This window comes from Budorcas taxicolor, chromosome 10 (assembly GCF_023091745.1).
Source record: "Budorcas taxicolor isolate Tak-1 chromosome 10, Takin1.1, whole genome shotgun sequence".
In the NCBI taxonomy this organism is placed as follows: Eukaryota; Metazoa; Chordata; class Mammalia; order Artiodactyla; family Bovidae; genus Budorcas; species Budorcas taxicolor.
In genome coordinates this window covers 87,116,659-87,373,044 of record NC_068919.1, presented here as the reverse complement: position 1 = coordinate 87,373,044, position 256,386 = coordinate 87,116,659, and the positions used below count along the sequence as shown (strand labels likewise).

The following is a 256,386-nucleotide window of genomic DNA, read 5'->3' as shown; positions in this document are numbered from 1 at the left end:
CACTGAATATCTCTGGAAGGATTCATAAATTCTGGTGAAAGGAGCACTTCTTCTGGCCATGGTGCGGTAATAGGAACCAGATTTACTCTCTTTCCTTATTCACGTTTTTTTTTTTTTTTAATGACAAAAGGAAACAACAGTTTAAGACATCGTGCAGCAGGCAGTGCTGGAAGAGTTGCTGATGGGTAAGAGAAGGGAAGCCTGGCATGCTGCAGTCCATGGGGTTGCAAAGAGTCAGACACGACTGAGCGACTGAACACCACCAAGAGAAGGGAGAGGAAGGAAAGGGCCATACAACTGCCCCAGCTTACTGCTAGGCGGGCCTTCCAGGTGCAATCTGGTGGCCTCCCTGAGCTAAGGAGGCAGAGATTGTATCAGGGTGTCCACATCAGCTAGATTGACAAGGCAGGTGTCAGAGAAGAGAGAGCTCCTGCGACTTGCAGAGGAACTCCCTCTACTTGCTGCCTGAGAACTGGTCAGTACACATGTGAGCAGCTACTAGAGGCTGACAAAGAACCACTGCAAAGCAGTAAGTCCAACAGCTTCTCAACTTCACACCCGGCTGGAACTAGTTTGTGTTCCTGCCAGCCCAAATGGAAAGACCTCATGATAAACTGGGCATGGGGTAAAATCCCTGGAAGTGGGGACATGGTAGATCTAGACAACAGACTATTCTGGATCAGCATAATAAAGCAGAGAAGTGATGAAACCTCCTGGATGAATAATTGTGGGGAAGAAAAGGAGAGTTGAGGACCAGGGTCAGGGCTTGAAGTACAGCTTCCTGTCCTGTTCACTGTACACCTTTTTACACTGTTTGGAATTTTTACTGTGTATATAAATTCCTTTTAAAAAACTTGTTTTATAAGAGGGCAGGCTCTAATGTCAGACTGTTTGAGAATTTGGCTCCCTCTCTTGTAAGCTGGTTAAACTCAGGCAAATCATTGAAACACTCCGAGCCTCGGGTTTCTCATGGATGAACTGAATTTTGTCCTTTTGTTTCAGGTGAACGTGACCATCCCTCAGTTCCAGAGATGGGCATATTACCATGATCTTAGGTGGTGGGGTCTCTGGGGTGATTAGATCATGAGGGTGGAGCCCTCAGGATTGCAGTTAGTGCCCTCATATAAGAGCCCCTGGATTTGAAAAAAAAAAAAAAAAACAGAAAAAGAAGAGATACATGTACATGAATAACCGAATCACTTTGCTGTACACCTGAAACTAACACAACATTGTTAATAAACTGTTTCAATATAAAATGAAAAGTTAAAAAAGTAAAGCTAGTTTGTTAAACAAATTTGATTTGGTAATGAAATCTATGTAGTTTAAATCTACCTTTAGCTGAATAGGGCTTCCCTGGTGGCTTAGAGGCTTCCCTGGTGGCTTAGAGGGTAAAGCGTCTGCCTGCGATGTGGGAGACCTAGGTTCAATCCCTGAGTCGGGAAGATCCCCTGGAGAAGGAAATGGCAACCCACTCCAGTACTCCTGCCTGGAAAATCCCATGGACAGAGGAGCTTGGGAGTCTGCAGTCCATGGGGTGGCAAACAGTCGGACATGACTGAGCAACTTCACTTCACTTCACTTAGCTGAATTATTACTAATTGTAGTTTTTTTATTTCTGTAAAGCAACAGGTCATATATACTATTAAGACTGGATTTACTTAAACTAAATACAAATTATCTGATGATTAAAAAAGAAAAAGAGACGCTGGAGAGTTGCATCATCCCTTCTGCCATGTATGACTACAGCAAAAGATAAGCATCTATGAAGTACAGATACAGAATCTACCAGGAGATTGATCTTGAACTTCCAGCCTCCAGAACTATAAGAAATAAATGTCTGTTATTTCTGACCAATCACCACATTTCATGGGATAGCAACTAAATCAAATTGGTCTAATGACAGTAGTGTCCAGACTTTCCCTGAAAATGTTGGGAAAGACATGCCATTAATTTCAGGATTTCTCAGAGTTGCAAAGCTCCTGATGGTTATTTTCAGGGCACTAGCTTGAGAATGAAACCAAGACAGAAGAAAACAAAGCCAAGAGCTGGAGAGAGATATTGTCCTGGTGGTGTCATTTGAGTACAGGGATCCAGTGATGCCTATCGCCAATTTCTGTCACTTGCAATCAGAAGGCGCCTGACAAATTCAGTAGGGATCATTATTCAATTAATTCAACAAGCACTGAGCCCAGATGAGATGCCAGAAACTGTGCCAAGAGCTAGGCATTTGAACGTGAGATCCTTGTCTGTAATAAGTTTATGGTCTAGTGGAGGAGATAGACATGTAAATTGACAAATTGCTAGGATAGAGATATTCCCAGGGTGCTGTAGGTGAGGCATCTAGACGATCCTGGGAGGAGGGGTTAGACATCCAGAAAGACTTTGTGAGGAGTGATCCCTCAACGAAGCCTCAGTGGATGCCAAACGAGTGGTCAGAAGGAAAAGGAGAGTAAGAGCATTCTAGACCAAGAGGGAAGTGAAAGCGGATGGGTCCAGACATGAGGGACCAGTGGAGACAGATGAGACTAAAGAAATAAGCAAGAAAAACATCATGAAGCACATCGTACATCATACTCTATGAGTTTGGATTTTGTATCCTCATCATTGTGGTATGCCATTCGAAATCTTAATACAGGGGAGATATATGATCAGATTTTTGTGTGGAAAATAGATTAGAGGGCAAGACAGATAAGGAAAATCAATTAAAAGAATGAAGGAGTAATCCATGCTGGATATGCTGAGGGCCTGAGTTAAGAAAACAACAAAATTCTGTAAAGCTATTATCCTTCAATTTAAGACATTAATTAATTAAAAAAAGAAATTAGGAGAAGGGATGGAGAGCAGCAAAAGAATGAATTTGAGAAGTTTTACAGAGAAAGAATTGACTGGACTTGATGCTGAAGGATAATGTATTTCAGTTTGGAACATTAAAATAGAAATAATAGTTAACAATTTTATAACACTCCCCACCAAGTCCTGTTCTAGGTGCTTCACACAAATTAACTCACTCAATACTACTGAGATTTCTCATTTGAACATTTTAGGCATTTTAACATGAGAACCTTGTCTTTTAATGTTTATGGCCTAGTGGAGGAGACAGACAAGAAAAAGGACAAATTGCTAGGATGAAATATTCCCAGGGTGCTGTAGGTGAGGCTCCAGACCATCCTGGGAGGAGGGGTTAGACATCCAGAAAGACTCCGTGAGGAGTGATCCCTTAGCGAAGGAACTGGGTCCCTGAGAAGTAAAATAACACCTAAGGTTACATTCTCGCAAGTGGTGTAACTGCAACCCCAATATGGACAATGTAGGACCCACACCTGTGCTATGGACCATGCAAACACACATTGTTTACTATTTAGGGAAAAAGTAAGAGGAGCTGGCCAAGAAAATAAAAATAACTAGGGAGGCAGAGGGAAGCCTGGAGAGCTCATTGTCACAGAAAGGAGGAGATGAATGCTTGTTTCTTACTTCTGTGGTAATAAAAATACCCATCACACAACTGGAGGATGACAGTCTGGGCTTAGCCAAGAAGAGATTTTCACAGTTCTGTAAAACAGGTGTTTTCATATCACCAATTTCTAGGTGTGGAAACTGAGGCTTGGAGCGGTTGGGGGACTCCACAAAGTCACTCAGCTGGTAAGGAACTCAGCCATTTCTCAGAGCTGGCCATCATCTGCATGCTGGGCTGGGTCCACCAGAGTGCTGTCCAGGTGCCCAGGGCTGTATCAGGGTGGGAGGGGAGCACACAAGCATGGTCACATCCTTGCTCCCAGTGGGTCTGTAATCTTGTTGCTCAGATGAGGTTATAACAAATGAAAACGTAAATATCATGAGAAGGCAGCATAAAGGTGTGTACCTGGCTAAATGACAGACTCTGGGCACCTAAGGCTTCCCTGGCGCCTCGGCTGGTAGAGAATCCGCCTGCAATGCGGGAGACCTGGCTTCGATCCCTGAGTTGGGAAGATCCTCTGGAGAAGGGAAAGGCTACACACTCCAGTACTCTGGCCTAGAGAATTCCATTGACCGTATAGTCCATGGGATTGCAAAGAGTGGGACACGACTGAGAGATTTTCACTGGGCACCTAGAGCAGGTGGGGAGGGATTAGAGAGCTGATGGACATGGGTTGAGTATTGAAGGACAGGCTGAGTATAATCATGGGAAGATATGGGGCATTTCCAGGGACGGGGCCCTCACCTGGGCATTCTCAGGGAGCAACAGGTATCTGTTGTTTCCACCTGGGCAACATCCCTGCTCTGTTCTTCCATTGTCCTTTGAAGTTTCCTCCCTTCTGGGTATCTATGTGGTTTGAATAGGCCTGACCACACCACCCCCTCAGACTCCAGGGGCGAGGGTTTAATGCCAGTCTGGTCAATCACTGGGCTTCATTTCTCCCAACTCAGCAGTCTGAACACCATCCAGCCTGACGATCTCAGGTGTGTGCTGAAACTTTGGGAGGAAGAAACTCTTTCCCTAAGATAGCTGGCTCTAGGAATGACATTAGCTTGGGGATGCTGGGGGGCCACATTCTATAGAGGTCTGCCTAGACACACACTGAGAAAGGGGGACAGGAGAGAGAAAGATCTGACGATAAGATCTGGGCTCCTGGGTCCAGCCATGCCTGACTGCAAACTAGTAAATTCCCTTTGTTGTTTATGCCAGTTTGCCTTGGGGTTTCTGTCCCTGGAAGGTGAAAGAAGTCTGACTGACACAGACCTCCAGAGGTGACAAACTCCAGGAATCCAAAGTCGGGGTCTGTCTACCTTCTCTGAAGAACAGGAGTTGGACAGGAAGTATAGTAAGTTAAGTCCATAAAAGAGACAAGGCCCATGGGCCTCGGTAGAAGGGTGAGATCGCTATAGACTTCACAGAAATGGCTTTGGTTTCAAATGTGTCTCAAAAGGTGGATAACGTTTCACCATCTGGCATTTGGGGGAGTGCAGCACAGGTGGAAAGGGACGATCTCACAGGAGAAGGCAGAGAAAGAGAAGAATGCAGCGCATGTTTAGGATGTATCGAGAGGTCAGATCTGGCTACAGGATGAAGACATGAGGAGCACTCCAAGAGGTCAGGTTGCAAAAGTGCGGTTGAAAAGCCCAAGTGCCCAGAGGTGTGTTTTGTGGGGTGCCTAAGGACATAGACAGCATATTAAAAAGCAGAGACATTACTTTGCCAACAATGGTCCATCTAGTCAAGGCTATGGTTTTTCCAGTAGTCATGTATGGATGTGAGAGCTGGACCATAAAGAAAGCTGAGCACCGAAGAATTGATGCTTTTTAACTCTGGTGTTGGAGAAGACTCTTGAGAGTCCCTTGGACTGCAAGGAGAGCCAATCAGTCCATCCTAAAGGAACTCAGTCCTGAGTGTTCATTGGAAGGACTGATGCTGAAGCTGAAAGTCCAATACTTTGGCCACCTAATGTGAAGAACTGACTCATTGGAAAAGACCCTGATGCTGGGAAAGATTGAAGGCGGGAGGAGAAGGGGACGACAGAGGGTGAGATGGTTGGATGGCATCACCGACTCAGTGGACATAGGTTTGAGTAAACTCCAGGAGTCAGTGATTGACAGGGAGGCCTGGCGTGCTGCAGTCCATGGGGTCGCAAAGAGTCAGACGCAACTAAGCGACTGAACTGAACTGGGGACATAGATATGACAGTTTCATGGGATGGGAGACAAGTTTCTTCCTCCAAGGTCTCTAGAAATGTGTGGACCCCAGGGAAACCAGAGAGACTCTCAGATGTCATAGAGCAGGTAAAGAGCTGGGTGTCCAGGTAAGAGAGGAAAGCGGTGATTTCATTCCCTGGCCCCACTCTGTCCGGGCCCAGATCCCCGATCCCTGCTCTGGATGAGCCCAGGAAAGGAGATGAAGTGGATCCTCGCATGGGCACTGTTCCAGGACGGGCTTCCCAGCCGGGCCCCTCCAAGCACCCCGGCCCTGGGGAGGGGGAGCAGTCTGAGTGTCATTATGGGGGGGCTCCCCTCGGCCTCCCCTGTGGTGCCTCGCAGCACCACTCAGCAGCCGCTTCAGGGAGAGGGGATGTGTCCCCGCTGCTTGAGTTAATTACAGTAATTATACCTGCTCTCTCTTCGGCTCTGGTTCCCTTTGTTCCCCTGTTTCCTGCCCGCTCATTTGCAAATCTAATCGCTCTGCAGATTGATTTTTTTTTTAAAGAGAGAACAGGATAAAGAGACAAAGATAGGGTGCAGAGAATGTGGGAGAGAAAAAGTGGGGGTGGGAGTGCACTGAGAAGGGGGGCAGGGAGGAGGCGAGGGAGAGAGGTGGGCAAAGCGGATAGGAGCATCAGAGGGGGGAAAGGATTAAGAGCACCTCGCTCAGGCGAGGAGGTTCAGGGTGCTGTGCGCAAGGTTGGGTACTGAGGACACATGTGTTCTTGCTTAGTCCTGTCTGACTCTGCAACCGCATGGACTGTAGCCCACCAGCTCCTGCATCCATGGGATTTTCCAGAAAAAGAATACTGGAGTGGGCTGTCATTTCCTTCTCCAGGGGATCTTCCCCACCTGGGGATGGAACCCACATCTCCTATCGCCTCCTGCATTGGCAAGAGGATTCTTTACCATTGAGCCACCTGGGAGGCCTAGCAAAAGGGTACTCTAGCAACAGTCCCAGGGGAGGTATCAGCCAAACAGCTGGCATCAACTGTCAGATATCAGGGTGAGGAAACCTTCAGATAGTTCTAAACCCAAATGTTGAGTCACTCCCAGCCTCTGAGTCTTCTGGTTGAGACCCCAACGTTGTGGAACAGAAAGAAACCCTCTCCACTTGTGCCCCGTTCAAATTCCTAAGCCATTATTTTATGCCACTAAGTTTTGGGGCAGTTTGTCGCATGTTGATGGACAGTCAGAACAGAGGGTGTCCAGAAGCTGGAGCAGAGAGTCCCCAGATGAAGTGAGTTTCAGTTAAGGAAGCAATCAGGAAGCCCAAGAATAGAGTTGATGCCATGAATCCAGGTCCTCAGCTATCATTTGGACTCACCCTCAGCGCTGCTAACGAATTCTCATAAGAGAAGGTCAGAGTTCAGGTAAGCAAGAAGGCAGAAGGGGGAATGGGAACGTGTGTCAGTTCCCCACAACGGATCAGAGGATGTTTACTAAGTACCTACCGTGCGTCAGACATGGAACAGCGTCCCCGCCCCATAGGAGCACACTATAATTGGGGAGACAGACACATCCACACTCAGAAGTAATTATAATGCAAAGTTAAGTTGCTATTAAAAATAAAAGTACTCTGGGAGACTTTGGAAACAGGGATGTCAGCCTTAAATGTTTCATATTCTAGAGTGGTTCCTGTTTTCTCATTGGTATAAATGATACACACCTCCTGTTTCTCAGCATTTGGAATCCAAATCTCTTAGTCCAAGCCTTAGTCCAAGTCCACGTAATTGAAGGCCTGTTGCACACTCGTGCTTAGAAAAGTCAAGGGCTTCATAAATGCCTTTTCGTGTTTTATATAACCCTGTGGAAGTAGATGTTATTTGTTCCCCAAAATCCACTCTCCTGTTTTCCAGAATAATATGATCGGTGATATTTCCTGGTTAATAGTCACTTGGAATGAGGATTATGTTTCTATGCCCCCACTCCTTGAAGCTGATTTAGGTCATACCTGAATGGTCTAGTGGTTTTCCCTACTTTCTTCAATGTAAGTCTGAATTTGGCAATAAGGAGTTCATGATGTGAGCCACAGTCAGCTCCCGGTCTTGTTTTTGCTGACTGTATAGAGCTTCTCCATCTTTGGCTGCAAAGAATATAGTCAGTCTGATTTTGGTGTTGACCATCTGGTGATATCCACGTGTAGAGTCTTCTCCTGTGTTGTTGGAAGAGGGTGTTTGCTATGACCAGTGCGTTCTCTTGGCAAAACTCTATTAGTCTTTGCCCTGCTTCATTCTGCATTCCAAGGCCAAATTTGCCTGTTACTCCAGGTGTTTCTGGACTTCCTACTTTTGCATTCCAGTCCCCCATAATGAAAAGGACGTCTTTTTTGGGTGTCAGTTCTAAAGGGTCTAGTACGTCTTCATAGAACCGTTCAACTTCAGCTTCTTCAGCGTTACTGGTTGGGGCATAGACTTGGGTTACCATGATACTGAATGGTTTGCCTTGGAAACAAACAGAGATCATTCTGTCGTTTTTGAGATTGCATCCAAGTACTGCATTTCGCACTCTTTTATTGACCATGATGGCTACTCCATTTCTTCTGAGCGATTCCTGTCCACAGTAGTAGATATAATGGTCATCTGAGTTAAATTCACCCATTCCAGTCCATTTTAGTTCGCTGATACCTAGAATGTCGATGTTCACTCTTGCCATCTCCTGTTTGACCACTTCCAGTTTGCCTTGACTCCTTATTGCCAAATTCAGACTTAAATTGAAGAAAGCAGGGAAAACCACTAGACCATTCAGGTATGACCTAAATCAAATCCCTTATGATTATACAGTGGAAGTGACAAATAGATTTAAGGGACTAGATCTGATAGAGAGAGTGCCTGATGAACTATGGTATGAGGTTCGTGACACTGTACAGGAGACAGGGATCAGGACCATCCCCATGGAAAAGAAATACAAAAAAAGCAAAATGGCTGTCTGAGGAGGCCTTACAAATAGCTGTGAAAAGAAGAGAAGTGAAAAGCAAAGGAGAAAAGGAAAGATATAAGCATCTGAATGCAGAGTTCCAAAGAATAGCAAGAAGAGATAAGAAAATCTTCCTCAGCGATCATTGCAAAGAAATAGAGGAAAACAACAGAATGGGAAAGACTAGCGATCTCTTCAAGAAAATTAGAGATACCAAGGGAACATTTCATGCAAAGATGGGCTCGATAAAGCACAGAAATGGTATGAAACTAACAGAAGCAGAAGATATTAAGAATAGGTGGCAAGAATACACAGAAGAACTGTACAAAAAAGATCTTCATAACCCAGATAATCATGATGCTGTGATCACTCACCTAGAGCCAGACATCCTGGAATGTGAAGTCAAGTGGAAAGCATCACTACGAACAAAGCCAGTGGAGGTGATGGCATTCCAGTTGAGCTGTTTCAAATCCTGAAAGATGATGCTGTGAAAGTGCTGCACTCAATATGCCAGCAAATTTGGAAAACTCAGCAGTGGCCACAGGACTGGAAAAGGTCAGTTTTCATTCCAATCCCAAAAAAAGGCAATGCCAAAGAATGCTCAAACTACTGCACAATTGCACTCATCTCACACACTAGTAAAGTAATGCTCAAAATTCTCCAAGCCAGGCTTCAGCAATACATAAACCGTGAACTTCCAGATGTTCAAGCTGGTTTTAGAAAAGGCAGAGGAACCAGAGATCAAATTGCCAACATCCGCTGGATCATGGAGAAAGGAAGAGAGTTCCAGAAAAACATCTCTTTCTGCTTGATTGACTATGCCAAAGCCTTTGACTGTGTGGATCACAATAAACTGTGGAAAATTCTGAAAGAGATGGGAATACCAGACCACCTGACTGGCCTCCTGAGAAACCTATATGCAGGTCAGGAAGCAATAGTTAGAACTGGATATGGAACAACAGACTGGTTCCAAATAGGAAAAGGAGTACTTCATGGCTGTATACTATCACCCTGCTTATTTAGCTTATATGCAGAGTACATCATGAGAAATGCTGGGCTGGAAGAAGCACAAGCCGGAATCAAGATTGCCAGGAGAAATATCAATAACCTCAGATATGCAGATAATACCACCCTTATGGCAGAAAGTGAAGAGGAACTAAAAAGCCTCTTGATGAAAGTGAAAGAGGAGAGTGAAAAAGTTGGCTTAAAGCTCAACATTCAGAAAACGAAGATCATGGCATCTGGTCCCATCACTTCATGGGAAATAGATGGGGAAACAGTGGAAACAGTGTCAGACTTTATTTTTGGGGGCTCCAAAATCACTGCAGATGGTGACTGCAGCCATGAAATTAAAAGACGCTTACTCCTTGGAAGAAAAGTTATGACCAACCTAGATAGTATATTGAAAAGCAGAGACATTACTTTGCCAACAAAGCTCAAGGCTATGGTTTTTCCAGCGGTCATGTATGGATGTGAGAGTTGGACTGTGAAGAAGGCTGAGCGCCGAAGAATTGATGCTTTTGAACTGTGGTGTTGGAGAAGACTCTTGAGAGTCCCTTGGACTGCAAGAAGATCCAACCAGTCCATTCTGAAGGAGATCAGCCCTGGGTGTTCATTGGAAGGAATGATGCTAAAGCTGAAACTCCAGTACTTTGTCCACCTCATGCGAAGAGCTGACTCATTGGAAAAGACTCTGATGCTGGGAGGGATTGGGGGAAGGAGGAAAAGGGGATGATGGAGGATGAGATGGCTGGATGGTGTCACCTACTTGATGGACGTGAGTTTGAGTGAACTCCGGGAGTTGGTGATGGACAGGGAGGCCTGGCGTGCTGCAATTCATGGGGTCGCAAAGAGTCGGACACGACTGAGCGACTGAACTGAACTGATCCTTGAAGGTATATGTGGCTAAATGACAATGGGATATACAATAGGTGGTGTATGAAACTTCTGAGTTATATCCTTAAAAGGAGAAGACATGCCCTTCTTAGCACCATTTCTGCCTCCTTCTTAGCTGGAATGAGGATGTGGCATTGAGCCATTTTAGATGATGAGTGAAATGCCTCAGAAATGCCAGAACCCAGGTCCCTTATACCTTGGAACCCTGTTTTAGCTGTGGTCTGCCTAGTAGACCCTGGCAAATAAACCTTAGCCTTGTTTAAGCAAGTACTATTTAAAGGGTCTCTGTTACTAAATCAAACCCTACCCAAAAGCCCATTAACTTAAACTATTAGTTCTTGACTTCTGTACACACACACACACACACACACACACATACACACACTGTGGTCCAGTCCCCAGTATATACTTAAGAATTAGTTGAGGAATTTGTTGTTCGATAAGATCAACTGTGGGCTTCCCTGGTAGCTTGGTGGTAAAGAATCTGCCTCCCAATGCAGCAAACGTGGATTTGATCCCTGGGTAGGGAAGATCCCCTGAAGAAGGAAATAGCAACCCACTCCAGTACTCTTGTCTGGGAAATCCCCTGGACAGAGGAGCCTGGCGGGCTACAGTCCACTGGGTGACAAAGAGTCGGACATGACTTAGCCACTGAACAACAACTGTTCATTACTGGCCCCCTGCTGCCAGGGGGTACTATCTCAAAAGAGTGCAACTGGCCCCCTGCTGCCAGGGGGTACTATCTCAAAAGAGTGCAACTGGCCCCCTGCTGTCAGGGGGTATTATCTCAAAAGAGTGTAAGAGCGCGCTTTCCCCTGCGCTCTGATGCCCCGAGGGTACCTTGTGGTCTGCTGAGTGATATACAAGCAGCACTTTCCTAGAGACCATTTTGCTCAAAGATTTGCTGAAAGGGGTTTTGAATTGTTTATCACTTAAAAGGTTTTGTCCTGTGCACAAGACAGAAGCAGCAAAACTCCACTTTCCTGTGTCAGCCAATCTTGTACTTTTCACAAATACTAGGAAAGCAGGTAATGTCTGCGTGCAGCGAGTGATTGAAAAAGCTGTTCTTTGCATCATCAAGGAAACCTCAGTGGTATCCAAGTAGAATGGGGTATTACTTTAGGGAGGGAAGCTTAAGCCAGCCTTTCCCTAAGCACGTTGCTGGATATTATATGGGGAAAAGAAAGAAAAGGTTTCATGGTCAAATGAGTTTGGGAAAAGCCAGATTAAAACAAAAAGATGATTGCTACAGGATTTCTCATGGTTTTCAACCTGGTGACTCACGTAATGAATCCCAGCAGGGGGATATAGCACGCAGAGACACACACAGTGCACCTTCACATGGACAGTTCATTGCGGGGTGTGTCTCCAAGAACTCACTGGCTGAGTTATGTGATGTGACTCTCATTGTTGGTTATGTCTGCCAAAGCCAAGGAGTGGGAAGGCGATTTTAGCCTATTAAATTCTGGAGAGAGTAACATGCCAAACCAACCCCTCTCCTATTTTGTCATTTCCCTTTCCACCCCCACTTCCTATTTGTGATGGTAGTTTTGGATGTCAGCATGGCTTGGTCATAGCGCCCAGTTATCCAATCAAACCCCAATCTAGGTGTGATGTCTGAGATGTACATCTAGTTAATATCTACAGTCAGATGACTTTAAGGAAAGATTATCCTTTATAATATTACTTGGACCTCATCCAACCAGTTGAGAGGCCTTGAGAGCAAATCTGAAGTTTTCTGGAGGAAAAAGAAACTCAGCCTGTAGACTGCAGCAGCAACTGCTGTCCAAGAGTTTTCCAGACACCCGGCCTGCTCAGCATTAGTTTGTAAATGTTGGACTTGCCTACCATCAAATAAGCCAATTGAGCCATGCCAACTATTTTCATTTGCCAGAGCAAGCCAAAGCTAACCCCCACATACTGTTGGAGTAAATTCCTCAATAACACAAAGTTCCAAAAATTCTGGAATTTTGCATGTATCTTTTCCAAGCATAACATTATGAAATTTGAGTTGAAACTTGGAAGTGGGATAGATAGAAAAAAAACAAAAGTTTAAAACATTAACTTGATAATGAGATATTCAGAACATTCCAAAAATCATCCAAGGTGGTAACTGACTTGGTATTATCCTTTAGGTTGCCACTGACAACCTTGTCAGTGACAGTGAGTCACAACCAACAGTCTTAAGAGTGTAAAATTTACTTAGGTTCATTATATGGATTCTGTATATAGGCTCATTGTATGGTTTTTTTGTTGTTGTCTAAACATAATTATGACATAAATAAATCTAAACTTCAGTGTTCCTTGTGTGAGAAACCGCTGTGCAATGATTGCACGTAACGTTCTCTCTTGTGGCAACATTCAAAAACAAGAAGCAAGCTCTGAAAGAAAATCTAAGTTTCTACACCAAAAGAAGAGGAATGCTAACTAGGATCAATATAATGAAAAGCAAAAGCAAATTAACAAGTCTAAGCATTGACGTCTTCTCTGAGGTCACGTTCAGAATTGTCTGTGAAAGCAAAGCTCGTGTAATGACAGAAAGTGTGGTTCAAACTTGCTGTCTATATTTTTGTCCGAAGCTGTGTACAAATAAGCAGTCAAGCTAAAGAGGTGCTTTCATTAAACTTATTCATACAGGCAGATATTAATAAACTCAAAAGCATACATGAACCGTTGGTCAAGACAGTGGAAATAACTGAGATCTCTTTGCCTTAGAAGTCAAAGTATTTTTTCTGATTGTAAAAACAGTCCAGACTTCTGGGTGGAATCACCTGCATGAGAACACAGAATCTCTCTCTTCAAATACTCAATGAAATAAGCAAAAAAGTGAAACAACCCAGCAAAAAGTCAGGAGCAGCCACCACTGAAGAGGAGTCGAACCTTATACCACAGAATTCCAAAATGACAGCCAAGAAAAGAAACACGGTATTCTGGTGTGCTCCGAATGACTGCTTACATCACTTTCTACAAGAGTAGAATGTAGGAACGTATTGAGTCCAAAGATTCCTGAGAATTCTCACATATACTCTATAATTGGAGGAGATGTGACCGGAGAGATTAAGTAGTCAGATCCAGCGAGCAGAAGCCCTTCCATCCATGAGACCTCTGCAGAGGCAGGAATGGCCACTGCGACAGAGACAGCAGGAAAGAGAAAGATTATAAACCCAATCTAACAGTCAAGGGAAAAAAGTAACCTAAGGAATAGAACTGAGTTCCCCATGAGAGTTTTAGTCTATAAAACTCAATAAAAATATAAAATCAACAAATAGTGCAGGATAGAATAATAAAATGAAATTAAAAGGAATTTCACAAAGCTGAGGAGACAAATTGTGAACCAAAACAAACTTTCTACAAATCTAATAGATAAATTAGAAAGAGCTGCATGAAATGAAACAGACTCAGCTGACAAACAGAACTATATATTTGGGGGAACACCTGATGTAATCATAGTGAATGTTCAGCTCAGTTCAGTCCCTCAGTCGTGTCTGACTCTTTGCGACCCCATGAATTGCAGCACGCCAGGCCTCCCTGTCCATCATCAACTCCCAGAGTTCACTCAAACTCACGTCCATCAAGTCGGTGATGCCATCCAGCCATCTCATCCTCGGTCATCCCCTTCTCCTCCTGCCCCCAATCCTTCCCAGCATCAGAGTCTTTTCCAATGAGTCAACTCTTCGCATGAGGTGGACAAAGTACTGGAGTTTCAGCTTTAGCATCATTCCTTCCAAAGAACACCCAGGGCTGATTTCCTTTAGAATGGACTGGTTGGATCTCCTTGCAGTTCAAGGGACTCTCAAGAGTCTTCTCCAACACCACAGTTCAAAAGCATCAATTTTTCAGCGCTCAGCTTTCTTCACGGTCCAACTCTCACATCCATACATGACTACTGGAAAAACCATAGTCTTGACTAGACGGACCTTTGTTGGCAAAGTAATGTCTCTGCTTTTCAATATGCTATCTAGGTTGGTCATAACGAGGAGAAAACAAAACAGAGATTAAAGAAATTAGGAAATTACAGGTGTAGAGGACAAAGACTGACAAGTGTAAGAATAACTGGTACCCCTAAGTTTTAAAAAATAGGAATCAAGAAATATCCTGAAATTTAAACAGGAAAATTTCATTGAAATGAAGGAAGAATCAGCCATTCTTCCTTTTATGATATGATTTATCATAAAATATCAAGAATAATTATTTCAGAATAATAGATATCAAGATATAGCCTATTTATACTATTGAACATCCAAGAAAATAATAATCAAAATAAATAAATCACGATAGGCATCAAGACACATCCTAGTTGAATTATTGAACCTCAGAGATAAAAATAAACAGAATAAGCAAGAAGGAAAACATCATATGCATACAATTGTTATTCAAACAAACTTGATATGGCATTAAAAAATTTTTTTAAATCTCTCTATTTTCAATTAAAAAAAAGGAGGCGAAAACATCAGACTGGTTTCAGACTTCTCACAGCCACACTCAAAGCCAGAAGACAGTAAGATGTCCATAAATGTCTACTCATGCATGTGAGCTCAGTCATGTCCGACTCTTTGGACCACATAGACTGCAGCCCATCAGACTCCTCCGTCCATGGAATTTTCTAGGCAAGAATACTAGAGTGGGTTGCCATTTCCTCCTCCAGGGGATTTTCCCAACCCAGGGATCAAACCCGCGTCTCCTGCATCTTCTGCATTGGTAGGCAGACTCTTCACCACTGGGCCCTGGGAAGCCCACAGAATTCTAAAGGAAAGCAAACTTGACGTAACTACAAATTACACAGATTGTTGTACAAAGCTTGTTGTGTAGCCAGCTGTTCCCAAGCATGATAAAACAAAGAGTCAAGCATCCCAACACCTTCTTTTAAAAACTGCTCAATGAAGTAAGAAAGCCAGGGCAGTGAGTGTGTCAGAAGAAACCCTCAGGAAAATACCCTAAAAGGAGCCTTCGATCTCTGGCCCAGGGGCCCATGTGTAGGTTTTCCCTTCCCTGGAGGGAAACTGAGACTGATAAACCTGAGCCTTGTTTGCAGGCCCTGGGTTTCAGGTGTATCCGCATGGCAGCAAAACCAGAGTATCTGCAAAGCCTGTAATTGAGGTCTCTTTGTTTGGAATCTGGCTCATCTGGTCACTGTCATATCACTTTCCAACACAAAACAAGGCAAAATGAAGCTGTCGCTGGGTTTCACTCCGGGCCCACAATTTCTGCCCTAAAGAAAGCGACTAAAATCGTGGATGACCCTTCCTTTGGTGGGGACAGCTTCACTGCAAAGCCTGCTGTCTGCTCCCAGCCACTGCGTGACCAAGCCCAGCTCTGGAGTCCGGGACCTTTCAGACAGCTCGAGAAACAAGGCTGGAAGCAGGGTGGCTGGCAGTGTCTAGACACTGTCTGGGTGCTGCATTTGATCAGAACAAAGGGCATGTGAAGTTCTTTTCTCCATCTGTCTCTTAAAGAGCTAAAATTGCCACCTCACTGCAAGATAAAAAAGAATTACAGCACGTCTGGCCCAAAAGACAGGCACTGCAAGCTAAGACACCCCTTAGTACCCTGAGTGTGGGGACAGGCCCCCAGAGTGTGCTCCTAGGATGACACGGCATGCACGCGGCAGCTCAGATCTCCTCCTGCTCCCCGCCAGATGAGACAGTGGGGGACAGGGACCCGCAAAGGCAGTGTAGCAGGGTGGTCTGGATGAGGACTTGGCACCAGAGGGCCTGGATTCTAATCCCCTCTGCAACTTCCTGCATAACTTCCGGCAATGTCACCTGTGCCTCAGTTTCCCCATCTGTAAAATGAGACTTACTGTAGTCCCTATTTTATAAAGCAGTTATGAGGATTAAATGTTAATCCATGGAGTGTACTTAGAAAAGCACCCAGCATATTGTAAACTCAGGATTAGCAATGAATACCTCCAATACTTTCGGAGAAGGCAATGGCACCCCACTCTAGTACTCTTGCCTGGAAAATCCCATGGACAGAGTAGCCTGGTGGGCTACAGTCCATGTCTCGAAGAGTCAGACACGACTGAGTGACTTCACTTTCACTTTTCACTTTTATGCATTGGAGAAGGAAATGGCAACCCACTCCAGTGTTCTTGCCTGGAGAATCCCAGGGACAGGGGAGCCTGGTGGGCTGCCGTCTATGGGGTCGCACAGAGCTGGACACGACCAAAGCGACTTAGCAGCAGCAGCAGCTCCAATACTTTGGCCACCTGATGCTAATAGCCGACTCATTGCCCTGAGGCAGAGCAAGATTGAAGGCAGGAGAAGGGGAAAAGAGAAGACAAGATGGTTGGATGGCATCACTGACTCAATGGACATGAGTTTGAGCAAACTATGGGAGATGGTGAAGGACAGGGAAGCCTGGTGTGCTGCAGTCCGTGGGACTGCAAAGAGTTGGACACAACTGAGCAACTGAACAACAAGTAAGTCTGGGCAAGAGTAATCTTGAAGTGTTTACACACACACACACATACACACACACAGACCAATGCCATCCAGGGCAAGGAGGCATCTCTGCCCAGGAGCTGGAAGCAAGCAAACTTCCCCTCTTAAGAAGTCCTCTGAGAAAATAAAATTCAGGTGCAGGGAGCTAGGGTTACCTCCCTGAGCATCTGAGACCACCTATGCCCCCTACCTGGTTCAGTATGAGTCAGGACCACATCCTCTCTCTTAAGGTCTGGTTGATATCAGGTATCATCCATTTTAACTAGAGCTTTCAGTTCAGGTCAGTCGCTCAGTCATGTCCAACTCTTTGGAACCCCGTGAACTGCAGCACACCAGGCTTCCCTGTCCATACTCAAACTCATATCCATCGAGTCAGTGATGCCATCCAACCATCTCATCCTCTCCCTTCTCCCACCTTCAATCTTTCCCAGCATCAGGGTCTTTCCAAATGAGTCAGTTCTTCACATCAGGTGGCCAAAGTATTGGAGCTCAGCTTCAGCATCGGTCCTTCCAATGAATATTCAGGACTGATTTCATTTAGGATGGACTGGTTTGATCTCCTTGCAGTCCAAGGGACTCTCAAGAATCTTCTCCAACACTACAGTTCAAAAGCATCAATTCTTCTGCACTCAGCTTTCTTTATGGTCCAACTCTCACATCCATACATGGCTACTGGAAAAACCATAGCTTAGACTAGACAGACCTTTGTTGGCAAAGTCACAGTTTTTCTTTCAAGGAGCAAGCATTTTAATTTCATCGCTGCAGTCACCATCTGCAGTGATTTAGGACCCCCCAAAAATAAAGTTTTATCACTTACAAATGGACTTCCTCCATCCATTCCAGATGGTCCTCATCCCAGGGGTGTAGATAAAGTGCAATTATTCCCATTTTCAGATGTGAAAAAATGAGGTTCAGAGCAGTCAAGTGACTTTCCCAACTTCACAGAGCTTGAAATAGATAAGTGAAAGTAAAAATGTTAGGTGTCTGACTCTTTGTAACCCTATGGACTGTAGCCTACCAGGCTCTTCTGTTCATGGAATTCTCCAGGCAAGAATACTGGTGCAGGTAGCCATTCCCTTCTCCAGGGGATCTTCCTGACCCAGGGATCAAACCTGGGTCTCCTGCATTGCAAGTGGATAATTTTACCATCTGAGCCACCAGGGAAGCCCAAAGCTTGGATGCAAATCCATTCTTTTGCCTGCAGATCAATGGCCCTGCCCATGTGTATATGTCACTATCCTTCTTTGTCTTAATCTTCGTCTTTTCTCTCTGATGTCTGTTTGACTGTCTCTTTTCCCTTTTTTCTCCTCTGATTTTCGTTTTTCCAATCCCTTTCTTCTTCCTTCCCAGTTCAGATCATAGTTTCTCCACAATCCATCTAACACAAAAGAAAGGACTTGGGACAAACAGCAGCCCAAGGGACAAGCCTAACTGGGGATTGGGTTCTGCGTGCAGAAATGCAGGACAAGTTTGCTACTCCTGGAATAAGAGCAGAGGGCTGCCTGTAACACACAGAGAGAGAAGAAACCACTGCGAAAAGCAGCCCCTCACCACCCTGGCCCTCTTTTCCATTTCTGTTCTACCCAAAACACAGTCCTCTATTCTGATCATTCTCTCAGAACCGACTGCTCATTCTAAGGGGAGAGAACCCCGAAGAAAAGAGGTACTAGAGGCACCTCTAAAGGGAAAGAGCTGCAGGCCATACTCTGGACAGAGAAGTAGCTCTGACCCTGCAGAAAAGAAGCCCCAACCAGAATCCCGCATCCAGGGAACCGTTGTCTGTTCAGAGGAGGGAAACAAGGGCCACTGTGTCTCGGCGCCTCTGAAACAACAGCCCAAGCAAAGCTCTTCTTTTTCCCTCCCCACAGTAAGGACCAGCTACTACCAACTGGGCAGAGAAAGGGCGCCACCTCCTGGCCAGACACAAGTTTAGGACCAATACAGGTAGTTGACAAGGAAGTCACACCTCCTAAAGGACATTAACACAGTCTTCAGGGCCTTATGTGTTGGTCATCCACGGCCCCTTCGAGGCTTTGGAAATTAGCAGCCTCTGTTGAACCGCAGCATAAGGTTGCTGCCTCTTCCACAATTAGGGTCAGCAAGATCACCACCCTTTGTATGGTCAGGTTTAGCTGGAAACTAAATAATGTCTTGAACTTGCTGTTATATTTTTTTTAATAACTGGGAAAGGATTTAAAGAAAGAGCAGATACTAGTAAGAAGGTAAAATTATCATAAACTTAGGGCAATAGAGAAAAGTGACTGGCCACCCAAGTCTGTGTTCAATCATGAAGGGAAAAATTTAAATGAAAGGCATTCCGAGGGACTTAAAACAGAGCAGCAAAGATTACATCTAAAAAACAAGATGAAATTAGGGATGATATAGTTTGATCAGAATATCTTTGATAACGTTTAAGTCTATTCTAGCTTTCAGACATTCTGCTTCTATATGTGTCCAAGGGTTTATTATAACAAAAGGAAAGCGGTGGTGTCCTCCTGGCTCATGGGACAGAGCATGCGGGAACTGTTTAGACCCTGTTTTCCCCAGTGTCAGCACCGCGTGACATCAATACCCCATGATCGGAAAGGAGCTACTGGTACATGATGTGTGGAGACAGTTATGGCGACCAAAGACCCGAATTCAAATCCTAGCTCTCTTACCTGAAAACTCTGTGGCTTTTGGGAAGTCGGAATACACCTCCCTGTCTCAGTTTTCCATTTGTGAAGTGGGATAACAATTTCTGGCAAACCTACCTCTCAGAGATGACGTAAAGCTCAAATGAGATAAAGGTTAAAAAAAAAAATAGAGACAGAAACTAACGTTTAATGTGTATATGCTGCAGTGGGATAAGTACCTTACATACCTTGCTTCATTTAACCATGTTATTATTACCTGCAGTTTACAAATCAGAACATTTGTAGAAGTTACCTAAATTCTCCAAAGATCTCACAGGTAGACAGAATTCAAATTTAGGAGGACCTGACTTTTCAATGCAGTATTTTATAAACTATGAAAGTGCTAGACAAATATTAGAGCAGATTATATTTGTCGAGCACTAGAGTACATTTCTTTAAGAAATTTGTAGACAGTGACTTTAAACTGAGAAATGAGGACTATTCCGTATATATTAGTCTTCATGCTCCCTCTTGCTCTTTGCCCCAGACCTCATGTTGTCTTATTTCCAAAACCTGGCTTCTGGAAGGTTTCAGTGTAAGTCTTCTACCCATCTCTGAGAACAGACTTGAAGTGGAGGGGCCTCCTCATAGGAGTGCTTGCCTTTTTAGCTTCTGCCCATGACAAACCTAGACATCTTATCAAAAAGCAGACACATCATTTTGCTGACGAAGGTCCAATATAGTCAAAGCTACGGTTTTTCCAGTGGGCTTCACTGGTGACTGAGTGGTAAAGAAGCTGCCTGGAATGCCCAGGTTCGATCCCTGGGTCAGGAAAATCCCCTGGAGGAGGGCATGGGAACCCACTCCAGTATCTTGCCTGGAGAATCCCATGGACAGGGGAGCCTGGTGGGCTGCAGTCCACAGGGTCACAAAGAGCTGGACATGACTGAAGCGACTTAGCACAAGCATGTTTTTTCCAGTGGTCACATACGGATGTGAAAGTTGAACCGTAAAGAAGGCTGAGCGCCGAAGAACTGGTGCTTTCACACTGCAGTGCTAGAGAAGACTCTTGAGGGTCCCTTGGACTGCAAGGAGATCCAACCAGTTAATCCTAAAGGAACTCAACCCTGAATATTCATTGGAAGGACTGATGCTGAAGCTGAAGCCCTAATGCTTTGGCCACCTGATGTGAAGAGACAACTCACTGGAAAAGACCCCAATGCCGGGAAAGGCGAAAGGCAAAAGGAGAAGGGGTGGCAGAGAATGAGATGGTTAGAGAGCATCACTGAATCCGTGGACATGAATCTGAGCAAGCTCTGGGAGATAGTGGAGAACAGAGGAGCTTGGTGTACCGCAGTCCGTGGGATCGCAAAGAGCCGGACACAACTTAGCAGCTGAACAATAACTAGTGGCCAAGCGAGCAGCTTCCCTCTAAGGGAACTTCCAACAGGGAACTGGAGAAGCCTATGGTTCTGGAAGCAGAAACATATTCATAGCTTCTGAATATACATCATTTAAGGCTCTGGAACTTACTGTTAATATTATGGACTGCCACAGCTATTCTTCCCTCAGTGTCCCCTTTTTCACCATCAGAGATGGAATGCCAGATTGGATGGACTGGTATTGAGTCCTGGGATAGAATTCTGTATGTTCTATTATGCATTCCTGCCAATCTCTCTGAAACCTTGAATTCCTTCCCAGGACTACAATTGCCTTTCTCTACCTCTACCTGCTACTCCCAAGTTTTAACCTAACTGTCCCCCATTCTCTCCATCTCAACCCTTGTGTCACTAAATAGTATTAATAAAATCTTCCTTGTATTAAAAAAAAAACATCTTCCCTGTAGACACCAAAATCAAATCCAGTATTTGACACACAGTAGGGACTCAGTGAGTCCCACACAGTCTGGCATACAGTGGGTTCTCTTGACAGTCCCTTAGACTGCAAGATCAAACCAGTCAATCCTAAAGGAAATCAGTTCCTGAATATTCATGGAAGGACTGATGCTGTAGCTGAAACTCCAACACTTTGGCCACCTGATGCAAAGAGCTGACTCATTGGAAAGACCCTGATGCTGGGATAGATTGAATGCAGGAGGAGAAGGGTACGACAGAGGATGAAATGGTTGGATGGCATCACTGACTCGATGGACATGAGTTTGCGCAAGCTCCGGAAGTTGGTGATGGATAGAGAAGCCTGGCGTGCTGCAGTCCATGGACTTGTAAATGTCGGACACGACTGAGCAACTGAACTGAACTGAACTGAGGGACTCAGTGAACATTTGTAGAGTTCATGCACTGAACAGCATCGATGAGCATCATCAATGAGTCAGGATCTGGGGATAGTGCAGTGAACAAAGAGATGAAAGGCGGAGATAGATGGAGGATGCGTATGTGATGAAACCTTACATAGTGATGAGCACTAATAAGAAAGTTAAGCAGGACAGGAGGTAGTTCATGATGAGTGATGAGGTGGACAGGTCTGTTTCAGATAGAATGATCAGGACAGGACTCTGAGGAACTGATGTTAGAGGCCAGATCAGATTGAAGCAAGAGCTTAAGACATGTCTACATCTGGAGAGAAAGCATTCCAGGCAGAGGCAATGCCAAATACAAAGGCCCTGGGGCACATCCAAACTTGGGAATTTGAGTCCAGACAAGGCCAAGGACACCACAGCAAAATGAGTAAAGAGAAAGAGCAAAAGAAGAGGTTGGAGAGACAGACCAAGAAGGCTTCTTACAGCACCTGAAGGCCCTGGGAAGGACTATATTTTGGCTTGGGCCAAAGTTGCTGTGAATTGTTCAGACTCAGATATGTTTTGAAGATAAGCTCACAGAACTTGATGAGAGTGTGTAAAGACAGGAAAAAGGCAAGGAGACTCCCAGAGGTTTTGTCTGAATGAGTAGGAGTGCCATTATAAGGGCGGGGGAAACATGGGCAGAAGCAGGTTGCTGGGGACAAGACCACAGTACAGTTTTGGATGTGGAAGCATAAGATCCCAGTGGAAATGTTCAGCAGCCAATTGGATATAAGAATGTGAAGTTCAGGACAAAAGTTTAAGGCCAGAGATGCAACTGATACAGGGATATTAAAGCCATGGAAATGGCTGATTCCCCAGGATATGGCGTATAGATAGGAAGACAACAGTGGAACTGATTGACGGTATTCCCCTCCTTGACCTTCACATTCAGTAGACTCCCACTTCATATTTCATTACCTCTCAAAGGTGGACCCTCCCGTCCACTCTCTTAGTCAAAAATCTGCATGTTTGCCTAGACCTCTGCAACTGCTTTCAACTGGCCTCGCCACCTCTAAGATCACTTCATTAGGTCATTCTTCACATAGTCACCAGGGGGATCTTTGTCAAACAAATCTGGTTTTGCCACTCCTGCTTTAAAACCCTGATACAAACTCTGTAACAAATGGATTAGTGTGGCATACCTGAATCCAGTAACCGAAGTTAACCTGACTAACTAATGATTCACTGGGAAACACACAACACCATCCATGAAGCCTTCTTGCCAAAAGAACGCGAATGTGAATCTGATCAAGCCTCTAGCTCCAGCTACCAGTTTGCAGGCAAAGCTGGGGCTTCTAGGAGCTTGCTAAAGGGCACTACAAAGGATTGAAACAATCAGCCAAATCCAAGCGTTAGGGGCACCGCAGGAAAAAAACTCAGCTCCCTAACAATGTTTTTAATTACAAAAAGATTTTTTTAAGTCAAGGGGTGGATGGGTGGAGAACAAATACAGAGTAAGAGAGGCTTAAGAGACAAGCCATCTATGTGCTGCCTGCGGACTCTGTTTGGATTCTAACTCAAACCAACTGCAAAACACATTTTTTGAGAAAAATAAGGGAAAACTGAAAAGGGGCCAGATTTTAAATTATATTAACAATTTTTTATTTTGTTGAGTGTGCAAATTATATTTTAGTGTTTTTTTTTTTTAAAGAAGCTGTCTGTTGTGCTCTTGTGGTTATATATTCTTGTAAAGAAATTATTTTGAAGGCAAAAGGAGAAGGGGCCAGCAGAGCATGAGAGAGTTAGATAACATCACTGACTCAGTGGACATGAATTTGAGCCAAATATAGGAGACAGTGGAGGACAGAGGAGCCTGACGTGCTGCAGTCCATGGAGTCGAAAAGACATTTGCAACGTGACCGAACAGCAGCAACAAGGAAATAATACTGAAGTATGATGTATGGGTACTGGATCTGCTTCAGATATTCCAGCAATTAAAACAGAAACTGGAAGTAATCAATAGAAAAAGTCATTGGTTATTAAAGCTGGGTTATAGGTATGAAAGACTTCCTTTATACTCATCCCTACTTTTACGTGTGAGACGTTTCCATTATAAAAAGTAAAAAGAGAAAAAACCTTAAAATGTGTAGCAAGTTAAGCATTAAGCTGGCCTTGCTGCTGCTACTGCTGCTAAGTCGCTTCAGTCGTGTCCAACTCTATGCAACCCCATAGACAGCAGCCCACTAGGCTCCTCTCTCTCTGGGATTCCCCAGGCAAGAATACTGGAGTGGGTTGCCATTTCCTTCTCCAATGCGTGAAAGTGAAAAGTGAAAGTGAAGTCGTTCAGTCGTGTCCGACTGTATCTTCATTTCTTTCTTCTTTCTCTCACCCTCAAGACATATTCTGTTCCAGATACACTAAAACCCTTGGTTATCTAATAAAATACACTCACAGCTTATTAACATATTTTATCAAGATCTTAAAGAATACTGATCTTGGTTTCCTTTGGGTCACAAATAGCCAAAATGTCCACAACCAACCTGAATGTATCACTAGTAATGGTCTACAAGAGAGTGGCATTTATTTTGATCTGCAAAGGTTATTGGAACACTACAGACTCCCATTTTCCTGAACACCTTTCCAATTCTCTTTAATCCCCCCAAACCTTTTCTTATATTGTTTGGTCTTTCTGGGGGGGCCCTTCCCCACTTCACTACCTGGCAAACCCCTCCAGTGTTCCTCTCCAATGCTAGGCTCCCTCTGAACCCTTGCTGGCCCTCAGTGGAGCCCCTGCCCTTTGCCCCCACCTCCCTTTCTAAGCAGCTTGTTGCTCTCGCCTCTGCTCCCCTGCTTCCTTGCACAGACTTCATCATCACTCTAGGTTGTAATTGTTGGCTGCCTCCACCGCTAAACGGAGAACTCCTTGCTGTGTTTTCTCCACGAGTGTATTACTCAACTTAGCACACAGTAGGTACTCAATAAATTCTTGAAGGAAAAATGAGAAAGGAAGGGAAGAAGCAAAGAGGGGAGGCAGGGATGGTGGGTAGGGGAGGGGAACGATGATTTATTCTCTCGCTTCTAATTGCAGAGAGATTCCCAAGACGACGTGTGTCCCCAGAGAGCCCAGGAGCATTTTATCCCTCACTGCCCACATCAAGCATCTCAAAGAACCTACTGCCTACCCAGCTTATGTCCCATCAAAGCAGACAAGTCTCTAGGCAGATGTAAACCTCCTTCATAGACCCCCTACTTATCTGCCTCCTCTAATTCTAAAATCAACAACGACAAAATGGACGGAATTCAATCTCCAGACTTCTGAAGACCTTTGCCTTCTCAGCCCATACCCTGTAGACCACAAGCAGGATGGGCATAGCCATGTTTTTTTCCGGGCCCCTCCTGATAGTTCCCACTGGGGAAGGCCTCCAGCAGGATGCTTTGGTGTCTTGCAGGACCTAAGGTCCTGACAGAAGCAGCAAACACAGTTACGGCCACTCTCTCCAGCCCATTACTGGCTCAGGCACTCTAACAGCTCTCAGCAAAAATTATCTCTCCATCATGATGAAGACAGAAGCAGCAGCCACAAATGAATGCCAACTTCTGCAGAACAAGGCTGCAGAGTTAACCCTTGGGAGCCTACAGACCCTGACCCAGAACTCTAACAGCTAGAAAAGCCCTGGGTCCCAAAAGGTGCTGGTATCCCTATCCCAGAGGATGCTCCCACAGCCCTCTGAGCTGTGCCCCTTCAGTTGGCTCACCACTTCTGGCATCCCTTCTAAAGCCACTCCTCCTCAGGTCAACTCCATGACCACAGGTTGAGAATCAGTTTTGCACTTACAGTATAATTAGGACCTAAAGCTGTGACAAACCTCGACAGCATATTTAAAAGCAGAGACATTACTTTGCTGACAAAAGTCTGTATAGTCAAAGCTATGGTTTTTTCAGCAGTCATGTATGGATGTGAGAGTTGGACCATAAAGAAGGCTGAGCACTGAAGAATTGACGTTTTTTTCTTTGAACTGTGGTGTTGGAGAAGACTCTTGAGAATCCCTTGGACAGCAAGATCAAACCAGTCAAACCTAAAGGAAATCAGTCCTGAATATTCATTAGAAGGACCGATGCTGAAGCTGAAGCTCCAATACTTTGGCCACCTGATGGGAAGAACTAACTCACAGGAAAAGACCCTGATGCTGGGAAAGATTGAAGGTGGGAGGTGAAGGGAACAACAGAGGATGGGATGGTTGGATGGCATCACTGACTCGATGGACATGAGTTTGAGTAGGCTTTGGGAGCTGGCGATGGACAGGGAAGCCTGGCGTGCTGCAGTCCATGGGGTCACAAAGAGTCAGACTTGACTGAGCAACTGAACAACAACAGAGTGGGGTCTGAATCTACTTGGCATGCCCCATCTCCCTCCCCAGAATCAAAGCATGGCCCCTGTGCCCAGCTAGATTTTGTCCCAGGAAAGACATTCCCCTTCCTTTGGGTTTATGGGACAAACATGAAATTAATCTGATACATAGGGAGCAGGGACCATGTGAGTGGGGCTCTTCAAACTGGAAAATTTTTGCTCGAGTTGTAAAAGAAAAGGAAAGATGCCCAAAGTTCCCAAAATTTGTGTTGAAATACCTAATGACCTCCATCACACAATCCCCAGTCCCATGCATGTTCTAGAATCCCCAGCTAAGAGAAGCAATATAGATGAGTGGTTAACAGGTCTTTGGAATCAGCAAAGTGAAAGTGAAAGTCGCTCAGTTGTGTCCAGCTCTTTGCAACCCCATGGGCTATACAGTCCATGGAATCCTCCAGGCCAGAATACTGGAGTGGGTAGCCTTTCCCTTCTCCAGGGGATCTTCCCAACCCAGGCACCAAACTCAGGCCTTCTACATTGCAGGTGGATTCTTTACCACTGAGCCACCAGGGAAGCTCTGAAATCAGGCAAACCCAGGTCCAAATGCTGACTCCATCCCTTGTTAGCTATGTGGTTTGGGAGAAGGGCTTTACACATGGCACAGTGGTAAAGAATCTGTCTGCCAATGCAGAAGACACAGGAGACATGAGTTTGATCCCTGGGTCTGGAAGATCCCCTGGAGAAGGAGATGGCAACCCACTCCAGTGTGCTTGCCTGGAAATCCCATGGACAGAGGAGCCTGGCAGGCTGCAGTCCATAGGTCACAGAGAATCGGACACAACTGAGCAACCGAGCATGCATGCGCGCTTGGGAAAAACTTCTCCAAGCCTGATTACTCATCTGTCAAGTCTCTCTTTTTAGCCTCCCTCACCAGGAGTGGTAAATGATACGACATGTAAATCACCCAGGGCCTTGTGTAGTAGCCGTTATGACTCTTGACCCTAATGAGTGGTTTTTGTGACCAGTCCAGAGGAACAATAAAAGCTGAGCCTTACTGAGAGCTTGCATTAACAATAGCACTGATCTGTGCCAGGCACTGTTCAGATGCTATACATACACTGTATTAACTCATGTAATCCTCATAACAATCTTTAAACTATGATGCCTCCTACTTTATAGATGACAAACCAAAGCACCATGATGCTAAATATTCTGCCCTAATTCAAACAGCTATTAAGCAATGGAATTGGGATTCAAATTCAGGTCACCTGACTTCAAATTCCAGCTCTTCATGGCCACACCACTCCGTCTGTTTGAATACACCAGCAACCTGCGTTTTCACAGTCATGTAGCTACGCACACCATACTCCTATCCCACTGTCACGAGAAGCCCGCACACCACAACTGGAGAGAGGCCCCTACCCACCCCAACCACAGAAAGCCTGATCACAGCAGCAAAGACCCAGCACAGCCAAAAATGAAAGTTAATTAATTACTTTTTAAAATAAAAATGCTTAATTATATGATATATGAGGGCTTCCCAGGTGGTACAGTGGTAAAGAATCCACCTGCCAATGCAGGAGATGCCAGAGACACGGGTTTGATCCCTGGGTCAGGAAGATCCCCAGGAGTAGGAAACGGCAAGCCACTCCAGTATTCTTTCCTGGGAAATCCCACAGATAGAGGAGCCTGGTGTGCTACAGCCCATGAGGTCGCATAGAATCGGACATGACTGAGCACGCATGCACACATTACATGAATTTCACCACAACTTTTTAAAAACAGAAGACATAAAGGCTCCCTACACCCACCCTGGGAGGCAATGGCACCCCACTCCAGTACGCTTGGCTGGAAAATCCCACGGACGGAGGAGCCTGGTAGGCTGCAGTCCATGGGGTTGCTAAGACTCGGACATGACTGAGCGACTTCACTTTCACTTTTCACTTTCCTGCATTGCAGAAGGCAACCCACTCCAGTATTCTTGCCTGGATTATCCCAGGGACCAGGGAGCCTGGTAGGCTGCCTTCTGTGGGGTCGCACAGAGTTGAACACAACCGAAGCGACTTAGCAGCAGCAGCAGCAGCAGCAGACCCACCCTGAGGAGTTGCCCATACTACTATGAGCTGTTGAGGACAGAGAGCCCATCCTGTGTCTCATCCCAGCTGCAGGGTCTGGGGCAAGAGACAAAGAGCACAGCCCTGGGGCCAGAGAGACAGGGCAAAGTCTGCTGTTTGCTGGCCCACAATCCAACAATGTCCAAGAGACAGGTCCAGGGACCCTTGAGAGGGCATTTTCAAGGGCTCCCTTCTGGATATGATCACCATCAACTGGAAACTGTGTGTGCCTGGTCATGTCTGACTCTTTGTGACCCCGTGGACTGTAGCCCACCAGGTTCCTCTGTCCATGGGATTTTCTAGGCAAGAATACTGGAGGGGGTTGCTATTTCCTCCTCCAGGGGATCTTCCCCACCCAGGGATTGAACCTGGGTCTCTTGCATCTCCTGCACTAGCAGGCAGATTCTTTACCACCGAGCCACTGGGAAGCCTGAGGATCACCATAGCCAATTGGAAACAGTAGGTGAGGGGAAGAACAGGGCCAGGGACAAAGCATTCTAAGTGCCCCAGCTTAATGCAGACATTGCTCAAGTCCTAAAATCAAGCAGGTGTCACCTACCCTGTGAAGGATCATGCCCCCACCACAAGTCACATTCCTAAGGGCCCAACACACCAGAAAGGAGAAGGGATTCCACCCAAGATATTTCAAAAGGATGCACTTCTCTGAATCTGTCTTGCCTTCCTTTCTTCACTCCTCTGGCCCAAGAGACCCCAGCCCAGTGGGGACATGCCAACTTCTCCAAAGCCAGGAGTTTATCTTGCAACGTAAAGACAATGGTCTCCATTTCTCTTTCTGAGGACCTTCCAGAATGTTCTGTTGTCACTGGCAAAGCCCATTGGCAATTTCCCGGAAATAAAAATTTAATCTGGTAATTATAAAGTCTAACCTTTTTTCCCCTTGGTGCTTAGTCTAGTTCCATTTGCTCATAGGGTGCCGTGTGCAAGGACCTCCAACCCCACTTTTCAAACCAGAGTTTCCAGGGCCAAACAGACACCTCAGCTCAGCGGGCCGTGTGCAGAAGCGCTGCTCACAACTCTGTGATTCAAGATGGCAGTCCAGGCTGTGTGACGACACTCTGCACCTGGCACCGCCAGGAGCTGCGAGCGGGCATAGCTGCTCGGGAGAACTCCACCTCCCTCTCTGCTGCCAAGATCCCTATAAAGCAGCACCACTCCTGGCCTGGCCCCTAGGGAAAGGGGAGAGCAAGTGCTCTATTTTTATTTTATTTTATTTTTTGGCCATGCCGCATCATATCCCTTGCAATGGAAGCCGAGTCTTAACTACTAGACCACCAAGGAAGAAGCAAGTTCGCCTTTGCTTCTAAACCAAACTCAGTCTCACTCTATTGGCCTGAGTGACGCCAGGCAGAAGCACCCTTGTCTGGGACCTACTTGCGGCATCTGTAACACTGCATTCCCGAGTCCAGTGTACACCAATATCCTCTCCTGTTTAGATGCTGTTCAAGCTAGGGAGTTGGGGAAAGCAAGAATGATGATTATAGAGCCTAGGGACCTAGACGTCTCAGGGGATACTTGCTGGTAGTCCACAGTTGAACCACCGAGCCCCTCTTTCCTCTCCCACACTCAGTCCACATGACCTAGTGGACTCCCAGAGGCCAACTTTATTAAACCTAACTCAGCTACCCTGGCCACAGTAGACTGAACCAAGAGTGAGCACATGACTTAAGCTAGCCAATCAGAGAGCTCTCCTTAAGAAATCTAGAGCTAGGACCATGAGAAAGAACTGGGTCTCTCCATGATGCTGTGGGTATATGTAAAAATGTGAGAATGGAGGGACAGCCATGTTTCACAGCCTGTGATCTGCTCTGTGGTCAGCTACTGATGAAAGAGTCCCTGGTGGTCTACACATCCTGGCATTCATGTCCATATATAATCCCCTCCCCTTGACTGTGGGCTGGACCTAATGACTTGCTTCTTACAGAGAGGCTAAGGGAAAAGTGATGTCACTTCCTGAGATTAAGTTATAAAAAGCTACAATTTCCATATTGCTCCCTTTCTCTCCAGCTCTTCACATTTGCTTGCTCTGATAATAAGCGCCATATATTATGAGCTGCCTTAAGCAGCACACATGGCCAGGAATCAAGGAATGCTTTCTACCACCAGCTAGCAAGGAGCTGAGGTCCAACAACTGTCTAGGAACTGAATCTTACCAACAGCCATGTGCTGAGCTTAGATCCTTCCCTAGTTGAGCCTTGAAGTGACCACAACTCTGGCTAGCATCTTTGATTACAGCCTACGAGAAGAAGATGACCCAGCTAAGCTCCACCAGGATGCCTAACCTGAAAACTGTTGATATAATAAATGATGTTTTAAGGCATTAAATTTTGGGGTAACTGGTTACACAGCAACAGATAACTAATACATGGTCTGACAAGGAGGAGAAAGGAAAGCCACGCTGAAGAAAGAAGAGAAAGAAGCAGATAAACATAGAGGAGAAATGACAGAGGGAAACTTGATAGTCAGAGATCCCCACAGATTGGAGTGGATGTGGGGAAACTCACCAGAGGCGATTGCTATTGTTCGGGCAAGAGATGAAGGTGGTTTACAGTGCATGCTAGGTCGCTTCAGTCATGTCTAACTTTTTGCAACCTTATAGACTATAGCCTGCCAGGTACCTCTGTCCATGGCATTCTCTAGGCAAGAATACTGAAGTGGGTTGTCATGCCCTCCTCCAGGGGATCTTCCTGACCCAGGGATTGAACCCACGGCTCTTACATCTCCTGCACTGGCAGGCAGATTCTTTACCTTCCTAATAAAGGAAGCCCTAGTTTACGGTAAGGGGGAGTCAATATCCCTTTCTGTGATCGAGAAGAGACGAAGGGAGGAAAATGATCAGGGAGAAAATCCATAGATGAGTTTTATTTGAACATATGGCCAGTTAATAGCTCATGATGTAATTGAACTCTGCAAACATGTATTGAACTATGTTGGGGCTCTTTCAGTGCTACAAAGATGAGGAAGATGAGTTCCTTGTCCCCAAAGTGCTCACAGTTTAGGGGAAGAAAATCAAGATGATCTAATGTATAAAGTACTACATTTGGCCTGTGAGCAGAGAGTTATATGTTGAAGAGAACAGGGAATGATTAACCATGTCTCAGAAGACAGAGAGGCTTCTCAGAAGGGTCATCAACATGGGCCTGATGACACCTATAGGAAAATGCATTTCTGTTCAGTAACAGGACATAAAAAGAATTCAAAGGAATAAAATGAATACGTTTCTAGGTTCCTTGTACTCTTCCTTGTCTTGAGGGCATAATAAAACAAGTCTTTCTTCCAGTTAGGGGAACATAGGGACTTAGATCAAAGGAGTGAAGGGAGATTGTGAGGCAATCTGGATGGTTCCTCTGCCTCACAGATGGTAGCCTCTGCCCACTTTGAAAAAAAACAGATCAAGGCATGAGCTTTTATGGAAAAACAGTAGGCTTGACTGAGTCACAGCTATGAGTGGAGGCTCTGGAGACAGACAGACTTAACTGCTCCCAGCATATCCAGAACCTGCCCTTTATCAGCTAAGAGACCTTGGCCAAGTTACTTAACCTCTCTCACCAAGCCTCATTTTCCTCAATGTGAAGTAATGCATGCAAGTTAAGTTGGTGCAGTTGTGTCTGACTCTTTGCAACCCTGTGGACTGTAGCCCACCATGCTTCTCTGTCCATGGGGATTCTCCAGGCAAGAATACTAGGGTGGGGTTGCCATGCCCTCCTCCAGGGGATCTTCCTGACCCAGGGGTCACACCCGCATCTCTTACGTCTTCTGCATCGGCAGGCAGGTTTTTTACCACTATAATGATTCGACTAAATAATATTGCAGTGATCCACAAATACATCTTCTGAGTCTAAAGAATTTTCTAAAACTACATTTTGTAATGTACAAGTTCTCAGTTGGGTAGTAAGAGTAAAATTATAATATTAACCTATTCTAGATCATCTGGATGATCACCTCATAACTAAATCCTGCCGGGAAAGTTCAGTATCAAACTTTTTGATGCCATTTGCACAAATGTTGGCACCAGTGACCTCTTAGGCCGGTAAGAAAAAAGAGGTACAGACCAACAGAGACAGAGATGCTTAATATGTAAATGTTGCTCTGAGTTGAAGATGGGCCAAATAATGTCACATCACACTGTACAAAAGGAAGCTTCAGAGTGGTGCAGTGGTTAAACAGAGAAATTAGTGAGAGAACTGAGTCATGACTCAGCACGAGGGAGCAGTGATGTGACCAAAGAACCTGCACCACAGTCATCCACCACAGTTCACAGTATGAAGGGCCATTTAGTTTCAGCAAACAGCATCATCTGTCACATTAAATAAATGATCCTTGTTTACATTGTTTTGAGTTGTACTTTCGTTTGCATTTAATTTATAAATTTCAGATGGCACCCCACCTCAGCACTCTTGCCTGGAAAATCCCATGGATGGAGGAGTCTGGTGGGCTGCAGTCCATGGGGTCACGAAGAGTCAGACATGACTGAGCGACTTCCCTTTCATGCTTCACTTTCATGCATTGAAAAAGGAAATGCTAACCCACTCCAGTGTTCTTGCCTGGAGAATCCCAGGGAAGGTGGAACCTGGTGGGCTGCTGTCTATGGGGTCGCACAGAGTCAGACACGACTGAAGTGACTTAGCAGCAGTAGTAGCAGCAGCAAACACTGTAAGCACAAGAATCTGAGACCTAGTTGTCTTCAATGCATATTTATAGAACAAAATGATAAAAGTAACTTAAATCTAAATTTATTAATTTTAATTGGAGGATAATTACAATATTGCATTGGTTTTGCCATACATCAACATGAATCCACCACGGGTGTCCACGTGTTCCCCATCCTGAACCCCCCTCCCACCTCCCTCCCCATGCCATCCCTCTGGGTCATCCCAGTGCACCAGCCCCAAGCACCCTGTATCATGCATCAAACCCGGACTGATGGTTCATTTTTTACATGATATTATACATGTTTCAATGCCATTCTCCCAAATCATCCCACCCTCTCCCTCTCCCACAGAGTCCAAAAGACTGTTCTATACATCTGTGTCTCTTTTGCTGTCTCGCATACAGGGTTATCATTACTATCTTTCTAAACTCCATTTATATGTGTTAGTATACTGTATTGGTGTTTTTCTTTCTGGCTTGCTTCACTCTGTATAGTAGGCTCCAGTTTCATCTACCTCATTAGAACTGATTCAAATGCATTCTTTTTAATGGCTGAGTAATACTCCATTGTGTATATGTACCACAGCTTTCTTATCCACTCATCTGCTGATGGACCTCTAGGTTGCTTCCATGTCCTAGCTATTATAAACAGTGCTGCTATGAACACTGGGGTACACATGTCTCTTTCAATTCTGGTTTCCTCAGTGTGTATGCCCAGCAGTGGGATTGCTGTGTCATAAGGCAGTTCTATTTCCAATTTTTTAAGGAATCTCCACACTGTTCTCCATAGTGGCTGTACTAGTTTGCATTCCCACCAACAGTGTAAGAGGGTTCCCTTAAATTTAAATTAAAAAAAAAAAAGAAAATATATTTCAAAAAGAAAGTGAAAGAAAGTGAAGTCGCTTAGTCATGTCTGACTCTTTGCGACCCTGTGGACTGTAGCCCACCCGGCTCCTCCGCCCATGGGATTCTCCAGGCAAGAATACTGGAGTGGGTTGCCATTTCCTTCTCCAATTTCAAAAAGAACAGTAAAAAAAAAAAAAAGTAACTTAAATCAACTCGAGGAGCCCAAGAAACAGTACTTTTCCTCTAAAGGGAGGCCGTCGATTAGATCAACGGCAGAACAGATAATACATAGGAAAGCATCAACCAACTGGCAGATGAGTAAATTTATTCAAAACGAAGAACAAAGATAAATAAAATGAAAAAAAAAAAAAGGAACAGAGCCTTTTGTGTTAATAGAATCCCAGAGAGAAAAAATAGTATGCTGCTGAAAATTTTTTAAAGAAATAATGGCTGAAAACCCCTCAACTTGGAAAAAAGAAATAAACATACAAACTCAAGAGGCTCAGAAAATTCAAAAAGGGGTAAACCCAAAGAAATCTCTGCCCAAGTGCATCAGAATCAAATTGCTGTAATACAAAATAAAAGTCTTGAAGGCAATCAGAGAAAAACAACACAGTAACTATAGGAAAAGAGTGATTCAAGACTGTGGATTTGTCTTGAGAAACCATGGAAACCCGAAGGAAATGGCATACCATTTTTAAGGTGCTGAAAACAAAGCACTCTCAACTGGGATTTCATATTCATCAAAAATTATCCTTCAGAATTTAAGATAAAGACCTCCTCAGATGAAGAGAAACTGAGATGCCAGCTGATACACTCTAGAAGAATTGTTAAAGGATATTTCTCAGACAGAGGAAAGTAATACCAAAAGAAAAATTTGGAACATCAGAATGAAGGAAGAGCCTCAGAAAGGATAAATATCTGGTTAGGTATAATAAGCTATTCTTCATCTCTTAAGTTCTTTAAAATATATTTGATGACTAAAAGCAGAATTATAACACCATCTGGTGAAGCTTTTAGTGTATGCAGATACATTACGTAAGAGAATCACAGCCTAAAGTCAGGAGAATAGAGGGACTGATGTGGCAAGATTCCTCCATTCTAGTCTATATTGATAATTTGTATTCTCTTTTTGTTTCTAGAAAATTTTCAATTTTTTTTATCTTTTCATATAACCAGCTTTTCTTTGTATTAATTTCCTTTATTTTTTCTGCTTTCAATTTCACTAATTTCTTTGATCTTTAAATAGTCAAATATTGACTCTCAGTAGTTTGTGAAAAGTTAAGACTGTATATTGTAATCCCTAAAGCAACCACTAAAAATAAAGTACATAGACTAAAAAAATAAAGAAATGTAAGTGAAACACTAAAAATTATTTAAATTGTCTAAATAGAAAAAAAAAATAAACATACAAATTCAAGAAGCTCACTAAATCAAAAAAAAAGGATAAACCCAGAGAAATCCATGTCCAAATGCATCATAATCAAGTTTCTGTAAACTAAATACAAAATAAAAGTCCAAAATAAAATAAAATAGAAAAAGGAATCAGAGGAACAAAAAGGCAATACAATCTAGAAAACAAATAATAAAATGGTAGACCTAAATCAAAACTTACCAATAATTACAGTAAGTAAAAATGACCTAAACACATCACTTAAAAGACAAATATTATCAGAATACATTTTTAAACCCATAATGCAACTATGTGCTATCTACAAGAAACCTATTAAAAATAAAAAGGAAAGACATACAATGCAAACCCTGTAAAAAGGTCATAGTATTATATCAACATCAGACAAAAATATTTCAGAGATGTGAAAATTACTGAGAGCCATCCACCAGAAGAAATAGCAATTCTAAGTGTGTATCTAACAAGAGAGCTTCGAAACACACAAATCCAAAACTAATAAGAACTGAAAGGAGAAGTAGGCAACTCTATAATTATAGCTGGAGACTTCAACACTCTTAATAATTAAAACCAGTAAACAGAAAACCAACAAGAATATAGAAGAACTAAACATCATCAGACTAGATCTACAATAATTGACATTTACACAGCACTTCATCCCACAATAGAAGAATATTCATCCTTCTCAATACAGCACTCCACTCAAGAACAGCAGAATATACATTCTTGGAACATTCACAAAGATAGACCAAATCATGGGTGATGAAATAAACCAGCAAATCTAAAAGCACTGAAACTATTTAAATGATGTTCTCTGACCATAAAGAATTAAATTGATTAGGAACAGAAAAATAACAGGAAAATCTCCAAATACTTGGAAATTAAACAATAAACTTCTAAATAATCCATATGCCAAAGAAGAGTCTCAAGGGAAATTAGAAAATATTTTTAACTAAACAAAAATGAAAACACAACACATCAAAATTTGTGAAATATAGCTTAAGGCCATAGTTCTAGAGAAATGTATAGCATTAAGTGATTATATTAGAAAACAATCAAGATTTCAAGTTAATTATCTAAGTTTCTACTCTAAGAAATTAGAAGAACAAAATAAACAGAGAGCAAGCAAAAGAAAAGAAACAATAAAAATTGAAGAAATCAGTAATAAGGATCAAAGAAATTAGTGAAATTGAAAGCAGAAAAAACTAAAGGAAATTAATACAAAGAAAAGCTGGTTATATAAAAAGATGAATAAAATTGAAATTTTTCTAGAAACAAAAAGAGAACACAAATGATCAATATAGAAATTTTAAAAGGGGCTATCACTATAAACCCCACAGATATTAAAATGATAGTAAGGGAACACTATAAACAATTATCCACATATAAATTTGACAACTTATATAAAATAACCATTTTTTTAAAAACCACAAACTACTCAAACTCCCCCAAGATGAAATAAATAACCCAAATAGAACTATAACTATTAAAGAATTTATAATATTTAAAATCGTTCCCCCCAAATAACCCACAGGACTAGATTATTTCACTGGCAAATTCTACCTTTTAAAGAAGAAATAATCCAGACAATCTCTTCCAGAAAATAGGAGGGAACACTATGTCTCAATTTATGAAGTTAGCATTACCCTGACACCAAAAATCAAACACAGTACTCCCTGCCTCAAAAAAGAGAAAAGAAAGAAAGAAGAGAAGAAAAAAGAAAATTGGAAACAATATCTCTCATGAACACAGACACCAAGTTTTCAAAATATATTAGCAAATTAAGTTCAGGAGAATATAGAAAGAATAATACACTATAAACAAGTGAAGTTTATCCTGGAAATTCAAAGATGGATTGATATTTGAAAGTCAATCCATGCAATCCCCTAAATCAACATTCTAAGAAGAAAAACCTCATGATCATATCAGTTGATGCAGAAAAGCACTGGACAAAATTCAATATAATCATTTTTTTTAATCCCAGCAAACTAGGAATATAAGGGAACCTTCTCAACTCAACAAACGACATCTACAAAAAACCTACAGCCTACAGCTAACATCACACTTAGTGGAGAAAGACTCAATTCTTCTCCTCTAAAGAAGAAGATATACTCTCACCAGTCCAATCAACATCATACTGGAAATTGTAGTTAGTGTAACTAAGCAATAAAAAGAAATAAAATACGGATTGAAAAGGAAAAACTAAAAATGTCTTTCTTCACAAACAACATAATTTTCTGAGTATACAATCCTGAGACATCAATAACAATAACAGCAAAATTCCTAGAAACAGTAAGTAAGTTTAACAAAGTCACAGGTCACCAGGTCAACACACAAAAATCAATCATAGTTTTAGACACTGAAGGCAGGAGGAGAAGGGGATGACAGAGGACGAGATGGCTGGATGGCATCACCGACGTGATGGACATGAGTTTGAGCAGGCTCCAGGAGTTGGTGATGGACAGGGAGGCCTGGTGTCTGCAGTCCATGGGGTCGCAAACAGTCGGACACAACTGAGCGACTGAACTGAACTGAAAAATACATACCATTTTCATATTTCAAGAAACATTAAATACTTAAGCACAAATCTAAAAAATAAACAATATGTGTGCTGAAAAGACTACAAAATGCTGATGAAAGAATTCAAATTTGGCCTAAATAAATGGCAAGCATGGGGTCGCAAAGAGTCAGACATGACTGAACGACTGAACTGACTGAACTGGCAAGATATACCATGCTCATGGTGGAAAATTCAGTGTAGTATAGATATTCATTTTTTCCAGCTAGATCTATGGATTCACATAATTTCAAAGTTCCACCAGGATTTTTTCTATAGATTTGGGCAAGCTAACTTTAAAATTTATATGGAAAAGCAAAGAAACTAGAATAGTGCTATGGACTGACTTTGTGTACTCCTAAAATTCATATGCTGAAACCCTAATTGTCAATGCGATGGTATATGGAGATGGAGATTTAGGGAGGTAATTAGGTCATGAGAGTGGAGTCCCGATAATGGAATTACTGCCCTTACATGAAGAGACAAGAGAGAGCTTGCTTCCTCTCTTTCTTTATTCCATGTGAAGAATATAGCAAGAAGGCAATCAACTATGAACCAAGAGGGGGGCTCTCATCAGGACCCAGCCATGTTGATTCCCTAATCTCAAACTTCCAACCTCCAGAACTGAAAACTAAATGTTTGTTGTTTAAGCCATTTACTCTATGGTATTCTGTTATAGCAGCCCAGACTAAGGAAGACAAATAAATCAATCAATTTTGGAAAATGAAGAGTAAGACTGGAGAAGTCACACTACCCGAATTTTGATTAAGTGATAGCAGACAAGACATGGAATTAGCAAAGAAATAGACATATACATATCAGATGAATAGAATGGAGTCCAGAAACAGACCCACAGAAACATGGCAAACTCATTTTTTTAAACAAATGTGCAAAAGCCATTCAGTGGGGAAAAGACAGTGTTTTCAGCAAATGGTACTGCAACAATCATGTAAAACACAACCACGCTAAAAAAAAACTTCACACCATATAAAAAAATTAATTGGATCATATATCTAAATATAAAACTACAGGGCTCACTTTGGCAGGACATATACTAAAATTGGAATAATACAGAGAAGATTAGCATGTTTGACTTAGTATGAATAGAATGCTAGATTTCTAATTAAAAAATAGACATGCAACAAGCAACAAAGGTTTGCTGTATAGCACAGGGAACTATAGTCAATATTTTGTAATGACATATGATGGAAAACAATTTCAAAAATAATATTTTTGTATCTGTATAACTGAATCACCTTGCTGTGCTCCTGAAACATTGTAAGTTAAGTACAATAAAATATATCTATGTTTTAAAAGACAAAAAAAAAATAAAACTACAAAACTTCACCAAGTTCAGTTCAGTTCAGTCACTCAGTCGTGTCCAACTCTTTGCGACCCCATGAATTGCAGCACACCAGGCCTCCCTGTCCATCACCAACTCCCGGAGTTCACTCAGATTCATGTTCATTGAGTCAGTGATGCCATCCAGCCATCTCATCCTCTGTCGTCCCCTTCTCCTCCTGCCCCCAATCCCTCCCAGCATCAGAGTCTTTTCCAATGAGTCAACTCTTCTCATGAGGTGGCCAAAGTACTGGAGCTTCAGCTTTAGCATCATTCCTTCCAAAGAAATCCCAGGGCTGATCTCCTTCAGAATGGACTGGTTGGATCTCCTTGCAGTCCAAGGGACTCTCAAGAGTCTTCTCCAACACCACAGTTCAAAAGCATCAATTCTTCGGCGCTCAGCTCTCTTCACAGTCCAACTCTCACATCCATACATGACCACAGGAAAAACCATAGCCTTGACTAGACGGACCTTAGTTGGCAAAGTAATGTCTCTGCTTTTGAATATGCTATCTAGGTTGGTCTTCTACAGAGTAAGCGTCTTTTAATTCACCAAAGTTATAGGTAAAATCGTTGAGATATGAAGTTAGGCAAAACATTCTTAGGTATGACACCAAAAGTATAAATGCATAAAAGAAAAACATTGAAAATCAGATTTCTTCAAAACTAAAAACTCTGGTCTGCAAAAGACACTATCAAGAGAATGAAAAGAAAAACTACAGACTAGAAGGAAGTATTTTCCAATCATATATCCAACAAAGGACTTGTATCCAGAATAAGCAAAGAATTCTCAAAACTCAACAATAGGAAAACAAATAACACAATCTAAAAATGGGCAAAGGACTGAAATAAACACTTCATTAAAGAGGATATGTGGATGTCAAACAAATATTTAGCATTATTAGCCATTGCATGCCTGCATGCGTGCACGCTAAGTCACTTCAGTCACGTCCAACCCTTTGCAGCTCTATGGACTGTAGCCTGCCAGGCCCCTCTATCCATGGGATTCTCCAGGAGCAAATACTAGCGTGGGTTGCCATGTCCTTCTCCAGGGGATCTTCCCCACCCAGGGATCAAACCCATTTCAATTGCATCTCCTGCATTCACGGGCAGATTCCTTACCACTAGCGCCAGGTGGGAAGCCTGCTCTTTGGTGGCAGGACCCCAGATAGGTGTCTCCACATTTTCTTGGCCTCTTGGTAGTAAAATGTCTGCCAAAGCCACATCATTAGTCAATGAATTTCCACTGTAGGAAGCAGGAGGGCAGTATGAACAGAGAGATCCTGCCCACCCACCAGCTTCACATCAAGAAGAAAGCAGGTGTCAGACAGAATAGAGAGATACTCTTTGTCTGCCTTCTCATATCAGGGAGTAAAAATGCCAGAACTATCCCCAACATGTTCCCTTTTCATCTCATTGAGCAGAACTGATCACTTGTTCACTCTAAGATCAGGACCTGGGCCCACCTCCCCAGAGATCACAGGAACTGATACCTGAACAAACTTAATATCCCACTGGCAAAGGAGAAAAGGATAAACACTGTCTGTCATGGTTCTGCCCAAGGTCACCCAGCTGATAAGTGCAGAAGCCAGATTTCAAACCCAAAACTGTCTGGCAGCCAAGCCAGTGCTCTCAGTCCCTGTCTGTTGCTCTTTGGGATGCAGGTGATGTTGTGATCAGTTCCCTCTCTAAGGCAGCATGCCAGGAGGGCTAGTGGAGATTGCCCTGCTAATGGCAACACAAGCCTTAGAAGAGAGAGCAAAGCAGGACGCTCACAGTGAACCCGCGTCCGGGTCATCCTGAACCTGCTCACCTGACACCGGGGAAAGCACGTCTGTGAAATCTCCGTCTTCCTGTGACTGTCTCCCTTGGCCTCTCCCCACTGGCCTCCATCTTCGTCTTTGAACAGGCCCTGAGAGACTATAAAGGGAAACAGAGCTGGGTAAGGGAGCTGAGGTGTAAAGGTCTGCCTCTCTACCTTGCCCCCTGGCCCAGCCACTCTGGGTTGTTCTCTTGACCCTGTTCATTCTGCTCCCTGCTGGTTTCCCCAGCGTCCCTGATATCCAAAATAACTCCAAAGTCACCACATGTGACACTATTGCAAGCATACCCTCCCTTAAAGTGAGGGCTGCAAACTATATTTCAATGAGAAAATAAATTAGCAAGTAATAAACTGTCTCTCCTTTCTCTGTTTCCTAGTGGGCCTTGAAATTTGCAAGAACCACATGTCACGTTAATTTCACTGTCAGGAGCCAGCACTAAGGGTGACATCATAGTGTCCCCTGGGACTGGAATCCACTAGCCTGGGTGGGAGGAAGGCAGCCTGAGGCCCTGAAGTGGACCAGTGGGAAAAGGGAAGTGGGCACTCTTCATGAACAGGTCCCATGCCAATTCTTGTTGGGTTTTGTCCTGGGCTGTCTTCCAAGAGGAGAGAGCTGGGTCTCTAAAAAGTTCAAGTTATTATGGTTTTGGGTGCCAGCATAAATAGATCTGCCCATGCCAGCTATGTTCCCAACATGCCGCTCGTACCTCCAGCCCGGTTTCAGGAGGCCTTGTAGGCAAACAGCATCTTGTTGTATCTAAGTGATGGTCTCTCCATTCCCAAAGAATTTCTGCTACAGTATTGAGTGGGACAAGGAAGAAGTAGCAAATCCAAGGATTATCTGAGCAATAAAGATATACTGCCATAGGCCTTTTCATTTGGAACTCAGTCCTGGTCAATATCAACATCTTACGGCAAGTCGATAAATCCTGGTATCAACCACAGTAGAAGACATGTCAATGCCTGCTGCCGGCAACTTAGTTTATGGTGAATCAAGACCTCGAACAAGGCTTTAAATTTGCTGATGCCTTTTTCTGTGGGGTTTGTTGCGGCTCACCCAGCCAGATCGATTCGATGCATTGTGCCGGGGAAGAGGAAAAGGTCTGTGGCTCTCAGAGTATTAGCAAGTTCATTTCATGCTGATGCTGTGACAGAGGCCAGGGGAGGGTTTGCAGAGTCTGGCATTCATCAAGCCGGCTGGTCTCACCCCAACATCCCTCAGGCTTGCAGCAGAGAGACAGGGAAGGGAGGGGCTGACAGCTGGCAGTTCATGGGAAAACTGTGGCTTTCCTTGAGAGGGGGGCATGGAGTGAACAGTGGACAGGATCCAGAGGCTCCCCTGACTCCTCCAGCCAGGAGAGGACTGGAGCTAGTTGGGACGAAGGGCACATTTTCCTTCCCAGAGAGTCTGGGACAGACTGACTGCAAAGATGGCCCTAATTCTCCATCTTTCCCACATCCCTTGCAACATGACTTGGTACTTCCCCTCATTAAGAAGTTAAATCTCTAACAAGGACCTACCGTGTAGCACATGGAACTCTGTTTAGGGTTATGTGGCAGCCTGGATGGGAGGGGAGTTAGAAGGGAAATGGATAACGTGTATATGCACAGCTGAGTCCCTTCACTGTCCACCTGAAACTGTTACAACATTGTGCATCGGCTATTTATCGGCTGTTGTTGCTGTTGCTGTTCAGTCAATAAGTCGTGTCCAACTCTTTGCAACTTCATGGAATATAGCACGCCAGCCTCTTCTGTCCTCCGCCGTCTCCCAGAGTTTGCTCAGATTCGTGTGCATTGAGTCAGTGATGCTAACTGTCTCAGCCTCTGCTGCCCCCTTCCCCTTTCTCCTTCAATCTTTCCCAGCTTCAGGGTCTCTTCCAATGATGCGAAGTCAGCTCTTCGCAAAATCAGGTGGCCAAAGTATTGGAGCTTCAGCAACAGTCCTTCCAATGAATATTCAGAGTTGACTTCCTGTAGGATTGACTTGTTTGATTTCCTCTTTTTTGTTCAGTTGCTAATCGGCTATATCCCAATACAAAATGAAAAGTTTCTTTAAAAAGAGAAAAAGTTAAATCCATTTCCCTGTTCTTTGAATCTAGGCTGCCTTGTAACTTACTCTCATCAATAGAATGTGGGCCGCAACATCTCAGCTCGAGGCTAGGCCTCAAGAGGCCTCTCTCCTCCCCCTTCCATTTCCCCCACCCCTCAGGAGAAGATCAGCCAGTCTTCTGGAGGTGGGGGGAGAGAGCCAAGTCTCCCCAGCTGAGGTCATTCTGGACCAGTCAGCCTCCAGTCAACCTGACCACAGAGGCTGAGCCCAGTTGAGCCCAGCCCAGATCAGCGGAGCTGTGCAGCCAATCCATAAAACTAAACAGTTTATAAGCGATGATAAACGGTTACTGTTTTAACTCAGCAAGGTTTGGGGGGGTGGGATGGTTTTTTATGTAGCATTATTATGTCAATAGGGAACTGATAACAGAGTTCATCCAATGGTTTTAGTAACCAACCAAAGTAATGCTCAGGGGAATCACCCCAGGCCCTGAACTTTGGTGCTCCCGACCCTTTGTGGACCACAGTTCTACCAATTGGTGCTAAAAGCCTGAAGCATGTACACTCTACCCCTGCAACAAAAACTCCACACAGCCAGTCCATGCCTTTCTCAAAGAGACTGCCAGCAGAAGGCCATTCACATTTCCCAATTTAACTTAAGTCCTAGGGTTAAAGGTAACAATTTCCAAGACAACCAGGCCAGTTTTAGCTCCAGGATTCTAGACAACACTGCTGTTTTTTCTAGAATGGATAGACAAATACCATCTTGCCTCAACCTCCCCAGTCTGCCTGAGTCACTGAACTATTTTGTGTAAATGGCAAGGGTCATGATTGGCTAAAAAAAAATGGTGGTACTTGTATTTCTACTGCTCCTATAAATAAATGATCAGAAATGTAGTGTCTTCAACAATACAAACATGTTATCTGACTAGTCTAAAGGTCAGAAGTCTGACGTGGGCCTCGGGAAGCTACAGTGTGGTGTGGTGTCGGGGCCGCCTTCCTTTCCGGAAGTTCTAGGGGAAAATCTGTTCCTTATTTTCCCAGATTCTAGCAGTTGCCCTTCGGAGAAGGCGATGGCACCCCACTCCAGTACTCTTGCCTGGAAAATCCCATGTACGGAGGAGCCTGGTGGGCTGCAGTCCAGGGGGTCGTGAAGAGTCGGGCAGGACTGAGAGACTTCACTTTCCTTTTCACTTTCATGCATTGGAGAAGGAAATGGCAACCCACTCCAGTGTTCTTGCCTGGAGAATCCCAGGGACGGCAAAGCCTGGTGGGCTGCCGTCTATGGGGTCGCACAGCGTCGGACAGGACTGAAGCGACTTGGCAACAGCAGCAGCAGCAGTTGCCCTCACTCCTTGGCTCATGGCCTCTTCCTTCATCTTCAAAGTCAGCAACGATGGATGGAGTCCTTCTCGTGTCACTGCTCTCTGACCCACTCTCCTCCCTGCCTGTTCTACTTTCAAGGACTTGGTTTATTAAATTGGACCCAATCAGAATGGAATCATATATTGTATGATTCCATTTATACAAAATTCATAGACCAGGCACATAATCCAAGATAATAACTATCCCAAAATGCAAGAGTCAGACAAAACTTAGGGACTAAAGCACCAACCACCAATCGTATCTTCCAACTCCCATTATAAAGTGACATAGCTACAGTCCAGAGATTAGGACACCGACATTTTATTCTGCCTATCACGATTTCACTGCAAGTTTGTATAACAAAGATTGAAAGATAGGAACTTTTTGTTTTGCTCCATAGAACTGCCTGTTAGAAAAGAAAGGAGGGCTTGAAACGAACCAGGATCAACAACCCTCTGTAAGTCGTCCCCAGAGTTGCAGGGCATCCCTCCCTCCATGAAACTGTGGTCTTACTACTGAGGAAGCAGGATCTGGCTCCTAGTTCAAAGGCAGGATTAGATAGCCTTCACCCACAAGGAACACAGATCTTCGTGATGCTGTAAGCCCACACAGAACTGTCTGAAACTGTTGACACCCCTTGTGACAATTTCAAGGCCATTCAGGAGCTACAGCAGACTATGCAACCAGCTGGGTTTTTTCCCCACTCACTGAACTCTGTGATAAGAGCTGAGGGGCTGCAGGGGAGACGGAGAGGGTGGAACGGATGGAGAGAGAGCAGGGAAACACACACACTGAAGTGAAGTGAAGCGAAGTCGCTCAGTCGTGTCCGACTCTTTGCGACCCCATGGACTGTAGCCCACCAGGCTCCTCCCTCCATGGGATTCTCCAGGCAAGAGTACTGGAGTGGGGTGCCATTGCATTCTCCAGGGGATCTTCCCGACCCAGGGATCGAACCCGGGTCTCCAGCATTCCAGGCAGACGCTTTAACCTCTGAGCCACCAGGGAAGCCATGCAAAATAGATAGCCAGTGGGAATTTGCTCTACGACTCAGGGAACTCAGACCAGGCTCAGCGACAACCTAGAGGGGTGGGATGGGGCAGGAGGTGGGAGTGAGGTTCAAGAGGGAGGGGACATCTGTATACTTGTGGCTGAGGCATGTTGATGTATGGCAGAAACCAACATAGTATTGTAAAGCAATAATCCTTCAATTAAAAATAAATAAATGTTTAAAAGAGTTGAGGGGTTGCAGAGATGGATCTGAAGAGATTCTGCCTGCAAAGGAACTACAGACTCTAGAGATTATACAGAACAGGTATTTATTTATGTATTAGCTACAGCACGTGACATGCCGGATCTTAGTTCCCCAACCAGGGATCAAATCCATGCCCTCTGCAGTGGAAGCATACACTTAACCACTGGACACCAGAGAAATACCAGAACAAACATTTAAACACATGACTGTTTCAGTTTTAAAAAAAGAGAAACACATCGTAAGAAACAAAGACATAAAATGTGATGGAAGTTCAGAGCAAGAGAAGATGGGAAAAGTATAGATAAAGAGGAAGAAAAAAAGAATCATCTGGAAAGGCTTTTTGAAAGAATTTAAGGAAATATAAATTCAAGTTATAAACTTTATTGTTCAAGTTTTTTTGAAAAGGGAAAAATAGTAAATCTTTTAGGCTTTGTGGGTCATATGGTCCCTGTTAGAACTATTCAGCTCTTTTGATATAGTGTAAAACAGCTAAGTAAGTGCATGAGCATGGCTGGGTTCCAATGAAACTTTATAAAAAGAGTTGGGCCAAATCTGTCAGATCCCCATTTTAAGCCATGTTGTAGCCATCCACCTGCATAATCATGAAAGGATTTATAGACCATACAATAATTCTTTGGTTAAGCTGTGGTGAATGGATAGAACTTGAATAGGAAGGAAGGATAACCCAGAAGAAAGTAAAATTAACAATTTTTATGGGATGTTGAAGAGAGCAAGTCTTTAAGAGTTTGAAACAGAGGATTTGGTATGGGAGAAATACTTGAAATACAGCTAGTTGGAGTAGGGGTATTTTATGGAAAGGGCTTTGGCTGGTGGCTCAGTAGTAAAGAATCCGCCACCAGTGCAGCAGATGGGGGTTTGATCCCTGTGTCGGGAAGATCCCCTGGAGAAGGAAATGGCAACTCACTCCAGTATTCTGGCCTGGGAAATCCCATGGACAGAGGAGCCTCATGGGCTATAGTCCATGGGGTTGCAAAAGAGTCAGACATGACTTAGTGACTAAACAACAAGGCCAGATGTTATGGAGAACCTTGATAGGCAAGTAGTAAAGTTTTGATGTAAGACGATGAGAATTAGGGAACCATTGACAGGTTCTGAGCTGGAAATTATGGCATGCAAACATTTTTCAAATCACTGAGTCAGTTCAAGGATTGGCATCTAGGGCCATACAAGCAGGCAAAGCAGAGGTCCTGAAGACTGTCTCCACAGGGTTAAAAACTAACCCTTTATTCCCCAGCCGACAATGGTCATGACGCTACCTGCTTCCACACACCACTGGAGCCGGTCTGCACCTCACACAGTGCTGGGCCCAGATTCCCAGTGTCTGTCTCGGGTTCCCCAAAGCCTTGGGCGTTTTTGCCTTCCTGTCCTCTGCCAAGGGGACTGTTCCTCCATTTTTCCCCCTGCTGTCTGCTCTGCCTCCTGCATCCCAGGGCCCTCTCGCTGCTGGAAATCACATGTTATCACAAACGAGTTACCAAAGGCTCCAATAAGCTGCTCGTCGCGATCCCCAGCAGGAGAAAAGCAGCCATGACCCGGAGCAGGGACCTTGTTAGAGTCTGTAACGAGTGGACAGGAAAATATTTCTCCCTGATTAGAATCCCGAATGAGCTGCTGATGACAGTGAGCAGAGAAAGGCCAGATTCCAGCTCTTTTCCCCCATACCTCTCCTTGCTCCCAAGCAGAGCTCCAGGCAGGAAAGGGTTCTTTGCCAGCAGTTAAAACCATAAAGAACAAACACAAAGCGGCCCCAGACCTCCCTGTCCATCCCTCTTCTCCCTCACCCAGGAGTCTACCTCGCTCTTATCCATTTTTTCCATGCACCCTGATCTCTGCCACCTACTAACATCCTTACGATGCCACCTGGACCATACATTATCGGTCACAGGTGCCCCCTGGGGCCTGGCCAGGGCCTCACTCAGAAAGAAATAGAAATGCAGGAGAATACAGCATCTGACCAGCCACTGGAAACATGAGGCCACAGGCCAAATTCCCACCGCGACCAGTCAAGAGTCAAGTCTCCAGTGAAAAGAATTTTGCTCATGTTCAATTCAGAGAATCTTCTGATATCCCCATCTTCTAGTTGACTGATTTTAGAAAGCATCCGGATTAGTTCCAGAGTGAATTGATTCACCACAATGATGGTTTTTTTGGAGGAAAATAAAAACTCAGAACATATTTGGGGGGTAGTTCATGGTTCAGTAAAAACATAATAGTTGGGTTCAGCTTGGGATTCAGGTTATACTTATGGTCAAGTCCCTGTCCCTCTGCCAGGCACCTGGCACTGAAGTGGGGCACCTCCCACTTCATTTTAAAGGGACCTCACCACTATCAAGGTCCCTTTGTTGTGTCCACAAGAGAAGCAGGCTTTGACTGTAGGCTAAACCTACAAAACATGAGAACTTTCAGCTCCTATTAAGCAAATCAACCCTGAATATTCATTGGAAGGACTGATGCTGAAGCTGAGGCTCCAATACTTTGGCCATCTGATGCGAGGAGCTGACTCATTGGGAAAGAGCCTGATGCTGGGAAAGATTGAACGCAAAAGAAGAGGGTGACAGAGGATGACGTGGTTGGATGGTGTCACTGACACAATGGACACAAGTCTGAGCAAACTCCAGGAGACAGTGAAGGACAGGGAAGCCTGACGTGCTGCTGCTCATGGGATCACAAAGAGTCAGACACAACTTAGCAACTGAACAACAAGCAAATCAGAACAAAGCGGTGATGGTCAACCTTGGCTGTACATTGTTCTCGCCCAGGGAACTTTTAAAAATGAGGATATCAGGATCCACCCTCAGAAATGTTGATTTAATTGGTCTGGGGTGTGGTTTGGGTGTTGGGACTCTAAGTGTACATTCAGAGCTGAGGGCTACTGGTATAGAGTAATGCTATGTATATATGGATAGCCTGGGCTCCTGTTAAAATGCATGTTTTTATTCAATAGGTCTTGGATAGACCCCAGATTCTGCCTTTCCAGCAAGCTCCCAGAGGATGCCCATGCTGGTCTTTGGACCACTTTGACTAGAAACGATCTAGCTTATCACCCTGAAGTGATGTTCTATTTATTGGATAATATATTTGCCAGGACTCTGTCAACCACAATCAGTAGAAATCCAGCTCAAATTGGAATAATCAGAAGGAGGAATTTATTGGTACAAATAAATGGGAAAATTTGAGAGTGGCGCTGGCTTTAGGCTTGGATATTTAGGCAGGAGTTCAGATTATGTCACTAGGACCTTCTGTTTCTATTTTTGCTTTCCCTGGAGTGTGCTCCTTTTTCAGGCAGGTTCACTCCATGTGGCATCAAAGATGTTCCCAACAGTTCCAGACTTACCTCATCCACACAGCTAGTGAAGCCAGAGAAAGGAGCCTGCCACTGTCTCCCTCACCATCAAAACAGGCCCCTGAAAATGACTCATAAGTCCCAGCTTAGGTCAGACTTCCACTGCTGGGCAGGAACAGGCAGTGAACAGCCTCACCTGAAACACAGCTATTGAGGAATGACAGTTTGCCAAGGGAGGCAGGCAGAGCAAACCACGCAGGAGCTCAGGAAGAGGACCACGGAACAGATCCTGCTTTAGAGACAGAAATAACTTTCCGAGCACACGTTGAATCCCTCCGTTTTACAGATGAGAACACTGAGGCTCCGCGTGACTCAGTAACTTGTGCGAGAGTGCTCAGGCAAAGGCTAGCAGAGCCACAACCTAAATTCAGGTTTTCCTTTCTGGCAATAACCAGGAAGCCAACCCGAGCTGTCAGAAACAGAGGGACTGGTCCCCGACTAACTCAATGCTGGGTTTGTTTCCAGGCTGGATGCTACATGCCCCACTGGCCGGAGCCAGGGCAGAGAGATCTCCACTCTCCAGGGGCCTCGGGGCGTCCTAGGACAGCGGGGTGATCTGGGCTGGCTCCTCGAGCCCTCGCCCGCCCGCCTGCCCGCCAGTCCACCAGGCGCCGCGCCCCTGGCAGAGGAGGCTGTGCCCGCTCTCCTGGCCCTAATGATCCGTGACTGCAGCCAGACTCCCGGGGACACTTGACCTTCCTTTGAAAACACAAGGGCCTGGGGAGAGAGGGGGAAGGCAGCAGTTTGAGCGGGCCTGCCTGGGGGCCTCCCCTATCCGTGGCCCCCAGCAGCAGCTGGCATGATGCCCCCCACAGGCCCATTCCTGGGTGAGGTAACTGAGGAGGGGGCAGCAGGGTCACGTGCAGGAGGGGTCCCGCACATCCAGAGTCTCAGCCGTGCCTTGGGCCCAGCCACCGTTCTGCCAATCCACCCTGCTCCCCACATGAACCATCGGGCCCCAGGCTGCGCCAGCTGTTCTGGGTGGAAGGACATGGAGGCAGCCAAGACTCGCCAACCTCCAGCCATCAGTGCCCGTCTCACCGATCCCCAGCTCAGAAAACCCCAGGCTGCCAGCCAACAGGAAAACAGTGGGTCCCACGGCAAACTTCTCATGGTTGTGGGGCTGCCCCTACCTCCTACAGAAAGCCTGGGAGGTGCAGCCCAGAGATGGGGCGGCTGGCAGCTCTGGTGGAGGTCTGGGGCTTTGCGGTGCAGGGAGAGTGTGCCCAGACCGTCAGGATCAGGCTACCTTTACCCTCCAGGCTCCATCACCTCCATGCCGACCTTCACCTCCCTGTCCAGCCATCGTTCAGCTCACCCTGTGTGGTTTTCTGCTCTGCACTTCTCACTGCCCAGTGTTATATGTTTGCTGTCTCTCACCTGGGCCGCATGCACTGCTTGCTATATATGCAATACCTACAACCGTCCCTGACCTGCAAAAGACTCAATAAAGGCAATGGATGCTGTATTAGCAATGGCCTCTGCTGAAGACAGCTGCCTGGGCCGAAGTCTCTCAGGCCCTTCCCAGGTTGGCCCACATCCCTGGACTGAGGGAGGCCCAGCATCAAGGCCTGAGCCCAGACCCCTCTGAAGCTCCAGCGCACCCCTGTGAAGGATCTTTGGTCCTGCTCCGGAGCCCCCTGTGGGGTTGGCTGAGGCTTTGCTGTGTTCCTCTACCCTCTCCTGCAGCTGTTCCCTCCTTTCCCCAGGTGTTCGTGCAAGAATGCTCCTTAATATTCACACTCAATAAACTCGGCCTCAGAGACCACTTCCCAGGAAGCCAGAGCGGTCCAGCACATGCATGTGGAATGAAAGAGAGAGTTCGACTCTTTACTATCATCACCGTCACTTCCCCAAAGCACCTCAGACCTGCCTGCTTCTCTCCCCACCCAACGCCACTGCTGTAACTAAAGCCACCACTCTCTCCTGTTTACAGATGCTGCAAAGCCCACCCCAGATCCCCTAGCCTCCTCTGAGCTCAGCTGCCCAGAGCAGGGCAGCCCGCACTGTTACAGACTTGATGGCCCTCGGGGACACTCCGTAAGAGGCACAGTTGACCACCCATTCCCCTCCCCAGGGAGGACCATGCTGAGGCCTATTCCACGAGATTCTCAGAGGTCCCGCACTGAAATCCAGCACCCCCCTTTCACTCTCTCACCCTCTATTATTTTTCTCTCTTCTCGTCTCAGTTCCCCCATCCCCTCACTTGTGCTTCCCAGGTAGAAACTAGCAGCACCTCGATCTCATTCTCAGCACCTGCTCTGGGGAGGAATCCAAACTAACGAGCCTACTACCTGGCTCCTGGACCTCTGCTTCAGAAGTTGCTTTGAGCTTCTAAAGACGTCACTGCAGAGAACCAGCCTTGCAGTCTCCTCCAGGCCACAGGGACTTTGCTGTGTGACTGGTCTACTCTTTCACTCAACAGCTCTTGGTTGAGTGCCTACCGCTTCACACATTGGGATACACAGCAAACCAAAGCCAGAAATCCTTCCCCCCTGCAGCTGGCACCCGGCCCCCACCTTCCCCAGTCTCTTCTCCTCCCCAATACAGGTGGTGCTTCTCCTGCCTCCCTCCTACTTACTGCTGAGGTCTCAGCTCAAAGATCCCTGAGATCTGATCTGCCTGTGCCCTTCCCCGTCTAATTCCCTCCTGAGAACTGCCCTCCCGGATCTGTTCGATCCCCCTTACCCCTGTCGTCAGACCCGTCTCCTCCACCATCATACGCACGAGCACCAGACGATGCCTGCTTCACTCTCAGGGTGGCCGAGGCCCTTCGCACTGGGCCTGGCACCTAGGGGATGAATGGATGAGCAAATGAGTGAGCTAGTGGCTCCATTCTTGCGAGTGCCGGGCAGGAAGGGACGTGAGACACTCATCCTCACGGATGGACAAGGAGAAGCAGATAAGGAGAAAAATGTCACCAATACTGGTGACTGAGATGAACACAAATGTTGGTGTCCTAGACCACTGAGTGACAAGCAAGAAAGTCCCTGGGACCCAGAGACAGTGACAAGGGGGAGAAACAGTGAGATGCAGAAAGGCAAGGCCAACACAAGAAACCATCTCTTCCTCTTTCATGATCTCCTAGCCACAGAATGTTAACAATGGATGGTGTCTCAGAAACCACTGATGCTCTCATTTTATAGCTAAGAAAACCAAGACTCAGAGAGGTGCCTTGGCCTAGGGAAAGACCCACAGTTAGTGACAACCCTCCAAAGGAAGAGCTCATTGCTCTTGCTTGTTAAAATCTGAGGCTCAGCAGGGCCCATCCCAGGCTGTAGGCCCAGCTTCCCGCATCACTGCCATCAACAGTGAGCAGCTCGTTGTCCTGTGAAAGACAGCTTCCGGGTATCAGCGAGCAGGGACTTGTAGGGTGGCCAGACCCCTCTCCTCTGGCCTGGCACTCCCCCCTTCTTGTCTCTCACCAAAGGACTGCTCTGGGGAGACCACCCCTGCCCCCCGCCCCGACTCCCACCTTCTAGAACACGGGCTTTGGATTTCAATTGCCTCTCGCAGGGTTGACCTCTCACCTTATTCCTGCATGTTCAGAACTCCAAGAAGCTCATCGTCCACAGGATACTCTGGGCATCTTGATGGCACTCAGATGGGAAAGGCAAGTAAAGGCAAGCTCCCCCGATTGATAGCACACTAGACCCTGCTAGCTCAATTCTGGTTTTTGTCCTAGTGACAAGCTGAATTGTAGACTATGAATGATGACTAGGAAGTATCCCAATCAAACTGTTTTTATACCCTCTTTAGTCTGTCAAGAGAATGAGCACATATATAGAAAAAATAATAGCTCACATTTACTGGAGGCTTATTATGTGCCAAGAGCTATGTTAAGAATGATATTGGTTTTGATTCAGCACATCTATCCCTGTGGCTCAGCTGGTAAAGGATCTGCCTGCAATGTGGGAGACCTGGGTTCAATCCCTGGGCTGGGAATGTCCCCTGGAGAAGGGAAAGGCTACCCATTCCAGATTATGGCCTGGAGAATTCCATGGACTCTGTAGTCCGTGAGGTTGCAAAAGAGTCAACCACGATTGAGCAACTTTCACTTCCACTCTCACTTTATAAGGTAGAAGCTTTTATTACCAATGCAATTACTTATGAAGAAACTGAGGCTCAGTAAGGTCAAGTGACTTTGGTCAAGTGACCAAGGCCACACAGCTAATAAGTGATAGCACTAGAGTTCAAGCCCAGTGCATTGGATCCCGAACCCTCCACATCCCTCCTCCAAAGCACTCACTCTTTCCCGGAGATCCAAGTGGTCCTGAACACCAACAGGGAGGACAGCGTGAGCCAGGCGCCACTCCTTCAGAAAACAGCATCCCAGAGCCAAGGTATAGGGCCTGGTGACACACAGGCCAGGAGAGACGGGGACTACTGCCATAAGGACCCAGGATCAGCACCCTCAGAGGGCCCTGTGCTTGCCTCTGAGCCTTGTTCTAGGGCCCGAAGCAAAACTGTGAGGCTTTGGAGCACTCAGCCCCCTTCTCTACCCCACACCCCTTCTAACAGCCCTACCCCATGTCACCCTAACACACCATACACACAGACACACACACAGACACAACTCCATATCACACCTGGTCAGACTCCATCATTACATAGAGAAGTAGATAGCAAGTCAGTGATATGTTATCCTTTGGAGAATATTTGCAGTTTTAAAGCAGATTTAGGAAGAGGCAGTAGTAAGGACTTTCCTGGTGGTCCAGTGGCTAAGATTCCATGCTCCCAGTGCAGTGGGCTCAGGTTCGATCCTGGGTCAGGGAACTAGATCCAACATGCTGCAACTAAGACCCAGCACAACAAACACATTTTTTAAAAAAGAAAAGAAAGAAAAAGGCAGTACTGAAACAAAGGAATAGTCCATTCTCTAGCTTACAGTGTCTCAATCAGTTGTAAGGTAATGTCTTACTAATAACAGTGAGTCTACTAAAATTTGTGACTGAGCTCCTTCTTGGAAAATTACCTTCCCTAAAACAACATCACAGTCCCTTGAATTCGATATGCATTCTTGAGGAGAAAAAAGAAGATGGCATGGCAAATAGTTCACTAGTAACTGCGTAACTCACAATCCATTTTGAACCAGGCACAATCCAAGTGAATAATTAGGACCTGTGCATTCTTTATAGCTGCAGCATTTAGAAATTATAGCACTTTACTTCCTCCCATCCAATCTTTTTAAGACTTTATCAAAACCTGAGTAGCCAGGAGAGTATATTCCCCATGTGGGAAGAGATGCTGTAAAGAAACTACAGGCAGAGGAGGGGGAGCCCCGAGATCCAGAGGAGGCCCTGGCAGCTTGGAAAGCACACTCTGTCTTCATTCAGGAAGCCCCAAAACCCGGTGCAGTCTTCCTCCACCAGTGTGAGGGAGCTCTCCTGTCCTATACCAGGGCCAGGTAAACCACCTGTCTTAATCTTCATGGCCGCCATATGAAACGCCATAGACTGTGTGGCTTACACAACAGGAGTTTATCTCTCACCATCATAGAGGCTGAGAAGTCCAAGGTCAAGGGGCTGGCAGGTTGGCTTCCTGGGGAGAGCTCACTTCCTGGTTCAAAACCAGCCACCTTCTTGCTAGGTCCTCATATGGTCTTTCCTCAATGTGCGCAAGCTTCTTCATACAGGCCACCAATCCCCTCATGGGATCTTCCCTGTAGCTCAGATGGTAAAGAATCTACCTGCAGTGCAGGAGACCTGGGTTCAATCCCTGGGTTGGGAAGATCCTCTAGAGAAGGAAATGGCAATACCCTCCAGTATTCTTGCCTGGAGAATCCCATGGACAGAGGACCCTGGCAGGCTATAGTTTGGGGGTTCACCAAGAGTCGGACATGACTGAGCTACTAACACTGCTACTACTAATCCCATCATGAGGGCCCTACCCTCACGATCTAAACTAACCCTAACTATCCCCCAATGCTCTGTCTTCAAATACCATCCCATTGTGGGCTAGGGGCTTCAACATGTGAATTTGAGGGGGATACCATTGAGTGATGAGAATGATCAGTAAAAGAGATTGGTCCTCAGATGACTGATGTAAAAACTGAATCACTGAGGCTTAAAGACTTAAATATAAAACACGACACTATAAAATTTCTAGAAGAGAACATAAGCAAAACATTTTCTGACATAAATTGTGCCCATGTTTTCTTAGGTCAGTCTCCTAAGGCAATAGAAATAAAAATGAAAACAAACAAATGGGACCTAATCAAACTTATAAGCTTTTGCACAGCAAAGAAAACCATAAACAAAACTAAAAGACAGCCTGCAGACTGGGAGAAAAATATTTGCAAATGATACAACCAACAAGAGCTTAATTTGCAAAAAATATACGAACAGTTCACAGAAATCAATAACAAAAACACAAACAATCCAATTGGAAAATGGGCAGAAGACTTAAATAGACATTTCTCTAAAGATATACAGATGGCTAAGAGGCACACAAAAAGAAACTCAACATTATTATTTATTGGAGAAATGCAAATCCAAACTACAGTGAAATATTGCCTTACACCAATCAGAATTGCCATCATCAAAAAGTCTGCAAACCATAAATGCTGGAGAGGTTATGCAGAAAAGGGAACCCTCTTATGCTGTTGGTGGGAATGTAAATTGGTACAAGCGCTTGGAGAATAGCATGAAGGTCACTTGAGAAACTAAAAACAAAATTACTACTATGATCCAGTAACCCCACCCCTGGGCATGTATCCATGGGAAAACATGGTTTGAAAGGATACATGCACTCCAATGTTCATGGCAACACTGTTTACAACAGCCCAGGCATGGAAGCAACCTAAATGTCCATCTGCAGATGAACAGATAGAGAAGACATGGTGCATATATACAAACAGAATATTACCCAGCCTTCAAAAAGAATCCAATAATGCTATTTGCTGCAACATGAGTGGACCTGGAGGTTATCAGACTAAGTGATGTAAGTCAGACAGAGAAAGACAAATATCATGATATTGCTTATATGCAGAATGTAAAAGAAACATGAAATTATTTACAAAACAAACAAGTTCATTTAGTTAGAGGACAAACTTATGGTTATCATGGGGAAGGGTGAGGGCAAGATAGATTGGGAGTTTGGGACTGAAGCTTACACACTGCTCTATTTTAAATAGATAACCAGCAAGGACCTACTGTATAGCACAGAGAACTCTGCTTAATACTCTGCAATAACCTAAATGGGAAAAGAATTTGAAAGAGAATAGATAACATGTGTTTGTATGACTGAATCACTTTGCTCTACACCAGAAACTAATGCAACATTGTGAATCAGCTATACTCCTGGAGGGAGTATGGAGAAAAAGGAGCCTTCCTACATAGGGAACTATATTCAATATCCTGTGATAAATCATAACAGAAAAGAGTATGAAAAAGAATATATATATATCTCCTCACAGTCCAGAAAGACTAAGCAGGTTGCAAATAAAATATAGTAAGTATAATATAGTAAGTTCTACAGAGTTGAACCATAACATGTGCATATAACATTTGCACATGCAATAATACAGCAAGAGAGAAAATCATCAGAGAAATAACACAGTGGTTCACCCACCCACCATTCTTCCCACCAAGCAATGCCCCAGCACCAGCACAAGAGGATAAAGAAAAGCGATCAGACCTTCAGTTTGTTCCATTCTCTCTTGGCTTTCTCGGTGTGATCATCGCCCACCTCACTGACATACATTTCTCACTAAAAACGTTTTTCATCATTCAGATTCCCTAAACTGAAGCCAACTACTTCATCTGGGTCATCAGCCAGAGAGATGGGATCAGTTTCATCACTGGCCAGGTTGAGGCACGTAAGGACTCTGATGTATTTCATGGATGGGTTGACCAGACAATTTAGCACCCAAACCAAGACAGAGGGAAATGAGATGATATTTGTAATTACTCCAGAACTAGAGACATAAACTGGGGCTGTCCTGGGCAAGCCAGGCATATCGCATTTGTATTTTTTGGTGACTTATAGAATTTTTATTTATTTTTTTAACCTAAGTGTTTTAAACAAACATTTTGTTATACAGGTATCAATTACAAGAATGTTTTCCAGTTCTTATTTTAATTTTATTTTTTAATAAAAGTTCACAATTATTCCAAAGAAACAGGAAAAATTCTCTCTCTCCTCAGCCACTCAGTCGCCCCCAGAGACAACCTATGGTATACTTGTTTAACACAAATAATAGCATGGTACTCACATTTTCCTGCACTTACCTTTTCTCTTAACAATATACATCAGACCCATGGCTGATTCATGTCAATGTATGGCAAAATCCACTACAATATTGTAAAGTAATTAGCCTCCAATTAAAATCAATTAATTTTAAAATATATGTACGTCAGAGAGAATTCATGTCAGTATGAATTCCTCCTAAGGAATTCCTCCTAATATACAATGCTTATTATTTCACTGTATGGATGTACATAATTTATTCAGCCAGTCTCCATTGAGGAGCATATAGATTGTTTCTCATCTATTGCTGTAATTAATGACCTTGACCATACATCCTTTTGCAAATGAGCCAGTATATCTGTAGGACAAATTCCTGGAAGTGAAACTGCTGAGTCAAAGGGCATATCGGTTAAGATTCTGTTTGGTTGCTCATAACAGAAAAGCCAAAACAACAGTCACTTAAACAAGACAGATATTTATTTCTCCCTTAAATAAAGAGAGTCTGGAGATGGGCCATCCAGGGCTGTCATGGGCTTCTAAGTGTCATAGAGACCAGGATTTCTATCATTTTGCTCTGCCATCTTCCTGCCTAAAGCTTATATGATTGTGGAGGCCTTCTTTAAATGACAGAACACAAAATTGCAAACAGTTATTTAGAATGAGGGGGGGAATCATAATGCATTGTAGCTTTTTAAAAGCTAAAATAACACAAACATCACTATATCCAGGAAAAATATAATTATTCAACTTCCCAAGATACCTTTGTAAGTTTTTTCCAACTTTTTTGTGCTATACAATCTTTGATCACTTTTCCATAAGATTTTGTAATATCTTATGGAAAATAAATAAAAAGATAACTGAATTTTTCTTTCAGCATGATTCATTAAAATTTTATTTCTATTGCTGATAGTTGATATGCATAAACATATGAGATACGCTGTTTGTAGGACTATGAGGGTTTTGCCCTCTAAGTGGAATGCTGATAAACTCTATGATTTGTAATGCCCATCAGAAAATATCTGGTATGTTCATAAATGTGTCAGCTCAGTTATTGAGCATGTTCTTGATAGGAGAAAGCCTCCATTTTACTAGGCATCAGTGAGTACCAAATTCTCCACTTACAATTTTATACATCTGGTAAGTGGAAGAAAATTACGCAGGCTAGCTTCTGGCTTTGTACATTTCAGCCTTTTTTTCTCCTCCACCATGGGATGCTTCTGAATTCACATTGTGACGTCGCCTCTGGCCCTGCACCTTGGAATCATAAAGCCAGGGAGTTGTCACGGTGAGCAGTAGGGGTCTTCGTGGAAGCCATTCCTACAACAGAACAACCTGCAAATGAACGCAAACTACCAAAGCGGATCTCATTCAACACCAACTAAATGTTTTCCTTGTTGACTCGGTGGTAAAGAATTGCCTACAATGCTATTCAATCCCAAGTTCAGTCTCTGGGTCGGGAAGATCCCCTGGAGAAGGAAATGGCAACCCACTCCAGTCTTCTTCCCTAGGAAATCCCATGGACAGAGGAGCCTGGTGAGTGACAGTCTATAGTGTGGCAAAAGACACGAGTTAGTGACTAAACACCTGCACAAACGTATCCCCAGTTTAACTTCCTCTTAGCTGGATCCCCAGACTTCCCATGGCCATTCCAACACCATCCAACACAAGGGAAAGTGTGACACACAGAAAGTCAGAGTTGATTTAGACGGCAGTCTCAACTGTTTCCAGTTGAAATAACTGATTTCTGCAAAGACGGTTACAAAAGCACCTTGGAAGATGCCTGTGCAAATGAAGGGCTCTGAGGCTTAAGTTCCATTACCTGCAATGGTAAGAGGTCCCTGGCCAATAGGGTTAATCACACACCTGTGATTTGGAAGGTGGAAGAGAGGCCGAGGCCCTTCTTCCTTTGCCAGTGGCAGTTGCTGAAGGACCAGTTTCAGTGACAGGAATTTTTGTGATGGCCGTTAGGCTCTGTATTCTACGACTTGTCACTGTGTAGACAAGGCTGTGCAGAGAAGCTGTGTGGATCCAGCAGCAGCTTTCTCCAATTTCTTCCTTGCTTGTTTCAATGTAATTTCAATTCTCATTTCAAACATGCAGAAAGGAAAAGAATATAACAAATATCTATGCACCATCCACCCAGTTTTGATCATTATTCTTATTTTCCCTTTTTTTTTGGCCTAACTGTGTCATTTGTTAGTAAATTGAAAACATCATGATACTTTACCCCTAAATATTTCAACATGTATCTCCAAGGAGCAGGGATAATTCTCCAATTAACAATACCACTATCATATGTAACAAAAATAGCAATAATCCCCTAACATCACCTAAAACTCACTTCATATTCAAATATCTATAATTATCCTAAAAAAATTTTGTACCTGTTTCTTTGAAACCAGGATCTAATAATGTTTCATGCAAAAAAATTGTTTATTATGGCTCTTAAGTTGTATCTTATCTAGGACAATTGTCCCTCATGACATTGACTGTATAAAGAGGTCAGGCCAGCTGTCCTGTAGACTGTCCCAATTCTAAATATGTCTGTTTTCTTATGCTTTCATTTAATTATCCCTAGAATTTCCCATGAAATGAGATGGATCTAAAGGCTTGGGTTTTTTAAAGCCATATTATTGAGGTATAATTTATATACGGTAAGCATTGTATTTTTTGACTTACAGTTCTATGTGTTTTGACAAATGCCAGCAGTAATGTAATCTAAAAGCTTGGTTTGCTTCAGATTTAACACGATTGGTCAAAATAAATGGATGTTTTGAACTCGCTATTGAACTTTATATCACATCTGCAGGCAAATGATATCTAGTTGTCCCACAGTTAATGATACTAATTTTGAACATTGGGTTCCTATAACTTTTTGTACTTCTACGTCCATTAGTAAAAGTTAACAGAAAACTACAATAATACAAGAAGAACCATCAAGAGAGCACATTCTTCAGGAAGGAAGGCTTGGGTCATTCTACCAGAGAGAGAATTCTGAACAGCTAAATGCTGGCTGACAACAAAAGGAAGATGGGACAGATAGCAGAAGAAGGAAGCTGCAATCATCAACAGAGGGCTGGTTGCAAAAAATGTAGCAAATATGCATTTATTCTTCCTTGTTCTGTTAGGTATTTTCTTCTTCTTTCTTTCCCCCATTATTTTATACAAGGAATGATATCGGTAGCTAATCTTATAGTCTTTAGAATAGCAAATCTTATCATCTTTAGAATATCCCATTTGATATTCTAAAGACTATAAACAAGATTATTCACTATTCTGGTGACAGGCCTGGAAGGTAGCAAAACGTCAGCCAGACAGGGACACGATGACTGATGAGTCTGGGTCTTTCCTCTTGAGGGAGAGTGTGGCTATCTTCTCATTTGCATTATTTTATGTAACTCTGCTTTATTTTAGATGGAAGCATGTTGTCCTTATTAATGCTGTTGGGAATTTAAATATGGACAAAGGGTGTATATGGATGCTGAGAAGCCAGAGAGCTGGACCATATTAGATACTGTCAACTGGGACTCAGCACCTCTTTCTATCCCCACCACCACCACCATCCTCTCCCATGGGAAATACGATGTAGCTCACAGGGACTACAAACTCAGGAACTACATTTCCCAGACTTCTTTCCCAACTGGGCTATGAATACAGTTAGTTTTGTAGTGTGAGGTGCAAAAGATTAAGGAGGGTAGAAGCTATTCACACGAGCTTTGGCCACTGTGAGTTTTTGTAGTGGCCAGTACATCCGTGACTTCAGACTGCAAGGCAGCTTTGACTTTACATTCTCCAAGTGGCAGCAACAGCTTTTCAGACCTCTTGATCACAGCTTTGGGCAATGTGATCAAAAGGAAAAAGAAAAAATGAAAATAGTGGCACAATCCTATAATCCTAACTTTTGCTATTTAAATCCAGTGGTTATTACCATCATCTAAGTCCCTGTATTAAATCCCTTTCTGCTTGAAATACCTAAGATGGTTTCTGACTTCTGATACACTCTTCCAGAGTTTGAACCAATTTGCATTCTTATCAGCAAAGTTGAAGAATGTCTGTTTACCCTGAACCCTAAGCAACACAGTGAATTATTAAACTTTTTATTATTATAAGTCTTTGGGCTAATCTGACAGCTCATAAAAAAGGTATCTTAATATAGTTTTAGCTTGCATTTCACTTACTATCAGTGAGGGTGAACATTTTTCCACATGTTTAGAAGCGGTGTGAATCGTGCACTAGCTTGCTATGTCACCTAGCTGCAACCAGAAGGCTTGGATCCCAGGTGATTTCAGGTCACCAAAGCCAGTGAATAATCTTGGATCATTTTATTTGTATTACAGCAGCATTTAACAAAGATGGCCAGGGCTCTTCTTTGAGATGCTTGTTGTGCTTGACTCCCAGGGCCCGCAGTCTCCTAGTTTTCCTTTCGTATGTTCCTTCTTATCTCCCCACCTCTATAGCACTGGATCGCCTCAGTCCTTGGGCCACCTCCACCAATGCCTATTCATGTGTGATCTCCCCTAATCTCAGGGCTTTCACTCATTTTTACACTGACGGTCCCAAATTTGTGTCTCCAGCTCCACCCCCTCCCTGATTCAAAATCTCCACCTGGATGTTTAAACATCATCTCAAACTAACCATGTCCACATCAAACTCAATCCCTTCCTCCCTCAAAAAATAAATAAATAAAATCTCCTGCTATGGTCTTCTCTATCTCAGTTAATAGCACCACACCTTTGTGCCAGTGTCCCGGGGCCAAAAACCTAGCAACTGTTCTTGACTCCTCTGTCTCAGCACCCCCTCATCTAATCCTTGGCAAACTGTCAGCCCTATTGTATTTGTTGTTGTTATTTTGCTTGTTTGCTTTAATTTTTGTTGGAATATAGTTGCTCTACAATGTTGTGTTAGTTTCTGCTACACTGCAACATGAACCAGCTGTATGTATACATATATTCCTCCCTTTTTAGACTTCCTTCCCATTGAGGTCACCACAGTGCATTCAGTAGAGTTCCCTGTGTCTACAGTATGTTTTCATTAGTTATCTATGCTATACATAGCATCAGTAGTGTATATGTGTCGATTCCAGTTATCAGCACTACTTTAAAAATTCATCTAGAACACCATGTCCACAGTCCCTGGCTTATTGGAGTGTCCTCCAAATGACTTCCCTGCTCCCTACCAGCTGCTGGCAGCACGCCTGCCAGAATGATTCCACGAAAACATACCTCATATCAAGTCACTCCAACCAAAACTCTCCCTTGGATTCCCATATTACTCTAAGTAACAACCAGCTCCGACAGGAGTCTACAAAGCCCTCTGACCTGCCCTCTCTGCCAGTCCTTCTCCAGCCTTTTGTCTCTACTTCCCTTTCATGCGTCCTGCTCAGCCACACAGGTCTCTTCGTGCTTTACGTACACCAAGCACACTCCAGCCCTTGGGATTTTGCACTTGCTGGTCCCTCAGCCTGGAGTAATCTCCTAGGTAGCCAAGCTGCTGGTCCCGTGTCTTCTTGGTGTTTGAAGGCCATCTCATCAAGAAGGCCTTTCCTACTTAAACAGTAGCTTCTACCCTCTCTCCAGAATTCCCTATCTCCTTTTCAAGCTTTCTTGTCATAGCATGCATCATGATTTGAGATCCTGTTCACCAACACCACCACTAGGATTCCAAGCTCTGTGAGGATAAAGGAGTTGGAGTTATTTTGAAAAAAGTGTGAAAGTGTTAGTCACTCAGTCATGTCTGACTCGTTGTGATGCCACGGACTATAGTCCACCAGGCTCCTCTGTCCATGGAATTCTCCAGGTAAGAGTACTAGAGTGGGTAGCCTTTCTGTTCTCCAGGGGATCTTCCCAACTCGGGGACTGAACCAGGGTCTTCTGCATTGCAGGCAGATTCTTTACCGTCTGAGCCACCAGGGAAGCCCAACTGTTTTATTTATTGCTAAATCCCTAGCACATAGAACAGTTCTTGGCACATAATGGGCACTAAGTAAATATCTATATGAATAAATGAATGAATGAAGCTAATATAAGACCTATGAGATTTTTGTGCAAACGGGACTGAGAGATATACATTTGGGGAGCAATGAAAGTGGATGAAGTTACTTAAAGGAGGTGGAGCTATAGATGGGAAACTGGGTCACAAGTCTTGTTAAGAGTTAAGTATCTAATGCACATATATATGGAATCTAGAAAAATGGTCCTGACGAACGTATTTGCAGGGCAGGAATAGAGATGCAGACACAGAGGAAAGACTTGGGGACACACTGAGGGAAGGAGAGCGTGGGATGGTTGAGCGTGGCTCGGACATATGCACACCACCCTGTGTAAAACAGCCAGTGGGAAGCCGTGCACAGTGCAGGGAGCTCACCTCGGCTCTCCGCGGTGGCCTGGGGGCGGGGAGGGAGACCGGGCAGGGAGGGGTATATGTACACATAGAGCTGCATCACGCTGTTTCACAGCAGAAACTGACACAAGAGTGTAAGGCAATGACCAGTTCAGTTCAGTTCAGTCGCTCAGTCGTGTCTGACTCTTTGCAACCCCATGGACCACAGCACGCCAGGCCTCCCTGTCCATCACCCATTCCTGGAGTTTACTCAAACTCATGTCCATTGAGTCAGTGATGCCATCCAGCCATCTCATCCTCTGTCGTCCCCTTCTCCTCCTGCCTTCCATCTTTCCCAGCATCAGGGTCTTTTCAAATGAGTCAGCTCTTTGCATCAGGTGGCCAAAATATTGGAGTTTCAGCTTCAACATCACTCCTTCCAATGAACACCCAGGACTGATCTCCTTTAGGATGGACTGGTTGGATCTCCTTGCAGTCCAAGGGACTCTCAAGAATTTTCTCCAACACTAGAGTTCAAAGCATCAATTTTTTGGTGCTTAGCTTTCTTTATAGTCCAAATCTCATATCCATACATGACTTCTGGAAAAAACATAGCCTTGACTAGACAGACCTTTGTTGGCAAAGTAATGTCTCTGCTTTTTAATATGCTGTCTAGGTGGGTCATAACTTTTCTTCCAAGGAGCAAGTGCCTTAATTTCATGGCTGCAGTCACCATCTGCAGTGATTTTCAGCCCCACCCCACCCCCCAAAATAAAGTCTGCCACTGTTTCCACTGTTTCTCCATCTATTTGCCATGAAGTGATGGGACCAGATGCCATGATTTAAGTTTTCTGAATGTTGAACTTTAAGCCAACTTTTTCACTCTCCTGTTTCACTTTCATCAAGGGGCTCTTTAGTTCTTCTTCACTTTCTGCCATAAGGGTGGTATCATCTGCATATCTGAGGTTATTGATTATAATATAGAGTATAAAGCAATTATACTCTAATTAAAACATACATAATTTTTAAAGCACACATTTAAACAAACAAAAGAGTTAAGTGTCTAGTTAACCATATTTCAGCTGAAAAGAGTTAAGTGTCTAAATTGGAGGTGAAGAGTTTAGTGAAAACAAGATGAAAATGCTATAGGGCAGGTGAGGGTTAAGAGTAAAAGCCAACAGATAAAATGTGTCAGGCCCTTTATATGTGTTAATTTACACCAACCCTAAGAGTTCAATGCTATTACCATTCCCAATTTTCAGGTAACTAAATGAGCACAGAGGGTTTGAGACTTGGCCAGGGCCATCTGACAATGCCACAGTGAGAAGCTGGGCTTCAGCCTTCATGTTTTTCCCACTGCACCATGACTACCTTGACAAGGGCTGACGAGGACTGCATCAGGGTTGCGGACGATCCATCTCCAGTCTCCAACTCTGTGCTCACCAAGAAATACAGGAAGAGCACACTTAGAGGACGGCAAAGTGGTCTGTGAGGGCTGAAACCCATTAGCAGAGAGCGCTCTGGGTAGAGAAAGGGCCAGGAAGCATGGGTTCTTATCCAAGCTTTGCCACTAACCCTCAGGAACCATGGTCTTGTTGCTGCCCTCTCTGACCACTCCCTGCCTCATTATGTGAAGAGGAGCCAACTCGTACAATCTCAAAAATCCCTTCCAGTTGGGAAATTTCAGTCTATAAACAAGCAGCAGCTTCTTTAGCAAAGGTGATTACCACATACTGTAGACACACCTTTTTTGTAACACCAGGTAAAAGACATTAGGGGAAATCAACAAATATTTGGTGCCTCATAGACAGACTTTAACTTATATGCAGAGTAAAACATGAGATACGCTGGGCTGGATGAAGCACAAGCTGGAATCAATACTGCCGGGAGAAATATCAATAACCTCAGATATGCAGATGACACCACCCTTATGGCAGAAAGTGAAGAAGAACTAAAGAGCCTCTTGATGAAAGTGAAACAGGAGAGTGAAAAAGTTGGCTTACAGTTCAACATTCAGAGAATGAAGATCATGGCATCCGGTCTCATCACTTCATGGCAAATAGATGGGGAAACAGTGGAAACAGTGGCAGACTTTATTTTGGGGGACTCCAAAATCACTGCAGATGGTGACTGCAGCCATGAAATTAAAGACGCTTGCTCCTTGAAAGAAAAGTTATGACCAACCTAGAGAGCATATTAAAAAGCAGAGATATTACCTTGCCAAAAAATGTCTGTCTAGTCAAGGCTATGGTTTTTCCAGAAGTCATGTATGGATGTGAGATTTAGACTATAAAGAAAGCTGAGCACCAAAAAGTTGATGCTTTGAACTCTGATGTTAGAGAAGACTCTTGAGAGTCCCTTGGATTGCAAGGAGATCCAACCAGTCCATCCTAAAGGAAATCAGTCCTGAATATTCATTGAAAGGACTGATTTTGAAGCTGAAACTCCAATACTTTGGCCACGTGATGTGAAGAACTGACTCATTTGAAAAGACCCTGATGCTGGGAAAGATGGAAGGCAGGAGGAGAAGGGGATGACAGAGGATGAGATAGTTGGATGGCATCACTGACTCAAAGGACATGGGTTTGAGTAAACTCCAGGAATGGGTGATGGACAGGGAGGCCTGGCATGCTGCCATCCATGGGGTTGCAAAGAGTCAGACACAACTGAGTGACTGAACTGAACTGAGACAGACTTCTTCTGATGGAATCAAAAGCTCTCAGAAGGTAACTAGGACCTGCAGCTTGGAAAGGGGCATGAAGAAAAGGACTGGACGACTGAGACGCAGTCCCTCTGCATTGGCACTGCACACCTGGAGGCGTGTGTTTACAGAGTTCTTCTTCCTTTCGTTATTATAACGAGGAGCAAAAACAGAAAGTCCACAACATGTCAAGGGAGAGGCTAGGAATAAAACTTAATTCCTGAAAACCTGGACAATAGAAGCCGTGATCCTAAAAAGGAGGTGTTCTTAGGCACCTATATAGATCTATAAGTAACTAGAAGTTTGTGTTGACTTCGCCACATACCTGCCCACTTCCTGTGCTTATGTGTACCTGTCCATATACACAGTCACATGTGAACATCTAAGGGTACATGTGTATCTATATATACCCCAGGAGTGGCCAGATCTATATTTATATATTAGAGCCTGGCTCTTTAAAATGGGGGATAATGATGCTGAAAATTTCCTAAGCTTTCCAAAGACATAAATGACCAAACTGCCTTCTGACTCCTGAATTACATTACCCAGAAAGAACTTAATAACATGTTATTATCGCTTCTCCTCACTGACAGGATTTCAGGGCTGAAAAGACAAACAAGAAGTACGCTCATAATCACCAGCACATTCACCTCGGCCAAGCCACAGCCGCTGCTAATTCCAGGTAGGTGCTGTGGGGTGGAAGAAAGCCTGGGGCTGATAATGTGACTCGGTGCTCGGTAATTGTCACAGTTCAGCAGGACTGTCGCTATCTGAGAGGGGGCTACGGGGGGAGCTCACGGAACCAACAGAGAACCCCATGGGTGAAGGGCAGAGGAGAGAGGATGCTTCATGGAAACCAAAACAGAATTTCTCAGCTCAACTGACACCATGGAGGTGAAGTTTCTTGCAAACTATAAAGTGTTCCACAAATGTGATTGTGAATGCGAAGGGCTATCATTAATGGGTCCGCTTTGAGCATCAAGGCTGCCGTGTACAGTGGTACAGGCCATGCATTGCTCCGTTTCCGAGAATGCCATGTGTCTGCGTGAATGGTGTCCCCTGGAGTTGTACACTGTGGCAGCCCTGTTGGTGGAAGTAGGGCCATGGTAGTTGACGAAGAGCAGGATGGGGGTGCTAGGCAAGGCTTGAGCCCCAGTGATGCACAAAGAGGAGCGGAGCTCAACAATTCAAACAGCAAATTGCCAATGATTGGGGAAATTTGCTGCTGGGTAATTAAAAGGCGATTATAAATAAGATCCTTGAGGGCAGGAGTCATGTCTTGTTCACTTAGTATCCTGAGTCTTACAACATGTTTGGTATAAAATAAGTGTTCAGAAAATGTGGGTCGAATATAAGAATGGATGGATAATGAATGAATGAAAGATGGAGACTCATCAGGGTCAGCTCCTGGGGAGAACTGGTGGCAGTGTTTGCAAAAAGCACGCTTAGTTCATCAGATACGCCTGTTCTCTCTGCCCATGGCTCCTCGCCCATGAATCGGGTTATGACAAGCCTTTTGCAAAGTGCCATGGGCATGCCATGAGTTCGGCAAGGGTTTGTTTAGGATTTATGAACTGCCTCACCCGATGCTGAGTGCCGTGGGCCTGTGTAGCGGTGACGACAGCGGAGCCACAGTCCCTGCCATCAGGTATCTTACGACTTAGATGGTTTGGCCAGATGTAAGGCCGTGGAGTAGAGAGATAACGCAATCAGGTGACACGAGCCCAAGGAACAGCAAAGATGGTAAGCATTAGAGAACTTCTGCGAAGAAAGCACAGATTTCTGCTCTATCCCTTGCTTGTGAGCAATGTACTTAACCTATTCTGAGCCTCCCTCTTCCGGTTGCATGACTGGGGTAATCAGGCCTGCTATGCCAGGTCCTTAAACAGAAGATTAACACAGATAATGTAAATACTTACAATGCATTGCACAGTGCCTGGCACATGGTAGAAATTTCCAGGATGTTGGTTCTTATATAAGGACTCTCCAGTCACAAGGGACAGGATCCCAGATGATCCCAACTTAAGAAGAAAAGAAGTGTGTGGGGAGATGTTTTGATGTGTTTATTTAACCCCAAGTGCAGCAGTTGGGGGGCTTCAGGCATAGTGGGATCCAGGAGCTCAATCAATGTCACCAGCACTCTCCCTGCATTTCCGTTTCCCATGCAAGCCTTCTCTAGTGCTTCTCTAGGGTAAGAACAGCTGCCAGCAGCTGGAGTCCAGCTTAGCCTCAGAAAGAAGAGCTCTCACCCCAGAAATTAGGAATAGAAAAGTCTCAGGGAACACTCTGACTGGTCCAGCACAGCCCATCCAACCATTTCTCATCCAATGGCTGTAGCCAGAGTAATGAGATGATCTGATTAGGGAGGCCTGAGTTGTGTTCCCACTCCTAAGTTTATGGGGACAGGAGGCGGGGAGGATGTTCAGTTCTATCCAAACCTTGCGGAATGACTTTCTGAGTGGAAAAGTGCTGCCTATTTCTTCTATATACTCAGGAAGAAATAAAAGATACAGCTGCATGTTTCTAGAAAAAAAAATAGGAGAGCTAGTATTTCTTGATGGAAGCAAAAAAATAGATTTCTATTGGATTAATATGCAAACACCACGTGGAAGAGTGTAAATTCCTTGGTCCCTGGACTCAGAACTGGTACTCACGAGGCTAGGCTTAGGGAGCTGGGACTCTATGACCCTTGGGGAGCAGACACAGTGCTATGGTTACCCTTCCCCAAAAGCAGAAAGCAGGAAAGCCCTCTCGAGTGGGATCAGCAGAGGCTGGGGGAGGTCAAAAGCTGAGCTTTGGTTTGCAGGGAGACAGTGGCATGGAAGGGGGAGGGAGGCAGTTACTGAGCCCACCTGGCTGACTTCCTGGTCCTCACAGACCGTTCTGCAGGAGCCAGGGACCAGCTCCAGAGTCAGTGTGGACTGTGGATGCGAGTAAATATTCTAGACATGCGTGCACTGAGCGGGGGCCTCCTGGAGCCCTTGGAGCTGCCTGTGGTTAGAGCAGCACAGAGGGTCAGTCCCCCAGCAACGATTGGCAGGAGGGGGCCCAGCCAGGCGGCCCCACAGCCTCTGCCCAGAGCAGTCAGCCGCTCTGAAATGCCGCAAAGCCTCCTTCCCTAATGTTCTGTTCTATTTTCTTGTCTTGAAAAATAAACAAAGCATGAGGAGGGGGGGTTGTTTACTTAACATCCTGTAACCGTGGCCTTGAGTAACCAAGCATTTAATGTCAGAGAGTGGGAGGGAGGGAAGGGGGGAGAAAGCGGGAAACAGACAGAGAGAAAGAACAAAAGCACCGGCCTAAAATCTGCCATCACGCTCGCCATTGCAAATCATTTATCATGTGCTTGTTTGCCAGGGCCTATTTTTCTAAATTCAATTTAGGACGGGAGTCAGGGCAGGCCCCAGAGTCGGAATGCTCCAGTTCATATCCCAGCCTCCTCTGTAAACGCTGCAGTCGTGACAATGAGAGTAAGGGAGGTCAAAGTCACGGGGAGCACCCGGCGTATGGAGACTATCACCATCGTTGACTTCATGGCGCCCTAGGCAGGATCGGCCCTCAGCAAGGCCCCCACCTTCTTTGAGTTTATATCAACTGAAATGTAGAAACACATTTTGGAGTTTCTACTTATCATGATATCCTCCAGGCTGAAAGAGACATCCTGTGAGACTGAATTCTAAGAGGGCCCCCAATATTCCTACCCCTCCAATGCCCACACACCACCCCATACACTGTGTATAATCCCCTCCCTTTAAATGTGGGTGAGACTGATTACAATGAGATGCCACTATGAGGTTTGGGGGCATATTACTTGGAAAAGGTGGAAGGATTTCACAGCATCCTTGAGTTGGAGGTAACCAAAATGGAGCTTATCCTGGGTGGGCCTGGCTTACTCACGTGAGCCCTTAAAAGCAGGACTAGGTCCTTCCTGAGGTTAGAGAGACACTCCCTTGCTGGCCCTGAAGAAGTAAAGCCTTCTTGTGAACTGCCTGTGGAGAGGGTCGTCTGTAAGAAGTGAGGGCCTCGATCCTACAAGCACAAACCTCAAGGAACATGGAAGAGAGACTCGAGCCTTAGGAAAGAACACAGCCAGGCTGACTCGGTGTACAGCCTTGATCACAACCTTGCAGAGGACCCAGCTAAGCTGTGGGGCTTCTGACCTACAGAAATGAGAGAAAGCCGTGTGCTGTCGGCAGTGAGTAAGTCTGTGATGTTGTTACACAGCAACAGAAAACGAACGTACAGTCTATGTCTGCTTAAAGCCTTGTTGAATTCTGTTTTAAGACTGGGTGTGCCTGACTGCATGTGAGAGAGACAGAGAAAGAAAAAGACGGAATGATTCAAAACATGGTCCCATTATTTTTGTGTTATAATTGGCAGTATGGAGTATCATTCAATCTACAAGTATTTACTGAGTATCTACTTACTTATGCAAGGCAATGGACCAAGAACTTAATCAGGATCAGAAACCAAAACAGGAAATTCGTTACTGCTGCTTCCTAAGAGAATTAAAGGGGAAATGCTTCATGTTGAAATGTAAGTCTCCTTAAACCACTCTCATCAGAGCTTATGCTTGACAAGGATGTTTCTTTGAGACAGTGAATGAACAATAAAATTAGTAGCAGTAGTAGTAATAATAATGAGCGCTTAGTCGTTCAGTTGTGTCAGACTCTTTGCGACCCCCATGGACTGTAGCCCGCCAGGCTCCTCTATCCATGGGGATTTGCCAGGCAAGAATAGTGGAGTGTGTTGCCATGCCCTCCTCCGGGGGATCTTCCCAACCCAGGGATCGAACCCAGGTCTCCTACATTGCAGGTGGATTCTTTACCGTCTGAGCCACCAGGGAAGCCCAGTAATAATAATAGGTAATGTTATTAACTGCCTAGTATGCCCCAAGCCACCCCAATATTCTGGCCTGGGAAACCCCATGGACTATCTATGGGGTTGGAAAGAGTCGGACATGGCTGAGTGACTTTCACTTTCACTTTAACATGATGCCCCAAGCTTCTTCCGTTCCAATCCTCATAACACTAAGAGGTAAGAAGTTGGTATCTTTATTATGTTTATGTTATAGAGGAATATACAGAGGAATAGAAAGGTAAATCACTGGCCCAAGGACTCACACAGCTGGTAGAAAACAGTGCCAGAATTAACCCAGCTCTGTCTGGTAAATCCACACGAACAAACTCTTGCTGATCCACTACTATCCTGTGGGATCATCAGTGGTCCTCTTTGCTTCTTACCTCCTTCGCCACCCACCTTCCAAAGGACTCCTCTCCCTTCCGTTTTACGGAGACACTGGTAGACCCTCATGTCTGTCTCCCTAGGTTGCCCCTAGAGACAGTAGAGAACAAGAAGAAAACTTAGTGACCCAATAAACACACCCTCAGCATAGCTGGAAGACAGAAAATGCCTAAACTTCAAAATCACTGAAAGTTGAAAGAAAATAAAAGAAAACAAAGTTCCCAGTGAGTGATCTTTCATATTTCTGCTTTACCATCACCAGGCTCTGCTGTGAGTTCCGCTGAGCTCAGAAAAGGCTGCAGGCAGAACTCAGGGAGAAAAAAGGCCAAAGGGAGGGAGAGGCATCCTTGGGCAGTGAGGCAGGCTTGCAAGCCAGAAGAGGACTCAGAGATCAGAAGGATCTCCTGACACATTCTTCAGAGGCAGATTAAGACTCTGACTCTTCAGTGATGGGGTTCCCCCGACCCTGTTCGTTCCTGTTCACCTCCCTTTTCCCCACCCCCAGTCAGACAGCGATCAGGATTCTCTGTTTTCCGCCAGGGAAGATTCGAGGCTGCAAAATGGCAAGGGGACGGGTGTCTTTAGGGGGCTCTTGAGTCAAAAAGCCAGCTATTTGGATTTTCCCTTAGGGAATGGAGTAGACCATAGCAAAGGATTTGGGAGAAAACAGTAAGAGAAAGAGGAAAGATTCTCTCCTCCCCCTGCACCCTCCATCACTTCCCCCAACCCAACCCCAACAACAAAAACGTGTTTTCCCTGAGGTGGTGAGAAGGGAGACAGGGGAAACTGATGAGAGCTGAAACCATAATGGGTCCCAGAGAAGGACCCTACATCCTGTTCCTTGCTCCTGATTTAGGCCTCAGGATTCCGGAGGGGATGGGTGGTGGAGATTGGTCAGAGGACACCTGTGAGCATTTTCTAGGTAGAGCTGCCTCTGACCTGGAGGCAAGACCCCAAAAAAGAAGTGGAAAAGAAGCGGTCACGTGGTATCTCTAGTTTTATCGTCTCAGGGCTTCCCTGTCGCCCAGCACAGCGGTCCAGGGATTGCTACATCCAGAAGTCGTGACAAAGTTGCCCTGAGCGGGGTGGAGCAGAGAGGGATGAGGGTCATCATTCTGCCAAACATGGTGTTTGAGGTTCACAAGATAAATGTCTCCAGGAAGGGTAAAGTGAAAGTCGCTCAGTTGTGTCCAGCTCTTTCCAACCCCATGGAATAGTCCATGGACATCTCCAGGCCAGAATACTGGAGTGGGTAGCCATCCCCTTCTCTAGGAGATCTTCCCAACCCAGGGATCAAACCCAGGTCTCCTGCATTGCAGGTGGACTCTTTACCAGCTGAGTCACCAGGGAAGGCCAAAGAAAGGTTAAGCAGTGACTTAAACTGGCTGAGGAGCATTGGTCCAGCCCCTTGGTCCAGTCCAGTGGATGCCTGCATAGCCAGACAGCATCAGGGGGCAAGTAGGCCCCTCTGGATGCTTTGGTGGCCCTGTGGAAACCCTCAGGAAGGAAAGAAATGACTACAATAAAACATTTCCCTCCTGGCTTAACGGGTTCTAGCCTGAAGTGGGGAAATCCAGTGGCCTTCCTGACTGCAGCCTCCTTGTGAAAGACACAGAACCTGGATCTAGAGCACTGTTTGGGGAGCCGAAGTGGAGGGGGGGCGGCTGGCAGAGGCTGAGCCAGGAGGAGAAGGGGGTCCCAGGGCTCAGGGATTCTCAGGCTGATGAGACAACATCAGACCTGCTGCAATGCCAACAGACATCACTACAGCTCTTCCTTTCTGAGAAACAGCCAATAGCCAACACCCCTTTCCCCTTTGATTGCCCAGCAGTCAGACTGGGCACTACTGGAAGCTAAGGAGGCGGGGGGGGAGGACAAGGAGAAACGCAGAGGTGAGTAGAAGGAGATGGACGTGAAGAACTCGGGGAGTGGGGCGCTTTCCATTCACCCTGCTGGTTCCCAGAGGGCCCTCCAACTCAGGTTCCCAAGTGGACCAGGCTGCCCAATTCTGGGGTGAAGCAGGTGTACAATCACCCTGAGGCCAGGGCACAGCTGGTCCCCAGCGTCCCCTGCAACAGAGCCCCATACAAGTTGCCCCACATGGGGTACTGATCACATTGTAAGACCATGTGCTTGTTTGCATGCCTGCCTCTCCCACCCCAAGGAATATCTTTCCTTTTCCTCTATCTCTCCTTTTTCTGGAAAATCCAGCTCCTCCAATGTGGACAGGAAGTATTTAGTGAATAAGTCACTTCACAAATGCCTAAACAATGTCTGGGACACATCACCTCTGTTACCACCTCTGAACTCACCTGGTGAGCTATTTAATACAACCACTACCAGGAACAATAAGAACACATGCCCTGCCCCATAAAGAAAAAAAAAAGAAACCAGCAGAAATGAGCATGTGCTGTGTAAAACAGCGAGCTCAACCCAGGGTTCTGCGACAACCTAGAAGGGTGGGATGGGGTGGGAGATGGGACGGGGGTTCAAAAGGGACGGGCCACGTGTACACCTGTGGCTGATTCGTGTTGATGTGTGGCAGAGACCAACACGATACGGAACAGCAATTGTCCTCCAATAACTGTATTTTGTTCTATACTTCTCGATACTGTACAATTATAATCTTTAATAATATCGAAAAGCACACACACAGTGGAAAAGGAGGAAGCAACCTGGGTGCAGTTTGACAGTAACTGTCCTACTCTGGAGACTCCTGACTGCAGTGAGGGGTTTCAGAACTTCGCTTTGGCTTCTCTTTCAAAAATGACAGCACCTGAAAGGAGGGTAATCTGGCAGTCCTAGCAGCTTGTGACCCCAAGTGTGGCCCCTAGTCTGGAGGTATCAGCATCTCCAGCGCGGCTCGTTGCAACTGCAGGGTCTCAGGGCCCACCAGACCTGCTGAATCAGAGTCTGCATTTAACCAGAATACAGACTCAAGTTTGAGTAGCAAGGCCTTCCATTACAGAGAGAGACAGAGTTAGGACTGGGGAGACGAGTGAGGTGATGCAACTATGATTCAACAGTCAAAAGAAAACCGCAGAGACCGAGAGTACCACGTGTGACATCTGGTGCCAAAACCAGCCTGCCTGATCCCAGAGCGGCCCAAGTGAGATTTTAGCATACAAACATTTAGAAGTGAACTAGAAGGCCAGCGGAACGTACCCACTTGCCACTTTCCCAGCAAAGCCTTAGCCACTACTCAGTGTCCCCATGAGGCTTGTTTTAAGTCCTAACCTCCCTTCTAGACCCCTGCTTCTCAGGAGAAATTGACCATTTCCTACTTTATTCCCAGCACAAAGTAGGCGCTCAATAATTGTGTGCTGAATAATGAAAGTGTTGTGCTAGCAGGCTTGGATCAATTAGTGACTGTAATTGAAGCTGAATGTAATTAATTATATAATTTGAGGCTGCTCAAGTTTAATTCTCCTAAAATTACATCATGGGAATGGGGCATGAGGAAGGGCTATGGATGGAAGGGGAGCAGGTAAGCTTCCACACAGGTACAAGAGGTGCCCATGAACCTGGGTCCCTTATGGAAAATAAAAAGATCCACATGTCTGCCTAACTAGGACATTCTGATCCTGAATTCCATCTGAACACAGAGTCCAAAATCAAGGACTTCACCCCATTGCCGGGGCCATGCAGCAGCGGGCACTCCCGGCAGCAGAGTCCACTCAATTTGAGGGCATTAATCCTTGCCTTGAACCATCTCTCCCACTGCATGTTTCCCATTATTCATTTCAAGTGAGGCTCCTCTCAACCATCGTGCTCAGAGGATGCTACAGCTAAAAAGGCTCTTTGGGGGACCTTTAGACCAGTGCTTATTTTAGCCCAGTCAGACCTAACGCACCCTTTCTCACAACAAATATTTTGTAATGCCACTGACCATTCTGAAACAAAATCCGTAGACACGATCACCTATCTATGTAGATATAAAATTAATCTACGTGCGTACTTTTCAAAAGTCTGATTGATGTGGATACACTCAAGGGCAGGCTCTGCATTGCCATCAGTTATGTGCTTTCCCAAAACAGAGATCTCAAGAAAAACAACCATCCCTCAATTCTCATGGTAATGGAATTCCTGGAAAACTCAACAGGGCTTGAAAAGCCTTCCCAGGTGGCTCAGTGGTAAAGAATCCACCTGCAACGCAAGAGGTTCACTCCCTGGGTCAGAAATATTCCCTGGAGAAAGAAACAGCAACCCACTCCAGTATTCTTGCCTGGAGAATCCCATGGCGAGAAGAGCCTGGGGGACTACAGTCTACGGGATCGCAAGAGTCAGACACGAGTTAGAGACTAAACCACCACCACCAATACCGTGAAAAAAAAGTGTCGGGGGGGTTGCCTTTATATGTAACAGTTAGGCTGTAGGTTCGGTTCAGTCTGCATGAATAGCCTGTGGAACACTGGGACACCACTTTGGTCACAGGACAGTTCTTTGGTAGGTAAAGCTGCCCTACCCACAGGGCGACGTCTAGCATCCTTGACCCCACCTAATCGGTGCCAGTAGCAATCCCCTTCAGTTCAGTTAAGTCGCTCAGTCGTGTCCGACTCTTTGCAACCCCATGAACCGCAGCATGCCAGGCCTCCCTGTCCATCACCAACTCCTGGAGTTTACTCAAACTCATGTCCATTGAATCAGTGATGCCATCCAACCATCTCATCCTCTGTTGTCCCCTTCTCCTCCCACCTTCAACCTTTCTCAGCATCAGGGTCTTTTCAAATGAGTCAGCTCTTTGCATCAGGTGGCCAAAATATTGGAGTTTCAGCTTCAACATCATTCCTTCCAATGAACACCCAGGACTGATCTCCTTTAGGATGGACTGGTTGGATCTCCTTGCAGTCCAAGGGACTCTCAAGAGTCTTTTCCAACACCACAGTTCAAAAGCATCAATTCTTCAGTGCTCAGCTTTCTTTACAGTCCAACTTTCACATCCATACATGACTACTGGAAAAGCCATAGCCTTGACTAGACGGACCTTTGTTGGCAAAGTAATGTCTCTGCTGTTTCCTAGTCATTATGATAACCAAAAATGTCCCTACACATTTCCAGAAAGTGCCTGGGGATAGTAGCATGTCCCTGGAGAGCCACTCAGTCTCCTTAACTTGCAGGTAAGAAAACAAAGAGTTGGGGAGGAGATTTTCCCTAAGTGACTAGCTGGTCAGCACCCACTGGTCATTCAGTCTCCCAGGGAGCTGGGATCCCTGCTGGCTCCACACTGCAGCTTCCAGGCTGAACACTGTGGAAGGAGGTCAGGCTCTTGGCTGGAACACCTTTGGTTCCCATGCACAGATTTAGAATCTCTCCCCACACCCATGGGAGATCTAAGTCCCTACAAAAGAAAACAGCCATTCAGTGTCGAATAAAGTCCTCCAAGCTAGGGAATGACATATAAACTCCTTGAAATTAATCTGCCCAAATGAGCCTAAGATGTCTCCTCCCCACCCCCAGAAAGCTAGGACCATCCTGTCATTCTGAAGTTAACCTGATGGTCCTCCTGTCTTCATTTATGCAGCCCTGAAAGAAAGGATCCTACTTCTAGGCCCAAAATAGCAACTGGGCATTACATACCAACGCTGCCCAGTCAGGAGCCATTGATGGTGTGCTCTGTTAAGAAAGATTCTGGAGCCATATCCCAGTTCAACTCGAGAGGACACAAGGGTCCATTTGTGGAGTTTGCATTGGCCGTGGTAGGGTCCAGGTGTTTCTTATGTCTGTCTTAGAACCCTAGACAAACCCAATCTATTTCTTAGGTCAAAAGCTCATTGGTTTTGCCAGCGACAGTCTAGTTCATACCACTGGTTTCTCTGTCTCAAATCTGAGGCAAATGTCTTCTTCCTGATGGTTGACACAGCTTGATTGTGAGATAAATGGCTTTGCCACAAGTGGTAGTGCTAGACTCGCATCTCAGAACCTCACTCCTTCCCTCAGGACCTGTGAGCTGAGCATGCTCTATGCACTAGCCATTGACAATAGGGAGATGTAGCCAACCTGCCACATTGCATATAAGAATCATCCTTGGACTTCCCTGGTGGCTCAGTGGTAAAGAATCCACCTGCCCATGTGGGAGACAGGGTTCGATCCCTGGTCCGGGAAGATCCCACGTGCTGTGGAGCAACTAAGCCCATGGGCCACAACTGTTGAGCCTGTGCTTTAGAGCCCAGGAATCACGGCAACTGAGCCCACGTGCCACAATTACTGAAGCCTGCAAGGCCAAGAGCCCGAGCTCCACAATAAGAGAAGCCGCTGCAATAAGAAGCCTGTGCACCACAACTAGAGGAAAGCCCGCGCAGCAACAGAGACTCAGCACAGCCAATGAACAAATAAATAAAATTATTTTTTAAAAAAGAAGCATCCTTTTCCAAAGTCTCTAATTCATAAAACAGTATACACCACACAAAACTCAACATTAATATTCAACACTTCCCTCTGAGATTTATGGACCCTTATTGGGCTTCCCTAGGAGCTCAGTTGGCAAAGAATCTGCCTGCAATACAGGAGGCCCCGGTTCAATTCCTGGGTCAGGAAGATCCGCTGGAGAAGGGATAGGCTACCCACTCCAGTATTCTTAGGCTTACCTGGTGGCTCAGCTGGTAAAGAATCCGCCTGCAATGCAGGAGACCTGGGTTTGATCCCTGTGTTGGGAAGATCCCCTGGAGAAGGGAAAGGCTACCCACTCCAGTACTCTGGGCTGGAGAATTCACAAAGAGTTCAGACACGACTGAGCAACTTTCACTTTCACTTAGGCTATGAGATCAAGGTAACACAGTGCATAGCGATTGATTATAATTAATGTCTTGAATATTTTGTTTTGCTAGGACAGCTGTATTTGAAGGAAAATGTCTTTAGGGAAAAAATGGCTAAATATTGGTTATTTTTAAAGTTAATGAAAGTAGGTATGCTAGGAAAAGATATCTTTAGGAATATAAGACAATTATTCAAAACTGCCTGTTAAAAAAATACTCATGAGAAATATAAAATTAAGTCAAATACCTGTGCATGAATTGTTTTTTTAAATATTTAAAGTGAGGAGGGAAAAAGCAATCAGTAATAGGAAGGTTAAGTGGATCTGAAAACATTCAAGAATACTTAATTTGAGGTAAACTTGTCTTTGGGAGAACTGATGTTTGGGCAAACAGGATTTTGGTCATGTGACTGTAGGCCAGTTGGTTTTAGGTATATGGAACAGTAGCCAGTTTAGTGGGACATGAAGGGAGGAAAGGAGACTAATGAGGAGATAAGATCTGAACCAGGATACTGGTGGTAGCAAGCGAGAGAAGAGTTGGTGGATAAAAGACATACAAGAAGGTATAGTTTATAGGGCATTTCTAAGAAGGTCAAGAGCGTGACTTCAAAGACTGACTCCTGGCTTTCGGACCTGGGTGACTGCCAGTGGCACTATCCACTAAGACAGTGAGTGCAGACCCTTCGGTAAACACGAAATCTGGGGACATACTGGCCCCAAAGAGAAATGCAGAGACGGTTTCATCACATTTTGCTTCCAGATGGAGCTGCCAGCTGGCATCACGGGTCCCCAGGAATTGTTGAAATCTTCTCTCCTCCCAGACCACAGACTTCGGCTCACCGCTGCTCCCACCAGCAGGTGCATCCTCCTTAAACAAAGTTAGGTGCTCTAGCAAAAGACACCCTAGTTCCTTAAAGGCAGGCAGCATGTCTGATTCGTTTTCTTTCTCCACTCCCCTCCCCAATAAAAGGGTGTCAAAGGAATACATGTGACATACACGAATTGAGGCATGAGTAAGCGGCCACGTGGTGACCAGTGAAAGGCCAACCATGGCCTCCACTGTCCTGATGTCAAAGAGCCTGCAAGGGACAAAGAAGCGCTCCTTGCCCTCCAAGGACTGCACAGGGCAGGTGGACAGTAGAACGCGGATGGCGGGAGCAGCATCACGAGAACTGGGAGGAGAAGGCAACTCAACTAGGGCAGCCGTCTCAGGAAGCTCCCTGCAGAAGGCAGGACTGGAGAGACGTCACGAAGATAGAAAGCAGAGGACTTTGCTTTGAATATAAGGAAGAGCTGAGAGAGGCAGAGAACACCCAGAGCAAGACCATAGAGATGGGGTGAACTTGATTATTCTATAAAATGTCAAGCTCAGCCTGTTTAGGAATCTCACCACCCAGACAGGCAGAGAGGTGACAACCCTCACGTGAGTTCTCACCTCACTCAACCAGGCCCTGATACAGGAATAGCAGAAGAGAGAAAAGCAGAAAAGCCTCTACACACACAGTCCCAGTTCCCAGATGTGTCCCTGGTTAGACACGGGCTCTGAGAACTGGCCAGCTCAGCTCTCAGGCCAACAGGGAACACCTCCACGAGACTGTCCTTATCTTAAATGCTCCCAGGATGTCTCTTTCAAGCTAATACTGTGATTAAAGAGAGAGCTCCTGCCAGCTCTCTGAGGGGGTAACCTGTGTGGGCAGCAACTAGCAGAATCGATAAGAGAAATTAAGCCTATTTCAGCCAAATAGCCAGTTTCTAAATACCCTATGGATCATCAGAAAATAGCCATGACAATTACAGAAAGTGTACCCAGCCAGCCAGAATGGCACGGCCTTTGTGTTGGTTTTGACCAGAAAATGACATATAAAGCAACCAATCAGAAGCCCTTACTCTCATTCTCTCAACAACAGCAGGAACAAGAAGACCTTACTGTAGTTTAACTGTTTTCTCTTACTCAGCCCTGTGGAGAGTGTCCAGTCTATAATCATGTCTTTATTTTCTATCCCTATAGATATCTCTATTGTTCTCCTCCAGACCTCCTCTGGGCTCTCTACACCTTCCAATCATGGGTCCAGGGCCCTTAAAGATAATAGCTGCAATGATGAGGGCGCTTTTGGCTACTCAATTTCAAGATACTCAACTTCAAGTAACATCCAAAAAAGGGAGAGGCAGATGTATTGCCTCATGTCATGAAAAACCAAGGGTGGATCTGGTCTGTAGGAATGGCGAGATCCAGGAGTTCAAAAGTGAAAGTCACTCAGTCGTGTCTGAGTCCTTGTGACCCCATGGACAGTCCATGGAATTCTCCAGGCCAGAATACTGGAGTATGTAGCCTTTCTCTTCTCCAGGGGATCTTCCCAACCCCAGGGATTGAACCCAGGTCTATGACATTGCAGGCAGATCCTTTACCAGCTGAGCCACCAGGGAAGCCCAAGAATACTGGAGTGGGTAGCCTATTCCTTCTCCAGTGGTTTTTTTTCTGACCCAGGAATCGAACTGGGGTCTCCTGCATTGCAGGCGGATTCTTTACCAACTGAGCTATCAGGGAAGCTATCAGTTCAAAAGAGAGACACACAAGATAGTCACTGGAGCTTAGCAACCTGTAGAGAGATAGTCATACTTCATAGTATTAGCTGAAAGTCACAGGAATGCTCTTGGAGTAATGAACCCGAACTAATGTCTGTGGCCAGAGAGATGGCCATCTGTCTACCCCCAAGGCTAATGGGGGATTCTAGATTGCACGCTGGCAGAAATGGGTGTCACTGCAGGAGAAGGGAGTTCTGCTAAAGCTGCAAGGGATGCTGGATAAACTGTTCACTTACACCCTGTGTTATTTGTTAGTTTCTTAGTGTTGCTTTTTCCCGTCACTTTCACTGGCACTCTCTATTCACATCCATCACAGCCCTCCGAGAAGGGTAACATGTGGACAACCACCCCATTTCACAGCAGGGGAAGCAGAGGCTCAGAGACCACAGCAACCTGCCCAGTGATAACAGAATTAGGATGACGGGCCTGACCTCCAGCTGCCTGGCTCAGTGGAGGCAACACTTGCCCCTGTCCGGAGAATATGGTGCAGGACAAAGGTAGGAAAGAGATCAGATCCTATTCTGGACACATCGTGCCATCTGATTATTATGAACATAAACTGTTATAAGTCAGAATTCTCTTATAACAAACTCATTCTAACATCCAGAATGTTTATGGTTTCTTTCCTAAATTCTCTGGTAGTCTTATCACTCTCACCTGAACACCTGGGGGTGAGGGAAGGGGAGAGAAGACATGAAAAAGGCAGAACTTCCTCTATGTTCCTACTTGTTTGTCTGAGTGCTTAGTTGCTAAGTTGTATCGTACTCTTTGCAACTCCGTGGACTGAAGCCCACCAGGCTCCTCTGTCCATGGGATTCTCTGGGCAAGAATACTGGAGTGAGTTGCCGTGCCTTCCTCCAGGGGACCTTCCCAACCCAGGGATTGAACCCACGTCTCCTGCATGGGCATGCAGATTCTTTACCACTGAGCGACCTGGGAAGCCCATATTTCTACTTACTACAGGGCAAAACTGAACTCCATCAATGTCAACTGCCCTTAGAGGGATTTCCCTAGAAGGGGGTTCATCCCAGCACCCAGAGTTGCCTAAGAGGCCTGCTGTGACAACTCACTGGCTGAGTGAGCCCTGGGCCATACAGGCCACCCTCTACAGAGAAATGACTCCTCCTGGGGTGCCACTGCCCAGCTGCACCCGTTGGAGGAAGCACAGAAGCCCACCGATGCAGAAGCTCACCAACTCCAGACTGAGGAGGCTGCAGGAAGGCAGGATAGGTCCAACCTCTAGCAGGCTTGATGGATGCGGCCACTTCAGCAGAGGAAAATGGAAAGGCAGGAGCTGAGAATCCAGGCTCTGGCTACAGATTACCTCAGCTCAAAGCCTGGTTATGTCAGTCACTGCTTGTGTGCCTCCAGCAAGCAACCTAAACCTTCTGGGCCTCAGTTTACTGACCTGTATAAAGGGGATAAGAATGGCCCCTAGCCTTCATAAGATTGCCATGTGCCTGAACGGGGCACTGCCCAGCATCCTGCAGAGCAGACTACATGCCCAAGTAAAACATCATGTTCTGCTTACCACCTCAAGATCACCAAATGGCTGCTAAAGTTCCAGACAGCAAAACCACACACCACTCTCCCCTGCTGGAATGAAAAGAAAGGGGCAATACTAACAAACTATACCCTTATCAATATCTAAAGAAAAAAACTTGCCAAAATCCCCCCAAAAGATTCCTCTTCACTGGCCATGTCATGTGCTGCAGAAGCTGGGAAACCAAGACCTCACTTTTTCAGCCTCTCAAGTAGAGGGCAAGGTTGAGAACAGGGGTAGAGAACAGGGTCTGCCATTGGGGCTGATCATAAAAACAAATGACATTTATTGAGCACATAATATGGTTTCTCTTCCCTAAGCACTTGTGCCAGTACACTGAATATATCACCTAACTTCATCCTCTCAATGACCCCTAGGAGGTGTGTATTATTATCCCCACTATTCAAATCTAGGAACTGAAGCCCGGAAGAGTTGTGTTACTTGTCCAAGATCCCACAGAACAGAATCTGAACTCAGGCCAGCTGCAGAGTCCAGGCTCTTGAGCTGGAGGGCATAACCTCTGTGACGGCAGCAGCCACTGTCAAATGATGTTTGTGGATACTCTGATGTGAATACACTTATATTTGGCATGAAAGGGAGCAAGCACCCAGGGACCAGGGCAGAAGACCCACCACCTACACACAGACCTGGAAACCCTGAGAGGGCAGGGCATAGCCAGAGCCCCTGAGCCAATCCATCAGCCCGGAAGGACTTCATGTCCCACCCAGTGTCACCTTGGAGGGAGGCAAGCCACGCTGCTGGCGCGCCATTCTGCAGCCTTCCCTGTCTATCATTACTCACCTAGAGAAGGTCACCATCGCTTCCATCATGCATGGCTCGGGCGGTCAGTTGTGGACTCGACACAGTCGGCCACTACCCTAGGAGAGACTCTGTCTTCCCCACGGGGCACTAGGAGGTGGCTGCCAGGCCAGGCTGATGCAGAGGACACCACTCAGTGGTGACTGACTGGAGGGCTTCTTGCCAACCTACCATAGTGACTTCCATTTCTAGAGCTGCAAATGCACTTGGGAACACGATCACTAGCACCAGGCCTGTCTTTTCCAGGGAGGGGCTTGGTGTTCATTTCACTACGTCCATCTGTCACTACGTTGTGTGTCTGCTTACAGAGTTACCGTGTGGTAAACATTCAAAGTATCCAGCCATTTCTCTTACCTTGTGTTGGTATATCTGCATATTTGTGAGGGGGGGTGGGGTTCCTGGGAGTCTTTTAATTTGGAAACAGTCAGGACCGCCCCCCCCCCCTTTAATCTTAAAGAGGCTCTGGCTAACACCCACCTGTGGAGACATTTATAAGTTGCAATACTTTTCTTTCTCCAAAAGACACCTGGAAGGTACAGCCTAATGCAGGCTCCCTACCCTGGCTGCAGAGGTTTAAAAAACAAAATCAGCACATCTCCCCTGGTGATGTGATGTTTTCCAGATGTGGCATGATGAGGGGGTGCTCCTTCTTTGTGATTTTCTTCCTCAAACCCATAACCCCATTCTCATCACAAGAAAACGTCCAGCTAAACTTGAGAGATGATCTACAATTCAGAAAGAAGAACACCAACACAGTATATTAATTCATATATATGGAATTTAGAAAGATGGTATCGATGACCCTATATGTGAGATAGCAAAAGAGACACATATATAAAGAACAGACTTTTGGACTCTGCAGGAGAAGGCAAGGGCAGGATGATTTGAGAGAATAGCATTGAAACATGCATATTCAGTTCAGTTCAGTTCAGTCGCTCAGTCGTGTCCGACTCTTTGCAACCACATGAATCACAGCACACCAGGCCTCCCTGTCCATCACCAACTCCAGGAGTTCACTCAGACTCATGTCCATCAAGTCCATGATGCCATCCAGCCATCTCATCCTCTGTTGTCCCCTCTTCCTCCTGCCCCCAATCCCTCCCAGCATCAGAGTCCCTTCCAATGAGTCAACTCTTCGCATGAGGTGGCCAAAGTACTGGAGTTTCAACTTTAGCATCATTCCTTCCAAAGAAATCCCAGGGTTGATGTCCTTTAGAATGGACTGGTTGGATCTCCTTGCAGTCCAAGGGACTCTCAAGAGTCTTCTCCAACACCACAGTTCAAAAGTATCAATTCTTCAGTGCTCAGCTTTCTTCACAGTCCAATTCTCACATCCATACATGACTACTGGAAAAACCATAGCCTTGACTAGACGAACTTTTGTTGGCAAAGTAATGTCTCTGCTTTTCAATATGCGGTCTAGGTTGGTCATAACTTTTCTTCCAAGGAGTAAGCATCTTTTAATTTCATGGCTGCAGTCACCATCTGCAGTGATTTTGGAGCCCCCAAAAATAAAGTCTGACACTGTTTCCACTGTTTCCCCATCTATTTCCCATAAAGTGATGGGACCAGAGGCCATGATCTCAATTTTATGAATGTTGAGCTTTAAGCCAACTTTTTCACTCTCCTCTTTCACTTTCATCAAGAGGCTTTTTAGTTCCTCTTCACTTTCTGCCATAAGGGTGGTATCATCTGTATATCTGAGGTTATTGATATTTCTCCTGGCAATCTTGATTCCAGCTTGTGCTTCTTCCAGCCAAGCGTTTCTCATGATGTACTCTGCATACAAGTTAAATAAGCAGAGTGACAATATACAGCCTTGACGTATTCCTTTTCCTATTTGGAACCAGTCTGTTGTTCCATGTCCAGTTCTAACTGTTGCTTCCTGACCTGCATATAGGTTTCTCAAGAGGCAGGTCAGATGGTCTGGTATTCCTATCTCTTTCAGAATTTTCCATAGTTTATTGTGATCACACAGTCAAAGGCTTTGGCATAGTCAATAAAGCAGAAATACATGTTTTTCTGGAACTCTCTTGCCTTTTCCATGATCCAGTGGTTGTTGGCTAATTTGATCTCTGGTTCCTCTGCCTTTTCTAAAACCAGCTTGAACATCTGGAAGTTCATGGTTCACGTATTACTGAAGCCTGGCTTGGAGAATTTTGAGCATTACTTTACTAGCATGTGAGATGAGTGTAATTGTGCGGTAGTTTGAGCATTCTTTGGCATTGCCTTTCTTTGGGATTGGAATGAAAATGGACCTGTTCCAGTCCTATGGCCACTGCTGAGTTTTCCAAATTTGCTGTCATATTGAGTGCAGTACTTTCACAGCATCATCTTTCAGGATTTGAAACAGTTCAACTGGAACTCTATCACCTCCACAAGCTTTGTTCATAGTGATGCTTTCTAAGGCCCACTTGACTTCACATTCCAGGATGTCTGGCTCTAGGTGAGTGATCATACCATTGTGATTATATTGGTCGTGAAGATCTTTTTTGTATAGTTCTTCTGTGTATTCTTGCCACCTCCTAATATCTTCAGGGAGATCAGAATAGTTCAATTGATGGTATTGTACTAAAGTTAATGTGGAGTGTTAATAAAGGTACTGTGGTTATGTAAGGTATTAACATTAGCAAGAGCTAGGTGAAGGCTACATGGAGGACCTTCTGGGTACTATCTTTACAACTCTACTGTAAACCTAAAGTTATTTCAAAATAAAAAGGCTTTTAGAGAACTGTTTCAAATGCCTGACCCTCATTCAAAACAATTTAATCAGGGTCTTGGGCATTCAGCGCTCTGCCCATGATCCGGATGTGCAGGTTGAGGTAGAACCACAGACCAGAGACTTCAGCCGTGAGCGTGTGCGTCAGAACGCCCTGGAGGGTTTAGCAGAACAGACCGCTGGGTCCCGTCCCAGAGTCTCTGCTTTGGCGCATCTAGAGTGGGGTCTGAGATTTGCCTGTCTAAACGGCTCCCTGGTTACACTGATGCTGCCGGTCCTAGGACCACACCTTCAGAACCACTGATCAGAACCTGGCAGCTCAAAGCATGGTCCTCAGATGCACAGCATCAGCACCGCCTGGGAGCTGGTTAGAAATGCAGAATCTCAGGCCCCACGCAGACCCACAGGAGCAGAATCTGTGTTTCAACATGAGCCCAGGTTATTTATTTAAACAGAGAAGTTCAAAAAGCACTACTCAGGGAGAAGAGAAATGGGAGCTGAAATATTGGGGATCACGGGGTTATTGGTACCCATCACCTCACCACTTCACCAGCGTGGCCTTCCCTTTATACGTGGGAATGAAAAAAATCAGGAAGAAACATTGGAGGCTCTTTGCTAAAGAGTCAATTAAGCCAAAAGCATAACTGGGTAGAAAAGACTGTTTTCTGTCCCCAGCAGGGCTGGCCAGGGGCACGGTGACCTGGCCGAGAGGGGAGCTGGCTGAGGCCACCCTCAGAGAAGTCAAGTAAACCGGGCCGGGAGGCCCTGGCTGCAGAACAGACATCACAGCCCAAGGGTTAATATTTCCTCTGCTGAGAGCTGACCTCGCCCTCCCTTTGGAAAAGCAGAGAGCAGCTTTGTAATAGGCTCCACCTCACAGGAAGGAAGGAGTCAGGCAGGGAGGGAAGGAGGTGATTGCAGAGCCTTTCTGAACAAATGAGTTTTTATAAAAGTTTGCAGACTTAAGGCTTAGGAGGGGCTTCCCTGGTGGCTCAGATGTAAACAATCTGCCTGCAATGCAGGAGACCTGGGTTGGATCCCGGATTGGGAAAATCCCCTGGAAAAGGGAATGGCAACCCACTCCAGTATTCCTGGCTGGAGAATCCCATGAACACAGGGGCCTGGTGGACTACAGTCCATGGAGTTGAAAAGAGTCAGACACGACTAAGCGATGAACATTTTCACCTCCAAGGCTTAGGAGATGGGGCCTCCCCAGTCCCCCTTGGCCAGTTGCAAACCACAGTGGCACCAGATCGCTTGGCATTCAAGGTCTCTCATTAAATATAGCCCCTGCCTTCCACCCCTGCCCAATCCAGCCTGACAAACCAGCAGGCCAGGCTGCCAGGAACTCTCTGCGACTTTCCTCACCCTGTCTATTCAGATCTCAGCAGATGCCAGTTCCTGACTCAGACCTGAGCTCTGCCAGGCCACATCCTAAGATCACTGAAGCCCCAAGTGTCCCTGGGCAAAGCCCCATCCCCTCCTCACCTCTGCTTACACGGAGTGTGTTAGTCACTCAGTCGTGTCTGACTCTTTGCGACCCCATGGACTGTAGCCCGCCAGGCACCTCTGCCCGTGGGATTCCCCAGGCAAGAATACTGGAGTGGGTTGCCATTCCCATCTCCAGGGGATCTTCCCAACCCAGGGATAGAACCTAGGTCTCCTGCACTGCAGGCGGATTCTGTACCAGCTGAGACACCAGGGAAGCCAGCTAGTATAAAACAAAAGGGTTCAATACTAAAGTAACTGAATGCTAAAATATTAGAAATCATACAGATGATAGCTCACTATCACAAACGTCTAGTGGGGAGATGGAGGTAATATTGCCAGTTAAGTGACTGAAGCAGTTTGTGCTTTTTCTTAAGTCTTTATCTGTCCTCTGGAGTTTAAGAGGTGGATCTTCATGATTGTCTCGATTTATTACGGTCTGCTTACACGGAGGGTAGTCCCAAACCTCCCAAGCGCTGTCCCTGAGGATCTGTGTCTCCTGAAGCCACCTTCATTTTCTGAGATGTCACTGGAAGCCAGCATTCTCACAGACTTACGGCTGTGGGGGGTGGGGGTGGGGGCGGTGGTCTCTAAGCCAATTATCCTGAGAGTGACCATCCCTGGTCCCGGGAGTGGGCTCAGAACACTGCAGAAATTAATCTGACAATCAAACAAGGCAGCCTTCCCAGGGGAAGGAGAGTAGCATGTGAGACTTTTTTATAAATACACAGGTTTCAACATCCCTGAAAATAGCGAAGTAACCTCAGAGTCTAACTTTTGCATGCTTATTGAGCACCTACTGCAAATAGAGATATTACTTTGCCAACAAAGGTCCGTCTAGTCAAATCTGTGGTTTTTCCAGTAGTCATGTATGGATGTGAGAGCTGGACTATAAAGAAAGCTGAGCGCCGAAGAACTGATGCTTTTGAACTGTGGTGTTGGAGAAGACTCTTGAGAGTCTCTTGGACTGCAAGGAGATCCAACCAGTCCATCCTAAAGGAAATCAGTCCTGAATATTCATTGGAGGGATTGATGCTGAAGCTGAAACTCCAATACTTTGGCCACCTGATGTGAAGAACTGACTCACTAGAAAAGACCCTGATGCTGGGAAAGATTGAAGGCAGGAGGAGAAGGGGACAGCAGAGGAGGAGATGGTTGGATGGTATCACTGACTCGATGGACATGAGTTTGAGTAAGCTCTGGGAGCTGGTGATGGACAGAGAGGCCTGGCATGCTGCAGTCCATGGGGTCACAAAGAGTCAGACACGACTAAACAACTGAACTGAACTACAGACCAGGACATCTGCACTTCCTATGAGCTGGGCAGATATTTGAGAGGCCAAATGGGCCACTGAGTTGGAATTCTCCTCATGTGGACAAGAAGAGGGGAGGGGAACTATAGCCATGTTGCCCAAATCAGAGAAGCCAACACCTATATAGGACTAGGATCCAAGGGTTAAAAGAAAAAGCACCCTCCAGAGTAAGCTGGTGCTGACTTCCTGACACATCACCACCGCTGGGGGAAGAAACTCACAGGATTTTACTCAAAGCGCCAAAACCCAATCAATGTATGCCAAGTTCCGCAGGACAGAGAAGGGACCGGGGCAGGGATCTGGCATAAGAGCTCACACGGGTGCTCTCTGAACTGCAGAACAGAGATGATGGGAGCTCCTAGAGCTCTCCTTCCAGACACGGCTCCACCTGGAGGAGGAGAAGGTACAGGCCAGCCGTCAGCTGATAAAGATGCACCTCAGGCCAAGTACACAGGACGAGATGACACCAGAGGTCTACTTACATGATGAAGAACCTGTCTGGTCTTTGTCCCTTGGTTGCTCCTGGAAGATGACCTCTCAATCCCTGGACCTTCTTTCTTTCTTCATTTGGCTCCACTGGGTCTTAGTTGCAACATGTGGACCTTCAGTTGTGGAACTAGTTCCCTGACCAGGAAACGAACCCAGGCCCCTGGGAGCCTGGAATCTTAGCCACTGGACCACCAGGGAAGTCCCAATCCTTGGACTTTCTTAGTGATGGGGGATGGGGGTGTGGAGGGAAGAGGGTCTGGAGATTTTATTCAACCACCTAGTTAATGATTCAATCAATTGTGCTAATACAATGAAACCCTGATAAAAACTGTGGACACTGAAGCTCAGTGATGCGTCTCTGTGCCTAGAGAGTCCTTCCATGGCAAGAACACAGAAGCTCCGCACACAGGACCCCCTAGACCTCACCCTGAGTGTCTCTTCATTTGCCTGGTCTCAAGTGAAGTGCCTTCCTGAGCTCTGTGAGTCATTCTAGCAAATTATCAAATCTGGGGGGTAGGGGGTGGTGGGAACCCCCAAATTTGTAGTCAGTTGGTCAAAAGTACACATGGCCTGGGGAGCCCAAGCCTGCAGCAAGTACCTGAAGTGAGGGCAGGCTCACGGGAAAACTGCATCCTTAAGGGAAGAGAGGCTGCACTCTCTCCGGGTTGTCCACATCAGAATCGCACTGCAGCATCACAGGGGTGCAGGACGACCCTGTCTTAGGCCTGAGGAACACGTAGGACTCAGTCTGAATTTTCCAGGGCTTTTGGTCTCTTTTACCCAACCACACCCTCAAATCCATTGAAAATCCAACTTCCTCTGAAGTCAGTGTTAGAGTCATGATTCAGGCGCATATGACAGCCCAAGGAGCAGGTGTAAGTCACACGGCCAGCACTGTGGAATAAACAGCAAAGCAGGGACCCTCATTCAGCAACTGTGCAACTTCAAGCAAATGACTAAATCTCTCTGAGCCTGGAGAGTTCCCATCTCCGTGAGATGAGGCTAATGACCCTTCGCCCTCATAGAACTGATGAGACAAATGAATGACGCAACTTATTTACCAAGAGCCCAGCATATTCTCTCACACGTGGAAGGCACTCACACATCAAGCCCTCTGTTTTCAAACTGCCCTGTACCCCAAACTGTCTCGGCCTCTCTGCTCTCTCTGGATAACTGTTCTGGCAACATGCTGATGTTTTAGATCCCAAGGCAGCAGGAAGCCAACCATTAAACCAAAAGTGAAAAGCAAGTAACCATTACCTTGAACAAAAAGGACATTTATATTTACTTCAGTGGCTATAAAAGATACCATAAAATATAATATGCAGCATGCATCCTCATGATTCATAGCAGATCTTGCAAATTATTCTCTCAGGTCCCTGGGTGCATCCAACTGGTCACTAAGAACAATTAATTCAAAGGGATGGCGAACCATCTCTGGTCAGTGAAAACTCTGCTTGTTGTATTATGAATAAAGAGAACAGAAAATGAGATTCAAATTTAGGATTTTTTTTCCTACCCTCATGAATGAGGTGAAGTAAGATCAGAGAGATTCAGACACAATTACTGTGAGCCTGGGTGCTCAGTGAGAGCTGGGACCTGCAGCATCTGGGGTCACAGGGATCTGGAGACTACAGACACAGGAGTTAGAGCAGGCGTTTGCAGGTATCCCCAAAACTGGAGCGGATGATCGGGGCAGCGGGGGAAGGGGGCAGGCTGGCAGCACGCAACAAGGTAGAAGCAGCATCTAGCAGGTAACCAGCAGGTTTCAGAGCAGAAGCCCAGCCGCCACATGACTGAGGTTTAGACAAGTCTCAGGAATGAGGGTATCAAATGATGAATCTGAGGGCTAAGCCAGGAGCCAATCAACAGAACAAGGGAGGTGCCGGGTCACAGGGAATGAGGGGAGAACCCAGGGGAAGCAAGGTCAGAGGCTTCTGCTGAGCCTCTGAGTTCTTGGCCTTCAGCTTCCTAACAGCGGCAACCAAGATCTGTCTTAGAAAGGAAGAGAAACATACAAGAATCAGAAAGCAGACGTACAGTGGAAGGCTGGAAGGATTTCAGGGACAAGAAGTCAAGCAGATCACAATGGCAGGTGGCATCCGCAGCCACTGCTACCTCGTGGCCTGAGTAGACTCATTCCCAACCTGGAATAAATGGCCTGCTGACCACACTCTTGCCCTGAAGCCCCGAAGTGGTTTTTATTGAATCACAGTACATAAAGTCACCAAAAGGGCTCACCACAACAGCCGTGAACTCACAGCTGCAACAGAACCTGGCTTGGGGGCCAAGCCACCCCAGGAAGGTTGGCACCTCCGGGGAGGGATGGCGCAAAGAAAGAAAACTCTTCTCCAGCAGTTCAGGGACCACGCCCCTCTGCAGCAAAACCAAACGTCTGGCGAGTTAAATGTGCCCTCGGTGGGCTCCGTAGTCCATCTTGACCACAAGAAAGGTGAACAGAAGCAGGTGGGGCAGGTATCCAACCCAAAGGCAAAGACGGGGAGCGGGAAAGCAGACCGCGAGCCTTCCCTGGGAACGGCCAGAAACCTTCCCGGGATGCGGCCTGGGGCCCCAAGACGCGGGCTTCACTGGAGAGGACTTCCAGAGGCGGAGCATGACAGTGCCATAGACAGGGATCGCGGGGCTCCACGGGGCAGAAACGGGGCAAGCGGGTGGAGGCACGACGGAAGAGTGAGGGGTGAAGAGACCCCTTGGCCGCGGCAGGGGCCACCACTGGGCAGCGGGCACCGCGTCCACTCAGTGGGAAGCAGGCAGCAGCCAGCAGAGCAGAGCCCGGAGCCAGCCGGTGAGCCGCAGCCCCTTCACGTGCAGAACGAGCTCGTGAAGGTTGATCTTCCATAAGCTGAAGGACTCCCTGAGAGAGATCCGGGCCCTTCTGAAGAGTGAACGGGTCTTCTGCTTCTTGTGCCTGCAGGAGGGGCGCGAAGAGAGAGAAGAGATGCAGCATTGAGATGCGCGGCATCACTTAGAAAACCGGAAGGTGGTGGCTCTGCCAACTCACCACTCCGCCTCCCCCAGGACACACGGCTCCAGGTCACGTGATCAGACCACTGTCCAATCCGGGACCAGAGGAACTCAGCTAGTCTACAGGCGTTTCCCAGGCAAGTGGGGTAAGTAAAAGCAGGTGTTGCACACCTCATCAAAGGCCTGGAGGACCCATTGGGTATCACGTTCCACAGTTTCTCTTTTTCCAAAAGTAGAGTTAACATTCATCAAGTCAGAATCCCCCAATCTCAAATGAAAGAGCTCTCCCAAACTTTCTAAGGCTAAGAATCACCAGGAAACCTAGTCAAGGTGGTCCTGGGAGGCTGAGGCCATGATGGATTCCACCCAGCTCGAGGCCTTCTGCACCAACAAAAGGACGTGATGGAAACTGGTGTTTATGAGGACCACCTATTCAAGACTTTGGTTTGCTTTTTTTTAGCCATACCACACAGCTTGCAGGACCTTAGTTCCCCAACCAGGGACTGAATCTAGGCCCCAGCAGTGAAAGCACCGAGTCCTAACCACTGAGCCGCCAGAGAACTCCCAAGACTTCGTTTCCGGAGCCTCAGAGGAAGAATGAATCGTGTTCAGCCCTTCCCTAGGCAGTGTATTTTGCTGTAACTCAGTATTTGATAGCGGGTGCATGATGCATGGGTCAACACTGCCGTCACCCGTTTACCAGAGTGACCCACTCGCAGCCTAGGATGGATGGATGGCTCGGAGCTGACCAGTCCAGGCCCCCCCTCTTGGGTGAGCACACTCAGCCAGAGCATGGGCCTTCCCATGTATGTGCTACCATCCAGTAGAAGAGCCTGGGATCCTCATTCCTCTACTACTGCCTCCCTGGGGAAGCACCACTCCCTTCCTCATCAACACCTCCCGGATGCTGAGGCATCTGAAAAGACCTGAGATCCCGAGAGAGCTGGCTAGTGACACGTTTCCTGAGTCACAGCCACACTCGCAGGGAAAAGAACACTGGCCTCGCTGCCTGGCGGGTGCTGGGGACACGGTCCCAGGACCAGGCATGGATGAGATATGAGCCAGGGCATCCTGATCCCAAGTCTGGGGACTCTCGGGTGGGACTGAGACTGTCAGAAAATGCTGCAGACTTTACTGAGCGTAAGGGTCACGAGGAAAGCTTGCCCAGGAAGGTGAGTTCCCAGGACCCACAGTTTTAACCAGCAGAGGTGGCTCTCTTGGACCACCTTAAACATAACCCCAAGGTGTCAGCCAGTTCCCTGGAGCTGGTTTCTGCCCCTAACTTCCTGCAGGGAGAGCCGGAGACTGGGGAGCTCAGGCCAGGCCCTAGGGGCTGGGGGAGAAAGCGGGGGCGTGCTGACCCTTGGGGTGGATCAGGGAGCAGGGGTCGGGTGGTGGGGGGAGGCCGGAGCCCACACTCACGCGGCCAGTGCTTTGATACAGCATCGCGACATGTTGAGGAAAGAGCTGGCGCTGGCGCGGGTGCCCAGGGCGGCCTCGATGCCCCGCAGCAGGTCGTTGGTCTTGAAGATGAGCAGCATCTGGCGCGGCACGCGGTTGAGGAGCTGGCTGATCTGGGGGAGGTAGTTGGCCGCGTGGTTGCGGATCTCTGAGTCCTGAACAGAAAGAGGCGGCCTGAGTGGGGTGGGGGGGCCTGGGGCGGCAGCAGGCGTCCGGGCTGCCAGCGATCGGAAAGGGCGGTGGGGAGGCTCCAGGAGGGAGGGTCTAGCACAGTGGCCTCAGCAGCGCTAGGAACCTTCCCGGGTGAGAAGCTCAGCCCAAGCGGTGTTGTAGCCAGACGAACCTGGACAGGACGTCTTCCCCAACTTCCAGCCCAGCACTGGACACAGCACCGGAGCCCGTCAATGAGGGGAGGAGGGGGAAACAGGCCTCATTTCTACTGCCTCTGCCGTCCTGGCTCCTCGCAGCCGAGGTCACCGATACCCATCCCCCAAACCCCCAGGCCAGTACCGACGGGGCAGGGAGTCTACCTCCCCACCAACCATCTCATGGGTCCTGCCTCTCAGCCCAGGGGTCCACCTTTGTGTTATTCTCCAAGGCTCTGTGCTGGCCACCAATTTTCAGGCCAGGTCGGGAAGGACTCTTGCAAGCTGGTACTGGCTGAGTCACCAGTACTGGCTGAGGCCCCTGTTGCTCCAGCCAAACCCAGGCTGGTGCAGTCGAGACCTCTGAGCTCCTGACCCCAAACCCAAATCCAAAGTCCTACCCCACACTCTGCCTGACCCTGAGCCCCGCCAGACCTGTTCGCACAGCCATAGCCCATTACGGTCCTCCAGGCTGGAGCCAGCGTCAGCCCGCCCACGCCCAAGGTCCTCAGGACCTCGGAGGAGGATTCAGGGATAGCCCTTGCCCCATCCTGGTGGGTAATTTTCAGGGCCGGTTTCCCAGCCTTCCCCGTCCCTGAGCTCACGTGGTTCTGGGCGGATAACTGCCTCCAGCCGGAGTCCTGAGTATAGAGCGAGGCTCTGATCCCGACTCAGTCTCCAGGGAAGCAGTGATGGCGACGGTGATGACAAGAATCCACGTGTACTGAGCATCACTAAGGAGCCCGCGCACTCTGACATGCTTGCATTAACTCATCTCATCCTCACAACAACCCTATTAGGCGAGCGTATATCCCCATTTGACAGGAGGAAGCTGAGGCATTGAGAAGTAAAATAACCTCCCCAAGGTCCACAGCTAGTGAGACAGGAGTCAGACCCTGGTCATTCAGCTCCCAAGCCTGCACCCTCACCAGCAGGCTACACTGCCTGTCATCTCACAGAGTGCTGTGCGGCCCAGGGTCCTCCCCTAAAACCCGGGCATGCTGTGCCGGCCTCCCAGCAGAACCTCGAGGGTCCCCAGAGGCAAGGTGTTGGGGGGCATACGGGGCTGGGCGAAGTCACACCAGGGCCCAGAGGTGCTGCCCAGCACTTTGCCCCGAAGCTGCCCTCTGCAGCAGGAGCAGGACTCTAGGCCCTTTCAGGCACACGGGTGCACCGCCGACAATTGCCTCACTGTGAAACCTGAAATGTCCCCCAGGCAGGAGCTATCAGACTAGAACATCTCAACATGAAGCCAGACGCCAAGAGCTTGTCTGCCTCCCCACCTCCCGTCCCCGGCTGCTTGCAGGGGCTAAGGCCAGATCAAGGCCCCACTCACCACAGAGGCCCCTCTAAGCAAGGTGGGACTGGCCTGGCCACAGCCCCTCTGGACCCAAAAGGAAGCCCCTGAGTCCACCCAGGCAACCCTAAGGGGCTACTTCTCAGAGCAGCACAGTCTTCAAGCTTGGCCCCTGCTGGATGCCTACCTGACTGCAAAGATAAAACTCTAACTTAGTTAATATCAACAGGTATCATTCACCAAGCACCTACTGAGTGCCATGCGATCTTTTCCATATCTGTGTTTTTAATCCCATCTATAGGCTGTGTGCACACTAAGTTGCTTCAGTCATGTCCATTTCTGTGAGAATCCATGAACTGTAGCTCTCCAGGCTCCTCTGTCCATGGGATTTTCCAGATAAGAATACTGGAGTGGGTTGCCATTTCCTACTCAAGGGGATATTCCCAACCCAGGGACCGAACCTGGGTCTCCTGCGTCTCCTGCATTGCAGGCAGATTCTTTATGGCTGAGCCATCGGGGAATCCCGTAAGACCTGGCACAGCCAAAAGAAAAGAAATAAAAGCAAACAAACAAAATGCATCTTGGCTCCATCCACTTCTCTCCACCTCCACTGCTGTTAGCAGTCTCAGCCCCAAGGTCTTTCCACCTGCCTCAGCCCCACGGCTCATCTTGCCCCACTCCAGACAGACTTAACAGAGGGAGTCTGAGCATATCTTTCTCCTGCTCACAAGCTGTCAACGGCTTTGCTTTGTCCTGAGAAAGAATCTGAACTGCTCCTTGCGTGATGTTCTCCGAGTCCAGCCGCCATACGCATCTCAGCCCAGCATGCCCCTCACTGACTCGAGACTCCCCAGCCTGCCCCCTTAGGCCTCCCTTTACCTGGCTGCTTTCTCCAAGTCCCTCCTCTGGCTGACGCCTTTCTTTCTTTTATCCATCTGGCTGCACCAGGTCTCAGTGGCCGCACACGGGCTCTTGGTTTCAGTATGGGGGATCTCGTTCCTTGACCAGGGATGGAACCTGGGCCCCCTGCATTGGGAGTGTGGAATCTTAACCACTGGACCACCAAGGCAGTCCCTGGTGCCCTTCTCATCCTTCAGGCCTCAGCTTATATGTCGACTCCCCAGCGATGTCTCTATAGCGGCCCCCCACCCCACATCACTGCCGCCCTGCTGGTCTCTCCCTGGCACCTCTAACCTGCAATCACTCCATCTACCTGTTTGCTCACTTGTTTACCATCTGTCTCCCTCTGTCACAGTGACAACTATATGGAAGGCCTGCCTGTTCATCACTGGGGTCCACAGGCACTCAGTCCAGCTTCCAGCAACAAAAAAACTTTTGTTCCATGAACAAATTTCAGAGACTATGAGGAGGCCCTCTGCATGGGTTATCAAGCAGAATCATCCCCTCTGTGCAGCAAAGGAGGGAGAGGGTTTCTCTTCTTCTGAGACGATGCGCTGAAAGCTTCGTGAGCCTGGGGCAACCGGTGGTCATCTTTGCCACCAAGTTTGCTGGGAAATGATGGCAACTTAGTGGAAAGCGGAGCCAAGAGACAGCAAGACGTGGCCTACTGGGGGACGTCGTTGGAGACTCTGGACCCAGCCATTGCTAAAGCCCCCACCCCAAGGCAGCTCATGGGGGAGGACTCTGAGGCTCAGAGAGGTGATGAGAACCCTCCAAGGGCAGGCCACCAGGAGAAGCAGGGGCCGGAATCAGAGCCCAGGGCCCTCCACCGCACAAGCAGAGTCCAGTCCCTTATGGCAAGCGTGAGCCCCTCCCCACATGGACACGAGCCAAGTCTGCACAGGCCTGCCAGCTGACAGCCTAGGAAGATGGGAGGCGATTCCATGAGGAACTGAGACGCCTGGGCGGGAGCTCACCCCGAGCGAGGAAGAGTGAGCCCCACGTCCGGCCCTGCTGTGGGGCAGCGATGAGGACACATACAGAGAAGGGCGCTGCTAGGGTGGGCCTCGCCCTGGCCCCGGGGACTCTCATCTAGAGCCTGTTCCACCACAAACTCCATCGGATAATGGCACAGAAGCAAGCCTTTGAGCATGGCATGAGGAACTGAAGCCCCCTCCCCACAGGCTGCCCTAGATGAACCCCACAGTGGGAGACAGTGCCCAGCAGGAGACAGCGGGCAGTGCCAGACTCACTTAAGAGTCAGGTCTCTGGGGGATGCCCAGAAGTCCTGCGGGGGAATGTGGCGGAAGGCTGAAGTCTTGAGAGGGCAGGTCGGAGTGAATGTCACGGGGCCCGGACTATACAGCCAACATGACCTACTTAATCCTCCAGGTTGGCAAGGCCGGAAGGGGGACACAGAGGCACGCTGCTCCCTGTCCCCTGCTCCCCGCAGAGACACTATTTCTCCCACCCCCCGCTCCTCGGGGAGGACCTCTCTAATTCTACCCAGCTCCAGCCCCACAGCCCACCAGAGTGCTCTCAGACCCTGGGTTGGCACGGCTCCACCCTCGGCCCTGCCCCCTTGCCTCCTTGGGGACAGGGCAGGACCAGGACCGGGGGGCACCCACCTCTGTGGTGGTGACGGGAGTCTGGCCGATGCCCCTGTTGACCGCGTCCCAGGACCGGGCCGTCAGCATGCAGGCAAACAGGGGGTAGAGGTCGCCGGCTCCCAGGCGCCGGCCGTACTTCCTCACGCCCTGCATGTCGGTCCAGATCAGTGACTGCCAGAGGCGGCAGTAGTCCAGGCGGAACTCTTCGGTGAGTGCCTACAGCGGGGGCAGTGTGGCAGGTCAGGGGCCTCCTCCCCTACCATGAAAGACCTCGTCCCCGCCTGGTGTGACCGCCGTGAGCAGGGGCGGGGGAGACCGTGACACCTGCCCAACGTCCGTTCCCACCCGCCATAGTCAGCCATCCTTGAAGATCCAAGCACAAAGCTACTATGGGGTCAGCCTTGGTCCTGGAGAGTGTTAGAGGCTACCACCGGCCCACCAAAATATACACTCCCCTCTTCTTCCCACGTACAGGCTACCACCAGGCCTTCCTCCTTTTTAGATGTAGCCCTCTGCCTGAGTGCTGACCGATGGGATGTGTCAGAAGCTCGACTTCCAGACCTGGTCCGTGAAAACGTTCCCAGGCATGTTCCTCTGAGCCCTCACCCTGCTCCTGGGGGCTGTGGGCGAGACCCTCAAAGAGAAGCCGGGAGGTGCAGCCTCGGTCAGCCCCTGCCTGCGGGCTCCTCCATGCACCTCGGACTGGTGTACGAGCAGGCCATGAGACGTCTGTTGTGTCTGGGCCATCACTTATTTAGGGGCTGCGTCCGCCCGAAACTAACATGCCCAGCGTCACTGAGCCTTTCAAAGGAATCCCAGGTTTGGGGATGTGCGTGCGATCAAAGCTCTGAACGGAGGAGCGAGAGACCAGCAGGGAAACCTCGCCAGGACCATCGGCTTCATGGAGTCAAACCAGGACCTGGGATGGGCAGGGAACTTCTCAACTTCCCGGCAGCAACACACGGCTCACTGGCACCAGCTCTCTGTCCCCAGTTCCAGAGGATGAAGTCAGGGTCATCCAACCCCTGTGAGTTTCCCACCCCTCCATGCTTCCCCACTAAACATGACCTTCTCACTGGAGCTGAGTGACCCTGCCCCCTGCCCCATCTAAGCTCATCTGAGAGCAGCTCACCTCCCAGGGTCTGGCTGGCTGGCCTGGGTTTCCCTGGGGAAAAGGGATTTTCTTTTTTTTTTTTGGCAGTTGACAAAGTCGATTCACACATCCAGGTACAATCTCATCGACCCCTCAAAGCTGCCTCTAAACAAGGTATTATCATTCTCACTCTCTTGTTGGTGTTCAGTCCCTCAGTCGTGTCTGACAGTGACCCCATGGACTGCAGCACACCAGGCTTCCCTGTCCATCACCATCTCCCGGAATTTGCTCAAACTCATGTCCATTGAGTCAGCGATGCCATCCAATCATCTCATCCTCTATCACCCCCTTCTCCAAAGGAAGCTGGGGCTCGGAGAGCTTGGAGAACTCACGTGAGCATGACTTGCACAAAACGATGGCCCTAGGGGTTAGGGCAGCACCCTCTCCAGCTACCTTGCCATCTGATCCCATTTCTGTGGTGGACAGGGGAGTTCAGAGGGCTCTGAACCAGGCAGGAGCAGAGCCTGGGGCTGGCTGGTGGGGAAAGGGTCCTCCTACCTGGTACAGCCCATGGTCCAACAGGACAATCTCCACCTTTCCCGTATCTGGCCGCTTCCGCACCAGCACGTTGCCTGGGTGGGGGTCACAGTGCACGAAGCCGTTGACAAAGATCATCTCGCTGTACAGCCTGCCCAGGTGGCGCGAGATCTGAAAGAGAAGGGAGCTGGCTAGGAGCTGCACCGCGTTCCCACCTGCCTCAGAGACTTCTACGCTGGCTGCTCAGGCTGGCCACCTTCAAGAGGAAGGCCTGAGCGATCATGGTGGAAGTGATGGCTTGAGACCCTGTAGTCCTTGAGTTGACGTGAGAAGCTGATCGCTAATCCGGCTTTTCCTAACTTTAGCTCCACGTTCGATTCAGCGGGAACTCATCCAGGCATCTGTAGTTTTCTAAGCATCCAAGGTGATTTTAATGGATGACAAGACAGGAGAACTGCTGCTTCTAGGTTTCCTAAAGGCTGTAACACCCACCTCTCCACACTTCCCCGTTTTTTTGTGTGTTTTTTTCCTTCTCTCTTATCAGTCCCTCTTCACTTTTTCCCCCCCAAAGCTGAATGCAGGTTGGAAAGCTGGGTTGAGGGTAGCGATCATTCTCTCTGCCCCTCCTCCAAGGCCGGGGCTGCTGAGCACCAGGGACAGGTGGCCCCAGCATCTCCAGGTCAGCACCAGGGGCACCTGGAGTCACATGCCCACCTCCCCTCTCCCTTCAGGCCCCTTTCCCTACTCCCCTCCCCACCAGAGCCCAATGCTAATCTGATTTATGATGTCTGCACAGAAGAAATGACACTGGAGAGGCCATTTAAATCATCCTGTCACTGCCGCTCTCCCTGCCCAGGCAGTCTCCTTATCTCTATTCCCTTTTTATTAAAGCTAAAAGCCTTTTTCCAGCTAGGGAACAGCTGCTGAAGAGAGGCAGACCCGGCCCCACAGATGGTCTATTGATGGGTTTCCAGGGGACAAAGGGATGCTCGTCCCAGGAAGCTGGTGTCCCGAGGGCACATGCTGCCCTCAGTATCCCTCAGCCTCACCTGGACCCCATGGGCACTAACAAATATATCGCAGCCAGAGGGGAGAGAAGGCCCCCAGGGTACAGAACACAGGACTAGGGTCTTAAGATAAAGACTTAAGTCCTTTCCTTGGCCTGCATGTGTGTGTTCAGTTGTTTAGTCGTGTCCGACTCTTTGCAACCCCTGGACTGTTTAGCCTGTCAGGCGCCTCTGTTCATGGGACTTCCTGGCAAGGATACTGGAGTGGGTTGCCATTTCCTCCTCCAGGGGATCTTCCCAACCCAGCGATCGAACCCACACCTCCTGCGTTCTCTGCATTGGTTCCTTGGCCTACGAACTCTGCTTTGGCCAGGCCCAGCCTCCCTCCCTGGTCTCAATCTTGTACCACTGACATTCCAGCCATAATTGATCTCTTTCTCTTCTCGGATAATCCCTGTGCCTTCCTACCTCTGGTCCTTTGCACATGATGCTTGTTCCAGGAGCATCATTCCATTTCCCCTTCACCTGGCGCACTCCTCTCTTCCTTCCCATCCCAGCTGAGCATCATTTCCCTGGGGATGCCTTCCCTGACCTCCTAGATTAAACGAGGTTCTCCTGCCATACACTCATAGGATGCTGCAGACTGTTTCTTTTCCTTTTTTTTTTTTTTTAAACAGTGCTGCTTTTTGTTTCAAGTTTTATTTATTCATTTTTGATGGGGCTGGGTCTTCGTTGCTGTGTGGGGTTTTCTCTAGTTGCAGCAAGCAAGGGCTCCTCTCTAGCGTAGCTCTCACCTGTGGTGTGCAGGCCTCTCATTGTCCTGGGCTCTCTTTCTCGGAGGCACAGGCTCTAGGGCACGCAGGCTTCAGCACTTGGGGCACAGGGGCTCAGCAGTTACGGCTCCTGGGCTCTAGAGCACATGCTCAATGGTTGTGGTGCATGGGCTTAGCTGCTCTGCAGCATGCGGGCTCTTCCTGGACCAGAGATCAAACCTGTGTCTCCTGCACTGGCAGGCAGTTTCCTTACCAGGAAGCCACGAGGGAAGGCCTGTAGTTTTTCTTTTTTTTTAATCACTAGCACACTCTTTGTGTTCTTATTTGATTAACAACCGTCTAGCCCACTGTTGTAAGCCCCTATGATGACTGGAACTGATTATTTTGTTACATAGTTTCATTGAGGTCTAAGTTCCATATCATAGACTGGCTCTGTTATCCATCCCCTTGCCTGTAAACAGGCCAAACATGTGAATACAGGACTCTGCCTTCAACATGAGTGAGACCCTGGTCTCTCCACGTTTTTCTGAGATGCCACAGTTCTCACCTCTGATGCTTATCCTAACCCCATTAGTCTCCTTTGAATCCCAATCCATGATAATTGGCCTCAAATTCAATCATCAGGAATAATTCAACTTTAGAAACCATAGTTGTCATCCTTATTAAAGGGCCCTAAAACTAAGCACAACTGTTATCTCCATTTCGCAGATTAGGAACTGAGATTCGTCAAAGGTTTAATTTACCCAGAGCTACCTGGCTGGAAAGAAGCAAAGCCAGGATTCAAACCAGGTGAGACCTAGGCTTCTAGGAACCAATATTCTATACCAGCTCACAAGGACGTCTGCCCTTCTCAATTGAACTTCGTGACCTTAAACAAGTTAGTCAAACTGTCAGCTTCAGTAACATGGAAATAATAATAGTGCCTCTCTCACAGATGACAGTCGGGTAAACGACAGCATCGTGGTGCTTGGAACCCAGCGTGACGCCTGCTAGTACCCCTGATTCCTCATAATACTCCCGGAGGGGCCAAAGACTAGGTTTCAATGTACCTGTTTGTTTTTTAAGAAGTTAGTTTATTTACTTATTTATCTCTGGCTGCATCAGTTCTGAGCTGTGGCATGCAGGTTCCAGGGTGTGTGGACTCAGGTGCTCTGCAGCACACGGAATCTCAGTTCCCCAACCAGGGACTGAACCTGAGCTCCCTGCGTTGGAGAGCAGAATCTCAATCAATCACCAGGGAAGTCCCTACTTGCGCCTTTTAAAGGAATGATGGAACGAGGGTTAAAGAGGCTCTGACTGTGCCACCAGGGCCCTGCTACCACGCTCTCCGGCTCCTGTCATTTCTCCTGAGGGGAAAGGAACCCAGTACTCGGTGTCTGCTGGCATCAGGAACAGCCTTTGCCCTGTGTCAAGTCTCAGACTCTGGCTGAGATAGGGAGTGTTTCCTGGGAGAGGGAGCCTAGCCAGAGCAGGTCCCTGGATGAGCCAGCAGGTCTCTACCTCGGCACCCCTAAGAGCCCCTTGTAGGGAGGCTCTTGGGAGCTCTATGGAGCCGAGCCCTGAAGGGCCATATCTGCCAAACCAATTGCATTTATTAAGTCATAATTCATTTTTATTTGTCAAGGACGCATATGAGGTCCAATCAGGGCTCCTGATCAGCCCAAGATAAGCAGGGCAGCCAGATGGAGATGACGGAATTTCAGCCCAAAGCAGAGAAATGACATTTCATTTAGTCTGAGCCGACCTGTCATGGGGAGATGTATGATCTCCTCGAAGCTTTCTGAAATATTGCCGATCGCTGTGGGCCCCCTATTATGACATTGAGAGGTGGCCCCGAGGGGTTTGGGGACTCCGGCTGGGGGAGCCTTGGCCCATGAGAACTGAGCTGCTGCTACGGGAGGAAGAGGAGCAAGAGGCTCCCGACCGCGGCTCAAATGCAAAGCATTAGTCGCTCAGTCGTGTCCGACTCTTTGCGATCCCGTGGACCGGAGCCCACCAGGCTCCTCTGCCCATGGGATGCTCCAGGCAAGAATTCTGGAGTGGGTTGCCATGCCCTCCTCCAGGGGATCTTCCTGACCCAGGAACTGAACTGGAGTCTCCTGCACTGCAGGCAGATTCTTTACCAGCTGAGTCACCAGGGAAGCCCTTCCCATCCAGCTGCCCCTACCTCGTATCTTTCCTTTTGGGGGCTGTTTCTAATGTTCATTTTAACCAGATATCACCCAGACAGACAGATGGGGAAGGCAGAGACAGGAGTGGGGTCCAGCCTGTGCCACTGGCTTCACCCTGGGGCTATCCTAGCACTGCCACTGCGGGCACAAGCAACCTGGGGGACAAGTCACCTCCCTTCTCAGTCTGGGTCTAAGTTCCCTTAGCTGTTAAGTGGGACTAGCCCCATCTATTCTGTTTTCTCACAGAGCAACCTTGAGATTCAAGGTCAAAATGTGACTGCATAAAAGTGAAAGCACTTTACACGGTACACTATACGACACAAATATGCTTGCTTTCTATAATGAAGCGTCTTATCATTTTAAACTTGGGGGAAATATACCCATTATCACCATCAAAGAGTATTTTTCAAAAAGTTAAAACTTAACTCTGGTACAAATATAGACTGAACATGTGTCAGAGGTTGTGAAACTCATCAATACAGGAGCCTGCAAGCAGGTGGAGCTGGTTCAAATTGAGAATTTTCAGGGACTGGGACTTTATGGGCATTTAAACAGGAATAAGAGGCTAAGATTCCAGGATTAGATACAAAACTGGTTATTGGCTGACCGGGTAATAAGGAAATCATAACCTTTGGGTTATCTTTTCCAGTGGGGAGAAGTTATTGGCATCTCTACTGGATAAGATCTACAGGTTGACATATGACTTCAGCCTAAGCCCTTAATTTTCAATAGCAGAGTTAAGCAAAAGTACATTCCCTTAGATACTAAAAAATCCTCAGGTAGGCTGCTTAAACAAATGCCCAAGGATGACTGTGAAAGGACAAACTGCACACTCCCATCTCTAAATTTGGGGTAGCTTTTCCTTTTTCTGGCCACACTATGCAGCATGTGGGATCTTAGTTCCCTAGCCGGGGACTGAACCCAGGCCTCCCACACTGGGAGCACAGAGTCTTAACCACTGTACCACCAGGGAAGTACCTCAGTCATCCTTACCCGTCAGAGTCGCAGTGAACTGTGAACTGCCGAGAGAAGGCAGCCAGTCCCCTCCCTCCTACTCACAGAAGCACCAGGAGTCGCAGAGGAAGCCTAAGGCCATTCCTGGGCACAAAACCCTCTCTCCACCCCTTCCATATACTCAGCCCCATCTCCTCCTCAAGAACAAACAATTCTAAATAAGGCTGCGGGGAGCATGGGCGAGCAGCTGTCCTTTTCACGCGGGTTTCATTTCCTTAGGACGTATACCCAGGAGTGAAACTGCTGGACTATATGGTAGATCTATTTTCATTGTTTTGAGGACCCTCCATATGGTTTTCCATAGCGGATGCACCAACTCACATCTCACCAACAGTGCACGAGGGTGCCCTTTTCTCCACCTCCTCACCAACGCCGTTATCTCTTGTCCTCTTGAAGACAGCCATTCCAGCAAGTGTGAGAGGATCTCTCACTGTGTGGTTTTTATTTGTATTTCCCTGACAACTAGTGGTGGTGAACACCTTCTCGTGTGCCCCTTGGCCATCTGTACATCTCCTTGGGAGAAATGTCAGCTCCTCTAAGGCTGTCCCTTCCCCTGTTAAGGGCAGTTATCTGTATAAAGACCAGATAACTGGTTTCCCAATGGTAACAGCTGACACTCTGTGCAACCCACCATTTCAGGCAAGTTATCTGGACTCACAGCCACCTCTGCAGGAGCCAGGTGAGGGGAGCGAAATACAAAAAGAGGAGGCAGCTTGGTCACCTGGCCAGCAGTTAGTGAAACCAGGGTCCAATCCAGGCGGCCTGGCTACAGGGAACACAGTTTCAATCACAAACCCCTTCTGCCTCTCCACTCATGGGAAAGCTCCTTACTGGAGACAGAAACTGCGCCAGAAATCCTCTGTAGGTCCCCACAGCAACCAAGAAAGCATTCCATTTGGAGAAAAGAGTCACAGTGGGAAATCCAAGGCTGTTTGTCTAACCAAAAATACGCTATTAACTAAAGCCATAGTACAGCTCCTTTTAGGAAAAAAAAAAAAAATCAGTGACAAGTTTTTAAAGATTCCATGTAAAAAGAACGTGCCACTCACATAAGTGATTTCAGTAATCACATAACCCCTTTATGTTTCTAACAGTAGGGAGGGGAAAAAAAACAGAAATCTATTTTTTTTTAAAAGTCTGAATAAAGAATTAAATTAGTAAATAATATCTAAATCAGAGTTTTTTTAATTTTTCTCTAAACTTGAGTTGGCTGAAAGTACTTTAATTACTCTATAATTGCATGGATTAATTTATTCCAACCCCCCAAGGGAAAGTCTATGTTCTTGGGGGTGTCATGGAAGCAAGGCCAAGATCTCTGAAAGAAACAGGAGGTCGGTGTTGCAGGATATTAATAATCACACAAGTAGCCCAATATTAAGTATAAGAAGGTTAGTAATTCAAGCTGTCTTTGCCCTTCCCCTGGTGGCCACCCAGGCTTCTAGAGGCAGAACCACAGCCTCCAGGGTCAGATAACTGCCCCGAGCATTCCCTCCCACCCCCCGACCCAGCCCACCTCAATCCCACCCCTGGGATACCTAAGCCTCAGTTCCTCACTGCTTCCCATTCACAGAGCGGTCCATCTCGGGCCAGCAAACACCGCGATGAAATCCTTGAGGGTGAAGACAGTGGGAACTTCTTCAGCCACACGTGCCTGGGAGATGTAGTGAGGAAGAAAGAGGAGCTGGGTTCACTGACAGGAACCTGGGGGAGTTTCTCTCATCTCGGAGCCTCCAGGAGCTCGGTGAGAGCTTCTCTAGACTCGGCTTGAACTGGGACAGTGCTTGAGAACCAGGGCGTGGAGTATCCACAGGCCAATACGGGCTCCTGGCTAGTGAGACTCACAGGGTCACGGCTACCAGCGGGGTAGGGAATGGATCCAGGGGCCACAGCTCCAGGAAGACACAGATATAAACCTCTGACATCCCCGCATGGGCAGCAATTCACTCCGAAGAAATATGTGTCCACATCCATCCATCCTACCGAGGTCAGTATAAAAAAATGAGCAAAGAGTTTTTCCTTAAATTTCCCCCCTTCTTTTGGCAAATATTATATTGTCAGAGTTCCAACAAAATAGGCTGCACTGAGCATGGACTATGGGCCCTGCTCCACCTGCTTCACATTTCAATCATCAAACAATCCAACACTTGTTTTTTTTGGTTGCACCACAGGGCATATGGGATCTTAGTTCCCTGACCAGGGATCAAACCTGTGCCCCCTACAATGGAAGCATGGAGTGTTAACCACTGGAAGCATGAGTCTTAACCACTGGACCAGAAAAGTCCCTGATACTCTCTTGCATCCACTTCACAGCAGGCATCTGAGGCTTCCCAAGGGTGATGTGCACCCCCAAGGCGACAGAGTTCTTAAGCAGCAGAGCCAGCGCGAGAATCCAGGAAGGCCAACTCCGATGCTGTCCCCACTCATGACACCCCTGCTGTTGGGGAAATGAGTCTCCAGGAGCCCACTTGTGCACCTAGACCCCTCCAACATCCCCGAGCTTCTAACGACCTGGTGTGAGAGGTTACAGAGGGTGGGTGATGGGAGGAGGTGTTTTCACTCCTGTGATTTCAGTTATTCTTGTTTAGCCGCTCAGTCATGTCTGACTCTTCTGCGACCCCAAGGACTGTAGCCCATCAGGCTCCTCTGTCCATGGTATTTCCTAGGCACGAATACTGGAGTGGGTTGCCATTTCCTTCTCCAGGGGGTCTTCCTGACCCAGGGATGAAATGCACATCTCCTGAACTGGCAGGTGGATTCTTTACCACGAGCCACCAGGGAAACCCAGTGATTTCAGTAACCAGAGTCTTTGTGCCTTTCCAGTTTCTCCTCCCTGGTCTTCTGAGTGCCTTCCACCACAGAGTCAGAGAGGCCTCCAAATGGGAAATGACGCTGAGCACTAAGGCAGAGTCCTGAAAAGCACGAGCTGGGATCGGGTGACAAGAGGAAACCCCGGGCAGTATGGCTTTTAGAAACAGAATGTTCAACCAGTAACCACTGTTCAACCAATGGTCAAACCAATGTTCAGCCACCACTCCCGAGTCTGTTCAACCACTGTTCAAACCAATGTTCAACCACCACCCCCAAGTCTGCACACTCATGGACAGCAGAGGTAGGTGGACAGAAGAGAAGGAAGAAGATTCTCAAAGATTCTATGGAGGAATATGTGCCGCTGTGACTAATAATGTCATGAATTATAAATGACTTTATATATATATATATATATATATATATATACACACACACATACATACATACAGAACCTCACAGCCTGCAAGGCCTGCACAACCACCCCATGAAGGAAGTACTGTTATCACTACAATTATATAGATGAGAAACCCAGGGGCACCTGGCCAATAAATGGCAGAGCCATGCACACCCCCAGGGGGCCCGACTTTGAACCCTCTGCCCCGCCCACCACACGCCCAGCCTCAGTGACACCTGGCCAGCCCACTTCTCCCACACTCTGTCCACAGCTCTCCTATGGCACTGACATGCCAGGCCTGCACACAGTAGGTACTCAAGAAACATCTGCTGGAAAACACATTTGAGATCTCTTCACTGCTTCTCCAGTGAGACGGGATGGAAAGACTACCAGAAAGAAGGAACATGGCAAGGGCAGTTGGAAACACATGCAGATGGAACCCAGGCCCTGAGTGCCCTTCCTCACCAGCCCAGCTAAAACAACTTGAAAGAAGACAAAAAAGGCTGAGAGACCCCCACACACACACACTCCAGTAGAGAGTAGAAGGGCCAACAATGGCAGGCAAAGCGATTAGCAAGGCTATGTTTGCAGGGGGGAGCGGACAGCCACTGAGAAACGGCTCAGCAGGCGACAGTGGGGAGCTTGATGACAGGTGTCTCAGACCAGAGAGGCCAGCCCAGCAGGGCCCTGGCACCTCTGAGACATAGGCTGGGGGTGCAAAGTAAGAGCTAAACCTCCAGATCCCCTCCCGATCCCGATGGAAGACAAGATTTGCTCTCTGAAGTGGTAAAAAGACAGACTTTGCCACACACACCACAGACCAGAGGGCCACCCTGAGGACAGAGGACCCGGCCCAACTCCACATAATGACCACTGCGGAGCACCTGGCCCTCTTTCCCCAACAGGCTCCTGGGCCTCTGGAGTGGACAGGCTGGTGTCTCTTGCAAACCCCTCATCTCTGCATCCAGCTCATCCTTACCAGACTGTGTAAGTCGGCCACCAGGCCTCCAGTCCCCGTCTCACCCAACCCCAGCTCCTGAGTTTGTCACCTTTCTCTCGGCTAATTTCACACAAATTCAATAGGGCCTCGGCCCAGGTAGGGTCTTAAACACACACTCACTGAAATCCAATTAACCTTCGATAAAGGTCCCGCAATCAATAGTCATCCTGTGGCTTGAGGAGGCTACATCCAGCCCGGGCAAGCGCGCTCCTACACGACCTTTATTCTTAATGAAATCAATGACAGTCACTGTCACCAGCTCTTAAAGTGACTGGCAAATATGATTACTGGGTCAGGCCCTCAGTAATATGTCGCTTCTGGGCTCAGAGCAGAGACGAACGAGGGCCCCTGCAGGCTGCGAGCACCGCAGGCCCCATGCTGGGCAGAGAGCACACCTAGGCAGGGCAGCCACATGTCTGGACGCTCAAAACAGTGGAGGTGATGGCTGAGGGCCCACCTGGGGCAGCCAGGGGCCCCCTGGCCCCGTGGCAGGTGGCTCCTGAAATCCAGTGAGTGTCTGAACCACCTGGAGAGTTTGTTAAAATGCTGATTCTCACAAGCCCTCCCACCCCAGATTCTGATAAGTCGGTTTGGGATGGGGCCCAGGAAACTGCATTCAGGTCTTATCTCTTGGCAAGCCGAGAGTGGCTCTTCTGTAAAGTATCCGAGCAAAACAGACCCTTAAGAGTCCAGCTAACCCAACACCTCCAGTAAGCATACTGAGGCCCAGAGAAGGAAGCAATTTGTCCAAGGTCACACACCGGGCCACCGGCAGAGATGGAGCCTGAACCCAGGTCTCTGGCCTGCTAACATGGTGTTTTCTTAGCTGAGTCTATCAGGAACTGGCCACTTAGACTGGTCTTCAGGTCCTCACATACGAGGCCCAATTGGGCTGGGGTGCTGCAGGGTGAGGAGGCCCTCTTCAAGTGGAGTGGGGATGACTAACAAGTGCTGGAGGGGTATGCAGCCCTGCCCACCTCCCCTCAAGAGCAATTCCCTCCAGGGCCACTTCCTGCTGAGCCAACAGCTTGTAGCAGCCAGGATGCTACTAACTACCCTTCCCCCAGGATTGTGGCAAGATCTGCCTCTGGTCACTCCCCACTGTGCCCTGCACCTCCCTCCCCAGGCGACACTCAGCCAGGCAGTCCTCAGCAGGGACAGTCACACCAGAGACAGGCCCACTCCGGCCCATAGTTCTAGGGAGGCTTCAGAACCTCAGAAGTTTGTTAGAAAGTTCCAGTCACATGGAGTCTTTCATGCTACTCACAAATACACACACACGTACACACACAAATACACATACACACCCCACTAGTCTTCCATGAGGCCTGTGGCTTTGACGTTGGTTGGGAATTAGGAAATTAACCTAATAATAGGTTAATTTCTGCACAGCAAGGCCTGTTCCTCGTCCTCTCCTAATATCACCGATGGTCAGCAGAACACATGGCCCACCACCCATGGCCCAGTCTAAGGTTCCTGTGCAAGGATTGAATGACAGCATCTCAGAACACTACCAAAGAGCCTCCCAGGTCACGTAAATCCCAGAAGCCAGGGGCAGGGGCTTAAGGGGAGAAGGAATTAAGACAGTATGGTATTATCAGAGAGACAGACCTACAGACCAACGGAAGAGAACAGAGCCTTCAGAAAAGACCCGCAGCAGCTTGATGACAAAAATGCCAGGTCTAAACTACTATGCAGTATGGTGCCCTTAACACACAGTTCAGGGAGGGAGAAGGTGCTCCCTGGTGATAGAAGTCAGAACAGTGGTGGCTCTGGGGGAGTAAGAAGGGTGTGGACTCTGAGGGGGCATGAGGGGCCTGCCAGGGGGCTAGAAACGGCTTGTGTCTTTGCCCAGCTGGTGAGTACATGGGACGTCCAAATGACAACACACAAGGTGTTCCACAAAGATCTGAGACCTCATGTAAGTTACTTCCTTCCCTGAGTCTCTTGATTCTTCATCCCTAGAATGGAGACAAGACCTCCCTCCCTCCTAAGACTGTGACACAGAATGAGCATGACACCCAGAGTCAGGCAGTGGGTAAACATCAATGGTCAAAGGAGGTAACAGACAGAAAGGGCAAGCCTCAGGGATGATGATAATAATGAAAACAGCAACAACCATCAACTAGCTACCAATTCGGAGCTTTAGCCATGCACTAGGAAGGTGAACCTAGTCCTCTAGAAAATGGAACAACGCTTCTATGAACTTGACGTGAGCTAGAGAGAGGAGGGCTGCATTTCAATGGTGCCCTGGGAGCTGGCAAAGGTTCCGTCAGTATTCCAATTCCTTCTTTGAGGAGTTACTGGCATGGCTATCGGCCCGCTAGACTCAGGTTCCCCTGCAGCCCGGGGCAGAGATGCCTGGGAGGGGGATGGAGAAGGTGGAGGAGAAAGGACTCGGAACTCATGCCGACCTGGCTTCTGCTCCTGACTGTCCCTGCTAGCTCTGTGATGCTGGGCAACCTGTTTAACCTCTCTGAGCTTCAGCTTCTCATCTAGAAATGGGATTAATGAGATATCCTTGGCAGGGCATCTGTAAGGAGTAGATTATATGCTGTCACATGTTTGGTTCATAGTAGCTGCTAATAAAAAGCAGAGACATTACTTTGTCAACCAAGGTCCATCTAGTCAAGGCTATGGTTTTTCCAGTGGTCATGTATGGATGTGAGAGTTGGACTATAAAGAAAGCTGAGCGCTGAAGAATTGATGCTTTTGAACTCTGGTATTGGAAAAGACTCTTGAGAGTCCCTTGGACTGCAACGAGATCCAACCAGTCCATCCTAAAGGAGATCAGTCCTGGGTATTCATTGGAAGGACTGATGTTTAAGCTGAAACTCCAATACTTTAGCCACCTGATGTGAAGAGCTGGACTCATTTGAAAAGACCCTGTTGCTGGGATTGAGGGAAGGAGGAGAAGGGGACTGCAGAGGATGAGATGGTTGGATGGGATCACTGACTCAATGGACATGAGTTTGGGTAAACTCCGGGAGTTGGTGATGGACAGGCCTGGCGTGCTGCAGTCCATGGGGTTGCAAAGAGTCGGACACGACTGAGCGACTGAACTGAACTGAGCTGCTAATAATTATTGCTATTGTTTTCCCCAGACCACTCTGATATCAGCCTGCCGGACTTTGCACGTTCACAGAAAATAAAAACCAACACTCTACTCCAGCCCTGCCTCATAGAGGTCAACCCAGGGCATGAGGCTGGCTTAATTTGTCTGCTAATTCATAGGATGTCCACCAGAGTCTGCTCTGCACAGAACGCCGGCCTTATCTGCAAAGCTGATTCAAGAGGGTTGGAAGCGGGAGCTGTCGAGCCCAGGCCCCCAGAGGACATCACCCAGCCCCAGCTCCCACCAGCCACCTCCAGCCTTCTCCCAGGTAGCCTCACTCAGCCAAGAGCAAGCAATTACATCAGAGCACATCTCTGTGTGGACTTTGAAAATCAAAGCTGCCTCTGATGAAACACCATCACAGCTCTGGGCTCACTGGACCCCAGGAGATGAATGGATTCAGGGGTGCGGCTGACATGAGAAGCCCACTGCTGCTGGCAGGAAGTGAATTCCAGTAACCTGAAGCCCTTGGGGTCTGCCCTACTCAGCGGGCAGAGAGACCCTGCTCCCCCTTTAGACTGTTCAGGATAAGTAAGAGGTGACCTCCCCTTCCCTCCCCCCTGGCTCCACAGACTCTGTACTCAAGGGTCCTGGTGGACAAAGGACAAACAACCCCTAGCTAGAGGCAGGGATGTACCCCCATCCCAACCAACGGTGTGAGAGAAAGGCGAGCAGGTCTCACTGCACCCTCCTCTTCAGGGAGTGCTGCCCAAACACCTCCCAGCCAACGGTGAGGGCAGCAGGCGTCAGAAGCCCCGAGCTGTGCTCCTGCTGAGTGACCCCAGGAGAGCCCTTTGTCTGTCTCTGGGCTTCCACCTATCTCTAAAGCAGAGGTCTGAACTGGAACGGGACTGTTCTCCAGGAAAGCCCAACAGGCAACTCTCGATGGCCAAGCTGCCCCTGGGTGAAGCAGGGCAGAGAGTAGGGAGGCCCCTCCAGCCTCCTCACCAGCCCAAGAGGCCCCCTGAAGCGTTCCGGGAGCCCTGTTTCCCAAGTCGGGGGCCAAAGCCAGCTGTGGCTCACCTTTCCCAGCCATGCTCTTGGCAGCCTCTCCTTTTATGAACTTCCCTGGTGGCTCAGAGGGTAAAGCATCTGCCTGCAATGCTTGAGACCTGGGTTTGATCCCTGGGTCAGGAAGATCCCCTGGAGAAGGAAATGGCAACCCACTCCAGAATTCCTGCCTGGAGAATCCCATGGACAGAGGAGCCTGGTGGGCTACAGTCCAAGGGATTGCAAAGAGTCAGACACAACTGAGCGGTTTCACTTTCACTTTTTATGAACCAAGAGGAGCCCTGGAGTCAGAGAGACGTGGGTTTCAATCCTACCTCTACGAGCTGTGTGACCTCAGGCAACACACCCTCCTTCTCTGAATCTCTGATGCCTCATCTGCAAGACAGAGGCATGCAGGCCTCCCTTCTGAGATGTTTATGGAGGAAAGGGCCTGGCACAGGGTGTTAGGCATTCAGCAAACAGGAACAGTAAGAGGAGATACCGGATAAGGGAGAAAAGGACAAGCCCAAAGAGTGAGGACAATAATCTCGCTACCATGCTGGAGTGCTCAGCACACACCAGTGTGCTCACACACAGTGAGTGCTCACACACACACTGTTCTAAGCGCGGTGGTGCACAAACCTGTGGTCATCACGACCGTCTCACAAATGGAGCTCTCATTGTCCCTGCTGATGGAGGCCACACCGGCACCGAGGCCTGGGCGCCCAAGCTGCACACTCTCCGGCCACGTCCCCTGGCTCTCCTGCGGAGCCAAGGAGTGGCTTCGTCCTGGGCCGTCCCCCCACAGGGACCCTAGGCTCATCTTTGCGTGTTGCCCTGGAGAAAGTAGGGAAGAGCATTCACTTCCACTAGCTCTGGTTGTCCCTTGTGTTCCTTCCCCTCACCAGCCACGTGGGGCATGTCACTGTACCCCTCACCTTTCAGGGACTCCCCAGGACCTTGGGGTCATGGCTGAGGTCTGCACCATCTGCCTGCAGCCCTGCAGAACCTCGCCACTCCTCTCCCCTTCCTTGCAATACCCCTCTGCTCCCACAACTCCGCCACCCCGAGATGCGCGTGCGTGAGCACACACACACACATGCACACACACGTACATGTCTGGCAAATCCCCACTCAGACGGCTGGAGAAGCCGACCTGGGACAGAGGTGAGCACTTTTTCCATGTGGCTCCCTGGGGACGGGCTCACACCCCTCGCTGCCTGAAGGATGGTGCTAAGTTGTATGACCGACTCCAACGCTGAGTTGGGAACTCCTTAACAAAAGGAACTGTGTCTGGTTCCCCTCTGAACCCACACCCTTCGCATAGAGTAGGGGCTAAACAATGATGAACTCTGGTGAAAAGGTACCCCCCTTGGTACCCCCTGGCAACCAAGAAGAAGGAAATGGGGTTCAGGCCCCCTGGCCCACCAGCCAGCACTCCCTGAAGGCCGGGGGGTGGCAGGCAGGAGACAGAAGCCCCTCTGTGTTCAGCTCTAGGCTACTCGCTGGCTCTGGCTGTGTCCTTTCTGCCTGATACCTGGAGACCCAGGAAGGGCAGGGAGAGGCAGGAAGTGTGTCCAGGCCTCGCAGGACGGGAGATTAAGTCCTGAGGGTCTGCACCACTGTTCTTGGGTTTCTGCAAGCTGTGGGGCTCGGACGACACAAGACAGATGGTGATAATCCCCTATTTGGGCAGGGCCTGTGGGAGGAGCCCAGCGCGTGCCCACACCCCACTGCCCGCTGCCAAGCCCAGCTCAGGAGATGGGCGGAGGGCTGCCCTAGAGCACCTGGAAGACTGCTTCATGCTCCAGAGACTTAATAACTCTTCAGAGAAGACAGGCCCCGACCTCCCCTGGACACACCTGCCCTTGCCGGGCAGCCCCCGCCTGCAGCAGAGCATGCTCGACTCACCTCGTTGACGTCAATCTTGTTCTGCTCCATGTAGTGTCTGTCGTTGACCTGCCCGCCGTCCACAAACTCCATCAGAAGCACCCGCTTGGTGGACAGCTCCCAGTAGATGCGGGGGACCTGGAGTGGGAAAGGGCAGGTCAGGAGGGGCTGGGAGGCTGGGGGCTCTGGGCAAGGGCTACAGATAGGCACGTGCACCAGACATCAGCTCACACGCCTTCCAGGAACAGGAGGGAAGGCCCAGAGGGACCCCAGCAGAGACAGGCAGGGAAGGCAGGAGGCAGGCCAAGAAAGAAGGGCAGGCTGCTCCAGGGACCCTCCTGCTTGGGGACCGGAGAATAAGTCCCCCACCTTGCTCAGCACCTTCCAGACACAAGAAGAGCACACACTAAAAGTGGGGCTTAGGGGGAAATACATGGAACCTCTCAGATCTGAGCCACAGTTGGGGTTAAAAGCTGTTTCTCTCTCGCAGGCTTATTTCAGGCTCCTCATGTGAATATCAACACTCTGCCTCAGTTTCAACACCTGTACAATGAGTGTAATTATTATATATGTGAATGAATAAATTTTAACCAGGTGATAAATTTTTCAGTTAGGAAGTCCTGAGTTTTCTCATGACCATTCCCTGCAAGCCTTCTGTGGCAGACAGTGTGCTGAAGCCTAACCCAACACCTATTCCCAATCCTCCTCTTCCCCAGGAAAAACGAAATACTTTCCCTGCCTGCCCTGCAGTAGTTATGGCCATGTGACACAGTTCTGGCTTGTGAGTCACAAGTGGAGATCTGCTAGAGGATGTGGGAAGGCTTTTACTTTCTTAATAAAAAGGGATGTTTATAAATATTGCAACTCTTCTTACCCTTCTCTTCCTACCTTGAGAGTGAAGTGATATCTGGAGCTGCAGCAGCTGTTTTATAACCATGAGGAAACTTCTAAGAAAATCACAGAGATGCCAGTTCTGACACTGTCAGACCACTGAGACAATATCAACAGGCAAGTCTTCCTGTTATGTGAGGAAAATACATTCTTTTTGTTTAAGACACTCTAGATGGAGCTGTCAGTTATGTACAAACAAATGCATTCCTAACTGATATACTCTCTAATCCCCTCTGATTCTAAGGACACCCAATAATCAAAAAGATACTAGATTTCCCTAGAAGCAGCCAAGACACTGGGCTACACCAAGGACTGCCAAGTTGCCATGTGAGTGAATGACACCTAGGAGTCCCACCAACGTTAGGAGGGAGGAAGGACCAGGCTTTCAGCATGCCACAATTCCCCAACAACTTAATGGGCTTATTCCAGTTACAAATAAAGAAGCAAGGGCAGCTAATTCAAGGGCTTAGGGGGAATAAGGTCTTCCCTCATCCCAGCTCTCAAAGTTCACATAGCAGTAAGACAGCAGGCTTGAGCCAAGAAACTTTTTTTATTCCCTGCTCTACTAACAACTGCTGTGTTCGAATCTAGCCACTTAAATCCTCCATGCCTCCATTTTTCTCATTGAAAAGGAGACTGTGGGAGTTCCCTGGTGGTCCAGTATTTAAAAGTCTGGGCTCCCAATGCAGGAGGCACAGGTTTGATCCTTGGCCAGGGCACTGAGATTCTGCATGCCCCGGGCATGGCCAAAATAAATTTAAAAAAAAAAAAAAAAAAAAGGAAGGAGACTCTTCCTGCTCCATCTCAATAAGGAGTTCTGGGGACAGAGGGGGCCATACATACTGGAGAACCCTCTGGAACAAAGGTTCCTACTGAAACCAAGCCATCATTTTGTTTTCTCCTTTCCTGCGGTTTTTGCCATTTAAAAATGGAGAAATCTGGGACCCTATGTCACTGTGGACTTAAAATTCAGTCTCGCTTGGCATTTTTTAAAAGTCTCTTTAAAAATACGAGTGCAAGTTTGCTGCTGCTGTTTGAAAGAAAGTGAAAGCAGCTCAGTCGTGTCCAGTTCTTTGCAATCCCATGGACTGTAGGCTGCTAGGCTCCTCTGTCTATGGAATTCTCCAGGCAAGAATACTGGAGTGGATAGCCATTCCCTTCTCCAAGGGATCTTCCCGATCCAGGGATCAAACCCAGGTCTCCCACACTGCGGGCGGATTCTTTACCAGCTGAGCCACCAGGGAAGATGCTGTTTGAGGCTTCCAAGTAAAAGGGACATACTTGGGGGTTAAGTCTTTCCCCTGGTATGCCTAGGGCCGAAGCTTGACAGCGGGGTGCCTGGGGCTCTAGAGACTCACTGTCAGACACCCCTCTGTGCCTGCCTGGAGCAACGTGGAAAACAGCCACGCATGAGCCAGAGGTGCAAAGAGGAAACCCCAAGGCTGGAGACTGCCTGGGCTTGCTGGCCAGAGTTCTGAGTGTGCTGGGACCCCATCCCCTACCTTTCCCCCAGGTCTCCCTCCAAATGCAACCAACCCAGCCTCACAACAGAATGTGCGTCTGCGGAGGCACTGCTTAGCTCTGAAACAGCAGAGACAGCACCCACCCCCCCACCAGAAAAAAAGCAAGGCAGAGGGGTTTGTCGTGGGGGTTTGTCGTTACAGCCCCTCGATGGATGTAACACAGAAATGACTGCAAAATGCAGAAGTGCTTCCTGCTCATTTAGGAGACACTTGGCCTGACGGGATACAAGATCAAGCGACCTGCCCCTAAATCAGCATGTGAGCAGGAGGCTTAAGGGGCACCAGGTGAAATTCACTTCACCCTAACACTCATGTTTCACCACCATTCCTTTCTCAGCTTTTTCCATCAAATAAGGGAAAATGAAGGAGAAAAATTTTGAAAGAGGCAATAAGAACCACCCTGTCCCCTGCCCAAACAAAAATCAAGGGAGGCTCGCGATCAAGGTGCCTGCTGACCCCAGAGGCAGGGTCACGCCCAGCCCTCAGGACCTCCAGGTCTGGGGGTCTACCTCCTCATGGCAGGAGGGCCCACTCCCATAGGCCCTGTCTGCCCCCGATATCAGAGCCAATCCTGACCCCAAGGAGAACAGAGAGTAGGGAAAGTTCCAGCCCAAGACCTTGACCTCAGCCTCATTAACAGGCCCTGACCTGTGCTTCCTCTTTGTTCCGGTGCCTGGCAAGCACACCTGGGAAGCAAGTCCTGGCATGTCCGGGCCAGCACCCATCCTCTGGGGCCACGGAGCTCCCCGAACCTAAGGCCAGTGGAGCAGGGCACAGGCCTGCAGTCAGATGGCCAGGCTGGAGCCCCAGCTCTGCCTCTGCCAAGCTGTGTGACTTGGGTAAGTTGCGTAATCTCTCTGAGCACCAGTCCCCTTGCCTGTAAAAGGCTGATGACAATTACAATGAAAGCAACGTTCCCTGCTTCCTACAGGCATAGATGAGGTCCTGGTGCTCAACACAGCATATGACAGCCACAGCGAATTTCACAGGTGGTTCTGATACAGAACCAGGGCTGAGAGTTGATGCTACAGACAGTTCAGCATAACTCATATCGTTGAGACTGTTTTGTGAAAGTCGCATCCAACTCTTTGCAACCCCCATGGACTATATAGTCCATGGAGTTCTCCAGGCCAGAATACTAGAGTGGGTAGCCTTTCCCTTCTCCAGGGCAATCTTCCCAACCCAGGGATTGAACCCAGGTCTCCCGCCTTGCCAGTGGATTCTTTACCAGCTGAGCCACAAACTCAGATCTGCCCATCAATTATTCCAGAGGGACCAGAGCACAGCAGTTTAACAGGCGAGCTTGGGGCCAGGCTACCTCTGCCCCTTCCCAGGAAGCTGTGTGACTTTGGACGAGTGGCTTCATCTCTCCGGGCCTCCTCTTCCCCACAGCTGACGTGGCATTAATAATGGCATTTCCCTTGCGGGGCTGTGTACATATTAGGGAGGAAATATACAGGGACTTCCCTGGTAGTCCAGTGCTTAAGACGCCACACTTCCAATGCAGGGCTCAGGGGTTTGATCCCTGGTTGGGGAGCTAGGATCCCACGTGCTGCATCCCACGGCCGAAAAAGAGGGAACCGACGAGTAAACAGACATAACACACTTTAAAAAATGTCTAACACAGCCTAGGCATGTAAAACAAAATTAACTGATACAGTACTAATAATTAGACATCAGTTCCTCTTAATCGTTGAGATCCTTAGAAAGTTATTTCACCAGAAGCATGCTCATCCCAGCAGGGTTTGCCCCCAGTTTCGAGAGAGTCCCAGGCCCCTTGTGCACTCAGTTGCTCAGTGGTGTTCAACTCTTTGCAACCCCATGCCCTTGGCAATACCCACCAGGCTCTTCTGTCCATGGCATTTCCCAGGGAAGAATACTGGAGCGGACTGCCATCTCCTCCTCCAGGAGATCTTCCTGACCCAGCGCTAGAGAACCCTAGAGGGGCCCCTGCTCCAGAGACAACCCCCCACCAAGCCCCTCCTCCACATATACAGACTTGCTCCCACCCCTTGCAGTCCCAAACCCTGTGGTTTTAAGGCGTCTGCCTCTATCTTGGCCCAGCTGTCCACAAGGTCAGTCGCAGACCTCACTGGCTGTCCTGTAGCCTCCCCACACACGCTGATGCCAGATCCACAAACGCCCTGGTCTTGACCGTTCGGCCTGGCTGCCCCCTCACCTTGGCCCGGTCTCCCTGACGTGCATTTGCATTCGGTGCTCGTCTGAGGTGCGGCGATTTATAGCACAGGGCTGAGGTTATTAAACCCACTGGAAGAGGCCTCACACACCGAGAGGTAAACTCTGCACTGAGGCTTAATTACGCACAGATGTTGTGATGGGGTGCCAGTGTGCAAAAGCAATCTATCTCCTGTTTGAAGAGCTGAACTGGGTGCACGGTGCAAAATTCGCTTCCCACTTGTTATGTGTTTAGGCAAAATTAATTACTCAGGAGCCTTAATTCTAACATTCTCTTAGGAATAGGGTGCAGGCTTGAGAAGCAGCAGGTCAAATTGTTACATTAATTATTCACCCATTTGGCAACCTCGTTTCAAAAATTTGTGTTATTATTATTATTACATGTCTTGGTCTGACAGATGCTAGTTGGCCCCAGCCAGGGGACAATTTTGCTGTTTCCAAGGGAACAGTGGAGGAGATGGTTCTGTTTGTCTGGCTCACAGTACTGGCGCCGAGGACAACCCCTGCTGGGTAAGAGGCAACAGAATGTCCTTAGATGAGCACCAGAGTTGAAGTCAGAAAATGCTGTTTGTACCCCAGCTCTTCTCTTCTAAGACTGCCACCTGTAAAATGGGATGATGGTTTTTGGAAGGATCTCGTGTTCCTGTGTCTGCCTAGTATTCAGAGCCACAGAAGAAACATTCAGTAACTTCTGCCTATCCCCTTGCACAATCAACACTTCTTGGAAGCCCCCACTGAGCTCCTTATCTGGGCAGAATTAGATACCTCCTCTCAGGCATCCACAGAAACAGAGATCAGTCTCTGCCATAGTGCTCACAATCTGAACTACACAACCCACTGTGTGTGTGTCCCCCACCAAATGGGAAGTCTTCTCAGGCAGGAGCCAACCATCTCTGGCTTAATCTACATACCCCCAGATCCTAGCACAACCACAGGCTCAGGAAGTGCTTGATAAATGTGGAATAATGGAATGAAACAAAAGGAATAGGTAAGCGGAAGAGTCATTTAGACCCGACAATACAACGCTTATCAGTTAATATTATCACTTGTGTGAGAAAGCCAAGTTTTCACTGAATTGGTGGTTTGAACCTCAAGGCGGGGCAATGTTACCAGATCATCTGGATTTGTACACACAAGAAGGTCTGCACATACAGTGGCATTTCCCTTGTAGGGCTGTGTGAGGACCAGCCAGTCAAGCAGGCTGGGAGAGTCTTGCCAGACCCAACTCACTCAAAGAGCTGAACTCTGCCAGTGGCTACACCATCCACCAAATCAGTGTCTCAAGACGCCACACCGATCACCAGAGTTGTGGGTCTTCATCCCATGGACCAAGATTTAGGATTCTCAGGCAGCTAGACACACCCTCCCCACCTCTGTTCATCAAACTGGAGAGCCTAAGTACAAACCACTGCTTCTGGCTTCTCAGGATGTCTTCACAAGCCATGTGGACACTTCAGTCCCAAGCAAGAGACCTTCCAGCCCACATGCTGAGACACGCTGCCCAGGAAGAGCCCCACTTGACTGTCTGCTCCGGAACTAGGACCTGGAGCCCTGCGCCCCATCTTCCCACAATCTCCAGGCCTCTCCAGCGGAAAAGCAGAGAATGGATCTCTTCCAAGAGTTGAAAGCCAAGCTCTCCACATAGATACCAGAGGCGCCTGACCCCTGCATTGCTGTGATGAAAGGGGTACCCCTGGTAAATGGGTCCAAGCCCAGCCACAAAATGTGTTGGAAGAGCAAGTGCCATGGGCTTGCATCTATCTCGTTCCAACCTCCATGGGCCCCATGGGGAACATCAGGACAGTCCTCTAAGACCAGCTCCAAGGCCAACTCCTCAGCAGAGCCTTCCCTGCCCTGCTCCCCTGGAAGCCCCTTCTTCTGAATCCTTAGAGCAGGATCTCTCACTGAGCTGGGACTATGTGTCATTGGATGTTGTCTCCCACGGTAAGTGTCACCTGTCACGTCAGCAGTTCCCGTAAAGACTTGAAAACACGAATCTGTTCCAATGTAATAGATACGTGAGGGAACAATTTGATCACAACACAGATTTCACATTTGTTGATGGTGCAACACCATCCATGAGAAATACTCGGAAGTGCAGAAAACTTGTATCTGGCTGATCCAAACAGGAACACCTGAAGCAGGCACAGCTCAAACATCGCCATGTGTGTGATGGGTCACAGCCCCCCACAACTTCTGCTCAATTTCAGATGACCCCCGCTACCACCTCTTCACAGTAACTCCCAAGCAGCAAATCTTCTGATGCCCATTTCCGCAAGCCCGTGTCCAGTAAAGTGCCATGTGTGCTGTGGTCTTCTATATTTCTTAGCCATTTAACGTGTGCCAAAGTACGCTAGCACTTCATTGGGTTCCCATCTGCTTTTATTTTCTGGATCACTGGTGACATTTTTGAGTGTTGTAAGCCTAACCCCCTTTACGCCCATAAACCCTGTGGTTTCTGCTGTGCCATTCTGCAAACGGTGGAGATTTCTAGGACACATGTTACAGACCTGTGTATTCAGTGAGCTGATGTAATAAAGTTTTAGGAAATACGTCGGAGCATAGTAACGTTAGCTATCATCGCCATCGCCATCACCATCAGCGTCATCAACCCATGATTCATGGAGGCTGAGACCGTGGCTTACAGGCCCTCAGGAGGGCTCAGGGTCTTGCAATTGTAGACCATTCCATAGACATCAGTTTGCTTGACAGGACAACAGTCCCCTTTGGTAATTTGTAACTTAGCCTTCTTGAACATGCATCACCAGGGACAAATCAGTCATCCTCAGAGAGAAGACCCAAGAAGGAGACACCCCCTGTGGGTCCTGCAACGGGAGATGCTCAGGGCTGGGACCAGTCCTCCCCTGTACTCTTCTGCCCAATCACCAGGCCCCCAAGGCCCTGCCTTCTTACCTTTAAGAAGTCAAAGTGCTTCAGCATTTGGGCCACTTTCTCAGCGTTCCTTCCCTCATTGAGGAAATCCAACTCCAAAGGCAGGTTCTTCTTGGCTTCATCCACCAACCACATGAACTCGAACTCTGGAAACAGCTGCTTCACAGCCAGGACAAGCACCTGAAACCCACAAGCACCCCATCAGCCAGTCCATGACGCCCAACAAGGGCGGTCTAGTCCCTGTCCTTCTGCCTGGTCTGGGCATTGACAAGTCCCCAGGCCTCCCCTGGAATAAGGATGGCCCCCCCTGGGGCCCATCTCTGTAATCCAAATCCTAGATCATAAAAGCCCAACAACCGCCAGCAGAAACCGCTTCCATCCTTTGCTGGGTGTTCCCCACTTGCCCAGCACTGGGTAAGTGCTATTACTCACCTTATTCCTCCATTTAGTCTTTACAGCAACTCTGGGAGGTATACACTCTTATCAGCCCCATATTACAGATGAAAAAAGTTGAGGCTCTCAGAGGTTATATGATTTTTCCTAAATGTGCCCAGCAAGGAAGCCCAGAGCCAGAATTCCCCCTGGGTCTACTCAGCCCCAAACCCTTCCTCTTAAGCACATCACTGAACACACTGAACATCACATCTTAAGCCTTTGCTGCTCCTAGATCTGTGCTGCGTGGTCCTGTCGATAAAGGGCCATGGGAGGGGGCCGCGGCTGTAACTGCATTCTATCTGTTTCTTCGGCTGAGTGGTTGGCACCTGAGCATGTATAACATCTTTTATGCTTTTTGTACATCTAAAATATTTCATGATAAAAAAATTATATCAGAATATGAAACCAAGGGTGGACATGACAAGAGGAGTAAGAGATAAGGGATTTGTCCACTGGGATGAAAAGCTTGGATTTCTAGCGATCTGGGCCCACTGTGGATTCTTGAGTCAGGATGTGATGGAAGAGGGAGCTTTAGAAGACTTATCTGGTATTTCAGTTGTCAGTTTAATGATGTGAAGGAAACATGACTGGCACAGAACCAGAGCCCAGAGGTATCTGCAGGGCACAGCACAGCCCCTCTGTGGGCACGCACTCAGTTCTGAGGCTACCCCACCACTGGAGCTCTGGACCTGAGATAGTCTCACAAGTTCACAAACAATGGCTCTGTAGTGAGAAAGCAAGGGTAATGCCGGGGCCATGGGAAATGCTCCAGCATCGGGGTGGGGTGGGGCAGAAGGCAACTTTCTTGCTCTCCTATAAACCCTCCTGTTGGTATTCAAAGTCGGGCCTGGGGAGAACCACTGACAGAGTCTCTCATCTGTGATTCTTGGTATAGATTACAGTCCAAGTCCTCTGAGAATCCATCTCTGGCCCTGGTCAGAGCAGAAGGACAAGGAGCAAGAACTCAAGAACCATGGGCCTATCGGTACCAAGAGACCTTCCTCCACTGCTAAGGAAACGTAATGCTTATGTAGCCCCCCAAATTCATATGTCAGGCCCTAACCTCAGGGAGACGGTGTTCGGAGGGGCAGTCTTTGGAGAGTTATTGGGCCTAGAAGAGACCATGAAGGTGAGGTCCCCATGACAGGTTAGTATCCTTATAAGAAGAAAGAGACCAAAGCTCCCCACTTCCCTGCCAGGTAAGGTCACCGAGAGCAGGCAGCCATCTGTCTACAGCCAGGAAGAGACCCTCCCTGGGAACAGAATCAACCAGCACCTCGAGCCTGGACTTCCAGCCTCCAGAACTGGGAGAAATAAGTGTCTGTGGCTTAAGCCTCCCAGTTGATGGTATTTTGTTGCAGCAGCTGAAGCTGACCAAAACACCACGCACTCCACCCAGAAGGCCTTGCTGGGTCCCAGTCACAAGCCTTCTCTCCTGCTTTTGTTTGCCCTAGTCTCTGATATGATTCCAACACTGTATTAGGCACAGACAGCGCAGCGAAATAAATCCAGAGCAGGGCCATTAACTACAAGGCATTTACAGCTTTGTTTTTAAATCCTATGTCCGAGGCAATGTAACAGACGCCATTCTAAAAGAATCATCACACAGGGTTATTATACTCAATTTCTCTCAAACCCTCTTTAATTACATTTGGCTGCAGTCTAATTTCTTTTATGGGCCAGGCCTGTGACCTCATGATAATCGATTTCGTTTACGTTTTGTTCCTGTTGGTGTCACATGAAACGAGAAGGGAGAGGTGGCAACAGCAAGGGCCTGCCTGTGTCAGATCTGGGCAGCACGTCTCGTCGCTGTGCCCTCAGATGGCCCTCGGCTGCCACCCGAGGGGAAGCGGAGCTGGTGCACAGGACGCAGAAGCACCCGCCCGGCCCAGGCCGAGGGCACAGCTGTCATCTGAGGCGCCTGAATTCCAGTCTCGAGGCTCCAAGCCCCAGGCGAGAAGCCTCTTGTGTGCTGTGCATGCTGCATGCTAAGTCGCTGCAGTCGTGTCCGACTCTGCGACCCCAGGGACTGCAGCCCACCAGGCTCCTGTCTGTGGGATTCTCCAGGCAAGGACACTGGAGTGGGTTGCCATGGCCTCCTCCAGGGGATCCCCCACCCAGGGACTGACCCCGCATCTCTCATGTCTCCTGCACGGGCAGGCGGGTTCTTCACCACCAGCACCACCTGGGAAGCCCTTGTGTGTTTTACTCCAGCATAGGTTCCAGACCTTCTCACCCAGGAGGGACGAGGAAGGAGCCACAGTGAGTCTCACTCATCTTTTTCAGCCAAAATGTATTTACTGACTGACTAAGGTCCGTCTAGTCAAGGCTATGGTTTTTCCTGTGGTCATGTATGGATGTGAGAGTTGGACTGTGAAGAAAGCTGAGTGCCGAAGAATTGATGCTTTTGAACTGTGGTGTTGGAGAAGACTCTTGAGAGTCCCTTGGACTGCAAGGAGATCCAACCAGTCCATTCTGAAGGAGATCAGCCCTGGGATTTCTTTGGAAGGAATGATGCTAAAGCTGAAACTCCAGTACTTTGGCCACCTCATGCAAAGAGTTGACTCATTGGAAAAGACTCTGATGCTGGGAGGGATTGGGGGCAGGAGGAGAAGGGGACGACAGAGGATGAGATGGCTGGATGGCATCACTGACTCGATGGATGTGAGTCTGAGTGAACTCCAGGAGTTGGTGATGGACAGGGAGGCCTGGCATGCTGCGATTCATGGAGTCGCAAAGAGTCAGACTCGACTGAGCGACTGAACTGAACTGAGTGACCCTGGACCAGCCGCAGGTACACACAGAGACCCACATGTAGCCAAGTGGGGTCTATATCAGGCGATGAGGCTCCTGTGGCCACACACTACCTCCCCATTGTTGACTGTCTGGTCACTATCTTTTGTGAAATTTAAAATTATTATTAATATCCAAACAGCCCTGAAAGGCACCTTAAAGATTTTTCTGTTACCAATCAATTATGTAATTAGTCCTTACTAATACTATTGGTTATTATTAATACTTTATATCATTAATCATAAAAGCAGTCAAAGATTTTACTGGTTGATATTAATTCCTAATAAGTTAGTAAACTAATTCATAACCCCTGTGACTTTGCAGGACTCATAAAACTGGTTTCCAAACCATTCTGTGGTGGTTGGCAAGTCACTCCCTTGGTTACTTTAAAATGAGAGGGTCTGTCTGGATGGAAGTTAGTGGTTCATAGTTTTAGAGGACATCATCCCCTTTATAGGAAGTCACCAATTTGAAAATGTGATGCCAGCAATGAAGCCCAGAAAACATACATACTCCCATAATTTTGTACATAATTTGGGGGTTTATCACCCCATGAACTTCAAATGGAGGGTTGAGGTCAGGTTAAGAGGCATCCGGTCCAAAAAAAAAGTCATCTGATCCAAATCTAAAACAGTTTGGGCTGCTGACACTTTGGACTTTTCTGAGCTTGGGAAAAGAAAACGGAATTCCATTTCACCCTCTGTTTTAATTCAGTTCCCTTCTGAAGAGCCTTCCCCCAGTAGATTCTTTTAAGTTTTTCTTTCTTGACAACAGATGCAATCAACTAAAATAAAACAGGTGTTGTTATCAATTTGACTTTTTGATTTTTCTCCCAAATTCATCTTCTCCATAAAATTCTTCCAACTGCCAGTGTTTTCACCAGTGCCTAGCACGTATTCAACACTCAGCAGATGTTTACTGAATATTCATGTGAATGAATGAGTGAATAAATGAACATTCCAAAAGGTCTGCCTTCTCCCCAGAAATAGTTATATGCTCACATGTGCATTACACAGATGGATTACATCTGTACGCCTTGGAGATTTGGGTGGAAGAAGGGATTACCTCTGAATGTGGGGGAACCACAGTTTTGAAATGCCTGAGAATATTCTACTAGACTTGAAGCCTTGTTAATTAATCAAGGTATATTCAACAATTAATAGTTTCTTCAAGGGAGAATAATGAAGTCATTTTCCTATAGGACTGTTGGCTCCCAGGAAGAAAACTAAATTATGGACCACACAGAAACATAATGGAAAAATTGAGTCACATAAAAGTTTGGAAATTAGTGATTGCTATATATGATGGCAAAAAAAATGGGAATTATCATTACTCAGACACAAGCACCACACTATGAGGCACTTGATATACATGCTCTCACTTCTTCCTCTTCTTGCCCATTTCACAGAGAAGGAAATTGGATCCAAGAGGTTAAAGCATTTCTCAAGGTCACATAGCTTGCCATTTCAAATGCAGGACTCGGACCCACTTTTTCTTTCTTCCTTTCACTTCTTTCTTTACGCAGTCCTGTCTCAGGCAACACAATATAGGACAATACAATAGAGAGCCTGAGATAAAGCATAAAAGGAGCTTTGTAAACTGTAAAATGCAGCTGAAATTCGAGTTACTGCTATCACCTTATTATGTATTATAAAGGAAATAATGGTCCACGGGAAAACAGGACACTAAATAGAACGCCTGCATGGATCCGAGCTGGTAAAAATGGATGTTCGACAAGGATCGAAAATCAATTCAGAGTGATGTAAATAGCTTACCGTTCATGGGGTTTATCTTTGTTCAGATAAGTTATTAAAGTGCATACTGTTTAGAAAACAGAATTACAGGGTGAAGAGAAGTTTCCAAGGGATGATCTACATCTCTGGGGCTTTCAAAAATGTATTTAAAAAAAATAAAATCAGCTGTTGGATTCTGTGCCAACACAAACATTACCTAGCCACCCACTGTTCAATCAACACACTCAGAAAAGAAACAAGATGACAGACAGCATGCACTGAAAATGTTGTTCAAAAAAAATCAAAAACATAACTGTCACAGGTCTTTATTTTTAGAGACCCTGGGTGTGAGCCGGAGGCCATCCAATGGGGGATGGGATTCTGGTGCTCAAATCTGAGCACCCCGCCCTAATGTTGCAGACCTTGGGGACAGGTGATACACGAAGGACCTGGTCAGAAGTTAGATTCTTTAGGATACAGCATGGGGCGTTCATTACCAAGTTCAGAAGCTTGAGAGGTAACAGGGTGTAATACAGGGTAGTGCTCTTGAAACCTGGGAATGATGGTCTTAACACTGCCTCACAGGTCAACTGAGTCCTGCCCTGGTCTTAGACAGGAGAGTGGCAGTGATTCCCAGCCTGCTAAGTAAGCTCCCTGCTCTCGTGGGCAGGCAAGGACTGCTGCAAAGCCAGCCCGCCAGGAGACAGATAGACTCTGCCTTGTCAGTTCACCCCTTGCTGCTGAATCATTGTTCCAATCTCTGGGCCCAATTAGTCTGGCTCCGGACAGCCACTCAAATCAATAAGAGTCACTGGCCGTGCATCGAGAAGTAGAGTTGCCCCAACTATTAAAGGGACAATATCAGGTGATGATGACAAAGCTGAAAACACCCTTGGCTGTGCCTTTCTCTTTTGTGCAAAGTCACCGACACCATCAGGTTCATCACCGTTTACTGAGAGTCGGTCTCTGATTCTCTGGCACCAGTCAGCAGCTCTCCCCAGGACTGTCTCCTTCCCCAGGAGAAGGCCCAGGTTCACAGGAGACACAAAACGCCAGGGTGGCACATGCTCCTGGGTGCCAACCCACTTCCTGGCCAAAAGAACCTCTATTTTGTGCATGTTTCATGACCTTCAAGGAAGGCAGACCTTAGCCTGAGAAGGTGAATCACAATCGGTCTGAGGTAGTCAAAGTGGTCCCAAGCCTCTTGCCAAGACTGCTTCAGGCTTGGACGAGTAGACCTGCTTCTGGCCAATGAGTACTGAAAGAAATTCTACTGAACAGCTATTCTTTAATACGAGGAAGGACACTGGTAATTGCAGGAACCCTGCAGCTGTTTGAGGGCCACGAGGAGCACTACCTTAGAAGGACAAGCCAGGAAGCTGAGCTGGCAGAGTCGGGGAGACAAAGAACTGAGGTCCTGAAAAGCCACAGTGAAGTGCTGGATTAGTCAACCTGAAACAGCTGGCCCCACTTGTAGATGTCTTGAAATGTGAGATAATATAGGTTACTATTATTTATACCACTATCAGTTGGATTTCTTGATACACACAGCTAAAAGCATCCTAACTGATATAGCTAGCAGTCCCCACCTCCTTATTCTCAAAAGTTTCACTCTTGTAAACCTCTATCCTTACAGCAGATATGTGTTTGGATTTACAAGCCCACTTCGTAAACTGCAAATATCCAGAAGTTAAGCCTATGAGCCACTCTCCCCTTAGTATGAACTCTAAAGACAAGGCCGGGACCAAACACAGGGCTGAAGAGGAGATGGAGACAATAGTGGGCAGTGGGAGAGAAGTCCGAGGGCACACAACACCTGGAATTAGCAAAAAAAGAAGCACCAGAAAGCTCTGCAGAAAAGCGGCTTTGTCTCCCCTCTATCTTCACGTTTCCGGCAGGTATGACGGTCCTAATGCCTCTCAGAAATCATTCTCTCCCACAAAGTACACCCAAAAAAATATCACCCCTAAAATCAAGGCACCATGTAGGTCTGGGCTTAATTTAGGTCTGAAAAAAAAAAGTCATGCTCATTTCACATATAAAACAAAATGAGCTTTCCAGTTGGCGCTTCTTGGTTGTAAACCAGAGAAGGGTAACCAAGTTAAGACTTTTCCCACCAGAGGCCAAGCATGGTGAGAAGGCAGTACCACTCTGTGCTGCTGCTGCTGGCAGTCCACAGAAGACCTCAGGCCTCGTTTCCAGCTTCTCTTCTGCAGGGGGTGAGTGCAGGTCTCTGGTCCACCTTGAGATCCCAGCCCCAGCCACTGCAAGGGAGCCGTACTCTGTATTCAGCACATGGCCACACAGCTGGTGATTTCAAGAAAAGCATCTGATGCTTATCTCAGGGAGGAAGATGCCAAATCTTCACCACTGCTATTGTTGCGGTTGACCTTATGGCCACCGTTACTTTGGGAGGGGCGAGGCTCTGGGCAGAGGAGAGATGTGAGCTGTCCTCCCAGCCCCTGTGGGCCCTGTGGGTACCACCAGGCAGAGACAGGTTCCAGCCCAACTCAGGTGTAGCCACAGGGTCCCAGGAACACCCAGGGACCCTCCGAGACTGGCAGTGCACTTCCATCTGTGGCTGCTCCATACCACGGACTGATGCTTCAGAAAACCCAGGTTTCCAGGTGGATGCCCAGTGCCACTCAGCAGCCTCGCTCCCGGGTCCCGGTCAGCTCCCTTCTCCAGCACACCCGGCAGGATTCCAAACCTTCATCCCCCTCAAGCCTCCATGCCACCTCCTACCCCCTCCTTCTCAGCAGATGGTCTTACCTCCCACTTCAGAGGAAAAAATAGACACTATCAGCCTGGTACAACTCGGCTGCCCACTGTCCCTGCCTTCCCCCACTGCCCCACTCACTCATCTGGACCCAGCCTCAAGAACAAAGCTCTAGCCCCAGAACAGAGGCTGCCAAAGCCTCACGCTTCTGCCTGTGTCCTTGGGGCCCAGTCCCTCCAGGCGTCTCCCGCACCAGCTCTATGAGTTACTGCTGTCCCCTGAATCTCTAAGCCCCCAACTCCGCTGCCCCTTCCCCATCACCGACAGCCTCTGCAAGACCCCCACCTAATCCTGTGCTTAGATCTAACCACTACCCTCACTGTCCCCCACCATCCAAGGCCAAACATGGAAAGGGTAGTCTCCATTAACCGTCTCCACTCCCCGAGTCCTCAATTCTCTTTCACTCCCACTCACCCCATCGTCCCTGTTCTTCCCAAAAAACTCCAAGTCACCAAATCCAACATACTCTTTTCAGAGTTTTACTAATTTACATTCCACTTGGCAATATCAATTAATTCTGACAGACTCTATTTTCCAAAACGACAGCAACAATGTCTCCCACTCTAGTGCTCTTCTGGAACCATGCCATTCCCCCATCAAGAAGAAGAGTCTATTTCACTGCCCCTTAAGCCTAGGGTCAATCTAGTCAAGGCTATGGTTTTTCCAGTAGTCATGTAAGGATGTGAGAGTTGGACTGTGAAGAAAGCTGAGTGCCGAAGAATTGATGCTTTTGAACTGTGATGCTGGAGAAGACTCTTGAGAGTCCCTTGGACTGCAAGGAGATCCAACCAGTCCATCCTAAAGGAGATCAGTCCTGGGTGTTCCTTGGAAGGACTGATGTTAAAGCTGAAACTCCAATACTTTGGCCACCTGAGTATGAGTCTCCCATGAGTCTCCTTGCTGATAAATCCAGAAACCTGTATTCCCAGCCTGCATTATAGACGGGCTTTCCAGGTGGCTCAGTGCTAAAGAATTACCCTGCCAAGCAGGAGATGGCGGGCTCGGGAAGATTCTCGGGAAGAACTTCCTGGGTTGGGAAGATCCCCTAGAGAAGGAAATGGCAACCCGCTCCAGGATTCTTGCCTGGGAAATCCCACAGACAGAGGAGCCTTTTGGGCTATATACTCCATGGGGTCGCAAACAGTACGACACAACTTTAGTGACTAAACAAGAGAGACCCGGACAGCAATCTTATAGTACATGGTTGCTCCACCACCCACTGCGTTTTTCCTGACATCCATGCCACCTCCTTATCTCATAAGAAAGTACATTCCCCAGGCTCCCTTGCCAACCAGCTTCCAGCTAGGTTTGGTGGCATACAGGGGGACAGGAGGAGGTGAAACACCCCCCACCTCAAACAGCATCTGTGGCTCCAGCACCACATGACGGGCCCGATGGCCATGACCCACTCCCCTCCGGTGGCCCCAGCACCTGGGATCCAGGGAGCCACCTCTTCTTGTCCCTCCGCTTCCTGCCTTGGGTGACCATCTCATCATCCCATTTGGCTTCTCAACGATTCCATCCCCGGTGAACCGCATGTTCTGTTCTAAACTCCCTCTGACGTGCCTAGAGCAAGTTATTTTTCCCCAGCTGAACTCAGACTGATACACGTGGTTAACGGCCCCCAAGTTTAATCACGGAAGCCAGAAACATACGATTTGTTTCCATTCTCATCCATACCGATATCTTCCCTCAATCCACGTGAACCAAGCTGGCCACAAAGTCCTGATGCTCCCACCCCGTGAATCCACGCCTCTCCACCACCCCCATGACGCTGCTTTGGTTCACACCACTGCTCTCTCAGAGCGGTGCAGCAGCCCCTCAGTTAGTCTCCCTGGCTGCAGTCTTCCTGCCTCCCCAAACATCCTCCAGACTGTTAACACACTTTTATTTCTAAGGCATGTCTGATCACGATGTTTCCCTGATTTAAATTCTTAAATGGTTCCCCACTGACTGCAGGAGAAAATCAAATCTGCTCGGTTCCCCAGTAAATGCATACTTACTATGTGTTCCACGCTGTACTGGAGCCTGGAACCCAAGGACCTCTGTGTTCCATCCTGCCTACCTTCCCAGCCTCACCGGCACCCACGCCCAGCTCGAACCATCTGAACCAGCTGACACTCTCCACGTGCACCCTGCTCCCCTAAGACTCGAGACCTTCGGATGGGTCACCCTTCCGCTGTCCAGCGGTCTCGTGGGCGCCTCGGTGAAGCCCCTCTGACGCCCCCGTCAGTCCAGGCTCCACGGCACCTTGCCAACACCCCGCAGATGGAGCTCACAGTTGAGGACTGTTTGTGTTCAGGCCTCCACTAAACGGGGGGGCGGGCTCTCCGAGGATGAAGAGGCAGGTCACTCACTCGTGTGTCCTATGCACCTGTCAGGTTTAGTCAAAGAGAGCTGAAAGAATGAACTAAGTGTCCAAAGTGAGGACAGGGAACCAAGGAAAGGGAAAGGAAGGAGGGGAACATGCTGACAGGGTTAGCAGGCTGCGGACCTCCCTGGGCTGCTGGTTATGGCCCAAGCCTTGGCCACTCACCCTTTCCCCTTGCTCGAGGCAGGGAGCTAGAAAAGCCCAGAAGCACAGGACCCACTAGAGCTGTCTCAGGGCCACTTTAGGGCACGTGCGTTCGCTCACGCAGAACAAATACCAGAGAAGCAAACGAGCTCTCTGCATAAACATTTCTATGTGATCTCCATGTCATGTTCAAACTCCTTGGCTGACCACATGCTCCCGTTCGTTATAAGAGACCAGATTAGGATGTAGCTTTTTCTACCCCCAAGGAAATTACTTATTTGGGTCACCTCGTTTCTACAACATTCCCCCCCACTACCAGGTCTCCTTGGCCCCAGCAGTTGCCCACATGTTCTGAGACCATCCACAGACGATTCCCAGGAAAGAATCCAAACAATTCCCAGGAATGAATCAAAAATCAGCCAACCCAGCCTTGGGTCCCTGGGTCGCAGTGTTGCCATGACACCTTTGTGATCTCAAGCTCTCCTCTCTCGCTCTGTGATTCAGAGGCCCACACTCCGCCCCACAGGCCTTCCACCAGTTTCACTGGGACTGCCCAGATCCCAGGGAAACATTGAATGAGGATGAAGGGAGGGGAGGAGGAAGGCTCTCACCTCCATCAGAAGAATGTCCTTCGAGCTCTGAGCCTGCACCTTCGGGTGCTGGACCTTCACGGCCACCGTCCGCCCGTCACGCAGCACGGCCTTGTGGACCTGGGCCAGGGAGGCCGCTCCCAGAGGGGTGTCGTCAAAGCTCAGGAACAAATCATGAATCTGTCAAGAGAGGAGAAGAGAGGACAGGGCAGTTACGAGGACTCAACTCACTTAGAGGGGCGGAAGGAGGATGGGCCAGGGCCTCCGCCAGCGGTGGCAAATGCCTCCATGACAGACTTCTCCTCTCTCAGCTGCTTTGCCTGGGTCCTTTGCAGCCATGGAAATTCACATACACCTGTTCTCACTCAGGAAGTGAGAGAGAAAACACATGTGGAGGACGTGACTCACCTGTGCTTGGAAACCCAGCTCATCTCTACTTAAAGCCAAAAAAGGGCCATCTAGAATGTCCAAGATTATGCATCATCCATCCATTTAATCACCTACCATTGGACCTCCAGGGGCTTCCCTGGTGGCTCAAACGGTAAAGAATCTGCCTGCAAGGCAGGAGACCCAGGTTCGATCCCTGGGTCAGGAAGATCCCCTGGAGAAAGGAATGGCCACCCATCCCAGGATTCTTGCCTGGAGAATCCCATGGACAGAGGAGCCTGGTGGACTATCGTCCACGGGGCTGCAAAGAGTCGGACACGACTGAGCAATGAACACTTGCACCATGTGTGCCTCCCAGGCTCTCGCATATGGACACACTCAAAAGTCAACAGAACCTGGGCCCAGGGCAGCTCAAGACAGGGCATCAGATGGAAGATGCTTCAACCCCGCCAACTTGGAAAGCTCAAGGACGCGTGGGCTGCGGGCTCCAAAACCAGCAACGACCGCTTGTTGCTGCCTGAGCCTCGATGCAGGTCCCAGAGTTCACTCCTGACCCGGCCCCCTGGCAGAGTTCCCAGGCTGCAGACCAGAGTCGGGCTTTTGGTACTCACGGGTGATGCCATGCCAGGCATCCTGGGCAATGCCCGTCCTCTGTGCCTCACTTGCTCTACAAATCAGGCCGTATACCCTGTGCTCTTTAATCTCCTCTTCCCTTCTTCCTGGACTTACCTGGTGGCTCAGATGGTAAAGCGTCTGCCTATATGTGGGAGACCCAGGTTCAATCCCTAGGTCAGGAAGATCCCCTGGAGAAGGAAATGGCAACCCACTCCAATGTTCTTGCCTGGAAAATCCCATGAATGGAGGAGCCTGGTAGGCTTACAGTTCATGGGGTTGCAAAGAGTCGGACAGGACTAAGCAACTTCACTTTCCCTTCTTCCTTCCCCCTGCTTCCCTCTTAGAAATGCCATCCCAGTTCTCCTGAAGCAGGTCTTTCTGACTTGAGTGGTTATCAGCTAAACAGTCTAGAGAGGAATACTCTCCCAGATGGGAAGGAGGGCCCCAAAAGCTTCTTGCAGAATTTCCCCAGGGCAGAAATCTTTGTCCCCTCCATTTCTTGGGTCCCCTGGATAGCCTCACAATTCTGGAAAAGCCAGACATTCACACGCACACATACACACACTCCTGTATGCACATCTCACACACCTCCCCTCCTCCTCACACCAGGCTCTCGTGCCGAGGTCGATGCAGCCCCCGGCCCCCACTGCCTCGCTTTGCCCTCCTTCTGCAGTGGCCTCTCCATGCTGCCCCCCAGCCCCTCGCCTCTCCTTGGACTTCGGAGGTTCATAGGACCCACAGCCTCCCCCACCCTATCCCTCTGTTTGCTAGGCCACACCATCACTCCACTAATCTCCTCTCATAAATCACTCCCTCCAGGACTGTCATCATTTTTGTAGCTTTCCCTGACTCCATGCCATTTGTCAATATCCTGCGGGGGCCAAAGGTCCAGGCAAACGCGGGAGGGGGCTCCCCTTTTCTGTCACGGGCAATGCGTCCAGACTGGCTTCCCGTCCCCCGCCTTCCTCACTTTGTACCTCTCCTTAGCGCCCCCTTCCCCAACCATGCAACCTTTTTCCCTCCCTTGTGAGTTCTGGGCTCCCTGAGGGCCAGCTCCTCCCCACATCGTCACCCTGAATCACCCGGGGTCTCTCCACACAAGAACCCATTATCCTGGGCCTGGGCGTAGACTAAGAACGACGGGACCACCCGCCCTCCATACCACATTAGAACACCAGCTCCAAACAGGCAGTGATTTTCTTTTCTGTTTTGTTCACTGCTGACTTCCTTGCACTTAGAACAGGACTGTAAACAAATATTTGTTGAAGGATCGAATCCACTATTCTATTGGAGAGGGGTTGAATCAACTCTTTCCTCTTTTTGAAATGGCCGGACCACCCCACTCCCACAGCCCTCCTACTCCAAAGGCCTCACACGTGTAAAAGCACGTGTTGGGAGTAGGATTTACCTGGGGGCACCCCACCTGTTACTCCAGGGTGGGTGTGAGCCCCTGGCCTGCTGAGTCAGAACCCTGGGGACCACGGGCCATCCCGATTAGATCAGAGGTGGACACATGACCCAACTGGTCCAATCAGACTCAACTGTTCTGTTTGACCGGTAGAAGAGCTTTTCTTTCTTGCTGTTCAACCCAAAGCTGAAAACTGAACTTGAAGTCTGGAGCTACCAGGGGTCACACAGTAGAAACAAAGAGGAGAGCCGAGCCTGGAAAGAGTGAGTCCTGGTCACACTGGTCCTAGCCACGCCTCGGTGCCCACCCCATAATATCTTTTTTTTTCTTTTGCTGAAGGCAGTGTGAGTTGTTTTCTGTCACACACAACTGAAGGGGCTCTGACTGACGCAGTATGCACTCAGGCCCCAACTGGAAGAGATGAAAGAAACCTGGGCATAGTGCCCAGTGCCCCCCAAGAGGCTCTGTGCATGTGAGCTCCATCCCCTCCCCACCCTCTTGCTGGGACTGAGATCCAGAAACAGAGGGTGGGATTTCAGCAACGCTCCCGTCCGTTACATAACGGCAACCACACCACTTCCTAGGATGCCCTCTGGTAATTCCTGAAGGGAGCACCAAGGAGAAGGCTTTTCTGGGGAAAAAAAAAAAAAAAAGCTGTGAACTCAGACCCTCACCTCTGGCAGCTAGACTGGGCCAATCTCCCCACTACAAAGAGGTCTTGGGGGTCATCCGAGCCTACTCCCACCCCAAGCCTCTGCCTGGCTCCCTGGGAACATTTTGCTCTTGCTCTGAGAAGGACAACCAGTCTTCGAATCCGTGTCATTGCAGGGACATTGCAGAGTCACTGCAACCGAAGGCTGACATGGCATCCCTAGGGCTGTGTGTCCACAAGAGCCGCCAGGAGCGGGGAGGGGGCAGGGGGAGGGGGAACCGGCCAGGGCAAGCAGAGCCCAGCCTCCGGCTAAGAGGAAGGCTGATCTCCCATAGCCCCTGGAAATGGGGAGGAGGCCTTCTCCCCTGCTCCCGCCAGGGGCTGGAATGGGGGGCGATCCCAGGACCACCTAAGCCCAGGTGCCAATTCGGCACCCTGAACAAGGCTGAGCTGTGAGGACTTGCTCAAATCCCCCACTTGACCAGTGGAAGCAAACAGAGGCGAGGGAAATAAGGGTGCACCAGTCACGGGGCACAGGGAACCTGCTGGACAGATAGCCCATCCCACCCACCACCTCCCGAAGCCCCTGGGGCCACCCTTCCCCTCTATCAGTAATCACACACCCACACCCCACTGTGGTTAAACACACACACACACACACACACACACACACACACACACACACAGATTGCTAGTGAATGTTCCTAGCTGGCTTATAAAAAAAGGTAATTAAAGATTGGTGCTACAGCCTGTAATTAAATATGAATAAAGTATCTCTAAATGGAACCTTGATTCAAAGTGTTCACTGAAAGTACTTTATGCTGATAGAGAATAAGGAAAAACAGACCCTGTCCTGAAAGCAGAATTATACCCCCCATGCAGCTGAAATAAACGCCACCCCCCTCCAATCAGGCCTCATCCCCCCAAGCCCTTTCAGCAGAAAACCATTAGCAGAAACAAACTGCAGCATTTGCAGCAATTAGATTCAAGCAGGGCCCTCAGCTGCCTCCAGTCACTCGCAGGAACCTGTCTCCCTTTCTAAGGCTTCCTTTCCCCTGTGCTCTCATTTCTTCCCCTCTGGGTCTGGCGGCAAAATCAATTAAGTAAAACAACTACATTTTAAAATGACTAGTTATGTGCTTTTTAATTACTGTCGGCCCATGATTCAAATATATCGATGTCCCTGTCTGGGAAAGGAAAAATAATCAGAAAGAAAGTTGCTCTAGCTTTGTATGATGTGTGTGCGCATGCGTGAGCGTGTGTGTGTGCGTGCGTGCGTGCGTGCGTGTGTGTTGGGGAGTTTATGGACATCAGAAAGGCCAGAAAAAACATGTCACCCCTAGGGGGTTAGCTGACCAGAGGCTCAGGTTAAGACTTTGTAACATGAATATATGAGACGCTGCTGCTGCTGCTGCTAAGTCGCTTCAGTCGTGTCCGACCCTGTGTGACCCCATAGACAGCAGCCCACCAGGCTCCCCCATCCCTGGGATTTTCCAGGCAAGAACACTGGAGTGGGTTGCCATTTCCTTCTCCAATGCATGAAAGTGAAAAGTGAAAGTGAAGTCGCTCAGTCGTGTCCAACTCTTAGTGACCCCGTGGACTGCAGCCTACTGGTAAGCTGGCTCCTCTGTCCATGGGATTTTCCAGGCAAGAGTACTGGAGTGGGGTGCTATAGCCTTCTCTGACATGAAATGACGGATGTTAACTAAATTTATTGCTGTAATCATTTCACAATATATGTAAGTCAAACCATCACGCTGTACACCTTAAACTATACAGTAAGGAGTATCAATTACATCTCAATAAAACTGGAAGGAAAAAGATGTCAACTGGCTTCAGCTGAGGTCCAGGAATCGAGAGACCACGTGCATGATACCCCAGTCCAGGGCAGAGTGACTCCCAAGAACATCAGCCAGGAGGAGTCCCACGAAGCCAGGTTACTGGGCAGTGTTTCCAAAATGCCACACTGAGGAGCCAAGTGCTGGCCAGGTCCTCATTCAGCCCAAAATAAAGAGGCAGGAAGTCAGGATCTTTGGAGAAGCCTCAATAATGATCCCTGGGGAGAGTTCCACTTGGGTCTCTCAGCCAGCCCCACCAGAGCCTACAGCCAGGCAGTCTCGTGAGGACTGGAGCATCAGTCACAGGGTGGGGAATGTCCCAGATTTTCCAGGATGGTCCAATAGAAAATATCCTCTCCTGTTGCCCCCACACTCATTCACCTTGGACCTCTTCTGGATTCAGAAACGACATCCCCATATGATAAAGCTAACAAATTGAACAGACCCTGAACGGGCCAGCTCTAGAAAGAAGCAAATCCAGGCCTTGATGCCGGGGCCAGGCAGTTCCCAGTGAGGAGCCAGGACAACTGCCCGGGGCACCTGAGCGGGTTACCATGGCTTCAGCAGCAAACGACATCTGGCTCTCCTGGTCTTGAGATGGCCCACCCCACACCTGGCTGGGTGCCAGCAGCCTTTGGCTGCTGCCTGATGGGGAGGACAAGTCCCCATGCTAATGAAGTGGCAGGAATGAACGGTACCCACCCCAGCCTGAGGCAGACAGCAGAGCTCTAGCTGGCTAGACTCTGCAAAACACTGTCCAAGCCTGCCTTGGATAGGAAATCCATTCCCCACTCTGGGCAGCATTCCCCAGGAGCCTGCCCCCAGAATCCCTACATCTCAGAGCTGCCCCATCAACTGCTGTCCCAGTTACTGCAATTCCTGCCCCTTGAGTAGGGGCTGGACTTCATGATCATCACTCCTAACAAAGAGCACGTAGAGGAAAGGACACTGTCCAGTTTCCAACTGTCACCATGACGTCCTCCTTGCTTTCTCTCTTGGGACACTTGCCTGGGGGAAAGCAAGCTGCATGTCATGAGGTCCCTCAAGCAATCTGTGGAGAGGCCCACGTGGTAAGGAACCGAGGCCTCCTGCCGACCATGGGCCGTCGTGAAGGCAGCTCCTCCCTCCCCACTCAGGCCTTCCGATGCCTGCACCCCAGCTGACATCCTGACGAGAACCTCATGAAGAGCCGAAGCCATCCAGTGTGTCACCCCCAAGTTCCTGACCCGCAGAGACCTTAAAACATCAGATGCCTGTTGTTTTAAGGCACTAAGTTTAGGGGTGATTTGTTATGCAGCAGCAGCTGATTAATGGACCCTGAGCACACCCTGCCAGATATCACTAATCAATCACAGCTTCACTCCTGCTGGGCCCAGATGATGCCTCAAAATCTCTCAACCCTGAGCTCCAGGCAGCCACTACCAACTGACCAGAGTTAGCATATGAGATGAAACCAATCTGCCATTCCTTAGCCTAAGACAGAGGGTGAGGCAGTTGGATGGCATCATTGACTCAATACACACAAGGTGGAGGAAACTCTGGGAGATGGTGGAGGACAAGGAAGCCTGGTGAGCTGCAGTCCATGGGGTCGCAAAGAGCTGGACGCGACGGAGCAACTGAACAACAAGCCTAAGCCATTCAGTCAACAAATATACACATGACAGAAACCCTGGTAGGAACATGGACCAACAAAACAGGCAGTCCCGAGCCACGAGGGGACCTTGGTCCAACAGAATATCCTACTGGAAGTAGGCGACAGCCTCTGAAAAACACACCTGCATTCCAGCAGGACCTGCTGGAGAGGGTGCCCCCTTCCCACTGTGCTTCACCCAACCCCAAAGGGACCTTCCTGCAAGGTAAGCAGAGGGGACCTCCAACACCACCATACAGACCCTGGGGGGCCAGGGGAGAGGACAGGGCATCCAAGTGTCTCTCCATCTGCCCACTCAACAGCTGCCCTGCCTCAAGGTGGGGGCACCCCCATCTGCAGCTGCCCACTCAGAACAATTTATTATAACAAAAATCACGTCAACAATAATAGCTCAAGGACACCTAGATCCTTTCATGGAAGTTGTGTTCTCTCTGGGGTTCTAAAAGATCAAAGCGTCGGTTCTGCAGAGCTGTTACTTACTGCTACTGCCAAGCTGGGCCAACAGCAGAACTTGAGGCCCTTCTCAACAAGGGTCACCCCCAGAAATAACAAAACATCATTCCTGTCGAAATTCTTGCAAGGAGGCTGGCACAACACTCAACTCTTACCAATTTGCTGAAGAGCCTCCAGGTACAGGGTAATCATCTATCGGGCTCTGCCAAGGGCATCACAGGTCAGACTAAGCTTCTTTTCTCCTGCAGGATGGTGATAAGTAGCTGACCGAAAGAGAAGCAAGAAGCCAGGGGCAGCCACACCCTAGGAGAGCCGTGGTGTGTTCCCTAGGAATGCCCACCTGCTGGCCAGGACAGTCAGATCCAAGAGGCAGCAAGACATAGCGACTCCAATACAAGCTCAGGGTCAAACTGCCCCGACTCAAATTCTGGCTCCAAGGTGCATCAGCTTGGGCAGTGATATAACCCCTCGGTGCCTCAGCTTTCTCATCTGTAAAATGGGAATTTTGGTACCTACCTCATAGTATTGTATGAAACATCATACATAAAGAGTCTAGGATAGAGCCAAAGAAGACCCCCCAATAATGGTAGCAAGAATAGTGGGTACCCCATCTGAAGTCTCCATGAAGAGCACACGGTCTAATGAAAAGGGCATTGGAACAAGGAGGCTGTCAGGTCAGCTCTATGAGCGCGTGAAAGCCACCATCCTCTTTCACCTGAAGACTCCTAACTGGTCTGCCCATTTGTGTTCCTTTCTCTGCCAAGCCCTCTTCCACATACAGCTCAGGTGAGTTTTTCTAAACATAAGCTGAAAAAAAAATAAAAATAAACATAAGCTGATCATGTCACGTCTCCCTGCTTCTACCACATCACCAGCTTCCCAGGGTCAAGATCCTTAGCACGACCCACAGGGGCTGACCTTGCCTACCTCTCCTGCCCCTTCTCCTCCTTCTGGCCCCCTCCAGCTCTCTCTGCCCTGAACAGAAGGCCTCTTCTGATGACCAGTGCACTCCCTCCCTGCCCACTGCAGGGCCTTTGCGCGTGCCATCCTCTCTGCCTAGAAGGAATGAATAGGAATTCCTCCTCGAGGGAATTCCTACTCATCCTTCAAATCACAGCTCAACAGTCACCTCTGCAGGGAAGCCGCCTCATGTACAACCTCAGAGCTCACTGCCCTCCTCAACAGCCATCACACAGTTGCACTTTGCCTCAGTTTATGTTTGCTGCGTCTCCCTATTCCCGTCCAGATGACAGACTTCTGCTCCTGCTCAGCATTGCTGTCAAGGCACCTGGCTCATAGCTGGCGAATGAATGGAGGTGAGGTTTTAACGTCCCTATTCTCTTCCTGGCGAGGGGTCTCCGGGCCTTCTAGCTGATCCGGGGCAGCTAAAGTCGCTACAGTTCCCTCAAGGTGGCTGGGCACCTTGAGCGCTGCGGGTGGAGGGACTCTATGGAAATGTTGTGATAATAATGATTAATAAAAAACAGATAAACACCCAGTGTGGCTGGCCAGCCCCGGGAAGCCATCCATTAGATCTGTCTTTCATTAGCGGTTGGGGGGAGGGTGCAGTCCAATCAGATCTCCTCAGTTTAAGCAAACCTTCTGTAAATTGTAGGCTGCAGGCGCTGACATTTGATAAATTATTCTTCATAATCCATTGTGGGCTGTCATAAATCTAATCTTTCAACGTTCCTCATCTTAATAACTTGTCCAGCCGCACAGGGTGACAGGTCTATGTCTCTGCCTGTCATAGAGATCTCTGGGGTATCAAGACCAGAGATCCCAAGCAGTGCAGTGTGAAGTTGAGGACCACCCCCCTCCCACAGCCAGGGCAGGTATCCCCTAGATGATCAGAGCGCAGAGATGATGAGTTGTCTGTGGAGATGAGAAGTGTCTGGGTGGGGGTGGGGAGTGGAGGTGGGGGGTTTAGGGCTGTGCCAAGTGTTCACATCCCATCACAGCACCCAGACACAGGAGGTGCCAGGAACTTAAACCCAAGATCCGGACAGGCTGAGCTCTACACCCTCCGCTGCAAGCCTGCCCATGTGAGGACTCACCACTTCTTCCTCGAACTCAAGCTTGGCCAGAATAAGGGATGTCACAATATCTTTGCTCCATGGGGGCTGAATGTTTAACCATGGGAAATTCCTAGTCTTTGCTGCTCTTATGTAATTCCCTACCCTCTCTTGAGGTTAGGTAGAGGAGATATCATCGCTCCCATTGCACACAGGAGAACGCAGCCCCTAAAGGTCACTCATTTGTTCATCCAACAAATGCTCACCGAATGACTGCCATGTGCAGGGCCCCTGGACTCGTCACTGGGGACCCAATGGGGAGAGTGAGTCCTAACTGAGTATGGCCACCACCCCCTGGAGTCACTACTGGAACGTCAGGTCCAGTAGGGAGACAGGAATTAATTACGAAATCACGAAGAAATAGGAGCCTGTGCTCAGAGCGTTAAACCTGGGCTGGGAGAACTTCTTGGAGGAGGTGACAAAGAGCTGAGCTCTGAAGGGTGAGGAGCCAGTTAATCAGCTGAAGAAAGGAAGCAGGAGCCTTCTAGGCAGAGGGGCAGCCTGTGTGAACCATGAATAAGGGGAGTACATCATGGCAATAGGAGACAGCCAGAGACAGGAGGATCTGCAGCCCCCAACCAGACTTGGGGAAACCACACACAGTCCTGGCTGAGCCCAGCTACTGGAGCAGGGGTAAGAACGCCAGCCACTGCCTGCTATTGTAGCCTGCAAGCAAAGAATACTCTTTCACATTTCAAGTATTATTCAAAAGAATAATACTTCATGACATGTGCAAGTTACATGAAACTCAATTTCCACACCCATGAATAAAGTTTTATTGGAACCCAGCATGCCCATTCATTCCTTACTGTCTACGACCACTGTCATCCTGCAATGGAAGAGTTCAGTCAGTGCCACAGAGAGTATGTGACCTGAAAAACCTAAGCTGTTTACCATCTGGCCCTGTAAGTAGGCAGAAAAATGCCCCCCTCTAAAGACGGACAACTCACCAATGCAACGTTCATGATCGTGGGCAAACTTCTGAAGACGGACAGGGAGGGACAGGAAGGCCTGGCATGCTGCAGTTCATGGGGTCGCAAGGAGTCACATACGACTGGATGAGTGAACAACAAAGATGCCCATGTCTCAGTCTCCAAAGATGTGATGAAAGATCACAATAAACTGTGGGAAATTCTGAGAGAGATGGGAACACCAGACCACCTGACCTGCCTCTTGAGAAATCTATATGCAGGTCAGGAAGCAACAGTTAGAACTGGACATGGAACAACAGACTGGTTCCAAATAGGAAAAGGAGTACGTCAAGGCTGTATATTGTCACCCTGCTTATTTCACTTCTATGAAGAGTACATCATGAGAAACGCTGGACTGGAAGAAACACAAACTGGAATCAAGATTGCCAGGAGAAATATCAATAACCTCAGATATGCAGATGACACCACCCTTATGGCAGAAAGTGAAGATGAGCTAAAAAGCCTCTTGATGAAAGTGAAAGAGGAGAGCGAAAAAGTTGGCTTAAAGCTCAACATTCAGAAAACGAAGATCATGGCATCCGGTCCCATCACTTCTTGGGAAATAGATGGGGAAACAGTGGAAACAGTGTCAGACTTTATTTTTGGGGGCTCCAAAATCACTGCAGATAGTGATTGCAGCCATGAAATTAAAAGACGCTTACTCCTTGGAAGGAAAGTTATGACCAACCTAGATAGTATATTCAAAAGCAGAGACATTACTTTGCCGACTAAGGTCCATCTAGTCAAGGCTATGGTTTTTCCTGTGGTCATGTATGGATGTGAGAGTTGGACTGTGAAGAAGGCTGAGCGCTGAAGAATTGATGCTTCTGAACTGTGGTGTTGGAGAAGACTCTTGAGAGTCCCTTGGACTGCAAGGAGATCCAACCAGTCCATTCTTAAGGACATCAACCCTGGGATTTCTTTGGAAGGAATGATGCTAAAGCTGAAACTCCATTACTTTGGCCACCTCATGCGAAGAGTTGACTCATTGGAAAAGACTCTGATGCTGGGAGGGATTGGGGGCAGGAGCAGAAGGGGACGACAGAGGATGAGATGGCTAGATGGCATCACGGACTCGATGGACGTGAGTCTGAGTGAACTCCGGGAGTTGGTGATGGACAGGGAGGCCTGGCGTCCTGCGACTCATGGGGTCGCAGAGAGTCGGACACGACTGAGTGACTGAACTGCACTAAACTGAACTGAGATGGGACAGTGTCCTGAATTCCCATGTGGAACCAGTGCAATGGATATAAGGGTCCTAATGTTGATAAAAGGGAAGCAGAAGGGTCACTATGAGAGCTAAGATGTGAAAAGGAATGAGGTGAAAGGATGACAGAAAGAGAAATTTAGAGACGCTTCACTGCTGGCTTTGAAGATGAAGGAAGGGGCCACAAGCCAAGGAATGTTCAGTTCAGTTCAGTCACTCAGTCGTGTCCGACTCTTTGCGACCCCGTGAACTGCAGCACGCCAGGCCTCCCTGTCCATCACCAACTCCTGGAGTCCATCCAAAGCCATGTCCATCAAGTCAGTGATGCCATCCAACCATCTCATCCTCTGTCGTCCTCTTCTCCTCTTGCCCTCAATCTTTCCCAGCAACAGGGTCTTTTCAAATGAGTCAGCTCTTTGCATCAGGTGGCCAAAGTATTGGAGTTTCAGCTTTAACATCAGTCCTTCCAGTGAACACCGAGGACTGATCTCCTTTAGAATGGACTGGTTGGATCTCCTTGCAGTCCAAGGGACTCTCAAGAGCCTCCTCCAACACCACAGTTCAAAAACATCAATTCTTCGGCACTCAGCTTTCTTTATAGTCCAACTCTCACATCCATATATGACCAGCTGTATAAGCTGGAGAAGACAAGGAAAGAGAGTCTTCCCTCAAGCTTCCAGAAGGAATGCCAGCACCTGCATTTTAGGGCTTCTGACTTGGTCGGGAAGATGCCCTGGAGGAGGGCATGGCAACCCACTCCAGTATTCTTGCCTGGAGAATCCCATGGACAGGGGAGCTGGCGGGCTACAGTCCATAAGGTTGCAAAACGTCGGACACGACTGAAGTGACTTAGCATGACACACAGAACAGTAATATAATAAATGTATATTGCTTTAAGCTACTAAATCCGAGGTAATTTGTTATAGCAGCAATAGGAACGTAAAACAGGCCCTGAAATAGAGCTGGTGTAACACTCTCAGTATATGTCAGTTTTTATTCTTCTTCCTGCATTTCCTAGGATAGAGGTGAGGCTAGAACACTGGAGACTGTGACAAAGAGCTGCACGGGCAGTGTGGGGAACCCAGGGCAAGTGCAAACCCTGAGATGTGGACCAGGAAGGGCCCATCACGACTTCCGGTTCTGCTGCACCAGGGGGCACCTAGAACCAGCCCCGTCCTCACCTGCTTTCCACGGCAGGGCGCTCTCTGCTCCTCAGCGGCCTCCGACATTCCGTCCCAGCCCCCAGGCCAAACCCTAATACCTGAATCAGCCTCTTCCCTTCCTCCCAAAGAGCCTCAGACCTCACACAGAAGCACCTGTCACCAGCTCATGCACCAGAGACAGGAAGAGCAGCGGGGGGCCTGAGAGACCCCTCATCATCATCATGCTGGTGCCACAGGAACTAGCAGCCTGAAGTAACAGCCCCTCCTTCTATAAAGCCCGTTTTACTTACACACACACACACACACACACACACACACACACACACTCACACTCACACACACACTCCTACAGCTCTCATCAGATCAGGGGGCTGACGACATTTTTAAATATCTGGACACCAGGAACCCAGTGCTGGATCCCAGCCTCTCCAGGCTGAACCCCAAGTTAATGAGTCTCTCACGGACTCTCCAGCCTTCTCTGACCATCAGCTTTAAGGAGAGAGGGGGCCACTGTGCAAACCCAGCCCTGTAGGAAGACCCTTCCCCAAGCTGCTTGCAGGCTGACTTGCTAACTCACTTCCCTCACCATCCCCTTCAGCGCTGTGGTCAGAACCCTGGGCGTCCCTCTCCCTGGTGCCTCCCTGTTTAATTCATCTTGAGTCCTGTGGATTCAGCCTCCAAAGCACATCTGTTCACCCTTCATCCGAGCCACCATCACCTCTTGCCTGGATGACCTCGAGAGCCTGGTAACTGGTTATCTGGTTCCACCCCGATCCCCTGCGAGCCTGCAGGATGGGCTGTGCTTGTCTAGGCAGGGAGCCAGTGCCCCTGCCAACCTTGGATCTCCTGAACATGCCCGGTGCCTCTCCAGCCTCACCTTTTGGAGTGTCTCTCTGTCCAGCCACTACACCCCTTTTCTGGCCCCCAGACAGATCCACGCTCTGCCCCAGCCTGCCGCCTCTGCATTCTCTGTCCCGCCTCTCCTTCCACTAAGGTCCCTCTGGCTTTGGCTTCATCCTCACTTTCTCAGAAAGGCCACCCAGGCCCCCACACGAAGAGCACTGCTCTTCTCTTGCGGCCTTTATCACAAGCGCCAATGGCTTTTCATTTTCCCTAATGCTTGCTTAGCATCTGCCGTCCCCACAACTGGATCGCAAGAGCTGGTGACGGCAGCGTGCTCACGCACATGACCCCCGGCGCCCCCATGACCGAGCTCGGTAAACAGCTGCTGAGCCAATAAATGAACAAGCCAAAGATGGGCGAGGTCCTGGGAGGGAGGAAGGCTGCAGAGGGTCCACGCAGGAGCCCCAGCCCGTGGGCCAGCCACGCCACCCAGCCCCAGTCCCGGAGGCCCCGGCCCACCGGTGCGGCTCGGATTCAGAGGTCTCCCCGGGGTCCTCAGCCCTGCCTCTGCCTGTCTGCTCAGGCTGTTCCACCCGCCCTCCGGGCCTGTCCGTGCGCGTTCCTCTTACAGCACTGAAGTCCTGCCCGTGTCTGTCCCTCTTCAGAAGCTGCCCTAATTCAGCCCTCCCTGCATCCCTATTGTGGCCTCCAAGAACACCGAAAACTTGCCCAAACTTCAGAGAACTTCCTCTCGTCCTGTCTCAACCTCTTATTAAGTTACATCTACAGCTCACTCTGTATCCAAAACACAAGCTCCTCTGAGACGTCACTTGCACGATGTCAATAACTGGAGGAGAGCAGCCCACAGGGCACCCTCCTCTGACTCCGCCCCACCCGTTCCTCTGGGGAAAGTGTTGCGCCCTCCGAGTCCACGGGTCTAATCCCACCCCTGCCAGCAACCAGCAGTGTGACCTGAGGGAAGCTGCTTCACCTTCCCTGGATCTCAACGCCTCCTCGCTTGCAAAAGGAGGTGTCACGGCACGTGATCCTTGATATCCCTCCCAATTCTGTGATCCTGGAACACTTACATTCTAGCCAACACTCCCCTAACTGTGCCCCCCGGCTGCCTTCTACACACACACATACCTGCACACACACTACATCCGCTTCTCCACCAGGAGTTAGCTTACCCTCTCTGGTCACACACACACACACACACACACACACTCAGAGTCACTCCCAAGTGGCACAGGCAAGGCCCCTAAGGGGTCCTTCCTTGAAGCAGAGCCCCTTATGGGCAGAGATCACCAAGGGTGCCTGGTCTGGGACACAGGCTTGTTCCTAAAGCTCCATGAATAAAGAAGCAGGCACAGCTGGCCTATTCATAATCAGCATAAAAAATTGATTAGCCCTTTCCAGATTAAACATTATTGTTTCAACGAGGAACATAAATCAGGTGAACGTGGAGGGCTTGCCCCCCTCTGCTGCCAAAGAGCAGTGTCAGGTAGACAGCAAGCAGGGCCGGTGGGAGGAGAGGAGGGCCCCCACCTGCATGCACAGAGGGATGGCTCCTTGTCCAGGGGGGAGCTGGAGAGGAGAGCCCAACAGTGCCTGAACCCCGTCCCCAGGCTCCTCAGAGCACCTGCTGAGCTGTCACCTGATGGGGCTAGCCTGGGGCTGAAGGCAAAGGGGAGGACTGGAGTGACGTCACAGGAGGGAGCTTGGCCCCCAGGGGCCAGACTGCATCTCAGAGGTCCAACAGCACGGCCTTTTTTTTTTTTTAATTGGAGGCTAATTACTTTACAATACTGTAGTGGTTTTTGCCATACATTGGCATGAATCAGCCATGGGTATACATGTGTCCCCCATCCTGAACCCCCCTCCCACCTCCCTCCCCATCCCATCCCTCAGGGTCATCCCAGTGCACAGGCCCTGAGTGCCCTGTCTCATGCATCGAACCTGGACTGGAGATCTGTTTCACATATGGTAATATACATGTTTCAATGCTGTTCTCTCAGATCATCCGACCCTTGCCTTCTCCCACAGAGCCCAACCAAGGAAACCAGAATTGAAAGAGACATGTGTACCCCAATGTTCATTGCAGCACTATTTACAATAGCTAGGACATGGAAGCAACCTAGATGTCCATCGGCAGATGAATGGATAAGGAAGCTGTGGTACATATATATACACAATGGAATATTACTCAGCTATTGAACGCATTTGAATCAGTTCTAATGAGGTGGATGAAACTGGAGCCTATTATACGGAGTGAAGTCAGAAAGAAAAACACCAATACATTATATTAACGCATATATATGGAATTTAGAAAGATAGTAACGATGACCCTCTATGCAAGACAGCAAAAGAGACACAGACGTAAAGAACAGCAGGACCTTGAGCCAGCCCCTCTCCTCCCTGAAGCAGGCTGTGTAACTGAAGCGTGTGGGTCTCTGGAGTCAGACACTGCTAAGGTTCAGTCACCAGTCGAGCCACTGTCCTGCTGTGTGACCCTCAGTTAAGTTACAGAGCATCTCTGAATCTCAGTGTCCACACCTGGGAAACACGGGGAAAGGGATACCTGCCTCGCTGAGCTGCTGTGAGGACTAAATGAGACCTTGAGTATCTGGAAACCTCCAACACGTGCCGAGGAAGGAGAAAACAAGCCCTTCATCAATACTCAGTTCCTTGATCTGCCAGGGTTCCCCATCTGCCTGCCCCAGCTCCCACTCAGCAGTGCAAGGAGAGGTCATCAAGCGCCAGAATAGGAAACCTTGTGAAAAGCAGGGGCTCCTTACTGAGAACAAGGGAACTCAGGGGTTAGGAGCCTGGAGTCTTCAGTCAGTCCTGGCTTTTGCTCCTGACTCTGCCTGATACTCCCTGTGTGACCTCAGGCATGTGGCTCAGCCCCTCTGATCTTGGTTTGCTCCTCTGTGAAATGGGAATAACCACACTTCCCCCTCAGAGGGCAGCTGTGAGGTTTGTAAGAGGTGATGTCTGCAAACTGTGCAAGGGTCCCACACATTCCCTCTGGTCTTTGCTCTGGTTCTTGGCCTGACTGCCATTCTCCATATTTGCATCTGTGCCTGAGGACTCCACCTCCAAAGCCATGGGAATTAACAGCCCTCAGGAGTAGCCCTCACTTAGGAAGTTAGCTGGTATGTAAACACCCTGCCTTCTCCCTGGCTGTTGGGTGGGATAATTCTAAGGAGACTGTTCGGCACCATTTCCCAGTCTCCCCACAGAGTTAACCTTCATTCACCCACCGTGGCAGCTGGTTTAAGAGCACACAGCCACGGCTGCCTTCTCTACCCTGGACCACATTCCCACTTCCCTACTGGGAGCACCCGCTGTTTGTTCTTGTTGCTTAATCACTCAGTTGTGTCCAACCCTTCTGCGACCCCATGGACTATAGCCCACCAGGCTCGCCTGTCCATGGAATTCTCCAGGCAAGAATACTGGAGTGAGGTTGCCACTTCCTTCTCTAGGGGATCTTCCTGACCCAGGGATTGAACCTGTACTTCCTTCTTGACAGGTGGATTCTTTACCACTAAACCACCTGGGAAGCCCAAGCATCTAAGCTTCCCCAAAACCACTTCCCCTGGAACCCATTTCTTCATCTTCTGGGAGCCCCCAACCAGGATGAGCACCTCTCATGCCATTAGCACGGGGCCAAAGTTGGCATTTATGTTCTCTGTAGGATGGGGCAGAACCTGGGACTCCTCCGAACCATTGCTTCTACACTGGCTATCACCAGTAAAGACAGTTGTCAGGCTCACATGGAGACAGAAACTACTGCAATCACATCCACCTTGCCCGTACCACCAATCCCAGCCCTGACAGATGCAAGTAGAGACCCACTTTCCACAGGAAGGGGACAAAAGGCCACAGTTTCATTCAAGGAGATGAGGGCCCTGCAGTCCCTCCAGCAGTCCCAGAGGACATGGGGTGTCAGCTGTCCAGGCAGCTCCTTCAAGGGCAGAGACTATGGCACTCATCCTCTGGCCTGTAGCCATCTGACTCACTGTTCAGCTGAGGGCACTCGCTCGGAGCTGCAGGAGGATGGGATGGTGAGGGAAGAACGTGGCCCCGCCTCAGCCCCAGGAGACAGCTAAAAAAGGCTGGTGGCTCAGCAGTAAAGAATCCACCTACCAATGCAGGAGACACAGGTTCGATCCCTGGGTCAGGAAGATCCCCTGGAAAAGGGAATGGCAACCACTCCAGTATTCTTGCCTGGAGGATTTCATGGACAGAGGAGTCTGGCGGGCTAGAGTCCGTGGGGTCGCAAGGAGTCAGACATGACTGAGCGACTAAACATCAGGGAGAGTTCACCTCTGCCAGACGTGAATGATGGACAGAGTCCCCTCCCCACCCCTTCCCAAGGTTCCTGCCTTGGGCCACTCCATCCATCTTGCACTGTTGACTGACTCTGCCTGAAATGTTTTTTTCATTAGTCATGGGAGCTTGCATAACACATGTGCATACGCATCCACGCATGCACATGCGTGCACACACACACACACACACACACACACACACACACACTTAGCTGATTTGATGTAACATTACTCTTAAGAGCTGGAACCTGGGGTCACTCCCTGAAGCGTACATATCCAAGCCCACCCTAACACCTATTCTAATGCCCTCCAGGAACCAGCTCCTCTGCAGGGCTAGCAGCTAGAAGGCAGGAGGGGTGGGGCCTTAGGCAACAGAGTTCAAAACCTGCCTCCGCTTCCTTTAGCTTTGTGACTCTGGCTGTTTCTCAACCTCCTAGGGCCTCTGCGGCCTCATATGCAAAACTGGAATGGTAAAACCTTCCATCCTTGCAGGATGACTGTAAGGGTTAGAAACAAAACCGATAAAACATCCATCCAAGGTGTACTGCATCAATTCAGTTCAGTCACTCAGTCGTGTCCGACTCTTTGCAACCCCATGAATCGCAGCATGCCAGGCCTCCCTGTCCATCACCATCACCCGGAGTTCACTCAGACTCACGACCATTGAGTCCGTGATGCCATCCAGCCATCTCATCCTCTGTCGTCCCCTTCTCCTCCTGCCCCCAATCCCTCCCAGCATCAGAGTCTTTTCCAATGAGTCAACTCTTTGCATGAGGTGGCCAAAGTACTGGAGTTTCAGCTTTAGCATCATTCCTTCCAAAGAAATCCCAGGGCTGATCTCCTTCAGAATGGACTGGCTGGATCTCCTTGCAGTCCAAGGGACTCTCAAGAGTCGTCTCCAACACCACAGTTCAAATGCATCAATTCTTCGGCACTCAGCCTTCTTCACAGTCCAACTCTCACATCCATACATGACCACTGGAAAAACCATAGCCTTGACTAGACGGACCTTAGTCGGCAAAGTAATGTCTTTGCTTTTGAATATGCTGTCTAGGTTGGTCATAACTTTCCTTCCAAGGAGTAAGCGTCTTTTAATTTCATGGCTGCAATAACCATCTGCAGTGATTTTGGAGCCCCCAAAAATAAAGTCTGACACTGTTTCCACTGTTTCCCCATCTATTTCCCAAGAAGTGATGGGACCAGAGGCCATGATCTTCGTTTTCTGAATGTAGAGCTTTAAGCCAACTTTTTCGCTCTCCACTTTCACTTTCATCAAGAAGCTTTTTAGTTCCTCTTCACTTTCTGCCATAAGGGTGATGTCATCTGCATATCTGAGGTTATTGATATTTCTCCCAGCAATATTGATTCCAGCTTGTGTTTCTTACAGTCCAGTGTTTCTCATGATGTACTCTGCATATAAGTGAAATAAGCAGGGTGACAATATACAGCCTTGACATACTCCTTTTCCTATTTGGAACCAGTCTGTTGTTCCATATCCAGTTCTAACTGTTGCTTCCTGACCTGCATACAGATTTCTCAAGAGGCAGGTCAGGTGGTCTGGTATTCCCATCTCTTTCAGAATTTTTCACAGTTTATTGTGATCCACACAGTTAAAGGCTTTGGCATACTCAATAAAGCAGAAATACATGTTTTTCTGGAACTCCCTTGCTTTTTCCATGATCCGGTGGATGTTGGCAATTTGATCTCTGGTTCCTCTGCCTTTTCGAAAACCAGCTTGAACATCAGGAAGTTCACGGTTCGCATATTGCTGAACCCTGGCTTGGAGAATTTTGAGCATTCCTTTACTAGCGTGTGAGATGAGTGCAATGGTGCGGTAGTTTGAGCATTCTTTGGCATTGCCTTTCTTTGGGATTAGAATGAAAACTGACCTTTTCCAGTCCTGTGGCCACTGCTGAGTTTTCCAAATTTGTTAGCATATTGAGTGCAGCACTTTCACAGCATCATCTTTCAGGATTTGAAAGAGCTCAACTGGAATTCCATCACCTCTACTGGCTTTGTTCGTAGTGATGCTTTCTAAGGCCCACATGACTTCACATTCCAGGATGTCTGGCTCTAGATGAGTGATCACACCATCATGATTATCTGGGTCGTGAAGATCTTTTTTGTACACTTCTTCCGTGTATTCTTGCCACCTCTTCTTAATATCTTCTGCTTCTGTTAGGGCCATACCATTTCTGTCCTTTATCGAGCCCATCTTTGCATGAAATGTTCCCTTGGTATCTCTAATTTTCTTGAAGAGATCTCTAGTCTTTCCCATTCTGTTGTTTTCCTCTATTTCTTTGCATTGATCGCTGAAGAAGGATTTCTTATCTCTTCTTGCTGTTCTTTGGAACTCTGCATTCAGATGCTTATATCTTTCCTTTTCTCCTTTGTTTTTCGCCTCTCTTCTTTTCACAGCTATTTGCATAGCAACCACCAAATACACAGAAACTACCATTATCATCCACTGACATGAACATCTCTGGTTCTGTTGGTCTTCCCCTCTTCTTGATGCCTTTGTGTGCCTTGCCCCTTCCACCCAACCCCAACTGTATTGGGGTTTGAGTGGGGGCGGGGGGAGTGACATCTCACAGACCCACCACTTCTGATCACAGTGACTGGTCTGTACGGAACGGATGCTGTGTTTGCTTCCTAGGACTACCACACCAAATCACTACTGACTGGGGGTCTTAGAACAATACGAATGTATTGTTTCACGGTTCTGGGGACTAGAAGCCTGGAATCAAGGTGATGGCAGGCCTGCATTCCCTCTGCAGGTTCTAAGGGAGAATGCTTTCTTGTATCTTCTTGGTTTCTGCTGGCATCCCACAATCTTCTGAGGCTCTCAGTTCATCATCATTACATCACTCAGATCTCTGCTCCCACTGTCTCATGGCCTTCTTAGGAGAACAAACCAGTCACTGCAGCCCACCTTAAGCCAGTATAAACTCATCTCAGGTTGCCTGCTTACATCTGCAAAATTTCATCTCACAGTCTGAGGTTCCAGATAGACCTGAGCTGGGGAGGGGGATGATGGGGAACACTTTATTTTGTAAAGTGAAACTAGAAGGGGGCAGAGAGTCTCTCCTGGGGCCACAGCTGGGAAGAGGTGAGGCCAAGAGAGGCTGGTGGCCAGTGGTCATGGAGGGAACCATGAGTGGAGCTGACCTTCACTCATGAGGGTCATGAAGGTCAGGAAGAAGTTGAGAGACAGAGAGGAGAGTCCGGGCCCGGAAGGCACAGTTTCACTCCAACTCTTGCTAAGATGTGGTTCCATGAGCCAAGCATCTGCCTTTCTGCCTCCGCTAGTTCAAGTTGGGATTCTGATCCTCACAGCCAACACATGACCCATAATGAATTGATTTGTGTCCAAATATCCATGTGTTAGCCTCCAGCACTTAGGACACGAACTGGCTTGCAAACAAGGTCCTTGCAGATGTAATTAGTTGAGATGAGATCATGGTGGCACAGGCTGGCCCCCTGATCCAACAGGACTGCATTTATGAAAACTGGAAATTCAGACACAGAGATACACACACACACACACACACACACACACACACACACACGGAGAAGGCCAGGTGAGGGTGAGGCAGAAATCGGGGTGATGCTTCTATAAGTCAAGGAAACCCACAGCATGCAACAGGGCCTCCCTGACGCCCACAGGTGAGCCATCCTGCTGACGCTGGGATCTTGGACTTCCAGCCACCAGAACTATATGACAACAGATTTCTGTTGCATAAGCCACCTGACCTGTGGTACTTCATTACAACAGCTGTTGCAAACTAACAGACCCTCAGCCAAGCTCCCTGTCATTCCAGCCCTCCTGGCCTGCTCTCAGTGGGAAACAAGCTGCGGTCAGCCCTGGCCACCGCACTGCCCAGCTTCTCGTGCTCTGATATCTCCCTCCTTAAATCTTCCTCATCCTCTGAGGGCCAGTTCACGGCCCCCTGCATTCAAGAACCCCCTTCTGAACTTGCCCCACAAAGCGAAAAGTGAAAGCCGCTCAGTCGCGTCTGACTCTTTGCGACCCTGTACAGTCCATGGAATTCTCCAGCCCAGAATACTGAAGTGGGTAGCCTTTCCCTTCTCCAGGGGATCTTCCTAACCCAGGGATCGAACCAGATCCTCCTGCATTGCAGGCAGATTCTTTACCAGCTGAGCCACAAGGGAAGCCTAAGAATTCTGGAGTGGGTAGCCTATCCCTTCTCCAGGGATCTTCCCAACCCCAGGAATCAAACCCAGGTCTTGCACACTGCAGGGGGATTCTTTACCAGCTGAGCCACAAGGGAAGCCTAAGAATTCTGGAGTGGGTAGCCTATCCCTTCTCCAGCAGATCTTCCTGACCCAGGAATCGAACTGGGGTTTCCTGCATTGCAGACAGATTCTTTACCAACTGAGCCCTGCATTTCTCCTGCATCAGCCCCACAGCTGAGCACTTCATTCTTCTCTAATTACGCCCCCTGTGGAGTGTTCTGTCTGCCTGGTTTTGGGGGTGTGGGAAGGAGGGATGTGGCTTTGACACTTTCTGTATCCTCCATAGCGCTGACACAGAGCTAAGAGCTTATCAGTCACTCAACAAACCTGTATTTTCTGAGCAAGCAAAGTATCAGGCCGTGAGTGGGGCCACCATGAGCTGAGGCTCTCTCTTCACAGAACAGCTTGGGCACGGCAGCTCAGCAGAGGATGTGGGCATCCCTACATGCCAGATGCCAGGGACGGGGACCACCCCAAGCCTGGCCTGTGGGCTGAGGGCGAACTGGTGAGCAAACGGGTAGAATCGCCTCAAACCACAGATGGGGCTGACGGAAGGATACAAAGAACAGAATCTTATCCCCTTGGGGGGTGAACTTAGGGACGTCCAGCCTCCTCGAAGTCCACAGGGTACTCCACAGTCCCAAGCCGGGTGGAAGCTACCTGAGGCCCTCTGGGTTTTACTGAGAACAAGAATGGCCTTGTTTCCCATGCCAGCCCCCTCCTTCCGGGCACAAAGCTTCCAGCCCCGAACAGAGAGTCCAGGAGGATGAGCCCTGGGTCAGGGGTCGGGAGACCTGGGTTCCACTCCTGCCTTTACCACCAAGCAGCTGTGCCACTCTGGGCAAGCTACTTCCCGTCTCTGAGCTTCAGTTTCCTCACCTGCAAAAAAAAAAAAAAACAGGCTTGGACAAGATGATTTCAAAACCCATATAACCCATGAGTTAGTGACACTCTGGGATAACCGCTGTTATCTGTTAACCGCTGCCTCTGGTCAGTGAGGGCTCAATGAGAAGATACAGCATTTGTCAAACCCCAGGAAGATCCGAGCACCCAGGTGAGAGGCTGGGTGCTCCACCCCACACACGACAACCACAGCTAACAGCTTCTGGGACTCACGATAAGCTGGGTGCTGCACGTTAGATGGTCTAGCTTTCAATCCTCGTCACAGCCCTATTAATGCAAAGGTTCTATTATCATTCCTGTTTACAGATGAGGAAACTAAAGCTCAGGGGAAAAAAAAAAAAAAACCAATGAGGGACTTCCCTGGTGGGCCTAGGGCTAAGACTCTGAGCTCCCAACGCAGGGGACCCAGGTTCCATCCCTGGTCAGGGAACTAGATCCCGCATGCTGCAACTAAGACTAGGTGCAGCCAAATAAATGAATGAAATAAATAGATTTTTTTTTAAAAAGAAAGAACTAACAATACAGTGAGAATATGATAGATTCAGGGTCTGGGCAAGGCCTGCTGAATCCAGAGCCTGTTTTATTAACCTTTATGCCATGCTGCCTCAGAAATGATCATTTTGCTCCTTCTAGAAGCCAAACCCTGGCCTCCCATCAGCCCATCATTCAAATAGCCTCAGACACACCCTCATACAGCACTCTACAGGCTTGTACAGGAACGTCCCAGGGGACAGTGGGACCAAGACCGAGGCGGGCTGAGCTGGTCTCCCTGAGAACCCCAGGCCCCGCAACCCCGAGCCATGATGCCCTGCCTCCAATGGAGTGTCTCGGCACATGTTATAACCCATTGTTAAGCACCTTCTGTGTGCTGGGCATGGACAGCGTCCTGAGGAAACCCCAAGACGAGGGGGAAGGGACCTGCCATCCCGGGAACATAAACTGCCCTCTGAGACAACCAGACCACCAGGCTGAAAGAGAAGGCCAGCCTGTTCAAGGGGACAGGGGCATCTGAAAGCTCAGAAGTCAACCCAACCACATTACAACACTTACTATGTGCAGAGCCCACACTAGGCCCCACTAGGGATTCAAAATGGGGAGGCAACCAATCTTAACACAACAGACAACTGCCTAAGAGCAGCAACGGAGGGGGGAAACACAAAGAGCCATTAATCCTGACTGGGGGGGTACCTGGGGAGGCCCGGGGGACCACTTCAGCAGACGCTGTGCCTTGGTTTCCCAGCTGTGAAGTGAGTGATACCAGTACCCATCTCAGAGGGTTCTAGTGAGAAATGAGTTGATCCGTGTGAAAGTTTAAAGCAATGCCTGACAGGCACTCACAGTGTGTGTGCATGTCTGTCTGTGTCCATCTGTGTGTGTCAAAGGCATCCACACTGTGTGTGTGTGTCTGTGTCTGTGTCTGTGTGTCCATCTGTGCGTATGTCAATGTGTGTGTCTGTGTGTGTCCGTGTCTGTGTGTGTCTGCATGTTTCTCTGTGTGTCCATCTGTGTGTCTGCATGTCTGTGTGTCCATCTGTGTCTCTGTGTGTGTCCATCTGGGTGTGTGTCTGTGTGTGTCCATCTGTGTCTATGTGTGTGTGTCTGCATGTTTCTGTGTGTCCATCTGTGCGTGTGTCTCTGTGTGTGTCTGCATGTCTGTGTGTCCATCTGTGTCTCTGTGTGTATCCATCTGTGTGTGTTCATCTGTGTCTGTGCGTGTCTGTCTACATGTCTCTGTGTGTGTGCCCATCTGTGTCTATGTGTGTGTGTCTACGTGTCTGTGTGTGTGTGTGGTGTTGCTGTTGTCGCAGCGGCGGCGGTGGTGGTGAGAGTGGGAGCTTGGAGGAGGAGAAAGCCTGAGGACCACGGAGGGCCGAGAGGGCGGGCCTCAGGAGCAGAGGCTGGCCGAGCAGTCAGGGCGCCTGTGTGAGGCTGCGGAGGACGGAGGACGTGGGCGCGGGGAGGCGCCCCGCTGCCGGGGCCTCGGTGCACAGGCGGGAGGGGCCCACCGAGGCGGACGGGCGCCCCCGCCCAGGGGAGGGCCGCGGGCCCGGGGCCGGCCCAGCACCGGCGGGAGAGCAGGCGGTGCCTCGGTCCCCGGGACTAAGGGCATCCGTCCGCTGACAGGCACGCTGCCCGCCATCCATCTCCCGCTCGTTAAATTACCATTTTATGGCCCAACTCTCTCTCCCATAATTGATAAAAATCTCCTTTGGATGTTCGGCATTATTCGGGGGAAAAATGTTTTTCTATTTTTCATTATGTTTTTTAATATAAACGTGTTTTTATTGAGAGCTGCTGGGAAGGCTGGAGGAGCCCAAGGCGGCGGGGAGGGTCGTCTCCCCCTCGGCACACCCGGTCCTGCCCGCACTCCAGCGCCTTCTGCTCCCCTCCCAGAACATTCCGGCCGTAGCCGGGGGGAGGCGGGGCGCTGTCTGGGGAGACAAGGAACCAGACGCCAAAACAAACTCCAAGGCTATGCAGAAGACCAAGAGAAGCAGGTCTACAGACAGCTGAAGCCCTCGACGTGTTCCCCAGCTCCAGGCCAGCAGGGCAGCCCTAGGGGTGGTATAAAGGGCGAGCCCACCCTGGCCCGGCCCTGAGCCGGGGTGTATGAGAACCAGGCAGGAGCCCCCCAACCCCGAGGGCGGGGACCCCCAGGGGCTGACGCAGAGGAGAGCTCCATCAAAAGTATGAGGGAAGTCAGAGACACACAGGGAGGAGTTGGGTCGGCCTTGGAAAGAAGGCAGCGGGGAACACGGGACTACAGAGGCGGCTGTCATCGAGGAGGAAAGCTTTCACAGGCCCCAGGGCAGGCGCAATTCCCCTGCAGCCTGTCCCCTACGCTGTTCTCCAGCCCCAGTTCAACCAAGGGCATGTTCATCACTCATCCCATACCCAACTCCTCCAGGACAAGGGAAGTTGAGTCCAGCTGCCATCCTTCAGGTGAGGCGGGCACAAGGGGTCCTAGTGAGAGAGTCAACTCCTAGGCAGGTTGATGAGAAGTCCGGGGTCCCTGAGGAGGAGAGAGGGGTCTGGGGCTCTCAAGGAGGAGGAAAGGACACACTTTTTTTTTTTCCTATACATTCCTTAGTCTGAGTCACATAAAACAGTTTTTCTTCTTTAAGCCTGGAACTGATGATTACACAACTCAGTTTAAACTCTGTACTAGGGATTATATAACAATGTATCCTGCTTGAGGATAGTTTCTCCTTCCTGAAAACCTTCTGACTAATCCTGATCTCTTCAGTCAGCTCAGTTCAGTCTCTCAGTTGTGTCTGACTCTTTGTGACCACATGGACTGCAGCACACCAGACCTCCCTGTCCATCACTAACTCCCGGAGTTTACTCAAACCCATGTCCATTGAGTCGGTGATGCCATCCAACCATCTCATCCTCTGTCGTTCCCTCCTCCTCCTGCCCTCAATCTTTCCCAGCATCAGGATCTTTTCAAATGAGTCAGCTCTGCACATCAGGTGGCCAAAGTATTGGAGTTTCAGCTTCAACATCAGTCCTTCCAATGAACACTCAGGACTGATCTCCTTTAGGATGAACTGGTTGGATCACCTTGCAGTCCAAGGGACTCTCAAGAGTTTTTTCCAACACCACAGTTCAAAAGCATCAATTCTTCGGCGCTCAGCCTGATATCTTAGAATGTATATTATGGGAGTGGGTCTGGTAGGATCTTTCGATTGTTAAGTTCTAACCCTGTTATCCTAAAATATAAGTGTGGGAGTGGGTCTGGTAAAATTCTTTTGATTTACTGTAATAACCAATTAAAAAAGGATATAGCTCCCTTGCTCACATTAGCGAGGGGGGCACGCCCCCCTTCCGATGTCTGTGTCAGAAGCTTTCTCTGTCCCTTTTTCACTTTAATAAAACTCTGCTACACAAAAGCTCTGGAGTGATCAAGCCTGGTCCCTGGTCCCGAAGCTAAATCTTCTTCTTCGGAGATCGCGAATCCAACATCGTTCACCGTCAGCTATCACTAGACACAACACAGCCACCAGCAACCTGACCCCCGGCACCCATGGCTCTATCTCATCTGTGGAGTCAGTCCAAGACCACACCGCAGGCGCTGCTGAGTAGCCTCAGGAAAGTGCCCAGTGAGCCGCTGGCAGCCTCCCAGGGCGGAGGGAGGCTCTCAAGAAGCCTGGGGGACAGGCTCCAAGGCAGCCTGCGGGAGGCTTCTACCAGTGAGGGCTGCGGCTGGCCAGTAGATGGAACACTGGGTACCAATGGGAGGGGAGAGGGAGGGAAAGGCCGATTCTTCTAGCAAAATAGCATCAGGGACAGAGAACCATAATCTTGTATCAGAAAACATGGTTAAAGACCCAACTCCACCGTTTCAAGTCCCTCAGGACCTTGGTTCCTCACACACCAAAAGCATCCAGCTCAACACAGGAATGGTGGCTAATGTTTGCTGGCCGCCTGCTCTGTGCCAGGCGTGGGCTCCATGCTCCACGTTCACTGATTCATTTCATCCCTGCAGCAAGCCGAGGAGGCAAGGTACCATTATTAACTCCATTGTACTAAAGAGGAACCTGAGGGACAGAGAAGATAAGTTGCTCATCTGAGGTCGTGAGGTTGCTCACTCGTATCCGAATCTTTGCAACCCCATGGACTGCAGCCTACCAGGCTCCCCTGTCCATGGGATTTTCCAGGCAAGAATGCTGGAGTGCGTTGCCATTGCCTTCTCCAGGAGATCTTCCCAACCCAGGGATTGAACCCAGGTCTCCCACATTGTAGGCAAACGCTTTATCATCTGAGCCACCAGGAAGTCCTGGTCATGAGGCCAATAAAGTCAACAGGCAGTTTCTGGCTCCTGCCCACCTCAAAGGCTCAATATAAGAGTCTGATGGCCACGTGAAAGCAAGACCCAGCTGGGGTGCCTTGTCCTCGTTCTCACAAAGTTCTCCGCACGCCAGCAGAGGTCGTGTGTGCAAACGTGCAGAAATGATAAGGGTCACCCCAGAGTTGGCCACTCCCTCTGCAAGTCCCCTCCCCCGGCGCCGAGCCCGCCCGAGCCCCAGCCCCAGTCTCTGCGCTGTGCCCACCTGGGGCTCCGCTCACCAGGAACCTCTCACACGGGCCAAGAGCGCTCTGCCCTCACCTCCCCGTCTGCTTTTGCCTCCGCTGCTCCTCCTGTCAGCAGGGCCTTCTCTCTGCCACCCCCACCAAGCTCGATAAACGAATGATGTTCTTGGGAGCAGGGATTCCTTCTCTCCTTTCTGAACTTTTGCTGACACCTGAAACGCCACCCTCCACCTATATCTGTAGGTGCGTGTGAAACAATGAGGGGTGCGTTTTCCCAACTGAATTGCAGTGGTTCTCGTCTGCATTCTCACAGCCACTCGGGTCAGATGGTCTCTCAGAAACACTTGAGCACTTGTCCCTGGGTGCCACGAGGGGGTTACAAAATCGGGTCAAGTCTAGAAACCCCACCCCACAGAAGCTCAGGGGAGAAAAGACTGATAAAATGTGTTTCGGAGGACAGAAGCCAAACCCCAAGCCTTCAGCACCAGCACAAACATGGCCCCTCAAAAGGTGTTTCTGAGCTCCGGCCCCTGAACTCATTTACTTCCATTTTTTCATCGAGTTCCAGAGTTGGAAAGAACATCATCTGATACAGCTATGTTCCAGGACAACAGAAGAAACTGGATCACTCACTGAAATGTATTATAAGCAGACTGGACTTGTCCATGTGTGTTCCGGGACTGGGGAGGGATGTGTGTGTGTGTGTGTGTGTGTGTGTGTGTGTGTGTGTGTGTGTGCAACCAAAGATAACTGTACCAGTGCAGCTGAGAATTCCCTTACCTCTTCCTGAGTCCCACTGTAACTCCTGTCCCCAAGCTCTCCGCCCACGTCAAACCTCCAGCCTCACCTCCCCAACCCGTGAAAGATGACCTCATCTCCCATGTTACTAAGGCAATTCAGCTCCACTCCATCCCTCTTTGTTGAGTCCCTCTCCAAGCCCTCCTATTTCAGGCTCACCTTATGAAAAGAACATCCAAAGACCTTTCGTAACGTAACCTCAGCCCCGCTTTACACCTCGGCCGCTCTAGTCACCAGCCTGAACTGCCTCTACCAATCAACAAGACTATTCACCAAGCACTCCCTCCCTGCATTTACTGCTTTCCACTGCCTGCATCTTCGGCCCAGTTCATTAACTGGTGACCCCTTCCTCCAACCTCCACCTCCCCCAACCCCACCCATCCTTGAGAACCTAGATGAGACACCACGGGCTTCAGAAAGCTTCCACCCACCCAAATGTAATCTCTCTCTCCCCCGCCATCTCTCCCCTCTCCCCACAGGACCAGGTATTACAGCAATGGGTGTACCTCCTGATGACCCTAGACTACACAGGCCAGAAGGAAGGTTTTACCCACTTTGCCTGTAGCTACAACTTCCAGCTCTGTACCTTTCCCCCTAAGTACCAGCTGTTTAGACAACAGACAGAATGAAAAAAAAAATATATATATATATATATAGGATAGTGAAGGAAAAGGTGTTGAACCACAGAACTGAATGCTGTTAGAGCCTACAGGGGCCTTAGAGAACTCCTACTCCAAATGAAGAAGCTGTAGGATGCCATGGTGGTCAGCACGGAGAATCCGGCCAGGTCCTCCAGCATAGCGCCAAGAGCTCCTGAGACCCAGAGTGGTCAACAGTCTCGTAACTTAAGCTTGCGTCTGCCCCCTTCAGGGTGCAGAGCTGTCAGCCCAGGCTAGCTCCACAGCAGGGACCACGCCCAGGAGTAGAAAGAACCAGAGTCTCATCCAGCCGTCAGGGCTCCCCTCCGTAAGGAAGGACCGAAGGACTTCAACAGCCCTCCCTGACGCTCAAGCTCAGGCGCCATCTGCTGGTCAGGATCAGCACTGCGCCTGGACCCGCCTCCCCAAGGGCTGTCAGGAGACCAAGGCCGAGACCAACCCCAAACCCACTCCAGATCCAAGTCACTTTGCAGACAGCAGCAATGACTCCACCTCCTAGAGCTCTGACTGCTGACTGCTCAACCTATTGTGCAATACATAAGCCTAACATTCAAAATAAAAGGAAAAAATTAAGCTTCTTTTTGGTAATGATAGAAACTCCTAAGGCACAGACACAAAAAAGTGATTCCTTAAGGGTTTCTGCCAAACAGAAGTTCTGCTACAGGGGAGACAAAGCACTGGCCAGATCCGAAGATCTGAGGCCTCGTCCCACCCCTCACGTGCTATCCCTTAGCTACATGGTCCCCCCACTAGCAGCACCCCACCTCCCGAAAGAGGCCAGTCCCTACGCCGGGAATAGGATCACTTCACCTGCCCTTACCTCGACACTGACGGCACTGCCTGCTGTCCAGGGATGTGAACTGATCTAACACCAAACGTACATCACGGAGTCCAGAAGAGCTGCATCCTCACCTCACGCCCCACGCTGGGGACCTCCCCTCAGGGCCAGCCCTATCCCCCAGGGACAGGGATCAGTCTGAGAGCGCTAAGGGCTCTGCTCACGAGGCAGACACAGAGCCAGTCAGGGCAGGCTGGGGCACAGCAGCCTCCAGCTCCTCTCTGGCCACCCCCCTCCTCTCGTGGGTGTGAGATTTAGGGGCAGCCACGTGACCGATCTTTGGGGCTTCCCTGGTGGCTCAGTGGTAAAGAATCCACCTGCCAATGCAGGAGACACGGGTTCCATCCCTGGGTCGGGAAGACCCCCCTGGAAAAGGAAATGGCAACCCACTTAAGTAGTCTTGCCTGGAAAAACCACGGACAGAGGAGCCTGGCGGGGCCGCAAAGAGCAACCGAGCAACTGAACACGCGTGCAGCCTTTGAGCTCCAAGTGACCTCAGGGTCCACCCGAGGACTCGCACCTAGAAAGAAGACAGTGATGCACGGCAGACTCGGCTTCCTTTAACCGCTCCTGGAACCAGGGATGAAATGGAGGGTCCCGCGGCAGGCGTGGTACCGGCTCAAACATCTTCCTGGGTGGGCGGAGGGGGAGGTGGCGGGGAGGGCTGCCCCCCAAGAAACATCAGGGGAGGGGCTGGGGGAGGAGGGAAGGGCAGAGTGAGTGACTTTCCCCGCCCTGACTCCCCCACACCCACCTACCCTGCTTCCCACACGCTGAAAAAGTGTGTCACCGGGAACAAATGCCATCCTCCCTGGAGAGAGGGGGAGGAAGGGGTGAGGCAAGACTTTGACTGCGTGTCTGTGCCGGGGTAAGAACCTCGAGGCTTCTGAGCTTCCCAGCCAGGAGGGGCGCCCCCTCCAAACCATGGCCTTGACATTAGTCTCCCTCTCAGCTGGCTCAAGATCAGCTCTGGGGCAGGAGACACAGGCCACCATGCTCAGGATGGCTTGGCTGGGGGGTTGCTAAGACAAGGGGCCGTGAAGAAGCAGGCAGCGTCTCCCAACCCCAGACACCCTGCAGCCGGCTGGGTGGGCGGGCACACCATGACTGCTGATGCCCTGAGCTTCCCGTCTCGCTCCACCCTGGCCTGGAAGAAAGCCGCTGCCCTGCTCTCACCTCCCCCTCCAGCTCCAAGGGTTAAGCTGCTGCCTTCTCTCTCTGCCTCCGCCCCCGCTGAGCTGCCACAGTGCCCAGCAATGGTGCACTTCACACTGCTATTACAGTGACTTATTTAGTGTTCATCTGGGGGTGCCTCAATGCTGTAGGAAGCAGGAGGCCAACCGTCTTCGCAAGAAGCACGGACACGCGAGGGCTGAGCCACGCCGCTGCCGTCCCCTCGGCCTGCGGCCCCGCCGTCCTCACCCCGCTCTGCCCAGCCTGTGGCCTGCTCCTGACTCAGCCCTAAATCAGGTCTGCTCTTCACTCAATCTTCCACCCCCGCCCCATCCCCTTGGAGGAGATGTTCCTCCATAGGAAGTAAGGCCACAGAGGTGTCTATGCTCAGAACCATTATACCAAATAAATTCTCACGCTGCTGAGAAAGTTCTAGGACCTACAGCAGATTTCCCAACCTGGGGATCTGGCCAAAGGGACTGAGAACCCCCAGGGAATTTGACTTCGGAGGCCAGTGGGATTCGATTACAGAACTTACACAGGACTGGGGAGACAGGCTCTTGGAGGGCACAAACAAAAAAAACTTGTGGGCACCAGGACCCAGAAGAAAGGAGCCCTCCTGTGTGATCCAGTGCCCACCCCTCTCCCCGAGAGTCAGATAATGGGGCCAGGCCAGGCCAGGCCATCAGTGAAGAGTGGGACATCTCTGGAGGGATGCCAGGCATGTGATGCCAGCTCTACATTAAGGGACCGACAGTCAGGGCCAACTGCACGCAGATCAGCAGGAACGGAACTGAGCTTTATGAACCTCTGCCCCAACTCTCTGCCTGGCTCGCACTGGCCGAAAGAAACTGTCACCGATCAGTCATTGGTTCATTAAACAAACACCCGCGCCCCCGACACACCATGTACTATTCTGGAACTGCAGACAGGAATAAAAGGACCACCGTGGTGTTCATCCCCAGACTTCACAACTTGTGGTGAAACCACCTAGACACAACTAACCAACCCACGAGAAGCACAAGCGGAGGGAGCAAAGGTGTGCAGAGGGTCAGAGAAGACTTCACGGGAGACCTGGGATTTGGCCAGGACCCCCAGCATCTGGCACAGTGCCTGGCATTTGGTAGATAGACAGACAGATGAGCCAGTGGCCTAGGAACACAAGGAATGACTGACAGGGAGAGGGTGGGGTAAAGAGAGTCCAGGCAGATGGAGACCATGGCAAGCTGAAAGTGGACGGGGTGGACCTCGAAAGCTCAGCTAAAGATTTTATTTGGGGAAATTGGGAAGTATCAGAGGTAATAAAATAATTTCAGGAAAGGTGTCAGCTGATCTAGGCTTGACATTTAAGATTATTTTGCTCAGAAAAATCCTAGAAGATCCAAAGGATTCTCTCTCTAACAGGAGAACTGCTGGGACTTACCTGGTGGACCAGGGGCTAACACTCCATACTTCTAATGCAGAGGGTATGGGTTTGATCCCTGGTTAGGGAACTAAGATCCCATATGCTCTACTTCATAGACCAAAAAAAAAATTTTTTTTAATTAAGAAAGGGAAAAAAGAAATACAAATAATTTCTTTAAAAAAGGAGAATTTCAAATGTAGTAATAGGTGAAGAGAGAAAAGCTTTACTGAACAGAGTTCTCGTAGGTACCATGAAATTCTAACACATAGTCTGTAAGCCTGGGCCTGCTCTGTAGATCCTTGCAGATGGCTGTTCCAACCACCCCCGCCCCAGAATCACGATGAGCGGATCAGGCCAACAGGGATCCACACCACTGGGCCCAGTCTGGGTTCCACACATCCCGCAGGTCACTGGCGTGAGTCCAAAGGAGCATGACCAGGGCCACGTACAGAATGGCCCTCAGCCCCTTTGTCTGTGGCTCCAGGGTCAGAATGAAGATCAGGAACGTTTGAGGAAGCAGGCATCAGCCCTTAGGAGGAAGCACTTATTATAATTAGAAATGACTGAGAATAGAACAGACCACATCAGGCAGCCCTTAAAAGAATAAGCTTCCTGTCACTGGAGGAAATCAAGCAGAGGCCCAGTGATGTCCCGGAAGTCACTGCATTGAATGATTAGGACAGCTCACTGATAGAGCAGGGCACCGGAACCATGTACTAACAGTCCCCTTGGACGCTTTACCTGATCACTCTAAGCCTCCATCCCTCATCCACCAAACAGGCTTATTGATAGTACGTGTCTTGTAGGTTTGTCATAAGGACTAAATGAAATAACATGTGGGAAACAACAGAGTTTGGAGCACCTAGTAAACTCTCAACAACTGACAGCAACTGTTAGATTGGGGTATATGAATTGTACTAGGTTACAGGTCAAAAACAGTCTAAACATATCAACTATTTTATATGGTCCAAGTAATATTTTTTACTGAGGGCCACTCACATTTCTTCTAACCTCCCTGATTTCACACTGAAAGTTTCCATGCTCCCCACCTCTGTTGGATCCCCAGGGCCTGGGGCCAAGCCAAGAACTCTGCAGGGTCTTTCTGGAAACACACTGTACAGGAAGGGACCCACCCCTCCAAGTAGAGGCGGGTACCTCTTTGCCCAGGTCCTCGCGGATGACCTGGCGGACTTCCTTCATGCTGCTCTGCGGGGCCTGGCTGTGTAGCACCTTCAGCGTGCTGGTGTACTCCTCCGGCAGCAGGTAGTCCAGAGCCCCCAGGTGCTGGCCCACCTTGATGAACGTGCCCCGGTTGGCACAGCAGAGCTCACAGAGGCGCCTGGCAGAGCGGAGGTGCACCTGCAGGGAGACAGAGGGGGCCAGAAAGGCGTGAGTGCTCACTGCCCACTGGGCGCTCTTCTCTTTTCCTGCTCGCTCTGCTTGGACACCCTGCTTCACCCCCCAGTGCACCTGTATGTGCATGTGCACACACACCATCAATCACCTTCAGTCTCCTGGTACACACACACACCCCCCATCATTCACCTTCAGTCTCCTGGTACACACACACACACCCCCCATCATTCACCTTTAGTCTCCTGGTACACACACACAGACACTCCATCATTCACCTTCAGTCTCCTGGTACACACACACACAGATCCCATCATTCACCTTCAGTCTCCTGGTACACACACACACACCCCCCATCATTCACCTTCAGTCTCCTGGTACACACACACACACCCCATCATTCACCTTCAGTCTCCTGGTACACACACACACACCCCATCATTCACCTTCAGTCTCCTGGTACACACACACCCCCCCCATCATTCACCTTCAGTCTCCTGGTACACACACACACAGACACTCCATCATTCACCTTCAGTCTCCTGGTACACACACACACACCCCATCATTCACCTTCAGTCTCCTGGTACACACACACAGACACTCCATCATTCACCTTCAGTCTCCTGGTACACACACACACAGATCCCATCATTCACCTTCAGTCTCCTGGTACACACACACCCCCCATCATTCACCTTCAGTCTCCTGGTACACACACACACAGACACTCCATCATTCACCTTCAGTCTCCTGGTACACACACACACACCATCATTCACCTTCAGTCTCCTGGTACACACACACACACATACACACACCATCATTCACCTTCAGTCTTCTGATACCCAGACCAGTCAATTTCAACCTCCAACTGCAGCCAGCCTCCAGACACGGCCCAACGTGGCCCGACACTTCTGATCGCCTTTCCTTCAAAACTTACCTGGTCTGAGTCCCACTCCCACGGAAACAAGCATGTGTAAGGTTTTCAACCAGTTCTGATCCACTTATAATTCATTCAAGGATATGCTAAGTTCACACATTTGCCACCCACCCTCAGCCATACTAATGATACTGTCTGTTTGTTTAGAGGTCTACAATTTTCAAAGATGCTGAAGTCATTATTTTTTTAATCCTTCCAGCAATTTAGGGAGGCAAGTACAGGTATCTTTAAGGATAAGAAACTCAGATGTTTTGATTATAAAGAAAAAGCTAATAAATGGCAAAGGAAGGTCTAGAAAGCACTTCAATCCTAGGGCTCTTTAACTCAGCAGGGGTCTGAGTTTAGCAGGGGTCTCCTGTTAACTGGAAGAAAACTTTACAGTGGGGCATTAGGCACATAGAGTGGGCAGCAGGCCAGGCGGTACAAGACAGGCCAGCCTTAACTCACCGCCTGATGCCCACCTATCCCTCTGGAGTGGGATGTGGCCCCCACGCACCCCCAGGCTGCACATCCCCAGTCACCACCCCAACTCTGCTGAGGATCTTGGAATTTTGAGGGTCCTGCCTTTCTGGAGCTATAGTTCCTGAGCAGGATGGAGCCACGGGCACAAACAGAAGACAAGGGAGGCCCAGGGCTCTGTGGGAACCTGGTACCCTCTTCCTCCCATAAGTCAACCAGGAGAGTGAATATTTATGATGGACTTATGCGAGAGTTGGACTGTGAAGAACGCTGAGTGCCGAAGAATTGATGCTTTTGAACTGTGATGTTGGAGAAGACTCTTGAGAGTCCCTTGGACTGCAAGGAGATCCAACCAGTCCATTCTAAAGGAGATCAGCCCTGGGATTTCTTTGGAAGGAATGATGCTAAAGCTGAAACTCCAGTACTTTGGCCACCTCATGCGAAGAGTTGACTCATTGGAAAAGACTCTGATGCTGGGAGGGATTGGGGGCAGGAGGAGAAGGGGACAACAGAGGATGAGATGGCTGGATGGCATCACCGACTCAATGGACGTGAGTTTGAGTGAACTCTGGGAGATGGTGATGGACAGGGAGGCCTGGCGTGCTGCGATTCATGGGGTTGCAGAGAGTCGGGCACGACTGAGCGACTGAACTGAACTGATGCTCTCAAGTGCTACGAAGGATGCTGACATAATTAAGAGAGTGTTGGAGGCAAGAAACCAGGTGAAGAGTTAAATAACGGTAGGCAACAAAGACGGAAGAAACGTTCAAAGATTCTACATGATTAGTTGCCAAGTGAACCGCATAGAAAACTGTTCCCTTAAGACTTAAAAAGAGAATACTGCAGCCCCAAATACCCTGGTCCCAGCAGCCAGGGAGCCCACCTACCCACTCCATCTATAGCAAAGGGATGCCCTGGACCCCAGGCACTCGGAGGCTATCCTTAGGCCCTGCCAACCCACCCTTCCTTGCCACATGCTGTGATACTGCAGTGACCCTGTGCCATTTCTCCTGGGTCTGATGGGTCACTATTAGGCTTGGTCAACAGCGGGGCTGGGGGGCGGGAGTGGACACTGCAAGACCGCAGCGGCACAAGGAGGCGCCCTACCATCCCCACTGGGCGGCTTCCAGCTCATCAGCCAGTGGGACAGGGGTTTGAGGGGGACCCCTCCGGTGGCCCTCATGGACCAGCCCACCCTCACTACCTAGTGGGCCCCTTCTGTGGACCAGCTCAGGCCCATACACTCCAGCAAGTGCTCTGACCGCCCAGCAGGCAGCTCCCACACACTAGTTCTAGGTCGTCCTCTACAAATCTCTCTGCCACAGGGCAGGCTGTGACAGGGCCCATGCCTCCTTGTCTCCAGGGCAGCCTGGGATCCCGGCCTTGGAGGGCCCCAGTCAAGACTTCAGGTCTGTTCTTGCTCACCACCCTGATCCTAGCGGGAGCAGGTGCTTTACGCACTTACTACCTCTGTCGCCTTAGATTCTCCTACTACTGCTTTAGGAGTTAACTACCTTTCCTAATTAATACGTTTTGACATTTAAATTACAAATATGGGGACGTCTCTGGTGGCCCAGTGGCTGAGACTCCAAGATTCCCACGCAAGGGGCCTGGGTTCAATCCCTCGTCGGGGAACCAGATCCCATATACCACAACTGAAAGATCTCACGTGCTGCAGTTAAGACCCAGCGCAGCCAAATACATAATTATTGGGACTTCCCTGGGTGCCCCAGTGATTGGGATTCAGCCTTCCAATGCACAGGACACAGGTTCAGTCCCTGGTCAGGGGTCTAGATTCCACATGCTGTGTGGTGCAGCCAATAATTAAATAAAAATTTTAAATAAATAAATATTTTTTAATAAAATAAATTACAGGTAGGACTGGTCCCTGGCTGATACAACCCCTGCAATTGAATGTGAATAGATTAGGATTAAAAAGGAGAGCATTTCAGGTCAAGAGAACAACACAACACCTCTGTGTGTGTGTGTGAGTGTGAGTGTGTGTGTGTGTGTGTGTGAGTGTGTGTGTGTGTGTGTGTGTGTGTGTGTGTATAAGACCTGCTCCACCATTTTTTATAGACTAGACTCACATCTGCATTTCTCTCAGCTACTGGAAGAACTCAGAAAGCATTAGCCTCACACCAACAAGGCCTTCTACCAGGGAGCAGAGCCGGGGCTCTGTTGCCTCCCTCCTGTGTCCTGAGCCAGTCCCAGGTAGGGTGTCTCCTGGCACAAAGTAAAGGTCACCTTCAGACTGTCTGGGCAATGCAGGGAGCCCTCTCTGGTCACACAAGCCCAGGAAGGCTGGTCTACCTCCGACTCACTGGTTACCTGGCACACCAGCCATTGGGAACAGAGACCGCATGTGTCCCTTGTAGACTCTGTACCCCAGGGCAAGCCATGATGAGCTGTAAGTGTAGACTGATGACAACCACGGGTCATACACACACAAAACCATCATCCATGCAACTGAATCAGCATCCACTGCAAATGGCTCCCATATTTCAACCAGCATCTTAAATAAACACACACACACAGTAATATGGGGATGAGGGATATTCCACTCACCAAAACAATGTAAATGCTCTTTGAAGGACAAAAGACAGAAATGCTGAATAACAGAGCAGGCATTCTGATCTCCAGGGTCCCTTTCCAGCTCAGCTCCTACAGTTCTATTGTCCCTTAGGATCAGAAGGCAGGGCTCATTCAGAATTTCAAGAAACTGCTGGCTTAGTGCAAAGTCCCTCTTTGAGCATTCATCTCCTGCTTGCTGGTGACTTGGGACGGAGGACCGCCCTTCTCCTGCTCACTGAGCATCTCTGCTTCTGGGATCTGTAATAATAAATCTTGTGACTCTATTTCCTCCGGGTGGATGTGTTTAAACCGCACCTTCAATCAAAACACCCCAGTGAGTTTCACTTCCCCAGTGGGAGCTTGGATGCCAAGAGAGCTGTCTGTGGACCCCGTGTGGGTGGCTTGTGCCCCCCACTCAGCAGGTCATAATCTGCACATTCTTAATTGAATACACCAGCGCTGGCTTCTCAACACACGTTACTGCCCTAATCACTGCACACCCATTTGCTCACTGGCCCCGAGGCCTGCTCTTACCCAGCCCCTGGTTTCATGAGCTGGTTGGGTGTGTGTCGCTGCAGCGTGTCCTCATTGCAGAGTTCCCACACTCCCGGTTCCATTCCTGCCAAAACAGGGCAGGAACAGCTGGCACCATCTCTCTGCCCCTCCTCCAACTTCGTTTTCACTCCCAGCTCAATAACTTGCCTTATGATGATCTCATTACCAATAACCTTGTTGTAATGAGCTTTAATCTGCCTCATATTAATTAAAAGCATTGTCATTAGCCAGCTTGGGTTGGGATTTGGGGGGAGGGGGGAGTGGACAGTGAATAGCTAATAAAATCAACTCAGTACTGATTAATTATTGATTAGGAGGGATGGAGCAAAGGCCCAAGGAGGGCAATCCTTTACTCATGCCTAAATCCCGAAGAGTAGGGAAGAAAAGTACCAAAGCCAGCCTGAATCAGTAGGGCTCCCCCATCAGAACTGGGCAATTGGGCAGTATCTGCAATGGGGTTTTGGGATTTGATTGTGAGACACAGATGAAAGAGACAGATACACATACAACCCCACACATCATAGGAAGAGACGGTACAAGAGAAGGTCACAGACAGGCCCCAAAGCACACAAGCCTCTTGACAGATTCTTCCAATCAAAGACTCAACACCCAAAGGAAATGCACTGACAAGCAAACAGTGTTATCTCTGGGGAGTGAGGTTACAAGAGTACTTTTCTTTATAGGTCTCTCTGTATTTCTCAAATTTCCTAAAACTAATATTTATTATATCAATAATAGAGGAGAATTTTTTTAAAAAAATATTCTCTTCTTCAACATCTTCTAGAAATAGAAGTCCAGCCCCAAATTCTCTACCACACAGACTGGACCAGCTCGGTGAAGAATCCAGCACTGTTTCTCCAATTTTGCAGGGTGCTATGATCCACATGTGTATTTTTCATCATGAAAATGGAATTGCAACTCCCCCTTCATCCCCAAGAAATCAAGCCAGGATGGTCTCCAAAGTCTCTTTTCTGGATGTCACCCTTTGTTTTAAGCTTTTAATGAACAAAGTAAAACTCATCATGTCTTGTGGCGGCGGGGGATGGAGGGGGGAAAACAAGTTGCAGTTTTTAAAAGTTTTGAAGAAGCTTGACCACAGATTTAATCCTACCCCTTAGCAGCATCCTCTGTCCCTCCTCTGACTGACTACCTGTCAGGTAGATCCTGGTTAAACTGCAACTCTAAACTTGAAGTTGCTGAAGCCACAATCTTGATGTCATCCTTAACATCTCTTTCCAAACGGGGGCCAAAATTACCTTCCTCGTCTGAAGTAATAAAAACTGGACATCAGGAAAGGAAGGGGAGTGATTCCTGAGAGATGCGAGGCATACACAGTGAACCTATGGTTGCCCGAATTCACAGCAGTGAGGGTTTCCAGGCCACAGCGCAGGGAAAGGGGAGCCAGGCAGCACCCAGAAGACTCTGAGCTGAAGACACAGAGCTGAGAGTCCAGGAAGGCCACAGCAGCTAGAGTTCACAGGGCAGAGTACTGGAGAGCAGAGAGCCATACGAAAAAGGAACTCTGAAGAGCTGCCTACGGTCTGCCTCATGTATCTGGTTGAGTAACAGTCAGCATATACACACAAGAAAACTACATGAGCCAGAAAGATAATAACCACGAAAGACTAGGGTTAACAGTACCCTGTGTGTCCATATAGGTCCATTTCCACTAGCTGGACTAGAAAATCTCACAATTCTTGAGGCATTTGCTATAATACCCAGAAGGGAATATCCCAAACTAAACACCATTCCATTCCCAAGCAATAAATACTAAAAGACTTGAAAAAAATCACACTGGCTCCAAGTAACTTAACTGTGTCCCAGAACAAAGCTTTAGAACATTTATAAAAATACAAATATATCTAGTACCCAAAAAGACAAAATTGCAATGTCTAGCACCTAATAAAATATTTACCAGGTATTTGAAGAAACAGAAAAATACAACACATTATGAGAAAGAAAAAAAATCAATCAATCAAAACCAACTCAAAACTGAAACCTGTATTAATAAAAGAGGACGATTGTTATAACCGTATTTCATATGTTCAAAATGTCATGTCAATGTATGGCAAAACCAATACAGTATTGTAAAGTAAAATAAAATAAAAATAAAAATTAAAAAAAATTTATTAAAAAAAAAAACAAAATGTTAAGCAGAGGCAGGGACAATATTAAAAAAAAGAATGAGATCCAAATGAAACTCCTAGAGACTGTAATTTTTTATATGAAAAATACTCTGGATGATGCTTCCCTGGTGGTTCAGTGGTTAAGTCTCTGTACTTCCACTGCAGGGGGATGCAGGTTCTATCCCACATGCCTTGCAACACTCCCCATCAAAAAAATACGCTGGGTAGGATAAATGGATGATTAGACATTGTAGAAGCAAGGTTAGTGAACCTCAGTTCTGTTCAGTAGAGTCACTCAGTCGTGTCCGACTCCTTGCGACCCCATGAACTGCAGCACGCCAGGCCTCCCTGTCCATCACCAACTCCCGGGCTTCACTCAGAGTTGCGTCCATTGAGTCAGTGACGCCATCTAGCCATCTCATCCTCAGTCGTCCCCTTCTCCTCCTGCCCCCAATCCCTCCCAGCATCAAAGTCTTCTCCAGTGAGTCAACTCTTCACATGAGGTGGCCAAAGTACTGGAGTTTCAGCTTTAGCATCATTCCTTCCAAAGAAATCCCAGGGTTGATCTCCTTCAGAATGGACTGGTTGGATCTCCTTGCAGTCCAAGGGACTCTCAAGAGTCTTCTCCAACACCACAGTTCAAACGCATCAATTCTTCGGCCCTCAGCCTTCTTCACAGTCCAACTCTCACATCCATACATGACTACTGGAAAAAACATAGCCTTGACTAGATGGACCTTAGTCGGCAAAGTAATGTCTCTGCTCTTGAATATACTATCTAGGTTGCTCATAACTTTTCTTCCAAGGAGTAAGCGTCTTTTAATTTCATGGCTGCAATTACCACCTGCAGTGATTTTGGAGCCCCAGAAAATAAAGTCTGACACTGTTTCCACTGTTTCCCCATCTATTTCCCATGAAGTGATGGGACCGGATGCCATGATCTTCGTTTTCTGAATGTTGCGCTTTAAGCCAACTTTTTCGCTCTCCTCTTTCACTTTCATCAAGAGGCTTTTTAGTTCCTCTTCACTTTCTGCCACAAGGGTGGTGTCATCTGCATATCTGAGGTTATTGATATTTCTCCCAGCAATCTTGATTCCAGCTTGTGTTTCTTCCAGTCCAGTGTTTCTCATGATGTACTCTGCATAGAAGTTAAATAAGCACGGTGACAATGTACAGCCTTGACGTACTCCTTTTCCTATTTGGAACCAGTCTGTTGTTCCATATCCAGTTCTAACTGTTGCTTCCTGCATACAGATTTCTCAAGAGGCAGGTCAGGTGGTCTGGTATTCCCATCTCTTTCAGAATTTTCCACAGTTTATTGTGATCCACACAGTCAAAGGCTTTGGCATACTCAATAAAGCAGAAAGAGATGTTTTTCTGAAACTCTCTTGCTTTTTCCATGATCCAGAGGATGTTGGCAATTTGATCTCTGGTTCCTCTGCCTTTTCTAAAACCAGCTTGAACATCAGGAAGTTCATGGTTCACGTATTGCTGAAGCCTAGCTTGGAGAATTTTGAGCATTACTTTACTAGCTCAAGTCCTAGTAATAGAAACTATTCAAAATGAAACAAAAATAAAAAAACTTTAATGAAAAGAGCAGCAGTGATCTATGGGACAACTTCATGCAATCTTATAAACATTGGAATGCTGGAATCCCCAAAAGAGAGGTCAGGGAGAGAATGGGAGAAAAAATACTTAAAGAAATAATACCTGAAATTTTTCAAATTTGATTTTTAAAAAATTATAAACCAATAGATCCAAGAATCTCAATAAGCCCCAAGCATAAGAAAGAAAGAAAACTGCATAATGAACTTGTTCAAAATCAGTGATTAAGAGAAAATCCTGAAAGTATCCAGAGGAAAAAAGACACATTATAGAGAAAGGAACAAAGATAAGAATGGCAGCAGATCTCTCGCTGGGAACAATATAAGCAGAAGTTAGTGGAGGAACATCTCTGAAAGCACTGAAAGAAAACCTGGAATTCTATACCCAGCAAAAACATCTCTTAAAACCAAAGGTAAACTAAAAGCTCTTTAAGACGTATAAAAGCTGATAGAATTCATCTCCCTACACAACAAGAAATGTTAAAAGATATCCTTCAGGCAGAAGGAAAATGATACCAGAAATAAGTATGAATCTACTGATATATAAAGGAACAAAGAGACCAGAAATAGAAACTTCATAGATGAAGGTACAAGACTTTTTTTTTAGTACATAAATAGTATAATATGAACTTTATAGCATATGTAAAAGCAAAATGTATTACAATAGCATAAAGGCTGGAAAGAAAGAAATTAAAGTATATTATTATAAGATTCTTTACATTACTCTGTGAAGTAGTACAATGTCACTTGTATGTAGACTATGACAAGTTAAAGATGTATGCCATAAACTGATGCAATCACTAAAATAATAAAAAGAATTCTAGTTCATAAGCCAACAAAGGAGACAAAAATGCAACTGTGAAAAAAATTCAATCCAAAAGAAGGCATGAGAGAAAACAAATAAAGCATAAATAGGACAAGTAGAAAACAAGTAACAAGGTGAAAGATGTAAATCTAACCATGTCAATAATCTCATCAAATATAAGTGGTCTCAGTTCAGTTCAGTCCAGTCGCTCAGTCGTGTCCAACTCTCTACGACCCCATGAATCGCAGCATGCCAGGCCTCCCTGTCCATCACCAACCCCCGGAGTTCACTCAGACTCAAAACCATCGCGTCAGTGATGCCATCCAGCCATCTCCTCCTCTGTTGTCCCCTTCTCCTCCGGCCCCCAATCCCTCCCAGCATCAGAGTCTTTTCCAGTGAGTCAACTCTTCGCATGAGGTGGTCTAAACACCCAAATTAAAAGTCAGAGATTGTCAAACTGGACAAAAAAGAAAGAGTCAAGTATATGTTATCTATAAGAAACTGTCCTCTTAATATTAAAACACAAACAGGTTAAATGAAAAGGATGGAAAAGGATATACCATGCCAATATCCATTAAAATAAAGCTGGAATGACTATGTATGTAACAGACAAAGAAACTCTGACTCAAGATGGTGTCAGAGCTGAAGGACACCACTTAAGGAAGAAATATTGTTCTTCCAGAAAACTGAAGATAGAATACCTCCTAATCCATTCTATGAAACCAATGTAATGCCAATATCAAAACAAGACAGAAAATATAAGGGGGAGAAAGAAGCTATATACCAATATCCATAGTGAACACAGATGCAAAAATTCTTTTTTTAAAAAAAGTGTTAGTGAATTGAGCCCAATTTATAAATAGGTTCTGTTCTTATTACAACCTATCATATAGTGCACAATTTTGATTCGTCTCCCTACAGGCAACATTAATTTTGATGGTTATCCACCTAACCTTCTCACTTATTTGTTTTCTTTTTATAATTAAGTACTGTATGGGGAAGTCATTTCAAATTATATAAATAGCCAGTTCTTTACTGAAATTTCAATTTATTCATTTGTTTATTTATATCAGTATGGACTCATGGATTTCTAAATTTTTTCAGTGGATCATAACTCATTACTCTCATTGTTTCACAGCCTCACTGAGATACTCTGACACAATAAACTACACATATGTAAAATGTATGACCTGATAATTTTGACATATGCATACACTTATGAATCCATCACCATAATCAAGCTAGTTAAACATATCCATCACCCCCAAAAGCTTTGATTTCCCTTGATAATTCCAGTCCCATCCCTCCACATACCTCCCATCTCCAGAAAACCACTCATCTGCTTTCTATCAGTATAGCCTAGAATTTTGTAGAGTTTTATATAAGTGGAATCACATGTTTTTTTTTACCTAGTCTTTTTCCCTCAACACAATTTTTCTGAGATCCATCATGTTCTTACATGTATCAACAGTTTATTCTTTTTTTCTTACTGAGTAGTATTCCATTGAATAAATACGTTAATATCACAATTTCTTTACTTATTCATCAGCTGATATACATTTGGGTGGTTTCCAGTTTTGAAGTACAAATAAAGCTGTTCTAAATATTCATGTTCAAGTCTTTGTGCAGACATGCTTTCATACAGGCAAATACTTAGGAATGTAGTGGTCAAAATGTATGGCAGGGAATGCTTAACTTTTTAAGAAATTAAACTGTTTTTAAAAGTGGTTGTACCATGTTACATTCTCACCAACAGTGTATGAGAGTTCCTCCACATTCTCCCAATGCTCGGCATAATGTCTTTTGCATTTTAGTCATTCTAAATGCAAAAAAGCAAAATGGCTGTCTGGGGAGCCCTTACAAATAGCTGTGAAAAGAAGAGAGGCGAAAAGCAAAGGAGAAAAGGAAAGATAGAAGCATCTGAATGCAGAGTTCCAAAGAACAGCAAGAAGAGATAAGAAAGCCTTCTTCAGCGATCAATGCAAAGAAATAGAGGAAAACAACAGAATGGGAAAGACTAGAGATCTCTTCAAGAAAATTAGAGATACCAAGGGAACATTTCATGCAAAGATGGGCTCGATAAAGGACAGAAATGGTATGGACCTAACAGAAGCAGAAGATATTAAGAAGAGGTGGCAAGAATACATGGAAGAAGTGTACAAAAAAGATCTTCACGACCCAGATAATCATGATGATGTGATCACTAATCTAGAGCCAGACATCTTGGAATGTGAAGTCATGTGGGCCTTAGAAAGCATCACTACGAACAAAGCCAGTAGAGGTGATGGAATTCCAGTTGAGCTCTTTCAAATCCTGAAAGATGATGCTGTGAAAGTGCTGCACTCAATATGCCAACAAATTTGGAAAACTCAGCAGTGGGCACAGGACTGGAAAAGGGCAGTTTTGATTCCAATCCCAAAGAAAGGCAACGCCAAAGAATGCTCAAACTACCGCACAATTGCACTCATCTCACATGCTAGTAAAGTAATGCTCAAAATTCTCCAAGCTAGGCTTCAGGAATACGTGAACCATGAACTTCTGATGTTCCAGCTGGTTTTCAAAATGGCAGAGGAACCAGAGATCAAATTGCCAACATCTGCTGGATCATTGAAAAAGCAAGAGAGTTCCAGAAAAACATCTCTTTCTGCTTGATTGAGTATGCCAAAGCCTTTGACTGTGTGGATCACAATAAACTGTGGAAAATTCTGAAAGAGATGGGAATACCAGACCACCTGACCTGCCTCTTGAGAAATCTGTATGCAGGTCAGGAAGCAATAGTTAGAACTGGACATGGAACAACAGACTGGTTCCAAATAGGAAAAGGAGTACGTCAAGGCTGTATATTGTCACCCTGCTTATTTCACTTCTATGCAGAGTACATCATGAGAAACACTGGACTGGAAGAAACACAAGCTGGAATCAAGATTGCTGGGAGAAATATCAATAACCTCAGATATGCAGAGGACACCACCCTTGTGGCAGAAAGTGAAGAGGAACTAAAAAGCCTCTTGATGAAAGTGAAAGAGGAGAGAGAAAAAGTTGGCTTAAAGCTCTACATTCAGAAAACGAAGATCATGGCATCCGGTCCCATCACTTCATGGGAAATAGATGGGGAAACAGTGGAAACAGTGTCAGACTTTATTTTTGGGGGCTCCAAAATCACTGCAGATGGTGACTGCAGCCATGAAATTAAAAGACGCTTACTCCTTGGAAGAAAAGTTATGACCAACCTAGATAGCATATTCAAGAGCAGAGACATTACTTTGCCGACTAAGGTCCGTCTAGTCAAGGCTATAGTTTTTCCTGTGGTCATGTATGGATGTGAGAGTTGGACTGTGAAGAAGGCTGAGTGCCGAAGAATTGATGCTTTTGAACTGTGGTGTTGGAGAAGACTCTTGAGAGTCCCTTGGACTGCAAGGAGATCCAACCAGTCCATTCTGAAGGAGATCAGCCCTGGGATTTCTTTGGAAGGAATGATGCTGAAGCTGAAACTCCATTACTTTGGCCACCTCATGTGAAGAGTTAACTCATTGGAAAAGACTCTGATGCTGGGTGGGATTGGGGGCAGGAGGAGAAGGGGACGACCGAGGATGAGATGGCTGGATGGCATCACGGACTCGATTGACGTGAGTCTGAGTGAACTCCGGGAGATGGTGATGGACAGGGAGGCCTGGCGTGCTGCAATTCATAGGGTCGCAAAGAGTCGGACACGACTAAGCGACTGAACTGAACTGAACATATGTGCAATTGTATTTCATTATGGTTTAAATTTGTATTTCCCTAAGACTAATGATGTTGAAAATCTTTTCATGTGTTTACTTGCCATCTCTGTATCTTCTTTGGTGAAATGTCCATCTTTAGTCCATTTTTAATGAATTGTTTGTTTTCTTATTATTTGGTTATAGGCATTCTGTATACATTCCATACACAAGTACTTTATCAAATAAATGACTTGCAAGTACTTTCTCCCAGTCTGTGGCTTATCTTTCCTTTAACATTTTTCCAAAAAGAAATTTTTTTATTTTAATGAAGTAAAGTTTGCCACTTTTTCCTTCATGGATCATGCTTTTGGTATTGTATCTAAGAAAATCTTTGCATAACTCAAATTATAACTATTTTCCCCTATGTTGCCTTCTAAGAATGTCCAATTTTCAGGTTTTACATTTGGTTGTGTGATCTATTTGGAAGCCATGTTTCTACCTGGTGTGACATACGGATCAAAGTTCAGTTTTGCACATGAATATCTAACTGTTTCAGCACTGTTTGTTGAAAAGATACACCTTTCTACACTGAATTGCCTTTTCACCATTGAAAAAAAAATTCACTGTTCATATTATGTGTGGGTCTATTTCTGGTTCATTTAATCTGTTCCCTAGATTATTTTGTCTATCTTTACACCAATACCACACTATTTTGATTACTATACGTTTATAGTAAGTCTTGAAATCAGATAATTTTAGTCCTCAACTTTGTTCTCCTTTTTCAGTGTTATTTTCTAGAACTGACTCTAAAACCCTCTGCATTCTTATATAAACTAGGGAATCAGCCTGTCAATTTCTATTTTAAAAGCCTGCTGGGATTTTGATTGGGATAGTTATGAATCTAAGCTCCAGGAGTTGGTGATGAACAGGGAAGCCTGGTGTGCTGCAGTCCATGGGGTCGCAAAGAGTCGGACACGACTGAGCGACTGAACTGAACTGAAATTTATTTGGGGAAAATAGGCATCTTAACAATACTGAGTCTTCCAACCCATGAACATGATTGCTATTGTTCAGTCACTAAGTGGTGTCTGACTCCTTGCAACCCCTTGGACTTGCAGCACGTCAGGCTTCTCTGTCCTACATCATGAACACAATATATTTCTCTATTTATTTCTCTCTAATTTCTCTCAGCAATGTTTAAATTCATATATATCATTTCAGGAATTCCTCCTAAGTAAATAATCTAGGACATAGGCAAACCCCTATGAACAGAGACATTCAGCACAGTGCCAATTAGAACAGAAAAACATATATGTAAATAGATGCTGAAGCTGAAGCTCCAGTATTTTGGTCACCTAATGCAAACAGCAAACTCACTGGAAAAGCCCCTGATGCTGGGAATGATTGAGGGCAGAAGAAGAGGGTATCAGAGGATGAGATGGCTGGATGGCATCACTGATGCAATGGACATGAACTTGGTAAACTTTAGGAAATGGTGCGGGATGGGGAGGGGGGTGCCCGGCATGCTGCAATCCTTGGGGTCACAAAGAGTCGGACACAACTGGCCAACTGAACAGCAACAATAAACAGATGCATCCTAAAAGCAGAAAAAGGGTTTATTATAGAACACTCACACAGTTCAGTATTAAGTAGCCATTTTAACAGAAGACCATGAAGATTATTGTAACAACATGGAAAATGCTAAAGATAGCAGGCAAATGACACAACAGGGAAGAGAAAGAAAGCATATCAAAATCATAGTAAGTTTCAGTCGGTGAAATTATATTTTTTTCTTAAATCTGCACATTTTTATCACTACTGCTTTAATAATGTTTTCCTATTTTTAATTGATCTATAATCCACACACCATAAATTTCACCATTTTAAAATATAGAGTTCTGTGGTTTTACTATATTCACTTACATAGTATAACTATTAATATCATCACTATCTAATTCCAGAACATATAAATTGTTTTATTTTTAAAAATCTTCTTATATTTTAGTCACACTTTATATAAATATCTATCTTGAGTCTTTGAAATAAAAGTCTGTCTTCATTCAGTTTATCAGTACCCATTAATAGCTGATGAAGGTTGTGAGTGTCCAGTATGTATGAGTTTCCTATTACATTTTACTAACACTCAAGTTCAATGAATAATTTCATATTAAAATGAGAATCACACAAGATGCCGAATGACTTGTCAGCACAAAGTACAAACAGGTCCCTGATTTATAATTTTCACATACTCTATAATCACTAGCTTCATTTCAACTGTTGATTCACTATATCAGCACATGATATAAGCTGCTGGGAAACAAAACCTTGTTCATCACACACTCTGCAACAAGGGTTGGTCCTCAGCGGTAAATGCACAATCCTTTACAGCACTCACATCATCTCACCTGGTCCAGGTAAGAGCCTCAGGTAGGTATCATCATTCTCTACATTGCACAGGTGTGGGAACTTCCACTGCTCAAAGGAAGTTAAGGGCCTTGCTAGGGTTACTCAGCCAGTAAATGGGAGATCCAGGATTTGAGTCACGGTCTTCTGACTCCAAAACCCATCGCTTTCTGCTAGACTTTGCTGCCCCTCCAAACACACTGTTAAACATTCTTCACGAATGAGAAGGAAAAGGCCTGCTGCCCTCCCGTATGCGCATAACATCCCCACTCCTACCCCCAGTGATTTCCCACACCCGGCAGGTCTGGGGCCCCAGAAGTCATCCCTGTAAGCCAGCTATTACCAAGACGGGAAACAAACCCATGAGTACACGGGGACCTGGAAAACACCAGTCACACAAACCGCAATCAGGGAGCCACTGGAAGCAGGGCACAAGGCAGGCCCAGGAGGCATAATGGGTCTCAATGCAGACACTGGTCACGACTGTGCAGCCCCGGGAGGCAGGCCACAAGGGGGCAGGACGCTGGCCACAGTGGAACAGGGACATGGCCTTCAACAGAAGTGAAAGCGCTAGTCACTCAGCCATGTCTCTTTGTGACCCTACACACTATATAGCCCACCAGGCTCCTCTGTTCGTGGAATTCTCCAGGCAAGCATACTGGAGTGGGTAGCCATTCCCTTCTCCGGGGGAGCTGTCCTGACTGCTACTGCTAAGTCACTTCAGTTGTGTCCGACTCTGTGCGACCCCATAGACAGCAGCCCACCAGGCTCCCCCGACCCTAGGATTCTCCAAGCAAGAACACTGGAGTGGGTTGCCATTTCCTTCTCCAATGCATGAAAGTGAAAAGTGAAAGTGAAGTCGCTCAGTCGTGTCCGACTCTTAGCGACCCCAGGGACTGCAGCCTACCAGGCTCCTCCGTCCATGGGATTTTCCAGGCAAGAGTACTGGAGTGGGGTGCCATCGCCTTCTCCGAACCAGGGATCAAACCCAGGTCTCCCAAATTGCAGGCAGATTCTTCACTGTCTGAGCCACCAGACGGTAATCCTCCAAAAGTCCCCACTGTCTTTCGTATGAAATCCACACTCCTACCAGGCCCATCATGATGCGACCCAGGTGTCCTCCAGGCTCATCTCTTACCTTCCCACTCTCTCCCCCTCCCCAACCACAGGGATCAGTCCTGCACCAGCCCCTGCCCCCCGCACCCCCGCCCCCCTGCCCCAGCCTTTGCACAAGCAGCTTCACAACCTCACCATCCCTCTCTCTCACCTGTCAAAACCCTTTCCAGCCTGGACCCTGGACTCAGTCCCCTCGCGTCTTCCTAATCCCAGCCCGGCCCGTGCTCCTGTCCTCCCTGTCTCCTCTCCCAGATGCAGCTGCTGCCCACCAGCCCAGAACCAACAGCAGCAACCAGGGCTTCGTCTCCAGCAAGCCTCCCCATCCTCTGATTTTGTGAACCTCCCTTGGGACAAAAATAAAAAACTAAGCTCCCGAGTGGGCTGCAGCTCTGGGGTAGGACCACCTGCTCTGGGGCCAGACCACGAAAAGCAGGAAGATGCCGCAGACTCAGCCAGGTTGCTGTGATCCAAGGTGAAAGGCCCAGAGCAATAGAGCTTCCAAATGTCACAGGCGATGATGTGACCATCCTCCAGTGGGGACAGCCCCCTTCCCACAGCCCCTATCCCCTCATTTCTCTGTAGGGAACGGACGAGCAGACCCTAAGAAGGACTCCATTTGAGCATCCAGGGCAGCGGCTTTTCCTGCACAACCAAGGACTGGAATCACCAATGACTCATTCAGCAGAAGCCACGTGCCCATCACAACACCCAGAGAGACACCCCACCGCTGCGGCCCCCCGCTTCCCTACACACTCCAAGAGGAGCCACCAAGCGCCGCTTCCATGAGGAACTGAGCATGCTACCAAGAGGCAAAATTGAACAAGACAGTGGGCAGACAATTGTCCTAGAGGATGTCACCCCAGGCCGGACATCTGGGATGATCATGGACTCTGCCTGGCTCTCAAGGCCTCCCTGGGTCCCCTCAAGGTCACCCAAAGGGACAACTGACAAGGGTCTGCATGGCTAGACAAAGACATAAAGAGGACCCCAGCACAATTTCTGGGTCTGGACTCTGCCAGAGCCCTGCTTTCTAAGCCCACAGGACAGGCTGGCCTGAGGAGGAGGGGGCTGGCACAGCTGGGCACTGATGTCCAGTCTGCAAACTAAGTTGGCACTTGGGGGGCACATACTGGCTCAGGGGAGCAGGGGTGGTCTGGGGAGATGGTGTTGTGATGTTCTGGCCACTGAGGCCATTTGGCAGGTGGTCCTTAGCGAACCCCACCAGGCCTCCAGGGGTTTGTCAGTGCTCCAAACCAAAACAAACTCCTGTGGAGTGTGAAGTGTGACACCCCAAACGTGGACATTTATAGACCCAGCACCATCTCACGCTTGGTTGTTAGTACTGTGGGACTTTCCATCACCAATGACAAACTCCAGGAGCACATCAAACATAGAAACTCCCAGAGCATTCAATAGGGAAGGAAAAGAAGCAGGTGTCTGAGGGGCAACTCCGCGGGAGACTGCAGAGCAAGCTGACCACGGGGAGGTGTGTGTCCGTATCCAGCAATAATCTAGAAGGACAATGCAATGAACACTTTAATCCTGTTACCAATGCTTATTAATACTTACTGTGTTTCGGCCCTAATCCAAACACTTTATATGGGCATTATATCTCATTTAATCCCACAACCACCCTATAAGGTAGGCAAAATTATTATCCTCTGTTTCAGAGATGAAGAGGCAATGGCTCAGAAAGGTTAAATATCTTGGCCCAGGGTACTCAGCTAAGACCTGAACCCAGGCAGTCTGGTTGCAAGACCGCCTGCTTTTAACCACAGTGAAAAGCTTCTCAGGATACCTGGATATTCCAAGTGAAAAGGCTCTGAACCTGGATTCATGGTACCTGGATCCTGGGCCAATTCTGCCCCTAATTTATCGCCCCTACTTAATGTAATCCTGAACAAATCATCTGAAGTTTCAGGACCTCAGCTGACCCATACATACAAAGACAGGTTGCAGAGAATCAGGAACACACGTGCGGCATACATGCCTCCCCTCTATCACCATGGCACCCATCAGACATCACTAATCAACCACAACACACTGAGCCCAGGTGAAGACTCACTCATTCTCTACCCTGTAGTTAACCACTATGTATCAACTGGAATTGACAGATGAAATGCATTTGCTTTCCCAGAGTTAAGCTTGTTTCTAAGGTGTTTTCTGACTCTAAAAATCTACAACTGTGTTACTGGGGTTGTAAAGACAAAACTTTAGCCCCATTCCAAATAGATTTTGTCCTTTCGCTTCCATCTTCCTTCTGCAAGATGGACATTATGTTACACGTGGGCCGCTCCGCTGTCTCCCCAGCCCGCAATGGACCAACTGGACATGCTGGCCCTCTCTCTCTTCTGTCCCTCTAAGGGAGCCCAACAAAAAGGAGATCTAAGGCCAAAGCCACTGACATAACAGGAAGAAGGAGTGCAGGTTCCTTTGTGCTAAGCACTGTGTTTCCAAAAAGTTCCACTTAAAATACAAATACTCCCTAGAGATGGTAACACGGGAAATTATTATCAGTCGCTGACACCTTAGAGTGAGTTTCTGCCTCTTTTTCCAGCTTCAGCAACTAGTCGATAGCCCAGTTCTGTGGGATGGGACAGATTCCAAACACAGGTTCTGTTTCAGAGAAGGTCATCCTAAAAAGAAAGTTGTGGGAGGGGGCATTTGGGGAGGGGAGCCACTGGAGTGGCTGAGAAAGCTTAATGAATAAAACATGCTACACAGCTGCCAAGGATACTTGCATTTTAATAGGGAACAGTTTGGGGCCAAAAGAATTAATCTCTAATGGTGGAATTACAAGCATCAGCAATGATTTAGGGAGGTAATAAGCAAAGGAAGTTGTTCCAGCACCCCTGAAATCCCAACAAATGAGCTGACGTGAGTGCGCAAGCCCTCAGCAAATAGCAAATATGCTGCAAATTTAAGGGATTAATAATATTATTACTGACAACTTCTGACTCTGCCTGCCAGTGACCAAGCCTGCCACTACACAGACAAACTCGGATGCCCATGGGAGCCCAGGACACGCACTCTTTGGCCTGGAAAGCATCCATTTGGGAACTTAGTTGCCAGAAAAACTGAAGAGAACCCTTCCCTCCATCTGCCACTTAATCACACACACTGAGAAGATGCATAATTAATTTGTTCTCAACAGTTGCTCTGTGGCTGGAAGAGTGAGGGCATTTCTGGAATGGCAATTACAGGCACACACACAAAAATGTCATGTAACAGGCAGAATCACACATCCATCCAGCCTGCTTTGCTTCCCTTCCGCATCAACCCTGTTCAGGCCATGGACCTGGGTGTGCAACAGGAGTGCGAAGGAACAAAAAAAACAAATCCTGAAAGATACAAAGAAGGAAGACTCACTTTAACCTCAGAAAGGGGAAAAGGTGCAAAGTTCAGGTACAAGGTGACGATCAATGAGCAGGGCATTTGAGGGACAACTAAACACCCACATGAATTCAATGAAATTAACGGATGCTTGCTAATTCCACTCATTGTGACAATGACATGAATACATACAAAAATGTCAGTTGTTAGAGATGCCCACTGAAATTACAGGTGAAAAGCCCTGATTTTTATAATTTAAAAGTCTTCAGCAAAATAAATAAATGGAGGAATTATGGCCAACTATTTTAGATCCAGGTGCCAGGCATAGGGTTCACCTTATTATTCTTTTTTTAAATACATCTGAAATTTTTCATATAGAGTTTTTGTCTGTGCTTTTGTTTTAAGATTTAAGGCAGATCCCTACCTATTGTTCCTACATTTCACTGTAGCCCAGGGGGCCGTGTGCTCTAGACCTGGGCCAGCCTTTCTTGACTCACTGTGTGCCACACGCCCTGTCATTCACCCTAGTCCATCATGTCAGACTCCTTTTGGGTCCTGGAACAGCCATGCTCATTCCCACCTCAGGACTCAGGCTTGCAGCCTCCTTTTCCTAGGGCCAACTTCATGAGCACGTGACCCGTGCTACAGTCAGACTGCACCCTGCACTCTAAAGGGCTTCACACCGTGATTTAACATGAGACAGAACAACACCCCCCAACAAAGATGTCCACAACCTAGCCCCTGGAACCTGTGAATATGTCACTTTCCTTGGCAAAGAAGGATTAAGGCTGCAGAAGAAATTGAGGTCCCTGATCAGCTGACCTTGAGATAGATCAGCTTAGATTATCCAGGTGGGTCTAGTATAATCACAATGGTTCTTCTAAGTGGAAGAGGAGGGCACAAGAAGAGAACCAGAGATGTGGCAGCATGGGGACCTAGCCAGACACTGCTGGCTTTGAAGATGGAGAAAGAGTGCTTTGAGCCAAGGAATGCAGGTGTCCGATTATAGCTAGAAAAGGCAAGGCAGGGAACTCTCCCCCAGAGCTCCCAAAAGGAACACAGCCCTGCTGATTTTGACACGTTCATTTTAGTCCAGTGAGAACCAGTTTAGACTTCCGACCTCCAGAACTGTAAAAGAATAAATCTGTACTGTTATAGGGGCTTCCCTGATAGCTCAGTTGGTAAAGAGTCCACCTGCAATGCAGGAGACCCTGGTCATGCAATGCAGGAGAGCCTGATCCACTGGAGAAGGGATAGGCTACCATTAAGTTTATAGTAATTGGTTAAGCAGCAATTAGGAAACTAATACAGCATAGCTGTCTTGAAATTCTTAATTTTATCTTTGGATGTGGGTTTTGCAAATAAAGCCAAATGGGACGATGGAGCAAGCTCACACGCAAGGGTAGATGGAAGGCCATAATGCAATTAATAAAGTTGATGGAAGTTCACATGCAGCTCACACACAGTCCCATCTCCGCGGTGGGTTCTTGGCTGCCCTTTCCTCACCCCAAGCCCAGTACCCCAGCTCCATCTGGCCTCCCTGCCTTCTCCCCACAGTTACAGCTGCTCTCCTCCCAGCAAGGCAACCAGGTCATGTTGGTGGGGGAGGCATACCTTCTTCCGTTGCCCTTTGCACCCACTGGGGGCCTTGGTATAGGCATAAGAAGGGTCAGGGTCACTTCATGCCCAGTTACATTCCTCTTCATCCCAGCAGTGAAAACACAAAATGAAGTGGGAGGTGTCTAGCTGGGCTGACTGGGGCAAGTTGGAATGAGTTGCTTCACTCCTGCACATATGCTCAAACAGTCATTTTCAGAGTGTAAAATACAGTTGCTGTTTTTTTGAGGGGGGGGTTGCGATAGGATAACTTAAGGTTACAAAGGACTATGATTTATGTTAGTTACCCTTTAGTTTAACAGATGAGAGTATAACATTTAAATATCTATTTCCCTCTTTCCCCATAAGTTTTTCTGCATGTTCACATTGAACTTGAGCTATGGAATGAATTTAAGAACCATGTCTTGAATGAAGTGTAAAAAGATACACAAATTAAAATTTTTTAAAAAAGAAGGGTCAAGGTCATACAACTGTCAAGCAGTATCCCTCCACATCCTAGACCAGCATCACCAAGACAAGCTCAGCAGGTGACTCAGCAGGAACTTCTCTCATGCCCAGTCCACAGCCTGAGCACCTTCCAGCACAGAGGCTGTGAGCTCCTGGGAGTTTCCCATCCACTGTGGGCTGGGGCAGCAGGGCTATGGGAAGGGAAGACTGACTCCCCACCTAGCCAGAGGCCGGCATGGTCACTGTGCACTGGACCCCGTGAATTACATAACCCGCCCTGTCTCTTCCATATTCTCTCAGCTTTTCACGTGCTGGTTCTTTCAGCACTTCTCAGTTTCATCTGAAAAAAAACCCACGTCAGAGAGCATTTCCTAAGCCCAGCTTCAGTCACTCTTTACCCCATGACCACGTTTTATCTCTTTGAGGGCACTCAGCAAGAGCTGACATTATCTGGTTCACTTACTTCCTTGAGTCACTAAAAAGTATTCACCGAGCCCATTTTATGCCAGGCACTGTTGTAAGTGCTGAGGGTACAGCGGCAAGAAAAACAGACTGAGTCTCTGCCCCACTGGACCACACACTCCTGTGAGTGTCATCAATTGCTAACAATCTGCTATCCCCTCAGGAGCAGACTGCTTACACCTGGCACCTCACACAGTGCCTGGCACGAAGTAAGTGCCCAAAAACATTTGTGCAGGGACGTCCCTGGAGGTCCAGTGGTTAAGACCTCACCTTCCAACGCAGGGGCTGCAGGTTTGATCCCTGGCTGAGCTTCTCTGGTGGCTCAGATGGTAAAGAATCTGCCTGCCAATGCAGGAGACCCAGGTTTGATCCCTGGGTCAGGAAGGTCCCCTGGAGGAGGGAGTGGCTACCCACTCCAGCATGGTTGCCTGAAGAATTCCATGGACAGAAGAGCCTGGCAGGTTACAGTCCATGGGGTCACAAAGAGCTGGGCATGACTAAGAGATTTTCACTTTCATACTTTTTCTTGGGAAGCTAAGATCCCACATCCCTTGTGGCCAAAAAAACAAAACATAAAACAAAGGCAAAGTCAGTAAAGACTTTTAAAAATGTTCCACATCTCAAATTTTAAAAATCTAAAAAAAAAAAAAAAAACCCACAATTTGTTGCACAACTGATTGTGTGAAAATGAATGGCCCAGGTACTTGGGGCTGTGACTGGGCACAGCATGGAGACATCCTTCTTCATCTTATAGAGGGTGGAGCATAAAGTTACATCCCAAGAGCAAGAAACTGGAGGGAAGGAGAGGCCTGGAGACAGACTTGGGGTGGGAGAAGGACAGTGCCCCATTCCCGAAGCATGTGGCCATCAATCAGCCTCACATATGTCCCGCCATTATCTGTCAACAGTTTATTTGTATATTTAAGTGAAGTTATTCCGCTAATTGGACATATGTCTCATGGTTCTACAAGGAAAAGTCTATTAAAAAGTCTTGCTGTAACAGGCAAGAGCTTTGAGGGTAGTTTTATTCAGGAACAGGAAGGGAGTTGAGTGGATTTTAATTTGGTAGAAAATAGCTGCTTGGGGCCAAGACAGTGAGAAGCAGGAAATCAAGAACAGGCTATTAGATTATTAGTGTTGTTAACAAGCGCCTCCATCGCCCATACAGCTGCAGAACGCCTTCCATCAACTTTATTAGCTGTATTATGGCCTTCCATCTACCCCTGCTATTCCAGCGATCCCCATTTTGGAGAGACGTGGCCCCTGAGGCAAGAAAAATGCATCTCGCCCAAGCCAGGATGAGTGTGGCCTCGGCCCCTGCAGCCTTCCAAGCACATCAAGGGGTGAGAATTTCGGAGTCTGAGATGAACAGCCCAGAGGGTTTCAGGAGAAATGGTGGAGGACTTGGGGGATGGGAGAGAGGCAGAGGGAAAACCCTGGACTGTCAAACTCCCTGAAACAGCAAGTTCACCCACGCCTTGGCTGCTGGCTGAGAGGAAGACTGGAAGCTCATCCAGTATAGGAGAGAGCGCCGGGGAGTCGAGTGGTTAGAGGCACAAGCTTGGGAGCCACACTGCCGGCGATTAAATTCAAGACCCTACACTGGGGACTTCCCTGGTGGCCCAGTGGCTAAGAGTCTGCGCTTCCAACGCAGGGGGCCCGAGTTTGATTCCTGGTTGAGGAGCTAGATCCTGCACACCACAACTAAGGAGCCTGCATGCTACAACGAAAGATCCTGAATGCCACAGTGAAGACCTGGTGCAGCCAAAATAAATAATAAACTTAAAAAAAAAAAAAAAAAGACCCTCTTAGTGGGCTGAATGATGGTGCCCAAGAGATATGCCCACGTCCTAACCCCCAGAACCTGTGACTGTGACGTTCAGTGGACAAAAGGGTCTTTGCAGGTGTGATTAAGTTCAGAATCTTGAAATGAGATCCTCCCGGATTGCCCAGATAGGCCCTAAGTCCAATGACAAGTGTCCTCAGAAGAAAAGACAGAGGCAGAGACTGGAGCGGTGCAGCCACAGGAAGGCCTGGAGCCAGCAGCAGCAGCAGGAAGGAGGCGTCCCTGGAGCCCCCAGGGAGGCCTGGCCCTGTTGGCACCTTGTCCTCACAGTTCCAGCCTCCAGAACCGTGAAGGAACGAACTTCTGCTGGCCACCTCGTTGGTGGCCATTTGTCATAGCAATCACAGGAAACTAATATACCTGCTTCCTAGCTGTGGGGCCTTGGACAAGTCACTTAATCTGTGCTTCAGTCTGTCCAAGGAGGGATGGTAACAACAGGATCCACCTCGGGGTCCTTGTGAAGTTATAACACAGAGAGAGCTCTTGGCACAATGCCTGTCCCGTGGTGTTCAGTCGACGTAAACACTTGCTTTTAGCAGCAGAAGCCACCTGGGAAACCCATTTTTAAAAAATGGGTTCTCCAGGCCTCACTCCAAAATTACTGAAAACAAATTTCAGACTATAGGGTCTAAGAGTCTATACTCTCAAGGCTCCCCAGGTACCTCTGATCATCTGCCAGGTTAGGAACCATCTGTGAGCTGTCACATTCCCCCTCCACAACGGAGTCTCTGCTGTTTCCAGGAAGCTGTCCTTCTGGATGCCGATTTCACAGCTGTACTAAACTACCCTGTCCAGCACTCAAGTACCTTCACAGTAAGAAGGTCCAGCTTTTGCCGAATCCCCCATCGTGTAGCTTCACCCCATTTCCCTGTTGTGGTAGAAACAGCTTGGTCAGACTGAAAACACCCAGTCCAGGGTGAGAAAGGAAAACTGCAGGGAGACTTTCAGTGGAAAAAGCAATCAGCAGTGAGAAGCCCAGCCACAGTCTGTCTGGGATGGACTCTGAGAGGAGGAAAGAGAGGCTGAAGTTGGGGTTTCTCCAGCTCTTGCCCCACTGTCGCTGCTCAGTCGCTCAGTCATGTCCAACTCTTTGTGACCCCATGGACTGCGGCACGCCAGGCTTCCCCATCCTTCACTATCTCCTGGAGTTTGCTCAAACTCATGACCGTTGAGTCGGTGATGCCATCCAACCATCTCATCCTCTATTGCCCCCTTCCCCTCCTGCCCTCAATCTTTCCCAGCATCAGGGTCTTTTCCAATGAGCTGCCTCTTCATATTAGTGGCCAAAGCACTGGAGCTTCAGCTTCAGCATCAGTCCTTCCAATGATTATTCAGGGTTAATTTCCTTTAGGATTGACTGGTTTGATCTCCTTGTTGTCCCAGGGACTCTCAAGAGTCTTCACCAGCACTGCAGTTTGAAAGCACCAGCTTTTCAGTTTGGTCATGGTGAAAGCATCCCATCCAAGGTGAAAAAGGAAACTACAGGGAGGTTTTCAGTGGAAAAAGCAATCAGCAGTGAGAAGCCTGGCTGTGGTTAATCTGGGATGGACTCTGATATGAGCAAAGATGGGCTGAAGCTGCGGTTTCTCCAGCTCCTGCCCCATCAGCACAACACCATCTCTGGGGAGCAGGGCCCTCTGCCCTCTGCCAGCTCCCCCACAGAACCAGGGGGCAGGAGCAGTTGGAGAGCAGCTCGGGGGCAGCAGCAGGAAGCCAGCCCTGAGGATCAAGGCAGCCCGTGTAGGCAAGAGAGCTGCAGACACTGTACACGAGGAACTGGCTAATGATGATAATCGTGCTGATCAGAGTGGAGAGATGCCTCGCACAGGCAATGGCCTCCCATCACCGGAAAGCCAAGGGCTTATTTTGTTTCATTTCAGCTGTGGCCTTTGGAAAGAGATCACTGCTTCTGAGCAGCAGGAACAAACACCATCCCATCAGACAGCTTCAAGCCCGAAGCAGCCCTAACAGATAGACCGGATGAGCTGGGGGGAGAGAAAAGCTAGAAAGAGAGCGGCCAAGCCCAGCAGGGGAAAGACCAAGGCAATGGTGGGCACAAGCCAGAGTTTGGCCCGGCATCTGTTACAGATGGTGCAGCCTGTGTTTTCCCAAGTGTGACCTGGTTACCAGGGACGGTATGCAAAAAAGTGGCACAAGAGGCGATTTGGGGTGGTACCCAGAACACCAGAAAAACAAATCTTATTTGCATATGCATTAGACCCACAGAAAGAAAGCTAGTCTATCAAATCTGTGGTTTCACAGATATGTTTGCTTAGAACAAAACCAAATAAAGGAAAAAAGAGTCAATAAAATGCAAAAGGTCATACCAATACACGAATAGTGGGATATAAAGAAGTGAGTGGGAATGCTAACCAGTGAATTCAAGACAGTGCTTGCTGCTGGTTATACAGAAGGGAGGCTAGAATCAGGGAAGAAGTACTTAGGAGTCTACAATTGTATGGGTAAGGTATCACTTCTGAAACTGAGCAGAGAGTATAAGGGTGGTCACTAAATTATTTTATATCTTTTTTAGGTTCTATGTTTCACTTGTTTTAATAAGATAAGAGGCATGCAGACATGGGTACTACTTCTGGCCATGGTCCATAAGTCACTGGGAAGTTTAGGGCAACCAAGAAGACAACTTGGCATTTGCGTGGGCTGCCTGGGAACCACAGAAAAGCCACGCAGTGGGCCCAATCTCCAAGGGGAAGCACAAAGCCTGCCACATTCTCCCCCAAGGCCCCCACTAATGGGAATGGACCTCCAAAAGGTTTTCTGCAGCTCACACCAAGGCCCAACAGCCTCCTGCAATGGAATTCTCTCTGAATCTGAAAGATGCTGGGGTCAGGGCCACTGCAGAAAGTCATGGAGGTTTGCAAGGCAATACTCAGACAGGTTTGCGTATACTGAAAAGGAGGTGCTAGATTCAATAGCAGACTCTGGTCTCCCTACACCACAGGCCTGGTCCTCAGATGACCCAACCAGAGCAAATTAAATGCAGCTCATGCTCCTGCAGAAATTATCACAAACTCTGAGAAAGCCAGTCATCAAGGCGGCAAGGATTCAATTTCCCTCCCGCTCTGAGCAGCACACTCTGAGGCAAAATATTCCATGATGACAAACGAAAGCAGCAAAAGGAGTCTGAGGGACAGAGTCCATGAAAACTCACTGAAGAGCACCCACGCCAGGTCGACAGACACCGAACGTGCCATGGAACAGTGGCACCATTAGAAAAGGCAACCATGGAGGAAGCCATCCAGGCAGGTACCCCCAGCCCCAGCTGGGTTAGCAGCCCCTCCCATGCAGGGCTCCTGCCCTCAACCTCTTGGCTAGGATAGCTGCTATCTGGGGCCAGAGCTACAATGAAAACACACTGATCTTCTGCAACTGGAGATTTCATGCCTGCTCCCCCCACCAGGTTGTGGGCAACTGAAGGGCAGAGGCTGAGCCTTATTTCCCTTCAGATCCTCTGATCCTGAGCCTGACACAGCGCCTGGCACAGAGCAGGCTTGGTTAATGCCAGTTAAAATAACAGGTGGGTGGAAGAATGGTGAAGGCATGCACTTCACCATTGGCCAGACAGTCCCAAGTTTCAGAGAATATTCTTACAGAGCCAGATGCTGCTACAGTTCCCCTCGCACAGCAAGTAGATCTTTAAAATGTTTATTGAATTATCACACCCTCACTAAGCTGAGAATGTAAAGTGAAGTGAAAGTCGCTCAATCATGTCCGACTCTTTGCAACCCCATGGAATCTACAACCCATGGAATTCTCCAGGCCAGAATACTGGAATGGGTAGCTGTTCCCTTATCCAAAGCTGAGAATGTGGTTATCCTCAAAACCAGCAGTTGTTCAGCAACTCAAGAGTTGAAACACTTTTCCAAAGCCAAGAGTTAGCATCTACTGATTCCTCTGGAGGGTCTACACTCCCCTCTGTTGGGGAATGCAAACCTCCCAATATTTGTTGAATTAATAGCTCTTTGGTTGGTGGATTAAATAAGTAAAAGGATCCCAGGGAGAAAGCTCTATTGCCCTTGTCTCTCCTCCACTGTTTCCCAAGCCTACCCAAGGCAGACCCACAGCTTCAGGGCTCCCACTAGGGGAGAAACCACACAGACATCTTTGGCTCTACTTTTTATCCAACTTGGTGCTTTCCCTGAGGTTGCAAGTGGATAAAAAGGGAGACAACCAAGTATAGAGGGCAAAGAACCTGGGACTCGGCAAGATCTGGATGTCCAAGAGCAAGTCCAGAATCTGCCACAAACCTGCATGGTCCTGAAGAAATCAAAGCCTGCCTCTGAGTCTCCAGTCTCACATCTATACACTGGAGCCTTGAGAGGGCTGATGCCAAAGATGTGTTTCCATGGATCAAGTATAAACAGCCATCGCCTTACCTGAGACACTTATTCCGCTCCTCTGACCAATAACCACTACTCAGAAGTAAAGTCCATTTCCGCCCCCCAAATACCTCACCGTATGCCGTAGTTCTAAAGGTTGACAGAGTATGACTCCTTCCCCTAAAATGTAGAATTCAGGAATGCTGAAACAGTCATCCCATATTCCAGCCCGAAACAGCCTGTGTCCCTAAACAAAGTCAGGTGTGAAGGTTAACAGGGCTTAACGGGCAGCAAGGGGTCTTACGGCAAATGTACAGCTGCCTCCCCTTTGGAGAGTAACAGCGGCAGGTGAAGCTCCTGCCCTCAAGTTTCAGGACTCGGAGGGAGCCCCCCAGAGGTGTAAGCTCCTCTCTCTCCCTTCTCTCGCCCTCCCTGTGGAAGGAGCACTCATCACTGGATTGGTGAGTCTGGCTCACCTCTTCCTCTCTCCTCCCTTTTGGGATCTGGAACTGTGTCCACCAGCCCCTCCCTGCCCTAAGAGGCAGGACCCCCCTTGAGAGGCTTGTCCTGCCTCATCTATACCTCGGGAGGTAAGTCTATCAAATTCAGAGGTGAAGTCCATCTGCTCCAACGCAGCATTAATCAGTAATAAAGCTGACATTTCTGTTCACCCGGCAGAGTCCTGCATCTCCTTGGATCTGCTTCTCAGGCCAAGAGGAGAAGAATATTTACATCACTACCTCCTGAGCTCAAATATTTATTAACAACTATAGTAATTAATATGACACACACACACTGAGGACCTGAAGTATCCCAGGAGGCAAACCACAGGAGCCCAGTGACCGGCTCCGTAACAAGAAATTGCATTCAGCTAGAAAGATTCTCAGTCACAAGAGCAACCAAGGTCCCCTCCTGATATTAGGACTCTGATCAAGGAAGGAAAAGGCATATCCGATCCCTCTCACTCTCCTGCTCTTCCCACTGCAAACACACACACACACAGATCCAGTATGCTTCCCTAGAATATATCAGGACTTTTCAGGCTACAAGGAACAGAAAACTGAACTCAAACCATCTGAAACAAAAAGAGAATTTCCTGGCATAAGTAAACGAAAAGCCCATTGGTGATCTCGATTCAGACTCAGCTAGATGTGAGCTAGATGCTCCAGATGCTCTCTAGATTCAAATGACACATCTCTCTACAATACTGATTCCATTCACAGATGGGCTTTCACCTCATGGTGCCAAGATGGCTGCCAGCAGCTCTAAGCCAACATCTGATACTCTCAACTAATCCAGCAGGAAAGACAGTGTCCCCTGAGGGACACCCCCAAAAGTTCTAGAGCTGACTGATGCTCACTAACCAGAACTGGCTTAGATACTCATCCTGGAATCAGAGGAATGGACGACACTGACAGCCCAAGTCACATGTCCACCCTGAACATGGGGTGAACCCCACTCAAACCTCATGCATGTATATATGAGATAGGGGTGGTTCCCCAAAGGAAAATTTAGATGCTGCTCCCTAAAACGAAAATGATTCCTGCACTGCAAAATTAACATCCGTCCACTACACCCCGACCCCTCGGTCAGAATCAAGCCAGTGCTGCCTCCTCCAGCCCACTGTCTGGATGTCTGGACCAGCAGTGACTTCTTTGTGCTTTGCTGCTGTTGTTATTTTAGTCGCTAAGTCCTGTCCCACTCTTTGGGACCCCATGGACTGTAGCCCACCAGGCTCCTCTGTCCATGGGATTTTCCAGGTAAGAATCCTGGAGTGGGCTGCCATTTCCTTCTCCAGGGGATCTTCCTGACCCAGGCATCGAACCCCACGTCACTTGCATGGGCAGGCCACCAGAGAAGCTCTCTTTGTGCTTTATGCGCAAGCAAGTTCACACCTGCCGTCTCTGTTTACAAGCATTCTGGGCATCAGGAGCCTGGTTCTCCAAGGTAACCCGGTCCCGTCCTGTGCCCTTACTGCATAGCAAAGTGCCCCTGTGCCCTAGAAGACACTCCTCCACCCTGGCTCCCACTCCTGACACAGAGCTGAGTCATCACGGTGCCCGCCAGCTGAGCACCAACCTTAAAGTGCTTCCCGAAGTCACTGCCAGCCAGGCTCACCTGGCGCCCACACACTGTGGGACCCAGGGATGCTGGCTTGACAGGTGAGATAATTATGTCTTCCCCTTCACTCACTTCTCTATCAGTCTCGCTGACCAGAATAGATAAGAGTTCCGAAGGAAGAAAACACTCCTGCGGTAGTTAGTTGTGCTCTTTCATGCCGCCCAGCCCCCCCTTCCCAGGTACACCTCCCGGGGTCCAACCTGCACCCTGTTATCCGGCGGCAGCCACCACCCGCTGCTGATCTTTCGTTAACTGCCAGGCCGTGCATCCCTTATTGCATCCCCCCAGCTTCTCCTTGACCTGCAGCCTCAATGCTTTCCAGATGACTGACACACGAGGGCCAACTGTCTTCAGGACAACCGCTCCCCTACCCCCTCTGCAGATTCCCCAAGGCAGAGGGCTTACCCCTGTTCCCATGGCCTAGATTTCTCTGTAGAACGTGGCTCTGGTGGGCTCCAAAGCCCACACATAGCACTGCTGAGTTGGAGAAAATGGAGTAAGGGAAAGCAGGTGGCGTTGAGTCTCCCAGACTAGGACTTCGAGATCTTCCAATAAAAGCTAACATTTTATTCATTCGTTCGTTCATTCAACAAACCTTTATTTAGGACCTGCTGTGTCCTGGGTACTGTAATAGGTGCCACAGATGTTCTCTGTCCTCACGGAACATACCTTCTAGTAGACATCTGACTTACTTTTCATACCTGTTTTATAGTTACATTTATAAAAACTGGCTCAGACACTGGCCATAGAATCCTCAGTAAGTGGCATAGCCACCTGTGGCCCACGGACAAGGAACATGGCTCTCCAAAAGGTTGAAAGACCTTCTTAAAGCACAAGCTCAGGTTTTCTGACTACAAACCTTACTCTTTCTTGGATGTCTCCCAAGGCAGGGAGCTAGCAGGTTACAGCCTGGCATTGAAACAGATGTTAACTCAGTTTCAGGCCTCATGGAAAGAGGTAGAAGCTGCAAAAAAAATAGAAAGACCCAGTCCCAGATCTAAAGGAATTTATGGTCTAAAGAGAAAGACACATAACCACCTATTGTGTATACAGAAACAAAGATAGAGTGATTAAATCCAAGTAAGAAGATATCTCTGGAAAGATATCCAGGAAGCAATGATCACCTCCAGGCAGGAAAACTGGGTATCTGAGAAACGGGGAGAGGAGGATCATTTTGTATGTTCAAATATTATATATTTTGAATTGTGTACCACTGAATTTACTTCCAATTTAACGACACTTTGAGGATGCAATCAGCCAAATCCTGAATGTGGGAAATTTCTCAGGATAAATGATCTGGCTTCTTCAACAAGCAAATAGTTTCTCAGAAAGGGAGGGAGGGAAAATATTACAGACTTGAAAAGATATAGAAAACATCAATCAAATGTAATATGTGCACTTTGGGTGGATACAGGTTTGAATCAACTTGAAAAAGAAATGTTGGGGGACAACGAGGAAGATTTGAATATGGACTAGCTATTAGAGGTATTAAAAAAATATTGTCAATTTTGTTAGGTATGATGAAAGCTGAGCACCAAAGAATTGATGCTTTTGAACTGTGGTGTTGAAGAAGACTCTTGAGAGTCCCTTGGACAGCAAGGAGATCCAATCGATCCATCCTAAAGGAAATCAGTCCTGAATGTTCATTGGAAGGACTGATGCTGAAGCTGAAACTCCAATACTTTGGCCACTTGATGTGAAGAACTGACTCACTGGAAAAGATTCTGGTGCTGGGAAAGATTGAAGGCAGAAGGAGAAGGGGATGACCGAGGATGAGACGGTTGGATGGGAGCACCAACTCAATGGACATGAGTTCTAGTAGCCTCCGGGAGTTGGTGATGGACAGGGAGGCCAGGCGTGCTGCAGTCCACGGGGTCACAAAGGGTCGGACACGACTGAGTGCCTGAATGATCATGGTCCTATAGTTAAGGTGTTTTTTTTTAAGGTCCTTGTCTATTACAGATAGATACTGAAGTTTTTACAAATAATATGATGTTGGAGATTTGCTTTTAAGTATTTCAGCAAAAAACAGTAACGAATGAAGTAAATGAAGGAATGAATAAAGGGGACAGCAGATAAAACAAGACTGGCAAAATGCTGACAATTCCTGAAGCTGGATTAACAGTTTCATAGGGGTTCATACTGCTCTACCCTTGTGGATGGTTGAAATTTTCATAATGAAAAGTTTAAATTAAAATTTTAAAAGTAATTATTCCAGCCGGCTAGGATGACTAAGGAGGAAAGTGTCACAAAGGCAAGGTGTCTGCGCTGAGTCCTGAAAGATAACGAGGGGGCAGAGGGCCTTCCAGGCTGAGCAAAGACACACAGACCCACCACACACCTCCGCCTCTCACACACCTCCGCCTCTCACACACCTCCGCCCCTCACACACCTCCGCCCCTCACACACCTCCGCCCGCCACACACCTCCGCCCGCCACACACCTCCGCCCGCCACACACCTCCGCCCGCCACACACCTCCGCCCGCCACACACCTCCGCCCGCCACACACCTCCGCCTCCCACACACCTCCGCCTCCCACACACCTCCGCCTCCCACACACCTCCGCCTCCCACACACCTCCGCCTCCCACACACCTCCGCCTCCCACACACCTCCGCCCCTCACACACCTCCGCCTCCCACACACCTCCGCCCCTCACACACCCCCGCCTCCCACACACCCCCGCCTCCCACACACCCCCGCCTCCCACACACCTCCGCCCCTCACACACCTCCGCCTCCCACACACCTCCGCCCCTCACACACCCCCGCCTCCCACACACCCCCGCCTCCCACACACCCCCGCCTCCCACACACCCCCGCCCCTCACACACCTCCGCCTCCCACACACCTCCGCCCCTCACACACCTCCGCCTCCCACACACCTCCGCCTCCCACACACCTCCGCCCCTCACACACCTCCGCCTCCCACACACCTCCGCCCCTCACACACCTCCGCCTCCCACACACCTCCGCCTCCCACACACCTCCGCCTCCCACACACCTCCGCCCCTCACACACCTCCGCCTCCCACACACCTCCGCCCCTCACACACCCCCGCCTCCCACACACCCCCGCCTCCCACACACCCCCGCCTCCCACACACCTCCGCCCCTCACACACCTCCGCCTCCCACACACCTCCGCCCCTCACACACCCCCGCCTCCCACACACCCCCGCCTCCCACACACCCCCGCCTCCCACACACCCCCGCCCCTCACACACCTCCGCCTCCCACACACCTCCGCCCCTCACACACCTCCGCCTCCCACACACCTCCGCCTCCCACACACCTCCGCCCCTCACACACCTCCGCCTCCCACACACCTCCGCCTCCCACACACCTCCGCCTCCCACACACCTCCGCCTCCCACACACCTCCGCCCCCCACACACCTCCGCCCCCCACACACCTCCGCCCCCCACACACCTCCGCCTCCCACACACCTCCGCCTCTCACACACCTCCGCCTCCCACACACCTCCGCCCCTCACACACCTCCGCCTCCCACACACCTCCGCCCCTCACACACCTCCGCCTCCCACACACCTCCGCCTCCCACACACCTCCGCCTCCCACACACCTCCGCCTCCCACACACCTCCGCCCCTCACACACCTCCGCCTCCCACACACCTCCGCCTCCCACACACCTCCGCCTCCCACACACCTCCGCCTCCCACACACCTCCGCCTCCCACACACCTCCGCCCCTCACACACCTCCGCCTCCCACACACCTCCGCCTCCCACACACCTCCGCCTCCCACACACCTCCGCCTCCCACACACCTCCGCCTCCCACACACCTCCGCCTCCCACACACCTCCGCCTCTCACACACCTCTGCCTATCACACACCTCTCTCTGGAAGAATCGAAGGTATCCATCATGCTCAGTCGCTCAGTCATATCTGACTCTGCAACTCTCTAGACTCTAATCCACTAGGCTCCTCTGCCCATGGGATTCTCCAGGCAAGAATACTGGAGCGGGTTGCCATTTCCTCTTGCAGGGGATCTTTGCGACCCAGGGATCCAACCTGCATCTCTTGTGTCTCCTGCATTGGTAGGAGGATTCTTTACCACTGTGCCTCCTGGGAAGCCAAAAGATATCTCTACTTGACCCCAAACTCAACTTACATCCCACACAAGTGCCCTCTTGCTTAATCCCCCAACTCTCTGGGACATGCAGGCAGAGCACCAAAATCAACTACCGTCTTCCAAATGAGACCAGAGTGTGTGGTCGACAGTGCCACTCAGAGGCCTAGAGCAGGGGTAGCCTTCAGAGGACAGGAAAGCAACGAACCTCTTTCCATTGGGTTTTGCCTGACGAGACAGTTTGGAAGCCAGCTGAGTTATCAGGGATAGCCTGCCTTCTGCCCTCCTGAGTCATCGCAGACACTTGCGTTCCCCGGGAACACACACCCGCCTCCCCAACAGCACCTTTTAGATTTATAACCTGAGAACCAGGGGGCCCAGCCTCATGGCAGCCTGGCAGCGCACCCCCTGGGCGTTAAAACAGCTCCCCTCCTTCCTCCCAAGCCACCTGCCTCAATCTCCAACCCATCCCCTGCCCATCTCCAGCTGCACACCAGAAGCTTGCTGGCTTTGCAGTCATCTCTGGACTTATCTGGCCCGGCTCAGATGGGTCCCATGGGTCCTTACCTTGGATCGAAGCTGCAGGTATTCCTCTGAGCCATAGGGGACACTCTTCAGGGATGTAAGATAGTCGTAACTGATCACAGCCGTCTGTGAACCAAGAAAGAGGAAGGCTTAGCACCAGACATCAAATATTACTCCACTATCCAAGGCCCGCATCACTAGGCCCCTGACACAGGTGGCATGTTCAGAGAAGCAATCCCATCTCGTAGAGGCCCTGCCCCTAGATTCTGGTCTAGCTGGTTTCTCCCTATTAGTCAAGGCTCTGCACAAATACCACCCCTGCAGAGACCCTCAATCTAAAGAGACCCCCACCCACTGGGAACTCCCAATTATTTATCATGACAAACCACCATCCAAGGTTACCTTGCTCATTGGTTTCCTTGTATATGGACAGTCTCCACTTCATTAGAAATTAAGCTCTATAAGCACAAAGGCGTGTCCTTCCTATTCATCATCGTATCCCCTGCATCTTTCACAGTGCCAAGCACCCAGGTGAGCGCTCAACAAATACTAGTTAGATGAATGCTGTTGGATAAACTTATCCCATCTCTCTGTATCACAAATAAACACCATTTCATATTTTTGTTTGCTCTAACAGCGTAAGTTTTAAATCTAGGTCCCTTGGTCAAAACTCCAGAAGAGGTTCCCTTATGTTTGATGAATCAGAAAGTTACAGGCTCTCAGGGATCTCAGGTACAGAGGAGCCTTGAGGGTTGCTGAGCCCAAACCTTCATTTTAGAATTCAGCAACTGAGGCCCTTAGAAATTAAGGGGCTTAACAAGGCTGATATTAAGAAGAGTCCTTTGTCTATATTCCCAAATCCATTCCTTTGACTATACTCCCAAAGTTTCATTCCATTCCATATATACTTACTGAATACCAGCCGCTAGGAAGACCCAGCCTGAGTGGTCCACGAGGATAATTAACGACCAGAGCCTGCATTATGCTCAGTGAAATAAGTCAGACAGAGAAAGACAACACTGAATGGTATCACTTAAATGTAGAATCTAAAAAATGCAACAAGCTAGAGGATATAAAAAAAGAAGCAGAGAGATGTAGAGAACAAACTTGATGGTGTGGTCACTCACCTAGAGCCAGACTAGAGTGTGAAATCAAGTGGGCCTTCAGAAGCATTACTATGAACGAAGCTAGTGGAGGTGATGGAATTCCAACTGAGCTATTTCAAATCCTAAAAGATGATGTTGTCAAAGTGTTGCACTCAATATGTCAGAAAATTTGGAAAACTCAGCAGTGGCCACAGGACTGGAAAAGCTAAGTTTTCATTTCAATCCCAAAGAACAGCAATGCCAAAGAATGCTCAAACTATCATATGATTGTGCTCATTTCACATGATCACACAGTAATGCTCAAAATCCTTCAAGCTAGACTTTAGCAGTACATGAACAGAGAACTTCCAGATATACAAGCTGGATTTAGAAAAGGTAGAGGAACCAGAGGTCAAATTGCCAATATCCATTGGATCATTGAGAAAGCAAGGTAATTTCAGAAAAACATCTATTTCTGTTTCACTGACTATGCTAAAGCCTTTGACTGTGTGGGTCACAACAAACTGTGGAAAATTCTTAAAGAGATGGAATACCAGACCACCTTACTGTCTCCTGAGAACCCTATATGCAGATCAAGAAGCAACAGTTAGAACCAGACATGGAACAATGGATCGGTTCAAAATTGGGGAAGGAGTATGTCAAGGCTGTACATTGTCACCCTGTTTATTTAATTTCTATGCAGAGTACATCATGCGAAATGCTGGGCTAGATGAATCCCAAACTGGAAATAAGATTGAAAGGAGAAATATCAACAACCTCAGATATGCAGATGATACCACTCTTATGGCAGAAAGTGAAGAGGAGCTAAAGAGCCTCTTGATGAGGGTCAAAGAGGAGAATGAAAAAGTTGGCTTAAAACTCAAAATTCAAAAATTGAAGATCATGACATCCGGTCCCCTCACTTCATGGCAAATAGAAAAGGAAAAAATGGAAGCAATTTTTTCTGGAGCCCTAGATTTTATTTTTGGGGGGCTCCAAAATCACTGCAGACAGTGACTGCAGCCATGAAATTAAAAGACGCTTCCTCCTTGGAAGAAAAGCTATGACCAACCTAGACATATTAAAAGGCAGAGACACATTACTTTGCCGACAAACGTCCATCTAGTCAAAGCTATGGTTTTTCCAGTAGTCATGGACAGGTGTGAGAACTGGACCACAAAGAAGGCTGAGCGTCAGTGTTGAAGAACACTCTTGAGAGTCCCGTGGACTGCAAGGAGATCCAACCAGTCCATCCTAAAGGAAATAAGTCCTGAATATTCATTGGAAGGACTGATGCTGAAGCTCCAACACTTTGGCCACCTGATGCAAAGAGCCAACTCATTGGAAAAAACTTTGATGCAGGAAAGATTGAGGGCAGGAGGAGAAGGGGGCAACAGAGGATAAGATGGTTGGATGGCATCCCCAATTCAACGGACATGAGGTTGAGCAAACTCCGGGAGATAGTGAAGGACAGGGAAGCCTGGTGTGCTGCAGTCCACGGGATTGCAAAGAGTCGGACGCAACTTGGTGACTGAACAATGGCAGCGGGGAGAGGGAAATAGGGAAGGGCAGAATTGGGGAAGGGGATTAACAGGCACAAACTATCAGGTATAATAGTAGAAGGATATATTGTGCAACACGAGGAATATAGCCCACATTTTTAAATAACTATAAATGAAGCATAGCCTTTAAAACCTGAGAATCACGATATTGTGCACCTGTAACTTATATAATATCCTACAGCAACCATATTTCAATAAGAGGATTTTTTAAATATCACTCCCCCTCAAAAAAAAAAAAGACCAGAGCCTGGATCTTTAAAGAACATACAGCCCAGTGAATCTACAATAACCTCAATAAAAATTTCAAAAGGAAAAAAAAAAAAAACCTAAGCCAAACAAAAACAAAAATCAAGTGCCCTAAATGCAATGTGATATCCTGGAGTAGATCCAGAAACAGAAACAGCATAAAACTGATCAAATCTGAATAGAACCTGGAGTTTAGCAAATAGCAATGTACCAATGTTACTTTCTTAATTTTCATAAATGTATCATGGTCACGTAAGATTATAATATTATGGGAAACTGGATGAAGGGCATATGGGCACTCTGTACTATCTTTCCAACTTTTCTATAAACCTAAAATGATCCCCAAATAAGCCACTTATTTAAAGAAGAAAAGAACACACAACCCAGTGGCTGGTTTATACAGCACAGACTTATACCTTCGTCCCTCTTCTCTGACTATGCAAACTCCTAAGGTTCCATCCAACCCTGCTTCCCCTAAGACACGCATCCTGATTCCCAGCCCACAGGACTCACTCCTGTGTCTGAGGTCCCACAGCAGCCATCACCTGAGTCACGCAGCTTGACACAATCCCGGGCTTTAGACTGTTTTTCTGACCCATCCACGTGTGGACACTCCTCAACCAGAAGCTCTTTCAAGACAGTTCGTTTCTACCCCTGAAGGCTATAAGACAATGTTGGGCTCAGAAAGGGCCCCTAGCAAGCACGTGGGAATCGTTGCATATTCCATGGCCTGTGTGTCTATTTGCTTATCATGAGCTATGATAAGTTCCAGTTTACCTTGAGGAACAGGCCCCATGTCTGAGCCAGGCTGGGGAGAATTTAAAGGAACGATTAGACGAGAGCCCAGACAGACTGTGCTTCGGAGTATATATCTGCACCAAGGGGAGGGACGCATGAGCTCATCCTGCAGCAGACCACGGAGGAGAGGAGGCGCGAACGTGTGGCCACCTGCCCACCACGGAGCAATTACACAGTGCTGTCTGGAGGAGCCGCCTTCAACAGAGGTACAGAGGGCACCATCACACCAGAACATGACACTGAGCCACTGGAGAAAACCTCCAACAGTCAAATATTCGGCTCTGCTTCTCTTAGTCTGGGGCTTGGGGCACATCCCCAAAGCTCTTTCAGGCCCCAACACTCTGAGCGTGAGCCCTGCGTCCGTCATGAACCATTCCCAGGATCTCACTGGAGGCAGACCAAGTTTTCAGCTAGGATTTAAGCAAAGCTGCAAACGCCTCTTTCCCTGTGTGTTTGCTGAGGAGACCGCCTGATGACTCGGTCCCTAAAATAAGATATGGAAGGTTCTGCAAAGGTAACTTTCCAGAACAGAGACCCTGGGCAATCCCACTCTATGTTTTACTTCAGGATGGCAGAGGTTGTGTGAACAGGGACACAGGGCAGCGTGGGGGGCAGTGCACCTCCATGACGGTGCAAATGTGTAGTGAGGGCTTCGCACATGTGGATCGCCACAAATGTGTGACTGGCGAGTCCATCGGCCACATGCATGACCGCCTGCAAGCAGTGCTGCGGTCCCTCTGCCCCTCCCGAAAGGAGAAGAACCTACCGTGGCCACTGCTCGGCCCACCCTGACAGCACCAAAGTCGCTGGGGTCCAAGTACTTGTTGCTGTAGAGGCAGACGCCAGAGGCAGCGAGAGCCACGCTGGTCCATGAGGCGAGCTTGAGAGCCCTTCTGGCCATGTCCCCAGACCCTGCAGCGGGAAAGCAGAGAAAGGGGAGCAGTTAAACAGTGTCAGACGGAGCCAAACTCAAATCCGGGCTCTGCCACTTAATAGACTGTACGGTTTTGGGGTCATTTTCTCAACCTCACTGCATCCACATTGCCTCATTTGAGAAACGTGATGATACCTACCTCAAAAGTTGCTGGGGAAGCACTTCCCTGGTCGTCCAGTGGTTAAGAATCTGCCTGCCAATGCAGGGAACAAGGGTTCGATCCCCAGTACCGGAAGATGCCGCATTCCAAGGGGCAGCTAAAGCCCATGTGCCACAACGACCAAGCTGTGATCTAGAGCCCCAACTACTGAGCCCACACGCCACAACGAGAGAAAGCTCATGCGCAGTGACGAAGACCTAGTGCAGCCAAAACAATATAAACTAAAAACTAAATTTCAAAAAAACTAGTTGTTGGGAGAGAATGAGATCACATGTATGAAATGCTGAGCGCAGTATCCAGCACGGGTCAATGCTCAAAGCCGTGCTTCCTTTCACAGCAGCAGGCACTGTGCTAGGCACTAGGGAGAGAGCCAAGAGGACAAAGTTCTTAACACTCTAGAGGGGGTGGCAGACCATAAGGTATGTATTAGAAGAACGGCAGGCAATCAGTGCCAAAAAGAAAATCAAAGCGGACAAGAGAAAGGATGATGAATATGTAGTCAAGCATACTGCTTTAGATAAGAGAAGCGAGAGCATGGTAACTTCTGTTCCCTGAAAACTATTATTACACCACTAAGCTCGCACAAGCATCGTCAGCCCTCTTGGCCCAGGTTGGAAGGGGCCACCGCCAAAACGGCAGTTGCTCAGAAGCTGCCAGGTAAGCCCTCCACATCTGATTGAATTTCAAACTATTTCTTTTGGATGGAATATAGACGGCCCCTTTTCTAGACTGTAAGCTCCTTGAAAGCCAACACCATGGCTGTTATCACTTCGTCCACTCCCAGTCCCATAGGCTGCTTTACGGCTCAAGGTCCCCCTGCAGATATGCTCTGATTAACCAAACTCACAGTTCCGCTCAGCTGAACCAAGTGGGCTCCCAGCTCTCTGATATTTTCCCCACCCTACTTGGACCGCTCAGTCCACCAAGTGGCTGCACAGTCTTTGAGGCCACTGTACCCAACAGGCACCTTCCCCTTCAATTCCGAGGAATATTCCATCTAACATCCTTGACCACAGCTGCAGCTGCCAGCGAAGAAGACCAACCCAGGAGAAGTGCCACCACCAAGCCACCTACAAGTACAAATCCGGCACAGACTCGGAGGGGGAAATTTCCTTGCAGCAGGAAAATTTAGGTCATCACCCCATTTGTTTCTGCTCTGGACTCAGTCTATGACCATCCCCTCCCTGATCTGTGCCTCTGATTCCCCTCCATATGGAGACAATTGCTGCAAATAGCCTTGTCTCCACTTTCTTTAAAGTCAGTTTTGACTCATGCCTCATAATACAGTCACAGATTTTTTTTTAAAGTATCCACAGGGACAGCTTTTTCCATTCTTTTACTTTCAACTTACACTTTACACTGTCTCTCTAAATAGTATATAGTGGGTTTTGTCTGTTTGCATTTAATATAGTCACTTATGTATTCTGACTTAATTTTATCATCTTCTGTGCTTTCTATTTTCCTACCTGTTCTGTGTCTTTTTCTCTCCTTTCTTGACTTTTTGGGACCCAGTTCTTTTTATAATCCCATTGTTTTTCCTTCTGCAGTCTTCTTTTCCTAGCCAACATTTCTAAAGTGTGGTTAGAAGAACACTTGCAAAAAATATCAATCTGGGTGCCATTTCAAAAATGCAGATTTCTGCTAGACTCACAGACCCAAAAAACAAACTTATGATTACCAAAAGGGGAAAGGGTTGGGAAGAGCTAAATTGGGAATTTGAGATTAACAGAGACACACTACTATGTATAAAATAAATAACATGACCTACTGCAGAGCACAGGGGACTATACTCAGTATCTTATAATAACGTATAATGGAAAAAGAATCTGAAAAACAAAAATACGCTTAAATAAATCACTTAGCTATACACCTGAAACATCGTAAATCAACTATATTTCATTAAAAATTAATAATGATAATGATGTATCAGTAAAAAAAAAATGAAGATTTCTGAACCCCACCCTTTGGCCCGCTGAATCAACACCGGGGGTAGGACTTGGGAATCTGCATTTTAATAGGAAACATAATGGGTTATTTTTATGCAAAGTTTGAGAACCATTCTTGTTAATATTTCACCTTTAATAGAGGCTTCATGTGTTCAAATTCATCAGTGAAACCATGCCCCTAAACAAGCCTTCCAAGTTTATCCTACCCATTCACACCCCAGATGACTACATTCACCCCAGGAGGATGACTGCAAGCAATTATTTTTAAAGGGATAATTTAAGAAACTCATTTCTTGCACTAAACACAAATGTTCTGGCCCAACTCCTGGGATCAGTTCCTAACTCTGCAAGTAAGGGGTTTGTAGATAAAAAGAATAAATTAAACCATGCTTGCAGTGTCCCCTTTACCCCCTCCCTGTTGTTGTTCAGTCCTGTCTGACTCTTTGTGACCCCATGGACTGCAGCAAGCCAGAACTCCCTGTCCATCACCATCTCCTGCAGCTTGCTCACACTCATGTCCATTGAGTCAGTGATGCCATCCAGCTATCTCATTCTCTGTCATCCCCTTTTCCTCCTTCAATCTTTCCCAACATCAGGGTCTTTTCTAATGAGTCAGCTCTTTGAATCAGGTGGCCAAAGTATTGGAGTTTCAGCTTCAGCATCAGTCATTGTAATAAATATTCAGGGTTGATTTAGTTCAGGACTCACTGGTTTGATCTCTTGCAGTCCAAGGGACTCCCAAGAGTCTTCTCCCACACCAGAGTTCAAAAGTATCAGTTCTTCTTTATGGTCCAACTATCACATCTATACATGATTACGAAGCTAGTGGAGGTGATGGAATTCCAGCTGAGCTACTTCAGCTGGAAATAGCTTTGACTACACAGACCTTTCTGAGCAAAGTAATATCTCTGCTCTTTAATATGCTGTCTAGGTTTGTCATAGCTTTTCTTCCAAGGAGCAAATGTCTTTTAATTTCATGGCTGCAGTCATCATCCACAGTGATTTTGGAGCCCAAGAAAATAATCTCTCACTGTTTCCATTGTTTTCCCATCTATTTGCCATGAAGTGATGAGACCGGATGCCATGATTTCATTTTCTGAATGTTGAGTTTTAAGTCATATTTTTCACTCTCCTCTTTCACTTTCATCAAGAGGCTCTTTAGTTCGTCTTCACTTTCTGCCATACGGTGGTGTCATCTGCATATGAGGTTATTGATATTTCTCCCAGCAATCTTGACTCCAGCTTGTGCTTCATTTAGCCTGGCATTTTACATGATGTACTCTGTATATAAGTTAAATAACCAGGGTGACAATATACAGCCTTGACATACTCCTTTTTCAGTTTGGAACCTGTCTGCTGTTCCATGTTTGGTTCTAACTGTTGCTTCTTGACATGCATACAGATTTCTCAGGAGGCAGTTAAGGTGGTCTGGTGTTCCCATCTCTTGAAGAATTTTCCACAGTTGTGATCCACATAGTCAAAGGCTTTAGCATAGTCAATGCAACAGAAGTAGAAATTTTTCTTGAATTCTCTTGTTTTTGCTATGATCCAACGGATGTTGGCAATTTGATCTCTGGTTCCTCTGCCTTTTCTAAAACCAGCTTGAACATCTGGAAGCTCTTGGTTCACATACTGTTGAAGCCTGGCTTGGAGAATTTTGAGCATTACTTTGCTAGCATGTGAAATGAGTGCAATTGTGCAGCAGCTTGAACATTCTTTGGCATTGCCTTTCTTTGGGATTGGAATCAAAACTGACCTTTTCCAGTCCTGTGGCCATTGCTGAGTTTTCCAAATTTGCTGGCATATTGAGTGCAGCTCTTTCACAGTATCATCTTTCAGGATTTGAAACAGCTCAACTGGAATTCCATCACCTCCACTAGCTTCGCTCATAGTGATGCTTCCTAAGGCCCACATGACTTCACATTCCAGGATGTCTGGCTCTAGGTGAGTGATCGCTCCATCATGGTTATTTGTGTCATTAAGATCTTTTTTGTATAGTTCTTCTGTGTATTCTTGCCACCTCTTCTTAATATCTTCTGCTTCTGTTAGGTCCATACCACTTTTGTCCTTTTATGTGCCCATCTTTGCATGAAATGTTCCTTTGGTATCTGTCAGTTCAGTTCAGTTCAGTCGCTCAGTCGTGTCCGACTCTTTGTGACCCCATGAATCGCAGCATGCCAGGCCTCCCTGTTCATCACCATCTTCCGGATTTCACTCAGACTCATGTCCATCGAGTCCGTGATGCCATCCAGCCATCTCATCCTCGGTCGTCCCCTTCTCCTCCTGCCCTCAATCCCTCCCAGCATCAGAGTCTTTTCCAATGAGTCAACTCTTCTCATGAGGTGGCCAAAGTACTGGTATCTCTAGTTTTCTTGAGATCTTCAGTCTTTCCCATTCTATTGTTTTCCTCTATTTCTATGCATTGTTCACTTAGGAAGGCTTTTTTATCTCTCCTTGCTATTCTTTGGAACTCTGCATTCAGATGGGTATACCTTTCCTTTTCTCCTTTGCCTTTCACTTCTCTTCTTTTCTCAGCTATTTGTAAGGCCTCCTCAAACAGCCATTTTGCCTTTTTGCACTTCTTTTTATTGGGGATGGTTTTGATCACCACCTCCTATACAATGTCACTAACCTCTGTTCATAGCTTTTCAGGCACTCAGTCTATAAGATCTAATCCCTTGAATCTATTTGTCACTTCTACTGTATAATTGTAAGAGATCTGACTTAGGTCATACCTAAATGGCCTAGTGGCTTTCCCTACTTTCTTCAATTTAAGTCTGAATTTGGAAATAAGGAGTTCATGATCTGAGCCAAAGTCAGCTCCTGGTCCTGTTTCTGCTGACTGTATAGAGCTTCTCCATCTTCAGCTGCAAAGAATATAGTCAATCTGATTTCAGTATTAATCATCTGGTGATGTCCATGTGCAGGGTAGTCTCATGTTGCTGGAAGTGGTTGTTTGCTATGACCAGGGCTTCCTCTTAGCAAAACTCAGTTAGCTTTTGCCCTGCTTCATTTTGTACTACAAGTCCAAACTTACCTATTACTCCAGGTATCTTCTTACTTTTGCATTTTAGTCCCTTATGAAGAAAAGGACATCTTTTGGGGGGAGTTAGTTCTAGGAGGTCTTGTAGGCCTTCATAGAACCGTTCAACTTCAGCTTCTTTGGCATTAGTGGTTGGCTATCCCTGGTTCCTTTCAGATGAGAGAGAGCACCATGGTTGAGAATAAGCATACCAGAATCCAGTGGCCTGAGTCTAAGCCCCAACAGGCTCTCTTACACTGAGTCCTGTGACCTTGTCTATGCCATGGGGGTGATCAAAGCCATGCCTACCTGATGAGGTGGTGAGGAATGAGGAAATCATGCAAATATTTAGCAAGGTGCCACCTACACAGCAAGAACACAGTAGAAGCCACTATTGTTAGGGAATCTTGGGCCAAGAAGAATTTGGGAGGGGTCAAGAGGAGAGAGGAGAGCCCAGCCCATATGTCCTGCCAATCTCCCAGAAATCCTCACAATGGAATCCATCTTGGCTGAGAGATGCACACCCAACTAGGAAGGACCCTGAGTCAGACCAGATATAGGCACAAACAAGATGATTGGCCAGAGACAACCCAGAAAGGTAACCCAACCTCCATAGAACCTGAGACTGGAAGCCACCTGGCAGCACAGTTCTCCTGGGTTCCCTTACCTTGCTGCCCTCTGCTCAAACACCACTTTTCAATACAGCCCTTTGGTTTGTCAGTACGTGCATCCTCTTCAGACAATTCACTTCCAAATTAGACAAGAGCCCACTCCCAGGCCCTGGAAGGGGTCCCTTCCAGTAACACTACGACCACCACTACCACCACCACTGTGGGCTATTTCCTTGCCCAATGGCAGGCTTAGTAAAGCGTCTTACTACTCCCCAGTCCATCAACTTCTGCATGCCCCACTTCTAACATTTTGGCAGTCCCCCACCTAACCCCACCTTTCCGCCTTGCTCTCTACAGCCTCAGCCTGCAGTATCTTCTATCAAAAGGGGCAGTACACTTGATGTCCCTCCACCTTGTTTCTGCCAAGATGCAGGTGCCCAGCTGAACCCGGAAGCAGGCCTGAAATTAGGCTGAGTGCCCTCAGGTCCTCACACACCTTTCTCCTTTGAGATCATCAGTTCAAGGAGGCCCATGAGGACCGTCCTTGTGGGGCCTGAAGAAAAGCTGACACTGAGAAGGTGGTATAGAGCAACCAGGGGGTCAGGAACTCAGCCTCTGGAGCCGGGAAGAATCCTGGCTCTGCTGCCTACCAGTTCTGCAACCTTCACAGCCTCTTAGACTCTGATTTACAAAAAATGCTCTCGGAACTCCTCTGAACTCCCGAGGGCCACTCAACTTCCCTGGCGGGTTAACTGCCTGCTTCACTCACACATCTCCCCGTTGTGACCTTTCACTTCTGAAGGTGGGAAAAATTAAGAATTTTTGAAAACAGTTTTTAGAAGACCCCATAATGGAGGGTTTTTGAGGACACAATTTCTCAAGGAATGGAAGAAGCAGATGGAGATCGATTATGTATTCGGTGCAGGACTCAGGGTGCCTTCATCAACCTTACTGACTACAGGCACAGAGAGACTTGGTACCTGGATCTTAAGGATCTTAAAATGACTGAATCCTGGCAAAAAAAACCCAGAGATCAAGCCCTGAGCCTTTGGAATGGGAGCACTGACTCCAAGACCCTAGACTATCAGAGAACTAACCCTCAGTTCAGTTCAGTTTGGTCGCTCAGTTGTGTCCGACTCTTTGCGACCCCATGAACCGCAGCACGCCAGGCCTCCCTGTCCATCACCAACTCCCACAGTTCACTCAGACTCATGTCCATCGAGTCAGTGATGCCATCCAGCCATCTCATCCTCTTTCGTCCCCTTCTCCTCCTGCCCCCAATCCCTCCCAGCATCAGGGTCTTTTCCAATGAGTCAACTCGTCGCATGAGGTGGCCAAAGTACTGGTATTTCAGCTTTAGCATCATTCCTTCCAAAGAACACCCAGGACTGATCTCCTTTAGAATGATTTGGTTGGATCTCCTTGCAGTCCAAGGGACTCTCAAGAGTCTTCTCCAACACCACAGTTCAAAAGCATCAATTATTTGGCGCTCAGCTTTCTTCACAGTCCAACTCTCACATCCATACATGACTACTGGAAAAACCATAGCCTTGACTAGACTAGACTAGACTAGTTGCCAAAGTAACGTCTCTGCTTTTTAATATGCTATCTAGGTTAGTCATAACTTTTCTTCCAAGGAGTAAGCGTCTTTTAATTTCATGGCTGCAGTCACCATCTGCAGTGATTCTGGAGCCCCAAAAAATAAAGTCTGACACTGTTTCCACTGTTTCTTCATCTATTTGCCATGAAGTGATGGGACCAGATGCCACGATCTTTGTTTTCTGAATGTTGAGCTTTAAGCCAACTTTTTCACTCTCCTCTTTTGCTTTCATCAAGAGGCTTTTTAGTTCCTCTTCACTTTCTGCCCAACCCTAGGGAGTATCAAATAGTGAGAACTCACACAAAGGAAACCACTTGAATACAAGACCTAGCATGAACCAACCACCAGTAGCACCCTGTGTGGGATGCCTCATCTAAACAACAAACAAAACAAAAATACAAACCCAATCATCAGACAGGATTATCACCTCACTCTCCTTGCCCATCAGAGGAAATACAAACAAAAATACTCAGCACAAATCTCACCCTATACAAAGCTTACATAAACCACTGGACCAACCTTAGGAGGGCAGAAACCAAAAGGAAAAAAGAATTCAACCTTGAAGCCTAGGAAAAGGAGACCTCAAACACAGTAAGTTTTAAAATAATAATAATAATGAAAAGGCAAGGAAATACTACACAAATGAAGGAACAAACTAGAAACACAGAAGTCCAAATAAATGAAAAGGTAATAGGCAAACTGTCTGAAAAAGAATTCAGAATAATGATAGTAAAGATGATCAAAAACCTTGAAAATAAAATGGAGAAAATACAAGAATCAATTAACAAAGACCTAAAGGAATTAAAGAATAAACATACAGAGACAAACAACACAATTACTGAAATTAAAAATACTCTAGAAGGAATCAATAGAAGAATATCTGAAGCAGAAGAATGAATCAGTGAGCTGAAAGATAAAATGGTGGAAATAACTTCTGAAGAGCAGAATAAAGTAAAAAGAATGAAAAGAACTGAGGACAGTCTCAGAGATCTCTGGGACAATATCAAATGTACCAACATTCGAATTATAAGGGTCCCAGAAGAAGAGAAAAAGAAAGGGTATGAGAAAATTTTTAAAGAGATTACAGTTGAAAATTTCCCCAACATGGAAAAGGAAATAGTCATTTAAGTCCAAGAGGAACAAAGAGTCCCATACAGGATAAACCCAAGGAGAAACACACCAAGACATATACTAATCAAACTAACAAAGACTAAACACAAAGAAAGAATATTAAAAGCAGGAAGAGAAAAGCAACAAGTAACATACAAGGGAAACCCCATATGCTTAACAGCTGATCTTTCAGCAGAAACTCTGCAGGCCAGAAGGGAATAGCAGGATATATTTAAAGTGCTGAAAGGGAAAAATCTACAACCAAGATTACTGTACCCAGCAAGGATCTCATTCAAAATTGATGGAGAACTAAAAAGCTTTTCAGACAAGCAAAAGTTAAGAGAATTCAGCACCACCAAACCAACTTTACAATAAATGTTAAAGGGATTTATATAGTCAAGAAATACAAAGGAAAGAAAAAAGATGTACAAAATCAACCCCAAACAATTAAGAAAATGACAATAGGAACATATATATCAATAATTACTTTAACTGTAAATGTATTAACTGCTCCAACCAAAAGACACAGACTGGCTGAACAGATACAAAAACAAGACCCATATATATATGCTGTCTACAAGAAACCCACTTCAGACCTATAGACACATATAGACTGAAAGTGAGAGGATGGAAAAATACATTCCATGCAAATGTGAAGCAGAAGACAGCTGGAGTAGCAATCCTCATAACAGACAAAATAGATCTTAAAAGAAAGAAGGTTACAAGAGATAAGGAAGGACACTACATAACAATCAAGGGATCAATCCAAGAGGAAGACATTACAATTGTAAGTATCTATGCACCTAAGATAGGAGCATGTCAATACATAAGACAAACATTAACAGATATAAAAGCAGAAATTGACAGTAACACAATAATAGTAGGAGACTTTAACACTCCACTCACACCGATGGACAGATCATAAAGGCAGAAAATTAATAAGGAAACACAAGTCTTAAATGATACATTAGGTGAGATGGAGCTACTGATATCTTCAGGATATTCCACCAAAATGCAGAAGAATACACCTTCTTCTCAAGTGCACACAGAACATTCTCCAGGATAGACCACATCTTGGGTCACAAATCAAACCTCAGTAAATTTAAGAAAATTGAAATCTTATCAAGCATCTTCTCCAACCACAATGCTGAGACTAGATATCAATTGCAAGAAAAAAACTGTAAGAAACACAAACATGGAAATTAAACAACACATCTCTAAATAACCAACAGGTTACTGAAGAAATCAAAAGGGAGTCAAAAAATTTCTAGAAACAAATGACAATGAAAACACGACAACTCAAAACCTATGGGATGCAGCAAAAGCAGTTCTAAAAGTGAAGTTTATAGAAGTACAACCCTACCTCAAGAAACAAGAAAAACATTGAATAGACAGCCGAACTTTACACCCAAAACAACTGGAAAAAGAACCAAAAAAAACCCAAAATTAGTAGAAGGAAAGAAATCACAAAGATCCAAGCAGAAATAAGTGAAAAAGAAATGAAAGAAACAATAATAAAGATTAATAAAACTAAAAGCTGGTTCTTTGAGAAGATAAACACAATTTACAAACATTTAGCCAGATGCATCAAGGAAAAAAGAGAGAAGAATCAAATCAACAAAATTAGAAATGAAAAAGGAGAGGTTACTACAGACAATGCAGAAATACAAAGGATTATAAGAGACTATTATGAACAACTATGTGGCAATAAAATGGATAACCTGGAAAAAATGAACAGATGCTTAGAAAAGTTCAGCCTTCCAAGATTGAACCAGCAAGAAACAGAAACTATGAACAACCCAATTACAAGCACTGAAATTGAAGCTGTGATCAAAAATATCCCCCAAAAAACAAAAGCACAGGACCAGAATGGCTTCACAGGAGAATTCTATCAAACATTTAGAGAAGAGCTAATGCCTATCCTTCTAACACTCTCCCAAAAAATTGCAGAGGAAAGAACACTTCCAAACTCATTCTATGAGGCCACCATCACCCTGATACCAAAACCAGACAAAGACAACACAAAAAAAGAAAACTACAGGTCAATATCACTGATGAATATAGATGTGAAAATCCTCAACAAAATTTTGGCAAACAGAATTCAGCAACACATCAAAAAACTCATACACCATGATCAAGTTGGGTTTATTCCAGGGATGCAAGGATTCTTCAATACACACAAATCAATGTGATACACCATTGAAGATAAAACCATATGATAGTGCTCGCTTCGGCAGCACATATACTAAAATTGGAACGATACAGAGAAGATTAGCATGGCCCCTGCGCAAGGATGACACGCAAATTCGTGAAGTGTTCCATATTTTTTCTTTAACCTAGATGTTTTATCATCGGTGCTGTACAGATGGAGAAGTCTAGAGGCTACTGTAAAAATAAAACTGAAAACCAGAAGCAGGAGGCTTAAATCCAAAGCCTGAAAACATTAGAGAACTCTTGAATTCAGGGAACATTAAGCAATAGGAGCTCATCAAATGCCTTCATACCTACACTGAAACCAAGCTCCACCCAAGGGCCAACAAGTTCCAAAACAAGACATACCACTCAAATTCTCCAGCAACACAGGAACACTCCCCTGAGCTTCAATATACAGGCAGCTCAAAATTATTCCAAAACCTTTGATGTCTCATAACCCACTACTGGTCACTCCACTGCACTCCAGAGAGAAGAAACCCAGCTCCACCCACCAGAACTCCAACACAAACCTCCCTAACCAGGAAACCTTGACAAGCCACTGATAGAACCCCACCCACCCAGGAAGCTCCATAATAAAGAGAACTCCACAAATTACCAGAATATAAAAAGGCCACCCCAAACACAGCAATATAACCAAGATGAAGAGACAGAGGAATACTCAGCAGGTAAAGGAACAGGAGAGTTGCCCACCAAACCAAACAAAAGAGGAAGAAGTAGGGAATCTACCTGAGAAGGAATTCCGAATATTGATAGTGAAAATGATTCAAAATCTTGAAATCAAAATGGAATCACAGATTAATAGCCTAGAGACAAGGATTGAGAAGATGCAAGAAAGGTTTAACAAGGACCTAGAAGAAATAAAAGAGTCAAAATATAATGAATAATGCAATAAATGAGATCAGAAACACTCTGGAGGCAACAAATAGTAGAATAACGGAGGCAGAAGATAGGATTAGTGAAATAGAAGATAGAATGGTAGAAATAAATGAATCAGAGAGGAAACAAGAAAAACGAATTAAAAGAAACGAGGACAATCTCAGAGACCTCCAGGACAATATGAAACGCTCCAACATTCGAATTATAGGAGTCCCAGAAAAAGAAGACAGAAAGAAAGATCATGAGAAAATCCTTGAGGAGATAATAGTTGAAAACTTCCCTAAAATGGGGAAGGAAATAATCACCCAAGTCCAAGAAACAAAGAGAGTTCCAAATAGGATAAACCCAAGGCGAAACACCCCAAGACACATATTAATCAAATTAACAAAGATCAAACACAAAGAACAAATATTAAAAGCAGCAAGGGAAAAACAACAAATAACACACAAGGGGATTCCCATAAGGATAACAGCTGATCTTTCAATAGAAACTCTTCAGGCCAGGAGGGAATGGCAAGACATACTTAAAGTGATGAAAGACAATAACCTACAGCCCAGATTACTGTACCCAGCAAGGATCTCATTCAAACACGAAGGAGAAATCAAAAGCTTTACAGACAAGCAAAAGCTGAGAGAATTCAGCACCACCAAACCAGCTCTCCAACAAATTCTAAAGGATATTCTCTAGACAGGAAACACGAAAAGGGTGTATAAACCCAAACCCAAAACAATAAAGTAAATGGTAACGGGATCATACTTATCAATAATTACCTTAAACGTAAATGGGTTGAATGCCCCAACCAAAAGGCAAAGACTGGCCGAATGGATACAAAAGCAAGACCCCTCTATATGCTGCTTACAAGAGACCCACCTCAAAACAAGGGACACATACAGACTGAAAGTGAAGGGCTGGAAAAAGATATACCACGCAAATAGAGACCAAAAGAAAGCAGGAGTGGCAATACTCATATCCAATAAAATAGACTTTAAAACAAAGGCTGTGAAAAGAGACAAAGAAGGACACTACATAATGATCAAAGGATCAATCCAAGAAGAAGATATACCAATTATAAATATATATGCACCCAACATAGGAGCACTGCAATATGTAAGACAAATGCTAACAAGTATGAAAGGGGAAATCAACAATAACGCAATAATAGTGGGAGACTTTAATACCCCACTCACACCTATGGACAGATCAACTAAACAGAAAATCAACAAAGAAACGCAAACTTTAAATGATACATTAGATCAGTTAGACCTAATTGATATCTATAGGACATTTCACCCCAAAACAATGAATTTCACCTTTTTTTCAAGTGCTCATGGAAACTTCTCCAGGATAGATCACATCCTGGGCCATAAATCTAAACTTGATAAATTCAAAAAAATCGAAATCATTCCAAGCATCTTTTCTGACCATAATGCATTAAGATTAGATCTCAATTACAGGAGAAAAACTATTAAAAATTCCAACATATGGAGGTTGAACAACACACTTCTTAATAACCAACAAATCACAGAAGAAATCAAAAAAGAAATCAAAATATGCATAGAAACTAATGAAAATGAAAACACAACAACCCAAAACCTGTGGGACACTATAAAAGCAGTGCTAAGAGAAAAGTTCATAGCAATACAGGCATACCTCAAGAAACAAGAAAAAAGTCAAATAAATAACCTAACTCTACAACTTAAGCAACTAGAAAAGGAAGAACTGGAGAACCCCAGAGTTAGTAGAAGGAAAGAAATCTTAAAAATTAGGGCAGAAGTAAATGCAAAAGAAACAAAAGAGACCATAGCAAAAATCAACAAAGCCAAAAGCTGGTTCTTTGAAAGGATAAATAAAATTGACAAACCATTAGCCAGACTCATCAAGAAGCAAAGAGAGAAAAATCAAATCAATAAAATTAGAAATGAAAATGGAGAGATCACAACAGACAACACAGAAATACAAAGGATCATAAGAGACTACTATCAGCAGTTGTATGCCAATAAAATGGACAACGTGGAAGAAATGGACAAATTCTTAGAAAAGTACAATTTTCCAAAACTGAACCAGGAAAAATAGAAAATCTTAACAGACCCATCACAAGCACGGAAATTGAAACTGTAATCAGAAATCTTCCAGCAAACAAAAGCCCAGGTCCACACGGCTTCACAGCTGAATTCTACCAAAATTTTCGAGAAGAGCTAACACCTATCTTACTCAAACTCTTCCAGAAAATTGCAGAGGAAGGTAAACTTCCAAACTCATTCTATGAGGCCACCATCACCCTAATACCAAAACCTGACAAAGATGTCACAAAAAAAGAAAACTACAGGCCAATATCACTGATTAATATAAATGCAAAAATCCTCAACAAAATTCTAGCAATTAGAATCCAACGACACATTAAAAAGATCATACACCATGACCAAGTGGGCTTTATCCCAGGGATGCAAGGATTCTTCAATATCCGCAAATCAATCAATGTAATTCACCACATTAACAAATTGAAAAATAAAAACCATATGATTATCTCAATAGATGCAGAGAAGGCCTTTGACAAAATTCAACATCCATTTATGATAAAAACTCTCCAGAAAGCAGGAATAGAAGGGACATACCTCACCATAATAAAAGCTATATATGACAAACCCACAGCAAACATTATCCTCAATGGTGAAAAATTGAAAGCATTTCCCCTAAAGTCAGGAACAAGACAAGGGTGTCCACTTTCACCGCTACTATTCAACATAGTTCTGGAAGTTTTGGCCACAGCAATCAGACCAGAAAAAGAAATAAAAGGAATCCAAATTGGAAAAGAAGAAGTAAAACTCTCACTGTTTGCAGATGACATGATCCTCTACATGGAAAACCCTAAAGACTCCACCGGAAAATTACTAGAGCTCATCAATGAATATAGTAAAGTTGCAGGATATAAAATCAACACACAGAAATCCCTTGCATTCCTATACACTAATAATGAGAAAGTAGAAAAAGAAATTAAGGAAACAATTCCATTCACCATTGCAACGAAAAGAATAAAATACTTAGGAATATATCTACCTAAAGAAACTAAAGACCTATACATAGAAAACTATAAAACACTGGTGAAAGAAATCAAAGGGGACACTAATAGATGGAGAAATATACCATGTTCATGGATCAGAAGAATCAATATAGTGAAAATGAGTATACTACCCAAAGCAATCTACAAATTCAATGCAATCCCTATCAAGCTACCAGCCATATTTTTCACAGAACTAGAACAAATAATTTCAAGATTTGTATGGAAATACAAAAAACCTCGAATTGCCAAAGCAATCTTGAGAAGTAAGAATGGAACTGGAGGAATCAACTTGCCTGACTTCAGGCTTTACTACAAAGCCACAGTCATCAAAACAGTATGGTACTGGCACAAAGACAGACATATAGATCAATGGAACAAAATAGAAAGCCCAGAGATAAATCCACACACGTATGCTCACCTTATCTTTGACAAAGGAGGCAAGAATATACAATGGAGTAAAGACAATCTCTTTAACAAGTGGTGCTGGGAAAACTGATCAACCACTTGTAAAAGAATGAAACTAGATCACTTTCTAACACCGCACACAAAAATAAACTCAAAATGGATTAAAGATCTAAATGTAAGACCAGAAACTATAAAACTCCTAGAGGAGAACATAGGCAAAACACTCTCCGACATAAACCACAGCAGGATCCTCTATGATCCACCACCCAGAATTCTGGAAATAAAAGCAAAAATAAACAAATGGGATCTAATTAAAATTAAAAGCTTCTGCACAACAAAGGAAAATATCAGCAAGGTGAAAAGACAGCCTTCTGAATGGGAGAAAATAATAGCAAATGAAGCAACTGACAAACAACTAATCTCAAAAATATACAAGCAACTTATGCAGCTTAATTCCAGAAAAATAAACGACCCAATCAAAAAATGGGCCAAAGAACCAAATAGGCATTTCTCCAAAGAAGACATATGGATGGCTAACAAACACATGAAAAGATGCTCAACATCACTCATTATCAGAGAAATGCAAATCAAAACCACAATGAGGTACCACTTCACACCAGTCAGAATGGCTGCGATCCAAAAATCTGCAAGCAATAAATGCTGGAGAGGGTGTGGAGAAAAGGGAACCCTCCTACACTGTTGGTGGGAATGCAAACTAGTACAGCCACTATGGAGAACAGTGTGGAGATTCCTTAAAAAAATTGCAAATAGAACTACCTTATGACCCAGCAATCCCACTGCTGGGCATACACACCGAGGAAACCAGAATTGAAAGAGACACATGTACCCCAATGTTCATCACAGCACTGTTTATAATAGCCAGGACATGGAAACAACCTAGATGTCCATCAGCAGATGAATGGATAAGAAAGCTGTGGTACATATACACAATGGAGTATTACTCAGCCGTTAAAAAGAATTCATTTGAATCAGTTCTGATGAGATGGATGAAACTGGAGCCGATTATACAGAGTGAAGTAAGCCAGAAAGAAAAACACCAATACAGTATACTAACACATATATATGGAATTTAGAAAGATGGCAATGACGACCCTGTATGCAAGGCAGGAAAAAAGACACAGATGTGTATAGCGGACTTTTGGACTCAGAGGGAGAGGGAGAGGGTGGGATGATTTGGGAGAATGGCATTGAAACATGTATACTATCATGTAAGAATCGAATCGCCAGTCTATGTCTGACGCAGGATACAGCATGCTTGGGGCTGGTGCATGGGGATGACCCACAGAGATGTTATGGGGAGGGAGGTGGGAGGGGGGTTCATGTTTGGGAACATATGTAAGAATTAAAGATTTTAAAATTAAAAAAATAAAAAACTAAAAAAAAATAATAATAAAAATTAAAGAAAAAAAACCATATGATAATCTCAATAGATGCAGAAAAAGCCTTTGACAAAATTCAGCACCCATTTATGATTAAAACTCTTCAAAAAATGGGCAGAGAAGGAAATTACCTCAACATAGTAAAGGCCACATATGATAAGCCTACAGCAAATATTATTCTCAATGGTGAAAAACTGAAAGCATTCCCCCTAAGATAAGGAATAAGACAAGGGTGTCCACTTTCACCAGTATCATTCAACATAGTTCTGGAAGTCCTAGCTACAGCAATCAGAGAAGAAAAAGAAATAAAAGGAACCCAGATTAAATAAGAATAAGTAAAGCTCTTACTGTTTGCAGATGACATGATACTATACACAGAAAACCCTAAAGACAGTATCAGAAAATTACTAGAGCTGATTAGTGAACTTAGCAAAGTTTCAGGATACAAAATCAATACACAGAAATCACCTGCATTTCTATATATTAACAATGAAAAATCAGAAAGAGAAATTAAGGAATCAATCCCATCCACCATTGCAACAAAAAGAATTAAATAACTAGCAATAAACTTACCTAAGCAGACAAAATAACTGTACATAGAAAATCATAAGACTCTAATGAAAGAAATCAAAGATGACAAACAGATGGAGAGATATTCCATGTTCCTGGATAGGAAGAATCAATATTGTGAAAATGACTATATTACCAAACACAATCTACAGATTCAATGCGATCCCTATCAAATTACCAATGACATTTTTCACAGAACTAGCACCAAAAATTTTACAATTCATATGGAAACACAAAAGACCTCAAATATCCAAAGTAGTCTTGAGGAAGAAGAATGGAGCTAGAGGAATCAATCTTCCTGACTTCAGATTATACTACAAAGCTACAGTCATCAAGACAGTATGGTACTGGCACAAAAACAGAAACATAGACCAATGGAACAAGATAGAAAGCCTAGAAATAAACCCATGCAGCTAGAAGTACCTTTATTTTTGACAAAGGAGGCAAGAATACACAAAGGGGCAAAGACAGCCTCTTCAATAAATGGTGTTGGGAAAACTGGACAGCTACATGTAAAAGAATGAAATTAGAATACTTCCTAACACCATACAATGTAACAGTAAATTTGGAAAACTCAGCAGTGGCCACAGGACTGGAAAAGGTCAGTTTTGATTCCAATCCCAAAGAAAGGCAATGCCACAGAATGTTCAAACTACTGCACAACTGCACTCATCTCACACGCTAGTAAAGTAATACTTAAAATTCTCCAAGCAGGCTTCAGCCATACGTGAACCATGAACTTCCAGATGTTCAAGTTGGTTTTAGAAAAGGTAGAGGAACCAGAGATCAAATTGCCAACATCTGCTGGATCATGGAAAAAGCAAGAAAATTCCAGAAAAACATCTATTTCTGCTTTATTGACTATGCCAAAGCCTTTGACTGTGTGGATCACAATAAACTGTGGAAAATTCTGAAAGAGATGGGAATACCAGACCATCTGACCTGCCTCTTGAGAAATCTGTATGCAGGTCAGGAAGCAACGGTTAGAACTGGACATGGAACAACAGACTGGTTCCAAATAGGAAAAGGAGTACGTCAAGGCTGTATATTGTCACCCTGCTTATTTAACTTCTATGAAGAGTACATCATGAGAAACGATGGGCTGGAATAAGCACAAGCTGGAATCAAGATTGCCAGGAGAAATATCAATAAACTCAGATATGCAGATGACACCACCCTTATGGCAGAAAGTGAAGAGGAACTAAAAAGCCTCTTGATGAAGGTGAAAGAGGAGGGTGAAGAAAAAGTTGGCTTAAAGCTCAACATTCAGAAAACGAAGATCATGGCATCTGGTCCCATCACTTCATGGGAAATAGATGGGGAAACAGTGGAAACAGTGTCAGACTTTATTTTTGGGGGCTCCAAAATCACTGCAGATGGTGACTGCAGCCATGAAATTAAAAGATGCTTACTCCTTGGAAGAAAAGTTATGAGCAACCTAGACAGCATATTCAAAAGCAGAGACATTACTTTGCCGACTAAGGTCCGTCTAGTCAAGGCTATGGTTTTTCCAGTAGTCATGTGTGGATGTGAGAGTTGGACTGTGAAGAAGGCTGAGCGCCGAAGAATTGATGCTTTTGAACTGTGGTGTTGGAGAAGACTCTTGAGAGTCCCTTGGACTGCAAGGAGATCCAACCAGTCCATTCTGAAGGAGATCAGCCCTGGGATTTCTTTGGAAGGAATGATGCTAAAGCTGAAACTCCAGTACTTTGGCCACCTCATGCGAAGAGTTGACTCACTGGAGAAGACTTTGATGCTGGGAGGGATTGGGGGTAGAAGGAGAAGGGGACGACCGAGGAGGAGATGGCTGGATGGCATCACTGGCTCAATGGACGCAACTCTGAGTGAACTCCGGGAGTTGGTGATGGACAGGGAGGCCTGACGTGCTGCAATTTATGGGGTTGCAAACAGCTGGACACGACTGAGCGACTGAACTGAACTGAACTAACACCATACCCAAAGAGAAACTCAAAATGGATTAAAGACCTAAACGTAAGACCAGAAACTATAAAACTCTCAGTGGAAAACATAGGTAGAACACTTGAAGACATAAATCAAAGTAAGATCCTCTGTGACCCACCTCCTAGAGTAACAGAAATAAAAACAAAAGTAAACAAGTGGCACCTGATTAAACTTAAAATCTTTTGCACAGCAAAGGAAACTATTAGCAAGGTGAAAAGCCAACCCTCAGAATGGGAGAAAATAACAGCAAATGAAACAACTGACAAAGGATTAATTTCCAAAATATGCAAGCAGTTCATAAATTCAATACCAGAAAAACAAACAACCCAATCAAAAAGTGGGGAAAAGACCTAAACAGACATTTCTCCAAAGAAGACATACAGATGGCTAACAAACACATGAAAAGATGTTCAACATCACTCATTACTAGAGAAATGCAAATCAAAACTACAATGAGATATCTCCTCACACCAGTCAGAGTGGCCCACAGCAAAAAGTCTACAAACAATAAATGCTGGAGAGGGTGTGGAGAAAAGGAAACACTTTTGCACTATTGGTGGGAATGTAAACTGATACAGCCACTGTGGAAGACAGTAAGGAGATTCCTTAAAAAACTAAGAATAAAACCACCATATGAAATCCACTTCTAGGCATATACCCTGAGGAAACCAAAATTGAAAAAGACACATGTATTCCATTGTTCACCGCAGCACTATTTACAACAACTAGAATACGGAAGCATCCTAGATGTCCATAGACAGTTGAATGGATAAATGAGTGGTACATATACACAATGGAATATTACTCAGCCATGAAAAGGAACACATTTGAGCCAGTTCTAATGAGGTGGATGAACCCAGAGTGAAATAAGTCAGAAAGAGAAATATAAATATATATTCTAACGCATATATGTGGAATCAAGAAAAATGGTACTGAAGAATTTATTTACAAGGCAGCAGTGGAGAAACAGGCATAAACAATAGACTTATGGACATGGGGAGAGGGAAGGAGAGGGTGAGATGTATGGAAAGAGTAACATGGACACTTACATTACCATATGTAAAATAGATAGCCAACGGGAACTTGCTGTATGTCTCAGGGAACTCAGAGTCTCTGTATCAACCTAGAGGGGTGGGATGGGGGAAGATATGGGAGGGAGGTTCAGGAGGGAGGGGACATATGTATACCTATGGCTGATTCATATTGAGGTTTGATAGAAAACACCTAAGTTCTGTAAAGCAATTATCCTTCAATAAAAAAAAATTTTTTTTAATGTTCTTGATAGTACCTACCTCATAGGGCCACTGCAAGAATGAAATGAGATGCTGCTTTAACAAAGGCTCAGTAAATGAAACTTCCTCTCCTTACTGGTACTTTAAGTTTCATTTCTCCTTTTCTGCAAAGCTGAAGAGCTTATGCAGAAGAACTCCTAAATCTCAGGGGCAAGAATTCAGCATGACCTTGTACAATTAATAAAGGCGAGTGAGGGAAGCCCATCACATCTTGCCTGAGCCATTCGACCACTCCCTATTCCAAACACTTTCCCACATCCCAGGCAACCTTCACTCTGCCACTCAAGTCACTATCATCCCAATGCAAGTACATTCTTATCATTCTTGCGTGCGTGTTCAGTCCCTTCAGTCATGACTGACTCTTTGCAGCCCTTGGGCTGTAGCTCACCAGGCTCCTCTGTCCATGGGATTCTCCAGGCAGGAATACTGGAGTGTGTTGCCATGCCCTCCTCCAAGGGATATTCCCCACCCAGGCATTGAACCCACATCTCCTACAGCTCCGGCACTGCAGGAAGATTCATTACTACTGCGCCAACAGGGAAGTCCTCTTATCACTCTTACCTCCCTCAGTTCAGTTCAGTTGCTCAGTCGTGTCCGATTCCTTGCAACCCTATGAATCGCAGCACGCCAGGCTACCCTGTCCATCACAAACTCCCAGAGTTCACTCAGACTCACATCCATCGAGTCAGTGATGCCATCCAGCCATCTCATCAACTGTCATCCCCTTCTCCTCCTGCCCCCAATCCCTCCCAGCATCAGGGTCTTTTCCAATGAGTTAACTCTTCGCATGAGGTGGCCAAAGCATTGGAGTTTCAGCTTCAGCATCAGTCCTTCCAATGAACACCCAGGACTGATCTCCTTTAGGATGGACTGGTTGTATCTTCTTGCAGTCCAAGGGATTCTCAAGAGTCTTCTCCAACACCACAGTTCAAAAGCATCAATTCTTCAGCACTCAGCTTTCTTCACAGTCCAACTCTCACATCCATACATGACCACTGGAAAAACCATAGCCTTGACTAGACGGACCTTAGTGGGCAAAGTAATGTCTCTGCTTTTCAATATGCTATCTAGGTTGGTCATAACTTTTCTTCCAAGGAGTAAGCATCTTTTAATTTCATGGCTGCAGTCACCATCTGCAGTGATTTTGGAGCCCAAAAAAATAAAGTCTGACACTGTTTACACTGTTTCCTCATCTATTTCCCATGAAGTGATGGGACAAGATGCCATGATCTTTGTTTTCTGAATGCTGAGTTTCAAGCCAACGTTTTCACTCTCCACTTTCACCTTCATCAAGAGGCTGTTTAGTTCCTCTTCACTTTCTGCCATAAGGGTGGTATCATCTGCATATCTGAGGTTATTGATATTTCTCCTGGCAATCTTGATTCCAGGATTCCAATCTTGATTCCAATTTTGTGCTTCATCCAGTCCAAGATTTCTCATGATGTACTCTGCATATAAATGAAATAAGCAGGGTGACAATATACAGCCTTTACATACTCCTTTTCCTATTTGGAACCAGTCTGTTGTTCCATGTCCAGTTCTAACTGTTGCTTCCTGACCTGCATACAGATTTCTCAAGAGGCAGGTCAGGTGGTCTGCTATTTCCATCTCTTTCAGAATTTTCCACAGTTTGTTGTGATCCACACAGTCAAAGGCTTTGGCATAGTCAATAAAGCAGAAATAGATGTTTTTCTGGAACTCTCTTGCTTTTTCAATGATCCAGCAGATGTTGGCAATTTGATCTCTGGGTCCTCTGCCTTTTCTAAAACCAGCTTGAACATCTGGAAGTTCACAGTTCACGTATGGCTGAAGCCCGGCTTGGAGAATTTTGAGCATTACTTTACTAGCGTGTGAGATGAGTACAATTGTGCAGTAGTTTGAGCATTCTTTGGCATTGCCTTTCTTTGGGATTGGAATCAAAACTGACCTTTTCCAGTCCTGTGGCCACTGCTGAGTTTTCCAAATTTGCTGGCATATTGAGTGCAGCACTTTCACAGCATCATCTTTCAGGATTTGAAACAGCTCAACTGGAGTTCCATCACCTCCACTAGCTTTGTTTGTAGTGATGCCTTCTAAGGCCCACTTGACTTCACATTCCAGGACGTCTGGCTCTAGGTGAGTGATCACACCATCATGATTATCTAGGTTATGAAGATCTTTTTTGTATAGTTCTGTGTATTCTCGCCACCTCTTCTTAATATCTTCTGCTTCTGTTAGGTCCTTACCATTTCTGTCCTTTATCGACCCATTTTTGCATGAAATGTTCCCTTGGTATCTCTAATTTTCTTGAAGAGATCTCTAGTCTTTCCCATTCTGTTGTTTTCCTCTATTTCTTTGTATTGATCGCTGAGGAAGGCTTTCCTATCTCTTCTTGCTATTCTTTGGAACTCTGCATTCAGATGCTTATATCTTTCCTTTTCTCCTTTGCTTTTCGCTTCTCTTCTTTTCACAGCTATTTGTAAGGCCTCCCCAGACAGCCATTTTGCTTTTTTGCATTTCTTTTCCATGGGGATGGTCTTGATCCTTGTCTCCTGTACAATGTCACGAACCTCATTCCATAGTTCATCAGGCACTGTATCAGATCTAGTCCCTTAAATCTATTTCTCACTTCCACCGTATAATCAGAAGGGATTTGATTTAGGTCATACCTGAATGGTCTAGTGGTTTTCCCTACTTTCTTCAATTTAAGTCTGAATTTGGCAATAAGGAGTTCATGATCAGAGCCACAGTCAGCTCCTGGTCTTGTTTTTGCTGACTGTATAGAGCTTCTCCATCTTTGGCTGCAAAGAATATAATCAATCTGCTTTCAGTGTTCACCACCTGGTGATGTCCATGTGTAGAGTCTTCTCTTGTGTTGTTGGAAGAGGGTGTTTGCTATGACCAGTGCGTTCTCTTGGCAAAACTCTATTAGTCTTTGCCCTGCTTCATTCTGCATTCCAAGGCCAAATTTGCCTGATGTTTCTTGACTTCCTACTTTTGCATTCCAGTCCCCTATAATGAAAAGGACATCTCTTTCAGATGTGAGTTCTAAAAGGCCTGTAGGTCTTCATAGAACCGTTCAACTTCTGCTTCTTCAGCATTACTGGTTGGGGCATAGGCTTGGATTACTGTGATATTGAATGGTTTGCCTTGGAAATGAACAGAGATCACTCTGTCATTTTTGAGACTGCATCCAAGTACTGCATTTCAGACTCTTTTGTTGACCATGATGGCTACTCCATTTCTTCTGAGGGATTCCTGCCCACAGTAGAAGATATAATGGTCATCTGAGTTAAATTCACCCATTCCAGTCCATTTTAGTTCACTGATTCCTGGAATGTTGACATCACTCTTGCCATCTCCTGTTTGACCACTTCCTATTTGCCTTGATTCATGGACCTGACATTCCAGGTTCCTATGCAATATTTCTCTTTACAGCATCGGACCTTGCTTCTATCACCAGTCACATCCACAACTGGGTATTGTTTTTGCTTTGGCTCCATGCCTTCACTCTTTCTGGAGTTATTTCTCCACTGATCTTCAGTAGCGTATTGGGCACTTACTGACCTGGGGAGTTCCTCTTTCGCTAGCCTATCATTTTGCCTTTTCATACTGTTCATGGGATTCTCAAGGCAAGAATACTGAAGTGGTTTGTCATTCCCTTCTCCAGTGGACCACATTCTGTCTTACCTCCCTACTATCTACCAAAAAGTCCAAAGTCTCTAGTAAGGCATTCAAGACCCACGCCATTCTCACCCCCATCCACCTCTCCAGCCTCATCTCCCGCAGTCAATCCTCTATTCACCTTCTATGGAGCCTTTTGTCCGTCAGCCTCCTGCCTTCCTTGCTCCTTCCTCTCTGGTTTTATTGTGCACTGCTTTCACATCTAATAATCTGGTCCAATGTCTGCCTTTTCCACTGGATGCGAAGGGCAGAATTCACTAACACATAAATAAATGAATAAGTAACCCTGCTAAAAAAAAAAAAAAAAACAATAGCCACTGAATGAATGAAAGAGTGAAAATATTCCAGTCTATCCTCAACCTGGCAGCGTTGGGTCCAAGCGTGCGCTCCTCTGCTCTAACTCTCCAGTGGCGCCCACCCCACTCAAAGTGAGGCAGGAGGGAAGCGGGCAGGGCATAACCTTTAAAAGAATGGCACAGCCGTTAAAGAAACGACATAAACTAGTTAGAGCCAATTAGGCCCAAGATGGCGGAAGATTTGCCTTCCAGCAGGCCTTGAGCCTCTCCTCATTGTGGTATATTAGCACGTGCTAAATGACACACCCACGGGTGCCATGACAGTTCTAAGGCTGACAGTTGGGAGTGGGAGTTTCCAATTTCTGGAGGTCCCCACCCCTTCCCCAAAATAGGATAAATCCTCCCGCTTATTAGCCTATGAAATTACCTAGCCCATAAAAACTAACCACCTCCTATTTGGAGGCCTTCTGAGATGGATAAACTACACCCTGTGAGACCTGTACTGAGTCAGTAACATCACAGGTCCCCAGGTAAGAATCACAACCCCAAGGCTGCCATCCTCCCCCAGTTATCCCCGGCCCCAGCTCCCAGCCCACCCTCCCCAACCCCATCCTCCTGAGGTTGCACCACCCTCCAGGCCTGGCCCTCGAGGCGACAGGCCTCCCCGGCCTTGAGCCCGCCTCTGAATGGGGAAGCAGCTCTGAAGGAGACACAACTCCCAAGTCCCAGCTTTCATGCGAATGTCCTCAGTAATAAAAGAGGTGGAAACTGAAAAACAGAAATAGATGACATAGGAGCCCAGCTGTGTCTAAATAGACTGGAGCTGGAGTTTTCCAAAACCTGCCAGTGAGTCTTTAACATGTAAATGAGTTGCTTCCCTCGGGGTATTTTAAAAGACCCTGTCAGCCGTGAAATATGTCTGTCGATGAGAAACACCTTTCATTATTAAACCTTTTGCTAATGAATCACCTGCCCTGTTCTATTTACTTGCCTTTTTGACTTTCACCTGAGTTGTCTCTCATACCATCGCGTCCTGCGTTTTTTTCAGTTGAGGGTGGGGGGGGGGAGTGCCTGAGGACACTGGACCCCGAAACCTAACCAACAGATAATAATACTGGCAATAACTGACCTTCACACAGCCCTCTGCACTCATTATCTTATTAGTTATTCCACACCAGCAGTCCCCAACCTTTTGGGGACCAGGGATCGGTTTCATGGAAGACAATTTTTCCATGGACTAGGGTGAGGGGTGGGGATGGTTTGGGGATGATTCTAATGCATTGCATTTATTGTGCACTTTATTTCTATTATTATCACAGCAGCTCCACCTCAGATCATCAGGCATTAGATCTCAGCGGCTGAGGACACCTGTTCCACACATCCCCCTCACCACACAGTGACGTGAGACAAATACCACTGCCACCCCCAGGGATAAATGAGGACACCAAGGAGCAGAAAGGGTGAGGGATTTACCCACAGGTGGCTCAGCTAGTAAACAGCAGAGTAGACAGAGGACAGAGGAGCCTGGCGGGCTACAGTCCATGGAATCACCAAGAGTCCAACACCCCTGAGCAACTAACACACATAGACACACAAGGGAAATCCCTTCAGCGCTATCTCTTTATGGGACATGACCTCAGACCTTCCTGATTGGGGACTCCAATCACCAGATGCAGACCTCCATCATTCTCACTTCCATTCTCAAGTAACTGCATCAGTCACTATGACTTCTGACCCTCTACCAACCCCAAACAGAGCCAGGCATAGGGACGTCACTGCTTGGCACCCCAGAAATCAAGAGCATGTCCCAAGATCAATCAAAGCACCTCACCAGAAGCCACCACTCCAGGCTATGAAACGTTTAGGAGAGCTACGTTATTGCCAAGTCAAGGATGAGAATGGTATCCATCTTGCTGGACCACAGGAAACATACCAGCAAGTCATGAGACAAGGCAAGAGCAGAGTCTGATAAAATGGTCAAATGCAATTCCATCCCCTGTACAGAAATAGGGAACCAAGCACTTACTGTTCACTGGGCTGGGTCTTTTCAACTACCATCCATCTGCTGCTTCTTTCCCAAGCCATATTCCAGGACAATAAGCCTAGAATCACTGCATCCTATTTGGTTGCACAGGTGAGAATGACCACAGAGGAAAGAATTTAAGGCTCTAATCCCATTAATCCCGTAAAGTGACCACAGCACCCCTCCCATTTCCTAGAAAGACTGTTAGATAGATGAGCAGTATTTCATTTGGTCTGCTCCCAAGACTGGAAAAGACCCAATAACACCTTTGGAAAGTGATCAGGTTTTCAGGGAAGTCTAGTTACTGATGTAGACAAAAAGCAACCAAGGGGATGGTGCCATCCATTGACTTGATGTCTCAAATCAATGCTGAGGAATCCCCAGCTGATGCCAAAGTCCCGGAGTAGACAGGAAAAATAAATCTCACCCAGGCAAGGAGTAGAATTTACCACCCATTTCATCCAGAGAGAGGGGGACTCAGGAAGAACAGTGTGTTTGAACATCTCATGAAACTCACGCAAGTGCATTCTGGGGTGCATCCTATCATATCCTCATTCTACAGAGGAAGATGAGTTTTAGAAAAGGTAAGAAACCTGGCTGGAAAGCTCCTAAGTGATGAGGCCAGAACTTGAATCCAAGTGTATCTGATCCAAACAAGAGCACACAAGGTGGATGAGAACAGGGCTTGCTGGGCACCTCTGATGCACGTAGCTAACCGGAAATAATTTCTTCAGTGAGTCGTGGTGGGGAGGGGTGGATGCCTGAACCAAGCACTATTCTTATCTTACAGGTCCCTTGTGTGAGAAGAAAATGTGTATATCAGAAAGGAAAAAAAAAATGTAAACTCTACCAGCAGAGGTCAAATTTTACATCCTGAGGGTTGCTGAGAAATGGCCAAGCGAAGACACGGTATGATAAAATACGGTGTAACTCAGGAAAACTGACACATATAGACCTATACATGAAAATCTGTATAAAATGTGGGGGAAGTTACCACGAACAAAGTAATACGTACATGCTTACTATCACTACCAAAGTTAAACGGGCACCAGCATAGAAAAGCCCAGGTCCAGGAGTGAAGAGTTGGTGCTTTAAGTTCACAGGATTTTTTTTTCCTACAAAACAGTGATACTCAAAAGTGTATCCCCAGACCAGCATGTTAGAAATGCAAATACTTGCTCCCCACCCTAGAACTGTGCGTGTGTGACTGCTTAGGCGTGTCTGACTCTTTGTGAGCCCTATGGACCCTAGCTCTCCAGGCTCCGTCCATGGGATTTCCCAGGCAAGAATACTGGAGTGGGTTGCCATTGCCCACTCCAGGGAATCTTCCTGTCTCAGGGATTGAACCTGCATCTCCTGCATCGGCAGGAGGATTTTTTTTTTTACCACTGAGCTTTCATCTGGGAACCCCAGACCTACTGAATCCAAACCTCTGGGGATGTGGTCCAGGTTTCTGTGTTGTACCAAGCCCTTCAGGTGATTCTGATACACGCTGAAGTTTGAGAACTACTGCTTTAAAACAACGTGTGAAGGCACAAAGTCACTTTCAACTCTGCAAACATTTCCTGAGCACCAAGTGCCAAGAATCACGCAGGTGATCCATAAGTATTTGTTGAATCGAATGACTTCCTAGTCAGTACAAAGTAAATGTCACTTAACCTGGGGAGAGGGCTGTGCTTGGTAGATGTCTTCTAGAGGCAGCTCTCCAACCGGCTGTCATCAACACAAGTCTACCTCGCAATCCAGAAGCTCAGAGCCCAGCAAAGTGAAAAAGTCGCAGTCGTGTGCGACTCTTTGTGACCCCATGGACCGTAGCCCACCAGGCTCCTCTGTCCGTGGGAACTCTCCAGGCAAGATTACTGGAGTGGGTTGCCATGCTCCCTTCTCCAGGGCATCTTACCCACCCAGGGATCGAACCTGGCACTCCTGCATTTCAGACAGATAAGATTCTTACGGGGACGACAGAGAATGAGATGCTTGGATGGCATCACCGACTCAGTGGACATGAGTTTGAGTAAACTCCGGGAGTTGGCAATGGACAGGGAGCCTGGCGGTGCTGCAGTCCACGGGGTCGCAAGGAGTCAGACACAACTGAGCGACTGAACTGAACAAGATTCTTTACCATCTGAGCCACCAGGGAAGCCCCAGCCAGTGCTACAGATAAGGCGAGCTGCTGGGCGCCGCGGGCCCAAGCGGAGGGCAGAGATAACCGCGCGCCCTTGCTTCTGATCCAGACCGCGCTCAGGCCCCGCGACGCCTGCGCCCCGGAGGTCACAGGGCCACAGGGCCTGAGGAGGTCTGGGTGAGCCACCGGCTGCCTTCCTCCAGCCGCGCCACCGGACACGCGGGACCGCGCCCCGCTTCCGCCCACCGGAGAGCCGGCAGGAGTGGCCGCGGAGGAGGCGGGGCCCTGCCAGCCGCCCGAGTCACGTGGCCGCGCGCCGGGCCCGCGGGTGCCAAGGGCACTCGCGCAGGGTCCCCTCCCGAGCGGCGGCCCCGGCGGAGGCGCGTCCACTTCGACTTCCCCGCGCTCCCGCGGCCCCTGGCGGCCCGGGTTCGGCTCCGGCCTCCGAAGGAGGGCTGCCCCTACTCACCAGGGTGGGGAAGCAAGAAGACGCGGCGCTAGGCTTCCAGCCGCAGCCTGGGCGGCGGGGATTCGCGGGCAACTTTGCCGCCACCCCCCAGATTGCGCTTGGTTAAGCCGGGGCGCTGCGCGGCCTGCCGGGAGTTGTAGTTTTCTGGTGCTCTCAGCCGCGGGGACGGGTCCGGAGAAACACCGCGCTCCCTCTGGAACGCTCCACCTCCGGAGGCCGAGGAGTCGCAGACACTTGACCTGCGGGTAGCAGGTAGCCTGTTTCTTTGCCTGCGCTGAAAAGAATCATCTCCAAGAGGCTTTCCAAACTGGTCATAGATTTATGTTCAGTAAGAGGATGGAGTTGTGGCTTTGTGTATTTAAAATAAGGTATTCGAACAGGCAAGGAAAAATTTTACACAGTTGCTGATCCATCTTAGTCATCTTTGTCCCTTATGCATTCATTCATTGACCTCTATTTATGAAATGTTTGTTTATAAGATGTACTTTGGAGATGTTCATCAGACTTTCATTCATTCTACAAACATCTCGAGCTATTATTAATACTTCGTGTCGGGTAGAGATGGGGTGGAAGATTCATCTGTCAATTCAAAGAAAGAAAGTGAAATTGCTTAGTCGTGTCCAACTCTTTGCGACCCCGTGGACTGTAGCCTACCAGGCTCCTCCATCCATGGGATTCTCCAGGCAAGAATACTGGAGTGGGTTGCCATTTCCTTCTCCAGGGGATCTTCCCGACCCAGGGATCGAACTTGGGTCTGCTGCATTGCAGGCAGAGGCTTTACCCTCTGAGCCACCAATTCAAAGCAATTCTAATAAATTTCCCAACAGGCTAAGCTAAAATTTATATGGAAAAACAAAGGGCAAAGCATCGCCTAAACACTCTTGAAAAAGGGTAACATGTTTCAAGGACTTGTCCTTCTATATATCAACATTTAGTATGAAACTATAAAAATTAAGAACATGGGATATTAGTATAGGGATAGGCCAAGGGGGGAAATGAAACAGTCTAGAGAGCTCAGAAACAATCCAGGCATATGTGGAATCTTGATATATGACAGAGCTGGCATTATATTAATAGATCAATAGGGAAAGATAGATTATTCAGTACCTGAGCTGAACCAACTGCTTATCTGTTGGTTCCCCAACACAAAATCTAACTCTAAATAGATTAAAGAATGTAAAAGAAAAAAGTAAAATCAGAACCTCTGAAGGAAAATTTCCTTACTATCTCAGGGAAGGGTTTACTAAATAACATCAGCACAAATGGTATAGAAAACTTTGGTAAATGTGGATGACATGAAAGTTAAGAACTCCCTCATCAAAAGGCATGAAGAAAAAGACAAGACCACTTGGGAGAAGACACCTGCAGTAAAAGCCGCAGTACAGAACTAGCAGTAGTACAGAAGTGCATGATACAGCCCCCACCACCTCAAGTTTGCAATGTATAGGTGTTTTTTTGTTTGTTTTTAAAATATTTTGGCCACACCTTTTGGCATATGGAATCTAGTTCCCTGACCAGGGATCAAACCTCTGTCCCTTGCATTGGGAGTTCAGAATCTTAACCACTGGACTGCCTGGGAAGTACCAATATATAGGTGCTAAGACAAGAAAATGAATAATTTCCAAATGATATCAGAAGCATTAAGATAGAGTCATGAACAAAGTAGTATAAGAACACAAAGAAGGAAACATTAATTTTGCCCAAGCGATTTTGAAATGTTTTGCAAACTTAAGACCTGATAGGCTGAGAATCAAAGGCTGAACAGGGGCCCCCAGGAGAAGGGTGTTAGGGAGCAGCCAAGGCGCAGGAAAAGTCATAGAAAAAAGCATGGGGACTTCCCTGGTGGGCCAGTGGTTAACATCACGCTTCCAATGCAGAGGGCGCAGGTTTGATCTCTGGGGTCTAGGGGAACTAAGATCCTATACGTCGAGCAGCATGGTCAAAAAATAAAATAGCAATAATAAAAATAGTTTTTTAAAAAAGCATGAAGATGCAGAACACAGTAAAAGGCATAAAGACATTTAAATTAAAATGGAAATTTGTAAACTACAGAGAGAAAATACATTAAAAACAATTACTTTAATTGAACTTTATAAAATTGTTACAAGCAGGCTAGCAGCTAACCCTAAGGAACGGGAATGGGGAAGGTGAGACTGGAGTACTTTCAGTGTATACTGTACCCTTTTGTAGTTATTTTATTTTTTTTTACAGTGAATGTGCATATAATTTTGTTTTGTGTGTGCGTATAACCTTTATAATTAAAATTTAGTTGTTTGTGAATCTCTCCTGATGGTTCAGTGGTTAGTACTCCATGCTCTCACTGCCAGAGGCCCAAGTTCCATCCCTGGTCAGGGAACTAAGCTGTGCAGTGTGACCAGGAAAAAAAAATTTTTTTTTAATTTTAATTTAGCAAATTTCCAGTTCAGCATGGTATGTTTGGTATACCCATTTAAATTCATGTCTTCCTAAAGTTCCATGAAAATGACAGGAAAGGAATAAAAAGGCATAACCCCCAAAAGGAACAATAAAGGAGACAAGAACAGACAGGAAAAATTTAAAAATAAATGTGGGTAGCTCCAAAGCAGATAGGTACGTAAAGTGCTTTTAAACAAGCAAGTGCTTGAGCCCCAACCCCAGAAATTCTTTTTTTCGCCTCTTAGGGTGGCATGCTGGATCCCAGTTCCCAGACAAACCCCACCCCTTGCCTCCAACCCCCAATCCCCGCAAGGAAATTCAGAGTCCTAACCACTGATGGTGACTGCGGCCATGAAATTAAAAGACACTTACTCCTTGGAAGAAAAGTTATGACCAACCTAGATAGTATATTCAAAAGCAGAGACATTACTTTGCCCACTAAGGTCCATCTAGTCAAGGCTATGGTTTTTCCTGTGGTCATGTATGGATGTAAGAGTTGGACTGTGAAGAAGGCTGAGCGCTGAAGAATTGATGCTTTTGAACTGTGGTGTTGGGGAAGACTCTTGAGAGTCCCTCGGACTGCAAGGAGATCCAACCAGTCCATTCTGAAGGAGATCAGCCCTGGGATTTCTTTGGAAGGAATGATGCTAAGGCTGAAGCTCCAATACTTTGGCCACCCCATGCGAAGAGTTGACTCATTGGAAAAGACTCTGATGCTGGGAGAGATTGGGGGCAGGAGGAGAAGGGGACAACCGAGGATGAGATGGCTGGATGGCATCACGGACTCGATGGATGTGAGTCTGAGTGAACTCCGGGAGATGGTGATGGACAGGGAGGCCTGGCGTGGTGCGATTCATGGGGTCGCAGAGTCGGACACGACTGAGCAACTGAACTGAGCTGAACTGAACTGAACCACTGGACCTAGAGGGAAGTCCCCAGAACCCCAGAAATTCTGATTTTTAGAGTCTAGTCTGGGGTCTGGGCCTCTGTGATTCTTAGAAAACTCCCCTGTGATTTTAATGGGCGGCTTAGTGGGAAAGCTCTGTCAAGCTGGCAGTTTATGTAGTGAAAAGTGGGTATATCAAAAGCAGTGCTTTCAGCCCCCGTAGAGTCACCTGTAGAGCCTTAACAATCCTCCTGGGCCATGCCCTGGACCTCTTAAATCCATCTGCAGGAAACAGGTCCCAGATAGGAGTATTTTGCAGAGAGCTCCCCCAGAGGATTTCCGTGCATAGCCAAGGTTAAACACCACTGATTTAAAGACTCTTGTATGAGGGACTTCTCTGGTGGTCCAGTGGCTAAGCCACCGTGCTCCCAATGCAGAAGGTACAGGTTCAATCCCTGGTCAGGGAACTGGATCCCATATGCTGCAACTTAGGAGTTCACATCCCACAGCTTAAGAGTAACTTAAGAGTTGAGTTCGCATGTCACAACTAAGACCTGGCACAGCCAAATAAATAAAACAAACTTTTTTTTTTAATAAATAACCTTGTTTGAACTGTATGACTCAAGTTTTCTAATTTGGTAGCACTTCGCTTTCTTCTTGATAAAATAATCAAATGGTGGTTTCCTTCCTGATAAAAGATATTAACTATCATCTGTTCTTCTTAACCTCAGAGGTTCTTGTGAGGATCAAGTGAGACAGCGTGAGTGCTTTGGAAATTGACTATTGCTGTACAGATGTGGCCCATCACACTTAGAAGAAAATGCAAACTCTTTACCCAACCCTTCCTTCTCCACATGGCTATTTTACCACTCCCTCTGTCTCCAGCTTGTTTCCCACCCTTCTCCTCTGGCTCACACCACACTCTAGCCACACCAGCTTCCTATTTGTTCCTCAACCTCTCAATCTGGCTGCTGCCTTAAGGCCCTTACACTTGCTGTCCCCCAAGAATTTCAAAGTTCTGCCCTGTCACAGAAATCTGTTCTCTCTTTCAACACCTCCTCTCCTGATCACTTTTATCTAACTACCACCACCCGTCTGCATTCCCTCAGGCACATTCTATCCCCTTACACTGTTTTATTTTTTTAAGTACTCATCAGTACTTGAAATTACATCATTCATTTGCTTAAGACAGCTGTTCTCTGTCTTCTCCACTAGAATATAAGCTCCATAAGAGCAGGGATTTTGGTCCACAATGCTTGATACACTGTTGGCACGGTGATGCACAGTAGGTGCTGGGGATATAATAGTGAAGAAAACAGGCAGGGTCCTTGCCCTCCCAGAGCATCATTTGGCTGAGATGGAAAAGGAGACAGACAATAGACTAGCAAAGAACATACAGGATAGTGGCATGATGTAATAAACCCCGTGAAGGAAGAAAGCGAGGGGAGGAGGAGTGTAGTAAAGAGTAACTGGATGCAATCAGTATTGTGTCTTTGGATAGAGTAGTCACACAAGGCCTCTTTGAGGAAGTCACAACCCAGTGGGTAAGGAAGTCAACCACGAGGAAGATGAGGACGCATGTTCCAAGCAAAGGGAACAATAAGCACAAAAGCCCAGGGGTAGAAAAGAGCTTGGCATGTTTGAGGAACAGGAAGGTACCCAGAGTAACTAAACAGAGAGATTGGTATGGGAGGAAGTAGGAGAGGCAGGCAGGGGCTGGGCCACAGGGGGCCTTTGGAGGGCTCAACAGTTTGGGTTTTAGTCCAAGTACAATAGGAAGCCGCCGAAGGTTGCTTTTTGTTTGTTTTTCATTTTGTGGGGTTTGGGGTTTGTTTTTATTTTCTTAATTAGAGGATAGTTGCTTTACAATGTTGTGTTGGTTTCTGCTGTAGAAAGTTTGGTTGTTGTTGTTTGCTTGGGGTTTTTTTTTCCCCCTTTGGCCACACCATGCAGCGTGCAGGATCTTAGATCCCCCACCAAGGATCGAACCCATGCCACCTGCTGCGGAAGCACAGAGCCCTAAGCCCTGGACCACCGGGGAATTCCCACATGGAAGGGTTTTAAACTGACATGAGGCATGAACAGAGAAACTAAGTGGAAAATGCACTGAGCAACCAAAACCATGAAGAGAAGCAACTAACTCTTCCCAGAACCTCCCAGAGTCCCAGGTGCATTTCTGGGGCAGCGCAACCTGGGTTGGCACATTGCGTATTTACTGACTGAATGCCGTCCAAGAGAGGTTTTTGTTCAGGATGTTGTGTGGCTTATCCCAGAGGTGGACCATCTGTGAGAAAGCATCCCATAGCCAACCAGAGGAAAAGCAAGAGAAACCAAAGTGCAAGGTTCTTCCTTAAGGCTGTGAGAAAAGAGCACTGCAGAGGAAGGAACAAGGGGGCTTAGGGTCTGTGGTAAAGAAAGCAGAAAAGCTGTGTTAGCTCCCAGCAGCATCTCAGAGAGGAGCAATGCTGGCAGGAGTCTGTCCACAAAAGCAGCAGCAGAAGGAGGCACGGGCTATTGGCCTGAATCTTGTGTTGGCACCTGCCCAAGATAGAATGTTCCAGTAGAACAAAGGAAGTTGACTCAGACCCAGAACCAGAAGGTCAGGATCCAGCTACCCCAGAGGACAGTTTAGCATTTGCCAGAGGATCAGCAAGCCAATCCATAAAAATTTATGTAGTAGAGTGGAAGGGCAGAAACCTGCTAGGCCTGCCCCATGAGGTGGTCAAACTGGCCTGAACCTGATGGAAGGTTGAAAGGGATTTTCTTTAATACCTGGGAGGAAATAAGTCAAGATAAGTAATCTGGAATTAATTTCCAACCCAGGGGCTGGAGTGATATGGAGAACAGGGATTTCTTATCTGACTCTGACTGGCTGAGAAATCCCACATAAAGCACGTCACCCAGGCTCTTCAGGATTTTTTTCCTCCAGCTTTATTGACATACCCTTCACTTTTCTTATCTGTCATAAGGGAGAAGAAAAACTCCTTGTGAAAAAATAGCCGATATATCTCAGTAAAGAAAATGCATACAAATTCTTAAGCAGAATTCCAATTCTATTTTTTGGACTATATATATATTTCCCATGTACATTTATATATTCTAATAGATGTTCTATAAACACACACATATGCTATCATTTATAAAGCACTTGTTATTGTCAGACAGTAGTCTAAGTGCTTGAAGTATAGACATTTTCTCATATAATCATCATGATACATGATGTAGATATCATCATTGTCCCCATTTTATAGTTGAGCAAACTAAGGTTCAGAGAGTTAAGCAACTTGACCAAGGTCATGTGGAAGGGCAGAGCTGGACTTCCAACCCATGATTCTGACTCCAGAGCCCACTCTCTGGAATGGGCAACCCACAATGATCACAGATCTACTTAGAAAGGGAATCATTTGAGGCAAATGTCTGGGGTCAAAGTAAAATACACCCTGAGACCTTTGAGCAGTTTTATCAGGAGAAAGGCAAGCTGGCTCAGCAGTAATCCTTTATTACCAGTCTCACATTAAGAGGCATGATGGACTGGGAGCTAAGGAGCTGGGTTCCAGTCCTGCCTATGCTAATTAGCAGTTGACCTTGGACCTGTCATTTCCCCCTCCCTGGGATTCAGTGTCCTCTTTTGTAAAGCAACGTGTCAGTCCCTCAGTTGTGTCCAACTTTTTGCGACCCTGTGGACTGTACCCCATCAGGCTCCTCTGTCCATGGAATTCTCCAGGCAAAAATACTAGAGTGGGTTGCCATTCCCTTCTCCAGAAGATCTTCCTGACCCAGGGATCAAACTCAGGTTTCCTGCACTGCAGGCAGATTCTTTATCATCTGAGCTAGCTAGGGAAGCCCCTTTTGTAAAGTAAAGGGATTCTATGGGCAGAATTCTAAGGGCTCTTCCAACATTCACATTCCATGATTCTTTGAGTGTGTAAGCAGTGTCCTATCCCTATAGACTGACAAGGAAGGCAGGCATGAGTAAGCCCCAGTGCTGCACAGCCTCTGTGTCCTCCCTCTGTGTCTTTCCACCCTTCTCTGCCCTGCCCTGTGCCCAGGAGGCTGACCAGTACAGGCTGCATCCCCAGGCCACACCTGCCCTCTGTCTTCCAGTTGAGTGCAGCCAGTGGTAAGTGTGAGCAGGAGGCAGGGAGGCCAAAGGAGAGAGAGACCCTGTGTCTGCACACACAGACACACACACAGACACACCCTCCACATGTGCGCCTGCCCTTCCTATCTCCATTCTGACAGCGTCCGGGCTCCTTTCCTGACACATCTCCCATGGAGAACTACTGCCCTGGTCCCAGTTCCCACCGGGGTGCAGGAACACCACTGCCATCCCACACCCCTTTAGATTTAGGGATGATTAGGGATGATGAGGAGAAGGCAATGGCACCCCACTCCAGTACTCTTGCCTGGAAAATCCCATGGACAGAGGAGCCTGGTAGGCTGCAGTCCATGGGGTCACTAAGAGTTGGGCACAATTGAGCGACTTCACTTTTGCTTTTCACTTTCATGCATTGGAGAAGGAAATGGCAACGCATTCCAGTGCTCTTGCCTGGAGAATCCCAGAGACAGAAGAGCCTGTTGGGCTGCCCGTCTATGGGGTCGCACAGAGTCAGACACGACTGAAGCGACTTAGCAGCAGCAGCAGCAGGGATGACGATGGCTTCCTGCTCAGTTAGCGCCCAGCTGCTTCCCCTTAACATCCATGCCTCCTCAAAGCAGTCCATTCGTTCAGCGCTCTGGATTTAAACCCTCCAATGTGCCATCTGTTTTCCACAGGACCCTGACTGCTGCAGCCCCTGAGTGTGGGATAGCTTTCCTCCTTATCGTTGCCACCATCTTTCCATGTGTCATAAACCAGCATAGGAATGCCAGACCTCCTTTCGGAGTCCCACAGGCATACTTACGGAGTCAGAGAGCCTAGAAATAGGCACTTTCAGGTGAGCGGGCAAGATTCTCCGATTCTGTTCCAGTAGTGGTAACATCAGTATCAATATTCTATTTAGTTCAGTTCAGTTCAGTCGCTCAGTCGTGTCCAACTTTTTGCAACCCCATGAATCGCAGCACGGCAGGCCTCCCTGTCCATCACCAACACCCAGAGTTCACTCAGACTCACATCCATCAAGTCAGTGATGCCATCCAGCCATCTCATCAACTGTCGTCCCCTTCTCCTCCTGCCCCCAATCCCTCCCAGCATCAGAGTCTTTTCCAATGAGTCAACTCTTCGCATGAGGTGGCCAAAGTATTGGAGTTTCAGCTTTAGCATCATTCCTTCCAAAGAAATTCCAGGGCTGATCTCCTTCAGAATGGAATGGTTGGATCTCCCTTGCAGTCCAAGGGACTCTCAAGAGTCTTCTCGAACACCACAGTTCAAAAGCATCAATTCTTCGGCGCTCAGCCTTCTTCACAGTCCAACTCTCACACCCATACACAACCACTGGAAAAACCATAGCTTTGACTATACGGACCTTTGTTGGCAAACTCACTGGGTTTGAACCTTGACCCAGTCACTTACGGGCTGTAAAACTTCCTGTGTCGAGTCCTCATAGGCAAATTGAGGAAAATAATATCTGCCTTTCAGCCTTGCTTCAATGATTGAATATGACAATCTATGCAATTCCTGGCACATTCTAAAAAGATGCTCAGTAAATGTTAACTGTCTTTATTAGGCCACTGGGAGGAAGAGGGAGGAAGCCATCAGAACAATTGAAGGGTTAAAGTGGCTTCTCTAGAAATCCCATACCACCTCCTTCAGTTCTCCAGTGGAATAGCCAGGGGCTGATACTGCAGTGGACCAAGACAGAAAAAAAAAAAAAGAACCCATCAGAAACCAGGCTTTTGTCAAAAAAAAAAAAAAAAAAAACAATGCTGAAACCCAACTGCAGCAAGCAATTAGGGAATAATAGCTAAATACTTTCTATAATTAGAGAGAGAAGCATCGCAAGTGATGAGAGCGCCTTTGTCTGCACTGACCCTCTTCACCCAAAGACGATCTTGGCTCACGTAAGGTGGAGACTGGGGATCTTTGTGTCTTTTTTAGTTTTCTTAAGAAATTAAATCTCATACCACTCTTCTCTTGCCAGGAAGGGAGGGCAGCAGAGTCAGCGAGGACCCTCTGACCAGAAAGGCAACTGAAATGTGACTCGCTGTATAGGACTAATTCAGTCCTGAAAGAGGAGAAAGTCTTACAGCTTTGCTGAGCGTTCCTGACACCCTGGCCTTACCCTGACTGTGGGGCAGGTGGATGGGTTGCCATTTCTGTAGGAAGACAAGGCAGATGGGTTTTGACCACCACCTAGTCTGCTTCTTTTGTTAAAATCTGTGCTGCGTGCTAAGTCACTTCAGTCATGTCCAACACTTTGCAACCCTATAGACTGTAGCCCACCAGGTTCTTCTGTCCATGGGATTCTCCAGGCAAGAATACTGGAGTGGGTTGCCATGCCCTTCTCCAGGGGATCTCCCCAACCCAGAAATCAAAACTACATGTCTTACGTCTTGTGCAATGGCAAGCGGGTTCTGCCACCTGGGAAGCCCTGCTAAAATCTGGGGGGCAGCAAATCCTTACTTTTTAACAATGGATATTCCAGACAAAAGCAAAGGAGAGGATATTTACACAAACATTCACACTGGAGAATTGCTCTCTATGTCTCGACAGAAGAACAAAGCTGGCTTCCTCACCCAAGATCTCTATGCCTTCCCAGGCAGTTCTGTTCTCCCAGGCCCCCACGTTCTAACCCAAGTTATCCTTTTCCCTTCATTCTTCTCAACCCCTCATTACTCACTCAGTCTCTCGATACTTCCTTCTTTTTATTATTTTTTAAAATACTTATGTATTTGGCTGTGCTGGGTCATAGTTGCAGCATGTGGGATTTGTTCCTTAACCAAGGATCAAACCTGGGCCCCCTGCATTAGGAATGTGGTGTCTTGGCCACTGGACCACCAGGGAAGTCCCTTTTGACACGTCCTTCTATAACCTTTCCCATCTTTCTCTTCCTCCCCATGCGTATCACCACAAGAATTGTCAAGCTCCACACACTTCCTTGTCTTCCTTGACTAGACTTCCATCCAGCCCCCCTTCCTCCAAACATTCCACAAAACATGACCTAAGGCATTGCATTCAAAATGCCATCATGTATACCCAGAGTTTCTAAACTATAGCACTTTCTAAACTAAGTGCTTCTGGTGGTAGACAATTTTAGGTGGTGTGATACACACACCGTTAGTGTCTGGTTCCCTTGACCAGCTAGTATGCCCATCACCCAACTGCGATGAATATTGGCTGCTAACAGCTCACAGTGGCTTCCTTCTCTGGAACACTGATGGGCTGAAGGGGGGCTGCGTCACCAGGGAATGTCTGAAAGGTTACACCCTCTCCGTTCCTACATCGTGCTTTGAAGAAGATATCCTGTTTCTCAAATGCTGGGGTGCTACAAACTGTTTCTTTGGGAGAAAACCAGGTCAGTCTAGGAAAATCTAGGACACCTGCAATGCAGGTCCGTGGGAGGCCACGGAGACCGAATTGTCCCCGCCTCCCTGCCTAAAAGGAACAGTTACTGGAGATCTGCCATGATCCAGGTCCTGAGCCATTCCCAAACACCAGACCTTGTTTTGAGAACACTGATGTAAATAAAATGATGCCCCTGCACTGCTGAGAAATCCATAGTTTGGTAGTAGACAGAGTTTTGGGGTTTTTTTTGTAATTGTACAATCAGTTTTCCAGTGGTCAAGACTGTCTTCCAGTGCAGAGGTTATGGATTCTATCCCTGGTCGGGGAGCTAAGACCCCACATGCCTCGTGGCCGAAAAATCAAAACATAAATCAGAAACAATATTGTAACAAATTCAATAAAGGGTTTTTTTATAGTGCTATATAGACAAATGTGTAAAGTAATACTGGGGGAGGGGAGAGCCCCTCCGTTCCTTCTACCTGTAGAGTACAGTGAAGCTCAGGATTCAGCAGCTGAGTTCCAGAGCAGGTTCTCTCGCTTACTTGCTGAGAGAACCCAGGCAAGTCCCTGATGGTGTCTACTGGCACCAAAGAGTAATTGGAATGCCCCTCAGACGGCTGGAAAGATATACAGCAACTTCATGGAAATTGTCTCTGGATTATAGGATTGCAGGTGGGTTTTGTTTTCTTCTGTCCGCTTTTCTATTTTTAAAGTTTCCAAAGAGAATAAAATCCTTTTGAAATCAGCACAAGAAACCCTAAGTTTTAAAAATGTGGTTTAATTCTCAGAAGTAAGCTCCACTGTGCAATCTTTTGAGTATATACCCTCCTCCTCAGACTTTCTCTATCAGCTTGTCTGTTTAGCAGTATTCCACAAAGGGTAGTTTCTGTGTCTCATTTCAGATCTGGGGAATGGAAATATAGAAGATGATCCTGGAATATCTCATCATTCCAGAAAGCATGGACGTTATCAAAAACTATGGGGGTTGGGTCGAAAGTATTCAGAAGTCAACATTAAGAGTCTCCCATTTGCTAAAATCGGGGCAAGCTGATCATCAATCTGCTAAAATGATTAATGGATTGACACACATCAAATATGTTTAACTCCATGAAGTTTACAATGATGCTCAAAAAAATAAGCCACGTGTAAAGAATAGTAGGAAACCATCTAATTATCATAAATTAGATGGCCATTAAAGAGAAAGAATTTAAAAAAGAGAGAGAAAGAATAGAGCATTCAGTCTCTCTTTCCTTTGTGATCTGTTCCAAAGTGTAGCCAAATAACTGATGAAGGGAAGATTCTCTTTTACTGAAGTATTCCAGCTAATAAATGGAAAAGGAGTGATAGAACATCACTAATTAATGATTTATGGGTGTAACAATGATCATAAATGGCAGCTAACCTCACAAGAAAGACCACCAACTTTGGATCTGCCTAATAGAAGTAAACACTACTATCTGTGAAATTCCTTTATTCCCTCCCCTAACCCCACCACAAAAATGAAAAGAGGAAAAAAAAAACCTCTGAATCTAAACAGGCCTTTAGACCTAATGAAGAACTTATAGGAAACAGAGAAGGAACAACATTACAAAGATACAAAATAGAGGTTATGGGAACCTCTCAAAGCAAACAAAATATTGCATGAAAAAAAATAATAAACGAGATGGAAGGGGAACCTATGAGTGAAAGAGATTTGATGTTACTGAACTCAAGTCCAACTGCCCACAACTAGAAAATCAATATTCAAGAGGCAAGTGTTGGTCGAAATGGCAAATGTTACTTTTAATTAAAAAGCCAGCACTCTGGGGAGAAGACAGGCTTGTGTCCTAAAACCAACTCTGAAGATTCTGCTTGGCCACAAAAGTTTTCAAAAGGAAGATGGGGAAGTGATGTCAGTTAATCATTAAGACAGGGGATGGGACTCATCTTCATCTCCCACTGCGTGCAGGCTTGTCAACTCCTCCTGATCCTACCTTACATGCGGTCTCGTTCACAGTTTTTTCATGAGATTACTGAAGGGGAAGCTGGGGAAGAGATCTGTTCATCTGTTAATTACTTCTACTTCTGTTAATAATATCTGTTAATAATTTCTACTTTGATGAATGGAAAGAACTAGCAGTTTAGGCAAAGTATTTTGTGATCAAAAGATTTGAATAGTGGCTTGGGCTGAAGATGCCTGGTTGAAGGTTAGTTACAATAGCTTTGCTAAAGTGACAATACAAAAGGGGCCTCCTGCAGAGAGCTCTTCTCTGCAAAAAGCTGCTTATAAATCCCCACTTGTCAGAACATCATTCCATTTCTATGGAATTATGGATGAAGGGGGCTTCCCAGGTGGCGCCAGTGGTAAAGAATCCACCTGCCAGGGCTTTCCTGGTGGCTTGGTGAAGTGAAGTCACTCAGTCATGTCCGATTCTTTGTCCCATGGACTGTGGCCTACCAGGCTTCCCCATCTGTGGGATTTTCTAGGAAATAGTACTGGAGTGAGTTGCCATTTCCTTCTCTAGGGGATCTTCCCGACCCAGGGATCTAACTCAGGTCTCCCACATTGCAGGCAGATGCTTTACTGTCTGAGCCACCAGGGTGGCTTAATGGTGGTAAAGAATTCGCCTGCCAGCGCAGGAGACAGGGGTTCGATCCCTGATTCAGGAAGATCCCACATGCCACAGAACAGCTAAGCCCACCTGCCACAACTATTGAGCCTGTGCTCCGGAGCCCCGGAGCCCAGCTACTGAGACATTGTGCCCTAGAGCCCGTGCTCCGTAATAGAAGCCCCTAGAATAAGAAGCCCCCGAGCACAGCGACTAGAGAGTAGCCCCTGCTGTCAGCAACTAGAGAAAAACCCGCACCGCAACAAAGACCCAGCACAGCCAAAAAAAAAGAATCCTCCTGCAATGCAGGAGACACAAGAGACTCAAATTCAGTCCCTAGGGCAGAAAGATAACCAGGAGGAAGCAATGGCACCCCACTCCAGTATTCTTGCCTGGAAAATTCCATGGGCAGGGGAGTCTGGCAGGCTACAGTTTATGGAGCCACAAAGAATCAGACATGATTTAGTGAGTGAACAATGACAACTTCATGCTAGCATGCATGCATGCTAAGTTGCTTCAGTCGTGTCTGACTCTTTGCACTCCCATGAACCATATTCCGCCAGGCTCCTCTATCCATGGAATTCTCCAGGCAAGAATATTGGAGTGGGTAACATAGGCTTCCCTGGTGGCTCAGAGGTTAAAGCGTCTGCCTGCAGTGCGGGAGACCTGGGTTCAATCCCTGGGTCAGGAAGATCCCCTGGAGAAGGAAATGGCAACCCACTCCAGTATTCTTGCCTGGACAACGCCATGGACGGAGGAGCCTGGTGGGCTACAGTCCACGGGGTTGCAAAGAGGCGGACACGACTGAGCGACTTCACTTAACATAGGGCACCATATTCTCAGCACGCAAGATGTTGACACGGGTCTGTAGCCTCTCTGTGCTGACACTTTCAGCTGCCTGCTTACATATATGGGTTGAACAAGCTATAATTATTTTGATGCCCGAAAAGATACAGATAACTATGAGCAGTAGTGTTAATCCCATTCTCTTAAGGCCAGTGCTTGGGACTGTGCTAGCCAGAGATTCAGTACTGCCCAAGATAGAGCAGCTTATGTCACGGTTGCCATCTGGTCGTCGTGCAGTTAGCTTTTTCCCTGTGATGACAGTCACAGAATCTGGAAAACAACTCATGCTGAAGGATTCTGTGACTCTATTGTCCTAATCATTAACTGCTTGGGACTGAGCACTTTTGTGACACCAGCAAGCCTGCTGCTAAGTCACTTCAGTCGTGTCCGACTCTGTGCGACCCCATAGACAGGAGCCCACTGTCCCTGGGATTCTCCAGGCAAGAACACTGGAGTGGGTTGCCATTTCCTTCTCCAATGCATGAAAGTGAAAAGCGAAAGTGAAGTCGCTCAGTTGTGCCGACTCTTAGTGACCCCATGGACTGCAGCCTACCAGGCTCCTCCATCCATGGGATTTTCCAGGCAAGAGTACTGGAGTGGGGTGCCATTGCCTTCTCCGAAGCCTGGGAGAAGCCTGGGAGACCAGCTTTTCTGCAGACAAGAGGCAGGAGACATGGAGGGGCCTTTGTGCTTGGAGGGGCTCTGCAGAATTCTGCTCTGTTCCATGAGATATATCAACCTAACACAGTGGATCTCAATTCAGACAAACAAATTGCATGCAAGTATGCACATGCGTGTAAAGTAAAACCCAAGAACGCGTTGTTGTTTTTTTAATGTGAAACCTAATTTTAACAAAATCAGGGAAATTCAAGCACTGGATATTTGATGATATCAAGGATTTTTTTAATTTAGGCATGACAATGATACTGTGGCTGTGGTTTTTAAATAGGAGTCTGTCTTTTAAAGAAACATAATGAAAGTTTTTACAAATGAAATATGATGCTTGAGATTTGCATCAAAATAATCCAACAGAGGAAGTGGGAAAGGGGATCATAGACAAGACTGGCCTGTATTGAAAATTGTTAAAGTCAACGGTGAATTCATCAGGTTCATTTCCCTGTTCTATTTTTTAAGACCTTTGAAATTTTCATTGATAAAATATTCTAGACGTTCATGGCTGAAACTTGAAAATTTCAGAAAAGTAAAAGAAGAAAAATTATCCATAATCCCACCCTGCAGAGATAATCACTACTATCATTTTACAGTATATCCTTCTTGACTTTTAAATAATACATGTTAAAGAAATCCTGCTGTGAATATCATTTGTACTGCTTCTTTCACTTAAGATAGTATATTCTTTCTTGTCCTTAAAAACTCTAAAGCATTGTTCTTAATGGCTACAATAGTGTTTTAGTTTCTAACATTTATTTACTCAAAACTCCATTTTTACTGCTAAAAATGTTGCTGCTATGAACATCCTTGAAAATCTTTATTTGAGGGTACCACTCATTTTTAAAAAGTAGAATTAGTGTTTAAAAGACTAAGCATTTTCAGGTATTTAATACAACTACCAAATCACTCTTTAGAAAGGTCATCCACTTATGTTTCTACCTATAGTGAAGTAGAATTCCCCTTTTCCTGAAACCTTACTTTTCTGGAAACATTTAATATTCCCTACTTAATAAAAAATTCTAAGTCAAAAGAGCAGTTGATAAGTGTGTTGGAGCCAGACAAGCCTACCTTTGAATCCTATTAACTGTGTAACATTGGGAGAGTTAGTTAACATCTCTGTCCTGGGAACAGACTAACCCTGGGAGGTCATAACCATTGAATAAGATCATAAATATAATGATATATTATCTGTTAATTTCCTAACACAGTGCCTGGCTTGGCAGATGTTAGCGGTAACTATCATCATCATTTTTTTTTTTAATTACATATTCTAAAGGAGATCAGTCCTGGGATTTCTTTGGAAGGACTGATGCTAAAGCTGAAGCTCTAGTACTGTGGCCACCTCATGCGAAGAGTTGACTCATTGGAAAAGACTTTGATGCTGGGAGGGATTGGGGGCAGGAGGAGAAGGGGACAACAGAGGATGAGATGGCTGGATGGCATCACCGACATGAGTTTGGGTGAACTCCGGGAGTTGGTGATGGACAGGGAGGCCTGGCGTGCTGCAATTCATGGGGTCTCAAAGAGTCGGACACGACTGAGCGACTGAACTGAACTGAACTTTCTATAGAGTAAAATTCATATTTTTATAACTGCTGTTTTCCTTTTCATGAAGAGGCTTTTTCACTTGTTCCTGCATCAAGTCTGTATTTTAGAAGTGCTGCTGTTGTCTAGGCACTCAGTCATGTCCAGCTCTTTTGCGACCCCATGGACTGTAGCTCGCTAGGTTCCTTTGTCCACAGAATTTCCTAGGCAAGAATACGGGAGTAGGTTGCCATTTCCTTCTCAAGGGGAACTTCCAAGGGTCAAACTTGTGTCTCCTGCATTGTGGGCAAATTCTTTACCACTGAGCCACCTGGGAAACCTCAAATTTAAGACAGCTTATGGATAAGTTAGGGTGCTTTTGGTTGCCTAAAAAAAAAAAAAAAACAAAAAAAAACCCAAGTTAGGCTGATGGAGCTGCAGCATCCAGAAGAATAAAGGACTCAGATGTGCTCTGACTGTCCTCGATGATTCTGTCCACAACAGTCTGCCTGTCTCTGACTGTTGTTTTCAACCCCGTAATGATGTTCCTAGAATAAGACAGCTTGTCAAATAAAAGAGACCCAGCTAAATCTACACGTTTCTTTGTTCCCCTCCATCTGGAAAAAGAAAAAGCCCCTGCCCCCTACCCTCCAGTTAGATCTTTTTTTTTTTTTAACTTTTTATTTTGTATTAGGGTATAGCCAATTAACAATGTTGTGATAGTTTCAGATGAACAAGAAAGGGGCTCAACCATACATATACATGTATCCATTCTCCCCCAAACTCTCCTCCCATCTAGGCTGCCACATAACACTGAACAGAGTTCCATGTGCTATACAGTAGGTCCTTGTTGCTTATCCATTTTAAATAAAGCACTGTGTACATGACCATCCCAAACTCCCTTACTATCGCTTCCCCCGGCAACCATCAGTTCGTTTTCTAAGTCTGTGAGTCTCTTTCTGTTTGGTAAGTTCATTTGTGATCGTTTCTTCTTAGAGTCCATATATGAGGGATGTCATATGACGCTTCTCCTTCTCTGTCTCACTTACTTCTCTCAGTTTGACACTCTCTAGGTCCACCCATGTTTCTGCAAATGGCATGATTTCATTCTTTTTAACCCCAGTTAGATCTTGAGATGTATACTGATTAAGAACACTGGTTTTGTTTTATTTAGTTTTTAGCTTGTGTGTGTGTGTAACTGGATAAGCACATTCTCAAGGTAAAGGGCCAAGTTGTAACACACTACTGAATCAGAATAAAGTGAGAGGGCTTGCTGTAACAGAAACAGAATAAAGAGCCCCCAGGCAGACCTGCACATGTGGACACTTGCCACATGGCAGAGGTGGCCTGCAGAGCAGTGAGGAAAGAACATCGTTTTAAATAAATGATGCTAATAAAATTGAGTATCTATGTAGGAAAAAAAACTGAAATTGCACTCATATCTCAACTCATACACAATAGTCAATTCCAGCTGGAATTGAGCTAAGTATAAAAAGGAAAACTAGAAAGCTTTTATAAGATAGTTCAGGAAAGCACATTTAAGACCTTGAGACAGGGCAGAATTTCTTAAACAAAATGCAAAAAGCACTGCCATTACAGAAAAGATTCATAAATTTGCTTACTTAAGAGTTAGAATTTTCTATTCATCCAAAGACACCATAGTTAGAGCCAGAGAAAAGTATACCAATAGAAAATACTTGCAATACAACAAACCAGAAACAGACTCACAGACAGAGAAAGCAGTCTTGTGGTTGCCAAGGGGACATGGGTAGGGGGTGGATCGGGAGTGTGGGATTAGCAGATGCAAACTATTATATATAGAATGGATAAACAACGAGGTCCGGCTGTATAACACAGGGAACTATATTCAATATCTTGTGATAAACCATAATGGAAAAGAATACAAAAAGAATGCATATATGTATGACTGAATCACTTTGCTGTACAGCAGAAATTAACACAACATTGTAAATCAACTATATTTCAATAAAATAAAATTTTTTAAAAGTACTTGCAATAGACAAAGCACTGGTTTCCAAAGAGCATGACAATTTCTCACAAATCAAGAAAAAGACTTATCAACCCATAAGAAAATGGACAAGAGATCTTAAACAGGATCTCAACAAAAGAGGAAATCAAAAATGCTCCCCTCATCAGTAATCATGGAAATGCAAATTAAAATCAATGCTGTCATTACATACCAGATGTAAAATTTTACATGAGTATATCAAGTGTTGGAGGTGGGACTATAAACTGAATCACTCGCTTTGAAAAACGGTTTGGTATTATCTGGAAATAGGAAGACCCGCGTATCCTATGACTCAGTCATCTACTCCCAAGTGTGTATCCTAGAGTAACTGCTGTGCAAATATTCAAAGTTGCATTATTCATTAATAACACCAAACTGGAAACAGCTCAAACGTTCATCAACAGGAGAACAAAGTCTTAGACAAGTTTGCCATTGTGTGTACTAAGTCACTTCAGTCATGTCCAACTCTTTGCAACCCTATGGACCATAGCCCGCCAGGCTCCTCTGGCCATGGGATTCTCCAGGCAAGAATACTGGAGTGGGTTGCCATTGCCTCCTCCAGAGGATCTTCCTGACCTAGGGATCGACCTGCCTCTCATGTCTCCTGTGTTGTCAGGCAGGTTCTTTACCACTAGCGCCCTCTGGGAAGCCCTAAATTTGCCATTACCCTCTCTAATAAAATTTAAACGGTAAAGCATCTACCTACAATGTGCAGACCTGGGTTCGATCCCTGGGATGGGAAGATCCCCTGGAGAAGGAAATGGCAACCCACTCCAGTACTCTTGCCTGGAAAATCCCGTGGACCAAGGAGCCTAGCAGGCTACAGTCCATGGGGTCACAAAGAGTCGGACACGACTGAGCGACTTCACTTCACTTCAATTTAACAATAGCTAATCTTTTTTTAACAGGCTTCTCTGGTGGCTCAGTGGTAAAGAATCCACCTGCCAATGCAGAAGTCACAGGTTCCATCCCTGGGTTGGGAAGATCTTCTGGAGGAGGAAATGGCAACCCACTCCAGAATTCTTGCCTGGGAAATCCCATGGACAGAGGAGCCTTCCCATCAACTCTCTTTTCCAAAAGAGTCAGATGCGACTTAGAAACTAAACAGCAACAATAATCTTTTTTTTTTTTTTAATGAGGTATGGCTAAATTATGGCTAATCTTATTGGGCACTCACCATGTGCTAAATACTCTTCTAGAGTTTTAATATGGGCTTCCCTGGTGGCTCAGAAGATAAAGAATCTGCCTGCCCTGTGGGAGACCTGGGTTCAATCCCTGGGTTGGGATGATCCCCTGGAGAAGGAAATGGCAACTCACTCCAGTATTCTTGCCTAGAGAATCCCATGGGTGGAGGAGCCTGGTAGGTTATAGTCCACGAGGTCACAAAGAGTCAGACATGACTGACTAACACACTTTCAATCATTAGAAATACTAATACAGAATTTACAATGTGCCAGGTACTGTTCTAAATAGCCTTCATATATTTAGTCATTTTATCTTCGTACTTAATCTATGAAGGAGACCCTGTAAGCAGCTTTTGGCAGGGAAAAGCTCTTTGCAGGAAAGAGCCCTCTGCAGGAGGCACCCTGTTTGTCTTGTCACTAACCTTAAACTAGGCACCCCCAAACTCTTCTCCTCTCTGGCCCTTGCACATCTTTCAAATCTTTTAACCATCCACTACCTTGTTGGTTCTTTCCATAAAGAAGAAGAAGAATGAAGAATAAGTTATTAACAGATGACAAGATCTCTTCCCTTGCTTCCCCTTCCATAATCTCAAGAACAAACTGTGTGAACAAGATAACTTTTAGAGGAAGATCACGAGGAGTCCATGAGTCTGTGCGCAGCGGGGTATGACAATGGCTCTGAGCCCCCATCTCAGTGGTTAACTGAGATTACTTCCCTTCTTTCCTTTAAAACTTTCATGGCTGAGCAGAATTTTTGGAGGTGGTTTGGGGAGACACTGAGTCCACCGTCTCCCCAGATTGCCACCATTCTGATTAAAAGCACCTTTCCTTTCTACCAAGATCCGCCTCTCTCTCTCTCTTAAGTATTGATTTTTCCAGTGGAGAGCAGCCAGACCTGATTCAATAACAGTGCAGTTATTATCTTCACTTTTCAAATGAGGAACTTGAGGAGAAGAAGTTAACTAACTTACACATGATCACACAGCGAGTTAGTGGAAAAGTTGGGAGTCGGTCCTCATGGAGGCTAAACCAGAAAAGGGTCTAAAGCAGAACCTTAAGAAAGACCAGCAGATAAAGAGTTAATACACAGAGAGGGGTTCAGGAATTTTTTACAAAATAAGGGGAAACAGGCAGAAGTCCCTTGTGGCTTCCATTTATGTCAGAGGGAATCTGAGGAAAGTTGGAACAGAGTGGTTTTTTTTTTAGTATCAGCTTTATTGAAATATAATTCCACATACCATAAAGTTCACCCTCTCAGAGTGTACAATTCAGTGATTTTTATTATATTCACAGAATTATAGCTTTCGCCCTATCTAATTTTAGGACTTTTTCTAAGACTGCTAAAATAAATGTGTACTCAGTAGCAGTCACTTCTTGGTTCCAGTCTCCCCTTATTTCTATCTTTCCCACCCTGTCCTAGCCCCCAGGCAACCGCTAATCTACATTCTGTACAGACAGG

At 47.1% G+C, this 256,386-nt stretch overlaps 1 protein-coding gene and 1 non-coding gene across 2 annotated transcripts; one reads left to right on the top strand and one right to left on the bottom strand.

Annotated features, from left to right (window-relative positions):
• Positions 1–91,828: 91,828 nt before the first annotated feature.
• Positions 91,829–235,418, bottom strand: ADCK1 (aarF domain containing kinase 1). The gene is made up of 11 exons (XM_052646781.1): positions 235,340–235,418; positions 206,370–206,515; positions 201,955–202,038; positions 166,651–166,854; positions 132,850–133,008; positions 122,005–122,163; positions 114,503–114,619; positions 99,341–99,490; positions 97,708–97,905; positions 93,479–93,672; positions 91,829–92,000 (listed from the first exon to the last, which is right to left on the bottom strand). The coding sequence occupies exons 2-11, from the start codon at positions 206,502–206,504 to the stop codon at positions 91,829–91,831; spliced, it is 1,572 nt and encodes a 523-aa protein (XP_052502741.1). The 5' UTR covers positions 206,505–206,515; positions 235,340–235,418.
• LOC128054922 (U6 spliceosomal RNA) lies at positions 217,208–217,314 on the top strand. Its single transcript, XR_008200064.1, has one exon. It is a non-coding gene; the product is annotated as a U6 spliceosomal RNA (small nuclear RNA).
• Positions 235,419–256,386: the final 20,968 nt, after the last annotated feature.

Coding starts and splice junctions, on each gene's coding strand:
- ADCK1 (XM_052646781.1), bottom strand. CDS start 206,504: ATGGCCAGAAGGGCTCTCAAGCTCGCCTCATGGACCAGCGTGGCTCTC. Junction 202,039..206,369: donor TGGGCCGAGCAGTGGCCACG/GTAGGTTCTTCT, acceptor CTTGGTTCACAG/ACGGCTGTGATCAGTTACGA. Junction 133,009..166,650: donor GCGAGGACCTGGGCAAAGAG/GTACCCGCCTCT, acceptor CTCTCTTGACAG/ATTCATGATTTGTTCCTGAG.